Source organism: Tamandua tetradactyla, chromosome 8 (genome assembly GCF_023851605.1).
Source record: "Tamandua tetradactyla isolate mTamTet1 chromosome 8, mTamTet1.pri, whole genome shotgun sequence".
Classification (NCBI taxonomy): Eukaryota; Metazoa; Chordata; class Mammalia; order Pilosa; family Myrmecophagidae; genus Tamandua; species Tamandua tetradactyla.
Window position 1 is genome coordinate 7,936,465 of NC_135334.1, and position 288,358 is coordinate 8,224,822.

The following is a 288,358-nucleotide window of genomic DNA, read 5'->3' on the forward strand; positions in this document are numbered from 1 at the left end:
GAAGACCTCTGAATATAAGGTGCTAGCAAAAGGAGCGTGGATCCCTAGTTTCTTAGACCTCTCTCCTTGTATTTTTAGAACCATAATAAACCAGGGCTGGTGATAACTGAGGGCAAAGAAGTGAAACAGTTTGCATACAATTTGTAATTTGATTAGGAACAAGGCTGGGATCACACCACCTCATTCCTAGCCCAGAGTTTTGTCCGCTACTTGATCCCTTTATGACGTTTGTTGGAAGCTGGGAACAGTCCCTCCAAGGTGTCTGGGCATTACCAGCTCATGCAGATCCAGACGTAGGCTCAAGAGTGGGATAGACAAGGCTACGGGCCATCTGAGTCCTAGAAGATTTGTTCAGGTGCAAACCAGTCTGGGGCTTTGGGACCTGGAAAAGCTTGAAGCAACCTGGACTCTCCATGGTGGGTAAGTTTGAGTCTCTCTTCTCCGATTCCATTTCCTGCCTCTAACTGCCACAGCTTGATCGTTTAGACCCAGCCACCCGTAACTGTGGAGGGAAATGGAGGGAAAACTGAGCTGCTGTGTTCATCTCCTCCCTTGTCACAGGGCCACGGCCAGAGACAACTGAACCCCAACCAGAACCTGTCACTCACTTTCATCCTCTGTTTTAAAACCATTTCATTAGGAGAACCTTGCAGGAAAGACGTCTGAACTTTTTTTATTTTTTTCTTTGATCTCAAGGAGGCAGAGCTTGGGTCGTGATGGAGAAAGGGCAGCTTCACGCACAATAAGGGGATACAATTAAATCTAGGGTAGGAACCCCCATGAGGCATTGAGAAAGGAGGGTCAGGAATGATGGACTTTGGAATCTTTGCCTTAAATAGAAGGGTTGTTATCAAGGAGTCACAGTGTCTAGACCTCCATCTCTGCTTTTCAATCACTGCTTACATTCTTGCAAGTCACTTTCTTGCAAGATGGAGATACCCTCTACTGTTGAAAATGAGGTGAGGATGGCCATGGGTATCAATGTTTCCGAAAATCACATCCCAGTTTCATGCACAGAGACCTAGGCCTTACAACTTGTTCCTAAAAATTTACCGATAGCTAAAAATACCCTGTTGACACAGGCCTGTCTGCACCCTCTGATTTTACATTTTACGTGCAAAAATTTATGTTTTTCCATTTTCGTTGGCTAGGGTTCTGTTATTTGAAGGTAAGGTGTGGGAAGTCCTTCAGAGGTTCAATGGGAGACAGGGAATCGGATATAGTTTTTCTCTGTGGAAGAAACTTTCATCGAGATTTAAAAAAAAATGTTTAGGCTCCTCTTGCTACTGTAACCTCTAGTCTTCTGCCAAATGGCAGCACAACAAAGAAAGCCTCCTTTTCAAGTTTCTGGTTAATAAAACAACACAAGGCAAGACAAATAAACAGAAACAGAAGGCTTGAGCTAGCATAACCTAGGGAGCACATGTGTGGAGAGAGACAGGGTTCATGTGCTGGAATGGCAGACAACCATACCCAGTATATCATAGTATCTAAGGTAGACAGCCATACCCAGTGACCACCATACCCAGTAGTTCACCATACCTGAGGTAGACAACCATACCCAGTAGACCACTACATCCAAGGCAGACAAACATGCCCAATGGACCACCACACCCGGGGTAGAAAGGCATGTCCAGTGGACCACTACACCCAAGGTAGACAACCATACCCAGTATATTATCATACCCAAGGTAGACAACTATACCCAGTGGACCACTACACCCAAGGTAGACAACCATACCCAGTGGACCACTGTACCCAAAGAAGACAACCATACCCAGTATATTATCATACCCAAGGTAGACAACTATACCCAGTGGACCACTACACCCAAGGTAGACAGTCATACCCAGTATATCATCATACCCAAAGCAGACAACATCCAGCAAACCACTATATCCAAGACATATTGTGACACCCAGTATACCACCTTACCCAAGGCAGATTGTGACACCCAGTATAATATCATACCTAAGACACAAACCACAGTTCAGGAAATTATAGAACCACTGCTTTAGCCAACCCAAACACATAAAATAGTAGAATTGGGAAAATCTCATCAATGCCAGCCTCTTTTGTTCTCTCTACCTCTAGAGATTTGAGTTGACTGCTGAGTTTCTAAAAGCTATGGCTTCAGATACACTGTTTGACGTGCTCTTAACTTTGTGATCAGATGAAGGGGAATGGGTGTGAACTGTGGGTGGTGGTGGTTAGTCCTGGGGAAGAGTTCAGACAGGACTTACTGATTTGAACTAGATCAGCCTTCTCAGTCTTTAATTTTTTCTCTAAGTGAGAATAGTTCTTTGGTCTCACGTGCTTGAGGGTGTGAGTGAAGGGGATGTAGAATGCTGCAGAAGAGTTTGGAGTGGCAGGTCTAGGGTCTGTGTATTCTGTGGAACCTGGAAGGCTCATCTATTCTTGCCCCCTGCCCACTGCTTCCTTTCTCCTCCCTTTGTTGTAGGTTCCAAGTGAGGAGTTGGGCATGATCTGGAAGTTGTTCAATAGCAAAATCCTACTCATTCATTCCATTGTTCCTCCTTTTTTTTTCTTTTTCTCTGACTTTCCAGAATGTTATCTTACTTCTGGATTCCCCTGGATTCTCTCTCTTCTCCTTCCACCAACCAGAACACACAGAGAAGTGCCTTTCACCACAAAATTGAATATAAACTCCAAAGCCACAGGGAAAGTATTTCCGAGTAGTCATTTTCCTGGATCATTTTCCTAGAGATGTAGGGAAGGATTTTCTCAGCTCTTCATCTGTGTTCTCAGGGGACATTTCCAAGCCATTATGAGGTGGTATCTGTGGATCAGCTGCTGTGAAAAGCTGGAAACACAAAGTAAATCCAACACTTGAGGAACTGCTAACGATTTATGATGTTTCAGAGGAGAAACTGTTCATAAAAAGCTGACAGATCAACTTCTCTGCAATGTGTTAAATAACGAATGGAGGGTGTAGAGATGCTTTTTGTTATTTGGAGCAAGTTAAATGACAGGAAAGACTGTAAAGCAATTAGTGCTGTGTCTGAGTCTTTGGAATTCAATTATGTGAAAGTTTCATCTCTCTGAGGATTTCTTCCTTTGGACCTGTTGCTTCTCCTGTTTTTGATAAATTTCTCTAGGACATATTCTGGGGTTTATTATTCCTTCAGTTCTCTCAACTCTTCCTTCAAATCTTACTTCCTTGTTCAGGGCTTTATCAATTTCAGCGAAGATTCCCCTTTATAGAAGTTCACCCCAAAACAAGTCAAACTTGGATAATGCCCCAAATAAGAAGCTTTTAAGTCTTAAACACCATTAAGGATTTGACGGCTGCCTATCTGACATGAATTCCCACTTTGCTCCTTCACGGGTGAATCTTGACCTGGTGCATACCTCTTCCCCACACAATCCAAGGTTCTCAGGGATAGCTGAGCCATTCTCAGCTTCAGGGAGGCACTGCCATTTGACTACGGAAATTGGGGGCAATTCCAATCTTTTTGAAAACATTTGTTTCAGGAGAGGTCATGAGACTTTATTCTGTTTAAGGCACAGATTGCAGAGGCTTCTGGGAATGTTCTTCTTCACTTTTAAGAGGGAACAGTAAACAGTTCTTTCTCTGCCTCAGTTTCTGTTGGCAGCCATTTTCCCACTGGGGGAAAGCTACTTGGAGGTCAACGTTCAGGGGAGGGCAGATGGAGAGAAATTCTGTAAAAGGAAGCCAGAGTCCTGAGTGCATGTTCTTGGAAGGTGCCCAACCTCTGGACTTCTAGTTATATAGGCAAATAAAATTTCTTACTGTTTGAGCCAGTTGAATTAGCTGAAAGTATCCTGGATGATTTAGGGACTTAGACTCCCAGCATGGTGTGGAGTAGGCCTGGAGAAAAAGGACTCAAGCAGGAATCTGAGGCTCTAGCCTAGAGTCTTAAAATGCCTTGTACTAGCTATGTGTCCAGGAGCAAGCAGGTCTAATTTCGCACTTGACTTCCACCGTATAAATGTCCAAGGATTGCTTAACCTTGTTATAGGCTGAGCAAGAATCAGATCACTGAAAGCTTCAAAACATATTGTGTAAGATACAAATACAGCCATCATTTGGAGGGCCCATGCATTAATACATTATATAAAATAATAATGGTGGCTAACATTATTGAGAGATAATTATGTCTCAGGCACTGCGCTAAGTGCTTCAACACTTTAGCTCATTTAATCTACCTTGCAATCCTATAATGTGTAGGTTACTATATCCCCATTTTGCAGATGAAGAGAACATACTAAGAAAAATAATACACATTTTTAATGTTGTATAGCTGGTAAGTGGAAGAGTTTACTAGTAAATGTTTGATGATGATGATGATGATGATAGCTTCCCAATGTGTCCAAGAAATTGTCAATTCCACAAAAACTCTGAATTAGATTTACTTCCATTTCTCAGTGTTTTACCACTCATACCAGCATTATATCCTAAATTCTTAAGCTAAGATAATGATCAATTTCATTAATAATATTAATTTGCAATTCCTTTGCAAATATCTACTGTATTTATTTATGCACTATGGTAAGATGTGGTTTACACTGGTATTAATATACACCATACCTCAAAAATCTGTGTGTGTGTGTGTGTGTGTGTGTGTATGTATGGGAGGAAGTATTGAAGGAAGTATTAGGTACTTCAAATATTTTTATTAATATTTTATTGATAAAACCTAACATACAAACACTACAAACATTGCATACATGGTGTACAATCAGTGGCTTACAGTATCATCACATAGTTGTGCATTCATCACCATGATCATTTTTTTAACATTTGCATCACTCCAGAAAAAGAAATAAAAAGAAAAAAGAAAAAACTTATATATACCATACCCCTTATCCCTCCTTCTCATTGACCACTAGTATTTCCACCTACCCAATTTATTTTAACCTTTGTTTCCCCTATTATTTATTTATTTATTAGCCATAATTTTTGCTCATCTGTCCATACTCTGGATAAAAAGAGCATTAGACACAAGGTTTCCACAATCACACAGTCACATTGCAAAAGCTGTATCATTATATGATCATCTTCAAGAAAAAAGGAGACTGGAACACAGCTCTACAGTTTCAGATACTTCCCTCTGGCCACTCCAATATACCATAAACTAAAAAGGGAATATAAATATAAAACATAAGAATAGCCTCCAGGATAACCTCTTGACTTTGTTTAAAATCTTTCAGCCACCGACACTTTATTTTTTCTCACTTCTCTCTTCCCCCTTTTGGTCAAGAAGATTTTCTTAGTCCCTTGATGCTGGGTCCTGTCTCATCCTTGGATTTCTGTTCCATGTTGCCAGGGAGATTTATACCCTAGGGAGTCATGTCCCATGTAGGAGGGAGGGCAGTGAGTTTACTGGCTGTGTTGGCTTAGAGAGAGAGGTCACATATGAGCAACAATAGAGTTCTCTACCGGTGACTCTTTGGCCTAATTTTAAGTAGACTTAGCTTATCCTTTGCAGGAATAAGTTTCATAGGGTTGAAGCCCAAGATCGAGGGCTCGGCCTATTGATTTGGTAGTCTGTAAGGTGCTTTAAATATCCTGAGACTATTAAAATAAATGTACTTATTGGGATAGAGTCTGAAATGGTATCTTGCTGGTCAAATACTGTAGCTGTAAGTGATTTGATGTCTTGTTCTGGATTGATGTCTTTGGAATGTAGGTATATATTCAATGTACGGAGGGAAGTTTTCTTAAATGTCTAGACCAGTGTTTTCTCAAATGAGGAAGGTTTTTCTCTCCAGGGGATCACTGGCAATGTCTGGAGACACTTTTGGTTGTCACAGCTTAGAGTGAGTGGGTGGGTGGAGACCAGGGATGCTGCTAAACATCTTCCAATGCACAGAGACCCCTTTGCTCCCAACATAGAATTACCTGGAATCAATATAATAGTGCTGAGGGTAAGAGACCCTGGTCTAGACACACCCAAAGATCAGGGTTGAGTTTTTCTTTCCATACCATCACTGCTTGTTTAGGAATCAGGCAATCCCCATCTTCCCTGTTTTGGAGGGTCCGTATGAGTTTCCTGCAGTGCTCACAAGTTGGTGCTCACACTGGGTTTTAGCATGGTCTTTGAACTTGGCCAGGTATCCTTCCACCAGAGGAGCTCTAAGCCACCTGCAAGAAGCTGTGGTTGGAAGGCTTTTACCCAAAACAGCTGAGGTCCCTTAAATAGTGTGGAGGGTCTACAGGCATTAAGTTTCCTTTGGGGTCCTTAGCAAAGTTAGCTGCTTCTGGTATTAGGCTGTTCCTGCGCTGACTCCTCTCACTCAGATTTACTCCTATTGTCTCTGGTTCCTGCTGTATTCCCAAGTCCTGAACTCAGCACACTTGCCCCTTCATAGCAACTCAGGTTAGCAACATCACCTCTTATTAGATAGGGGATACACTCACTTTCTTCTTTTTCTAATCTTTGCTCTAGCAGAGACATTTGGTCCTATTGCATCTAGGGTCTTCCCTTTTGATTCTCAGGAGCTTAGGTTCTCACTTTAAAAAGAATAGAATATTAGCATCTTTTATGACTCTTGCTTTAGAAGTCAAATTGTCCTTAAGGCCATGCGGTTCCTCTGACTGGGGAAAGTCAAGACATACAACAAAGAAAGAAAAGAATCATAAAGATAAATATGTCAAGATCTTATTTCACTGCATCAGAGATTTCATGTTCTCTCACCCCCAGCCCCCTACACTTTGGAGTTAAGAAGAGATAGTGGTGGTAGAGGATTGTTTTATGGGTTTAGCCAGATGTTAGGGGCATCTGGTGACTGGATGTTTGTTTTTTAAGCATTTATGAATGTTATGCTCATGGAATGGAAATCAGGTGTTGAAGGTAGGCTGTTTTGGCTGCTCTCAGGGGCAGCGTTTGTTTAGAGACTGTGGATTATGGAAAGGAGTAAGGAAAGGTTGTTATGGCAATGTTTTTCCTCTCTGTGTCTCCATTTTTTTACTTGAAGATGAGATTATATTTCATCTGATACAATAAAAATTATCACAGCTATAATGTACTGAGTGCTTATTGTGTACTAGACACTGTACCAGGCTCTTTGTTTCCTTCTTTGCATTCAGTTCTTATATATCAGGATCTGTGGTGCTTTGTAGAGATGGCTCCTAGCTTTTCTAGGGATAATATATTTTTTTCTTTTTTATCTACGTGGATGTCATTCTTTACATTTAATACTATTATTATATTCAGGAATTTTACTATTACTGATGCCAGTATAATGTCTTTTTTTTCCCCATATGATCTTGATGGATTGTCTTAAGTTATTCACCAACAATTTGGTCCAAATTCCTTGGATAATTTCCTGGGTTAATGGTGTCATCTGTAACTGGAAAAGTTTTTCTGTAGAATGAACTTTACCCCCAAACTCAAACTATGGGATCTTAGTTTCATAAGCTCCATGCTGCAACCAGATAAATCAATTAATATCTTTGAAGAGAGAATTAGATTTTCTGGAGGGTTAGATTTTCTCTTGAACTTGAGTTCTTGTTCCATCACAGGCAGCCTGGTGGAATAGAGGATTGCATTCAGGGATCAAAATGCACACTTCAAAAAAGGAAGTGGTCACCAAAGGAATATTCTGAGTGTGTGGATTTGAAGACTAATGGAATAAGATTGTGAACATCGTTCTGCCTCTTCCAGAGCACTGTGGCCAGATCCAACTATTATGAATAGGTTTCCTGGTAACTTTTGATTATTTCCCTAGAGCACTATAGGTAGCTCCTAAGGGAAGATTTTCTCGAGTTAGGCAGAATTTGTCAGCAGCAGCAGGGAGAAGATTCTGAGGTAAGTAGGAAAGAAGCAAAAAATGGAAGACGTGCTGAAGGGAAAAAAAATAAAAGAGATTCAGAGAGTTTTTCAAAGAAAAGAGCAGCGGGTTGAATATGAATAGAAGGGGGGAAAAACATGGGTTCCGGGAAGTGGGGAGAGGTCATGGCTTGGGGATCAGAGACTATTGGCTCAGCCAGGGTCTGGAATAATCTGAGAAATGCATGTCCAGCATAAAACCGTCATGAATAGTCCAGATCAGGCTGGCCTACCAGATTCCATCCCAGTTGCTACAGTGGAGAACCCTGGAAGAGCTGATGGGATGTGTGGTCAAGAGCTGGGGAACGGTAATACAAATGAGCAAGCCGTGCCCTGGAGGATGGTCCTGGCCTATCTCTCCAAGAGGATCTGTCTGGCTGTTTGAGGACCAGCTCCTTGTTTCAGCTTAGAGTACTGACTAGGGATTTGACCACTGCATTGGAGGCTGACTGCGCTCAGAAGGGCATGAGCAGGCTGGAGCATCTCGTCTCCTTCGAGTGTAGGATGGATTTGATTTGCCACAAGTGTCCCCCGCTTTAGAACATGGGATGGGGTATAGAGTAGGGGGGGCAGCAATAGGATGCAGAATGGAAGAAAGGATGTATTTCAGAGGCTCCTTTGCACACTTGCATGTATACACTTCCCCTGCTTTAAGGAAAGGAACCTGATTAAAAGAAAAAAAAACAGTTTTACAGTAAGGAGTTTTGAAAAGTGTTCATAAAACAACTCTGTAGACCAGAGAGACCCCACATAACTCACATTTTCTTTCTGCTATTTTCAATGGTTCCTGATTTTAGGGTGAAACAGCCAGAGATACCAATAATTGACTGAAAACCAGGGTCTCTTCCATTTCATCACATTCTATACAGGGGAAACTTCCCCAAATCTGGAAATTTAAACAATAAGGAGTATCTTGTGAGTAGATGCTTAATAAAAGACAAAGAAAGCAGAATGATTATCTTCTATGATATCAACTCTCATTTACAATTTAAACCTTTTACCTCTGAGGATGGACCAACTACTTTCAACTCATAAAGTTCCCATTTTTTCATTTAGCCAGAAAAATATGCCGGCTGACATTTTACCATGCCTGAAAAAAACTAGCCATTTCCCTATCTATCGAGTTCAAAGAGGTGATAGAGCTTATATATCAATACTACACAAAAGTTTAGTCCTTGAAATGGGTGATATTTTCAATATTTATTACTTTTTTCTTTGTCCATTTGTTGACTTATTTTGGGTACTGAGCTCTACCCAATTTCTCCACCTTCTATTGCATGGCAGACTTAATTCATATGCTTAGGCTAGATGATTGCAGTATCTTTCTGTGCATGAAGATCATTTAAGATGAAAGGCATTAAAATAAGGTGGGATTTTCGGTAATCAAGCATCTGTTTAGGTCAGCTCCTCTATATAATATTTATTTCTGGTCCTGGGCATCAAAGAAAAAAAAAAAGAAAAGTCGGCTCTGTTCTCTTAAACATACGTCAAGGGCCCCCAACCCTTTAACAACACAGGAAATGTCAAATATTATATGGATATAAATAACTCAGTAAAACAGGGTTACAAGAACATCTGGCTTTGCACAGTTCCACGCACTCGGCTGGCGCAAAGATATTTCAGTAATACTATCCAGTCGTTGGGTTGTGTGAGACTGTGGGGCACAGAAGGGAATTTGAGTGTCGAGTGAAAAATGTGCTTGTAAAAGGGTCTGAGTTGTTATCTGTCTAATCCGCCCTAATCTGTTCAGTCATTTGCTCTGGGGGCTCTTAAGAGGAAGACTGACCCCCTCTGGAAGTCAGTCTTTTAGAGAGATGCCTCCAGGGCCCAAGGGTTAGGGATGGAGGGCAGAAGGTTAACGACCCTGGAGGGGCAAGCTGCCCCAGTGATAACTGAAGAGACCCTTTTAAAAAGGAACATCTCGATTTCCCGAGGAACTTGAAGCTTTAAGTTCTAACACAATGGGCAGAAGTGAAAAATGGCCACACATGTCTGTTTGTCCTTGCCACTGTTCCTCTCTCCCTGTTTATTGCATTCTTCAGTTTCCCTCTTTTCTCTATTGTATTATGTTCTCCAGTGGAAGGCTTCTCTTTTACATTGAAGTTCCTTGGGCATTGGGCAAGCTACGATTTGGGGAAGGCAGTTTGTGCAATTTAGACTGTTAGCTATTCATTTCACTTATACACATATAAAAAAGAAAGTAAAACGTCAAAAACAAATATATGCAAAAAAATTCACACACCTATACACAAAGTACTTTAAGTCTATGGATTTCCTCCATATTTAAATTACAGTTTAGCATCACTAAGAGTAATAAAAAACATCATCCACATTAAAGGAAGGCAAAGCTAATTACAAATAATACATTTCCATCTTACATCTTTTGGGGCTCATTCCCAAATAAACTGATTTCTTTCTTTCACTTATTTATTCTGCAAATATCGAGTGGCTGCTTTGTCCCAAGAACTATGGTAGGTGAAAATTCAAGTTTCTTCGAGGTCTTCCAGGAGCTCCCATTCCAGTGCAGGCGGCAGCAGTTGCATACTAAGCAGTTACAATGCAACACAATGTGGTACACTGTAATACAAAACAATGAGTTCTAAAATAAGGTGAAACTTTGAAAGGAGATACCAGGCAAGGTTAACTTGTTCACTATCTCTACACAAAATTTTGAACATCTAATTATATTTGAATCTTTTTATCCCTTCATGAGTCTCTCTGGAAATTACTTGGTCTTCTGCTAAAATCAACTGTAAGTAGAGGAACCCAGGGAGCCCAGGGGAACAGGAAGTGGAGGGGAAGGTGGTTTTTTTCTGAAGCAGTTGGAGAAATTGGGGAGGGCTGAAAGAAAACCCCTAATGTGGACTGTGGTTGTTAGAGGTGTAAGATAATCTGGTTTGTGCAGGGGTACCTGGAACCCCTGAGGTGCTACCACTAAGACATATCTTTTTGTGTTCCTTCCCAAGTGGCTTTATTCTATTCATTAATTGGTTTAATCCATTAGCATGTATATAACCAGCACAGAGTCGAGGTAGATGACAATTCCAGTTCCTTGTTCAAGGAACTCAAAGTAAAGCAGTGGGGGAGCCGCACAGCTAATTACAATACAACATGAAAGTGTTAGATAAGGATCTGTGCTAGAGAATAGAGGAAGAGAGAGAAAAATCTGGTCAGAATACAAAACTAGATAGGTGGGTTGGAAACCATTTGGATGGAGCAGAGTATTTCTTGCCTTGAATACTCAGAAGTTAAATTGGATTTTTCATTCAAAATTATCCTGATGGGCTACCTACCTTGTTTACATTAATTGGGTCATTCCCAAATCCCCTCTCTGTATGCTTTGTAGACTTGACTTAAAAGGAACAGTCAACACATCACCCTGAATTAAGGATGTCCTGCCTCTACTGCGTGATTGGTTCTCCAGAAACTTGAGAGGGGGGCTTCTTAGGTCGACTTATTGGTAGCGCTCCCCCCCTCCCGCCCTATGTCTAGTCATCTCCAGATGAACACCCTTGTGCCTGGCAAGCTTTGCCATCAACCTGCTTTAGTGCTGGTTCCTTACACCCACTCTCACCTCCCTCTTCCCCTTCAATTCCAAGGGTTGGATGGAACAAACTGCCTGAGGACAACATTGAGATTTTGACACAGGCCAGTGCATTTCAAGAACTTCAAACTGAAGGAAACTCCTGCCTTCTGCTGTTGCAAAAATGGTTTGGTGTAGCAAGATGCCTGTGCAGAAACAGGGGCTGCAACTGGAGGTTCCCAACCCTGTCTGCAGAGGCGGGAGTGCCTAGAGGGCTGAAAGTTTTTGGCAGCGTTGAGATAAACACTCAGCTTGAGGCATTTTTCATCTCTAACCAGATCTCATTATATTGTCAAACAAGGCTGCAGTGCTCACAAAAATTTAGCTATGGTACTCTAATTGAGAGGTGGGACAAGAACTTAAGAATTTGTTTTTATTTTTCCACTGAGGTAAATTTCCCTGGGATGCTGGGATGTCAGGCAAAGTTTCCAAAGCAGAAGTGGGCAGCTGGGGAAGGTAAGCTCTTGGTGCCTAAAGAAAATCTGGAGAGCTTTCCATGTAGTGCTGACTGCTCTTGGGGAGAAAAAAGACCTGTGTCATAATGCTTCCACATTCTGCGCTGATATCGCAGGCCTTTTCTAGGGTACCTGAGAACTTTATCTCCAGTAGCATATTTCCTTGCTAACTTACCCATTCACACTCCTTTTTTGCTGACTCCAGGAAAATGTCACTGTGTCATTTTTTACAAAGTAACTTTTTTTCTTTTTCCCAGGTTGTGTTCAGTTGTACATCAATAGCTTATACCTGACTATGTTCAAAAGTTGGGTAAAGTACTCTGTCACCCATTCTTTAGTTGGAATTGTCTAGGAATGATGTTGGTTCTTCTGAGCATATAAATTGGAGCATACGCCTTTCAGAAAATACGAAGCAAATGTGAGGTAAGTGAATCTTTTTTTAACCATTGACTTCTTTCATAATCCTATTTTACATTTCTTGCTTGCAATTTTTTCTTGTTCTTCATTTTTTCCTTTGTTAGGGAAGTCATGGGTTTACAGAACAATCATACATAATACGGGATTCCCAAGCATCATTCCACCAGCAGAACCTGGCATTGGTGTGGAACATTTGTTACAGTTAGAGATAACACATTTTATAATTGTCCTATTAATAAAAGTCCATGGCTTAACTTAGGGTTCACTGTGTGTGCAGTGTAGTTCTATGGATTTCTTTTTAAAATTTTATTCTGTTAATGTGTACACATATACCATATACCATCCATACAGTACCCCCTTTTAATCATATTCAGATATATATTTTAGTGCTGTTAATTGCATTTGCAACATTGTATCATCACCCATTGCCAATGGATGGAAAAAGCAATCATTCATCCAATGATGGAAAAAACATTTCCATCATTCCAAAAAGAAATTCAGTACATTTGAAGCCTGACCTTTTCATTCCCTATACCTATTCCATCCCCTGGTAACCAATATTCTAGATTCCGACTCTATGAGTTTGCTTATTCTAATTGTTTCAAATCAGTGAGATTATATAATATCTGTCCTTTTGTGTCTGACTTATTACACTCCACATGATGTCTTCCAGGTTCATACATATATCAGGACTTCATTCCTTTCCATGGCTGTATAGTATTCCATTGTATATACACACCACATTTTATTTATCTGTTCATTGGTGGATGGACACTTGGGTTGCCTCCATTGTTTGACAGTTGTGAACAATGCCATTACCAACATTGACTTTGGAATATCTGTTTGAATTCTGTGGGGTTTCAATTCTGTGGGGTATATACCCAGTAGCAGGATTGTCCTTTCACACAGTAATTCTATATTTAGCTTTCTGAGGAGCTGTCAAACTGTCTTCCACAACAGCGGCACCATTTTACATTGCCACCAGCAATGGATGAGTGTTCCTATTTCTCCACAGCCTCTCCAACACTTGTTTAGTTTCTTTTTCTTTTATATAACAGCCATTCTAAAGGGTATGAAATGGTATCCCATTGTGGTTTTTGTTCTCATTTCCCTGATGGCTGAGAACCTTTTCATGTGCTTTCTGGACATTTGTATGTCTTCTCTGAACAAATGTCAAGCCCTTTGTCCATTTTTAAATTAAGATGTTTGTCTTTTTTTTCTGCTGTTAAGTTGAAAGATTTCTTTCTATTCTGGATATTAAACCTTAATTGGATATGTGGTTTCCAAATATTTTCTCCCATTGTGTAGGTTATTGTTTGATGATGAAGTCCTTTAAAGAGCAAAAGTTTTAAATTTTGATGCAACCCCAGTCCCATTTATCTGGTTTTCTTTTGTTGCTTGTGCTGCGGGTGTGAAGTTTAAGAAACCATGGTGTGTTGGTTTGAATCTATTATGTTCCCCAGAAAAGCCATGTTTTAATCCTGATCCAGTCTTGTGGGGGCAGCCGTTTCTTTTAATCCTGATTCAATACTGTAGTGTGGAAGTATTTGTTTGGATTATACCCACAGACGTGTTGATGCGCCCAGATGGGTCTTGGTTTGTTTACTAGAGTCATTTAAAAGGAAACATTTTGGAGAGCGCTGACACAGATGACGACACTTGGAGAACAGAGACATGTGTGTCTGGAGATGCTTGGAGCCTAGCAGATGAGACGTTACGTGAGCCAGAACCTGGAAAGAGCCAAGGGAAACCAAGAGATGAAGGCCAGCCCCAGAGAAGCAAAACAGGAACCCCCACAGAAAGAGAGGCTGAAATCAATGGAGGCCAGGAGCGAGGGACCATCAGATGCCAGCCACATGCCTTCTCAGCTGACAGAGCTGTTTCAAACCCATTGGCCTTGAATTAAGGTATCTTTACCTGGACGCCTTAGTTTGGATCTTTTTATAGGTTTAGAACTGTAAATGTGTAACTTATTAAATTCCTTTTTTAAAATCCATTCCATTTCTGGTATATTGCATTCTGGCAGCTTAACAAAGTAATACACATAGCCTAACGCAAGGTCTTGAAGCTGCTTCCTTATATTTTCTTCTAGGAGTTTGATATTTTTACTCTTATATTTAGGTAATTGATCAATTTTGAGTTGTATATTATATGAGGTAGGGGTACTCATTTTTGTTTTTGATTTTAATAAATAGAGATCCTGTTCTCCCAGCACAATTTGTTGAACAGACTATTCTTTCCCAATAGAGTGTTCTTTGCCATCTTGTCAAAAATCAATTGGCTATAAATGTGCGGATTGATTTTTGAGCTTTCAGTTCCATTTGTTGGTTTATATGTCTGTTCTTGTGCCAGTACTGTGCTGTTTTGATTACTGTGGCTTTGTAATAAGTTTTAAGATTTGGAAGTGTGAGTCCTCCAACTTTGTTCTTCTTTTTCAAGATGGCTTTAGCTATTTGGGGCCCATAACCCTTCCAAGTAAACTTAATGATTGACTTTTCCATTTCTGCAAAGAAGGTTTTTGGAATTTTAATTGAGATTGCATGAATCTATAAATTGCTTAGGGTGGTATTGACATCTTAAGGATATTTAGTCTTCCAATCCATGAACATGGAATGTCTTTTCATTTATTTAGGATTTCTTTGATTTCTTTTAGCAATGTTTTGTAGTTTTCTGTGTACAAGTCATTTACATCCTTAGTTATATTTATTCCTAGATATTTTATTCTTTTAGCTGCTATTGCAAATGGCTAAATAGCAGAATGGCAGAAGAAAGTCCTGTATTATCAGTAGTGACTTTAAATATAAATAGATTAAACTCTCCAGGCAAAGATTGGCAGAATGGATAAAAAATCATTACCCAACTATATGCTATCTGCAAAAGACTCATCTTAAAATTCAAAGATACAAGTATTTTGAGGTGAAAGAGTGGAAAAAAATATGCCATGGAAGTAGTAACCAAAGGGGAGCTGGTGTGGCTATATTAACACAATAAAATAGACTTTAAGTCAAATACTGTTATGAGGGATGAAAAAGGTAATTATAAACTGGCAAAGGGGAAAATTCAACAGGAAGATGCAGCAGTTACAAATATATGTGCACCTAAGAGCAGAGCCCCAAAATATTTGAAGGGAGAAATCGGTGGTTTTGTATCAATAGTAGGAGATTTTAATATACCACTTTCAATAATGTATAGAACATCTATCAAGTCAGCAGATCAATAAAGAATTATAAGAACTGAATGATAGTCTAAACCAACAAGACCTAACAAACATATATAGAACACTTCACCCAAGAAAAACAGAAAACATTCTTTTTAAGTGTACATTGATCATTCTTCAGGGTAGATCATATGTTCATACACAAAATATAAATTTAAAGATATTTAAATCATTCTGTTCTCACCACAACAGAACAAAGCTAAAAATCAATAATAGGGAGAAATGGAAAATTCACAAATATGTGGAGATTAAACAACATGCTCTTAAATAAGCAATGGGTTAAAGAGGAAATCAGAAGCAAAATTAGAAAATATCTTGAGGTGAAGAAAAATGTAAATACAGCATACCAAAACTTTTTGGATGCAGCAAAGGCAGTGCTGAAAGGGAAATTTACAGCCCTAAACACTCCATTGGAAAAGAAAATAGACTTCAAAACCTAACCTCAAAACTGGAAGAACTAGAAGAAGTGCAAATAAAACCCAAAGAAAGCAAAAGGAAGGAAATAACAAAGATTTAAGTGGAGATAAACGAAATAGAAAACAATAAAACAGTAGAGAGAATCAATAAAACCAAAAGTTGGTTCTCTGAAAAGAAAGTAAGAGAGAAAATACAAATAATGAAAATCAGAAAGGAAAGTGAGACATTACTGTTGACCCCGCTGAATTAAAAAGGAGTATAAGAGAATACTATGAGCAAATGTACATACATAAATTAGATAACCTAGATGAAATGGACAAATTCTCAGAAAACACAAACTACTTACATTGACTCAATAAGAAGTAGATTTCAGAAAAAATAGAAGATGGCTAGTAAAGGCATTGAATCAGCCTTCAAAAATCTCCCAACAAAGAAAAGCACAGGACCAGATGGCTTCACAAGGGAATTCTAACAAACACTCCAAGACTTAACTGCAATTCAGCTCAAACTCTTCCAAAATTGAAGAGGATAGAATGCTTCCTAATTCATTCTATGAGGCCAAAATCACCCTCATACCAAAGCCAGATAAAGATGCTACAACAAGAGAAAACCACAGACCAATATCTCTTATGAATATAGATGCAAAAATACTCGATACAATGGTAGCAAACAGAATCCAACAGCATATTAAAAGAAGTATACACCATGATCAAGTGGGATTTATCCCTGGTATGCAAGGTTGGTTCAACATAAGAACATCAATAAATCATACACCACATTAAAAGAATGAAGGAAAAAACCCACACGATCATCTCAATTGAAGCAGGGAAGGCATTTGGCAAAAATTCAGCATTCCTTCATCGTAAAAACAGAACACTACTCATAGAAGAAAACTTCCTCAACACGATAAAGGGTATAAATGGAAAGCCCATAACTAATATCCTTACTCAATGGTGAAAGGCTGAAAGTTTTTCTGCTAATATCAGGAACAAGACAAGGATGCCCTCTGTCACTATGGTTATTTAACATTGTACTGGAAATTCTTGCCAGAGCAATTAAGCAAGAAAAAGAAATAAAAGGCATTCAAGTTGTAAAGGAAGAAATAAAACTATCAGTATTTGCAGATTATATGAACCTATATACAGAAAAATCCCGAAAAACCCACAGCACAACTTCTTGAGTTAATAAATGAATTCAGCAAAGTTGCAGGGTACAAGGTCAACACCACAAAATCAGTAGCATTTCTACCCACCAGTAATGAACAATTGGAAGAAGAAATCAAGAAAAAAAAAATTCATTTTTGTCTTAATAGAAAAATCCATGATGCTGCTCTTAAAAGTTATTCCTTCAATTGTTTATTCAGGAAATATCTAAATATCTATTGAGTTACTACTATGTGAGAGTGATCTTACTAAGCTCCTCTTCTACCTTTGCAATAGCAATTTAAAAACTTTTCTGCTCTCCTTGACCCTCCATCACCCCCACCTTACCTCCTCCCTACAGGGGGCCTTGTGTTCTACTTCACCGAGAAAACAGAAGCCATTACGAGGAAATCCCCTCTAACTCCTTGCCACCAAATCTACAAATCCATCTTATATCTTCCTCCACAGCATGCTTCTTCCTGCCTGTCACAGTGGAGAAGGGTATCTTTAGGTACAAATTGTGTACAAACACCCAAAATGTCTTTGAAAAGATCTTATACCTAGGGAAAAGCAGAGTGACAATTTGAACTCAGGTCTTCTGATTTCTGGTCCCAATGCCCTTTTCATGCACCATAGTGCCTTACTTTAATTTAAAATAAGTATCTTATTTTGCAATTTTTATAGTTGGCATACTGATCAAGCATTCATTCTCCCCCACCCATTTCCAATAGCTCTCAATTTCTGTCTAGTGATTCATGTGGTTCTAGGCATGCCAAGTGCACTGCCATCTCCAGCTACAGAGGAAACGTTAAACATTTCCCAGACATGGTGATTGATGCAGAAGTGTGTCTTAAGCTGGTCAGATCAGAATGGGGAATTTTAGCACACAGATACCTCTTCTCCTTCTGTATGGTATGATGTAAAGATGGGAAGACTGGAACCACTGTAGCTATTTTGCCATTTTGGGGGAAGTCGACCTGAGGATGAAACTAAACACAAAAATGAGCATAAAATAAACATTTGCAGGAAGTGGAGCTAAGGTGGTGATGAAATCATAACTGAACCTTTTCAGCTATGTCAGCCATAAATTTCTTTTATTGTTTTAGTTACTGTGAGTTTGGTTTTCTGTAACTTGTAATAGAAATATTACTGACTGGTATAACTTTTTTCTGATTATAAGATTAGTGTATTTTTTCTAGGCCATTAACCTAGAAATTTCTGAAAAACGTAATGAAGAAAATAAAAATCAACGATCATTCCACTACTGAGAATAACTGCTATTTTAATACTTTTGAGGTCCATATACAATTTTTCTTGGAGGAGAGGTGAAAATTACGATTTTATTGAACAGAGTTTTACATCCTGATTTTATTTTACCAAACATAATATGGTACGAAGTTTTACATGTCCTCAAATAATCATTGTAAGAGAATTTTTTAAATGGCAGCATGGTGGCTGAGGAGCATTCTGCAACACTGAATAATTCATATTACTCTTATATTTGTGCACTTGATGGTTTAGACATACCATGTGTGAAGTATGATGATTATTTTCTACATTTGAAACTAGAATGACATTGGATTTTGAATTCCAAATGGTTTTGCTTTTAGATAGTTTGCAAATGATCTAAAAATGCATTTTCAAAAAAAATAAAAATTTCCATTTTTATAATCAATTTTAATTTAAATTTGATATTCATTTTAATGTATTTTGCCTATTAATTTTAATAGATAATTTTGAGTATTTTAGAAGAGAATAATAATTTTAACACATGAAAAATAATTTTTTCACCTTTTAAACATTTGCTTTAATTTAGATTTTGATAAAATATATTTGAGATATTTATACTTTGAGTGTAAATTCCACTTTTTCTTTGTTAGTGCTATCAATAGAACACAAATTATGGAAAAATCCTGATTATAACAATGTGATTAATAATTTGACCAAAATGAAGGCATGAGAAATAAAGCTTATGGAACAAAAATATATCAATTTATTATTTATATTTGATTCTCACTCAAACACCGTTGATTCATCAAGAGAACAATCTGATCTACACAGTAATTAAATTTATATTTCATCAACGTTTGGCTGACTTTCAGTACTATAAAAAGCATAGCAACAGCTTTTGAATCTTGTCACTCTAAAGGATTATTTATCAAGATAGGAGGCTATACCATATTTATTTACCAGTTTGTTAGCTTGAGTTAAACTTTTAAATATTTAGACATGTTTAGGCTATACTGGTCTCTATTTGTATTCTTGACTTAAGTCCTGCAAATGTTAGGGGCAGGCCTGCTACGTGGAGCAGGAAAATTTCAGCCCAAAGCTGGAAATAGAAGCAACTTTTAAAAAAAGAAAAAAAAAGTCTGAATTCAAAGGGGTCTCCGTAGTGTTTTATGTCCACAAACGTCTTCTCAGTAGTGTGCTGTCAAGCATACTCTTTTCAATATGTCATGCAGGCTGGTAGAACATTTTGTTTCGAGTATTTAGGGTAATGCTGACCCTGCTTCACACAAAGAGTCCCTGTGAATTACTTAAGGCCATCAGAGCCTGCTCATCTTTGTAGGTGCAGATCCAGAATAAATGATATTGAATAATGTTGTTGGATCAGAGAAGCTTCTCAAAGTTATCAGAGGCCAAACTGTGTAGTGGTTGAGAACAAGGACTCTGGAGCCAGAGTGTCTGACCCCTGCTTGTGCTTGGGCAAGATCTCAATCTCTTTTCCTCTCACTTTCCTTGTTGATGGAAAGGAACATGAGTCCGTGTCTCGTAGAGTTGTTGGTTAAATGAGTTAGTACGTTAAAAGTGCACACCTCAGTGCCTGGCATTTGGGAGCACCAAGTAAGCATTTATTGTTATTATTATTTAATATGCCAATATATGATTTAATTCAGTAGATATTAATCAAATTTATCAACCAGATAGATAGGGGCAAGTGAAGGTCTATCATATGACAGGCATTGGGCTCAGCTGTGGAAATCAAAAACAGTTCCCTGTCTCTGCCCTTTCTGGGTATAAAAGGGATTCAGATAATTAATCAGATGATTAGAAAATGGTACATCTTATAACATATGTTAATTATGATATAATGATATGGGAGCTGGAAGCTCTGGGGGCACATAGGAGGGTTCCTATACCAGGCTTGGGTGGTCAGGGATTATTTCCTAATGAAGTGAAGTTGAAACTGAGCGAAACTATCTGTGCTTGCAAAGGGAAGTGAGGAATTGAGATTCCTTTAGGTTTAATGACATTAGGTATCTCTTGCCTGAAATTTTAGGTCGTTGAGGAAAAAGCAATTAGAAGAGTAGAGCTCATACATCTCTGATCCTCTGTGTGGCTAAAGCAGCATCAGAAACGAAGACCTTCACCTATGAGTTCTGCATTCATGCAGCTTTGGTACACTCTTTGGGCTCTGAGCATCAGTTGACATTCCTCTTTGTCTTAGCTTATGCCCCACCAAACATCATCTCTGGGTTTATTGCATGCTGATTTATCTTCTGAAACATTTCTTCCTCTTCTAGAGGCTTCCTTACAAGTTTCCTGTTTCCATCAGAACCAAAATATCCTGTAGACTTTTAGCTCATGGATTAACAATGTGCAGGAGAAGAGTCAAATTGCAATGAAAACTCCCCCAAAGGATTCCCTTTTCCCTCCCTTTCTTTTCTTGCTTCCTTCCTTTTTTCTTCTTATCTCTCTGCTCCATTCCCCAATTGCCCCAAACTCCTAGACTTCCCCTGCAGATTCCAAATGGGGATTGCAGAGACCTTGAGTTCAATGGGTTTTACCGGGAGCAGGGAACACTGATGGGTCTACTTCACCTTTCAACCTCTTAGTTTTGAATAAAGCAGTTATTTTGGTACAAGGATAAAAGCCAGGACAAAACCTGTGCATTATTAAGAAGCTACAAAACTTCTCTTTTGGCCCCCAATATATCCCCTGACAGAAGAATTTACCTTTTCAGAACTCTCAGTCATTGGGTTAAGGCGGTAGAGACTTTGCTAAATTTCAAATGTTAAATAACAAGAAATAAATATTAGTCATTGATATCACATTGTGATTTAGTTTCTCTGTCCACTTACCCCTCCCCTTCTGGAAGGCATGAGATCCAAGATGTAATTTTTGTAGTAGTTAAGAATCTGGAAAATGGAGGTGGGGTTGCATTACCTGAGGGACAGAGGTTGATGAAATACAGCAGAGGCTCCTTACTGGGCTTTGAGCTTCTGGAAATGGAGGTAGGAGATCTTAAAGAGGGGGTGGATATCGAAAGATGACCTCTGTAATCTTACATAGAGAGAGATTTGTGCAAGAACCCTGATGTCCTCTCTTATCTATCTATCTGTTTATCTATATCTATCTATCTATCTATCTATCTATTTATATATCTATCTACCTACCTACCTAACCATCCGTCCATCTGTCCGTCCATCCATCCATTCATCCATGCATCCATCCATCCATCCATCCAGAAGAATTGTGAGTGCCTATCACAGTTAGGCAATGCTGTTTCTACAATTTTGGGATTCAAGATGAAAATGCATGGTTCTTGCCTATGAGGAGCTCAGTCTAGCGGGAAGGACAGAGCCAGCAAAGAATCATAATGAAGCGTGAAAAGTCCTATGAGAGATGGGGATATACCAAACCCTCTCTGGTGGGCTCAGAGACATTTTCTCTGGACATTTGAACAGGACCTTGGAGGGAGAAAAAATGCCCTCAGCAGACTTGGTGGGAAGTCCTTCTGGGTAGAGTTGTAAGAGACACTGGTGTGGCCCTATGGGAAAAATAGCTGCGGGTATACAGTGCAATGTGCCAGCAAACATGAGAGATGAGGCACGAGAAAGGCTCTGCGTGCCAGTGAGGGAGCTGTACTGTCCCAGGGGTTGTGGAGCCAGCAAAGAGTTTAGAGCAGAGGATGAAACTTAGAAAAAGCTCCATGTGTGGAGAGATTAATAATGCTCACATTTTCCCTATAAAATACATGTTTTAAATTTTATGGGTGAAGGAATGAAAAGGATGATGTTAATCCAAGAATGCTTAGGAGTTAAGAAATAAGTATTAAGAGCCTTCTGGATTTTTTTTTTCAGCTGAGTGCTTTGAGCACCTCACATTCCAATTCTACGCCACCGTGGCTGTGTCAGCACAGTGACTGCATAAAGTGGAAATACAAGAAACTAAGGGACACCTCGTCAACATGCCAAATCCAATCATCCAAGTTTTACTTTCCTTGGATTTCCCTTTTTGGCTTTAGACAATGATTGAGTTAAGTACAGATTGCCAATGCCTCCTCTCACTTTGTCCGCCTAGACCAATCTGACTCTTTGAGATTCATCCTTTTGTAGGAGAGAGAGGGAAAATAAATAGCCTGAAGATTTTCCCCGGCTGGTGGCCAGCTGTAGGGTAGGACAGTTTAGAGATCCAGTCTGTGTGTGGCCTGTCCTTATCATACCATTTCCCTTAAGAAATCATAGACTTTGTACGAGGGGACCCCGAGGGTCTTCCATGGGCCTCACGAAGCATCTGTGGATACCGCTTACTCTACCATTTCCCAACGTTTGCAAGCAGGACTGGGCTTACTGGGAGCCCTCTTGGAGTTCTTGTTAAGGCTGGAGGTGATGGAAAAACAATCCAGAGAGAAGAGAAGGGGAAAAAACATACGTACTTCTGGTCAGCAGCTCCTGTTGCTTTTGGCACCTAAAGAGTGAGATTCCAAGGCTGCCTGTGGCTGCCCCTGCCGGCCACCAGCTCCAAGTGCAAGGGGAAGCTCAGTTGCTCTTGTCAGGCCTTTCGTTCATTCCTACTGAGCTTTGCTATTTATTTACTTTTACATTTCAGTGGCTTCTAATTTGTGGAAACAGGTGGGGAGAAAGGGTAAGGCAGTGGCTTAGATGAAGCCTGAATATCTCTCTGAAAAACAAAATTTCTGGAGTGGGTAAGTGGTGAGAAATTGGATATTGCAGATAGAGTGCATGGACACCAGGGGGCGGGCTTGGCAGGTTCTGAGGAGAGCAGTTGCTTTTCTGTAGCCTGGATCCTACAAAGGACGGCTAGTGGGCTGCCTCAGGGTTTATTTCCAAACTGAAAACTTCCAGAAACTAAGGACCCTGGATTTATTACAGTGTCTGCATGCGGTGGGCGGTCAAGAGTTGCTTCTAGGGCCCAAGCTGAGGGTGGTTCAGGGTCTCACAGAACTGACCATTTGTGGATGATGAAAACATGCCACCAATGTCTGGAATTCCGAACTCATCTTCTGGCAAAAGCAGGAAATGTTGGGCCATGCTAATGCTAGTTATTCTTTTAGAGTTTGCTCAGGTGTCTATTATGCCTTTTTCTAAAGTCTTGTCAGTGTTAGCCTGCCCGCTCCGAGACTGGGTGCCATGCTTGTTTATTCTTTCTGCCACATGAGCATGATAAGTTGAGGAAAGTGGCTTTTGAGGGCAGTAGGTAGGTGATGATCCTGAACTTACATGGCCCTGAGAGTTAAGCATCCTTAGGTTTTGTGCCCTGTGTACCTCACTTGATTCACCTTAGTTCTGGTTCCAGCCTTGGCCCCTTGCCGCAGCTCCCAACAAGGAGAGAGCTCCTCTGGATTCAATTTGAAGAGACAGAGGCTTTGGGGCCAACCAAACCCTCTTCCTACTTCCCTGCCAATTTCTTATTCACTCTTGTCCCCTCAACCCCTTATCCCCCTCTGCTTCACCCCTGGCTCCTCTTGCTCATATTTCTACTTCCCAACTCTTGCCATTTGTCATCTCAGGAATTCCCAGTCAAACTTTCTATTATCCTCTACCCTGTTGAAGACCACTGTCCACTCCATTGCCCTAAAGGTGATGCTCTGTCCCTGCAGCCCTGTTTGCCAGAGGATACTAATTTTCTAACAAATGCATACCTGCCTTACCTTCCAGATGTGTAACTTAAAAAAAAAACAGTCCCACTGTGGCTCGTACCAATCTAATAAATGACCCTTCCTTGTCTTTCTTCTATTAAAGTTTAGGTCACGTTTCTTCATTTGGTTCTGTCTCAAAGTCTTCTCTGTCTTGCTTACAGCCATAATCTCAGGAGAGCTTTAAATTGTTCAAGTGGCCTGCCCTAACAGCTTCTCTCTTCCTTCCTTGACCTGCTCTTCCACCTCCATTGCATTGGGACAACCTAGACCATAGGTTCGCGGAGAACTGCCTGTCTTCTACGGCCTCCCTGGGTCTTTCAGTTTTCTCATGAGAGTTTGCCCATCTCACTCATCTTTGATCTCATAAACACCTCTGATCTCTTGACCGCTACACTTCTTCCTTGGATCTCAGCCTTCTTCCTTGCCCAAGACTATACCCTATGGTTGGTCATCTCAGCAACTCTCAGTAGCAACAACACACCTGATTCCCTTGTGCCACTGACTTTCTTTACAAGGCTAAAAGCTTGATGAGAGCCTAATTTGTATTGCGCTCATTAGGATAGTGCATGATGAAAAAGCAATACACGTTTAATGAATGAATTTCCCACATACCCAACAATCCCCCAAGCCTGGTTCAATGCTACAAGTTCTTGATCTTACACCTTAGGAACCAGAGTAGGAACACGAATCACAAAGCTATGCTGCCTTTTCTGTTCTCCAAACTCAGCCAGAATTCAAAGCCTCTTGCCCAAGCTTGCAGCTCCTTGTTCCACTGCTTCATACAAGCCTCCTCCTGCTCATTTCAATTTCTTGTTCATACTTTGTTCTCTGATCCTTGCAGCTGCTCTTATCCCCATTTCATGGAAGAACAGTGAGACTATTACCAAATATCTTTTCCACATGTCCCCTTGGCTACGTGTACACTTCTTAACGCCTTTCTGCGCCTGTAATTGCCTGCTTCCCACTCACCGCAGAGAAGGGGTCTGCAGTTTAAGTCGAATTCATTCAACTGTATGCAGACCCTGCGTTCATCTGCCTCTTCCTGTGTCTCTAAGAGTCAAGCTTCTGTTTCCTCTGCCTTAACCTCTCTCTCTTTGTTGGTCCCTCCCCTTAGGTTATAAGTATGCAAAATTCCTTCCCATCCTTAAGCCCCCTCCTTCAGTGACACCCACCTTCCCACACACCATGAAATCTCTCTTCCTCTTTTCATGCACACTTTTAAGGAGTAGTTTTCATTTGCTTTCTCAATTCCCTCACCTAATATTCACACCTCAATCCCACCCAAACTGTGCCTTGCCCCAACTGACAATAGTCCCTATGAAACCAAGAGGGGAACTATTATCCAGATGGAAACGGAAGCAAAGAAAAGTCATCAATGAGTAAATGGTGAATCTGAAATTAAGACCTGGATTTTCTTTGTTCTGACGTTGATGCTTTCCTCATGACTTAATGCTGCTTGTGGGCAGGGGAGCTAACTGGGTGTCTTAGATGCCAGACTCCATGTTATCTGGAAAGGTAAGTTTTTTCATGGGGGGTAACTAGTGGTTGTGACAAAGTCTTGTTGGAGGCAAGAAGACAAGTTGGAGTGGTTTACTGGTTATTGTAATTCTTATTCACCCTTCTCCAACTCTCGTCCCTGTGCCACAATAAAACACATACACACGCCTACAAAGACCCAGGCATGTTGTCTTGTTTAGGATTCATCTCACTTGCTTAGCAGAGTACATTGTAAGCACCCAACCATTATTTGTTAAATGAATGAACAAATGCCCAGGCAGGAGAAGAGCAGAATGTCAACAATATTTGATTCTGGATTCATGAGTGGGGAAGAATCTTCTCCTTTCACGGTCATCCTCCTTGACTAGGAAGAAAAGCATTCTTGAGGCAGTATTCTAGGAAATGCTGAGACACCTGGTGAGTTGGGCAATGAGGAGCCTGCCTTTGGGACGCCGGAAAAGGTCCAGGGTGCAGTCCAGCTCTGCTAATCACTGCCTCTTTAAACTCATTACTCTCATCTGAAAAATGGGAATAACAATGCTATCTGCCCATGGGTCATTGGGAGACTTCAAGGAGAAGATGTAGCACAGCGTTTTGCACAAAGAACCAGCTGGGAAGTTGCAGTTGCTTTGAATTCGATGAAGCTGATAGTGACGGTTATGAAGAAGCTGTCATTCTGCTATCAAACTGGCTGGAAGTAAAATGTGACACGTTAGCTGTTAACCCTGGGTACTGAATAAGCAATTATTGAGCACCTATTATGTGCCAGGCACTGGAAGTGCCCTTGAGAGGGGAGCAGATTAATCTTCTTCAACCCTTCAACCTGGAGACAACAGAGTCAGGGAAGCCCCTGGATTCCTAACAAGTGAAACACTCTACCTGTTCTCAGCCTGGAAAGAGCCTTTGAAAAGGAAACCCTCCAGGATCTCAGTGAGCCCCGGAAAGAATCTGTCTTTCCTTGGCAGCCAGGGTTATGAGAAAGCCTGGGATGGGAATGGAAGGGGATCACATCACCCAATTGGCACCACTGCATACTATAGATCCTTGGAGGCCGACTGCTTTTCCACTGGGCACTCCGGAAGCCAGACCTCAGTGAAGTTTGAGGTCATTCTTGGGCACTGGATCAATTCAGCAGCTCCTGAGGCTTCCAGGATATGGTGCTGCTTTAAGGGTGAGCCCAGGCATGCTTTCCACTAGGCCTCTTCCACCCGACGGACTTGTCACGCTTCCCGGCCTCTCTGTGCATGGGCCACCCACACGGCAGAGGCTGAGCCGCAGCCCATGCTGGTGAGGGCATCCCCCAGGTATTCTCTGGGTGGACTTGACAAAGACTCGTGTGGCCTCTCCTTGCTGGAGCTGGCCTCGGGCTCAAGGTTCTAATTCTCCATCACTTACTCTCTGGGTCTTATATGGAGCATGGCTTTGCTTGGCATTTTGAAAATGACAGAAACACTAAAGGTGTGAGCATTTGTGGATAATAGCTTATCCTGTGTCACCTGTTCCATCAGAAGAGTCAGCTGGCACAGACAGCCGATGTGCTTGAGCTGCTTGTAAAATTTCATGTGCACTAAAGAATTTAGTGAAACTTTTCTTCCCATTATTTGTTTGCATTTTCATCTTTCTTTACCCTGATTTGTTGTAAACTGCCTCAGGTTGGGTTCTTTTCGCTGTTGAAGTCCCCTGGAGGAGTGGTGGAGGCATATTCTTTAGGCTGATTCTGCTCTTCAAATTAGAAATTAATGTAGAGCCAGACACTTGGGCCATAAATGCATCATTTTGTCTTTAGCAGAGTGGTGATGAATGATATTGGGGCAGAAAACCTGAGGTCCAGGAGAATGTTTCAGTCGGGGTCGCCTGGAGAGTGTCTGGCTCCGTGGGAGGCCACTGTCCTGTCACGTTGTCTCTGTATCTTCCCAACCCCAGGCCGTGCAGGCATCCTGGAGGTGTCCCCAGGTCTCCCTTGTGAAATCCCATCCTCTGCTTAAAACCAAGGAGCTGTGCGCTGCCTCTAGGACAAGTGGCAAAGCCCTCATCACGTCACATGCTCCCTTTAACAGCCCATGCCACCCTGCCTGTCTATCCTCACCTCCCACCACTCCCGAATGCCCTACTTGGAAGATGCCCTAGGGCCACCATGCCAGGCTTGCCTCCCCACAACCGCTACATGCACTCTTCTTTCTGCCTGACCAAGACTAGCTCAGACCTCTTCCCTTCTGAGGAAGCTCTGTGTGCTCCCTGCATAGGACTTTGCTGTTTCCTGTGCAGGTAGAAGAGACCTTCCACCCTTGTGACAGCTGGTCTCATGGAAAGGGCCAACACCGTGCCCACCTCACCACCAGCAGCTTCCAGCCGGTGCCTGATACCCAGTGGAAGCCCAGGGAAGAACTTGCTGGGTGATGCATAGGAGAGAGCAGAACGGGGCTTGGACTTGTGGCTGCGGACACCTCGGGTGGGTTTTAGGCTCTGCCCCTTTCCCACGTCTTTTGTGAGATTTCTTTGGCTGGCTGCATTGCACCACCATCGTTTGGACAGAAGGGGTCTCTCTCGGCGCAGAACACTAGTCCCCAACGCCGCAGCCGAGGGAGGCGGTGAAAAGGCCATCTTCCAGTAAAGACAAGAGACAGCCTTCCTTGAAAATCCAACCTGTGCTTGTTAACTGCCTTACCGAGAGGAGCTCAGTACTTCTCGCTTCTGACAATAAACACCCCTAAATTTGGTCTCTTTTGAGGAGGCATATTTCAAGATCCCCATCCTACAGAAGACAGCTTCCCGCCTCTCTCCGTCCAAACTCACTTGTCCTTTTCTTTAGAATTACATTAAATTTTTTTCTTTATGACCACATCTTTTGTGTAACAGATACACTTGGGAAGCTCTTCCTCTGGTCTTAACGGAATTATTGTCAAAGGTTCATAGAAACAATAGGAGGCTAAGAACTTAGAGTAAGAGTTAATCAATTTTTTAAAAATGCAGTAGGCTTAGTCATCTATTTTTATGGATTCCCCATCTCTAGGTCACTTGTATGCCTGGTCAGTTGGATTTTCTCCCACCTAATGGTGAGAATCAGAGCTCAGTCCAGCTTAGCTGTTGCTCTCTGCATGAGTTACTCATCCTCAGGCTAACTCTGTGTGCGTAAGAGACTGTAAGCGCTGTATTGTAGGGTCGGCATGAGAGCCCAGAGCTGGGTTAGAACTCCTGAGAGCCGCCAGACCACCTTCTGCATCCACACCTGTTTCCAATCCCACAGTAAACAGATCCGTAGTGAGTCGTTCTGTTAGGAAGGGCTCCAAGAGCCCGTAGCAAGGGGTAGGGGAGGGGGGAGCCCCAGGAGCTTGGCGTCTTGCCTGCACTCGGTAGTGCTCTGCATCTCTCCCAAGGAACAGCTGAAATTGATATAAATGTCAGGAAACCATCAGTGTCCTGAAGATTCTTGAGGATTACCAGCCCCTTCCTTCTACTGTTGAGGAAAGTGATTGATTTGCCCAGTGGATTCTTAGGTTAGCATAAATATATATATATGTATATTGCTATATATACGTATATACCAAGACTTGTCTTACAGGGGACCTCTCCCAATCCTTTCCGTAGAGTAGAAAACAGAAGCACAGAGAAGTTAAGATGTTTTGCCCATGGTGCTATGAAAGTGGTGGGCCAAGAACGAACGGGAACCTAAATTATAGCTATTATGTCTTGAGTTTGTGAGGCTCCAGCCCCAGGGCTAGGCAGTTCACGTTTTCCTTTGCAGCGGCCCAGCAAGGCAGCCTGGCCCATGGCGTGATACACCTGGGTTTGATACCTGGGTTCAAACCTTATTTTACCAGTTGCCAGTGGTGGAGGGCTCTAACTCACCCTGGGGGGCTCTAACCCACCCTGGGGGGGCTCTAACCCACCCTGGGGGGGCTCTAACCCATCCTGGGGGGGCTCTAACCCACCCTGGGGGGCTCTAACTCACCCTGGGTTTCAGTTTCCTCATTTTCAAGCAGTGGACAGTAATAACATGTAACTCATAGGGCTTGGTGGGGGGGGGGGCGGATAGGGTGGGAAATTAAATGGGTTAATACATGTTAAACACTTAGTCCAGACCTGCCACAGACTCAAGAAGCACTTGCTAGGATCCTATAATTATTCCTGTCCTACAGAAAGGGACAAAAAATTGGAGAGATTGACTGACTATGTTGGAAAGCGGTCGAAGCCCTGTTTTATACCAAAGCCAATCTTTTTCCCACTACGCGGACACATGAACAGCGCATTGGTGTCAGAGCTGGGTTAGAAATGCTGCTCCTGGGTTTTGGGATCCCCCCCCACTCTGACTTTGAGCCTAGATGGGCTTGCCTGGCTGATTAGAGAGGGCTTGAGGTTCACCTGTCACCTTGTACTGCACCTCTCCCTGCCACCTCGAGGGGGCGCCAGTGCGCTGTATGCACCCAGTTCTGGGCCAAAAGACCTCAGTACAATTTGAAATCACACAGGTTGAAAGGAAAGAGGAAAAAAAACTGCTAAGACTTTTGTCTTTATGACAAAATAGCTCTTAAGAAAACAAAACTGCTCCGCTGAAGGAACAAGAGGACTGCTCAGAGGTCAAGCTTATTGCAATGTGCGTCATTTTTTTTACCCCCTTTGCTCAATGTGTTTTAAAAAGAAAATTATAAACCTATCAAAAAAATAAAAATAATAAGAAAGGAAGAAAGAAGAAAGACAAACTCTGGAGACAATGTCTGTATCAGAATCCCAGCCTTATCTTTGTCAGGAACGATGTTTTAAAGCCCTGGCTCTCCCCCGCCTACAGAAAAAAAAATGTTTAGCTCTGGCTAATGCTAACAGGAATGTCACACGTCAGGGAGAATGGAAGTCCTGGAAAATAATTGGGGCTAATTTTTTTCTTTGCTTATTTGCCAAATCTGAGATTCCAAACCGGGTGGCTTCCCTGGAAGCTTTCTAAAGGAAAGTCAAACTGTTCAGGGGCTTGGACACCAGTCCCCGGTGAGCTGGGGTGTGACACGCTCCCAGCCTAACCCTCGAATGCCAACCAATGCTGAAGGCACAGTCAGGGTTTGAAACCACTGATGCTCTTGGATTAGTTCCTTTTCACGCCGTGAACAGGGCAAAATGTCGCTATTTGACTTTCTCTCTCCTCTCTCCGGCAGAGGGCACAGACTAAGCACGATGGAGTGCTCCCCACGATCTACAGAAAACACTTCCAATGCCTTACTCCTGGACATTGATCACCCTGGCTGCAGCATGGCAGAAAACAGAACACACAGTTCTGGACAGTCTTTGGTAGCAGTTTTCAGCTCATGCCCCTTGCACCCCCTCTAACAATCTCTTGGGCTCGTCCTTGTGTTACCGGCCTGAAGATGACTTAAATGCCGATGTGACTGGAGAGGCCAAGTCAAGTTTCTAACTTTTGCTTCAAGTCTAGGGATCTTTAAATGACTGGACACCCTGAGTTTTGCTGAGCAGCAGTGAAGATGAAATCACTTGCTGCACTGGGTCTCCCTTCACCTTTTGCAACACACCCCAGACGCTCGCTGCTGAGATAAGCTGAGGGAACTTAGCATCTGCGTTTTGACCTCTCCCAGTCTCAGTCCAGTCAGCCCTCCAAGGCTCACCCTTGTCAAAAAGTTCTTCTCAGCTGGAAAAGTGATCAGGGTCAAGCTGATGGAATAGGAGGGACCCTCAGAAGACCTCACGAAATCTCTCCCCAGAACCCCCAGCTATTCTAGTCTCTGCCTCCCCAGCTTCATATTCACAGTTCATCTCCTCTGGCCCTGCCCTGAGCCTTTGGGCTCTTGTGGAGTCCAAACACCTCTGTGGGGGCTGGTTTTGTCCCTAATGTCTTAATGGGACTCCGTTTGCAGTTGCTGTCTTCACTGGAAAAAAAATTAGGAGTCGGAAGCCAAAGGAGGAGGGTCGGGGACCAAGAAGAAGATGGGGTGAGGAGCTCCCATGCAGTGTGGCTTAGGGCAGGGGCTGGTCCTGAGCCCACCCTTGATGAAGTGCAGTGGGTTCAGACGCACCGGGTTCTGGTGCCTGTTTCCAACCGACCAGCCCCACCCCCTTCAGCCAACCCGAGCAAGGTGGAGAAACGAGCTGAAGATTAATTCTACAGCCTCCAGGCGGGCTGACGGTGTGTTCTGTTTTCTGCCATGCTGCAGCCAGGGTGATCATTTAACACTCCTTGGTAATGATGACAGAATCAGACCCTACAACAGAGTAAACTTAATTCTGTTCTCACAGGGGTCAGTCGTGGGAATGGAGCTTCTCTTGAAAAGAACTTTAAAGAAAAAAAAAATTTAACTTAGAAAAAAAAAGTGAAAAAAAAAAAGCCAAGCCCATCTGCTTTTCTGAAATAAACAGAGATAGAGTTAATAGTTTGCAGACTTTTGCTGGGTTTTTTTTTTTTTTCTTTCCCTTTTGTTTATAAAATGTTTTTGCTGCTAACCTTTGAGAAGAAATTTCACACCCCTCTCTGAATTGGTTATTACTTTGAGTTCAGCTTGAAGCAACACTTTCAGAATCTCTCAACAAATGCAATCTCCAGGACTTAAAATATTAGAGAATCTGAATGTGGCAAAAGCCTCGCCACTCCATTAGTGACCCTCATTCACAAAGCACATCCCTCTGAAAGCCTTGGAGGTGTGATCATGTGAAAGACATCTGAGCAGTGTCTGGGGTCACTGGACAACCCCAAACACATACAGTCCCGACCAGAAGTGGCCTGGTGTATTTTTATTTCCCCTAGGCAGGAGGCAGCTGGCTTCTAACTTATTACAAACAGGTCCTTTTCTGTGCCTCAGAGCACTGACGGGGCATTACAATGTCAAGGTGCACTCTCTCCTCATCACTGTCCCTATTTGTTCCCTCGGTGTTTCAACCAGGGTGGTCCTGATAAGACCCCCGTGGACTGCAGGGAGTTCCCTGCTCACAGCTTGCATGCACAGTGGCTCCTGAGCCCGTTGCGGGGAACCGGAGCTGGGGAATCTGTAAGGAGGTCGTCTGGCCCCGGGATGTAGGAAGCAGCCTCCCCATTATTCTATCTCCTCCCGCATGTTCCTCCCCATTGTTCCCACCCAGGGGCTTGCCTGAACCATTACCTTCCTCTATAGTTGACAAAATGTGACTCTGCTCTCCCCTGCTCTTCGCAACTTTTTCTGTAAGGACGAAGGAGGAATGGGCTGCTCCTCTTGGTGTCTGTTTTTTGCAGGACACGAGTGTAGACTGGTACCCAAATGAGCAAGAGGAAAGGAGGTTTCATTTGACCTCTGGGGATGAGCCTGGCTCCTACTGTGGCTTGTCAATGACCTAGCTGGGTTCACACCTCCAAGTGGTTTGAGCCATTAGCAGACTTCACTGCGGTGCCAACAGCACCCATCACGGGGTGGGGTGAGGGGAGCAGAAGGTGGAGTGGAGGTGGGAGGGGGCCTCGGCAGCCCCAAGTGCCCTGTTGCAGAGTTTCTGTCATCGTATCTGCTGGCTTGGAGCCTGGGCAACCCACCCCACCCACTTCACAACAATGCATGGTTTTGCTCTTTCCTTTTCGTTTTATTTAGTAACTGGGTTCAGCCCAGGAAACTCTGGCTTCCAATCCTTGAGTGTTTTGACTCAGGGACCGTAAACCGTCTGATTTCTTGGACAAACACAATCTTGAGGAATTTTGCTCCTTACACAATGGCCGGGCTATGTGAATGTCATGGTGCCCCATTCGGACCTTGGTGATTTTTTTTCCTTCCTACGGACGTCAATCTACTTAAAATAAATATTCCCTTAGGTTTTGGGGGCCCCTTCCTTTGAATTACTCACCTTTATCCCTGGGATTAGAAAGCAGCTGGAGACAGAGATAGAGTTTTCTGTGACTCCCGCATGGAGCAGACTGGGCAAGAAACTCAGCTCCCATTTTAGATTTTAGTGACTTCGGCGTTCACTTTTGGTTTTGAAGATTTTCCTCATTTACCATATGAGCCATCTACCTGTAGGGGTTTTCTCACTGGATTATCTACTGACTGTCTTCCTTCTTGAGGCCACTGAATCATCTTTCTGAAGCAAATCTAGTCATGTCCTTTCCTCTGATAAAGTCCCCACTGCTGCACCTGGCAAACTGAGCCCTCATACCGGGCCCTGACTCTTTCTCAGGTTCATTCCTAAAAAAGGAATGAACTTCCCCTCTGCTCTCAGGGCTGCAGGCTACCCTGGACATGCTGGTTCTCAACTTGGGGACTTTGAATATGTGGTTCCTTCTGCCTAAATGCCCTTCCCCTTCCTTGCTGATTCTTACTCATCCTTAAAGACCCATGTCAAAATTTACTCAGGGCAAGACCTTACTGAAAAGAGAGTCTCCCCCACCTTCATGCATGCCTGTGATACTGCACTTTTCACATTCTCTTGCAGTTATCAGGTTTCCCACACACCCAAATAGCACCCAAATCATCTGCTAGCTTATTATTACATTACTATTTCAATCCAAATAGATGACCAGCCATTAGCACTTCTTTTTCTTCCCTTCCCCCTTTTCTTTCCTTCTTCTACGTTGGCGTCTTCTTCATCTCCCTGTCTTCTTCCTTCTTGATAGCTAGCATTATCTTTGAAACTTTTACTGGGTTATGTATGGCGCCCGGCATTCTAGGACAAAAGGTCTACATGCTATTATTTGGGCGATTAAATATCTACAATGTTTCCTGCCTCATTTACATAGCACAACGCCCAGTAAGTACGGTTTCATTTTCCCATTTTTTACCTGCTGGTGAAACAGAGGCTTGTATAACATATGTATATAATGTTCTCAAGGCCACATGGTTAGCAGGTGGCATAATTCATACTTGAGTCTCTCTGGCTCCAAATTCTGGACTTTTCTAACTCCAGTTGGGCAACTGCACCATGACTCAGTGTGTGGAATCAGGACCGAGAACCTGGGGTCCAGGCAGAGTTGTCCTGGCCATTCACTGCAAGGGGGTGTGTGCCCACCTTTCTGTGCCCTCACTATCCATCTGGGAGAGCATCCACAGATGCTCGCACCTCGGGGTGGTCATGAAGTGCAGTAGATGCATCACAAATCAGCTGCAAACATCACCCATCCCTGAAAAGTGAGATGATAGGGACTTTTACTCTGTCCCACCCTTATTCTCTACTCCTCACCCCCAAATTTATTCACTTTCCTGATCATGTAAAGCAGCCCTGGGAAAGCTGGCTGCGATTTAGTTGTTAGATAAAAACTAAGGCAGGCAAGAGGGAGTGGGTCTGGCAGGTCTTACTGGTGTAAGAATGCTTAGTAACGGTGTTACAGCACCAACAGTAGGGTGGGAAGGAAATCCAGGCAAACAGTGCGTGCATGGAAAATGGAAGTTAGTGGGGAGGGGAACATGGTGACAGTGCTGACCTCCATGGGCTGGAGTAGGCACAGGGTGTGCTGAGTGAAGAACTAATGTTTTGGGGTCTTGATGATATGTGTACTCTCAGCAATATTTTGTGTCACCTGTTGTAGGGCCTCCTGCCTCTCATGTCCTGTCCTTTTCTCTTTTCATGTTTATTAAGAGTCTGACATGTGTAAGGTACTAGGGAAGGGGCAGAGTTGTCAGGCACAGACTCTATACTTAAGAAGCTTAGGTTGGATCCCTACCTCACACCTAACCCAAAGATTAACTCAAAGTGCACAATGACCTAAATATAAGAAACCAAACTATAAAAATCCTAGGATAAAACATAATTAAGCACTTTTCTGCATTAAAGGACATTATCAAGAAAGTGAAAGACAAGCTACAGAACAGGAGAAAATATTTGAAAATCATATATCTTGTAAGGGCTTAAAGCCAGAATATGTGAAGAACTCCCACAATTCAACATAAAAAGACAAAGAGTCCAATTAAAAATGGGCACAGGACTTGAGTAGATACTTCTCCAAATAAGACATAGTAAGTAGCCAATAAGTACCTGTAAAGATATTAAACGTCATTGGCCATTAGGGAAATGCATCTCAAAACCACAACGAGATACCATTTTACACCCATTGTAATGGTTGTCATTAAAAAAAAGACAGAACAGAGAAAGTATTGGCAAGGATGTGGAGAAATAAGAACACTTGTGCATTGCTGGCAGGAATGTAAAATGGTGTAGCCACTATGGAAGACAGTTTGGCAGTTCCTCAGAAAGTTAAGTATAGAATTACCATATAACCTCAATTTGACTTCTAGGCATATATCCAAAAAAATTGAAAGCAGGGACTCAAACTGGTATTTGTACACCAATGTTCACAGCAGCATTATTCACAGTAGGCAAAAGGTGGAAGCAGCCAAAGTGTCTATCAAGAGGTGAGTGGATAAACAAAATGTGGTATATCCATGCAATGGGATATTATTCAGCCATCAAAAGGAATGGAGTTCTGACTCATACTACGGCCTGGATGAGCCTTGGAGACATTTGTGCTGACTGAAATAAGCCAGACACAAAAGGACAAATATTGTGTGATTTCACCGATATAAAATACCTACAATAAGCAAATGCATACAGAGAGAGAGAGTGGATTACAGGTTATCAGGGGCTGGGGTGAAGTGGGGAAAATGAGGGGTTTTTACTTTTTGGGAACATAGTTTCTGTTTGAGTGATGGAGAAGTTTTGATCCATGGACGGTGGAGTTGGTAGCATAATATTGTGAATGCAATTAATGTCAGCAAATTGTGCACATGACAGTGGTTAAAAATGGGGAATTCTGTATTGCATATATGCTACCACAGTACTTTTTTAAAAAGAAGAAGCTTAAGTTAGACAAGCATAAATACATATTCCCACACTCACCCACTCTTTGAGCCACTATTAGATTGAATGTTCTTATGTTTCAGAGGAAAGAAAGGGAAAGATAAGGGACCACACATTTACGTTGGGTGGTGATAACTATTTTTGGAAGAATAAAATAGTTCCAAACTATCTGATGGCATGTGTGTGCTATTTTATGACATAGGTTCAAGGAAGGACTCCTTGCAAGGGAACATATCTGCCCCAAAGCTAGATCCCAACAAATGTGTCCACTTTTGTCCATGTTTATGGGTTATGAGTGGTCTCACTTCCATTATTGAAAACAGGACACCTGTTCTAACAGCTGGCGCTCTACTTATGAAGACATTAGGACCAGCAGTTGAAACTGAGTCTTTCCCAGAAAATCGGATTTGAGTTGTTGCCCCCACTAAACTGATAGTACACCTGAGTCTTATGGTACCTGCTAATCAGCCTCCACACCTTCAAAGTTCTTCTCTTGGGATCAGATGGGAAAAATAACAAGAAAGTCTACTCCCAGTTGAAGCCAAAAGCATAGGTCTCTCTGGTTTCCTGTCATCATCTTTTAGCACTGGTTTCCTCATCTAATGCAGCAGAAAGATGACTAAAGCTGTTATCCAGTGAGTCCATAAAGTCTTGTTGCTTACCTCTCCAGGACCACAGTCCTTTGCCCCTGGCTTTGGTGACTCTTCTCCTTTTCCAAAGTAACTGTCCCATTAATTTAATAAATTTCTTGTTTAAGGAGTTGTTTCTATCTCACCAGATCTGCTCCAGTTATGCTGAAGTCATGCTTTGTTTTTTCAAAGCTGAGTGATGCCCAGAAATGTCTCTGAGCGTCTACTCACCTCTTGTCTTAAAAAAACAGGAAGTCAACTCCTGCCATCATAAATCAGCCCCAACGCCCAGGGGAAAGGTAGTTTGAAACTTGGCAAGTTGGGTGTCTGTTGAACCTATTTTCTTTTTTACTTCTTCAAGGCTTCTAGATTTCTCTTTCTGACCTGACCTTTGATTCAGATTCAAGCTGCTTAGGTGAGATCTTGAATAAATGGCGATGGTGGGTTCAGAGAACTTCCCCAGGATCTGAAGAGCACATTTTGCAGGTGGGCAGATGATCCTGGTGGTTGAAATAGAGGAAAAGGCTGTGGGTTGCGGCATCCATTGTTGGATTGTGTGTTACTTGATCGATCCTGCTGTATCTGGTCTAAAGTGATACGTTTGTATGTTGCATCCTCCAGAGTGAAAATGCTGTAAAAATACCACTTTTGATTTTTAGGAGGAATACTTTTTAGCTTCATCCTAAACTGTTAATGCTATTTGGGGTAGATCATGACACAAACACCAGAGCACAGTTGTGTGTTGACCAGGGCGGGAAGAAAGGAGTGTTCCCAGAGTGTCATTCCTGGTTGCAGGTCTGACAGTGCTCATGTCAAGACAAGGGCTAGGTCTGTGTTGGGCTGGGGGACACCGCGCACCCCAAATATCTCACTGCCATAGCTCGTACCCTGCTTGGCTGCTGTGCTGAGCCACATTCCCTACCTCTTTCTCTCTCCTTCCACTCTGATGTTTCTCCCTCTTCTAAATCCCAGTTTCTTTATATGGAAATAAGAAACCCATAGTACCGAGAAATGGAATGAATAATGAAAAGAATGACATATTGTTCTCTCGTTGATGCTGATGAGATATCCTTATCCACCTCCCCTTTGGTTATATCAGCTGCAAAAAAAATGTTATAACATTGCAAGGAATTGAAAGATGAAATCAATTACTGAGAAAGAAAGAAGGGAGTTTAAGCCAAGACTCAACAAATCCAAGAAAGGGATGTATGGGAGGGAAGTATCCTGGGTAATCTTTGATGCCTGCCATTTTTGAAAGTCTATACTTCTTTTCCATATATTTTTTTTCTCAGATGTGCCCTGGTGAACTGATGATCTTCTTCCAGCTTTTTGCTGCCATCTTATCCATCCCAAGACCTTCTTTGGGAATCCCAGGCTAGTCGTTCTTGGAAATGCGCATGTGGCAACCCCTCAAGGTAAGGGCTTGTGACCCTCCAGTCTCTGCGATGCTTCGTGGCTAGGAATTGGGAAGCCTGGGTCACAGAGCTCCCTAACTGAGAGATGTTAACAAGTCTACAGCCCCGTCTTGGGACATCTGCTGAAATCATGTTTTAAAGGACAAATCGCATCTGATGCAACATGAGCCATCCACTGAGCAGTGCAATGCATAGGTTCTCAGGCTCTGAGACCCTATGGGAAATTGACTATAGGGCCCCACAGCCTGGGAAACTGTCCTAGAGGTTTTATAGAGTGACTAATATCCTACAGGGATCAGTCAGGTCCCCGGACTCGCATCAGGGTCAGCCGACCAGCCCCTCTCTAAGCTGCACTCTTGGGATTGCTCATTCCATCTGGAAGGAACTTGCCTCTGAGTGTGATTCAGGAATTATTTTTCCTTCTCACCTCTCACCCTGGCCATGCAATTTACACATCATTTTATTTTCTGTTGGGGGACCCCAAGACATCTAAAAAGCAAGCAGGGAGAGGTATATATGTGTTGGTGTGTTGAGATTTGCTGCTGAGAGGAGAGAGAGAGAGAATGTAGATGGAATATAGATGAGAAATGGTGGCTGGGAAGCTGGGTCCTCAAGGGTCAATATTTTAGCATAATTAATAATCTAATTGCTCTTGGCAATTCCATGACAGTATACTATTTAATTTTTTTTTTAATAATTTTGACTACAGGCTTTGGTGAAGCAGTGCCATAGAAACAAAATGTCTGTCTCTCCCATTTAGGAATGCTGGGTTGCAGGGGATGTGATTTACAGGTCTTGCCTTAACTAGGACTTTTAACCCATTGCCTAGCCAGACATGGGAACCTGCTTAGTTATTTGTCACCTGTCGGCTCTCCAAGTCCCTAGTCACTCTGAGCCCTTAAAGCACTTGCTTTCACATGTCAGACGGTGTTCCTGATAAGTGGATACATATCCAATACAAAGTTGGTTGTCATTCTTCTGCGTTAAGGTTGGGTAAAAGCTGGAGCCGGGAGAGGCTCAAGGAGGCAGGCTGGTGCTGTAGAGGTGACTGGGATGTGGCTGACACTGGAACGATTTTAAATCCTGACTTACTGGCCCTATGGCTCCATTTAACCCCTTTGAGATTCGGTTTCTGCCTATGGGAAATGACAGGATGTCTCTGGGAGTCTAGTGCTGTACTACATGTGATGATTGTCCAAAAAATGCAGCCCTTCTCAGAATCTAATTTGGTCATCTCATTTTACCCACACAAAATTGGAACCTAGAAACCTTGAGTAGGGAAGGGATTCACCAAGTACTTGTTGAGTAGAACTAAATGATTTGTTCAAGGTGACAATTTACTGGGTCTCCGGACCCAGATGCAGAACTCTTGAGAATTGATTTCACCTTCTTCCTTCTCCCGACGTGTTTTCTCTTTGCTTTTCTTTGCAGACTCACTAGAGGCTCCCGCCAGGTCCCGCCTCTGGGGCGTATGTGATGTGGATACAAGTGAGCCACGCTCATGTTGCTTCCCTGCGACCAGCCGGAGCAGCTGGTTTTCTGACTACAGCTCCCTGCGTTGCAGCAGCTGGAGGCTGAGCTGGGGGTGGGGAAGAAGGAAAAAAGCACCTATAGCAGAACTCTCAGATAAAGCTCTCTCCCCTCAGCGCCTGGCCAGAGGTTGATAAGCGATCTTCAGGGCTGTAAAGAGAACTCTGGGGCCTGCTTCCTTGTAAAGCTATGACTCAGGAATAGTGTTCACATCCTCAGGATGGCATAGGGGCTAAAAATAAATCTTGAAAAAAAAAAAAAACGCAGTCCCTAAAGAACTGCCTGGCGAGGAGGCAGAGATGTGGAGAGCATGAGAGAGATGAGACTGGAGATGCAGGGGTGCAATGCAGTTAGGGAAAGGAGGGCAGACGGAGAGGAAAGGAGAAAGAGTGGGACAAGAGATGCACAAAAGGCGAGGATAAGATGGAGGTAGAGCCTGACAGAGGAAAGATGGGAGTGAGAGAGTCCTGGAGAAAGACAGGAAATCTTTCACTTGGTGAAAGAGACAGGCTGAACGCTTCCCCCAGGGTTGCAGGCTGCTCCCCTCCTTGTCTCCACCAGTGTCTCCGCCAGTATTGTCTGTGGCTCTCCCTCTCAATCCTTCCTCCCCACCTATAAACATCTTTAGCCACCAGTTCTGGACTGCCCACCCCAAATATCCATCTCTAACTCTCGTCTCTTACCCAAGTCAGGTCCAGTATCTTCCACTGCCTGTAGCAACAACTGTTTTCAAACACTGTTCTGGAGAGCCCTTAGGTCTGAGGGGTGGGGGTAGGGAGCCGAAGATCAAGACACCCCTTACATTTACACCACATTGTCTCTCTTTCAATTTATTTTGTGTGCTTCTAAGATTTTGCTCAGGGCAAAAGAGTTCTGCCACGTAAAAAAAAAAGTTCAGCGGCCAATGGCTTTTAAGATGAAACTGCCTTTGCTAACATTTAAAATGTCCCGGATTAATCTTGCCCCCCCCCCCCCCCCCCCCGCCTCCTTCTCCTTCTGTTCCTTTCTCCGCTTGTGTCCCTTCTTTGATATTCTTCCGGTCACTCAGACTACAAACCTAGGAGGACTCTGAACTCTACATTCTGTTCCGCAGCCTTGGAAGTGCCTCTGATTTGGCTTTTTCTCCCCTTCTCTCCGGCAGACCCCGGGACCCCATCCACTCTGCACCCAGGCAGCTGTGGCCTGCGGCTCACCTCTCCCTCTGCTCCCCTCTGGGAGGCACGTGACTCTCCCACTGGCCTTTTCATCTACTCTGCCACGGTGCTCCCTTTTCACAGCCTTTAGCCATCCCGTCCCGTGGTCTCTCCTGGAAATCTGAGCTGACTTGAAGACAGCCTCTAGAATCCTGCCCTGCCCTCCCTCCAGCCATTGAACCATCATCCCCACCAGCTGCCACCTCTCCAGTCGAGGACCTGCTCTCACCGTCTGGGATTGCAGGGGTCCCGTCCTGCTGTTCTCCTCTCGGGTGCCTCTTGCTCTTTTTCCTGGTCTCCGAATCCTATCCATCCTGTGGTTTTCCTCCAGCCCAGCCATCTCCACTTCCTTCTTCATGGCTTCCCTAACTGTTTCAGCCTCTCCTTTTCTGGACTACTGGCCGTCTTCCCCTTTATCATCCATAGCTCAGCAGTTTTGTACACAGGTTAACCCAAAGCCTGGCCTAGAACCTGCACCCACCCCCCCACTCCCCATTCTCCCCCACTCTCCACCCCCACCCCCAGCCTTGTCAGCCAGTACAAGGCTGCTCCCTGGCTCCTTGCCTGGCGGTCCCCAGGCTCAATTCCTTAATTGCCCCATCTCTCCTACAGCCCACCCCTTAGGCCAGTTTCCCTCACAGGTCTTAACTTTACGTATACACACACCTATTGCTTTGGATTTCTGAAGGTAACTTGTCTTTCTGTTTTCCCATCCTCAGTGGAGTGTGTATTTTTATTCACTACATTTTAGCCACACTGGTTTTCCTTGTCCTTGGGACTTGCCGGGCTCCTTGGACCCAGGGCCTTTGCACATGACACCCTTCTGCTCCGTCTTTGATGGGCGACTCTTCCCATCCTTCAGCCTCAGCCTCAAAGCCGCTTCCTAGGGGATGCATTCCCTGATACCCAGACTGAGTCGGATTCCTCTGTGAACTGCCCTCGAAGCATCCTCTGCTTTCCTTTTTTGTCAGTCACCACAACTGCAGCCGTGGCTAGTTTCCCTGTTCAGCACACTTTCCCCAACAGGGCATATGCACCATTAGGACAGGTCCTCACCTATAACATTTTCTGCTCTGTCCTCAACACCAAATGTACACAGCATTGGGCTCAGAGCAGAATATTGCAGAACAAGTACTTTGGATTTGACTTGGGAGTCAGCGGCCAGTAGGTTCTAGGCCCAAGGACCCTGCCTCCCAATTCCATGGCTAATGCTGTTTGCCTTTCTTCTCTGCGTTGGGCCAAGGGTCAGTTTGGAAAAGACATCCCTGTCCCACTCTCAAGAACAATGGGGTTCCTATTCTTTGCAATAAAAAGAGCAGTCTTTGGCCTAAATGCTCCACTCCCCTGGTAGCTACAGCAGAGTTCATGCTTTATTCCCACTCCCCCCTTACCTTCTCACCTGTCTTCCCACCCTCCCCGCACCTTGATCCAGGCTGCAGACAGGCAGACACTGAGGGACGCGAGGCTCATCTCACTGCCAGCTTCCTCGCTGTCTTCTGGCTCCGCGGGAGGCTTCCTAACAGTGAGGATGGAGAGGGAGGGTCTGGGTGTGGAGCTGGGGGTCAGGGAGGCGTGGGAGACAGTCAGCCCAGCAGGGGAAGGCAGGACGGAGTCTCTGTGAGATCTGTGCGGGATCAGTCACTCGGTCAAAGCTTAGTAGAGCAGAACAGGGCCACAGCTGCTCCATTCATTCATCCATTCATTCACCTAGCAGAAGTCTATGGGGTACCTACAGGGGAAGTTCCATCTGCACAGAGCTCCTGCTCAGTGGGGATCAGGCACCAAAGGGGTCAAGGATGAATCTACAGATTCATCTACAGATGAATCTAGCCCTACAATAACACCCCGGGATTGAGAATAGTGTGAGCTTGCTTCAGACGGGCAGGATAGAAGGGGGAAAAGGTGGTGTGTCCCCACTGCCATCTGCTGATGGCTTCACTTTTTTATCACTTTCCTTTCCCGTCTTGTCTCTGGACCCTCTACTCTGTTTATGTCCCCAGTGCCTGCTTTCTCTTGTTGCTTCTGCCCTCCCAGTTCTTTTCCTGCTGTTCCTCGCCCATCCGGTTCTGTCTATCATGAGGTTTGAAAACCCAGAAGCTTCCCTTCTCCGGTTCATTGGCTTCTTCTAATGAAAGCGGAGCCCAGGTTCTGCTCATCCCTTGAAATCAGTCGATCTCAGCAACAACGAGGGTTGGAAGAGAGCATAAAAGTAAGGGCGCCTGATCTGGTGTTCTCTCTCTCTCACTCTCTCGCTGCCTCATCCGCTGTCACTCCTTTCCTTTCTCTCCCTCAATTTTCCCCTCACCTCTTGGCTTTTCCATCCAGCCTGCCCTGCAGGATGACAAGTGGTCACAAGATAGGAAGGGGAGCCTCTCTCCCAAGGCGACTCATCTTTTCTGCAGGCACGTGGGAAGACCTTGTTTCAATTATCGCCTTTTTTATATGGGTCAAGTGGATTCGCCACAGTTACATGCCTGTCACTTCATCTTTTCCCGCTTTGTTCTGTGCTTCTTTGTTCTGTCAGACTCACGGCAGAGGGAACTAGGTAATTTATTTTTCCTTTTCTGGAGAAAGGATACTGCTGGGAATGTTTGAGCGGTGCTTTTTGATTTGGGAGCATGTGACTTTGATAAATTTTCCCTCCCTTTCTTTTTTGATGCAAGCTACTTTAGGAGTAGGAAACTTACTTTTAATGTTTGAGGGTTCTCTTCCCCCAGATCCCAGGGCAAGTGAGGTGTGGTAGCCAGTGACATTAGCAGATTCAGGGAGACTAGAAAGAGCATGGACTGGATGTGCATCTAGGAAAATATCCAAAGGACCCGCTCAATGCCCGCTGCCCCATTTCGATCATTCAGCATGTATTGAACTCCTCGCATTCAATACTGCAAATTATACAAGCCTATCCCACGTGTTTGGGAGAGGCAGAGAAGTAGGGGCAAAGTGTGGAGATCAGGTTACAGACGGGGTCCCCTCCCCTGCTAGAGTTGAGGAGTGGGGAAGGGGGAGCCAGACCCCTGTCCTGGGGAGCGGTGGCCCTCATCAAAGCCGCTGGCCCTCCAGGAACTGGGCTTCCCGCGCCAGCATCTGCATACTCTCCGGTCTCCGTCTGGATTCCTTCTGCCTGTCTTGCAGAATCACTTATCAGCAGCAAGCAGAGCAGGCTTTGGCTTTGGTGCCTGCTGCCTTCCTCTCCATAAACACTGCCCAGCAGGAGGACAGGAAAGTTTCTCCAGGTTTCTGCAGGCAAGGCTTCCCTCCACGCTCACTCCCTCCTCCCCTCCACTAGGCAGAGACTGCTGTCCGGAGGCAAAAGCGGGCCGTGTGCTGTGTCCCACACCTTTGGATGAGAGGTGCTTGGGGATGGAGGGAAGGTCAGAAATCGTTTAGAGAGTCTGAAAGTTGAGAGCTGTCTTTAATATCTCTGCATTTACCACCCCATTCCAGCCTAAATGCTCTTGCTGTAGGACCCCATTTCCCCAGGGTTCCTTTCTACTTCTGAGGTTAGACCAGTCCTTACATTCCTTGCATTATGACAGGCGTGAATTTATGGGCAAATGCGAGTTGTGGTTCTGGAAATAGACTCATTTCATCAGTGGTATCCCTGGAGATGGTTCCTCAGCCTTCCTTGCTGTAGACCAAGGGGGAACGCTCAGAAAGGATTTCAGCTGAGGGGGACGTGGTGGGGGAGAGAGAGGAATGACAATGAAAAGGAAACTGTTTCTGGAGGTTTGGGGGCACCTCTTTGGATCACTCTGAAATAAGCATGCTTAGTTCCTAGCCCCCATTTTGTTTGTCCACTTAGCCACATTAGATGCGGTCCTTACTTGGCTCCACCTTCAGGATGCCACCCTCTTGCAGCTTTCCTCCTACATCACTTGTCTCTCCTCAGTCCCTTTGGCTGACCCCTTGTCTTCTCATCCTCTTGACTTTGGAGCATCCTGAGCACTCTCCTCTTTATTGTATCCACCTCAGCCAGTCTCAGGTCTTTATAAATTCTCCATGAGCTGGTAACTCCACATTTATAACTCTCAACCAACCTCCCTTTAGACTCCACACACACGTGTTTAAACTGTCAGGATAGGCACCCTGGAATCCACGGGTCCCAAACCGAACGCCCAGTCCTCTCCGCAAACCTGCCTCAGCACAGGTTTCCCAGCTCAGCGGAGGTGCCTCTGGGCTTCCCGTGCTTGATGCCAGGACGCTTAGGGTCTGGCATGACTCCCCTCTGTCTCCCACAGCCCACACCCAATGTCTCAATCCATCTTGTTTGGTTTACTTCTAAAATACACCCAGGGCCCAACTCCTTTTTGTCCCCTGCACCACCACCCTCCTTGTCTCTGCCAGCACCATGCCTTGCTGGGAATTCTGCAATGGCCTCCTCGCTGGCCACCCCCACGTGGCTGGTCTCCCCACTGTCGTTCCTGCTGTCCTTTAGACGGTCTGCCCCTTGGAAGAAGCCAGACTGGACAGTTCACCCTCTGCTCTCTCGCGGAGCACTCCTCGCCTTCTTCTTTCTAGTCCTGGCTTGAGCGCCCCCCTCCTCGCTAAGGCTGGCTCTGACCGCCCAGCATTGCACAGAAGTGCCCTCCTTCTGTCTTCCATCCCAGCCTGCCCCGCCTCTTTACCCAACACCAGACTCGATTCCTTACACGATTCCTTATTCTCCTTGTTCGTTGCCACTCTTCCTTCCCCTGGGAACTTTGTCATTGTGTCTGGAGGACCCTACCCTGTTGAAGGCTGGACGAGGCTTGAAAGCCACTTCCTAGGGGGACCAGCCCAGGAGAAGGTGGTGCCTCCGCTCTCCTCCTCGTTGTCATCTCAGGTCCCTCCGTCCCTCCAGAGCTCACGTCACCACTTGTGCATTTCCATCCTCTGTATCCACTTGTGTGCGGTCTGCCTGCACACTGGACTCGCTGCGTGTCTGCTCCGTCCTCTGTGGGAGCCACCACCTGGCATCAGCTTGTAGAGAATGGCTGCGAAATGTTTCTTGAAGAAAAGAGGAGCATGTTTAACACACCACCTGATTTGCTGCTCACAGCAGTTCTGTGAAGTATTATTATTGTGCACATCTTTTTTGAAGAAAGAATCTGAGACTCAGAGAGGTTGAGAAACTTGCCCATAGATATCAAGCTGGGATGGATATCAACCTTGAACTTGGTCTGCCTGGCTGAGTGTGAGTGTGAAAGAGGAGAGAAACTTTGTGTTTTGTGCATGAATGTGCATGTAAACGTGAGAATTTGAAGATGTAAGAGGAAGATTGTGTATGAATATGCACAAGTGTGTATGTACATGTGAGTGTGAGTATAAGCATGTGATTGTGCATGTGTGTGCATGTGTGAATGGGTCTGAGTGTGTGCATGTGCATTGTGTTTGAATGTGCATATGTGTGAGTGTCAGTATGTGAGTGTGAGTCTGTGAGTGTGTATAAGTGTGTCAGCCCAGGCGTAGCTGAGAAGATCCCATGACCCTTTTCTTTCTCCAAACCCAGTAGCAGGTGCTAGGGTCAGAACTTATAAGGAATGGATGTCCCTACAGCAAGGGAGAAGGTGCAGAGGATGCAAAAAAAGAGCTTTCTTTAAAAAGGGCTGGGTGAATCTTGGAGCTATGCTCCCTCCCCAGCTGGAAGGTTCCCTGAAGCCACCAGAAAGAAATGGCAAACAGACATGAGCCCCACACGCAGTGCTCATGCTGAGAGCCAGGTGTGCCGGCAGCAGCAGCAGGAGTGGCTGCAGATGCTTTTCCAGCCAGGCATGGACCTGTCCCTGGGGAGTCAGGGACGTCGCTCATGAGCCTCAAGAGGTCGGTGGCCACTGTGTGTACCTACTGGGGAATAGCAGCACAGGCCAGGGCTCAGGCTCCCGGATTTAAAGTCAGGGTAAGCCCAGGAAACTTTTGGCCTCTCTCTAGCCTGGGTGGTGCGCGTGGCCTGACATACTGAGACTGGGGGCTTGGCTTTAGTCTCCTGGCCAGGCAGGCTGAGAGTAAAATGGCAAATCAGACTCTATTTTTATCTGTGAAGCTTTTTGCCCCGTTACAATACTGGACACAACCCTGATGGCTAGCCTGATGTTGAGCTACTTTACTTTTCCTAGTGCAGCATGCTTTTGTTTCTCTAATAGTAGATTAGTGATCTAATCTAGATATGCTTCTCATCAGCAACACTGCACAGGGCCAAGCCCAGGTCTGGGTGCCAGTGGGTGTGGGAGGCTGGGGGTCAGTGAGGTGCAAGCCTTGGTGGGATAGGGGTGCCTCGGGGCCCTGAGCACGGCCCGAGCTGTGTGTTATTTCACCCTGAGTTGGCTCTCTCTTTCTTATACTCCCCTACATATGCACACACACTACATACACATGTACATATGCACACATATATATTCATTTATACATATACACACATTACACAGACATACACACATGCACATGTATACACACACCCCATATACACTCACACCCCACACATCATTCAAATATACATATCACACACATACATATACACATACAACATTTGCACACATATCATATGCATGCGTATACTCGCCCATATACACTGACCCATGCACACATATACACTCACACACCACATGCCATACAAACACACACACACCACACAAACGTATGCACGCATATATATACACACACAAGCATATACACACACACATAGATATACACATATCCCTCATACACACTCACATACACACATATACACCCACACACTTTCTCTCACACACACAACTAATTTGCAGCAGGCTATTCCTAAAGCAGCCTATTCAGTGCTGCTGCTATTCTATATAATAAATATGGGTCTATAAATAGACATTGAATTTGCTTCAGAAAGTGACAAGTGTGCAGAAATGATTTCACACACAAGCTGAAATGTTTGCCAGCTTGGCATCAGGCCGTAGGATGCCGCACACATCCCTTGCGCTGTGGTCTTGGGTGCAGGCCAGCGTGGCTGCTTGTGGCAGCAGCTGCATTAGGCAACAGGGGGCTTTGTTTCTTCACCTTAACAAGTTTGGGGCTCCATCATTTGGGGTGAGATAGCTTACCTATATCTTTTTTATTAAACTCTTCTCGAAGTGTTACCAAAAGAAAGTGACATCTGCTAAGAAAGCAAAAGAAGGAAGGAAGGGAGGGAGGGAGGAAGAGAGGGGAGGGAGAGCCATCCTTCTCCCTTGGTGTGACCATCACCTGGCTGTGTTCAGCCACACAGATGCCCCCACCCCCACTCCTCACTCAGCTCCCACAATTGCGGGCCTGGTAACCACTTCGCTGCACCCACAGATCATGCGTGCCAGCCTCCAATGTCTTCTGATCCAATCGCGAATTACGATGGAGAGGAGACGTCAAAACCCACTTCTACCAGAAACACACGGGCCCTTTCTCTATGAGATGAATGATAGCTCGAAGAATCATGAAAACCCAAGCCTGGGAGGAGGCGACAGCCCTCTGTCTGCCTTGCCAATCACCTCCCTCCATCCCCCTGTGCTCCTAGCTGTGCCTGCAGGGAGGTCCTGGGGTCTGTCTCCCTCTAGGCTGGCCATGACCATGGCCAGGAATTTGACTCCGTCACCATCCCAAGGCTTAGTGTTAAGTCTTGAGGTCAAGGGCATGTGCCACGTGAGACTGGTAGTCATGGGCATGATTGAACTTTTCTGCTCTTTGATCTCAGAATCACACTGTCCCTTCATCTGCTGCCCTCACCTGCTCCTCAGCACCCAAAAGATGCCTTGATTTGTTTTGCCCAGTCCTCAAATACCCAGCACAGACCGAAGTCACAGCCTAGAAATACAAGGCATTCTGGGCCTCCTTTTCCTGCTGCAGGGCCGGACCCAGTTCCACACAGCGCCCAGCCTGGACTGAGTGTGAAAGGCAGGGGTGGACGACTCAGCATCCAGCTGCTGCGGTCAGGGTGATGCTCAGGGCTGCCCCAGACTGGACCCCACAGTCCTGATCACCGCACAGCTGGGGGCTCCCCCAGGCTGCAACCACTGGGATTTCCTCCCTGCCCTATTACCTGCCTTGCTTACAAGGCCCCATTGTTTTTTGAACATGCTTTTTTTTTCTTTTACTGTAAAATATAACATAGATACAAAGCAAGGAAAGAAAAAACAATAGTTTCCAAAGCACTCTTCAACAAGTAGGCACAGAACAGATTCCAGAGTTTGTCATAGGCTACCATACCCCCATCTTAGATTTGTTCTTCTAGCTGCTACAAAACACAAGAGGCCAGAAGGATTATTAATATAGTAATTCAGCAGCGATACTCGTTAGTTAAATCCCATTTTCTCTGTCATACCTTCTCTTTCTCCTCCTTCAATCCTTCTCCCGGTCTATAAGGATCTTTGGGTAATGTCCATTTTGACTCTTTCATATGGAAAATAGTATCCACAGTAAAGAATAAGGGGATGAAATTAATTGATAATCTTGGAGAAGCTGGTCCCTCTGAGTTCCAGGATTTATCTGACCTAAGAACCCTTCAGGAATTATAGGTTCCAGAAAGGCAGTCTCAGTTTGAGCTCGAGGTGTTCTTAAGAGTCAGCAGGAGTGATGGTTGGGGGTTAGCAAACCACGGGAATTAGCACGATCTGACTGAAGCTTACATAAGAGCAGCCTTCAGAACAACTTCTTGACTCTATTTGATCTCTCTTAGCCACTGATGCCTTATTTTATTACATTTCTTTTCCCTTTTTTGGTCCAGAAGTTATTATTGCTCCTACAATGCCAGGGCCAGACTTATGCCGGGGAGTCATGCCCCAGTTTGTCAGGGAGACTTTCATCCCCGATCCCATCATTTTTGTTTCTGTTTTTCTTTTTTGCACCAATGCCTCTTCCCATTAGAATGGCCTGCAATTCCCACATGGGAGGCAAAGGGTCAGAGAGGTGAGCTGTCTTGCCATGGCCACCTAGCTAGTTGGAAGCAAGGCCCAAACAGGACCTACTGAGTCTTAAGATCTGGTGTCTGTAGGTTTTCCCACTGGCCCAGGTGCTGCAAACTCCCACGTCCTGTGCCCCGTGAGCAGGGAGGAACTGGAGAAGGGCACAGACGCAACAGAACGGGGCACCACAGCACAGCCGATACCACCCGCCCCCACGCCTGGCCCCGCATGTGTGGCTGTCCCCGCCAGCCCTGCACGAGGCAGCGCCAGGCTCTACCACACGGCTCTCAAACCGTACCACCCCACCACTGCAGGTGGTGATTTGCATGGCGTAGCGGGGCCTCTCCCCGGAGGTTTTGCCTATCAAAGTTTCTTTTCTGCCCTTGGGCGATGAACAGCCTCTTTAAAAAGAGACAAAAACAAGACAGGAGTAACCCTCCACTTGGACTCTGGCCTTTAGGTGCTTCAAAGCCTCCGTGGCTATTTCTGGACCCATTGTCGTCTGGGTCTGAGAGGAAGGCCCAATGGCAATTCCTTGCTTTCAAGGCAGAAACAGAACATTGTTTCTCCATGCTTTGATTTAATGGCCAAAAACGGTTATAGGAAACTGTTCAGCAGATGTTTTATGAAACTCAGAAGAGATTGGGTCTTTTAGAATGGCTATTTTTAGACAAATGCTTCCTACCATTGAGGGTTTGGTGCTCAAAAAAGGGACAGAAAATGGGAGAGAGAGAGAGAGAGTTGGAGAGAGCTTTGAGCATGTTGATTATCCCATTATATTTTTCCTTCCATTTTCAGGATGATGATTTACATGGGTCTGGAAGTCTTTGGAGCACAGGTTTCAGAGGTGGTTCGAGAGGGGAAGGATTCCTTTTAGAGTTACCTTTCTAAGATGAGGGCTTATTGGCTGCAAAGAAAAACTCTATTTTTCATGATTCCCCACTTAATGTCCCAGCAACATGGACATGTTTCTTTCCTCATAAACCTTAATTTCTTATTGCCTTTTGCTTGAATTAACTAATATTGAATTAACTACTCTAATCTCCCATCCTTATTTTCCTTTTCCTTCTGTCTCCCCTTATTTCAGTCTAAGTTAACATTTAGCACTCATTTATGACATTATTTCCCCCAAAGAAGGCTCCCTGACCTTGTTAGGGTGGACAAGTGTTCCTCCTTTATAATACCTTATGCAAAATGAAAATTTGTTTGTATGTCTGGCTCCTTCCTTACTCTGTAAGTTCTATGAGGTTTGGGACCTGTCCTTTTGCACTCACCACCGAGCACCACACAGCACCACGACTGGCATGGAGCACGTGTTTATTGAGGGAGTGGATAGATGGAGTAAGTCAGTGAATTTTATCCACTTGAAAAGGTTTTACTTCACCTATAGGAGCAGAAATTAATTTTGTTTGTCTCCACTGTTCTATATTAGGGTAATCTGTTACTACTATAACAAAATAGTTACTATACTCTAAGATGGTTGTTACTATTTTCAGGAAACTGAAGAATTGGCATGTGAAAGTATCTACTTTGTAATTCCAAATCCATTGCTCTCTCCACTATCCCAAGAAGAATAACATTCTTGGAAATAGAGCTTCCCGAAAGCATTGGGTGCTTGAGCCCCAGTTGGATCCAAAAGAGGGAAATGGCTTTTAATGCTATTCCTGGCACCACATCCAGTCGGAACAAGAGGAAGCTTGAGGCCATCCCAGGAGAAGACTGACAGCTGGTCTTCCAGGCTCTCACCTGACCTGAGACCTCTCTGGTCAGGTTCTCAATGTCAGGTGAACACAACGACAGCCGGTCACCTCCAACTTTCTGGAAAATCCTGGAACTCACCCCAGGAAAGATGAGATTCTCACTTTATTTGACCTCTCATGGCTTTGGACACTTGTTCTCAATGGAACCTTTCCCTTCCATCTATTTAGGCTCCTTGGTTTCTGAAGACATTACTGAACACTTTTCAGAAAACATTGAACTGGCTGGAGTTTAGGGAAGTTATGATATCTGGAAAAGGATTCATCGTCTCCTATGCGGGGACCAGTGGTGCTTTTAGTTTTTTGGAAGCTGATCCTAGGCATAGCTCCCTTTGTGTTCACAGGACTGTAGTGAATATCTCCGTATCTTTTTATTTTCTTTGTGCTACCATTTTTTTTTAACATTTGCTATGTTGCAGTTACTGTGCACTAGAAATGATCTCACTCATCTTTACTTAAGACTCGTTTTAAAGCTCGTAATATAAGAAAACTTCCTTTTTATGGGGAACATTATCTTCTTATATCCTCAATGACCATAAGAGCTGGGTTCTATTCTTACCCTCATTTTACAGATGAGAAAACTGGGTTGCTTAGAGAGGTTAAGTAACTAGTTCAGAGTCACCCAGAAAGTGAGTGAAATGGCTGGAATTTCAACTCATGTTTGACTGATGCCAGAGACCAAACTCCTAAAGGCTTTCCATCTATTTCATCCTCCCCAATGGATTTGACTGTAGCCCTCGTGATATGTTCTCTCCATTGAACCTTTATTTTCTTTTCACACTCTTTCACTGGGACTCTTCTTGAAGTTCTCTGCATTTTTCTAGGACTATTCATTAAATTTCTTATTACTTTTCAATTCTGTAGGCAAAGATGGAGACATTCTCTGTAAAGCCAAGTGGCTTTCTAGTGGCTAGAATGCTGACAGATGTAAGATGAAACCATCAATAACTTTGGGTGGTGCAGCAGATTAGAAAGAGCTAGCAAAGTATTTTCCAGTGGAGATAGCCTTTTCTTAGGTGACTGCTTATTTACTTTATTTACCTCCTATTTAATAGCCATGATGGAGTCATCAGTACAGAGATCAGCAAACCTTTGTTGAATACTTCTGTGCCAGTCAGGCTGGGTTGGACTCTGCTGTGGCAGCAAGCTCCAAATCTCAGTGGTTTGAAGCGATGCTTCTCATAGCGGGTTGGCGGGGAGCTGTGTCTTATGGTATCAGGGTCACCCTGCTGTCCAGGCTTACATGTAGTTTTCACCTGACACATGCCAGAGAGAAAAGCTGAATGGCTGAAATTATGGGCTGATTCTCCAAGCTTCTACCAGAGCTGACTCTAGTCCTATAGCCACACCCAGTTCCAAGGGGCAAGGAAGAGGAATCCTACCATGTGTTCAGACTGAGGAAGAACTGAAATAGCTGGCAAACAACCTATCTGATGTGCTTAATATTGGGATATGTATTGTAAAACAGACAAAACAATATGAGTCCTGGTCTTATTCTTAAGGAGCTTTTTATGTAGTTGGGGAACCACAAGTGATTAAAGAAGATCTTGCATTGGTAAAAGATAACATATCCTGCCAAACACATAGGAATGAATAGAGATCGCTTTGCCAGCACTGAGATGGCAGATAAGGAAAATCTGACATGGAAAAAAAATGCCCTGGATAATGCTATGTTCAAATACAAAGAACAATGATATAACTTTTGCAGGTGAAAAGATCCTCAGAGATGATCAAGTTTAGGTTCCTTAACCCTTTTCTCATCTAACTCTTTTAGTCAACCTCTACTAAAAAAATTGAGATCACCTCAATTTTCTATAAGTTCTTTGATAAATAACAAGTTCTTTCAGAGCATAATCTTTATCTTTTACTTTCAGTTCGTGTCAAATATCTGGATCACAGAAGGGCTTATTGTAGTTTGTTTGGATGAAGCAATCCTGATGAGTCCATTTTGTGACAGGTCTCCGAGAAGAGAAAACACAATCATCATCAGCTGGACTCTCAGGGACTCTTTCCTCTGAGAAGGTTCTCAGAATTTCTCTTCTTTCTGCAGAAGAGACCATTCTTACTCAGCCCCACAGCATACCTTCTGCTCTTTCGACATCTCCCACCACACCTTTTTGGCTGCCCATCCCAGGAAGGAAACCCTCTGGTCTTCTACAATAGTGATTGTTTAGAACAAATATGCTTCCCCTCTTCAGGGTCAGCATGGCCACAATTCTAAAAACACTGAGTTCGTAATGCCTGGAGGGCCCTGGACGGATCACCGAGCCTACCAGTCTTGCTGCCTTTTCAGAAATTGAGGCTCTCAGAGCTCAGGACACCCTCCCAAGCCTTCATAGAAGCCACTGGCAGATCTGGGCGAGAATCCAGGTCTTTTGACTCATATTCCACTGCTCTTTGTATTTTGGATGCATAGATGCATGTTTATGCTTGGACTTGATAAATTTTACCATGACACCTAGAATTTATATTTCCCTTTTTTTCAGCAAAGTTTCAAACAAGACAGAAGCAACCAAAGTAAACTAAATAAATGTGGTATTCATGTAAGGAGAATAGCAATCCTATACCCAACATGAACATGAGATCTCTGTAAGCCAAGAAATCGTTGCTCATAAAGAAATTGCTGCTCACCAAGAAAGCTTCACTTACATAAATGACATTGGTGCTCCAGGGACTGGAATTTGGAATCCTGGATGAGGCAACCCATCTCTTTAGTATGGCATGAATAGACAGGTTCTGATTTTCATGAGAGATTACTGCGGTTTTTTTTGGAAATCTGGTCTCAGATCTTAACCATATCAGATTTCTGAGCTTCAGTTTTTTTTTTTTTGCATGGGCAGGCACCAGGAATCGAATCTGGGTCTCTAGCATGGCAGGCAAGAACTCTGTCTGCTGAGTCACCATGGCCCACCCTGAGCTTCAGTTTTATTATCTGTAAAATAGGTTACTAATTCTGCATGGCCTAAATTGTATGGTTGTCTTACAGATCAAATGAGACAATGTGAGTGTAAGTCTTGGATGAATTATGCCCAAATATTAGTTGTTGTTAGACCTTGATTCATGGAAGGTAAGCACTTAAGAAATGATTTCCAAAAGGGAGGTTATCCAAGGTCATCGACCATGGCCATATTTTCTAGTTTATCCATCCTTCAGGGTTTTGCGATTAATGGAAAGTGACGGGGAAGAAGGGAAAGTGGGAAAGAGGAGACAGGGAAGACACAGTAAGGGTCAATTGAAGACTAAGGATAGGGGAAGGGAAAACAACTACCTCTTAGGAATGGAAGTAGAGTTAAAATTATTCAATGAATGATAGCGATGCTGTTGCCTCTTGCTTCTTTTCTTTGAAAGCACTGTTTCTCCAAAAATAAATCAAGAGTGATACGGTAGCCCATGACAAATTCTGGGATCTGTCTTGTAACTACTTGTTGAAGAGTGCTTTGAAAACTATTGCTTTTTTCTTTCTTTGCTTTGTATATATGTTATATTATACAATAAAAAAAGTTAAAAATAAATAAATAAATAGCAGTAAGCAGTATAGCATTGTGGGCAAGAACACAGGCTCAAGAGTCAGACTAACTTGGATGTGAATTGATTTAGTTGGACTGGTATATATGTGACCTTGGGCAAGTTATTTTACCTCTTGTAGCCTCATTGTTCTTTTTCTTTTAGCAAAATGGGAGTTATAATACCACTAAATGTTTAGCTCAGTGCCTGATGTGTATTAAGTATCTGATAAATGGTAGCTCTTCTTATAGTTTAAATATAGTTATTACTAGGAGAAAAGCTTCTTAATTTGAGTTGGAATGTTATTCACTGAGACTTCCCCATATAAGGAGATCTAGGAATCCTTGTGTGTTTTGTTTCTCTCCTTCTCTGATAAACTTGGGCTCCTTTTCAATCAGTCTTAATTAATTGAACATTTTATCAAGTGCTTCTTAACTGCTGACCATAATCTGAGGTTAAATGAATCAATGAATTTGCTGATAAGGAGCTCATTCAGTTAGACCAATTTAAGAACTTCACAAACTCATATGATATTCTTTTTTTTCTATATACACCCACAGAATAGGGAAGCAGTAATATGCAATATTCCCTACCAGGACAGCCCTATTAGGGTTTTCATGGCTGCACACCTCTGCTCCGTGACACAAGATGAGGTTCCAACTCAGTCTTGTATGGAAATGTAAGCATTGCTTCTACACAGCTTCCATTACATTGTAATAACTTCTATCATAATTAGCTAAGATGTGGTTCTATTTCCTGTTTTGTAAAGCCATGTTTGTTGTAACCTATGATAAATAAACCCTGAAGCAGCCGTCAGACCAGGAAGCATTTTTTAGGGCCTGTATCCTGTCCTGGCAGGAGATGGGATCATATGAGCTAATGGATCTTTCCATCGCTAATGGCTACGACAGCTGCCATGTTCATAGTGTCAGTCCCATCAAAACATTAAGCGGTCCAGGGAAGGGAAGTTTGAAAAGCTTAATTGGCTAATTTTAATTATAATTTCCATCAGTAGGGAAAAATGAGCTATCAAGGCAGCCATGTTTGTTGTTTTCTTCTTCTATTCATGTGGAAATTAAAATTGGAATAGGGAAAATTTAAATTTACCTGGTCCAGGATGTGCAGCAGACTCATGACCAGAGAGGATAAGTAACAAAAACAAAATATAATACTAATAATGATTTTAAAATAAGCCTTCGAATTATATTTAGATCTGTAAGGAAACATGCCATCCCATGCCCCCGTTTTGTTCGGTGGGGGTCCTTCAATGAGATACAGATGGCAGAACTTTAGTGATGTGCCACTGAGTCTCTGCAAAAGAGGAAATAAGATGGGCACGGGGTGGGAGGGTATTATGGGATCTGGGCCCCCACATCTGTGTAGGGCAGGATCATAAGGGGCTGGGAGCACAGGTCCATTGTAGCAAAGTTCCCTCAAACCTTAACTTCCAGAAAAATGGATAGAATTTCTGTTGTTGGGCATCTATCTCCTGGTCAAAGAATTGTTTTCCATGCCATCTACTGGTAAATGTGGTCTAAGGAAAAGTCTATAAAGCAAGAAGTCCAAGGACTAGAGTCTTATCATTTCTCTACAAATAATTGGCAAGAACCCAGATCAATGTATTGTGAGGACAAATGAGTCCAAAGTTGTGCAAGCGTTTTGAACTTAGAAAGGAACCTACACATGCTTGAAATGATTCATTTCCTCCCTTTAATCCCACGGTCTTGTCTCCAGTCAAATTATTTTGCTTGCCTGGATTGTAGAGTTTCTGGCTTTTTTCTCAAGCTATATTTTGGCTGCAGAATGACTTGGGAAGGACAGGTTTGGCATTCACAGGGAGTATCTAGCCATGGATGTGGGTGGCATGTAACAGAGCCAGGAGAATTAGGACTTTCTTTGGCTTCTTTTCTCTGTTCCGACATCCTACCTTGGGACCATTTTCCCAACTCCTTTCCAATTCTGGGGGGAGGACATAGGCATGGATAGAGTTTGCCCCTTTCATAAGCCTGACCACAAGGTATCTTGCTGTGTGGTCACTCTTTCTTACTTTTTCTGTCCTGGTGGGAGAAGAATGGGCCTTGGCAGTTTTGAAAGCCGTTTCTATAAAATTGATGCTTCAAGTCAATGAGAAGCCTGAACTTCAGCTTTCCAGGCAGAGTTTGCCAAAGAACAAAGATCTGATTCATCCTAACTCATTGACTGCCTTATTTGTAATTTCCACCCTCAATATTATAAATGCAGGCAACCAGGAATGTAGGCTTGCCAGATGAGGACTTGCACAAATCATTTTTGTTTTCCGTTTTCTGCATATTTCCTGTCCACTCCCACACCAACCCAATGTGCCCAGTGGAAACACCATCACTTTGGGGAGAGGAACTGGAGAGGCCTTTGTTTAGAAGATGAGAACCATGCTTATTAGGGAGAGAGAGGAGTTTTGCAGGGTACTTTCATTGTCCTCCCATAGCCCTGATGCAATTGAATAAGCTGATACCTGGAGTTTGGTGACAAATGTCTAAAGTGCAGGTCTTTGAGATGGGGGTGAAGGGATGGAGATGGTCTTGCAAGTCTCTGTGAAGAAAGATCTCCACCCAGCTCCAACTGAATGCGTATGAGGTGTGCTGTGAGTTGTGTGGGAGGCTGGCTGCAGAGCGTTGTGTAAAGTCAGTGGCTTCCTCGGAAAAATCTTCATACAGAAATGTGATTCTGTTACAGGGACCATTGGAACTGTTGACTTAGAAATCACACAGAGTAATTTAACAACATTTGCCATGTTTGCTTACATGCCAAAGTGCATCAAAACTGCCCTGCTCTTCTCTGCACTCTTGGCTCATGCAGGCTGAAAAATCCACTGGCAGGGCTTCCTACAATTTTACAATTTGAGTTTTTCATCTCCCTGGGACTCTGAGTAAGGGAATAAAATACTATGGACAAGGGTCCAGTTGAATAGTGAGAACAGTGAGGCATAGCAATTTATTAAATGATTGGCCACAGTGAGGCATAGCAATTTATTAAATGATTGGCCTAGGAGTGCTATTTCTCTTGATTCCTAAGATCCTCATAGATTCCTTGTAGGCTATATTAGAAAAGTAGAGTTGAATTTTGATGTGAGAATTTTCTTGCTCCAATTTATCTCATTCCAGTCATAGCTAATTCGTAGGGGTAATGGTTATAGGTCAGCACCTCCCAATCCAACCAGGATCTTCTTTTTAAAAGCAGAGGTATTTTTTTATTTTTGCATTTTTGAAAAGCAATTTTTTATTGTATGATATTACATATATATAAAGCAAAGAAAGAAAAAAAACAATAATTTTCAAAGCACTCTTTAACAAGTAGTTACAGAACAGATCCCAGAGTTTGTCATGGGCTACCGTACCATCATCTCAGATTTTTCCTTCTAGCTGCTCCAGAGGCTAGGAGGAGTATATGTATTTTTTACCATCAAAATCAACTTTTTGGGGGGGGGGCGAAATAACATATATACAAAAAAACAATAAATATCAAAGTACATTGCAGCAATTAGTTGGAGAACAGATTTCGGAGTTTGGTATAGGTTTCAGTTTCACAATTTTAGGCTTTTACTTCTAGCTGCTCTAAGATACAGGAAACTAAAAGAAATATCAATACAGTGATTCAGCAATCATACTCCTTTGTTAAACCCTACCTTCTCTGTATAACTCCACCAATACCTTTCATCTTTCAAGCAGAGGTATTTTTAAAAGTAATAAAATAATATATTCATGTGATAATGAAAAGTCAAACAGAAGAAAACATAAAATGAAATGTGAAAGTCATCCACCCCCATTCCACAGCCAGTTATACTCCTAAGAGGCAACCACATAAACCGTTTCTAATTTTAGTTTTTTTTTTTTTTGGAGGTTAATGCTACATCTTAAATAATATACTTGTACCTCTATTTCTTGATTTATCATTTTAAACACTACTAATTGAACATCAATATGAAACATAAAATCTTAGCTTATTTTCACTACCCCAAATCCTATCGTTTTCCCAGTCTTTAAGTGATTTTTAAAAATTTTTTCTATCATTGTCATTTTAACTTGGAATAATAGACTTCAATTTTGATTTCTTGTCTTGTTTTTTTTTAGACATCTCTAATTCCACAACATGTGAAATGAAGAAATTAGCACTTTTATATTTCTCGTCTCCTTTTACATATTTATCACCTCCTGTGATGCTATCAAGGTTATAATATTTTCATTCTGTTTGGTAATGATATTTAAGTCATTCACGCTTTCTCCATAGATTGATTGCAAAGACTGAAATCCCACTAACAGTGTTCCTATTACGATGATTATGTAATCATATTAAGATGATTCATTGCAGAACCAAGACCCATAACTGGGCATTACAGAACAAAGTATAATTCTATGTTATAAACTGTGCACAAATGAAAACTATCCCAAGTATTAAGGTCAATGGATTATGTTCCTTATGTTGCATGAATTGGTTAAAATCAGACCACATTCAAGTTTTCATCATATACCTTTCTCATATAGCTTTTTGTTTTTCCTGGTGTTTCTAATGGTTTCTCTTTTCCTTAATTAATTAAAGCAGCTTATATTTTCACTCTCATTCAACTTTTAAATAATTATCAAAGTAAGAGCATACCTTATTCTGAAGACATTTTCCTGTTCTAATTCGGACCATTGCTTTCTATACCTATTGTACAGCTGTCTTTTGGATGAGGTCCAGTGTTTCCTGGATCATACTTTCACCTTTTTCTTTGTTTCTATTTTCATTGTGCTAAAATACACCTTCTGGTTACTTATTCAGAAAGGTTTCATGGGAGGTAAACTTTCACATTCTTTGTGTGTCTGAAACTGTTTTGATTTTATTGTACTTCATTGATAGCTTAGGCGGACAATTTTAGGTTCAAATTATTCTTCAGAATTTTCAAGATTGGCTCTATTGTCCTTTAGCATCCAGGACCATTAATGTAAAGCCTGATGCTAATCTTATTCCCATTCTCTTGTAGATAACTTTCTCCCTTCTTCCTGAAAGCTCTTAGTATTTTCTCTGGTCCTTAGATGAAACTTCTATTTTAAGACTTGTGGCTTTCTTCAGCTCTTTCAAATTTTCTTCTAATATTATCTCCCCTTTATTTTATCTCTCCTTTTTCTGGAGAACCCCATGAGATGAATGTTGGAAGGTCAGGTTGCTCTTCTATGTGTCTTATCTCATATTAGTTTCATATTTTGATGTATCTATCTCTTTTTCTCTCCAAGAAATTCATTTGGCAATCACTTTTATCTACAACTCATTCATTAATCATTTACTTAATCAGCAAATGTTTATTGAGCCCATACTATTTGCCAGGTTTTCTTTTAGATCTAGGGATACAGAATGAGCAAACCATATAAAGGCCCTTTTCTCTTGATGAAGGAAAGGAAGACAAACAAATAAACAAGTAGATACATAGCATGTTAATGGTGATAAGTGCTATGGAGAGAAATAAAGCACAGTAAGGTGGATAAAGAAAACCAAGGGTGGGGTTGAATGGTTATATTTTATACAAGGTAGTCAGGCAGGACTTCAGTGATAGCTAACATCTTCATGGGACAGACAGGAAGTGAGGGAGGGAACTATGTAGAACCAAAGCAGAACCAATAGCAAGTGCAAAGGCCCTGAGGAGGGAGTTTCCTTGCTCCTTGATCCTTTTCCATAGCAGCCCAAAAGAGCATTTTGGAAGAGTCTTAACTCTATTGAAAGTTTTAAGATACTCATATTTTGTTGCATTTGAGGCTGTGCCAGGATCTATTTGCAACTGACCTTCTAAATGTTTGAATATTCTTCCTTGGTTGAATGAAAGCTCACTTTTCTGTGATTGGACCCATTATGATGCTTTGAAATAAAAACTTCTTCTTCTACATTATAGCCCCTTACGTATGTACAGAGATCATTCTAATAGTGGATCCACAGGTCTGGTCCAAGGTAGGAAACTTCTCTATAGCATCCCTGTAAGTTAGTCATACGACACTATTTCAGCTTATCCAGTGCTCTACTGGGCATTCATTTCCTTGTTGAATAACTCAATGTTCAGAAACTCTTTGCCATTTTTATATAAAATATGCTTCTCTGTAATGTTTATCCATGGATTCACGACACTTGCATATTGTGAGCCAATTTCAGTTTCAACAATGAACTATCCTTAGCAGGTAGGTCCCCTCTACTGCTACAATGGGACAAGATGAGATTAATCTGAGCCATTAGAAATGGAATCTCCAATCCTTATTATATGCAGAGCAGTTTACTTTCAAAGCATTTTTTTTCTCTCTTATCTCATTTCATTCTTCAACATCTCAAACAAAAGAGACCTTCTCACTAAAAGCATGAGCAAGGGTAGGAAATGGTGTCTAGTTCAATGACTATTATTGTTGTGGTTGGGAACAGTGCCAAGGATGGGAAAGAAATTATGAAGAAGGAAATATCTCAGAAGATGCTCCTGGACCTGGTGGCATCATTCCGTGGAAGCCATGTTGGTGATATGTGGGACTATCAATACCTACAAAGAGAAAGAAATGTGCCTCGGCTGTCACCACCTCTTCTCCTATTTCACACCAGAATAATAAGTCTCTAGGGTCAATGGAACTCATGACAAAAGCAAAATATCAGAAGCTCCTTCATATCTTCTTGGTGGACATGCTACAGAAGACTCTGGTGAGTGATGTTGGATCTTTTTGAGGTACCTGACTCCAGAGATGCGCAAAGACAAAATTCAAATCCCTACCTAATCTCCAGATGTTTGTTAGTCTCTGGCCATTTACATGAATATCTTCATTTGACTTTGGGAAAATATCAGCTATTTCTTTCAGACAATGGACAGGAAAACTTACCCCTCAAGAACACATTAGTGCAGGACTGTATATGGAAATTTCCACAAATTCTGCAAATCTTATGAGCAAGTAACAATTAACATCGTCACTAACAAGCTCGGGAATTCCTTTACCTTCCAGATCACAGTCAGGTCGATTCCCCCATTCATTTCAGAAGCTACTATGGAAACACTGTTTCTTTCTAGTCTCTCTTTGATATATAACACAAAATCCCTACTGGTCCCTTTGAAAGAAGAAGAGATTAACTTCTCTGTTTCTGGTCTGAAGGAAATGAATGTACCTTTTACATTTCTTCATAGATTCTTTCTGGCTGGAGCCTGCAAGAAGACAGAGATTTACTTGAAGCTCCAGAAGACAATTTTCTACACTAGTTGCATGGAGTTCAGGTGCATGTGGCGGAAGTAGCCCATGTAAAGGCATCTGCTTTGTCCTAGGGCCAAATCAGACCTCATTTTTCTCTGCAGAAGACTGGTGCTGAGTGTGCAGAAGTAGTGGAAGAAGCAGCCAAGGACCTGCTCAGATGAGGAGATAAAAGGCATCACATTTCATTGTTTCAAGGGAAAGGAAATGGAAAAATAGAAAGAAAACAAATCAAAGGGTGAAGGGAAAGGGAAATTCTTCTCATATAGCCCATACCTGGGTGGCAAATGGAACAGTTAAGAAACTGTTGATTCAAAAAAGAAAAGAGAAAGAGAGAAAGAGAGAGAGAGTGAGCGAGAGAAGGAGGAGTATAACAGAGAAGATAGGATTTAATAAAGGAGTTAGACTGCTGGATCATTATATTGATATTTCTTTTGGTCTCCAGTGTCTTGGAGTAACTGGAAGAAAAAATGAAAAATCATGGCACTGTAACCCATACCAAACTTTAAATCTGTTCTATAACTGCTTGATAAAATGTACTTGGACGGTGCACGGGGAGTTCAGTTGTAGAATGCTCGCCTTTCATGCGGGAGACCTGGGTTCGATTCCTGGATCATGTACCCCCCCCAAAAAAAAATATACTTGGAAATTTATTGCTTCTTTTGTATATATATCTTACAACTTTAAAAAACTGTGAATTATATAAATTATGTATAGGAAGTCTTTGCCCAGACTTTCTAGAAATCAACTATGTAATCCTTTACTTTATATATGAGAAAACCAATGCCCAGAGACCTTGCTCCAATACACAGAACTAGTTATTAGGAATGGGAATTGATTCTAAGTTTCATGAATCTTTTCATGACTAGAAAAATCAAAACAAAATGAAGGCTTGTTCCTATGTTAAATTACTAGGTTTTTTAGGAATGCATGTGAGACTACCAGGCAGTTGTTAGAAAATTTAAAGATTAATGGCACTACAAGTTAGTTAAGAAAAAAAGGTTAAAACACCATGTGCAATACAATTTTACTTCATTTTTTATAAAATTAAAATGCCTGTACATAACAAGACTGGAAATAAACCATTCATTGAAATGTTGTTATTGGCTATCTCTGGGTGGGAAATTAGATGAATTTAATTTTCTTATTTGGCTGTTTCCCCAATTTTAAACCATAAGCGTGTATGACTTTTGGAATGAAAAGAATAATCATCAACTGAAAAAAGAGAAGGCAGAATTGTTCTTGGATTCAAGATTAAAGACTTTGAATTTCAGCCTCACAAAGTGATTTTAGAGGAAGAGCATCACTTCAATATAAATTCTTTACCCTAAGCTTCCTTGAATTTTGATCACCTTCAGACCTGATATTTTCCACCATCTGAGCAAATATTGGCTCTTCTGTACCTCCTATCCATTAGAGAATTTTGTTTTGCTTTAAGCAAGGACCAACAATGCTGTTGTTGTTTCTCATTTTCAGTGTTTTTCTTTCCTTTGGCTCTATTTAAAAGTTTCTATTATTATCCAAACTCTCAGAATAAAAAAAAAATCATATTCTAAATGCCACTAAAACAAGATAAAAAATGTTGAACTGTATCATGTTGTGCTTTGGCCAGGGGTGAACTGTAATGCAAGTTGCAAGAGACAGACTTAATTAGGGGTTCAATTTCATTAGATAATGAGCCAGATTCTCTCAGGTCACAAACCTCTCTCTGGGAGCAAGTTCAACATCTTTGTCAATTCTAGATGCATTCTGGTTGTCATAAAGGTTGTGTTCAATCCTATGTGATTTCCTTGGCTGGCTTTTTCAAACACCAGTACGGCAAGTAACTTATTCGTATGGTCATTGCAGAGCTAAAACCATCAGATTGTGCAACTAAAATGTTTCTTTCCATGCTCAGTGCTTGTCCCATTTTATATTAGGATTGGGATCCCCTAATATCAACCTTTGTATCCCATGAAGAATATTTTGTGACCAACAGCCATTGATAGGGATAAGTGAATTATTTCAGGTTTTCTCTGACCTGACACACTTGAAAATCAAACTAGAGGGGGAATAAAACTCAGAAGTCTAGATTCTGTCCTTAAATCACAAATTAATTGCTTCTGTTTTACTCACTCTAAAAGGAAAAATAAGATGGAGATGTAACTATACATTAATAAAGGAAAAACATGCCCGATGGAAGCTAACAAGCAAAAAGAAATAAGGTATGAAGTAGTGACTCAGTCTGTCTGTTTATTCAACCTGAATTTTCTGGTTAGTTGTCAGTTCTTAGCTTTACTTCATGGTACATAAATGATATATTATTTTCCTGGCAAATTTATTTTTTAGTTGATTGGAGAAAGATCATGCAAAAACATTTTTGTGATGAGTACTCTAGGGATAGGGTCAGGTGCCTGCCATTCATCTCTCCATCATTCATCCATCCATGCAATATTTATCTCAATAAATATCAAGTCTTTGCTGTAGGTTCTAGGTACAGTGCTAAGAATGGTGAAGAACAATGGTAAACAAAATTGGTCCATTCCTTCCCTTCGTGATTTTACAATAGACCAAGAAGGTGGACATTACACAAATAATTACAATATAATTCACGCTACAAAGGGAAGGTGCTCCGCTGTTGAAAGGTTTAGTGAAAGGAGAAGATACACTCTTGTTGTGGAGGAAAGAGATGGAGATGGTCAGAGAAAACCTCCACGAAGAAGTAGAATTCAGGTAAAAATGAGATGTATGAGCATCTGCGATATCTGATATTCCCACATATCACCAACATGGCTTCCACGGAATGATGCCACCAGGTCCATGAGCATCTGGGTCTTCTTGGTCTCTTTGAGTCTTGAGTTTAAAGATGGTCTTTACTTTGTTGAAAAATGAAGAGAAGAATCCAGGATAAAGATATCAGCAGCAGCAAGACTGTCATTTGGTTGAAATGGTGCTCCAAAAGAGCTAAAAAACAAACCAATTCACTTCCAATCATTCATCAGTCCTAAGCCAAAATAGCGAGTACATTTAAGAACTGATGAATGTGGCTTTCTATAAATTTCTCATCGCATTCATGGCTGCAGTCGACTTTGGTTACTGGACTTCTGGTCTGAAGCATGTTTTGAAACAACGAAAACCCATGAGGATCTTTTGTGGTACTTTGGATTGCTTTTTTCTCTCCCAGATCTACTGGGGTCTGAGCTCCAGGCATTTGGTTTGAAAATGAGGACAATTATTCCTTCAACAGATCTATTAATCTGAATTTGCCTCTTTTGTACTAGGTCCCCTAACCCCAAATAATAGACCTACAGGTTCTCTCACAGTGTTCAGTGCACACCTGGCCGTGGTTCCTACAGACAGGCTGACCACTTAGCTTTGAGTAATGTGGCTCGGAGAAAAGTTATTTACCAGCTTTCCCTTAACCAAGAGGTTAATCTCTCTAATTCTGTTTACTCATCTGAAAGGTGGTAAGGTTTCAGAGTCCCTAAAGATTTTTCCAAGTTCACAAATTCATGGCTTCCAGAATTCTTGGTCATGATGATTCTGCATTGGGAAGCATATCTCACCTGAGCAGAAGGTACTGACTTAACCCAGGCACAGAGACGTCCAAAGCACAGAGAAAGTGTGCAACTGGAGTTGAGACAGTGGCTTTTTGACCTCTTTGGATAAAGCCAAGCCTGAAAGCCTACCAGAAGGTCTTCCACCCTCCTGTGGAGAAAGAGGAGTTCAGGACCTTTTTATCGAGTATAGATCAGGAAATGCATATTCACAGTTCCAGTGTCCCTCTGATGAGAGGGGGTTGCCTTCTAAATCTGTACTATAACGTATGTTTAGGGAAATGCAGAGAGAGTTGACACTGATAAAATTGCCTTGGGGAGGAGGGACTAGACCCCAAGACTGGGCTCAATCTGTAATCAGAGACCTGTTTCAAAGGAAATATGACTGTAGTCAACATTACTTGGTATGGGCCACCAAGACATGGCTGTAGTTGTCCTTTTACCAATACAGCAGGGCATCTTATCTCAGCAAGCATGTCCTAATTGCGTTACTGGGTGCTGCATTGGTCTTTCCTCTCCTGTTCAACAAATCAGCATTCTAATGAGGAGGGGAAGTCACCAACCCTACCTCACACATGGTCAGTTCTTTTCCACTGAGGATTCATGGAATATCATGAGGACAACACTGGACTGGAAATAGAAGCCTTGAACTTCTATTCCCAGTCCTGCCTGATAATAATAGCTAATAGTTACTGAGTGCAATCTCTTCTCCAAGCATTGCATTAAATACTTAGTACCCAATACCTTCTAAAACCTTATAACAATCTGTTCTAGTTTGCTAACTGCTGGAATGCAATATACCAGAAACAGAATGCCTTTTAAAAAGGGGAATTTAATGAGTTGCTAGTTTACAGTTCTAAGTCCGAGAAAATGTCCCAATTAAAACAAGTCTATAGAAATGTCCAATCAAAGGCATCCAGGGAAAGACACCCTGGTTCAAGAAGGCCGATGAAGTTCAGGGTTTCTCTCTCAAGTGAGATGGCACATGGCAAACACAGTCAGGGCTTCTCTCTCAGCTGGAAGGGCACATGGCATACACAGCATCATCTGCTAGCTTTATCTCCTGGCTTCCTATTTCATGAAGCTCCCCGGGAGGCATCTTCCTTCTTCATCTCTAAAGGTCACTGGCTGGTGGACTCTCTGCTTTGTGGTGCGGCAGCATTCTCTGCCCTCTCTGAGTCTCTCATTCTCCAAAATGTTTCCTCTTTTATAGGACTTCAGAAACTAATCAAGACCCACTCAAATGGGTGGAGACATGTCATCCCCTAATCCAGTTTAACAACCATTCTTAACTAAATCTCATCAATCAGGGAGATGATCTCATTACAGTTTCAAACACACAGTATTGAATAGAGATTATTCTACCTTTATGAAATGGGATTTATATTAAAACATGGCTTTTCTTAGGGGGCATGCTTCCTTTCAAACCAGCACACAATCCTTGAGGTAGAAAGTATCATTATCCCCACTTTGCGTATGAGGAAATGGAAGTTCAGACATTTTCAATAAAATGCCTAATAAAAAACAACATAGAAAGAAACAGGGCTGGGATGCAAACCAGAGCAGCACACCTACAGAATCTGCACTATGACACTGTGTTACAGGACAATCTTAATCAGACTTCTAAAATCACAGATTTAACAATAAAATGTTGCTTTATTTTTATTATAAATGGAATATAATATTGTATGCAAACAAAAAACACAAATATATAACAAGAACCAAACGAAAGAGTTCCCATAATCTTACCACCAAAATGAACACTCTTAATAGTTGCTTTCAGACTGTATTTTTTTTTTTTTTAACATGGACAGGCACCAGGAATCGAACCCAGGTCTCGGGCATGGCAGGCAAGAGCTCTGCCACTGAGTCACCGTGATCAGCCCAAATCAGTGATTTTTTTTTTTTCCTGCTTGGGCAGGCACTGGGAGTCAAACTTGGGTCTCCAGCACGGCAGGCAAGAATTCTGCCTGCTGAGCTACCATAGCCTGCTCTCAGACTGTATTTGAAAGATTTTGATCAGTCATGCCATTAATTTTTAAATTCTGTCGGTCCATGTTAGTGTGCATTATGTTCAAGAGAGTATGTTGTCTGGGTAGGCACTCTATGTGATATTGGTGATAGAAAAGTGTCGAACTCAGACCCATCCCTCCTGGAATCCCTTTCTATGAGGGAGATAAGGAGAGAAAGACATGGGAAGGAGATATGAAAGCTTAAATAACATATGGGGATAACATATGAGCAAGAAGGTGCATAAAATGAAAAATGCAAGGAAAAAATGCAAGGAAAGACTGGAGTTTTTAGAGAATCACAGAGGAAACAGGACTTGAGCTGGGACTTAAAAGTCATGACAGAGAATTCTTCGTTGATTATTAAAATGAAGGCACTGAGTTGGGGAAATGGCACTGGCAAATATACTGCTGAATGCAAAACAGTAGGTTGCCATATAGTAGGTAAGCACAATCCCATGAAAGAAGTATAGTGTTTATATAAAAACAGGAATAACTGTTGGAAGGCAGTGTATCAAACCATAAACTTTGGGGAGTGCAATGGGGGTGAGCAGGGTTTAAAAATTCATGATCTTCTGTATTGCACAAATATGCTACAACATCGTGTTGATTTTGTTATTAAAAACGGAGATAGAAAAATTACTTCATAGGAGTTAGATTGACAGAAAGAAAAAGTGAAGACATTTTGAGAAAGGAAGGCCTAAGGGGATAGTGATAAAAAAATGCAGAGAAAGGATTAGGGGATCAAAAAAAGGGTGGTAACGGGAGATTTCAGTGGACTCATTCCATTGAAACTCTGAATTTTTTGCATCAAGAATGATCAGCAGGCCCAAAAGAACTAGGTTGGAGAAGCATCTTTCCTCAATCTTATCTCAGCTTCCTCCCAGGATATCCATGCATGGTCCTACTTCCAGCCCATTTTACATTGCAAAGGGGGAGGAAAAGACAGAAATTTCATGCAAGAAAAAACAGAGCAACATATTCTGGGGTCCTGGGAGGACTATGGCAAGAAATCTGGCTTCTACATGGGCTCCCTGGCACACACAGAGGGACAAGCACCTGGGTGCCAGATGTGCTCGCATGTGTGAGTCCTGCTGATCCATCTGTGGCTCAAGACCAAAGCTTAGCTTTTGATCACGGAGAAGAGATACATTCATTGCAAAGTACAGGATAAGAAGTTCCAGAGCTGGAGCGTCAATAGACAAAGGTTCTCTACCCTTCGCTTTCCTTTCATCTTATCTTTTGGGGCCTCTTGGAAATTTGGTGCTGACTATGCTTGTATCTGAATTTTACCACTCCCCCTCCCTGCCAGTTTTGATAATTTGTTTAGCTCCTGCTTCCCTGCATATATAGAGTCTTCTGAAACACTGGAAGTTGTTCTAAGTGAAATGGAAGGGAAGAGAGGAGATGCAAAATGCAATAAATGGCTGATATTTTTCTTTGTTTCTCATCAAATCGAATGCATTTTCATTTCAAATGTAACTGTTTCATGTGTTGAGAGTGGTTTAAAGAACCACTATACGTTTCCTAGAAGGGGATTTCTGCATTTTCATGGGAATTAAGGTGGGAGTGAGGAAGGCTGTTGGTAGGGTCGAAGGTCCTTGCAAAGCTAAGATTCTGGGAATTCAGCTTTTCCATTTTTCCTCTTCGTAGATACTAACTTGCAATGTAGCTTGTTAGACAGAAGAAAAGAACAAGGTGTCTTCAACATTAGAACAGCAAATAAGTTTTATTCAGGCCCTATTACAATTTCATCTACAAGATATTGAAATCGCCCTCTTGGGTTGGGTTCTGGAGATGCACCTTCACAAGCGACTCTTTTTGTATAACTCTTTTACATGGTGGCCAAAAGGTATACATGTCCCCCAAATCGCTCTCTTGAACATCTTAAAGTCTACAGTCATCTTAAATGAGGTCCTTTAGTAGAGCAGAACAAGGAAATGAATGATCAGTGTTGCCTTCCCACTTTAGCACAATCATCCAATTAATTATTCAGTTAACTCAATAACATTGTCAAGTTGGACTGGTATTATTACCCTTTTTGGGACTGATGTCCAAACTTAGGTTTTAGAACATAGGGAGCGGAGGAGGGAGGCAAAGCCAGGTTTTCTAGTCTCAGATCCTGTGTTCCTTTTTATGAATTCATGCCCTTTTCTTCAAGAGGATCATTTTACTTTTGCCCTATGTAATCCATGTGGATCAGAAAGCATAACCTCTGTGGGTGGTCTACTTCCCTCTAATGCTACATTTTTGAAGATACTTTTTAAAGCAAAACTTCCTGTTTTCTCTGGACATCTCTAGGTGATTTAAGCATGGTGACTTATATGAACCATTCAGGTTCCTACTTGTCATGCACTGACTGATAAGTAGATTGGTAAACAATGGTATATACATTTGATCAAATATTGTGCTGCTACAAAAAGGAACGAAGTTGTGAGGCATGCAACATTATGAATGAATCTGTGGGGCATTTGATGAAGCAAAATAAGCCAGAAACAAAAGAGCAATTACTGTACGTCTCATTTAGAAAATGCTTATAAGAAAACTGGTGCCTACATTGTAAGCTCTTATAGCAGTCTTATTTAGTCTAGAACGGTAATTATTATTTCTGGATTTTTAGAAGCTCTTTTATATACATATAACCTGCTATGCAGAGATAAGAACAAAGGTGATCAGGTCGAGATTAAGGTAATTCAGAACATAGGGGTAAGGAAGACATTGTCTAGATTTTAGAACTTCATCTACTCTTTAAGGCCAAATAAAGAAAAGTTATTTTGTCCAGAACTTAAATTTTCTGTAGCACACAATCTAACTCAACCTGTCTAGATAGCTTGTTTAAACAGTTAAAACACAGGGAGTTCAGAATAAGAATGAGCCTTTAATTCTGTATACCTTAATGTAATGCCTGGATACATCCCAGAATACATGAAGGAGAGAATAAAAAAATATTGGCAAGGTTCTTTGAGGGATGGGAGCAAAAATATGGAACTATTAAACTTTACCACTGGGGAAAAGCCTGATCCTAGACGAAGCAGCCAAACATTAAGGACACCCAAATCAGTAGGCCAAGCCCTTGAGCTTGAGGTTTGTTCTTGTGAAGCTTATGTATGTAGCAGAAAAGCTTAGCGTACCTATAGGTGTACCTAAGCGTCACCTCTGGAGGACCTCTTTTGTTGCTCAGATGTGGCCTCATTCTCTTTAAGCCCAACTGTGCAAGTGAAATCATTGCCCTCCCCACTATGTGGGACTTGATGTCCAAGGGTGAAAGTCTCCCTGGTGGCATGGGAGATGACTCCCAGGGATGAGTCTGGCCCTGGCACCATGGGATCAATTATGTCATCCTGATCAAAAAGGAGAAGAGGAGTGTAGAAAATCAGTTACTAGTGGCTGAGAGAGTTCAAATAGCAATTGAGAGGCTACTCTGGAGGTCACTCTTACACAAACTTCAGTTAGACGTTGCTACCTATCATAACTTGCCAAACTCCAATGGAAAGCACTCCAACCAGTCCTAAAGAACACCTAGGGTAATATATAAGATTCTACAAAGGTTCCATGCACTAGGGTAACTTTCCAGAAATCTACAGCCTCCAGATGGGTTCCTGGATCAGATAAGTCCTGAAACCTAGAGGGCCCAGCCTCTCCAGAACATCAGCTAGTTCCATCTCCTTAGCCCATATTATTGACAACCCCTTCCAACACAAAAAAGTTAGAATGGGCATGGCCCAATTATCCCTAAAGAATGGAAGAAAGTGGAGTTATACAGAGAAGGTAAAGTTTAACAGATGTATATGATTGCTGAATCATTATATTGATATTTCTATTAGTCTCCAGTATCTTAGAGCAGCTAGAAGTAAAAACCTAAAATTGTGGAATTGTAACCCATAGCAAACTCTGTAATCTGTTCTACAATTAATTGTTGTGCTGTGTGTGGAAATTTATTGCTTTTTTGTATATATGTTGTTTTCATAAAAAAAGAAAAAAGTGATTATATATATATATATATATTCCTTCTAACCTCCAATGTTCTGGAGCAGCTAGAAGGAAAAATCTGAGAGGATGGTATGGTAGCCCATGACAAACTCTGGGATCTGTCCTGCAACTACTTGTTGAAGAGTGCTCTGAAAATTAGTGCTTTTCTCTTTCTTTGCTTTGTATATATGCTATATTATACAATAAAAAAGTGAGAAAAAAAAAGATTCCTCCTGTCTTTTACACAAGATAGGTAGTGGCGGAGGATGGAACTGGCATATTTCAAAGGGTTACTCCCTATATAAACTCTAGGCAACCCCAGACTCCATAGTCCCTCAATTATCACTCTGTACCTGCTTTAGGCCAACAGTCCAACTCTTTCTGCATTGCTTTTTGCTTTCCTCTTCTGAAAAGACAGAGAATACAATTGTAACAGTTGTGATTGCTTTAATTGACCATAGGCTCTTTGAATGGGGGCTACAGGTTGGAACCTACCAGGCTAGGGGAGGTTGGCTGAAGTTTCAGTACCTCTCTTCATAGACTTCTCCCACAGCATACATCGCGTTTTAAGGAGATGGCTCATTTATTTGTCTGTCTTCCCACTACAAAATGAATTTTGTTATACTTCTAGTTCCCAGCACAGTGCCTGACCCAGACATTTATTAAATTGAACAAGCAGCACCATCTCTTCCTTTCTTCCAAGCCACGGCAACATGCAAAGCCAAAAGATGAGCAGTAAAACCTTGTTTGAATCCCATCAACATCTGAACTGTGTTACCAGCTTTATGTAACAAAAAGTACTGCTGGATGATGGTTTAGTAGATTTTCACTAGCTTTCAAAGTTGTGCTTTTGTGTCTCCATTGAAAAGGAAAAAAAGGTGGCCACCATGACAAATGTTTGCTCCCATCTATTACTCACAGAAAATAAAATCTTTTAGGATAAAATTCCTAGACGAAGCAGCCAACTGTTGACTTTCCAAAGAAATCTGTCATGAAATAACCGTATCAATAGAAATGAGATTACACTCTTGAATAGTAAATGAAAGACGGTGTATATCCTCACCTAGAACAGATGCAAGATTTTTGTATTGTTTATATTTTCTCTAGACTAGAACTATATGACTATCTCTGCCTTTTTATTCCTGCACGATGGACCACGAATCAGTCAGTAAGAGTAATCTACTCTAGAGAGCACCCCAAGCCAGATTTACAGGAAAAGCGTATTTGAGCTTTACTCTTCAGAAATTCCCACTCGGTGCTTAGTCAGCTCTCTTCCATACAATTGCTTTTTCCTTAGGAAATATCGAATTTCACATCAGGTTGAGAGAAACAAGCAAGAGGCTGGAGAGGTGACTGAGTGTAGGCATCCTGCGTGCCCGCCACTTAACAGAGAAAAGGAACAGGTCTTTCTGACCTGGTTTTATAGCCCTCCTATCCCCCGGCTAGATTCAGCAGGGACTCCATTGAGAAAATCAAGAAATTTGAAAAGCTTGAATACGGACACATTCAGTAGAGAGTAAATCGAATGCATTAGCCAATGATAACAGCCTTTTCCTCCTGAGCTGGTTGCCTTCTCGGCATCTCCCTCTTTTTCTTCCCACCCCCGGGTGAGGTATATTTAATTGCAGCAGAATTTGAGGGCTAGGAAATAAGGTGTATTTGATGTTAACCACAGCCAGAAATGCCGCTTGATTCTTCCCTCTAGACCACAGCGCCTGTCCCTGTGCGCGCGGTGCCAGGAACTAACGAAGACTGCATTTTTCCAGCTTTCCCTGGTTTGACCACACCCCCCAATTTAAGGAGGCAGCTCTATTAGAAACATTATGGTCTTCGCCTCCTCTTTAGCTCCGGAGTAGAGGGTTCCCGCAGGTAGTTGGAAAGAGACCACGGACCGTGAGGGAAGCTCACTCAGGATCTACTCTTCACTCTGTCTCTCCAGCAAAGTAGTAAGTGAGGTGTGAGTTTCTGCCTAAAACTTTTGAGCCCATTCTCCTTTTTCATTTTCCCCCCCACTCTGTGGAATTAAAGGGTACGTTGACGAGGACTTTCAGGATAAAACCTGGTTTTCTTTTCGCATTGTGCTTTATTTACCATTCAATTGTTTATTTCATGACTATTTTCAGAAAATAGTTCCTAACCTTGTCCGAATAACCTGAAATCAAGACCATGTTTCACTGTCTTCCTGTCTTTATAAAAGCCAAATCCTTCACGGTTTAGTTACTTGCAGCTTACTTGTCAGAAACTCAGGATTCTTTCTTAGTGCATCAGAGCAGTTCCAAAGAAATGAAGCCACAGTTAAAAGATTGAAATTTCTTTCTCTTTTTCTCTTTCATTCCTAGCAAGCCTATTGTTTCTCTCTCTCTCTCTCTCTCTCTCTCTCTCTCTCTCTTTTTGCATAGTGAAGCTTAATGAATTGCTTTCATGGAGAGGACAATTAATAAATGTTGGAATCTTGCAAGTCAAACTCACCTTTTTGGTGTTTTCCCCATTCTGATTCTGACAGTTCTCCAAGGGTTTGATAATCCTTTGGACTGTAGTTGGAGGGAGGGTGTGTCTCAGACTCAGGGGGGCATTTCTGTCTGCGACTGGAAAGCCGGACTTCAGTAGCTGCTTAGGAGAAACAGGATCTGCGGATGGCGACTCTTCGCCACTCAGTTTTTCATCCACTCTGCAAGTCGCTTCTCAACTACTGTAAAAATTCCTCTGCGACCTCCTCTTAAAGTAGCATTTAGGTGGGTAAACTGCTCAAAAAAGATGCTGGGTCACTGAGCTCAAAGCATTTGATTGTAAATTTTCCTTATTACTTTGTGGACAAAGTTTTTCTTTCTTTTTTTTTAATTCTCAAGGTCATTTTTTCTTTTTCATTCTGCCTCTGTGCAACTGGAAAAAAAGATGTTTGTTAAACAACAGGAAATACAGATTCTACAGTGATAATCTGGCAGCTCCATTTGATTTGTAAAATTACTGATGCTTCAGCTCTTTCATCAGCTGTGGTTCCGGACTGCATCGCCTCTTCTTTATCTAAACAGAAAACCCTTTCGTTCCTGCAGGCATGTGTGATGCACTGGGAGCTGCTGGGTCGCTACTGGTACTGTTCTTACAGAGGAGGGAAGGGACAGCTAATGCATTAATGACTGCAAAGAACTTTGAAGATGAAAAGGTCTTCTCATGCGTTCAGTGGGTAGTGGTTAATATTAATATTTGAAGAAACTGGCTGCTTCTACATGTAAATCAGCAACTTCCATCTTCACCAACTCTGTAGGGAAATAACACAGCGAGGGCAGCTGGGCAGCCTCATCCCTGCTGGTTCCACTGTTGAGGAAGTGGGAGGCTGAGTTGGAACCTACTGAGAGGTTACTTTGACATTTACACGCTCCTTGCGCTAAGGTGCAAGATGGTGGAGAGGCAGAGAGTTCAAAGAGTAAAGCCTGGGAGAGGGGGGTTAGGGGCTGGAGTCCTTCAATGTCTGGCCATCTGTGGCCTTGGACAGTCGCACCGGACCCACTACCAGCAGGAGACCACGATGGGGTTCAAAGGCGAGTGTGGCCAGAGCCGGAACCAGTGCTGGGTTTGGAGTCTGGAGTGGTAGATGGGCATTTGGGGCTCTGTTACAGATTAGCTTTTTTTTTTTTTTGGCATGGACCAGCACTGGGAATCGAACCCGGGTCTCCACCGTGGCAGGCAAGAACTCTGCCACTGAGCCACCATGGCCTGCCCCAGATTAGCTGTTTAACTGAGAATGAGCTATTGAACCTGGCTGTGCCTCATTTTCTTCATCTCTAAAATGTGAACAACCACATGTGCCCCGCCTGTTTCACAAAGATGAGAGAATAGAAAGAAATAGCATAGAGCTTTACAAAACAAAAGCGTCAGTAAGGAAGTGGGGCGGAAGAAGTAATATTATAACAAACAGGGTGCATGGGTGCAGGCCCTAGGGGAGGGCAGGAGATACTATGGAAACAAATCATTGGCCCTTAGGTTTCTCTTTATTGCACTTAGAGGTTCAATGCCTTGGCGAATTCCTTACTGATAATTCAGGTTCTATTGTACCTCATAATATTCTTTATTGTTGAACAGATCTGTTTCCCACAGCAACTATCCTTTTCTAATTACCCATTTGAATCCCCAATTATTCATATCAAACCACAGAAGGGATGGTTATTTCCTAGAGCTGGGGTGTCTGTGGCCTCCCTCCCTCCCTCCCTCCTTGCTTCCCTCTTTCCCTACTACCCTCCCTCCCTCCCTTCCCCCTTTCTCGCTCTCTCCTTCTCTCTTATCCTCTCTTCCTCTCTGCCTCTGTCTCTTTCTTTCATGGAAATTCAAAACTATTTAGTATTTGAGAAAAACAAATATGGCCTGCAGCAATTTAGTGGTATGTCTCTGAGGGCATTTGACGCAAATCTTGTAGGTTTCTTCCATCCTGGGGAAACCGAGATATTCAACACTAGCTCTTTTTTCTTTTTTTCTTTTTTTGCCTCCTTACTCCTTATAGCCTTGTTGCTGCTCAGCTTTCTAATCTAGCTGATTCTCTGCATATGGCTTTCTCACTTCACTGCGGAAGGATATAATCCTTGATGTTTACTGAGCACCAGGTGCCTTCCAGGTTCTTTGCTAGGTGCTTTGCAGGGACGACTTCCTTAATCCTCGCTGACATCTTTGAGGAGTGCGCTGTTGGCGTCCCTGTTGAGAAGGGTAGTGTTAGGGCCGATTGAATAAGTGGTGGGACCGTGGTTACGCCCAAGGAGTGTGAGCCCAGTGCTTGTGGTCTGAGTTGTCTTTCATAGAAACCTCAGTATCTTGGAGGCACTTAAACACTTGAGGCTGGATTTGTTGGTGAGATCAAAGGTTTGCTCGTCTGGCTGAACAGGGAGGATGGGGTCTATTTCTCAAAAAGAAATCTATGGTCCAGGATTCGTTCGTTGCTAAGAAGAGGCAGGCCTTGGTGAAAGGCTGCGAGGTGTGGTTGGCTGGACCAGCAAATCCCTCCCTTGCTCCCTCACGGTGACAAATAGCTCTAGAGTCTCTGGTTCGCGGTGGGTGGTGAAAGGGCTACCGAGGAAGCAATATGTAAGTTCCAGGTGTTAATCTAACACATATTAGTTTGCACGTCAAAATTTTACCTGAAAAATGTTTAAAAGTAAAAGACAACATAGCCACGTATTAGAATGGTGCTGCAGAGTGCCTGAGTGGTCTGGGAGCTCAGGTGAGGTTTAAAAAAAAAAAGGATCTCGAGTACTAAGAGAAGTAGTTTCTGATAACTTTCTTCTCCGAAAGGGAAGAGAGTGGATTTGGTGTTCCAGCCAACCGAGTGCTGGTGCTGGCAAACTTTTAGGACAAATGTTAGGAAAATATCCTTCGTAGAGGAAAATATAGTAAATCATTCTTCTCAAGAAATGCAGAAAAGCAAAGAATCCTGAAAGCTGAGACTTTCTTGAAAATTTCCCCCTTTTAACTTGTCATTTTGAAATAACTTCAGGTGCATAAAAAATATACAAAAAGGACATCAGCTGACAAATGGATAAGCAAAATGTGGTGTTTTGATACAATGGAATATTATTCAGCCATAAAAAGGGTTCTGATACGCGCAATAACACAGATGACAATATCACGTTAAGTGAAACAAGCCAGACAGGAAAAGACAAATATACTGTGATGTCGCTTATATGAAATACCTAGAATAAGAAAAGCCATAGAAGTAGAAAGTAGAAGTTACCAGGAGCTGGGAGAGGAGATGGTGAATTACTGCTTAATGGGTTTAGAGTTTCTGCTTGGAGTGATGAAAATATTTTGATAATGGATGTTGGGGATGGTAGTATAATATGACGATTTAATTAATAATTATGAATTGCATACTAGAAAGTGGTTAAAATGGGAAATTTGAGTTGTGCATTTGTTCCCACAATTAAAAGTTTAAAAAAAAAGCAAGACCATTGCCATTCTAATTTAATATTAAACTACTATTTTTAAAAGTTGCAAAAAATAGTACAAAGAATTTCCAAAAGATTTGAATCCTTTAAAATTGTGAAGAATGTAATGCAAATCACTCTCTGTTTTCTGGTGCTTGGTATGATTCTTAGACCAAAATGAATTCAGTTTATAGGCGGAAACAGCAATGCTAGTTTTTTAATATAACAGGCTATATAACTAAAACCACAACTTCTTAGGAAAAGCAGGAAGACTCGTCAGATGGGACCATCACCTGGCTGGTGGCTTCAGAGGTACAGCTTTCCATTCTCCCTGGGCGGGCTTGTGATGCAAGTACGATAAAAATTGATCTTCTGTTCAGCCTGAGGTCCAGATGTCTTTTTTGATTTTGCTACTGCTTATTCTTTGGTAGGCTTTGCTTCTCAAACTGTCTCGTTACAATTATCCGTGTTGTCCTCTGACCAGCAGTATGTGGGAACGCATTAGAAATACAGAATCGCAGGCCTTGCTCAGACCAATTGAATCAGGCTCTTTTCTATAACATGGTCCCTAGTTGAGTCTTACATACATTTATATTTTGGGAAGCACTGCTCTAAAGGCAAGACAGAAACAAACTAAAATAAACACAAATAAAAAAAACTACCTTGAAATGATTTTCATGGCAGCCTACTGCTTCCTTGTGTTCATATCTGGTGCCTAAATTGTTATTCCACAAAAGACTGACATTTATATCAAAAAGACTTTGGTTTAACTGAAGACGCTGCCACATTTCCCCATTTGGGCTATGCAATCTTTCAATGAGTTTCTTCTCTACTAAGAAAAATGCTCACTTACATCTTAGCTTTTTTGCATAACAATGATGAAAACAGATAGAAATTGTGGCTTTTTTCTACTGTGAAATTCTCCACTCCTGCTGCTCATTATGGGAAGGGAACTCTTTTTGATGACTTAAATGCATGTCCTTGTAAAAAAGAGATGAAGAACTCAAGCCATCTGGGTTCTAGCTCTGCTACTTAAATATATAACTTCTGCCACCTTAGGCAAAAAAGAAAAAAAAAGGTCATTATTAAGAAACCACTATTACTTCTACTTGTTGAATGCTTACTAATTGCCAGGTACTGTGGTAAATAAAAATAATAGGTATTTATTGACCAGATGTGTAAGGTACTTTGCTAAGCACTTTTATCTTAGATAATCCTCCTCGCTAATCCTGAAAGGGTTGGTTTTAGATCCATCTTTTATAGCTGAGGTAACTAAGACTTTGAAAGTTTAAGGAATTTGCCCCCAGCTGTCCAAGCCTGGAGCTAAAGGAGGTTAACCCATGGTGTCCAGCTCCAGAGTTCTTTATCACTTTGCCAAATGTTTAACTTCTCTGGGTTCAGTTTATTCAAATGAAAAAATGAACAGATCTGATTAATTTCCTTCCAGCTCCAAAATTCAGTCAATTTGCAAAGTCCCTAAACAGCAAGTTGTTTAGTGTCATATTGAGGAATTTGAACCCTACAATTTGGACAGTGAAACCAATGAAAGTCCACTGTGAATATCAGAATCGGACATAGTCCAAGAAGTTACTTGTGGGATTTGAGAGGCCTAAGGCGGCTGGTAGTGTCCTTTAATTTTCTTTTAAACGGGCGTTATTAAAGCTATGCTGTCCCCTTCAATTGTTCTTTCAATAGCTCTGTATTTGTGGCATCTTTCTATTTTGTAGAGAGCTCTTTAAGAACCAGAACCATATGTAAATTCCAGATTACATGTGACATGCTCCACAGACTGAGTTGCAAGTTAATAATTTAAAATTCTAGGCTCTGGAGGGATTTCTTTTGTAACAAACATTATGGGTTAGAGTTGACATATTTAGTCTCGGAGCCCTTCCTTGGGTTCAACTGGGCCAAGAATGTCATATACCATAACCTTTGCTACATACCTTACTGTAAAGTGAAGAGTACTTAAACAATCCTAATTTATTTTTTCAATTATTTTTGGAGCCATAAATTCATGGCATTGGGGTAGATCTGAAGACCAAATACAGCCATTTGTTGAATTTCATGATTAGATATAGGATTTGAGGAATGATATCCGAACACAAAACTGTAGCCAGTTTTATTGTAAAGTGTGTTATTGAATGTTAACCTTTACACAACAGCTGATTAATTAGAAAAAGTAGATTGTTAGTTTCTGAAAATTTTGATTTTTAAGACTGGCCTTTGTCTTCTCTCCTGACTACCTTCCTGGACATAAGAGTATGTACATGTTGGTGTATTCCTGTGGGGCAAAAACTTTCTGCTCATTTTGACCGTGCTATTCCAGTGGTGGGACAACAAAGAATTTGCTTCTGGTAAGGAGGAAACACATAAAATATCTATGAAGCACTTCTCATTTCCTCGCTGCTACTGTGAAGCAGACAATGGTAAATTGCCAAGGCAGACCATCTGATTTTCTCTCTCTTTTATAGGAGATACCAGTTACTACTCGAGGACAGGCAAAACCATATACTCTTCTAATATAATGACATGAGTCATTTTTGTATTCCAAAATAGGTTAGTTGAGGGATGTCAAGTCATATAGAACTGAAAGTACTCTGTTTAATTAGGAGATGGGATTTCTTTAGAGAACGAGAAAATGCATATGAATGATTTTCAGCCCACTTGTTCAAGTAGATGTTAGAGTAATGATTACCAGTGAAGTTGGCGTAAAAGAAAACCAAGATGTTAACTATGCTATGAGTTACTGCTTTGTGAATTTGGTGAAAGAGTTGGTGAATTCAGATTAAGGCGCGGGAGCCAATCGCCACATGACTTAGAATTATCACCTGATTTAAGTGCCAGCTACTTAAAATAAGAAGAAATATTTACTACTGTAATGTTGGAAATCTTAGTCAAAGAAGTGAGATTTCTGCAAATCTAGGAATGAGACAAAGAAACCATTTTTTATGCAAATGGACAAATAGAAGAAAAAAATTGAAGAGAACAGACAAATTCATCAATATGATATGCATATTGATTTAGGGTAAGAGATATGGTCCCATTTGTAGGAAATATTAAAGAAGCATAAACTCAGAGTTGCATCTATACACACATCATCACAGGTGAGGGTTCTTCTTGCCCAAGTAATCTATTTTTGTCCCCTTGAATATACTCAGGCACCATACATAAGTATCGTCCTTACCAACCTGATTTCATGCACATGTTTTTTTTTCTTTCATTTAGTCAACGAAAGTGTTAAATGTCTATAAGATGTTTATGGGCCATCTTAAAAGGCACAATCTCTATTCTCAAGCAACTCTTGAGTCAGGGGCAAAAACAGATTTATACACAGAAATCATCAGGACATTTACCACGTGCACTGTTAGAGTAAATCACGTGGAGGCTCTCCATCTCATTTTGCCAGGAGGTTCAGGGAAAGTTTCCAGAAAGAGGTGATGCTCAACTTGAGACTTAGAAAAAGAAATTCAAACTCTTTCCATTGCTGATTAAAGATGTTTCCTTGACGACTCCGATATGTTGTCTTTAAGCTTTCACCAAGGTGCTGTCGTTTGGAGCAAGTTTCCTTTAAATGGCTTGTCCTTCGGGCAGCCAAATTCTTTCTCTCTTGCATTCAAGGCCAAGAGGATATCCTTTTAATATAAATTGATGGGAATTCTAAGCTGTTGACATGATGAGAAATGCTCATTGTAAATCTATGCAAATTTTGCAAACTTGGTTCCAAAGGAAAAAGAATAAGAAAGCAAAATCTACGTTTTTCTGCCAGAGTTTTATTGTGCTTTTGTGTTCCCTATGTACAATCTTCATACTCTGGATTTTTAGCCATAGTTCCTGATCTGTGATGCTAACGTAAGGGATAGAGAGTAAAGTCAAATTTAAAACACACTTCCTTCGTTGTGGGAGTATAATTTTGCCCTCTGTGTTATGGATGGCGGTTGGTCAAAATGTATTCAAATACAGAAGAGTCACATTATTTTTGCCAAACAATCCTACTTTTAGACATTTATTAAGAATTAAAAAAAATCTCTCTGAGCATGCTTAACATATTTTCCAGACTAATACATAGACTTAATTTCTTTTGTAATAAATGTTTAGGAATTTCTATAATGACAAAAAATTGGGGACAAATTAAGTGTGCAATAATGAGATTCATTAAGAAAAGCATGGAACAGACATGCAGTTAAATATTAAGCATCTGTAAAATTCATGATATAGAACTCTATTTGACGTAGAAATGTATCCATAGCATCATGCCAATTGTCAACAAAATAAACAAATGACAAAGCAGCATTTAGAGACTATTATGAATGTAAACTTATTGTCACATGTCTATATTAGATCTGTACTTGTATAGATACATTAATACTACTCAGAAGACTGTTAAACAAAATATTAGTATCAACTGTCTCTGGGTGATAGGACTTCAGGTGATTTTTTTACATTCATTTGAGACTTTTTTGTATTTTTAAATTTTAAGTTTGGTAATGGAAATGTATTATTTGAGCAAAAGTAAAAATTTTAACAGTGTAATTTTCTGGGTTATGTACCTAAACACTTAGTCTTTCCTTTAAGAGCATGTGACCCAAGATGAAGATGGTGTCAAGGTTATCACCTAGACATGCAGCCAAGCAGGGTCGGAGATGAGGTGAACTGGACCCAGCCTTGCTTAAGACCCCTTCTCTTTGGGCTTTCCTTCTCTTCCACCTTGGACTGAAATGTCATTCTCACTCCCCAACCTATCCTAGATTTTGTGCATCGTTCCACCTCAGCTGACCCTGGTGAGGCCTGGATGGAACTAAGCCCTGGTACCATGCTTAAAAAGTGCAGACATGCTCTATGAAGAGCAGAACTCTCTCTGAGTCAAACAGAAAACTAATTCTAAAGTGATGTATCAGACCCCAAACATCCACAAACCAAGTAGTTACCTTCTCTCCCCTCTGCACGGACAGGGCCATTCTTATCACGAGTATCCTGGAGGATGAGACTGGAAAAGGCTCGGAGAAGGTGGTGAAGGCCTGGAGTCAGGTCTCAGCCTGGAGGCAGGGTGGGCCGAGACTTTCCTCTCTTCTGAAAGAACTCAAATGGCTTAATGGTTTTGTGCAAGTTTTCTAACTTGTGATGGTACATTCAGCCATTATTTGTGTCAGCTTGCTGCCAGCACTGGTATAGGATCTAGGAACACAGCATTGAAGAAATTAGACCCAATCCCTGCCCTGGTGGAGCTTAAATTCTAATGGGATGAAGGTGGGGTAGGTAATACACAAAGCATGTGGTGTTGAGGTGGGGGTTGAGGGCTGCTATTCATATAGGGTAGGGAGCTTCTTTGATAAGATGACAGTAATAGCTATGTAAATAAAAGGACACAGTTTTCATTTAGAAACAGGTCATGAAACAAACCTATTATTTCAAGTGGGTCCTGACCTAGCTCTCCAGTCTATTTAGATTCTTTCTGATATGTGAATAAAATGTATTTACATAAGATTCACCTGTTACATTTTTTTGGTCTTGTGAGACCCATTCATTCATTCATTAGAAAAAATCACATTTTTATTATGCCCAGTGGCCTGTCTTAAGAGCAGGAGATACAAAGATGAAAGAAGTGAAGTGCCTTCCTTCAAGTAGCTCAGAATTTAGTGGTAGAGACATACAGATACAGGTGTTAAAAAACCTTGGTGATATGCACAGTGACAGGAAAATACGGAATGTTGTGGGGGCACCAAGGGTGCAGCCAGCCCCCGGTGGCCCTGGAAGGACTCCTGAGAGGAAAACTCTAAAAATGAGTCTGAAAACTTTAAGGAGAAGGGTGGGGTAGGGTGGGGTATTCCTAGCAGGGGTGAGAACATGAGAAGGGCAGGGAAGCGAGAAAGTACCATGTGCCCAAGAGAACAGCAAAGAGTTCCATATTGCCAGAGTGGAGAGTCCAGTGGTAGAGAGTGAGAGCTGAGCCTGGAGAAGGGGTCCCAGGTCAGGGAGGGTGCAGCTGGCAACAGTGGGGACTTGCCATCCTCCACACTGCAGTCAGCCTTGCACCTGACACACAGCATCAGCTGCTCCAGTATTGCTGGCCTCAGTCAAGAAAAATCAGCCCAGTTCTTCACAACCCTCAGTTATCAAGCAGTCAAATCGTTCCTGCACCCAGACAGGTCTCTTGGATGCTTCCAGGCTGGGTAGTAAATCTACATTACACAGATGTTTCATATTTAAGTAATAAACGTGTGCAATGCCAGGACAAAAAAACAAAAAAGAGGCCCAAATGATGTTCAAGCAGTTGTCGTGTGGGAGGGAATTCTCTTTGGCGAACAGGCCAAAAATATTTAAAAAATAAAAAACACTGAAAGCAACTCAAATGTTCTTTTTGCTTCTTCTGAAGGGGTTTACGTCTCCAGCAGCTGTTCTGTGTCACAATCTTAGAGTGGAAAGAGGGTAGGTTCTTTTTTTCTTTCTCCAAAAAATAATAAAGCAGCAGTCTGTTTCTGTCCTGGAGCTATTTCCTGAGATGAGAGCCCTCAGGAGCGCATGCAACTCCCTCTGTTCAGTTTCCTCCCTGGCTTTTCCCCAAGGGGCGTTTCATTCATATAGCATTCAGCTCCAGGGATACAGCCCGGGACGGAGCACACTGTTTACTGGGTTTTCCTCCCTCGCCCTGTCAATTGGAAAGAGAAAACGTATTTCCACTGACAACGTTTCCAAGTGTGTTGCGGTGAATAGGAGTGTGGTCAGGCCTGCAGACTGAGATCCTTGTCTTTGAGCTGGGACCATTCCAGAAGGTTTTCTTTCTCCTGCAAATAGAAACGTAAAATAGGAATTCAAAGGGTTTTGATTATTGCCTGTGGGAGTCTAGGCATGGTTCTAGAGCCAGGCAGTCACATCTCACTCCGTGTACCCAATAGAACCCACCGCTTCTTATTTTTTTCCCATGTTGCCGCTGGTGAACCATTGTTCACATTCTATTATGGGATATGTGAGTCTGTCTTCCCACTGCCTGCTAATGGAGACTCTGCCTGTTTTCACCTTTCTGTTCTAAGTCTCATGGAAAGAATGGTCCTTGAGGCCAGGAAACATTGCTCACCAACGCATCTCAAAAGCCCAGAACAGGCCTGGGCAGTTCCTAATAGAAGGAAGCTAATATGTGCCTGTGGAATGAATGATTGAGGTCTGGGTTGACTCCAGTTATCACTGGGGCTTTTGGAGATGGTTGGGTGGTTTGCATGGAAGCAGCACCCACCATACCTGGAAATTTCCGGAAGGTATTATGTTGCCCTGCAGGACTGTGGATGGATGGCCAACTTTTTCTCTAGGGAACCTGGTCATGGTTAAGCCATTCTCAGTATGATACACAATCAGTGCTAACAACTTTTACACCATCTGATCCGTGACTAGATCAAATGCTTTGAAGTGGAAATGTATGGGATTGATGAAGATTTGTTAAAACTTCAAACTTTGATTTTAAGGTTAAAGTAAGGACTGCCTCAGTGGGATGAGGCCACTGAATTCGTTGGAACTATCCTTATAATGTATGTTCAGGACCTGTCCACACAAACCCATGTTATATATTTCTTTTCTTGTTTCACGTTCAGTGCCCAGTGAAACATTTGACGGATGGTAGCTGTTTTAGTTTCCTAATGCTGTTGGAATGCAGTATACAAGAATGGGCTAGCTTTTATAAAGGGGATTTATTAAGTTACTGTTTACAGTTCTAATGCCCAAACTATGGCATCCAGAGAAAAAAACCTTCACCAAAGAAAGGTGGATGGCATCTGGAACAGTTCTGTCAGCTGGGAAGGCAGACGGCTGGTGCCTGGCCCTTTGGCTTCTGGTTTCAAGCAGCTTTCCTGGGGGTGTTTTCTTTTTGCATCTCCAAATGTTGGCTCTGAGCTTTTTCCAGAATGGCTCCTTCTTAAAGGACTCTAGTAATTGGATTAAGACCCACCTTGAATGGGTGGAGACACATATCCATGGGAACTGCCTAATCAAAAGTCCCACCCACAGTTGGGTGTGTCACATCTCCATAGATACAACTTAATCAGAAAGATCCTACCCAACAATAGGTTTGTCCCTACAAGATTAGATTAGAATAAAGAACATGGCTTTTCTAGGGTGCATAACAGTCTCAAACCAGCACAGTAGCCAATCAATATTTTTAGATGCATGTTGATCAATAATTTTAGAAGCAAACCCTGAACAGGTGACCATGAGTGAGATGCTCAGCAATGTCTTTGGACTAGATTACCTTGACCTTTCTCTACTCTTCATCTTTATCACTACATCGTCCCTTCTGAGGGTCATTTTGCTGCAGTGGAGATTGATTCCTCATAAAACGAGAGAACAAATTCTCAACTAACAAATCTAGCTTACTCAGAGCTCTTAGTTAATAGATTTTTTAAAACAATTAATGTGATTTTGGCTGCATTCTGTCTTTCAGAGGAAAGACATCATGTAAAAGGAACACTTTAGTTAACAACAATAAATACATTTCTGGGATAAGTTAGGTCTTCAAAAGAGTTTAACTTACTTGTCTCAACCGGATTATGTTGTTGGCTCTAAGGATTGTAACCCTCAGTGAGTATAATTTTATATTGCCGAGCCCACTTAATTATATCATTTAATTACATTTCATATGAAAGATGCCCATTAATTGTTGTTATGTATCAGGATGGTGAGCTGAAACTGCAGATTGAGCCTAAGATGTGTCTTAGTGCTCTTTATTTTTATTAAAGTATGTCAATTGCTTTAAATGTTAACAGGAATAAAAGAAAAGGACAGATGAATCCAAACTAGAAAGCAGTTAAGTTGAAGCTCAAATGCTACTTCCTAACAATAGGAATTTGGCTTCTGAATGATATTTCCTGGAATTAATATCATCCAAGAAAGTCATTTCTATTTAGTGTACAGTATTAAATTCATGGTGCATGTGAACTTATGCATTTTAGAAAACATTCAGATCAGCAGAAATGTTTGATACATAAACAGTTTTCCTGATGATGAACAGCTAATTGGAAAATCCCCTTCAGCCAGAACATTCCTCAAGCAATCTGGCCATTTCAGAATTTTGATGGAGCTAATAGCTCTCAACAAGAGTTATTTAACAGCAGCCCTTCTTCTTTTCTCAAGATAAAGAGTGTCCCACCCCTTTTGTAGGGTTTCTCTGTGTTTATGTGGGTCTTGGGGTACTGGTTGACATGCTTCTTCAGTATGCTTTTTCCACATGTCTTTCTCCCAAACTTCTCATTATTTATTCCTTTATCAATTGGTTTATACCACAACAAGATATTAGGTGTCTGCTATGTTGTTAAGGAGGCAGAAGGGAAAGGTAATCTATGAGGATGCTACCAAAAAGCCACACAGGACCCTATCTCTGACCGGAAGACCTCTACAAGATTTCTACTTTCTGTAGACTGTTTTTCAGCTTATTGTCTGTAGCTTGTAGATACTCCTTATTAATCCATGTGCTTTGGTTCCCTGGCTGCCATGGCACATACCACACAATGGGTTGGCTTCAGCACTGGGAATTTATTGTCCCACAGTTTTGAGGTTAGAAGGAGCTCAAAACCAAAGAAGTTGGCAGGACCATGTTTTCTCTCCTAAGACTAGTGTTCTGGTGCTGGCCATCCGGCCACAATCCTTGGGGTTCCTCGGCTTGTAGCTCTGTCCCCCGTCACATGGTGGCAACTCCACTCCTTTTTGTCTTCTGTGACTTCCTGGCTCTTCGGGAATCCAGGTTAAGGCCCATCCTAGTTCAGCTGACAGCACCTTAACTAAAAATAGCATCTTCAAAAGGTTCTATTTACAATGGATTCACGCCCACAGGGACACAGATTAACATTAAGGACCTGTGTTTGCTGCAGCACCTAATTCATCTACCGTATCATGCAGCCTTGCACTTTTACAATATTCTTTTCCCAACTGAACTATAAGCCCCTTGGAGTCGGAGATGGGGTCTTACATACCTTTGCACATGCTCACAGTGCTCCACCCCAAGGGGAGCAGGGGGTGTGGAAAACCCCACAGAGCTTGGCACCGGGGTGCTAACTCTGTCTGGAGTCACTCCCCTCTCTTTGGGGAATGGGGCAGTTATTTCACCTTTTGGGGTTTCATCTCCCTTCTCTGTAGCACGAAGATGGAAACTAGATGATTCCCAAGGAGACTCCTGGTTCTCAGCTCTAAGAAACCATCTCTCTGGCGCTTGGTCCACCCAAAGCTGTGTGTTCTGGGCTCAGCGAGTGCTTTCTTCACACAGGTGCTGAAAGCAGGATGAGCTACTTCGTGGACTTGGCAGTGAGCAGCGCGGCTCCTTACCCTGTGGCTCGGCCTGGAGCGGCGGTGAGTGGAGGTCCTTCCCTGCCCTCGTCCATCCTGCCTTCTCCATTTGTTCCCTTGCTTCTTGCACCTTGACCCCTCCCAGACAGAAAAGGCAGGAACCTGGACCCCACAGGTGGAAACAGCTCTGAATCCATGGGGGGAGCTAGATTATGGGGTTATCTATTGTTTTATCAGCCCAGAAAGTGAAACACCCAAGACTGATAAATTTGTTGAGGAAGATTTGCATTTCAGAGAATATGGCTCAAACGTGATTAACCGCTAGCTCTAGCTGGTTTTCACTGCTTAGTTCATTGGGGAAGATATTTTAGATACTGTTGTACTTTAGACCTATTCATGGTATAATTTAACTTGCTTTTGGCTTCATAATTAAATGCTTAATACATAAGTTTTTTCAGAAACTTTCCTTAGAATTGGAAATTGGAAATGGAATGTGGTTATAAGTTTAAGGGGAAATTTCATGAAACCTAGAATAAGAGGGGTAAAAGGAACTTTAAGATAGAATCTATTTAAAGTCAAGTTTCTTGCCCTTTGGGAAGCAGACACCCACCCAAGTAGTGTGCTGATTAGTAGAAACGCTTAGATAAATGTCTTATAAATTTCCTGTGTGAAAGGTCCCATAATGCGGTCATTGGTCAATTCCAATGTTGAATGAAACTTTATTATTAGTAGATAGGTCATCAATTATTCATTCTAAATTTTGATTTTATACACAGATAACAATCATACATAATGATTATTTAGAAATGGACAGATATGTTTATTATTAATTCTTAGTACATTTAAAGAAGCAGTGTTAGATATACATATATATTAGTACATCAATATAACTAAATAAATGGAAATATGTATGTCATTTTCATATTTATGGGTCTGAATAGACACCATTTGACCAAATATTTTCTTTCTTTTTTAAAATATAACTTTTTAATTAGAGAAGTTGTAGGTTTACAGAAAACTCATGCAGAAAATATGGAGTTCTCATAAACCTCCTCTTATTATTAAGATCTTGCCTTAGTGTGGTACCTTTTTTACAACTGATGAAAAGAATATTATTATAATTAATGATAAACCATAGTCCATAGTTTCCATTAGGTTTCACTGTTTATGTTATACAGTCCTAAGTTGTTGTTTTTTTAATCTTATACTGGTAACATATACAAACTTAAATTTCCCTCTTAAACTACATTCAAATATATAATTTAGTGCTGTCACATTCACCATTTTGTGCGACCCGTCACCACCCTTCATTACCGAAATTTATCTATCACCCTAAGTAGAAACTCTAAACCAGTTAAGCCTTAACTTACCATTCCCTACCATTCCTAGGCCCTTGGGAACCTGCATTCTAGTTTTGGATTCTCTTAATGAATTTCCATATTCTAATTATTTCATGTCATTGAGGAAAAAAAAAAGCGTTTTCTTTCTAATTCCAGCCAGTCTTTGACTATGTCCTTCCTGAGCGTCTGTAAGGATTTTTGATGCATGGCCTGGGAATAGAACCCAGATCTCCGGCATGGAAGGTGCGCATTCTACCACCGAGCCACCCGCGCACCCTTGCAAGGTTTTTAACATTGTAGCCTCAAGTGAATCATGACCTCTCACTGTAATTGTATACTTCAGTCTGGATTGTTTGAAATTTCTTTTCTCTATTTGAAAAAAAAATGCTCAAAAGCTATTTTCTAGTCAAGTAAGAGGACATATTTGAAGGATGATCAATAAATCTCTCTTAAATGGCTATGCTATAACACATTTTTCTTCTTTTCAAAATAGCTTCGTTTCCGTACACGCACCATAACTACTTTAAAAATTAGAATCGGAAAAAAGGTTAGGCCATACATGATTTACATCTGAACTGAAAAGAAAAATCAAGCCCCGACAAAGGAGTCACCCAGGTTTGCTTGGTAAAAATTGCCAAGGGACTTGAACTTTAAAGGGTCACTTAGGGGGCTGGAGAAACTGCCGGGGAAGGGCTCCTCCTGCTTCTTGTACAGAGGTTATTGTCTAAGGTCAGCTCAAATTATATCGCATTTTCCTTAAAGATGATATTGTAGAGATTTGTTAAAATAAATAGAGATATTGCAATTTCAGGGCAAATGTGTCACTGACTTTAGAGAAAAGAGATTTAAAAGCCAGCCTAGGTGAATTCTCTTTACTGGTATTGTAATTAAATTAAACGAGATGAATAACTTGCTTATAATATTAATGTTGCACAAATTTGCATTCATTTTATTTCATTTTAGACACTGAAATAACCAAAATCTCTCTATTAGTTGGAAAGTTGCAGGTAACAATATTAAATTAACCTCAATGGGGCATCTGGAAATTATATGAGCTAAAAACACCAAAAAATAGTTCAGTCTAAGTGCATATTTTCAACTAAAGAGACCCGTCCTCCTCAATTGAACACACTGAATATTTTTAATGCGTTTCAAATAACTTTTACTGGCTTCAAAACAAAGAACCCTTCTACCCCATCTCCAATAGCCATATCTGAAAAACATTATCAACGTGTGAGATCCTTTTCACTGTACTTTTCAAACCTGCTTGGGTAAAAGCAAAGGTTGGGTAAGAGAACCACTAAATTAGGGCTCAGCACTTTCACTCATAACTTCTCTCTGAGCCTGGTTTCTCCATCACTGGAATTAGGTAACCCCTGAGACCTAAAGAGGAAGTAGGATGATTCTTTAATTTATTCACATACTGCCTTCTTGACAAAATTTAATAAGTAAATACATAGATAAGTAACATTTATTAGTACAAGCTCAAGTTCAATTAACGAGCTCCCACAGATAACCTCCAACTTCAAGCTGGGCTGTAATAAACAGCCAGAGAATCTGTAAATTATCCACAAAGTATAACCTCTGGGTCATTGGCATTAGATAGTTCCTCCAAAGAGATACCAGCAAACAAATCTCACACTCTCAATGTCAAACTAAGATTTCCTAGAGGAGTGACCAAAGTTTCATTCGTTTTCCCAGACAAAAAAGTCAAAGTCCCAGGCTCCGCACATCTTCTCACTTCTGCTGGAGCCTCTCTGTCTAGACCTCAACCAGTGGCGCTTGATCACATACCCTGAGTCCTGCTGTCTGCTGCTCCGGCCTTTGATTTGGTTAGACTGAGCTACTTAGAAAAAGGAACTCTGTCCCAGGTATGGAAAACACGAGAGTGAAAGGGACAATGCTAGAGCAGTGGTTCTCTCAACAGGGGTGATTTTGCTTCCCCACCCTCCTGAGAGGACAACTCACAACGCCTGGAGACATTTTTTTTGTCACTACTTGGCCAATGCTTTTTGGTATCAAGCAGACAGAGACCAGGGATTCTGCTCAACATCCCACAGTTGAAAGGACAAGTCTGCACAACAAAGAATTTTCCAGCCCAAAATAGCAATAGAAACCCTGGGCTAGAGTAGCCACAAGACAGTTTGAAAAGCAGGATGGTAGCTAAGTGTACAGACTGGTCTAAACAGATCCTTGTTACTTGTAAGTTATTTATTTAGAAAAGGAAGTTAAACTAAAATAAAACAACAAGCCATTGAGGACATATTCATGATATAAAGGGCTCCACTTAGCTTGCTGCTTTAGTTGACCAAGAAACAATGTTCTAAAACAGGTTGCTAAGTCTCCGATTCCTTATTTATAAGTTAGAGGTAAGCATCAGCACTGTTCGATCATTCATTGTTCTAGGAAAATGCTTACAATAGCCACACCCACAGTTGTAGAACTGATACCCCATAGTCAGGTAATAACCGTTTTATACAGAACTCACATTATCTGCCTTGGGGTCAGTTTGTCAAAAGCAGGACATGTTTTCTGCTTGTAAGATCAGCCCCTTGAAATATAATGAGTAAGGTGATGTCACAACCCGGGAGGTAGGGAAACAGCCCTTCTGGAAGTTGTCTGGCCATTGTGTGGGAGGGGGTGATGCTTCCAGGTACTTATATGGAGTCTGTCCGGGACGCTTTCATCCAGGGGAAGGAAGCACTCCTTCCTGTTATGCGGCCCCAGAGCCCTCTCTGAGCCCTGAAAGTCCCTCGCTGCATGGGTCCTGTGTCCGGCCATGCGTCATCCTTCTTTTCATGTCACTATACGGGACAGAGCTGGGGTCTATTATGCTGAGAAAGGGAGTGAAAGGCTGGACTACTCTTCATTTTGAGCAAACATATCCTAGTCCTTGGTTACCACACGAGCAAGGGGGATGTGTGGGGGAGGTCCACAGGGAATTCATGTGCACCTGGTCATCGGCCCTAAGGAAGCACCTTGAACTGGTCAGAGGAAAGAGACTGAACTGCCCACACACCTCTCACAGCTGCAGACTTCTGAGAGGGCTATGGTGACATGCCAGGGGCTCAGGGGGCCTGCCTGGAATGCTAGACCCATGGCAGGCACCAGTACACAAGAGGGTGGACAAGTTTTCCCAAATGCCAGAATTGCTTAGGAAAAGGCTTGAGGCTTAGAGGACATCCTTTGGAGGCCGAGGGTTGGGTAACAGCAGTGAAGACTTGTCACTGCTTCACAGTCTCTGGATAAAATACACTTCTCTAACAAATATGGTGACTCCATTTTCGGAATGAAATTGGTTGCAGAGATTGTCCAACAAAAGACATTGATTGATAGCAAATTTATTTGAAAGACTTCAAAGTTGCATAAGTGGGGTTGCATTTATTAGACATAGAATTGCTTTTGTTGTACAGAATAAAATGACATGAAACCAGGGCTGTTTCAGAGGCATGATCCCCAAAGATATAGGGAAATAGAAAAATGCTTGGGAAGGGGCAACTGGGTGGCAGTCTGTCCTCGGCTGCTTCCAGGCTTCGGCCTCCATCCTTCCTGAGCTACGTGCCTGTGGGACTGTGGGCTGCTGTGCCCTATGAATCTCTTGTGTGGTGCTAGCAAAGAGAAGTAGCATGGCCATGTGGCTTGGCTAAATGCACTGCAAGAATGACTCCAAATACTGTTCTCCCATGCTGTCCTCTGTCCCTGGAGCCTTTAGAGGTGGACAGCATGTCTTGCCATTCTCTTCATGCTCTGGACAGATCTTCTTTTGCACATTTTCTTCCTTCCTTCCTTCCTTGCTTCCTTCCTTCCTTCTTTCCTCTTTTCCTTCCTTCCTCCTTTCCTCCCTCCTTTCCATAATTATTTTTCGGGGGTGGGATGAGGTAGTAGCATGTAACTTTTTCCCATCTCTTGACACTGATGAGACACTAAAGGGGCAGTCCTTGGCCCTTTTTTCTTTTACACCAGACATTCATCCTTGCCTTTAGTCCTAAGCAGGCAGCTATGGAAGCCTCATAGTCTGCACTGTCATCAAAAGCATTTGGGCTTTGGAGTCTGCAAGACCTGAGATAAATTCTGGTCTGCTGCACCTCAACCTTGTCACTCAGGCCAATTACTTAAGCTCACTGAACCTCAGTTTCCTCATCTGTAAAACAGAGAATAATTTACCCTGTAAGGTCATTGTGACAGTTCAATGAGAAAATGCTTATGAAATGCCTGCCTCCAAGAAAGACTGTTTAGTTCCCTTTCCCTATGCTTTCTGCTTCCTCTCTTTTTTCTAGGGACTTTTTGATTTTATTAGATGGATACTTGGGGGGTGGAGACCAGATGATTTTTACTTAGTGTCCATACAAGGTATTGCCAGGACAAGGTGGGGCTGCTGAGTCGAGATGGAGACACTCTTATTGGGAAACCTCCTTGCTTCATCACCCGCTTGCCTAGAAACAACTCCCTTGCCACCAGATCAAAGGTCTCTTGTAATGGGCTGGTGGTTTATAGCACCGTTGTGTAAACAGACCTGGTTCCCTTATCTTGAGTAACTGCAGTTTAATTGGGTCTCCTTGGGAAGCAATACCATTCTTACATTGCTAGGGCTGTTCTACACCCTTCATCTCCATACTCCCCAACCCCCCAGCTGGCCTCAGTCTTCAAGTCTTTGGAAATGCTCACAGAGGGGTCCCTGTACTCTCCCTTCTGTTCTTGGGAAATGCTTGTGTTTCTTCCTACGAACCTTCTCTTTGGGAATCCTGAAGAACAATGAGTAAGCTCTTTAGGCTTAGGGAAGTGGGGATGCATGAAAATAAATTTTGAACCTAAATGGAAATTAGAAATTTTTTTCTCATTGCTTGAGCTGGTGATGGGCTTACCTTGGAGAGACTGCTGGCACACAGAACTTAAGGAAATTATAGCCAGAGATAGCTGGTAGTCAGAGAAGTTGAATTTAAAAGGAGTAGCAACATTATTTTTCCCTTTTCTCAGAAAGGGGATTTTTTTAAGATACTGAGTTAAATCAGCCCAAACTAGAGAATTTCAGGGCCAGGCAACAACTTAGAGGCCTCCTCATTTCACCAGGAAATTAAGAGCCTAAGAGGGTAAATGGATTGTCCCAGTTTATAGAGCTGGCGAGGGGTAGGGTATGGCCAAGATCTCCTGACTCCCAGCTTAGAGCACTCCTTACTACAGAACTTATCTTCATGCTTTTAAAAGATATCTGTGGATCTGTACGGACTGAAAACAGACTTGCATGCATGCATGCATATACTTTAGTTATGTGAATTGGTTTTCACTGATTTAGGAAAAGTCTCCGCTTTGTAGAGCTCTGAGCAAATTGGAATCACTGACTGGTCTTTCAGCGATGGCAAGTTCCCCCAACCGTGTTCTTAGCCCCCTGTCTGATGGGCTGCTTGGAATTGTCACTGTGTGTGTGTGTGTTTGTGTAGGGGGTGGGGGCTGAAGCCCTCCTGCCAAAGAAGAGCTAGAAGCTGACAAATAATATGCATCTCACCTAAGGTCTAGGAGAAGGAGAGGGTCAGGTCCAGGAACCTGGGATGTGTGGAATGCTCCAGGCTTTCCCCACTTTCCAGAGCCATGAGCCCCCAGCCAGTTTTCAGGTGAGAGTGTGCATTGCGCGGAGATGATTGTGCTTTCAGCAGGTGTACCACCCAGGCCAGTGAGGCGTCTTTGGATGGTCTCCACTTTGGTCCACATAAATGCCAAGGCAATTTCTCAGGAAGAATAGAATTGGATATTCCCTCCTCTGCAGCACTCCCTCCGTGCTTAGAATCTTTTTCTCTCTCAGAAACCTGCAGTGGGTCAGCCCTGCCTCTGCATGAAGTCCCAAGCTCATCAATCTTATCGTTTTAAAAATAAATGTCCTGACCTTGAGTCTAAAATTAGATAGCCTTTTGGGTATTTCCTATTTTGTCCGTTCCTGCCCCTCCTGGTGGCCCCACTGCCCCAGAACCCTTCCCCTTGACTGGAGTATCCAGGGTTGCTGAGGAGAGTTTTTGCATCACCTCCTTCCCTTCTGCCTCTCAAGGGAGCAGGGCAAATGTACCCTCCAGAAGCAGACATACCCAAGACCTCCTCCCTCCAAGGCCAGATAAGGCCTGACCCAAATTGCTCTCTGAACTTTGCCAAGGCAGCTTATCTGTGCAGTACTTGACAATGCATCCCCTGAGTAGGGCCAGCCCAGGCAGCTCAGAGTCAGAAGTCTGTGGAGGTCGTCAGGCCAGGACAGAAAGGTGACTTCACGTGAGGAGGTGAAAGATTTGAAGCCCAGACATGGTCCTTTTACTGTACATACTTTTATCAAGTACCTACTGTGGGAGAGGTCCCAAACAGTTCAGTAGCAAGAGACTTCCTGGGCTTCGCTTTTTTCTACTGAAAAATGGGAAATCAGGTAGTGTTTGAGCATGGTTTTAGGGAAGAACTAGGACACACGATTAACGCACAAGCCTTTGATAAGTTGTAAGGGAATTTTGTGCATTATTTCTTGAATCCAAATTACGATTGCGACGATGTTTGGCTCTTCGAGTTTCTGCAGCCTGATGAAGCTTATTTATGAGATGAAGGCCGTCAGTGACAAGGTCAGGAGGGAGAATTTGGATGGGTCAGCAAAAAAGGAGAATTGGAGTTGGAAAGGAATGTGGAGATCACCAAGGCCAACCTCCTCAGGAAGCAAAAGCTCAGAGAGGTTAAGTGACAGGCTGGAGGTTACACAGCTTGTTAGTAGCAGAGCAGGACTTGGATCCAGACTTCCTACTTCCATCCGCTGGCTTTCTGCTAGAGCAAATGAGCATCTATTACCTTCTTAGAAAATAATGCAAAGTTGTCCCTTTGGGTGGCAGACCACAGTGTCCATTCATCCAGTGTGGAATCAACTTTGTCTCTGGGTTAAAAGGTTTCAAAAAGAAGCAGCTTCTAGAATCATTTATTTTGTCTCATATGGTTATGGCTCTGAACTAAGGCTGCATCCTAGATGGAGTCAATCAAAGAAAAGACGATTTAGTTTCATGGGGTTCATGCACCAAATACACATACAGAACGTTGGTAATGGTGAGTCTGTAAGCCAATACCTGAATACTTAAGGCTCCTTTGGCTAGACAGAAATGAACTTGAAGGATAGATCAGACACAGGCTCATACAGACAGACAAATTCCATGTGAGTGTGGTTTAGTGTTGTTCAAGTACTCCCTCTTTTCCCAGTTTGAGGGGCTTTGTGGAGCAGAAAGAAGGAAGACAATGAGTGAAAGCAGTGGCTTTGAGGGTTGGTGGGGGGTTCTACCAAGCTGTCCTGCCCTCACTCCATATAACCAAAACGGAAATAGTTTTGCAACCTCCTTATTCATGTCATTTAAACTCACCATGCTCACTTATAAAGTAAAGAAAACTAAGGATCATCTTGGATTGTTTCCCCCTTCCCTTCATCTTTACCTGTATGCTGCCATGTATGTCTTCAATCGCCTGTTTCCTCTTCACCTCTATACTCATGATGGGAATCCAACTCTTTCTTCATAGGTCAAGATAGGGTGAGGCAAGTGAGGTACTCACATCATTCATTCAGAGCTGGGAACAGGGCATGGTGAGTGAGGCACTCACTATGAGAGCAAAACGTAGGGGCACCAAAAAACTTAGTAATCAAGCTACATAGTATTTTAATGCAATATTCTAAAAGACTGAAATTAATGCAAAGCGTCATTATGAAAAATATTATAACTTTAAATGAGGTCGGCTACTGTATTGTTGATTTTTCCTTTTGCCTCAAGCTCCAATATGGCTCTAGGGCAAGGCACTGCACCCTCTCTGCCTCAGCCTAGTCCCTCTTACTTAGCACTCCAAAGCAAGTGAGTCTTTTTAGAATGTATTGATTCATTATGTCATTTCCTTTTTGTCCAGCCTCCAATTACTTTTTCCTGAAGTCACATTCCTCCCTCTGAGACTCATGGCACTCTTCACTGGGATTTTACACTGTCCCTCCAGCATTAGTTCCTGCAACTTACTCTTCCTCATATGCTTTCTCATTACCCAAGAGCAAGCCCTTTCTCTCAGGTTCGTCACCACCAAATAACACACTTTATCTATCATACCTCTCAAAATCTTTCTTATTCCATCTTGTAGGTGTTCCTTTTCACCTTTGGGTGTGCCACTTCTTCTCTCACTGACCTCTAGACTCTTGCTTGTGTTGTTCTTCACCAAGTTTTCTAGACTAACTCTTACTCAACTTGTCAGTTATTACCTTAGAGTGCTTCCTTCAGGGAGCCTTCCCTGATGGTGACTCTCCTTCTATACCTCGATACTTAACCGTACCATGTTGTGTGGCTGTCACTCCCCATTTACTTGACTGTATGTTGGAAGGGAAGATCCATTTCTTGCTCATATCATGTTCTTAACATCTGATATAAGAGTAGCCATAGAGTCAGTGCATGATACAAATTGTTTCCATGAGTGTACGTTGCCACAATTCACTAGGTTCCTAACTTGGAACAGTGGCTGCCATTCTTGAGCAATCTGTACTTGAGCCACACAAGCATGGCCCTGCACAGGAGAGAGAAAAGGCAGTCCAAGATCAAATAGACCAGGGCTAGGATTCTGTCTCCATTGCTTTATTAGCTGTGTGATGAAGAACTTGGAAATTTTCCTGCCCTCTTGCAGCCTCAGTTTGCTCTTCTGAAAACTGAAGATAAAAACATGAAACTTTCAAGACTGTGGTGGGGATTAGATGAGATGGTCTGTGTGTAATGCTTTGCACACCACCTGGCACAGAACAGGTGTTCAACCAACAGCCATTCCTTTCAGTAATCACATGTGGGATGAATGGGAGAGGAATGTGGTCAGAGTGTGTCCTTAAAACTTGTCACAAGGACTGGGAGTCTTGCTTGCCCCTCATTGGCTCACCTCCAGTGGCAGGCAGGAAAGGAAGGTGCTGATGAAGAGATAATATGGGCTGGGACTTGTTTTGGGTGGTACCCTTTTAGAGCAATGAGGTGGGGGCTATGTGGGTTAGATTTCTGGCCTGCTACTAACCTACCTCACTCTCCTCAACTGAGACAGTTTCATGATGAATTGGAACTAGCAATGCGGTTCTCTTGAGTAAAAATGCCATTTTCATACTCTATGAAATAGTTATTAAGTCAGTTCATGAAATGTCTAACTGGGCAGGTGTCTAGATGAAGAAGCCGTGAAAGGCTTCTTAGTAGCATCTGCTAGCAAAGATGCTTGTCATTTATGGTAGGTTTGGGTCATTATTGCCTCATCATTCTTAAAAATAAGGTCCTCAGGCTCCACTGAGGATAGTAAAGAGGAAATATGCCTTAAAATGCACAGTTTCATTTTCAGAATAAAATATAAAATATCCCTGCTGACAAAATACCTGGTTTCAGGGACAGGGGAGACTTCATGAAGAAAGCTAGCCCTGTAAAATCAGGCTGTTACACTGTGCATGGCCGTCACTCAAAGGCTCTGAGTTGACCTGCAATATAACCATGCTGTCTGGATCCTCATCACTCTAGACCCGATGGTTCTGCCTCCCTTCTCTTCCTTGTGCATGGTATCCAGAGAAATTTCCTTCAGTGCCTCTTTATAGAGTGCACCTTGCCTTGAAGTGGCCTTTGCTTGGTAGAGGAATCCTAAACTTCTGAATCTGAATTTAAATTCTCCTTGGGTCCCCACCACTTTGGCAGTGTCTGTAAAAATGACCTTTTTTTCTTCTAGTACCCTTTGATTAAAGGGTCCTCTGCTTTAAACAAACTAGGAATGGGCTCTTCCAGAAGAAGACAGGGGGTGGTGACTTAGAGTTCTCCTTTAAACCACCTAGGATCAAAATCTCCCGGCTCACAACCTTATTCCTACAGCTCTAATACTTAACATTGAATGTAGAGAAAGGCTCTGAAAAAATATCTATTACTGCAAGCACATGGCTAGATATATGAGTCTTGGAAATGTGTCTCAAATGGATTCAGTCAAAGTATGTTGAAGATTTACTTGGTGCTGGGGATCCAAAAGAAATATTTAATGTAGTTGCTTCAGGAGCTTATGGTATTAAAATAAAATGTCAGCAAAATAGTTTTAAGCCAGGATTAAGGAAATATTTTCTGATTGAAGTCCAGTACAGCCTTCTTGCTGATGATTCCTCTTGGCTCCAAATACAAAAAAGCTGGCCAATCTGCCATTGATCCATTTAGATTCTTTTAGCTCTAACCACAACCTGCTGGTAACAGAAAGCTGAGGGCATTAATCTTTGATACAAAACAACTCAAGGTAGTCCTGTTTATTTCCACAGATGTTATTAGATTCTCAGTACCCGGTTGGAGGATGAACAGACCTAAAGTAAACTTCATTCAGCCTCAGTCTGAATGATTCTACAAATATGATGGAAACCATCATCCAAATTAATGAGGTGTTACCGTGTACACAAAGCCTTTGTCTACTATGGTGACTTGAAGTTATGAACCCCAAGAAAACATTTTTTTTATTAATTTTAAAATTAAAAAAAATCTATAACAGTAAACAAACTCAAACATTCTTAACTTATGATTATTGCATTCTACTTATATAATAAGTAATTCACAATATCATCACATAGTTGTATATTCATTATCATGATCATTTCTTAGAACATTTGCATTAATCCAGAAAAAGAAAGAAGACAACAGGGAAAAATTCATACATACCATACCCACCACCCCTCCCTTCATTGATCACTAACATTTCAATCTAAATTTATTTTAACATTTGTTCCCCCCTATTATTTATTTTTGTTCCATATGTTTTACTCATCTGTTGACAAGGTAGATAAAAGGAGCATCAGACACAAGGTTTTCACAATAACACAGTCACATTGTGAAAGCTATATCATTATACAATCATCTTCAAGAAACATGGCTACTGGAACACAGCTGTACATCTTCAGGCAGTTCCCTCCAGCCTCTCCATTATATCTTGACTAACAAGGTAATATCTATTTAATGTGTAAGAATAACCTCCTGAATAACCTCTCCACTCTGTTTGGAATTGCTCAGCCATTGACACTTTATTTTGTCTCATTTTGCTCTCCCCCTTTTTGGTCTAGAAGTTTTTCTCAATCCCTTGATGCTGAGTCTCAGCACATTCTAGGATTTCTGTCCCACGTTGGGTCAGAAATGACCCCCGGGAGTCATGTTCCACATAGATGGGGGGTGGGCAGTGAGTTTGCTTGTTGTGTTGCCTGGAGAGAGAGGCCACATCTGAGCAACAAAAGAGGTTTTCTTGAGAGTGACTCAAGCCTAATTTCAAATAGTCTTGACCTATCCTTTGTGGGGTTAAGTATCATATGAACAAACCCCAAGATTGCTGCTCAGCCTATTGTTTTGGTTGTCCCCACTGCTTGTAAGAATATCAAGAATTCACCTTGGGGAAGTTGAATTTTCCCCCTTTCTCAGCATTCCCCAAAGGGGACTTTGCAAATACTTTTTTATTCACTGTTCAAATCACTCTGGGATTTATCAGGGCATCATTCTGGACAAACCAACAAAATCTCATGCCCTACTCAAGGTTCCATGTCCTTATAGTGTTCAATTAAGCTGTCTACATAAGTTATGTTAGGAAATGCGCTAGTCAAAATACAAATTTTGTAAACCAAATAAACATTTTTTGCTTTAGTCTCACACACAAGTTAAAATTTTAAAATATTAATTACCATCTATTTTCAACACCCTGCAGTAATGACATTCCTGTGTTCTTCCTCATGCAAAAACATTTTAAAAATGTGTACATTTAGTCACTGTCCTTATACACTCTAGGCATTCCTAGATTATACCATCTCAGTCTTTATTGTCTATCTTTCTGATTTCATATGTACCCCCAGGCCTCCTCCCTCTATCGTTCTCACATTCAGCTTCACTCAGTGGAAAACATATTTTTACTCTTAATGCATTGCTGTGGGTGTGAACTCATTGCAAACAGGACCTTTTGATGAGGTTTCTTCAGTTAAGGTGTGGCCCAACTGAATCAAGATGGGTCTTTACCCTATTACTGGAGGCCTTGCAGAGAAGGCTACAGAGAGAGAAGACACACGGAGCTGCCAGAAGCTGGAAAGTCAAGAGAACCTGGAAGAGAAAAGAGAACGAGAGAAGAAAAGAAAAAGGCAATGTGCAATGTCATGTGACGGAACAGCCAAGGAACCCTGAGATTGTTAGCTGGAAGATACTGACACTGGGGGGAAGCAATCCAACAAATTCTCATAGTTTCAGCCAACCCATTTTTTGGTATTTGTATTAGCAGATGGGAAACTAAAACATCTGCATTTTGGCTTCGATTGCCTTTATTGTACCAACATACTCTTTTTTGTTATCTTTACTGAGCTTAGGTAAACAGACAATTGCAAAAGGGGGAGGGGAGTAGATAGAGAGTAATTGATTCTAATAATAAAACGCCTAATACTTTAGTTCAGTTCAAGACTAGAGAGGACCTTAAAGGCCCTCAAGTTAGGGCATCTGTTTGGGGTCTAAGTAGCTACTTCTTAGGGTGAGAATAATGCCTTAACAACTACCTTTTATTACCACTCTAAGATCAATAGACTTAATCACATCAAATTCTAACAGGGCTCTGTTTTCTTAATTGGGTTTTTCATGGAGGTGGAGGGGCCACGAGAGAAGAGAGGGGAATAAAAAAGGAAAAAAAAAGGAAGTTGAGGATGGGCCAGTGTAGATTAGACTCCAACTCTCAGGAAATTCTGCTCCTTCTTTTCTGTCTTAATTTTTAATCCAGACATGTTTTTAATCCAAGAATGTTACTTTTTAATCCAGGAATGATAATGTTCTCCTGTATTAAAATAATATCTGCCTTATATTGAGGACTTTACATATATTCTTTATTATATATATTTCATTACCATAAATATTTGTATCACATTTCATATTTTATTTTGCTTTATATAAAATTTTCTTACACATGTTATTCTCATCTTAAAATTGAGTAAACTGAGGCTTATGTTAAGGAGCATTCCCTGGCCCCCAGGTTGTGTAGATGGTGGAGCCAGGATTTCAATCCATGCATACCTGGCTCCGGGGCACAGGTCCCTCATGACACTGCAAAACCTGACCCCACAGAGAGCACATTCATCCTCCTTGTGGAGTCCTGGGTAGAGAGCACATTGCATGGATTTCACAATACTGGTGAAGGAGTGCAACAATGATGAATGTTAAGAGAAACTGAGAATTCCCATTTCCTGTTAGAGAAAAAAACACACAAAATACCAGAGATAATAAAACCCAAGCACGTTGATTAACTGAAAAATGAGGTGATATTTATTGTGTTTATTGTAGGTCCAATTTTTGCTTTCCCCTTTGTATTCCTCACCTATCAGTTGATTGATATTGGAATAAGCCTTGCAAGAATGTCCTTTCCTGGTATTTTTACAGAGTAGAAAACTTTTTTTAAAAAAAAGCCAAGATTATATGAATTCAAGTTGACCATCATTCTGCTCTGCTAGTAACCATGAGTCCTTATCTGAAGGATAGAAGAGGTAGTCCTCAAGTGCTTGAAGAAACAGAGAAGTTAACCACCTCCTTAGTCTAAATCAGAAATTCTTCTCCTTTCCCCTTTCTTCTGGGGAGGAGTAGGATCAATAGTCGCTTCTCTTCTGTAGGCATCTATGCACGATTACTACTTATATGCAGTTGGATGGTATGAAGTCATTGTCCCAATAAGGCTAAACTATAGAAATTTTCCTTCTCATATATTTCTTTCTTTTGTTGTTTGTTTTTGTGGTCACAGAGACAGGGGCTTGTCAACACCTATGAGGATCCTCGAATGGCCTGTGGTCTCCAGTCCAACTATCACCAGCAGAAGGCTTGCTACTCATTCTGGGATGAGATGGCCACCCAGGAAGTCCCTACTGGTCTTGAACACTGTGGCACAGGTAGGGTCCTAAACAAGGCTGGGGACGAGGACACAGTTAAAGGACAACGGGAATCTGATCACTGCCGCGTCCTCTGAAATACCCAAGCTGCGCGGCTTCCAGGGCGTAGGGACACTATTGTTCTCCAATAGAAAGTCCTAGGCCTTCTTAATAAATTGGGATTGTTTTATTCTCCAAAACCTGTAAGACTGCACTCCAGGAATGGACCAAGGAGAGGTGGCTTTAGTAGATCTTCATTTTGTCAATTGTTCTGCCTACTGGACGTCTCCTGACACTTCCACTTTCAGCTTGGTTGTCCTAGAAGTTTTGCATTCATAAAGCACAAACTGGGTAAACACTAGAGAGAGTGCAAATTATTTAGAACATGCTTTCTTTGATTTGCCTTCTTTTTCCATTATTCTTTCCCTCTCTGCTTGTGCCTAGCTCTATCTGGCTTCTTTGTTCCTTGAATCTCTCTTTTCAATTCCTCTGCTATAGAACCTCCTTCTGTTCCCTCGTTCTCTCAGATATTTATTCTTTTCCCATCCACCCCTTTTCATTTATTTGTTGTTTATGATGCTGCCCTCTGGTGAACAGGAGCTGAACTTCCAGAGAACTACATGAGTGCATCTACTCTCCCAAGGAGCTGAGAAGTTAAAAGTTTTACCCCCCTTCTCTTTGCAGGGTCACTGTGTTTCTGACAGATTCCACTACTTATTGTTTACCCACTATTAAAAAAATGCAAAACTTGAACTAGGAGATTCTGAAATGATAAATTCTTCGAATTCATCAATTCTTCAAAACTTCAGTTTTTCATAAGACTATGTCATGATAATGTATCCAAAAGACAATCAAAATCTTCTTTTCTCTGCAGGATGAATTCTTAGCATAGGAAGTTTCATTAACCTTATATGCTGGAAATATGTAATTCTGAGGAATTAATGGGGGAGGGAGGGGAAAAAGAATCACTGGAAATTTAGCTTTGTTGTTCAGTGTCCCCACTGCAATTCTATGGCACACCACTTTATAATAGTGGAGACATATAATTGACGTCTGCTTTGTTGTCCATGCTTTACCTTTCACCAGAACTAAATGAAGAGGTGCTAAGTAAGAGGTTGCAGCACTGGTGTTTAGTTCCTATTCAGGGCACAATGAAGTCAATTCCTGTATTCCATATTCTCTTGTCTAATAGTCACTGACCACTGAAGTATTTTGGGGGGCAGCACCGTGAATAACAGACATTGTAACATTTATGCTGTGACTTTTTGGTAAGCTACTTTCTGCCTGGTATCTCTCGTCCTTCAAGCATAAATAGAAATGTCTCAGCTATCTACCTGTTTCCTAAGGAGACTGTGAGGATTTTCCACGTGTTCACATATGAGACTTAAGGACTTAAAATTTAAAGACATTGAGTGTTCCTTTAAAATTTTTAACAAAACAGATTTTATTTGCATAAGGAAAGGTCAAAATGGTTACATCTATATTTGTATTATTCTCCTATCCTATTAATGCCACAGGAGTTAAGTTTCATAGCTCCCAATGCAGCAGAGATCAAAGCTACCATAACACTTACAAACTCTGAGTGGCACTTCTTTTTGCTACCAGTTATGTCCTAATAGTAGCTGAGGGCATCTCTATACTCATCTGTAGCCTCAAGATCAAAATGTCTATTCTTCATTACAAACAGACATTGCACTTCTGTTTCTTAGGTGAGAAGTACATGAACTTCCAAGTAGTGCTGATTTTGTATTCGTCTCCTTGTCAAGGTTCTCCAAGTTAAAAAAAACTTTTGACCTCAAGGCCAGTGAGACAGTATGCATGAAGCATGTGAGGAATCTTCAGGATGAAACTGCTTTAAAATGCAAGGATTTACTGTAGAATAATATAATGGTCTTCTTACAGTCTATTTTATCGTTACAAGATGGAGGAAGTTGGCCCTCCAGACATGTGGCTTTTGGGTAGGAAGGGAAGATCGGGGTGTATAAAAACCATTCCTAGAATGACCTAGATTGGGGTCAACTGCAGTCCAGAAATGCTAGAATGCCTCCATGGGGCACGGTCCCCTACCCGCGTCCCAGATGTTGGCTTCATGAACATGGTGGCTGTAGGCTTCATGTCCGAGGCTCCCTCTGATGGAAATTTCTGACAAGAACCCTGAGCCTTTCCAGCCCCACCTTTGCTATTGGAGCTGTCCAGATAAAGGAGTTGCAGGGATTTTTCTGGGCCGGGCTCCAGCTTTCTTTAGTGATGGGAGTCGCTTGGAAGGGGACTGTGAGGTTACAGTGAAGGGGGATGAAGACACGGACCAACCGATGATGTCTCCAGCTGTGGCACATTTCCTTGGAGACGTGTCAAGTAAAAAAGAAAGAGAGAAAAATACTCCGCCTTTTTTTCATCTCCTTTTATCCTATTTATAAATTCGGTTTCCTTCCCATCCTCCATCTCATGGCCGCTCCCCACCCCTGCTCCCGCCTCACGTTAATGCTTGCAGAAGGGATGAATGAACTTCTTTTCAAAGGACTACACATCTGTCAGTGAGTGGAATACCCAGCAGGAGGGGCCATTGAGAATGATTAGGCCCACTCAGGGCAGCCTCCTTCTTCTGTGTGTGGTTCCTCTCACAAAAGGGACAGAATATTAAGAGGATCAGGGAGGTGGAGGGAATGGGGAAGGGAGAGAGCATGAAACCAAGAGAAAATATGGAGGTGGGAAAGCTTTAGCAGGGAGTGAGAGAGACTTCTCAGGAACCAAGACATGTCCAGAATCGGTTGGACAGACTAGATGGTGAAAGGGGCATGGAGGACAGAAGAAGAAAAAATAAAGGTGGGTAATATCAGAGGGGTACAGCATAATGGAAAGACAAGAGGAAAGATGAATGGGAAGGGAAAAGAGGTGGAGAGCCCAGAATAAAGATAAGGCAACTTGAAGGGGAGGGGAAGATGACATGAAAGAGAAAAATAGATGAATCTGAAGACGTTAACTATACAGCTAAAAAGGGAAGCCACATTTGCATGCAATTGCCTGTGCAGCTGTACATTTCTTCATGACAATCTCGTAGTCATCATTTTCTTTCATTTCTATGTCCTCCTCGCATCCGCCTCTTCCCCTCCTCCCCATCAGCCTGGGGCTTTAGTGAGAGCCAATGGGGACGGGAACTGGTGTTCTGCATGAATGAATGGGCCCTTTCTGTCTCAGCTTCTCGTCATCCCTCTGTCGGGGAGCCTGATGAATCAATGGAGCCCCTTTCACAAGACAGGGCTGAAATGTCTCCTCCTGTTTATAGTCTGACTGGAGTGGAGCACAGTGACCTTCCTCTTCTCTGCTCCCTTCCTCTATGTGGCCCTCAACCTCAGCCCTTTCTCTCAGTCTTCATAGCAAGAATTGGTGTTTATGTCAGTCTCCTGCTCCTTGTTTCTGAGAACTCACCAGCCTTGCACTGCCAGTGACTCTTCTGACGAGTTCCTATCGGCAGCCTGTTGAGAAGGGTCGGGGTGGATGTAAATCATTGGCAGATGGAGGCCAGACCCAGAAGAGTCACGTAGTGCCATTTTATAACCAGAAGCTAGAAAACTGACATCAGGACATTTCTGAGCATGCAGCCCCAAGAATGCAGCCTGTCCAGTCACTGACCTCCGTCCATATTTAATTTAACTTCATAGTTACAACAATCATGAATGATGGTGTGTGTCAGAACATAGTGCTTACTCGGTGCCCTTTCAGTGGGATATGTTATCAAGTTATTTTTCATTTCGGGGATGGATTTGTCTTGATAGCCAAACGTATGGGTATGAGGTTGTGACCGAGCACGAGTTTGCAGTGTAGTTGCTTAGAACCAGGAAGCAGGTCTGCAGCTGCAGAGCTGGGCAAACCCAACATCCCCTCTTGGGAATGAGCCTACGGTCTCCTTACAATGGGCCTTGATCTGAGAAGCAAGCCAAGACTTTCTTCTTCTTGAGCAATGCAGTTGGGTCTGGTTTTGGTCATTGACCATAGTAAAAGCTCCTTCTACTCACATCGGCAGCCTCTCCTCCACTTTCCATTCTTCATGAGAGAGGAATTACAGTCATGACGAATCCAGATCTGGGAATCAGATTGCTTGGGTTTGCACTTTATCTCTGCCTATTCCTAACCGTGTGACTTTCAATGTCTTACGACATCTTTGTGCTTCAGTTTCCTCTTCTGTACCAGTGGTTCTCAAAGTGTGGTCCGCAGAGCCAACAGCATCAATATCACCTGGGAACTTGTTAGAAATGCAAATTCTCTATCCCTACCCTGAATCAGAAACTCTGGGGCCCCAGATTCAGTGGTGTGCATCAGAATCACCTGGGGGGGGGCCTGTTAAAGCACAGATGGTTTAGAAACCCTGAGAGTTTCTGATTCAGTGTGTCTAGGATAGGCTCGAGAATTTGCATTTCTAACACGTTCTTAGGTGATGCTGATTCTACTGGTCTGGGAACCACATTTTGAGAATCATTAAGTTAGTACAGATAAACCCTCAAGCGGTAATGTCACTTAGCAAACACGATATGTGTGTTTGCTATTATAACTCATTGTCTCAGAGTGCCCAAGACTCCCAAAATCTATGGGTATCATTAAGACGGAAAGTGACCCGCCGATTAGTTGACAACTTCTGATGGTCAGTGCCACCTACCAGATACTAAGAGATTACATGGGGAAAGGAAAAGACTTAGCTCAGCCTGTGTCTCTGAGCAACTTTTATTCAGTGTGTGTGTGTGTGTGTGTGTGTGTGTGTGTGTAGGTACATGTACACGATTGAGCAGATGTTCCTATATGAATATTGCGCTTATTTGTGAGATAAAGACTGTCAGTGTGTGAGTGTGTGACATTGAATCTCGCTGTTCACAATTTCGAAAATAAATCAACTAGTAAAATGGCAGAACTGAAGAATGTCTTGCCTAAATAAACTTTGGGAGTTCAAGTGGGAGATATGTTGAGAGTCTGAGTTCACGGTCGGTCTTGGGGTTTTCTCAGTCAGCCAGGGCGGCTGGGGGAAATCAAACCTGGGCCAGTGTTTGGCAAGGGCTATCGACAACCAGGTGGGAAGTTTCAGCGGAAAAAAACAGATGCCTGAAGTTTGGCTTTTAAGAGTTGAGAAAGTCAAGAGAACGCCAGGGAGACTTGTTAAATGGAGATTCACCTTGCTCTGAAATGTTTATTCTCAGAGCCAGGTTTCTCCTTTCAACCCACCATCTCACATGGCTTTGTGGTTTTTAAACAACTGGGTTTTAAACTCTTTCTCTCCATATATCTGTTCTTTCCTCATTCAGCGTGTTATTTCCAATTCTTTCTTCTTTGACACAGTTCTGTTCCTGTGTGTGTGTTTCGGGGATGTTGTTAAAAGGACTATTCCATTCTAGGGAGACCAGCAGGTATTCGGAGTGAAGTAAATTTGGAACCATGCTGGGATACCACAATCTCCAGATTTTATCTTATTTCTCACTTTTCCAATTCAGTGTGAAACAGCTTTAAAATTTCAAAACTGTTAAAAATTCTCAAAAGATACCAATGCACAAATATTGTATAGCACAAGATTCAGAGGAAAAATATAAAACCTTTTAATAAGTAAAGTCTGGGCATTAGGGGAGGTTGGGCCCATTCAACCTTCTCCATTCTGATTTGACAGTTGAGCTGCTTGGGAAGGAGAAGCTGTGAGCCTGCCTCAGACTCTGGACTTCCCCAGAAAGCTATGGTTGGGGCCTTGCTGCCTGGAGCAGCTTCTCCCCCGGGACAGCTCGGAGAAAAGCTTGATGTGTGAACACTCCTTCTTCCCATCCCATCTCAGAGAGAGCCAGAGGTAGCCAGGCCTTTGACTCTGGAGGAAAGAGAGGGAAGGTCTGCTTTGCCCAATTAGTACATTAGGAAGGCAATCCATATCTAAAAAGAAAGAAAAAGAAGAATGATCTCTATCATTTTGTTCTTCTGATAATGAGATTTCTCCCAATGACAGGCACTATTCTCCTTAAGTGAAAGGTGTGATTCTCACTGACGGTGAACTGAATTTGCTCATATTTACCAACCTTACATTTCCTCCCCCTCTCTGCTCCCACCTCCTGCCCCTTGATCTCTTTCAAGCCCATGCTATTTCATATTGAGAGGACAAGAACTTTCTGTATATGTTTTTGAGGATGAGCTGAAGGATGTCCAACGAAAGTCTCAAGCATGGTTGGTGCCAAGAACAAGAACACATCTGGGTCCCAGCAGCACTGCCAGGTACTAGCCCCTTGGCTCTGGTTAAGGTTCTGAGCTTTGGTTTCTCCAACTTTATCAGATGGGACATTCACTTATTTCATAGAGTGCTTGGGTCCATTAGAGGGGGTAATACACTTAAAAGTCACGGCCTTCAGCAGGTTCCCAATAATGCTACATCTCCTTCTTTTTCCTATCATCATGGTTTGGGCAAGAACTTAATGGTGTCACAGATACTAGATGCCCCACCCTTATGTTATCAGTCTTGCCCTATCTCACCTTACCCAAGACTAATTTTTTTTACACCTGCTGATTTGGCCCTTTACTGCATCTCATTTTACCAGTTGGTTTCCAGTCTGCTCTAACAAACACCACATGCTTGTTGGCTTAAATAATAGGGTTTCATTGTCTCATGGTTTTGTAGGCTAGAAATCCCAAGTCAAGGATTTGGCACCCTTTGCTTTCTCCCAAAGTTGGTAGAGTTCTGGCAATCGTCTCTCCTCACGTCTACTCCTCTGGTTTCTGCTAGCTTTTGGCTTCTGTCTTCTACTGACTCTGGATTCCACTGACGGCATCCAAATGTCCTTTGGTTGTAAGGATTCCAGTCACACGGATTAAGACCCACCCGGATTCAATTTGGCCTCATCTAAATAAGATCTTCGAAAATCCTACTCACAAGCAGGTCCACACCTTAACTAATAATAACTTCTTCCAAGGTACTGTCTACAAAGGGGATCACACCCCACCCCACCCCCCACCCCCAGGAAGGCGGATTAAGACTGGAACATGTCTTTTATGGAAATTGGGATTCCATCTCCAGCACAGGTTGAAGGAAAGAGGAGCTCTGTGAGGACCAGAGAGAGAAGCAGGGCCGGTTAGGGACTGCAGACCTTCTAGAGTCCACCGGCGGAAGTAAGGGTTGCAAAGGTCTTCACATACCCACAGCACCTTGACACTCGCTTGGGAGAGGCGCAAACCTAGAGGAAGAAACTGGGGCCTTAGAGGCTCCGTCAGTTACAATTAGAATGGAAGTGGTCTGTTGGCCTCTTCTTCAACTGATTGCTTCTCAAAAAGCCTAGGAAGAAACAGCCTTGCCCTGGAACTCCCAGGGGGCTGCAGAGGGGAGGGGGGTGGGGGTGTAGGGAAGAAGTTCTCTTAATTTTTTCAAACCACAAATATTTAGTCCGAGTTGGGAAAAGGTCCCCAGGGCACCGAGTTCTTATTTGATTCAGGCAGTTTGACCCCTCTGGGTAACTCTGGTGGATGCCGTTGCTGGCGTCAGCCCCCGCCTTGGCTCCAGTGAAGCAGTCAGCAAGCTGGACGCCACCGTGCTCTGTGAATGGAAATCTTCGGGTGGGTGGAGGATGTGAACGGCGAGTTCAGCAGAGAGGAGACGGGTGTGTGAGAGAGAGGAGGGGGCAGGGGACGGCTGCGCAGAGACAGCCTGTTTTTCTCAGTGTCTGGTCGCCCAGAAACTCTTCCTCTCTCACTCTCCAGATGTTCACTGTGTTTATAGCTGCTGAAGCAGGAGACCCACGTCCCTCATTAATAAGTTTCTTTCTTGCACTGCAGCCAGGCAGGGGTCTCAGCCCTGTGCCTGCAGCTGGGAAAGGCTTGGTGGAGGCGGGGACGGTTGGGGGGTGGGGTGGGGTGGGGTGGGGTGGGGAGGGGGGAGGCGGCGCTGTCCCCTCCCCCTAACCTTCTGGGCTCTAACCCCTACCCCGCCTTCCTCCTCTGCAATCCTCCCAAAATACACGAGCACACAAAAAGAAAAACACCAGCAGATTTTTTATTTCAGAGAGTAAACACTTGGGCCACGGGGGTCTGGAGGTTATGGGAAAAGAGGAAACCATCAGGCTAATCAGGCAGGCACACACTTCCCCTGCTGAAATAAAACAGAAATCATTGCTCCACGGGGCGGGCGGGTTAACCCCGGCGCTGCCAGCAGCCCTGGCGCAGGCAGAGCGCCAGGAAGGAGGGTATCCAAGGACTGCAGAGGTTTCAAATCCAGATTCAGGCAGAGAGGGAAAGGGAGAGAGAGAGAGAGAGAGAGTCTGAACTGTGGCCTGAATGTCCCCTGTTGGGTAGAACATCTGCTCCCTAGCTTGTCTTTACAAATAGGCAGTTAGAACATGATAGATTCTGCACATAGATTTCGTTTTGCAAGAGTTGAAGGGGGTGTTCTAGATAGGTCTGGGAGATGGAGCGATAGGTAAGGGAGTGTAACACTTTATCCGTAGCACCGACCTGTGTTGTTACTGCCAAGAAATGAACAACAGAGTTCAGTGGAAGGGGGACTGATTTGGGCCTAAGTTTTAGCTTGGCCACCTACTACTAGCTCTGCAACCACGGATGGATGGACAAGTCACTGAGTCCTCCTGGGCTTCAGTTTCCTCATGGGTAGACTCACAGAGGAAAAAAATGGTATTGAATGTGAAAATGGCAAGTCCCAAGCATTGCATAGAGAGGGCTCTCAGTCCATGGTTTCACTGGCAAGGGAGGGTGGGAGGGGTGCTTTTTAAGTGTTGTATAGATGCCTGTAAATTGATCAGCTTCCCTTCTCTCCCTTCCTCCTTCCCTCTCTCTCTCCCTCCCTCCCTCCCTCCCTCCCTCCCTCCCTCCCTCCCTCCCTTCCTTCCTTCCTTCCTTCCTTCCTTCCTTCCTTCCTTCCTTCCTTCCTTCCTTCCTTCCTTCTTTCCTCCCTGCTAAATGATTTCAGCTTCTATCTTCCCTCATTTTCCCCTTGCTGTCTGTCTGGAGAACATAAATATCTCATGAGCCAGAAGTCATAGGTCAAACAGAGACCTAATTGCACTTTAAGAGAAATTACCTCTCAGCTGATGTTTGGGGCAGCCTTTGACTCCCTCAGACCCTTCCAGTGTGAGTGGCCCCTGCCAGCTTTCAGCTCCCACCCTGCCCCTCCAGCCTGCTCTAGTCAGCTGATCACGCCCTCCCGGACCATCACTATATATTTGTTTCTACAGGGATATGTTTCCTCCATTCCGTACCTGAACATTCCCCTTAGATTCACTCATGCTCTTCAAAGAATTGTTTGCCTCTTTGGAACTTTCTTGTTATTTAAAAACAAGTTCAGATGGGATTTGAAAAACAACGAAAAAGGAAACTACCAATTCCTGAAGTTATTTTATCAATCATTTCCATACCTCTCAGATTTGCTAAGTGGGTGCTTGAGAAACAGAAATGCCAGTGATTTAAATATCTACAGATCCAGGGATTTAGAGGACTTTTCAGTTTTCACATGATATCTCCTGTGCTTCATGCAATTTTGACTTACCCTGACCAATTACTTCCAACTCTTAGACCTGCAGCTATTCTTAGGGCAGGGGTTCTTAACTGGACTGAATTTGAGATATGGGAGATCCCATGAGATTGTAGGTGAAAGTGAATGTTTTCAAGAATTTTTCCAAGAAGGGTCTGGAGCTTTCCTCTGATTCCCAAAGTTTTCTGAGACTCCAAAGAGGTTAAGAACTACCAGCCCAAGGGAGAAGTTCCCTTTATTCTTCCTGCAACGCTTAGTATAATGTATTTAGAAAATCTGCCATGCATATTGTGCTGAACTGGATTGAATTCCCGGGTCTAAGCATTTAAATCTGGAGTCTGTTTTTAGCCCATTGTCTTGGAGACAGAAACACAAAAGCCTTGCCTGAAGTCCAGCCACATCTCTCTTTCTTTCTCAACATCTCCTTTGATTTTATGCCTGTTTTAGTTTGTTTATGCTATGGGAAATACAATACACCAGAAATCAGTTGGCTTTTATAAAGGGAATTTATTAAGTTACAAATTTGCAATTCTAAGGCCATAAAAATGTCCAAACTAAGGCATCCAGATAAAGATACCTTGACTCGGGAAAGGGCGGATGATGTTCGGAGTTTCTCTGTCAGCTGGGAAGGCACATGGATAAGTGTGCTAGCTTTTTCTCCCAGCTTTTCCTTTCAAAAGGCCCCCCCGGGGGCATTTTCTTTCTGCATCTCCAAAGGTCTATCTGTGTCAGCGCTGAAGCTTTTGCCAAGCTGGTTTCCTCTTAAAGGACTTCAGTAAGTGACTCACCTTGAATGGGTGGAGACACATCTCCATGGAAACCACCTAATCAAAAGGTTCCACCGACAACTGAGTGGGTCACAGCTCCATGGAAACAACTTATTCAAGAAGATGCCACCCAACAATATTGAAACAGGATTTAAAAAATGGCTTTTCTAGGGTACACAACAGTTTCAACCTGGCACAGCGTCCTTCAGGTTGATCCCCCAAGCACCCCATTCAGCAGTTATGGGCTCTTACGTCTCCAGAAAGTAAGATTGAGGTGGGCTAGGCAGGCACTCTCTCCACTTCAGAGCACCATAAAATCATACCATGATCTGTTTTTTCATGGACTTTCCAGTGAATAATAACTTTTACCTCAGCATCCCTGTCTCATGCAAGGGGAAAAGAATGTGTGGTAGAGATTGTGCCTCTGAAGCATGACATAAATCCAGAGCTAATGTCCCACCTCCCCTGCCCCAACAACGAGAAACAACTATGGGGGGTAAACCACAGGACATTGCAGGCTCTCCCAGTCTACCGCCTCCAACCTTGGGTTGTCTTTTAGAGTCTTAATTCTCATTTCTGAACTGTCTTTTTCATTGGAACTATCTACTATTCAACTTAGACAAGTGGAGGCCATTTTCAGACATCTCCATTCTGGAGAGGGTGGTTGCCTCGTCCTTCCTGAGTCAACTACTTTGAATAGCCCAATGATGCCTTAGTTCTTCCCTCTTCAGTCAATAGGTTTGGTAGGCATTCTTGGTTGAGCAGGGTTTAGGGCTTTCAGACTGGTCAATGCTCATAGGTTGAACATTGGGTTTTATAATGAAAATGGCTGATTCCTTTTGGAAGCAAAATTGCCCGTGGTCTGTTCCTGGAGAAATGAGTAAAGGCTGGAAATAATAAAAAGGTTGTCATGTGCATTCAACCTCACCTGAAATAGGCATTGTGCTTTTTGAAAATTTTCAGTTTAAAGTTCTGGAACAATAACAAAAACCAATCTAATGCAAAATTTGCTTGACTTTTGGTTAATTCCGCTATTTTAGTATGTTTCCGATCCCTCTGAATTCTGTTAGCTATCTGTGCATCTCTCAATTTTATGGCACTTTTGTACTGACCAGTAAAAAAGCAATTAAGATGAGAAATACTCATATTCCAATTTACTCTAATTTTAAAATAATTTTATTCTAGGAAAGTTCCGAAGAAGTCCTATCTTTCTAGAGGAGCTTGAGAGATTGAATAGTTATTATTCTTTAAGTACTCAATATATGCTAAGGATTACACATACAATATCCATATAAAAGTGATATTATTCCTATTTACATATGAGATCGATGAGGCTCAAAGATATAAAGTTGCCTCCCCAAAGGCTCCTAGCTGTATTTCTGGGAGGATAGGGGCGGTAGTTGGCAATTAAACTCTAATCTCACTCCGAGGTCATGGTCCTAACCATTACACAAACTTTGCTCGCCCAAACATTATTTTTAAATCTTCATTGCTACCTCCACCTTACTGGCTAACGTCCATCCTCTAGAATAAGAGAATATAAGCATTCCTAGCTTTTCCACAACACACCCATGACTATCTCACAGAGAGCAAATAGAGAAAATGCACCACTGTGGCCTGATTTATTTTGGCTCTTCTTTCTGGTTCAATATTGGTTATTTAAGGGCATAAAGGAGCATGGGCGCTTGCGAGCCTGCTCTAGGAAATGGTTTTTCTTTTACTGTGCATTCATTGAGGGTCTGGAGAGTTTGCTTACCCCTTCACCTAAGTATTGCACTCCCTCTGCCTCCTTACACCTCCTCCTCCAACTAGCTCTGTGAGCCGACAGAATCAGTGAGCAAGAAACCCTAAGAATTTTCTGAAAGGTTACACCCTTGAAGCTCTCTGCAGTGTTCCCAGCGCGTGCTGAAGTTTACATAGACTCCTCAGACCTCTGAATAGAGAGACTAATTGTGGAGAAGCTGCTTTTCAGCACACAGGATGGGCTGTTCCCTGTGGGTTTTACTATCAAAAGGCTTTTAAAAGTGCAGTGTAGCCATTGTTGAATATTTCACAATGAATTAAATACCATTTCTCTCCTCACAGCTGCTCCGTGTGAGCGAGTGTAGAGTACATTTTTTTTTTCCTGGCAGAAGACGTCTGCTGTATAAACCTAAGCACTGGGGTAATGAGATTATTTGTGTGTGAATTCTTTAGGAAACGCTTTTCTTTATTTTAAACTCAATGTGATGCAGGGCTGCTGCTCTGGAAACAGGAAAAGAATGGAATTGAAATGTCTGCGAGCCGTACTGAGAGAAGGCAGGGTGAGGGGTGAGGGGACAAGCTTGCAGTCTCAGTATATTTATCTGCATTTCCCCAGGGCTGACTGCATCACTCCGCTTTACTGACTGGGCTATGGAGGAGGGAAATTCCATTTTTTTTTCAGTAAACAATTAATCACTTTTCCATCTGCCCTTTCCAAATTCCTTCCCGATCTCACAAGTTTTTAATGGAATCAAAGGAACACTTGTATTGCTTTCCACCTGCTTTTTTATCAGAAAGTCTTTAAAAATATTTAATCACAAAACTTCAAAGAAAACAGCTTTCATATTGCATTTAGGGAAATTACACTATTTGGGTATACATGACCTTCACTGTGCTATGTTGTTAAGTGCTATTTCAATTAGCCACCATCTTCCTTTACTTGGCTTACTTTTCTTCTTCAAATTTTTCATTGCCTTTCACAGAAACTGAGCTTCAGGTGAGCAGTGAGTTGGAACTAAGTATAAAATCAATTAAAATAAAATCCTGGTGTAGAAATAACACTTCTAAGGGCATCATTAAGGAGTTACCAGCTGTTCTTTAGATCCATTGGAGACTAAGAAAAAGATGGGATTAAATGGGAAAAGAGAGACTCTGAAATGCATCACTTAAGGGGGTCGTGAATGACCTCTCCCCTCGAATATCTTTCAGGATATTTCAGAAGTTTAATTTGTTATAATCCTTCTGGCTCTGTCACATGAGTCAAAAGTTTCAAGATGTTTTTAAGGGAGCTCGAAGGGCATGCTTTAGGAAACTCTGGAGAGGGAGAGAGTAGGTCAGATATGCAAGAAAAGCCACTGATTAGGAAATAGTCTTTTAATTCTGCTTCAGTGCGAGAGAGGCAAAAAAGGGACTCTGGCTGGGCATGCTGATATGTGAACTCAGCCACTAAGATTTGGGGGTTAAGGATAGAAAATTTGCAATGCAATTATGCTCCTCTCCCATTGTTATTGACCACTTTTTATATTTCTCAAATTTCCCAATTCTATGGAAGAGCGGGCAGGTGGAAATTCATCATTCTTCCCTAACAGAAGTAACAGGTCTGCAGAAACGGCGAGGGGGAATCTCTTCTGTTTTGGTTACCTTAAAATACATAATCCATACCCTTTTTCTGGCTGTGAACTAGTATTTTTGCTATGTGCATAACAACTATGTTTAAAAAAAAATTTGTACTAATCATTATAAAAATAATACATCTCTTGAAAGAAATTTTTTTTAATTTTTAAAATTTTTTACATAGGTAGGCACCGGGAATCGAACCCGGGTCCTCTGGCATGGCAGGCAAGCATTCTTGCCTGCTGAACCACTGTGGCCCACCCTTGAAAGAAAATTTTTAAATTCAAGAACAGAAGGGGGAAATAGGTAGTTTCATCACCTAAGGATTAATACTTCGAGGTTTCTCTACGAATATTCATTCAGTAATTCACCTGGATGTCACACAGATATCACAAATTCATGATCAGAGTCTACACTTCCCCCCTACCTCTGTACATAGCCTTTGCTCTCTATCCTGGCTGTGGGAATAACACCGTCATCTACCAATCACCAGGATGGAAAACTGGTAGTTATTATTGACTTCTCTTTTCTTCCTTAACCCTTGTGTAGACTAAGGCTTTTTTTTTTTTTCCAAGTGGTAGACATCTAACTCAAATTAACTTAAGATTAAAAGGAAATTTATTGACTTACAGAAGTGAGAAGTCCATTAGAAGGGCCAACCTGTGGGACTCTAGGGAATCAGATTATCCTGTCAAATCTCTTTTCTTCACCATCACCTCCTTCTCCTCCTCCTCCTTCTCCTCCTGTTCCTTTTTCTCCTCCTCCCTGTTCCATTCCTGTTCCTCTGTTCTGTTCTAGCTCATGTCCTTGCTTTGCTAGAATTAGGGAAGTCCACCATTCTTCCCTAACAGAAGTAACAGGTCTGCAGAAAAGGCGAGGGGGAATCTCTTCTGTTTTGGTTACCTTAAAACACATAATCCATACCCAAATAATCCCACCTCTTAAGGCTCCTAGAGAAGATTCCTGGGTTGATGTCCATCCCTGCAGTGAATATGAGGTTGTAGGGATAGAGGTGTCTAATTGGCCATGTTGGGTTATTTGCTCACTTTGGGAAATTGAAGATGTGGGAGGTACTGTGACCAGCATCACTACCAGAATCACATGGTGTGAAGAAGAGATGGCTTCCTAAAGGACAGAGTGTGGAGGGAAGGCACTCCAGAGAGAGCAGATATCCACTCTATCTGCCTAGTTTATTGATCAGCAAACCCTGTCGATTTTGTCTTCTAAATGTCTCTTGAATTTAGCTCATCTTTTCTGTTATTGTCATCGGTACCCTAGTTCAGGCCCTTTAACATTTCTTACCTGGATCGTCATAGCCCTTCTGAACTGTCTATCTGCTTCTAGTCTTTGTCTTCCAGATGAGTTGTTCTAGTTCACTAGCTGCCAAAATGCGGTACACCAGAAACGGAATGGCTTTTAAATAGGGGAATTGCACGTTTGTAGTTCTAAGCCTGTAAAAATGTCCAAATTAAGGCAAGACTATGAAAATGCCCAAATTAAGGCATCCAGGAAAAGATAACTTTGGTTCTAGAAGGCCAACGATGTTCAGGGTTTCTCTCTCAGCTGGAAAGACATGTGGCAATGTCTGCTAGCTTTCTCTCCAGGCATCTCCAGGCTTCTGACTGTTCTGTTGGCTCTGTCGGTTCTGGTGGTTCTAAAGCTTTTTCCAAAATGCTTCTCTCTTAAAGGGCTCCAGTAAGCAACCCCACCTTGAATGGGTGGAGAGACATCTCCATGGAAACCACCTAATCAAAAGTGACCTCCCACAACTGGGTGAGTCACATCTCCATGGAAATAATCAAAAGGCTCCTCCTCAGCAATACTGAATGAAGATTAAAGAATTTGGCTTTTTTGGGGTACACAACATATTCAAACTGGCACATGAGTCTATGGACTTATTTTCCACCTTGGCCTTAACAACCTCTCTCTCCTGCCGTGAGAGCTGCTTGTCATTCCCTGAACATGTGATGTTCCTCAGAAACATGGTATTCTCTTCGCCTAGAGCACCCTTCCTCTCCTTATCCTTCACACTAATTCTCTCAAGGGTCAGCTCAAATGTTTCCTCCATCTAGGACATGGCTGCCCACCATACCCTGATTAGATCAATGCTCTTCTTATGTTACTCTTTTATACCAGGGATTCCTGTCCTGTAGAGATAGTCACACTGTTTGCAATCATAGAATTTTGCCTTTCTCATTAGAGTGTATGCATCTTAATCATTTTTTTTTTCCCATGGGCAGGCACCGGGAATCGAACCCGGGTCCTCTGGCATGGCAGGTGAGCGTTCTTGCCTGCCGAGCCACCGTGGCCCGCCCGAGTGTATGCATCTTGAGGGCAGAACCTTAATTGTTGTCCTGTTCCTAGAGCTGAGCAGAGTACCAGAATTGCCATGGACAATCAAGCAAGACCTATTGAATAAACAAGCCAAGGCTAGCTCAAAGTCATTTGTTGGAATGATTTTGACCACTACCCAGCATTTAAAAATCAGTTAGGAGGTTACTAAATAAAAACAAAAATCAAATATAAAAACCTAACCTTTCAGGCAAGCAATGGTGGCACAGTGGCAGAGTTCTCACCTGCCCTGCTGGAGACCAGGATTCCCAGTGCCTGCCCATGCGAAAAAAAAAACCTAGCCTTTCATAGTAGATACGGCCTTTGGAATGAAATCCAGAGATTGGTCCAGGAGGCTCTTGTACTGTATCCTCTCTACTTCTTCAGGCTCATCGTTCATCACTTCCCTTGCGTGTCTTGTCTTTTCACCATATCATACTGTCATCATGCATTTCCTTAAACTCTTTGGTTTCCATCACTTACATGTCTTTGCACATTCTGGTTACTTTCCCTCTCAGGCTAAAGTGCTGTGTGATTTATTTCTATATCCCCAGTACCTGGCAAAATACTTGCCACAGAGGAGGGGTTTGCTAAAAATTTATAGCTTGGATGTCCAAACTTATCCTAACTAGTGGAGAAGCAGGTGGTGTCTTTAACTGGATCAGAGGTCACTGGTTTAGGGGCCCTGTTAGGTTAGAATACCTCTATTTTGGCCCTTATCCATCAACTCATATTTACTGAGCCCTTATTCAATGTGATTTGGAGGCCGAAAGGTAGGATGGCTCACTGGTTCTCAAGAAGTATCAACATAACCATGACAAATAGATGGAAACGGTTCTGCACAGGGTAGGCTCTGCTCAGGAGAGAGGGAATGATAAAAGGAATATTTCTTCTGAGGACTAGAGTAAGGAGACACCAATGCACCGCGATTCCTCCTGCAGCCTCTTTCCAAATTACATGACAGTCAAGGTTGAGAGGGTTTTCTCCCAGGAGCTTTAATTTGTCCAAACTTGGTCAGCAGAGCGAGGACAGGGAGTTTGATTTGCAAAGGGGTTGTTTTACTGATGTTTAGAATAGTGGTCCGTCTGGCTCTGCTTTATGTATCTTAGCTCATTGTTATTCTTTCCTCCTCTACTCTGTGTTGATCTCCACCCGGATGGCACCAAGCTGGCCCCTCCCAGCCTCCCCTGCCAGTCTTCAGAAACTAGTTTAGACTCCACTCGTGCTTCCCAACCTGAATGAGATGTTCCATTCGCCAAGTCTGCTGCTCCTCACTTCATTAGCGAGCCTGATGTTTATAAAGCCAGGAGATAATATTTTTAGGTTCCATTTGGAGTTTCCCGGGCAGCCTCTCTCTAAGCCACTTAGGAAGTTTAGAAAAGGAGGTCAGGGAAATGTTAGATGTTTTTCCACTGAACTTTGGTTAAGCAAATGGTCTCGAGATGGTTTTCATAGACTCCACTGGGCAGATTTTCCTGGATGATGGGAGATTCTTTTTCCCTTTTATTTGTCTGGCCTTCACCTCAGGGAACACAGAGTTTTCTTTCTTTCTTTCTTTCTTTTTTTTCCTTCTTTTTAAAAGAACTTCGTTGAGAGATAATCCACACACTATACAATTCACCCACCTAAAGTGTACAATTTAATGTTTTTTAGTACGTTCACAGCATTGCACAGCCATCACCACAAGTTAATTTTAGAACATTTTTGTTCCCTCTAAAGGAACTTGTACCCATTCACAGTTAGTCTTCATTTCCACCCCCACCAACCTCCTGCCCTCAGCAACCACTCTTCTAATTTTTGCCTCTCTAAATGTGCCTCTTCTGGGCCTCACGTAAAAATGGAGTTACACAATATGCAGCCTTAGTGACCGGCTTCTTTCATTTAGCAAATGTTTTCAAGGTGTTTCCGAGTTGTCATATGTGTCAGTGCCCTTTCTAGAGATGAATGATATACAGTTGTATGGCTACACCATATTTTATGTCCACTTATTAGTTGATGGGCATTTGAGTTGTTTTCAGCTTGGGGCTATCACGAATAATGATGCTGTGAACATTCATGCCCACTTTTTCTATGACTGTGTTTTCACCTCCTCTGGGTGCATGTATATATACGAGTGGAATTGCTGGTTTATATGGTAAGTCCGTGTTTAATAGTTTGAGGAACTACCAGACTGTTTCCACCGTGGCTACACGGTTTTACCTTCCTGCCAGCAATGTGCAAGTGTACCGGCATCTCCACATCCTCACCAACACCTGTTTTCCCTTTCTTTTTTATTTATTTAATTTTTTTTTTTTTTTTTTTTGCATGGGCAGGCACCGGGAATCGAACCCGGGTCTCCCGCATGGCAGGCGGGAACTGTGCCACTGTACCACCATCGTCTGCCCTCTCTTTCTTTTTGCTTGTAACCTTGATAGTGAGTGTGGAGTAGTATCTCATTGTGGTTTTGACTTGCATTTTCCTAATGATTAATGATGTTGAGCACTTTTTCATGTGCTTATTGGACATTGGTATATTTTCTTCGGAGAAATGTTTATTTGAATGTATGGCCCATTTTTAATTGGGTTATTTGTCTTTTTATTATTGAGTTGAAAGAGTTCTTTATGTGTTCTGGATATGAGTCCCTTATCAGGTGTATGATTTGCAAATATTTTCCCCCATTCTGTGTATTATATTTTCACTCTCTTGATGGTATCGCCTGTAGTACAAAAGTTTTATTCTGATGTAGCTCAATTTCTCTTGCTTTTATTTTATTGCTTGTGTTTTTGTTGTCATATCTAAGAATCCATCATGTGGACCAAGATCATAGAATTACTCTTGTATTTTCATATAAGTGTTTTAAAGCCTTAGCTCTTTCATTTAGGTCTGTGATCCAATTTTATTCTTTTACATGTGGATATCTGATTGTCCGCGCATGATTTGATGAAAAGACTAGTATTTCTCCATTGTCTTGGCGCCTTTGTGGACAGGGATTTTTGAGTATCTAAATAGCCCGTCTATATTTATGAACTGCCTTCTTAGCTTATGGTGTAAATAATCATCTGTACTAAGTGGTTCCTCAACATGGCTCATTGTGATAAATGAGCATTTTTTAATGTATAGTGAAATTGTGATTAGAATACCTGATTTAAAGACAGGTTTGGCATGTGCTTTTTTGGGAATCTGAAAAGAAAATAACCCTACCATTTATTGTTTATCTTGAGCCAGATGCTGCCAAACATTTTACATTCTCTTATTTAAATAATATCAAATCCTGTGAGTCATTGCCAAAATTGCACCATTAGTAAGCAACACAGCCCAAATTTGAGCTTGCCAAAATTGCACCATTAGTAAGCGACAGATCCCAGATTTGAACTCAGGTCAGCCTGACACCACAGCCTGGCAGTAAACACTATCCTAGGCTTGAGTAAATTGTATGACATAACAGCAAATTAGAAAATAAAAACATAAAGCAGCCGCTGTGTGTGCAATTTAGGAAGAATGCAAAATCTGCAGATTTAGTTAAGCTAAATGATGATCAATTTCCTCATCTCTAAATAGGAGCATGAGTATCTGCCCCTTCCGCTTGGATTACAATGAAACCAAAACAAACAGTATTTAATTTTTAAGTTATATCAGCAGATCTGAAGAAGAGGAAAGAAGTCAGCTGACTTCTGGGATAATTTCATGACAATTTTATGAATCAATGGTAAATTCTCACTTTGTGCAAATTCGTCTGTCTAGGACATCAATATTGATGTTTGTTTTTCACTTTTCTAGTCTTATCTTTGAGGATTTGTTTCAAAGGAAGTCACTAACAGTTGTTTGGCATACATCCTGAAACTATGGAGTTTACCATATGAGACATTGAATAAAATTAATATATTCAATTTGAATATCTTGAGGGAATAAAAACCGTGAATCTAAGGACTGTGGGAATCTCTATTATATCTAAAGTCATCTTTCCAAATCCTATTTGCCATCCATCTCTTTGCTGTTTTCTCTGTTTTTTGTTCCTCCTTCTTGCAGGTGCTGACTTGGACTTTGGTGAAGAATTTGGGGTATGTGACTTTAGAATAATGTAATGTTTCTCAGAAAGTATTGTTTGCACATTTGTAATGCCATGCCCTACTTGTCTTGCATTCGCTATTGGGGCATGTTATTACCCAAACTCAATATAGATGTATAAATAAAAAAACGATTAAGAATATGTGTTTTGTGGCCAGCTGCTCTGTATTTTTAATGCTTCCCAATGTTTTCTTGCTGCAGCTGCAAGGGAGCTGTAGAGCAGACATTGAAGTGTCTGAGTGCAGGAGTTCCCTTCATGTCAGTTTCCCTCGCTCCTTAGTTCCCATGGGAAGGAAGCTGAGTCCTTCCCCTCATTTCTCCTGATGCCCAGCCCTGAATTCATCCCTCCTCTGGCTCATCCTCGAGCCCAGGCAGATGCAAGACTTGGTACTGGATTCCACCAACCCTCCCAAGGACGGCTCTGCTTATTCCTCTTCTAAGTGGAGATGGGGACAAATTAGGGCATTAATTATCTCCTCATTCACTGCACCATGCCTTTTCCTCCCTGTCCCTGAGCACACACTATCTTGGTGACAAAATAATTCAGATAGTTTATGGTACCTAAATAATAAAAATATCTAATAAGAAATCAACAAAGGATGACAAAAGACTTAGCAGGAGAAAACCACACTTAAAGATCCTCGATTGGTAGGTGAGAGTGATTTTGGGCGCAGGGATAATTTGAAGGAGTTGAGCTAATGTATCCTCAGGATTTTGCACAGCTGACTTGGATCAGAGTTGCAGAGAGAGTCTCTCAACTCTAAATGGACATGTACATATGGAGAGGCTGGGATGCCCCTCCCTTTTCTCATCTGCTGAGAGATGATGATGGAAGCACCTGGTGACCTTTCATGGAAGGTATCACTGTTATTTCAATCAGAGGAAAGAAGGAATGCATACTCACATTTATTTCTGAGGTTTGGCACCTAAGGGATTTGAAATAACCCCTGACTTCTATGAAGATAGGGGAAATGGGTGTCTCCTAACTTGCTCTTCCAAAGGATTTCATTTGCAGAATTATGTAGCCAGCTTACCCTGAAGTCATGGCTTAAATACCTGCTAACTGGAATGTATTGACGTGAACTGTCAGCAAGGCTGCTCCCTGCAGTCAATTCCCAGCCCTTCTTCCTCCTAATGAGAGATTTCTTGTGCATCTTGATTTGTCTATATTATGCCTTTTAGATTGCTCAAAAACTCAGCTGGATTTAGAAAGTAGCTATTTCTATCCCACACAACACAGGCTGCCCTATAAGACCTTAATAATAATTATTGTGATGCCCCCCAAAATCCCAGAGTGGTCAGGGCAGTGAACAAAGAAGTATTTGCAAGGCCTCCCTGGGGGAATGGGGAGAAAGGAGGAAATATTAGAAAAAAGAAAGCCACCAAAAAGTTCAAACACAATTGGCATAAAATATATGCAACATATATGTAATACAGGATATATCATGAACTAAATACTATTTTACATGCAGAGGAAGAAATTGACAGTGCATACAAATAGGTATCTCACATCACACTAACCTGGACAAACCAACAGGATCTCACGCACTATTCTAGTTGTGGTATTTGACTAGACTGACCACACAGGTAGAATTGGGAAGTGCACTGTCCAAACTGCAAGTTTTGCACCAAATAAACACCTCTTGCTTTGGTCTCGCATAGAAGTTGGAGTTTTAAAATGTGGGTGATATCATCCTTTACCCAGTCCTCTGATATACCTTAGTCCTATCCAGATCAGCTTCATTTGTATCTCTATTTGATGTCTGATCACTTTTTCAACTTTTTAAACAGCTCCTGTATGGGGTACTGCTGACTTTCATAGCTTCAGAGCTCTAACTTTGAGTCTCAGGTGTCACATGTATACCCGAAGTTTCCGGGAAAGACCATGTTTATATATGGACAGCCCAGTATCTCAGAATTTATAATTAAGTTACACCTCCTGAATATATGTGACTGCTGTAAGAGCTTACAGTAAGCCCCAACCTGATAACCAATGCTCTCTACTTTAATTCACTTTTTATATTATACTTAGCCTATATGATTGAGGCATGATAATATTTGTCTTTTTGTTCCTGACATTTTATTCAACATACAGCTCTTAATGTTCATTCAGCTAGTTGCCTGCCTCATAACTTTATTCCTTCTGTGGCCACTCAGTGTGCACCATAGTTCCCTCCTTCCGTTCCTCAGTCATTGTACCCTTAGGTCGCTGGTGCCTTTCTCTTACCAGAAGTTTTAAATCTTTACATAGGGTAACTTACTCTCTTCTTTTATGGCTTCTAGGATTTCATGTCCTAGAACTATATTATATCGCATTACATATTTCCCTGAAAGGTATAAACTGTGCATCTTGCTTTTTTTGAGGGGCGTGGAAAGAAGTGGATACTTAATTGTTGCAACATCATTTCCCCAATATGAAAATACCAGTTTTATTATATATCAAAATCTCCAGTGCAAAGAAACCCATTTTAAAATTTCCTTACTATTCTGGTTTAATGACTCTTTCTCAGGTTCTTTCTAATAACTGTCTAGGTAGACATTGGGATTCTGTTTGAAATTACAATTTACGAACGTTTAAATAGTACTGAGTGTTTCATCTAGGAAAATGTCACATTTCTCCTGTTATCGATATTTTCTATTTTAGAATATAGTTTACTAATGTCTTTTATTGCACCTATATTCATAAATAAATTGTTTTATAGTTTAAAAAATAATAATTATTATTGTATTTACCTAATGTGCTTAATTCTTATCCCCAGCTTCTCCATGACAGTACTCATGTTTACCATACCTTTTTTTTTTATCTTATGTTCTTACTCCTTGATTAAAGCTCACTGATTATGTACAAATGACATTTTCATTTGGTGGATACTGACATTCATACTTATATTCGTTTCCAACAATTCTTCTCTTCTTATCACATTCTCTGTTTATCTTTGTTTTAACAGTTTATTTTTGCCATGTGTTTTATCTGATCTGTACATTATAAATTAACAGGTGTGACTTTTTACCACTCAGTGGTTGCTTTGCCTTCATGCCAAGCTGTATCTTGGGGAGACAAATCTATATAAAATTGCAGATCTGCTTGTCTTCATTTGTTGTTTGGTTTTCTATGTATCGTAGAGATCTTGAATTCGTCTTCAGGCAAGATCTGACAGTGGAGGTGGGCTGTGGTGAAGGAGAGTAATAAAGAGATTATTGCCAACCCAAATCTAATTGAACAGCTTTCAACCCATTATGATCCTTATAAAGTGGGCATTCCACTTCAGTATCTAGGAGGTTTGCCAAAGTCAAGCAACTGCCAATGGAATAACAGTGTTTTCTTCCTTAGTTCAAATTACTGATCTGATAACTTATTGCTGCATGATTTTGCAATCTTTCTCTGTCTTTAACAGAGAGTTAAAGTTATTTATTTAATTATTCTTTTAGTTAGAGAAGTTGTGAGTTTACAGAAAAATCATGCATAAAAGACAGAGTTCCCAAACACTACCCTATTATTAACAACTGGCATTAGTGTCTTACCTTTGCTACAATTTATGAAAGAACATTTTTATAATTGTACAGGTAACTCAATCCATTGTTTACAGCAAGGTTCATTGGTTGTGTTGCACAGTCCTATGTTTTTCTTAAATTTTTATTCTAGCAACAGACATACAACCTAAAATTTCCCCTTTTAACCATATTCACATGTATAATTCAGTGCTGTTAATTACACTCACGATATTGTGCTACCATCACCACCATCCTTTACCAAAACTTTATGATCAGTCCAAATGGATCCTCTGAACAATTTAAGCATTAACACCCCATTCTTTCCCTCTGCCTCTTTATGCTTTGATTCCTATCTCTACATAAGGTGCCTTCATGTATTAGATACACACATCTTAAAAAATGAGGTTGTGATGGTCAAATAACAACAAAAGAACTGACCCCAATTGTCACCATGCACAACAGTGAAGTTATACAACAATCATCAGGCAGTTACTTTTGCTACAAGACTGTATATTTGAGGGACTGGGATCATTCAGTGACTTTGGCTATTTTTTTAAATATTTGGGGCTGCTAAATATTCGAGTTCAATGTCTATTTTGCCAAATGTTTTAATTTTTCTTCTTCCTTTACTGCTAATTTTGAAGCCCAAGAGCATTTCGTGAGACATTTAAATCACATATGGGATTACTTTAGATAGAATTCAGTCACTCTAAATGAACGAAGTGTCCAAGTGAGTATTTTGAAAAACATTTTGAAGAAAAGGTGTATGTTCTAAAGATGAAATGAACAAGACCATCAAACACTGAAGCTGGTTTGCAAAGTTAAGCTCTAGAATTATTAAACGGATTTTTAAAATGCCAGATAAGTCTTCTCACATTTTTATTATTATTACTTTTTAAATTGTATCTGAGAAGCGTGCATGTGTGTGTATGTGTTTGCGTGTGTGTGGTCCCATCTAATTTCCATTGGAGAGAACCGTGTCATAAAATAAATATGCTGTTTTTTAAAGCACACAAAACCATCTGTGTTGAAGCTGGAAATTGACCTGGATTTACCATCTTGGATCATATTTAATATGAAATGTTTGGTTTTTTTCACTCATTCTCTTATTCATTTTTCATTCATTTATTCATAGATTCAATTGCTTATCCTTTCAACATTTATTCAGCACTTACCAGGTCTAAATTATTGTGCCTTAACCTGGAAGTTCAAATTCTAATAGAATGTGGTTCCTGATTTTGAGTGACTCAAATCATTTTCATTCATGTAGTAAGTGCTAGACTAGAAGACTGTGGGGGCTGATTTGAAGGCAGTTTGTTGAGAGAGCTCAGAGGGGGAAGTGTCTGATTTTATCTGGGTAGGTCAAAGAAACCTTTATAGGGGAGGTGATGCTTGCTGTTGAGTCTTGAGGGATGAGTGGGACAGGTAGACCAGGGCTCTCCAGGTAAGGAAAGGCCTGTCAAAGTGTACGTACAAGGTCTCTCAAAGTGCATGTTAAAAGTGACACACCAGGATGTGCTCAAGGGGCTCCTGCCAGCTGAGGATCATTGCAGAGCAATGTGCCTCCCCGGGAAAGGCAAAACGTGCTTTGGAAGGTGGTCAGGGATTGATCACAAAAGGCCTTTTAGGCTACTCTAAAGAGTTGGGATTTCATCTAATTAGCAATAAGGAGAATTTGAAAGAATTTAACCTGAGAGATGGCTTGTTATTTCTGCAGCATTTGAAAACCCGGTTGAAAGACTTTATGTTGTCACTGCCTTCCTGTCTAGTGTCTTTCCAAGAAGCGTGTACTTCATCTTTCACACAAGCCTGAATGCTTCCACAAAGACTGGAGAACTGCCTCGGCTGTCTCAGCTGGGCTTCTCCAGGATCTGCATCTTTGGTAAAAGTTCTTCCCAAATGCGATCACTGCAGACCTTCAGAGGCTGATGCCCACCAGAGCTTTGACGTTATGACAGAAATGTTTGCTGTCCCAAATGATTTATTTTTTTTAATCCTGTAAATTTCCCTTGTGCATTTAAGCTGGAGGTGGTGTCTGAGTCACTGGTGAATGTGGACCATGATGCTTGAAGGGAATCAGCAATGTTGACAAGGATGGCTTTTCAAAGGCTAGTGATTGGCTTAGAGGAAGTGGAACATTGGCCTGTCTATCTCTAAGCTCTTTGCAGAGGTTTTGGACACAGGAAAGCTAATCAGGAGACCTGCATGGGGAGAGAGGCGTGTTATTTAATTAGCTTTACAATGGGCTGACTTGAAGGCATGTGGTGGTTTTAATAGAGGGAGATAGATGTCCTTTTTGCAGGGCTAATTGTTGGGAAAAAGCAGGGTCTTTGTTCGGGCTCAGCATGAGGGCTCTGATCTCTTGGAGCCTAGGGCTGCCCCTGCTTATAATTTTAGACAGAGCTATTCAAGGCTGCTCTGGAGAGAAAAGAACAAGAACAGTATTGTATATGCAGGACCAGTGCCCATACCTCCCCAAAGTCACTGGGGGAGGGGGTGGGGGAATAGGAGAGGGAGAGGACCCAACTATGTGCTCTTGGAGCATTTCCCCTTCATTTATTTGCTATGATTGTTGGAAAAGGCAAAGCAACACTTTAGTCAACCTGGAGCTGGAGTGGGGGTGACCACTCCAACACCCCCAGAAAAACAGTTAAGTCTGATTTCCTAAGGATACGGCATTAATTTTGGCAAAGTGGAGCCTGCGTCTAGTAAAGAGGCTATGTATGTTTCACGCTGCCAGCCTTAATGGCCAGGCGCCAGACACTGTTAGTGCCAGAATGCAAATCATGTAGCTGATGCCCCCTAAATAGCAAATGTGTGTTGCTAGAGGACACTATGAAGAGGGATGATGGTGCTGACTGGCTGAGGGACAGGCAATATGAGATGCCTATCCCTCGGGTTCTTTTGGCCAACTGGTTAACACAGGGAGTCGACATCAGCAAGGAAAATGCTTCATCGGAACTCCAGGTGTCAGGGAAAGGCTACCTGCATTCTGGAGGCAAGTCTAAGCTTGGAGGGCACCGGGCTTTGGGCCAGAATTCTGTAACTGAATTGTATGTGGAGAGCACAATTAAAGATGGTCAGGGATTCACAAGGCTGATAGCGCAAGTTAGAAAAGTTTTGGCTGTCAGAAAAAGAGATAGCCAAGGAAAGTGTGAGATGGGATACTATGAGAAAAGAGTGCTATGAAGTGAATGCAGTGGTGTACAGTGAAATGGTGGCTGTTTTGGGGAATGCATTGAGTGGTCTGGTACAGGGCATGTGCTGAACAGTGTGTGAATTCTGCTAAGTTACTGCACACTCAAAAGCCAAATGTGAGGACCAGCTGCTTAAGAGGGTCTTATGTTACATTGGTTATCTATAAACTCATTGAATTAGTATCAAACCTGAGACACAGAGGAGGAGAAGTGCAACACTGGAAAGAGTTCTAGAGGGGGCATATTCCTCACTTGGCTACTAATTTGTAATGTAACTGTTAGCACATAATTGGAAGATCCACAATCTTATTTCACATCTTCATAATGGGAATTATAACCTCCTTTCATCCAAGGGGGATGGTGTTACGATTTGCGTGATATGCATACTCAGATTTAACATTATCTTTATTATTACGGCATGATTTTAATGGCACACACCAAGACAGGACACTATCTAATCTCTTCATGAGAACACAGCATCCCGCAGCTTTGACAAACATCCATGAAAATTTTAATGCTCACTAAATCTGAAGTCACGATTCTGTCCTTTAAAAATTGATAATAGTAGCTAAGGGGTACTCATTCTGTATCGAAGTGCTTTGCACACGTTACTTTATTTCATATTTAGTTCAGTTCTGTGAACTGGGTGCTTTTATTAACTCCATTCTAAGATGAAAAATCAAAGCTTTCTGAGGTGGAATGACTGACAGCTGGAGAGTGGTGAAAAACTCAGCTTCTCACCAGTGTGCTCTTAGCTACTTAATTACATTGTCCTGCCTTCCCAGTTGCTTTAGAGTTTAAGTGCATTCTGTAGAGCTAGGTAACCAAAGTCTGACAGTCAATTTGGCAAGAAACGGTAGAACTTTCAGTGGATTATTTGAAGCAGGAACATTTATTTGGAGTTGTCTCTACCCTACACCCCAATCCATTCCAAATCCAATCCAATTCAATCCAATCCAACTCAAAAAGTACTCTTGTTCTAGTTTGCTAGCTGCTGGAATGCAATATACCAGAAACAGAATGGCTTTTAACAAGGGGAATTTAATGAGTTGCTAGTTTACAGTTCTAAGGCCAAGAAAATGTCCCAATTAAAACAAGTCTATACAAATGTCCAATCAAAGGCATCCAGGGAAGATACCTTGCTTCAAGAAGGCTGATGAAGTTCAGGGTTTCTCTCTCAGCTGGAAGGGCACAAGGTGAACACAGCATCATCTGCTAGCTTTCTCTCCTGGCTTCCAGTTTCATGAAGCTCCCCGGGAGGCGTTTTCCTTCTTCATCTCCAAAGGTCACTGGCTCGTGGACTCTCTGCTTCCTGGTGCTGCAGCATTCTCTGCTCTCTCTGAATCTCTCCTTCTCCAAAATATTTCCTCTTTTATAGGACTTCAGAAACTAATCAAGACCCACTTAAATGGGTGGAGACATGTCATCCCCTAATCCAGTTTAACAACTGGATTGTTAAACACAATCTTGACTAAATCACATCAACCAGGGAGATGATCCAATCACCGTTTCAAACATACGGTGTTGAATAGAGATTATTCTACCTTATGAAATGGGACTTATATTAAAACATGGCTTTTCTTAGGGGGCACACTTCCTTTCAAACCAGCACAACTCTCCACCAGAGAAAGGGTTAGCTAACTAAAATTGGGGAGTTAATGTGGATGCTGGCCTTTTTTTTTTTTTTTTTAATCTGGAATAATTATTGTCAGCCATCTGGTCTCTGTCTCAATGATGTGGAATTCCCTGAAAGAAAAGACCATAATCTTTTTGATTTTTAAAAAAAAATTCTCAACATTATTTAGAAATTTTAATTCCTGGAAAAAGATCTCTCCTGGGGACCTGCCACCAGAGAACTGACTGCCGTTTGTTCTTTCCTCCCACAGTCTGTTGCCAGCTCCCCACCCAGCTGCACCTCCCACCCTCCCCTTCCCCAATGGGCCCCTGTGGCTTTTCCCACCCAAGGCCTTTTTTGTGTTGAAGTCTTTCAAAATGGTTTCCCAATCTGGAGAAAACAAAGTTTTTTTGATCAACCTGATGAAATACCTTTCCATTAAGAAAGAACTTCTATAGTCTGTACTTTCTTGATCCCCCCACGTTACCTAATCGTTAACTATCAGTTGGAGACCTGAAGGCTTGACCATGTCTTGCTGGCCTGCCTGATTAAATGGCGCCTTCTTGCACGTCACTCCTCTTCACCAACTCAAAGGAAGAAAGTTTTATTTTGTGTAGAAGCCAATCCAGATAGATGAGATGTGAGCTGGAGTCTGTTCCACCTCATACGTCATCGCCAGGCCCATTCTGACTCCTTCAGGAGTGATGAGGCAAGATGTGGAGAGAGCACAGCTGGCTTTTTGTAAATTAAAAAAAGGCTTCCTCTCATTTTGGCTGTTAAAAAAAAAGAGAATGTAATGTGAGCAGGAATCCCAGAGAAGTTGACATATTCCTTCTTGAAGTCATTTTTCATCAGAGGCATGTTTGCTGCTCAGTAAATCTGAAATATTAATAATTACACTTGACACCTTAAAGTTATTTTTATGGATTTATGTCCCTGCATATCTATGAAACTTAGATTCTCTGTAGGTTTTCAGGAGAGTATATACTCCAAAGAAAGAGGTTTGAAATAGCACAGGAATTTTTTTTTTTTTTAAAGAACAATAACATTTTGCTGCTAGATTTAGCACTGGCAAAAGTAGTGTGGGTATTAATTCATTATGACATCCTGATGTTGTAGAGTAAAGAATGCCTAAGTTAAGAAAGGAATCAAGTCTTGTTGAAGATGTTGTGCTTGACTGCTGTGACATACTCAAAGAATGTTATATTTACTGGATAGCGGTAGATGGAAAATGTTCTCAGAGTGACACATTCAGTTTTTTCTTCTAATTATTATATGGACCCACCCCCTGCAGGGAGCTATGTAAAATAATGGGGGGTTGTGATCTTTGTCATAGCTCAGCAACAGTGATGCACCGTAACCAAACCCATTCCTTCCTTGGGTTCTATAGTTTAAAGGCAGCCACTTTTTCAATTGGCACATCTTAGATGTCCATTCGCAGTACTAATAATTCTTTGTATACTATTTGCACTTAATTATGTGCAGAAACTAGTAGTCTGGCATGATCTAACCAGCAAGAGAGTTTAGGTCTTTGCTATGTAACCTGCCAAGTTATAGTGGCTCAGTCGACTCTCTGCACTCCCCATTGCCATCCCCAACCCCATTCCTACCCCCAACCCTCCTCATCCTCATTGGAGGGGATGCTTGCATGTCAAAAGGGTGCATTTCAAAATATATTGTTTCTGGGGATCTGATCGGTTACAGTAAATTTGAGAAGATAGAGGGAATTTGTAATAGGAATTGGACTTCCTGTAAAGCATAGAACACAGTTCATTCTTCCTCACAGAGATGGAGAAAACTGGGACCATTTAGATATTTCCCTTTTCTTCTCACAAATAGTATATACAGTGATTATGTGTCTTACCTTTATGGTGATCAGTGAAATAAAGGATTCGACTTAAAGTTCAGAAATTCCTGAAGGCTACTTCTGAGATAGCAATCTGAGAAATATGAACTATATTCGGCACAAAATGCTCAAATTATAAAATAATTCTGTTTTTTGATAAGCCAAAGCAAAAAGAAAAAACACCATTTTTTCCCACAGATAACTGTACCCATGTATATATAGATGAAAAATAAACCAAATGTGATGATCTTGGGCAACATTTTCTTTGAAGGGGATGGAAGGTTGGAGATGGGAGAAATAGGATAAAACTTCACAGAGACTTTTTCACTTGGAAAAGCATCGCTTGGTTACCTCCTTATTTTTAAACTTTGGCCAACTCACATTAGACAAAAACAATTATTGACATCTTAGTTTTCTTTTCTTATAAGATCCACATTTGGGATGTTGGGAAGTTGTTATATGTTCCTTAATTAAATAAGTCAACACAGTTTAATGAGCTCTTATTATCTCAGTTTAAACACCATGGGTTATAGAATGACTAAAATTGAGCTGCTGTCCTTAGACAGATGCACATATTCCAAAAAATACTTGGGGCATGCTCAGACTACCAGGGATAAAAGGGGTACATCATGGGGATAGGGTTAAAACTTTCAAGGAGAAAATTCTCTTCAGACAAACAATGTCCAGTGGAGAAGAGACTGAGAGATATCCTTTATGTTCTGTATAGATTTCCAGCTTGACCCTTCTTTGCAACATCTGTGACCTCAACGGCCCCTTCACTTTTGTTCATGCTAAATCCTTTGCAACTCTTCCAACATGAGGACCTCCCATTGATTTGTTTTATTGTAGTTCCAGGACTGTTGGTTTTGCTGGACAATTAAATTGACTCCATCAAGATATAAGGGATAAGTTACCAGGCCTTAATTCCATCTTGGGGGTTTAATTCCTCAGAATGACAGAGACATAAAATCACTGTGACACCTCCCCCCATCCCTCTCAGATACCCTCTCATTGTTTTCAGATGAAGTTTCTTCTGCTGCTTCCTCCTGTACCATCTTCCCTTTTCCTGTTAGAGTTATTTCTTCTCTTCTGATGTTATCTGCTTCCTCTCCTTGACTTCCAGCATCAAGAACAGGATGGAGAAATTCTCCACCCCATGTCTGTTCCTTTATCTCTAATGTTAGTTCTTGGGGGCAAGTAATTTGGTATTTCAAAATGAAGGGGGGGGCAGGGGAGGAGATTCCACAATGAAATGATCTTAATTCAAGATCCCCACACAACTGCGCATCTGTTTTGAAATTTGGAGTTGTCTTTGTAACCCGAGGGAAAAGCAGGGTAAGTAAGATAAGAGGAAGGTCCTAGCCTTCTACCAGGATGAGACCACCTACAGCTTGGGGAGAGGGTGGGGTGTGTCTCTGGGCCCTGCTCCCCTGGGCTCTCTGCTTCTGCCATCTTATTAAGGAACATGGATCTTCCTGCCATCTGCGCTAATGCCTTCACCTCTCCATCTTCTCAAGAGGCCAATTTAGGACAACTTAAATTGGAATCCACATCACAGGATCCCCAGAGGCTCCCAGGGTAGCCTGCATTCTGCATTATCCAGAGCCAGGAGGGAGGAACAATCCCGGGAAATATGCAAACTGGCTCTGGGTGTGGAGGAAGCCTGCAGAACTCTACAACCTTGATTGGCAGCTGCTCGCCTCTTTCTGTTTGTCCCGAGTCTGATTTGCTTCAAGAGGAATACGTGATGTCTAAACTGGTGGGTTTTAAAATGTCCCTTGGTCTGTGGATTAGGCCAATCCATCCCACATTGTTGGGGCTGCAGATGCAGTTGAATGGTTTGTAATTATAGTCTAAAGAAACTGCAGACAGCAATAGAGCCAACCCAGACCCCTTTTCTCCTTACAGCCCATGCCAGGCTGTCTCCCACACGGAATGCAATGTACTTGCCCAAAGACAACACATAACAGTGCGGTGGATATTGTTAGATTTCTAGAAATTTATTCTGATCATCTATCTTTTCATATCCTGCTTTGTGTCTCAAGGGTGTTTGGTAACAGACCAAGCTGAATGTCAGCTGACTTCTGCTTACATGATATGTATAAATGCAAGGAGACGCCACGGTGAGTCCTCTCTCAGGGGCCTGGGTTCTAGTACTTACTCAGCCTTTCTCCAGCTGCTTGGCCGTAGGCAGAATGACTTAATCCTCTTGAACTCAGTTTTTCTTTCCTCTGTAAATAGAGAGGGCCGCACTTAACCATCTTTAATCGCGTTCTATCTGCTCTAACGCACGACCAATCTGAAACCTACGGTTTTGCCTCCAAAGAGGCACCACAAACGTCATCTTTCTTCAGAATCTGAACTGTAGCTCTTCCGTGAGTCTCACACTAAGAACAAATTGGCGTTTATCTCTTCCTATCATGGAGCAGTGTAGAGTTGAAATTCCTCAAGTGAAGCAGATTCCTCAATTGGGACCTGAGGAAGGGGCTGGGAGAGACTTTGAAAATTAAACATGACAGTTTACCTTCTCTCTTCCCAGAGACAGTGCAGATAAATAGAGGGTGCAAGAGGATGCCAAAGACAGCAGCACTCTAAACTGATTTCTTGCACATTCTACTGGCATTTTGGTTCTTAACAGTAACAATGATTGAACATTATTGAGAACTTCCTCTGACCTGACTGTCCTAAATGCACTATCTTACTTAATCCTCCAAACAACTTTCAAACGTGGGTGTTATATCATCCCCCCCTTATGCATGTGGGAACTGAGGTTCAGGAGGGCCTAAGTGATGCAACTAAGGTAATTCAGCTGGCAGTTGGTAGAGCTAGCATTTGAACCCAGACTCCCTCTTATTTCCCAGTCCACCCTCTTCCCTATCATCATTGCTTTAGTATAGAGAGGTTTCCAGCTGCGAACAGGCTCCTGAAGTCCTCTCCTCTGCCCCCCGCCCCCACTGTCTCTTTTCTCTCCCCAACAGCACTCCTTATTGTTCACTGTTGATTGTACCTTCTAAACAATAGCTAATGAGTCTGTATTACATGGCAGGGAGAGCCAGGGGTGATTTTATTCCCTGAAACAGAGATCAGGCTGTGACACAAAAAGGTTAAGTGGCTTTGGTGAGGTCACAGAGGCAGCTCAAAGTCAGCAACAGCACAGCTCTGAGCCCCTGACTGGGGTCCTTGAACTGACTGCAGTCCTGTGCCTTTTGGCAGCCGAGTGTAATTAGGAGAGTTATTTGTGTTTTCCCTCCTATCTCTGATTTTCCACTTTATTGCTGCTTGATAATGGCAGATATCTAAGCCCCCAGGCATTTTCTTCCCCAGTGTGCTTTATAATGACTAAACTTATCACATAGAAACCACTGGCTTGAGAGTTAAGCTTTCGAAGCCTGTTTCTTTGTGCGACAGAGGCTGTTGCCTTTTCTCAGAGAAAGACAACCACAAACACAGCTCAGCCAGGTTGTTAATTGGAACCTTCTTTTTTTTTTAATCTTACATTTATACCGGTAAATCGACATCTGTGAGTCATAAGCGCATTCTGGATCAGCCGTTAGTGGTCTGAAATGTTTTTGCATCTACCTCTGAACAGTGTACTTTAGCCCCAAACTCACAGATTCTCTGGTTTGCAAAGTCAAGATTCAAGAGTAGACAAATAACTTATTCTAGCCCACTTCTGGAGAGGGAGAGGCTGTCTCCAATGGTTGTTTGATATTAAGTGTATTCTTACATTTCTTTTTATTGAGGTTGGTGTGGAGTTGAGGGAAGAGTATAAATAAAGGAGAAAGTTCATGTTGTTTACATACTCCATATGCTTGAGGACATTCTTGTATAAAGACGAGTGTGTGCTTGATGTCATTAATGTCTAACTGCCCCACTCCCCCAATCCTGCAGCCTTTCCTTAATCCTCCCCTCCTCTCACCATGTATCTGATGTTCCCAGTCTAAAGCATTCTAGCACTTGGCTGGATGTCAAAGGAATGCTAGAGTCTAAGGAATGTTTAAAAATACAATTCTGTTTTCTCCCAAATGCATGAGGAACAGACTACTGTAACAACAAGCAAAAGCGAAGAAGTACTTCCTTGATTGATTTTTCTTGAGGGCCTTAAAAGTCAGAAATAGTCTTGAAACATCTTGTCTGAGTGGGTGAAAGTCAAGGCTTACCAGCTGTTATTGTGCTGGTGGAGAAACTGAGGCAGGAGTGAAGCGGAGCAGACACAAGTGCTGGGGAACAGAGGTTCTGCTCTGCCACGAGGGACAAAGGGCCCATCTCGTGGCAGAGTCACTGACATTTTGGTGTTTCATCTTTACAAGGCCACAACCTTTGACTCTGAAAGAATTTGTGGCAAAGTAGAAGACCAACCAGAAAGCTGTAGCTCCTCCATTCAAAATGTATTTATTGAATATCTTTAATGTGTCAGGCACTGGGCTATTTTAGGATATGGCTTTACAGAACTGTCATTTAAAGTGACCAAAAACATTTTAATAAAGCCACCTGTGTCCTAAAGAGAATGAAATCTTCACTTGCCAAAACTGATTCAATTAATCCAGTATGGCATTCATAGCCCTGGTTGGATTGTTAGTATCTCGCATATATAAAAATACTTTGACTTAATTCCCAAATCAAAGTTGATACATTATAAACCTCAATTCTTTAAGATATTCAACGACTGTACAGGAAGTTACCCCAGGAAGTGAGACAAGTGGCTTTATTTTGATGTCTTACAAGTTTCACATAATTTTTTTTCGCTCTGCTGATGTTATAGACTCATCCATGGTCATGGTGATATCACATTTGACACCATTACCACATCACTCTGGTACTCCTTGTCTTAAGGAAAGTTTAAATCAAATCCAAGGTTAGATGCATGACCTCTGATAATATTCATAATTAGCATCATCTAGAAATAACTTCCTAAAGATCTGTAATGGCCCATGACTAGTTCCTCAACCCTCCTGTTGTATCCAATCCCATTCCTTGATTTGGACCTTCAAACTTTGGAGGTTCTGTGCTTCAGGACTGGATTAGAAAAAGGATACTTGACGTTTTGAGTTGGCATTGGTGAAGTATTAGAAGGAATAAATGCCCTCATTTCTAGAGTGGAAGGTGCTTATGGTTTAATCATGGTGGGCTCTTGTAGTGTCTAATTTTGGGGTGTTAGCATCACTGTTTAGGCTAGCCTGGGGAAGAAAATTGAATAGCAGACTGGGAGAGAGAGTAAGGAGCTGCTCAAAGGAAGAGCACTTGAATATGGATTAAAAAATGCCAGAATTTCCTTAAAACAACATCAACAAAACAAAATCCCCCAGAGCTACTCTTAGTTTTCTCAGTTCTTCTACTGATATATTTCATAGTAAGTAAGGCAGGACTGTCCAAAAGCCTTTTCCTTGTCTTCATTTGGAAGTAAAAACGTGCAATTCATTCATCAGCTGTTTCCCTAAGATTTTCCCAGGATCAGAAGCGCCTGTTCTTGTCCTCTGGGGGCCAGCATTGTTTTCTTATACCTTTGGGAAACACAGCTGGATTACAACAGCCTTTGTTCCTTTAAATATCAGGATTATCACAGGCAGATATTTTCCTCTGGTCACTGATTGAGGGCTTGTAATCTGGAGGTTGAACCAGGAGCCAGATATTTATTTTCTATTCCTGGTTCTTTCCTCAATTTACTGTGGGAATCCTACAACTTACTAATGCTTCAAGGAGACAAAACTGGGTTTAGGGAGACGGTAAGCCAGGTGTATTGGAAAGTTTACTGAGGCAGAGATGACAGTTACAGTCAAGTGAGGGGAGTTCAACACGTGCCTAGAAATCCAGAAACACTATTAAATCAGGAATATTTATGTTTAATCTTTCAGTTTTAATAAAAGTTGGTTCTCACTGCCTGGCCTCGCTATATACATGTGCGTCTATACATGCACCTCTGTGTCTACTGGGTGTTTATTTAATTAGGACAAACTCTCTCCATTTACAATAACCAGCATATCAGTGAAAAATAATGAATTGTTCAGGGTCATGTTGTATTATCTCAAGTGTTAGGAATTCCCAATGGAACTAGCCTATGCATTGTGATTCTGTCATGGAAGCGAATGGTGCATTCCCATAAATTGAAATCACAGAGCCTTTGCGGAACTTTTTTGATGGCGCTGGCAGGAGGACTGTTAGTTTTATCTGGTAGAGGAGTGTATGTGAAGGGAAAGATGAAACTTTGGCCAATGGTGATGTAATTAGAGCAACAGGATAATTCGAGAAAAAGAAAATAGACCCTTCCCCTTCCCCCCAATCCCTGCTGTAGGGTAAAGTGGAAGTTTACGGAAGCACATGCCTGGGTTCTAGTTTGGGGGCACCTGCTCCTGACTCCCTTAATAATAGAGGAGAAGGTAGGTCTTTGTTTTGGGGTCTCCAGTAGGCTGTCTCGGCTTAGTCCTGATCAAGGGCAACAAAGTAAGGTTTCTGCCACTGACCTGGCTCTCATGATTTCTTAAGGTTTACATGGGTGGGTTCTGAGAACCTAAGGCTCCTCTAGAAACACAGTCTGGATTCTTGACTCACTAACCGGCAGGAGTCCAACACTCATCAGGCCCTCTGGGGACACTGGCTCGCGAGTCCCCTGCCCCTTCCCGCACGCACTCCCCTTCATCCACATGCCTCACGTCCTGTGTGTCAGTCTTTGTGAATGAATGATGTACACGCACTTGGAAAACTATGCTGCCACGGGGAGGGGACAGGAGTGGGTGACGCAGACCTCAAGAATGCGTGGGGAATCAGGCGGACTTTCCCCGAAAGGATCGAGGCAGGCTCCCGCACTCAGCGTTCTTCCACGTCCCGGGGCCTCTCGCCTCCCCGCAGCGGTCTCTGCCCCGCGCGGGCTGGGCGTGCTGTGCCTCTCGGCGGCCCCAGCGCGGCGGGCGCGGGGCGGGGCGGGGCGGGCGCGGAGCTCCGCCCGGCCCTTCCTCCTTTCGCTTTGGGCCGCCTACGGCGATTGGCCGCGGGTCCCCAGCCAGGCCTCCGCCCCCGCCGCCGCCGCGCTCCGCCCCCTCGCTGGCCGCCGGGCGGAGAGCTCCTGGCTCCGGGGCGCGCAGACCCAGCGGCTGAGACTGTCCGCCGCGAGGAACGCCCTGAAGAGGAGGGGAGAGCGCGGGAGAGAGAGGGAGGGAAGGAGAGTGAGGCCCGGGGAGAGCGAGGGCGACCTGAAGCAGCCTGCCCCGCGGTGGAGGCGAACAGGAGGGAGCGGGCGAGGGAGCAAGAAGGGCACGGAGCGAGGCGGGGTTGGAGGGGCACCGGGAGCGCGCCCACTTCTCCGCCAAGTGACAACTTTCCCTGGAGAGAGTGCAGGGCGCACACCTCCGGGCGCCGAAAAAGTCAGAGAGGATTTGAGATTTTAGGAGAGAAGGTCTGATCGCCTCCCCCCTGTCCTCTTCCCTCCTACTAATCCCCATTAAAAAGACAAACAGCAACAATAACGAGCAACTTGCTATAATCCCGTCTGTCCCCCACTCCTGGCACCATGAAGGCGGCCGTCGATCTCAAACCGACGCTCACCATCATCAAGACGGAAAAAGTCGATCTGGAGCTTTTCCCCTCCCCGGGTGAGTGGTGAATACCGAAGCCCCCACCCCAGCTCTCGGCCAGAGGCCGGGAACCCACGCCCTCCGCGTCGTCCCCTCCTCTGTCCCCTTCTCGCCCGTGCGTTTCTGCAGAGCAGGGATGCCTTTGGCAGCTGGAGAGAGGGAGAGAAGAGGAGGTCCGTTGGTGGCCCTAGACCCTTGGTTTCGGGGTATTTATTGCCACAGTTGTGAATTTGTGGGCAGTAGCGAAAAGCTTGTAGCGTTTCCAGCACCCTCATCCCTGCTTTCAAAAAAAAAAAAAAAAATCCTGAATGAGCGAGAATCCTTACGCCTTATTCCTTAATATTAGGGAGGGTGGGCTCTGCCATAGGGGGCGTCGTCCCCGACGCCAGGTCCCCCAGAATTGGAGCTGCACGGAAGGCCCTGGGCAGTGAGAGCAGAAACCGTGTCCAACTGGCTTCATAGCAAATTTTCAAATAGTGTCTTGCCTCTCCCAGCGCCCCTGTCACATGTCCATCAACATGCCATTTAGCCTCTCGCTTCTGGGTGGAAGGCGAGGAGATGGGTGGAGAACCTTATCCTCTTAACTTCGGAAAGCCTCCCGATCCTTTTTTGAGCAGGTTACTCACTTTACCCATGTTTCTCATCTGTCCTAAATTTGTCCTCTGGCACCAAAAATCCGTTAGAAGAGGGGGAAGAAAAAACAAAAAACCTAACATCAGAACGTGCCTATGGGTCTTTGGGTCTCGATGTTGTTCAGCTCTTTGATTTGTAAAGATTTGAAGAGGAGAGAAATTTTGTCTTAGTCGCCAGTTTGGGTGCTAAGCAGCTTAATGGAGTACGGCCCTACAGAATTCCTGAAACAAATGTTTGAGTAGGAAAGATGCTTACTTTTAGGATAGGAACTGTCAGCTGTGGTCTGAGATCAGTGATTTTGGAGCTGAAGATATCTACAGGGAAAGTGATACTTTTTGGAAACTAATTGCATTAACAAGCTGCTGTGCTGTAGCTGATTATCCAGAAGTTTAGCTGCTGCTCTGTGTGGTTAACACGTCTTTGCCTGGGCCATAATTAGTTTCTGGTTTTAACCCTTTCTTAATCTGCTTAAACTTTCAACACAAGCCAAGTTGATTTTTTGTCATTCAGAGATCCTTCAGAAATGGTAATCTTTTAAAGAAATACTGAGCTCAGCCTCCCCTCTTGGACCCCACAACATTCAACCCTGGTATTGTGTCCAAAGAAGACTGAGGTGGTTTCTTGTCACAGCGCTGAGGGGCAGAGCGATGCTGAGAGTTACTGAACCATGGAGACATTTCAGGCACTTAGAGCTACAATTCAGAAAAGGATGTTTTCATGATGGTTGTGTTTGGGGAGTTCAAGGAAGCCAGAATAAGTTCTGTTTGTCACAATAGATTCAAACCTTATATAGAAGTCATCAGAGGGTGGACTCTGGCTAAGATACAAACTCAACTAATAGGTCCTTTCCTAACGAATGGCTTGTTTATATGTGTGTTTATGGAGAAGAGACAGATTTGGTCATCTGGGAAATATCGTGTAGATATGTCAGTTCATACACCTAGAATGGGTTATGCATGCTGGGAATGAAAAAGAGCCCCTGGCAACACATGTTTTAGATCATAGTAAACAGCTGGAGCTATTTTTTTGGTAATTTAATATTAATATTAATGAAATTAATATTAAACATTAGGGATTTTAAGTGTATGGTGCTATTATTTCAGTTATTGATAGAAATAAGCCAAGTAACTTTCCTAAGCTTTCCCGTCTGTGAAATGAAGACAGCAAGGACCTGATGCTACAGATAACTTTTGTTATCGTAAGTGCCTTTATGATAGCTGTCCTTTTCAAAAGATGGTTTCCTAGCCACAGGTTTTGTAAGTGACCTTCAATAAGCAAATTTTCAACTGGTCATAGAAACTGGGTAGTCTGGTGCTATTCGTTGTAATGAGATTTGATTTCTGGTACCGTCTTTGGAAAAATAAAGACAGAAATGTGAAAAAATATTTAGCATATAATAAGTACCTTGAAGCTAACATTTTTTTCTAGAAGCTTAGCAGCTGAAATGTGAACATTATACCCATACCTCAAAGAGGGAAATGGAGATACAGAGAAGATAATTTACCTAAGATTGTTCAATAAGACAGTGACTGAAAGAAATTAATCCCTGTTTCTAGCTTCTCAGTGTGTGTTTTCTTGAGTAATATTGAAAGTTACCTTTGCAAAGCTCAGCAAAGAAACTTCCATTGAGACTTAAGCCTGCAGGTGCAAAGATGGAAGAAACATCCGCTAGCACTGCCTGTTTTTTTTGTTGGTGGAAGGACAAGATGTTGGCTAAATAGGGATTTGCTTTGCCCACCGGACCATACAGGACACGTGTTTAAAGTTTAACTTCTCACAGTGCGGCTTTGTATCCACAGCCGTGACTTAACTGTTTGTCAGAATGATTTCTTTGGGTGGTTTTGTTCTCATGTGTGGAGACAGCTAGCTTGGGATCTTATCTAGCTTAAATGATTAAACCAGGCTTTTCCCCTTCAGTATATGAGAGCCACAGAGAGGTGGGAAGAAGGCAGGGTGCTGAAGGAGGAGGAAAGACCTGGGTTATTTGCCTGTCTTCGTGATCAGGACTGGGTCAAGATCTTTTATTCACCTTTACTCACTTCCCATCTCTGTGGAGACCTCGCAGGATTTTTGACAGCTTTGAGTACCAAATTTGCAGATGCTTTGAAACAACATCGGAATTGGATTTTCCTTGTCAGCTTGAAATTGGGTATACCATTTTGAGTGCAACAGTGCAGTTGTGCGGCTCTGAGACCTTAGATCTGCGAAAAACAAATAGAGCTATTGGGTGTCCATCAGGTTCCCTCCTGACGTGGAGCCTGCTGAGTAGGGGCGGAGGCCGTATGCCAAAGCAAATACATTCCCAAGCTGCTTAATTTTTCCTCTCCTTCCCTGTGCCACCTTCTTGGTGAGGTGAGCATAACATCCACAGAAAAGCTGGGGTTTGAATTTTGGCTACATGCACCTTTTGCAAGGATCGAAGGATCAGCAGCACCCCCCTCCCACCCTCGCTCCCTCCCCTCCAACAGAGAGTTGATGGGGGGCAGGGGACCTGCATTGCCCTTAGAGATGGGAAGACGCTTTCTCCCTTTCCCAGCTTGGTCAGTCCTTGTGCCTTCATCACTGCCGACAAGAAAGAAGGGCAGAGACAGCCCAGGATTTGATCCAGTACAATTTCTCACTGTGTTTCCAGACCCCTCCACGCTCCCTTAGTGGGACAAGAGCTGGGTGGGAGCAGGGACTCAGGGGCCAGCCTGTCTGGTTTGAATCCCAGCTGTGCTACTTAGTCACTGTGTGACTTTGGACAAATTACCTAATTTCTCTGTGCCCCAGTTCTGGCATCTGTGAGATGAGTATAGTAGTAGTTCTACCTCAAAGGGGTCGTATGAGGGATTAGATTGATGAATATGTGAGAGGGTCTGTTAACAGTTAACTAGAAAACAAACCAACAAAAAAACTGACCTTGACCAGTATAGGATCTTTAGGGGTGCTTGAGATGTTTAGTGGGGGACATGGCTGTATTGCACGTCTCCTCTGATCTCTTATTTGAGAGGGAAAGACAGATAAAGTTAAAGAGAACTTTCTCACCTGCTTAACAGGTATCTTGCCCGCAAAGCTTCGTTCTGTGCCCCTGAGAGCAAACACAGTGAGTCAGGTAACTTTCAGAGAGCCAGAGAATCTTGACGTTCTAATCAAAAGTAGCAGTTATTTTTGCTGATGGAGGTTGTCAGTGTCACCTCAAAGCAGGAAGACCCACCAGGACTAGGGCTGGAGGTGGAGATGCATTTACAGAGTTGATGGAAAAGTAGATTTTTTTCAGTTATGTAGGGTGGAGAAACACTCATGTCCAGTTGTTACTCACATTTTATTTATTTATTTCGTTGGCAGAGCTTGCATTCCTGGCATTTTTGGTTGGTTTGTATTGCTGCTTTTTGTCTGTGTAACTTCTTTTTTTCTCTTAAAGAGACCAGACCACCCTGTAGGAGCATCACATTCTTCTAGGAGACAAACCAGCCCGTGGTCCGCCTCTCAGAACCCGGCTTGCTCTGGGCTCCATCAAAACCTCTGCAAAACGGAGAGCTGGTTAGTGTAGAGTAGGTGTGCTCAGGAGAGAGAGAGTCTCCCTTGTTTCAAAAAGCATGGATAGTTCTATATGGCTAGCGTGAGAGTAGAATCACAGATGCCTTTCTGGTCTGGGGTCTGCATAACCCATGGGGAGCTCCGTGATTCTGGTGAGATGCCACCAACTGGAATTGAATGTGAATGTAGGGGAAGCACACCTTGAACCTGTGCTAGGTGCCAGCCACTTCCACGTATGGCAGCACTTTTGAGCTTCATACCGATTCTGAGAGGGAGATATTATTTGATACAGTTCGCAGGTGAGGAAAATGATATTCAGAGAGGTGCATAATTTGCTTAAGGCCACAGGGTTAGAAATATATTTACAGACTGATGAGCCGCCGCAGGCATTTTATAGCTAAATTAAAAGCACCGTGTTTTTCTCGGCATCTCCAGAGGCTAGCGCAGGGGCGCGTGAGAGGGCGGTAGGGCCTCTGGGAGTTCAGGAGATGCAGGAATCCCTGCTGGGATGAGATGGCCTCATCATGAGCCAGGTGTTTGAGATGGCTTGGGGGAAAGGACCTGCCTGTGGGCTGGCCCAGGCCTGGCAATCCACGTGTGCTGCTTTAGAAAGGTGCTTAGAGGTTCGAGCAACGCTTAAGAAGGCCAGGACTAGGGTTCTTGTTATTCTGATGCTTTCCAGATGTATTTTGCTCTCCCACAGGTGGGAAGGCTATTATGTTCCCTTCCAAGGTCACATCCTTCGCTGTGCCTCCCGATTCTTTCCATTTTCCCCCTTTCGTCACTGACACTCCTAAGCTTATCATCTCACTCGCAATCTGGATGGTGATGGAAACATCAGCGACTCGTTCATTTTCTTAATACAGTTGTAGTTTGATTTTCCTCTTAGCAAATTATTGTATGATTTTTAAAGATATCATCGGCAGCTGCATTTGCTGTCTAGGCAGCAAATCAGTTTCATTATTTTTTCCCCCTAAAATTTAATTTTAGTTTTTTTGTTTTTTAAAGTCCATTTCATGTTGTCTGGCGTTACCATGACACAAGTTAAGGAAGGAAGCTCTGGAATTCTACCTGCAGATCTGGCAGCCATCCATGACCCATGGTGAATAGAGAAAGAAACAGACTCTCTGATCACTTATCCTTGTTTGAGATGGTTTTCTCTGTCACTGCCTTATAAGAACCTTTTTCCCGCACAATTAATATCCTTGGGCCCACACAGTTGCCACAGAGAGGAATTTGTGTATCACCAACCTAGTCTGCATGTTTTTATCTAGCTGCTCCATAATGAAATGTTGGTCTCATTTCTCTGTGCAGACCAAATCTCTGGTAGGATTTGTCTCTGTGTTCACAAACCTCTAGGTCTACACTTTGCTTACAGCTGTTAATATTTCATAACTCAAGGTTAAGAATGCCAAGTTTACTCCACATATATCATTTACTTGAAATGTGTCATGGCTAATTTTGCTTTTATGGGTGAGTTGAAGATGTTTTTCAAATTGTATTAAAGAGACTGTTCCTACTTTGGCTACTTTTCTTAAGCCCTGTGCCTTGCTGCTTTACTTTTTTAAAAAAATTGTGTAGTTTATAATCGCTGTGCAGATGCAGAAAAAGATTGGCTGGTATTATAGGTTGAGGGGGGTGGATCCAGTTTCATTGGCAGAGAGCCATGTTCCAGCCACATTCAAAATATTGTTGTTTAAGCAATAAATATTTATTGATTATTTAGCCTACCCATTCGTATTTCCCAGGTGCTTTCCAGTTCTTGCTGCTTGAGTTCAAGCCTGCCACAGTTTTGTTTCTGAGAATTGTAAAGTAGTGACCCAAATAGTGCTTTGAAATATTTAGGCTATTGGGGAGTTCAGGTTTTGGTGGTTTATAGAAAGGGAGAGCTTATAATTTGCCATCCAAACTGCGAACACTTTTAAGAATGCAGAGTGGTGCTATTAAAATTATATTGGTTCAGTATCCATAAGTTGGGGCTATGGCAGTGAAAGAGGGTCACCTTCCTTAGACATTAAATTAGGAAGAGAACACTTTTTATCTACTCTCAATTGCTAATCTTTAGGGTTTAGACTGTCCAAAGTAAGCTAACAGGACCAGACTGAGAGTTTGAAGCCGTTCAAGTGCAGTGTGGTTTCCCCCTACCTATATTTTTAAATTTGCTTTTGACGCATAATATATTTCTCAGTGCCTGAGAAACAACTCAAAATCAACCTCAAACAAGTTTGCTTCAAGCATTTGAAACCTCTTGGTAGCTTTGGGTAACTCTGATAAGCCGTTGAATTTTCTTTGCAAGGCTTTGTGGGGGAACTGTAAACTTTCCGCATGTAATGTGCGTGTGTGTGGGTGTGTGTGCGTGCATGCGCACATATGTGTATTAGAAAATGAACTTTTGAATGGGGTAAATGCCATATTTCACAAGTGAAGACAATTCAGTTTGTTTTGTCTTGGACAATTCAATTTGTTTTGTTTAATGTTTATCCAAGATGAGAAGGTTTATTCTCAGGATCAAAAGTTTTTTGTGCCATTGAAGTGGGTGACAACCAAAATGAAAATAAAAATAAAAAAACCCCCCAAATTCTCCATTCTTTAGGATAAAAAAGGGGATGCAGGGAATGGTGGGTTAAATTGCAGTATCCCTTTTGGCTAAAAAAAAAAAGAGAAAGGAAGAAGAATGGTGACAGAAAAAAGTAAAAAGTAATGAAAAACAAATGAAAGAGAGAACAAACGTGAAGAATGATACAAAGAATGAAAGATTTAGTGATAGTTCATAGACTTAGAAAAGTGCTCATATAGACCAAGGCTTGTACTTGGCTAGGAATTCCAGATGAAGAGGACAGGTTGGTGTCCGTGGACCTGCCATTTCCAGCGTTTGTCTTTATGATCATGGGACCAATGTTGAATATCTGAACATCCTTGTGAGTGTGTGACTGGTCCAGACAACTCGGATGAAACATTCTTGTGTTCTAGGCACTTCCCGTGGCTAAAGGTGCAGGAAGGCTATTGCTTTATGACTTTATGAAAAAAAAGGTGTGGGTCAGTGGTTAGTTATATTTTATATGCTTGTTGAGCCCCATTTTCCTAACAATTCTGGTCTAGAATGGGTTTCATAGCTCAGCTTCATCAGGCACATGGGCATTTTAGAAGCATTTGAAAGTGGCGTAAGCATAGGGAAAGGATTATTTTATTCACAGAGAACAGCATGGGAAGAATGCTGCAAGTTTGAAGTGAAAGGAGGGCTCAAAAAACGCGAAGAAGAAAATCTCCGTTGCAGAAGAGGAGATAGAAGGAAGTGTGAGGCCAGAACCTTTGTGAAAGCATTTTGAATCGCAAGATGAATTTTTCCTTTAAAACTAGGGCTATTTTGAGAGAAGAACAGTGCCCTTGAAAAGGTTTATGGTAGAGGAATTTTTTTTTAAACATTACTTTTCCTCCCACTCATATTGTCAGTTGTTAAACCTCTGTATCAGTTGATCAGAATAAGCGTTAAACCTCAAAGAAGATGACAGAATCGATCAGGTACATATTTTCAAGGTCCAAGTGGAAAATAAAGATCCTAGGTCAGCTGAGAGAATCTCCTAACTGTAATGTTTGTAGACTCATGCTTTTTTCTGAAGCATTTGGGAACTCCTACTGTGTGCCCAGAACTGTACCATGCTCTCAATTAATTACATTTTTTGTGCGATGATTGTTTTGTGCCAGGACCATTCGTTATTTATCATTCTTGTTCAAAATAGATAGTGTACTGTTGGGTTTGATTTTGAAATACCCTCAGACAGTTCTGGAAATTCTCTGTGGAAGAGTTTCCATGTGATTGATTTTTATACATCTGGTGTTTATGCATTTTCCTATTTGATTTTGCTTCCTTACAGTTTAAGGAATTCCATACATTAGGCATAGGTTGTCTCTTCATTTCATTTTGCTGGCCTTCATCTGTCAAATAAATCCATTGGAGAAGAGGATTGGTAAGGTTTCCACTAACACTGATATTCTATGATTCTAGGTGGCATTTAAAATAAGGAGGGGGCTTGGAGAGAATGTAAGAAAATCATTCAAGAAGTAGGCCAAATGGGGATGTCCTAATCCTCACCCCAAATTCTGCTAATATTAATTCAGTCATAGAGGAATTTTGCATACCTTTGTAAACGTTAACTTTCAGAGGGAGACGTTAGGAGCTGTTCCCAGCCTTTCTTACAGTTGGGGAAACTGAGGCATATTGTCTCAGAGCTGACCCTGGACATACCTTCCTCTTGGTCTCCCTCCACGAAGCAGCTTCCCTTTTCCACGGGCCTTCATGCAGTCGCAGCGGAAAAGCAGCCCCACTGCGGGCTCTGAACTGGAGGAAGGAGATGGAAGCTGGGGTCCGGTAGGCAAAGCCCCAGCCCAGCTGCATCCTCAGGGCTGAGCGTGTGGTCTGAGTACTGAGCTCGTTTCATCCACGCTGCCCCTCCTCGGCGCACTCCTCGGTTTGTAAACATTCCCCTCCTGCAGCAGGAATGCGTTCTGCTGAAGGCCATCTGGGTGCCTCTTCCTGGCAAACCCCGTTTGCTGGGGCTCTGCCTTTCCTTTGTACAGAGGGACGGGCTCAGCCCACGGTGCTGGGCTGCACACAGAAGGGTGAATGGGCAGCAGTCAGCTGACCCTCCCGCAGGATAGGCCGCCTGGTGGAGACGGGGGCCGACAAGGTGCCCTGCTTTGGTTTGCCAACCATCCAGGAGGCTGCAGCCCAACGGTTGTGGTGAAAGCATGGGCCACCTAGCTAATTTTTTTTTTTCATGGGCAGGCTCCGGGAATCAAACCCGGGTCTCTGGCATGAACAGCAAGAAATCTACCACTGAGCCACCATAGCCCGCCCCACCTGGCTAATTTTTAAAGGCTGAGCTTGTAGTAGTGACAAAATGTACCCGGCTGGCACACAGTTGTTATCTGAAATCTCATTTTGTTGAGGGTATATCTCCATTTTAAAGAAGGTCCATTGCATTTATTCTTTTCTTTCCAAAGGAGGGACTAGTGTTCAGGATGATAATTTGGGGGGAAAACTGCCACTGATGATACTAGAGCAGAGTGTATCTCTCAGTGAATGCATTTTTGCAGAGACAGCGCCTCTCCTCACGTCTTTACTGTTTTGTTTTGTTTTTTTAATTATTGGGTACTAACTTTTTGCCAAAAACCTCACTATCTTACCCTGATTCTTAATACCTAAGCATTATTCCCCTTTCCTAGAGAATAAACTGAGAGTTTCAACAGCTTGCCAGGTCTCACAGTTGGTGCATGGGGCTGGGGTTGGATTCGAGCCTAGCTGTGTCTAACTTTAAAACTCTGTGTCTGCTGCCTTCCAGATTCTCAGAAATACCTGAGAATTTGTTGAATTTGGGGAAATATTCAGGCCTGTTTTTGAATAGGGTACCAGTTCACCTCAGTACTTGGTAACAACTCAGCAGCACTTTACAGTTTGATGTGCGTTTTCACCTCCTTCGCTCATCCGAGCCTCACATTGGTCATCTGAAGGTAGCGACATTTTACAAATGAGGACACGGTGGGGCAGTGATGCTAAACTTCTTTTCTGAGGTTCCATGGCAAATAAGAGTTGGAATGGGAAGTCAGTTGCTACAAATCCTCTGACATTTCCAGCCAGCCACACTCATTTTAAATATTTCTTTTATATGATGAGTACCTGGCGCATGCATTTACATGAAAGGAAACCACCACCCCCACCCCTAAAACAAAAAGCGTTAGCTTGAAACCAGAAGTATCAGCGAGGCACCCTCTCCCCATCTAACGGGTCCAGCGCAGCTGGCTAAGGTTGAGCTCTGAGAAGGTTGCACAGATCACTCTGGCAGAGAGGTGTCTTGCAGGGAAACTCAGATACCCACAATGACAACCCTGTGTGCAGACATTTAGTAGGCAGCGAGTTTGTTCTGTCTCAAGAAGTGAAGAAAGTGTGCATTATGCTGGAGAGTAGGTTGATGATGGACTTTGAAACATACATTTTCTCTTTGAAATCTAAGTAAGTAGGATTTGAAAACAATTCCTGTTTTTTTCTGCTGGGTTATAATGCAAATGATTTTGCTCTTCTGTGCCTCAGTTACTCTGTTAGCAAACAAGATCAATTTTACTGAGTAGCAGAGATGTTAGGGCGCTAGCTACAAGTGCACTTCAAGAAAATAAAACAACCACAAAACACAAAAAGTAAAAACTTTTGTAGCTCCTACTGTGTGTTGCAGGGGATAATATCGCCTAAGATACAAGAATTAACATCTTAGATGAGTGATTTTTTTTTCCCCATTAGTTCCCTTTTGAGGCAGAGGTATGTATGATACACTTGAGTTTAGCAAAGGCTTATTAGACTATAACCTAATACAATGTGATGAGCTTTCTTCAGAAACAAAAGTAAAGCACCCTCCTGCCTCATCTCCTCTCTACACCTTTTTTTTTTTGGTCGTTCTGGGAGCTAAAAGATTCCCAGGTCAAATGGCTGGTTCTTACACTGAGAAGTCCCTTCTAGGCATGTTGCTGTTTCCTTGCGCGTGGGTATAAATTCTAAGTAGCCAGTGGTATCCCTGCGGGCCTCTGGATTATTGGAGTAGATGAGGTGGGAATGGACTGTAGAAGGTGGCACACATCTAATTGTAGCAAAAATGGAGATAAGTTTAAGGCATGGCATTTTTTGCCTCTGGAGACTGCAGTGTTTGCCAGGAAAATTTCCTGTAGTGAAGTAAATCGTTGTATGACTGCAAGCTGGGTTTACCTCCTCTAATTGGGTTCCAAGCCTCTGGTTTGGTGCTTTCTACCTATAAATAATTTGGGTCAAGCCTCAGGGGGGCTTGGCTTTACCTTCAGCTATTTTGAACATTTTCTGTGCTGTAGACTGAGCAAGTTCACCTATAGGTGGTCATCCTAAGACATTTTTTTTTCTCTGAGCGAGAATCAGGACACAGGGGTCTGTTTTTACTCTCTGCCAGTTCATCATAGTCGCATCTCTGTATCATCTTTGTTCTAGTCTTGATTAGGGAAGCACTTTTCATTGGAAGAGAGTAGGAGGGCTAATGAGTTAATGTTTAGAAAATACTCTGGGGTCACTTGTGATGCAAGAAGTGTTGTTAAATTGGCAAGAGGCACCATACCGAGTGGCATATGGACGCACCCCTCAGACTGAGTCATGTGTATACAGGAAATACATCCTTTATTTCACTGTACAATCAAGAGTTTAGACCTTCCTTGCCTCCTGATGGAAATTGAACATTCTTCAAAACTGCTGTACCCTTGCTTTTGGTCTCTATGTATAACTATGTTTCAGTTTGTAGGAGGGAGAGAAGTGAAACTGATATTTTTAGAGTGCCTACTATGTGGCGGGTACCTTGCAAGGTGCTTTACAAAAATAAGCACCAAGAGAGGTTGGTATTTTAATCTGCATTGTACACATAAGAAACAGTCTCAGAAAGGTTCAAATAATTTGCCCAGTGCCATAGAGTTTTCAAGCCATAGATTTGAACCTTGATCTTTCTAATTACAAAGTCCTACCTGCTTAGACAGAGTCTGTTTGAGGAGAAACTTTGATAATATTCTCATAAGAGACTTTGATTCCTGACATGTTTTCTGTACAATATGCTCTCTTTAAGGAACCTCATTGTTATCAGTTACTCTACCATTGGCGTGTGGAGTAGAGGGAAATAAGACAAAATAGATGTCTTTCACATAATTTCCACTGTGCATTTTCAAATCCAGAACTAACAAATGAACAGTGGCTAACGAAATGAACTAGACCTGTGTACAGATTGCTGCTTTGGCCCCCCATTTTCCAGATTGGGAAATCAAGGAGTGAAGTAAGAGTTCCACCCATGCCGAGAATTCTCCAGGGAGGGAAATTCAGAGGCACAAGTCTAAGCCTTGAGGCCACTTGATGCAACAAGAATGTTTGTAGAGAAATAAACACACACATGGAATGAATCAACAGCTACGTGGTGGACCTGGAGCTAACCTCTGAGTCAGTAGAATTTTTTTTTTTTTAATAAAATCTCTATTTCTGTATTTCTGAAGGCCTCTCTTGGGGAACTTCTTAGGTTTTCTCAGCCTTTACCCATACTCTTCCAGGGAACATTGACATTGCAGGTTGGCCGCGCATCTCCAGAGGATCTCGGGTGCCAGGTGAGGGTAACGGCAACTTGGTTTTTTTAGATGAGCTTGGGTGCTGGCAACCTGCCCTTGATCCACAAGGCTTTGGTCAGATGTGCTGCTTAGTGGCACATTGCAGACCTTGAGCCATTTGCAAATATGAGTCAAATCTCCAGTTGCCCCCAACTGCCTTTCTTTGGAAGAAAAGAATGTTTTCATTGTTTTTCTGGGCAAACCAAGCCCAAGGAATTAATATTTGTGTTTCCAGAAGCTGGTGCAAGAGATACCCTGGGCTTGTCCTAAACAAGCTAGTCACAAATCTATTTGGAAAGCCTCTCAACATTTCTGTTCTTATGAAGCTTAAAAGCAATTCACCTTGCTCAGTCATTGTCAATTGGTTCTTATATTTATCAAGATCTGCTTATGCATTTACTTAGGTTACAGTTGTCGTACCATAATCTTCTGATAGAGATCAGTCTTCTCTTTCCATTTGGCATGAGACCAGTCCATCAAAAGGAAGGGATTTACATTTAGGTTGATGCAGAATAAGAAAGTTTTGTTCCCAAGTCTCACAGCCACTCATTCGTTATGTTGGTCACAGCACTGTTTCTCATTGGACATGGTGTGGTGTAATGGGAAGTGTTTTGGAACAGGTCAGACATGGGTTTGAATTCAGACTTACTGCTGACTAACCTGTCTTAGGCAACTTCTTTAACTTCCCTAAGCTTTGGTTTTCTGACCCTTACAATGGAGAAAATAATAATAAAGAGCTTTTTAGAGCTGTTTTGAGGATCAGAGATAATCTTGTAAAATACTTTTTGCACAGCGGCTGGGTCTCTCAAGAAGCGGTATTTTATCCCTTTCTTGTAGGACACCAAATTCTGTACCAGTGTTCATTGCTGATGACACTGTTATTACTTCAATGGTTGCTAAAACTGTGGTTACTGCTAACCTGGTTACAGAAAATTTTCCACTGACACCCCCAAACCAAGTGGGTCGCTGTGGCCGGCACGTTATTATCTTTCTCTCACTTAGCAAACTCGATTTAGGGTCAGGGTCAGGCTTCCAAGTCTAAAGTGGGATTTTCAGGCATTATCCTTGCCGCACGGACAAGGCTCTTGCTTGGAATGGCCACTGTTGGGATATAGCATTATTTTAATTGCTGAAGTACTTTCCTTTTTGCCCTGGAATCTTTCCTTTTCTGGGAGGTCACTGAGGCATGGAAGGTTTGCTTTCTGGACAGTGCAGCAAGCCAGTGGCGAAATTGGGATTACAGCTTCCCTTCTCCTGGCTGTCACTTCTTGAAACAGGCTGCCTTCTCCTTCAACGTGCTGTGATGTTCCAAGTCAAAGACTTCATTTGGCAATCTCCTCAAGATAGTAAGCCTCAGGATCCAAGGACCCCACTGTTCTTTCTTTCTTCTCAGCAGCCCCACCTCTCCACTTCCTCCTGTACGCCAGCAAGTGCCTGTGAGACCTTGCTGGTTCTAGGAAATGCTCCCTGAAATGCTTTGCAACTCGAGAGGTCTGGAGGAACCCTGCACCCTTGGAGCTTGTCAGTTGCCAATCTCAGTGGTTGATTTATGGCCAGAATTTGGCACCCCCAAAAAGGGGATCCTGTGTCTTTAAGCAGCTGTGAGCCAGTGTGTGTAAATGTGCTTGCTAATTCAGTGACTAATTCAGTATATTCAAAAGCAGCAGTGAATGTGTTGCCAAGCCAAGGGCTGGATCCCAACTGGAGTTGTGGGTGAGGCTCAGAGAACCCTCAATCCTTGCTTGAATTCTGTCACCCTGCCTTGTCTGGCCAGGACCGTGCCATCTTGTCTGTTCCTTCATTAGGGTCAGCACTTGCCTTCATGTTTGCAATTCTGCTTCCCGCCCACCTCCTGTCTTTCTTTCCCTCTCCCTCCCTCCATTCCTTGCCCAATTCATTTACTCATCTGAGGGTGGAGTCTTGCTCAACTTGAGTCAGGCTCGGGGACCAATCAGAGAGACACTGGGGCATTCCTAAGGACAAAACTCATGACCTATCTTGAAAAATAGTTTTTCCAAAAAGATCTTTCACGTCACAGCGTTGTGATTTCACCCTTCTCAGTTCATGTTGGGCGAACCTGCTCTGGTGTTTGTATACCTGGAATCCTTGTTCTGTCTTCTTTTGTTCCTCTCCCCCCTCCCTCCCCCACTCCCCCCACCAGGAGTTGGGCAAAAATGTTCCAGAACTGGGAAAAGGGTTAGGTCTTTTGGAGACTTCATTCCCCTGAAGGCCTTATCCATATAAATATGAAATTGCCAGTGTCACTTTAAGTGAGTGCTTGGGCAGTCTTTTGTGGAAATAGCTTTGGGTTTAGGGGAATTTGCCTGAGGGATTTTGCTTGTTTGGAGTCTGTAGCCCTCCCTTTTTGGTCTTAATTCAGTGGTCCCTGCAGCAGCACACAACAGGTATCTGCCTCTGGAAATAGAGCTTACCCAGCTTTCTACCATGTCCTGGTGAGCATAGTGTATCTGTGCATTGCACAAGGATTTCTGTGTGTCAACATGAGTATGTATTTATTTGTGAACTGAGCAGGTTTATTTCTTCCACCAGAAGAAACTCTCAGAGAGGGCCTGTGTCTTTAAGTCACCAAGGTGTTCCCATGGCTTGGTCCCTAGCAGTGCATCAGTAGCTCTTCTTCTTCTTTTCTTTTCTTTTTTGGTATGTTGTATGGTAGGGGTCACATTTCATTCCTTTTCCATATGACTATCCCGTTACTGCAGTACCATGTGTTGAATTTTTTTTTTTTTTTTTAAGTACATGGTCTGGGAATCAAACCTGGGTCTCTGGCATGGCAGGCGAGAATTCTGCCACTGAGCCACTGTCGCACCGCACCCCTGCTCTTCCTTTTTTAAAATTATTTTTTACTGAGATATAACTCACAGTATAAAATCCACCATTACGAAGTGCACGATTCAGCACTTCTTAGTACATGCGCAGAGGTGTGCAGCCATCACTCCCGTCTATTTCCAGAACATTTTCTTTACCGCCCCATCCCCAAAGAAACCCCATGCCCAATAGCAGTCTGTAACTCTTTTTGAATAAAGGTACGTGAGTCCAGCTGTCCAGCAGGATGTGGGGAAGTCGACCCGTGCCCCTCGATGAGCGCTCCCGCCACCGAGCCGCCAGCTTTCTTCTCTAAGGCTCAGAGCTGCTAGACCTGGGAGTTCCGCATCTCCACAGTCTCTGAGGACCTTTTTCCATCCCTGCTCCATCACCACTCAGGCCCCAGCTTTTCTTCCGAGGACTCACTCAGGAGGCTGCCCTGTGGTAGTGTGAGGTGTGTGCATCTGGGCAGAGATAATGGGCCCTCTCACCAGCTGCGTGCAGACAGGTCGGTCCGGGGAGCTTGGGGCTGTGGTGGCTGCAATTTCCTAATGGCTTCCTGATGAGGCAGAGCCATTTATTAGCAGCGGATGAGAGCTGCACATCCTGCAGTCTCTCTCTTTCCCACCTGACACAGGCAGACGCAGAGTGGCTTCTGCATCCTCCCCTTTTTGCATTGATCACTTTCACTCTGCTCTCCAGCCATTGGCTTGTCATGCCCATTGATCTGGAGGTTGGGGCTGCCTGGCGACTTTTTAGCCTCCTGGGCTTGCTGCTGGGAGAAGCATCCGATGCCATCGGCTCTGGGCCAGCTTGGGCGAGACTTGGGGGCAGCTGTGGGATTGTCGGAATGCTGACAGGTCTGGGTGTGCAGGCCATTAAGAGAGGTCCATTCTGAAGGGCATGGAGAGGAAATCTGCTGGGACTGGAAAACGTCACAATCATGTGTACCTGTCCTGGATTTCTTCGCTCCCTGCACTCTCGGTGTATTTCCTTTTAGCACGGGAGCTGCTGGAATTGCTTCAGGCCTTTTTGAGTTAGACATATAACCTCATTAATTAGAAGCATCAACTTCAACTTACAGGCCGGTGTTCCCAATTTTATGTTCTGGCTTTGTGGGTGAGATTTGTTACAGCCCCTCAACATGTCCCTGGGCCTCAGATACCCAATTTGGAATGGATAATACTATTAGAACCTTTGAATTACTTGTAAGTGATTTGTTGTCTTTTCAGTGTTTTTAGATAAAGGTCAGTAGGTCCTTGAAATTGACTGTTGCTTCACTGTTTCTGGACCAAAAGGAATAGCATCCTCACATTTCAGAGCGCTTGTGCATTCAGTCTTGTAACTGAAGTTGGGTATTGACAATTGCTTTTTGATCCCTGGTGTTCAACTGGATTTTCAGTAGAGCCTAACCATTGTCATTGAAAATGACATAAACTTGAATTACCAGGATATCAGAGATGGCATGTACGAGGTCACGGAGCAAACATCTCTGAGTTAGCAGAAACCGTACGTCCTTCCTTGGAGTGGGAACAGGTAGCATCATGAGTCCATAAAATCCCCAGTTCTGTTTATTAGTACTTTGGATGAAGACTTTCCTCTTAAGTACTTGGGGGAGGAAGAGAGTCTGTAGAAATAATGCCCCAACACCCATAGTGGTGGAAGGTCTGGGGAAGAGTCTTTCCTTCTACCCTGCTATATGAGTAAGCAACCATAGCATAGGGAGAAAATTACTGGGCGGGGAGTCAAGAGATCTAGATTTAAGGACCATATGACCTAAGGCAAGATGATGTCACCTCCCAGAGATCAGTTTTTCCCCAGAGGATCTGAATTGATAATGCCCAAGTTTCCTTCAGATTCTGGGTTCCAGGACTCATGTACAACCCTGACCTGTGACAGATTTTGGCTCCTCCTCCCTAACCAGCAGCTTTCTTTTCATTCATTTTGTAACTATGCTGAGTTGCCAAGAAAGAGAACATGCCTCCAAGGAGTTGTTGCAGTTTTATAGGAAATTCTGAAATTCCTCTGGTCTGCTGTTTGGCCTCGGGTGAGGTTTTATGCACCATGCAGCCATGGCGAGGGCAGGAAAGAGCAGCGGAGGCAGGGAAAAGTGTAAATACATGTCAAGTGCACGGGGTGATGCTAACTGCTCTAGGCTATAAAAAAGGCCGAAGCTGAAAAGGTATAGGATCCAAAATTATATATCAGACAGGTTGAAGCAAGCCTCAGAACAGCCTCTGATGAAAGATTTAGCCGTGAAACTAATGGTTTAGGGAGAAGACCCAAAGTTCCTTTGAAGCTTATCTCTATGGGTCCTTAGCAGTTCAGGAAACTTGAGCTGCGATTTTGAAATTACTACCTAAATCCCACAAAGTAATGGGAGCATTTCTGACTCCTCATTAAGAATGTGCATTTGAATTTACTGAGCCGAGTGGGCCCTTATTCCATGAGCTGCCGAACCTACAGACCTTTATAGTGCAAACTCCAGATGTCCCAAGGTGGGGCCCTGCCATGGGTTTTGGTGCCAGCAGCTTAAAAGACTCATGGGCCAAGCAAAGGGCTGTCTCCTGCGCTTGCCACACTTGCTATGGGTGGGAACTTTTGCATCTTCTCTGATGTCAGCCTTGCTTCAGGGTGGGAATGTGTGTCTCTCCGCTTTCTTCCAACTCCTGCCATGTGATTCCCACATGGCTTTCTTGAATTATACTGGGATGATTCAGCAGAGCCCTCACAGATGAAGGGAGTATTTAGCCTGTTAGGAGCAGGGAGATGGGGAGGAGAAGTCAACTAAGCAGGGTTTGAATTAGGCAATGGACTGGGTCAGGTGGCCCCTGCACCATTGGGTGCTTTTAAGGTGGCCCAGTGATTCATCAGGGTTTCAGCTTCCACCATCTGGTTAGAATGAAGGGCAGGACATACAGTGTCTGCTAACTCAAGGATGTTTGCTCAGTGGCCGCTGAAATGCTATCTCCCATATCCTAGTAATTCAAGTTTATTAGACCAAGGGACAGGTGATCTGAGCTCTGGGCATCTTGACTCAGGCACTTCTAAAGTCCGTGAAAAGAGAATGTGTGTGGGCAGCCTCAGTGCATCCCTTTTAACCGCTCGTTGGTTGTATCGTCCCCAACAGTGTCCTACCTTCCCTGCTCTGTTCTTGCCTCTCGTTCTGCCCGGTGTGGTCACGTTACCTGGGATATTCTCAATGAACCGCCATAGCTATTTAACTGAAAAGGAGGGCAATGATCTTATTTAGGTTCCTTCCCACTAACTTATGGGTTGTTTTGCGGGGGAGCAAGAAGGCCACTCATGCAGGGGAAGTTGAATGAAGTTATTCCCCCAGGAAGTCCCTGGATGAAGCCCTGGGTTTCTTCGGGATACTGCAGCTTTGCACTTAGGATTCTTAAAGCTCCTGGGTTGCATTGGCTCCGCCAGGTACAGTTGCTGACCCTGTGACCTGGTTGCCTGTGGGTGCCGAGGGGCCACCATGGAGGGCCGTGAGGATGGCGGGTGGCACAAGGGCACAAGGGCACAGACTGACTGCCTCTTTCCCCGGGCTCGGGCCCTGCTCATTTTCAGTTTAGTATCTGTCACAGGTTTATTTGACTACTGCTGACCCTTTTTTAGGAAGCCTCCAAGAGGATTAAGGAACACAGTTAGAAGGACTAAAATTATCAACCCAAAGTCATGTTGGAACAGAACATATTTCCAGAAAACAGGGAAGCTGTCAAAGGGGCTGACATATGGAGCAAGTGTAGACTGTCATTGAGACATGAAGCACACGTGTCTGTGATACTCAGCCCTTGATCTCTTTGTTTTAGCTCCAGACAAGTTAAAGATGGAAATTTCCCATGGAAAAGCTCTTTTAGAGTAGCCCTGACCATGTGTCATTAACAGCCGTCCCAGGGCTGTGTCTTCAGACACCAGAGAGTGGCTCTCCCTCTTGGGCTTAACTTTGACCATGGCATTCCCTCCTTCCTGGGATCTCTGCCGGGCGAGGCATTAATTGCTGGGGGCTAGGCCGAGCAGCGGTTACATTTCTGATCGTCTCACCTCGCTGTGTTTCAGTGGTAGGCAGGCGAACGTCTTCACTTGGCTAAAGAGATTCTTTAGGCTAAGAAGGAACTATGTGAGCCAAAAAGCAGCCTGTTCCTAAGCAGGCAGCGTTCTTGGTGACCTCATCTTCCTTCCAACTTGAGTCCAGTTGGAGCTCTGCGTACAGGGCAGACTTCCAGTTCCTCCTGTCTGGGACTAACAGTGGCAGATAAAAATAGACCAAGACTTTGTCTGTGGCCATTGTTCTCTAACTGCCCATTGTTTCTGGAAGCAAAGGACTGCAGCGGCTGTAGCTCGCCCCCTCCCTCTCTCTGTCTCTCTCTTTCTCCCCCTTTTTCCACCCCCCCACCCCTCATTGTGCAGAGGTCTGTATCCCAGCCCAGACATTTCCATCAGCTGGACTTACTCTTGTCTAAGGCTTTTAGGGAAAAGCTTGAAGGGAGAACTCGCCCCACAACAGGTAGATCAACTGAGTACAGTAGCCTCACCTTTCAATTCAGGTGAAGATTTCGTCTGACTCTTACCATGGTGTATTTGTGGTCAGGATGAAGATATGTGGATCCAGTCATCCAGAGGTAGAGGAGCCCATAGGATTTGTAACTGGTTGAACAACTGTCCCCAGAGGTTCTTGGTTATTAACCTTTAACTCAGTGTTGGAATAACACAGGATCTCTAGTGTCGGGTTGCTGGGTTTAGGACTTGAGTTGCCTTTTTAACATTTTTATCAGGATCTTGGATTAGAGAAGAATGGAGAAAACCTACTGGTTGAGAGTGGACTCATGATGTAAGAAAGATCTCTACCCGTAGTAGGAGGGGTCAAAGCAAGGTGAAGAGAAATATGAAGTCGTACACTGGAGTAAATGCAAGTCCCCCAGTAGGTGCAGAAATGGGGAGAACAGCCTTCACGTCAGACACCAGGAAGCAAGGCTGGCAGTGTGCTTTGGGGGCTTTTGTAGGAGGCGCTTAGAGAAATCAGCACAAGTGTGTGGAGTAAGGTGATACAATCTTAGTGCTTGTCCTTCACTCTGAGAAGTGCGGTGATCGCCCCTGAGGCTCTTGAGGGACCCCGGTGCGGGGAGGGACTGTCCAGAAATCAGGCCATCACCAATGGTTGAAAGAACCGAGGATTTTTAAAGCTGAGATGGAAATGACGACAAAGGGGAGGGTTGAAGCAGTTGCAGAGCTGAAGTAGGAAGAAAGATCAGCTTTATACAGTGTGTCTGCAATGAGCAATCCAGGGCCAATGGAGAGAATGCGTAAGAAGGCGGATTTTCATTCGATGTGAAAGATCGTTTTCTAAAAATGATTGCAGTTTGTAAATGAAAGTGAATGACTCAAAAAACGGGGAGCAACCAAATATGTCGAGCGAGGGGTTGTGCTGAAAGGTTTTTGGGGTCTTTCTGGAGAAGTGTGGGGGGCCGTGTCCCAGGCCCTGCCCTAACTGAGTAGTACTCATTAGCAAATATTCCTTTGTCAATTTGGACAGCGGGACAGGTTCTGTATATAGCGGATAGCTGTGGTGCAGTGCCTCTGCTTGTCTGTTTGTCTCTTGTGCTGAGAAAATGGACATATAGTTTCTTATTTTTCATCGTGCTTTCCCTGGGTTGCCACAGACAGTTGCCCTGTGTGAATGTGTACACGAAATGCTTTTTCCTTCTCTGTCCAGATTTATTTATTAAAAGAAAAACACATCTGCATAAAAAAGCTTTAGAAGGCAGGAAGAATGTCCACTTTGTTTTTCTTTCTGCTGCACCAAGACATGTGGGGTTTCAGCTTCCTCCAAAGGGTTTTTGAAGACTGGCTTTCATCTCAAACAAGGGCTTTTTCCCATTGGAAAAACAGTCCTTTTTTTTTTTTTGGTTTAAAAAGTATTTATATAACGTATAAATAAATAAGAAAGGGGAGAGAAAAATTTCCTTTCAGAATTTATGGAAAAATATTGCTTTTTGAACATCATTAATTGGGAATAAGCCCCTGGATCTTCCCAGCCCATTTCCACTCTGCCTTCTGTCCTGTTTTAGATTTTCCAGTATTTGCTTCCTCTGCTTTCTCCTCTCTCCCTCTTTCTTCTCTCTCCCTCTTTTGCCTCTTCTGCCGCCCTTCCTTCTCCCATCTTTACTGCATCAGCTCTTCCTGCTTTCTTCTCTCGCAGCTCTTGCTTTCCTCCCTGTCTCTTTCCTGGGTGGGCACTGCTCCCCTGCCCAGAACCCTTTTCTCCTCTGTCTCCAGCACCTCTCCCTTCTGCCCCTGCCAGGCTAAGACTGAGCCACTGGGGCGCTGGCTGGAAGAGGCCTGTCTCTGTGTTTGTTTCCTGCGTGGGAGGGAGAGGCAGGCCTTGAGAAAACAGTTCAAAAGTGCAGAAAAACGTTACCTCTTCCAGGCTAAATAAACCGGCTTCACTCCATTTGTTTGCCCAGATTTTTCCTTTGCCCATGGAGAAAACTCCTCATCTTCTGCCTTCCGTAATGTGGTCTTCCTGGTGATTTTCAGGAGCCCCGCCCCCCCATACCTGTCTTGTCCCCAGGCCATGTGCCACGCATGACGGGGCCACTTCTGGGTAGATGGGCTGTGGGGCCACTAGATCTGCGTGTCTGCAGTGTGACTCAGGGATTGAGGCTCTTCCCTTCTCCAGAAAGAACTTGATCCATAAGGAAAATGTGGGGGGAAAAGAAAAGAAATATTCTCTGCTAACAGGTACAGGTGCAAGCCACTGGAGTTTAGTGTCTGAAGGTTTGGGTTGAGTCCTGTTTATATCATATTACTGTCTCTATCATCTTGATCCAGTCATTTAACTGATCAAACATTTAACTTAGTGAGCCTCCGTTTCCTTACCCATAAGATAGAGATAAGACCGAACTTGGTTGTATTGAAGATAATACTAGAATAAGTGAGAAAACACTTTCTAAAATGTAAAATTCTTTTCAGAGATCGGTCATGACAATTATAGTGGCAATCTAATGAAATTAAAATAAATTAGCCCAATTAACCAGTCTCCTGGATCTGGGAAGATGAGAAGATGAAGCATGGAAGACTGATTTGTAAACCAGAAGTCATGGGTGCTAGGAAAATAGCACGATGGAAGATGTCAAATATTTCTCTCTTTCTTCTGTAGTGGGTTATCTGATTTCCCATTGGTACCAAGAGCCTTATGACCCTGTCGTAAGTATTTTTGTTGGAGGCAGGGCAGGAGTTTGCTCTCACTTGGAAGTGTAAGAAGTGGGACGAATCAGTAGGATGCAGTGTGATGGCCTTCCAGAACTTGGGGTTTGAAAGGACCAATTCATGTTTTCCTTCTCAGTAACATGGAGAACACGGCTCTGGGTTTTCCATGACAAAGAAATCACACTGTTCCAGGACAGTTAAGGGCTTGCAAAATATGTCATGTGGTGGGAACCTGGCATAATAATCTGTGCAAGAAAATGATTTTAAACATGCGACATCATCTGCAAATGGCTTAAAATGGTCCTTTGAGAACTTTGAAGTATTCTTTAAAGTATACCATCGAGGTGGTCCCTCTTTGCAGAAATCCTAATCTCAAAGCATTCTTTTAAATTGTGAGAGAGTCGTTAATTTAAAAGCACACTAATCATTAGGGTAAGATGCAGTTTGGGTTCTGGCAGATGCCAAACACAGAAAATAGCTCTGAGCACAGAATTACGTTTTTGTTTTGTGCCAAGTAGATCCTAAAAGAGCACTCTTAGGAAGTTTTTAAAGCCAGAAACCATCTCAGGTCCATTGGATTCATGTAGCTTTGAGGTGTTGACATGGCAGAACATATTTTAGATGATTATTACTACAAAGGAAAAAAAAAGATTCCCCCCCTAGCAGACTGTAGGATGTGAGATAGGTAAGTAATGAGCTAGTCTGTTCAGTGAAAGCAAAGAACCAGTTTCAAGGGATGTCAGTATCCATTTGTATCTTGGATCTGATTTTTACATTCATTTCTCCCATTTCCCCAGTTGCTTAGTTGCCCCTGGGGAAATTGCCACATTCCTTCTCTTTGCTGTCTCTCTAATATCTGGAAATAAAAAGAAAATTCTGTTTATTCTTTATATTTTTACAAGGCGCTTCATCTGTTCAATTTGTGTCATCCACAATTGACTGAGCACCTACTACATACCAGGTTGTGGCATTTTCACACCTATCTGAGTTTATCTTTACTGTGAGAGTGTAAGTCTGTTCCATCTCAGGGGTCCACTTGCTAGAGAAGATGCACATTTAGAAGTCATTCCAGCAGGGCACACGCTCATTCAGGCGCTTCCTCTCTTAGGCCATTTACCCAATGCTTACTTACAGTGGGAGATTTGAATTCTTCTAAGGAAAGAGCAAGAACATTTAGCTCCGGGACCCAGGGGGGGAGTTCTACTTTCTGGCTCGGCTCCTAGAACGGAAGAGCTTCTTCTGGGCTTCCCTGAACACCTGGAAATGATTTGGGTTTTACTCTGGCTTTGAGACATTTGCTGAAGTGGGGGAGTGGGGCGGGGGAGGGGGGCTAGGAAAGAAAGAAATCCAGCGATTAAAAATAGCTTTTGCATGTCAGGTGCCTGAACGAATTTGGGAGCATGCCTGCAATCCCTTTTGTCTGGCAGGTCTGAACTCGGTGCTGCCGAATTACAACTGCTTTCATTTGTTTTTCCTGCTTCCCTGCCATGTAATGGTCAGGGTCTCATTGGAACCATGTGTGCCTCTGGTGAGTCACCAGGTCCTCAGGACTTCAGTGGTAATAATGTGTTAAAACTCCTTCTGGGGGATGGGGCAGGGGTGGATGAAGGGAAGACGGGAGAAGACTGAGGTCACTTCCTACAGATGTTAAACACTCACAGCCCTCTCTGTAGGCTTCCTTCTCAGGCCCGGTGGCGGGACCCGAGGCTGGCTTTTCTGTGCAGCATGGAACCAGCTTTGCTTTGCAGAGGGCTGTCTCTTGTCCTAGGGCAGCTTCCCTCTGAGGCGCGGTGCCACTGCTTGGCACTGTTGGACCCAAGCAGTGTACATTCCCATAGTGGCGGTGTGCCTTGGCGGCCGGGCCGTGGAGCTTGTAACTTGAGACAGGCTTGCATTTTTGGTCAGCCAGGTCACTGGAGGGTGAATTGAGGATTTTCTGAGCAGCTTCTTTCTCCCTTCCTTGGAGAGGATTTTATTGGCCAGTGACGTCAAGGGAGGTGGGTATGAAGAGCAGGACAGAAACCCAGTCATCTGTTTCCCTAACCAATAGACTCTTGGGTCTCGTGGTGTCTCACTGTTGGGGACACTGATGGCTTGGTGGGGTGGCTGGCCCAGAAGGGGCCCTGAAGCCACTTCTTGCTTAGCTCCTCCTGAAGCCAAGACCCCTGTTCCCCTCCCATTGCTCATTGTTCGGTTTTGAGAACTGATCCGAGGGGCTGAGGAAGGATGCTTCTTTCTCTACTTTGCATTAATGTAGGCAAGAGGCTCTCTAGGTTATACTGAGCCCCCTCTGCTGCAGGTCTCCCTGCCAGGTTGTGGTGTCTATTACAGGGTTCAGAACCAAGGCTGTAGGAAGACGAAACCCCTGATAGAGCCTTTTGACTGCTAGTTTTATTCCACCCTTGCATGAATGAGAGAAGGCAATAGACTGTCCTTAAGATTCCCTTTCTGCATCCTTTGAGATTGTGAGCAGCTTCATGAGTAAGTTCTCTTAGAGGTCTATAAAGAGCTTCCCAGGGATAATCAATTCTAAAATCTGTCCATCACGTGGGCAATATAGTTTCTCTCTATTTGTGTTGGTCTGAAAGAGGCAAAGCACCTTTTCTCCTCCGCCAGAACTTGTTCTAGGTGGTTTGGCAATGGAGCTTTCAAACTGCCCTTTTTTTACTTGTCAGGAAAATCCGCAGGCTTTTTGTGCACTTGTTTTTGTTTTTTTAATAGTTATTTTTATGGCATTCACCACTAGGAAGACTGAAAGCGGTAGCTTTCTGCCTTTAGGAAGTGGAAGTCAAAGGGACTAGTTTCCCGCCCTAATTTGAAATGATCTTCTCCAATCCAACATCATCACTTCCCAGATCACGATAAAGTCTTTCGTGCCACTGGATTTTTTTTCTTAAATAGTCAATGAAGTCACCAATTTTTGCTTCTCCCAATCTGCTATACATGATAGCCCGCTTCTGTCACTCTCCCCATCTTGCTGCTTATGTAATTAAGGCAAAGAGGGTTCCCTGTTAGTAAGGGGTAGAAACATTTGAACCCAGATGTTCTATGGTTCAAGTGGGCCAGTAAATGAGATGTAGACCTGGGAGTCAACACCATGGAAATTGATTTTAAATCCATTTTTCTTCTCCTTGAGTTTATAATATTTATAAGCTTTCATCCTTCTTTATCTCCAAAAATAGCTTTCTGATAATAAAATATTTGTGTGTGAAATGATATGTTGTCTGGGACTAGCTTTATGCATTTGTAGTGGAAAAGGGGGAGATGGAAAAAACTGCTAATGTAGATAAAACATAAATGGGAGTTCATTATATTACTCTCTCTACTTTTGTGTATTTTTTGAAATTGCCATCATGAAAAGTTAAAAACTATATGAAGAATAGAGACATTGCATATTTATGATCCCTTTTAGAAAGGTACCCAGTGTGATTACATTAACAACAAATCTGAGATCAGAACCTTGTCTTTTGACCCAGGATAGCTCAGTGCATTTCCTACTAATACACCCCCCCCCCCCCTTTTTTTCAGAATTCTGTCTTTCCATTTAGGACAGGACGCTGTGCTCCCCCCTACCCCCTGCCCATGAATTCGAAGGTTACTTCTTGGTTTCTCTTAGCTTTAAGAAATATGATTTCAGTAAACCTTTATGTAATGAATTAGCTTTATATTATGCACAGTTGTCCATCAGTGTGACTGGGGGGTGAACAGACAGACAGGGAAGCCAGGTTGTCATTTAACCTAGGAGGAAGGAAGGAAGGAAAAAATAAAAGAAGGAAGCTCACTACCCTTACCTCCAAGGAAGGAAAAACTTCCTATAGATTCTCTAAAAAGCCTTTTAATTATGTCTTCAGGGGCTAGTCATATGAAACTCTGGGTTTCTTGAATCTAAGAAGGGTTTTGTTTAAGTTTTTAGGAAGTTCCTCACATTTACCTACTTCTCAAGTCAACTGAAAAATAAAAGTTCTATTTTCTGTCCCTGAAAAGTTTAGTTTTCTTGAATCTCCTGTTTGGATCTTCCTGTTTGTGGCCCAGTAGAGCAGGTAGAAAGACCCTGAGTTAAAAGTTAGAAGACTGGGTTCCAGCCTGCCTGGGTCTCCCAAGTTCTGTAACCTTTGGTCAATCCCTTGATGTCTCTGGGTCTTGATTTCCTCATCTGTAAAATGGGCATCTTATCATACTTCTACAGGTCCCTCAGAAGTTTCATATTGTGAGGATATGGTGGAATAGCATATGTGAAATGTCTTGGAAAACTCTAAAGTGGTTTTCAGATGTATGGCATGCACGTTCTTGGTATTTATCTCATGCTGATATTGATTCAAAGCCCAACATGCATCGCTAGTAATATCATGATTCATCAAGATAAGAAAAGTGAAACATGTACCCTGGATTCTTTGTCCTTGGCTCCATCCTTCACCACTTCTCCCTAGTCGCCCAGATGCTCCAGTATTTTCTCACTTGAGAGTGATGAGAGAAGAAACTCAGGAGCTCAGTTGGGCCGTATGTCTTATAACTTTCTGATGAACAAAAGCCACCTCACGTCATTGATGTGAGCTGTTTGGCTTCAAAGAAAGAATGGTGTGAAGTCACGTGAAATGCCCATGAAGAGTTCTTGGAAACTAAACAGGCTTAAACTGTGAGTAAATGAATTGTAACCCTTGTTTTATGTTTCACTTGAAACATCCATGAGATGGTAGGAGATTTTGTTCAGGGTTAGGCCACAATGAAAAATGAGCAGATGTTTCCCTGCATTCAAAATGCACTGGCTTACTAAGCCTCTGCTGATTCAAGGAAAGCTACCTGCTCATTTCCACCTGCATTCTATACTGTGTAGGCTTGGGTAAGATGTAGTTTGGATGGTTATTGATTCACTGGCTTTCCTCTCAGAAACCAAGCAGGCAGTTCTTAAAGATATATTGACTCAGATTTAGGATTCTGAAGGAATAATCAGTGGGTAAGAAGTGTAATATAGTTGTAATATATTTATGTTTTCAATTTCTGATGCATTTTGCTCAGAAACTACACCGCATCTGCGTGCGATTTCTCCAGATCAGGTTCTCGGCATTTTCAGACAAATATTTTCTTTGAACTGAAAATGCTGTAATGATTGTCACAAAGGCAATTTCAGTGTTTTTCCACAAAAGATTTACTATTAGTTAATTTCTATGGTGGTATCGATTAATTTTTAGATGCCGTTCCTAAGATTAGAACTATTTGGTACCTAATGCCAAAGTATTATAATACGTAATGAGGCACAGTATGGTAAGAATAACTGAGAGATGTTAATTTCAGCTAAAACATGGTAGGTTTCCTACCTGGACAAGGATCTCATGATTGTTACTGAAAAGTGTCATTAACAGAACTGCTCTAGCCATAAGCTAAAACGCGGAGCAAATTTTTGTGTTAACGTTGTACATGATGAAAGTTTAGTGTTTTACATTGATACCCATCTTGAAAGTGATTATTCATTCTCCTTTAAGGGCGATGCCCAAGCCTCCTAAAGAGACAGTGCTGGCCAATTGTATGGTCACTCAGAGAAATTTTGCTTTTGATTTTTAACTCAGAATTTCACACTTGACAATCGTGGGTAAAGCTCTAACTTTCCCGTCTGAATCCTTTGGGTTCTAGGGCCATGAGAAGGCCTCCTCCTGAGCTCAGTAAGTCCAAAGGTGGGTGTCCTGTCTGTGCCTGGATCACCTTTGTCAGCTGGATTGTGAGCTCTATTTCAAGAGACCCAGCACTTGCAGAGTCCAGCAGCCAGAGGTACATGGTACGGCACGGCCCCCAGGGCCTCTGTGCAGCTGCAGCTGACAGCATGCGGACTGGGCTTTGGAGACACCATTGAGGTGGACAGGCAAAAGGAATTCCAGCTGTTTCCCTTGGAGAGAACCAGTGAGAGCCGGGAAATGCTAGCCTCCTAACAGGAAGCAGACAACTGTGTGGAGAACTGTCAGCCCAGCGGCACTGTCCACACCATCAGATGATGTGAAGTTGTCAGAAGCAGGCTCAGAGAAGCCTCTTTCAGCCGCCGTCCTTGACCCTCCCATTCCCTTGCCATCAGGCTGCTCAGACTGTGTGTTTAGCAGATGTCTGGGGCCTCCTAAACTGTCTTATCCCTTCATTTCCAGTTTATAGCAGAACCATTGCTTGCCCGTTTGGCCTGACTCTATTTTCCACGTGTTGCCCTGGCCAATTTCCGCCATCAATAAATTCTTTTCATCAAGCCATAAATCTAATGGAGGAAACAAACACAAACGAAGCCCCACACAGTTCAAGTTCACAGATTTGCTTTGGATGAGAGTGAGGGGAGGAAAGTTGATTCAAAGTTGCAAAAATGAAATTCAGTACACGTGTTTATGGACTCACGTTTTGCCATGTGCCAGGGGATGGGAATGCTGCGGTGGTCTCTTCTCTCAGAAGCACTACTCTCTTTGGTAAAACTGCTCCAAGGGGAGACATTTCTGAACCTGCCACTTGGCTGTTCTTAGGTGTAGAGTGGTAGAGCAGGGAGGAAGGGGGAGCATTGATGCATTTCTTTGTGACTCATGGGATGATTCCTTCATTGTTGGAAGAGCTGGGTGTTATGCAATCAACATTTTTTTCCCCTCCCCCATTTTTTTTTCCCTTAACAATCTGGGATTTTCCATCGTTTTGTCAGCCTTCCTGGGGACATGTTGATTTTTCCACTGGGTGTTTTTGGCATGTCCCTGGAACTTCAGATTGCCCATCTGACGGCAGGGCCTCGAGGGACAGCCACAGTGAACCCTTCTGTTTTCCCGGGACAGAGCCTCCACTTGCATCGGTGCACTGACAGCTCTGCTGAAAGCAAGCAGGCGGGAAAGGAACTCTTCTTTCTTGAAATCTCACTTCCATTCATTTCGATATTCAGAGGCACTATATTTGCTTTTTTTTTTTTTTTTTTTTTAGCAGTCACCAGTTGGTCACCTTTTCCCTTACGTATTTCCATGTTGGTCAGCCAAAAACTCATTATGTATGTCTTGGGAATTTTTTAACTAGCCAGGTTTTAGAGATGGCTAGCTGAGGAACTTCTGCAATAGCTGCTCCTGAAACTCAGCCACTTTATAACTCAGTTTTATATGATACGCTTGAACACTGAGCCTGACGAAGGTGACTGCTGGCTTGAAAGTACTACATTAGAGCATGTCACTGCCGAAAGATCACAGAAGGGCTAGTAGAAGTTACCAGGGCATTTCTTTGGTTACTAGGTTGTTGTGGGAAATTGTGCTGAGGTTAAATTCAAATGTTTCAATTCAGCCATATTTATTCTGTTTGGAAGTGGTGTGGAATTTCAGGAGGGACTGACACAGCAGGGATAAAGATGTACATGGTATAGCAAAATGCTGAAATGTTTGCAAATCTGCAGATTCTTCTTTACCAATTATGTATCCAACCAATCAAGCTTTGTAGATTTTACTTCCTATACACCCCACACTTCTGTCCACTTATATAATCTGTACTGCACCTTCCTCTTCAAAAGCTGCCATCATCTCTCACCAGGAGTAATGCAATGACTTTCTAGTGAGTCTTCCCACATCCATTCATACTCACTTCCTAAACCGCTTTACAGAACAGCTAATGTGACCTTCTTAAAACAAAAGTGCTCATGTCATTCCTGAGCAGAAAGCTCCCAGTCACTTTCTATGTTCACTTAGAATAAGATGATAAATTCCTTAACATGCTCCCTGCTTACTTCTTCAGCCTCATCTCAAGTACCTGTCCTCCTTGATCACTCTGCTTCAGTGCATTAGTCTTTTGTTATTGAACCATATTAGGTCTCCTCCCAACCCATGACCTTCATTTATTCCCTTTGTCTAGGATAGTGGTTCTTTAACTTTAGGATGCATCAAAATCATCCGGATTCTGTGTTAAAACACATTGCTGGCCCCACCCCTAGAGTTATTGACTCAGGAGTTCTAGAATGGGGTCTGAACATTGGTATTTCTAACAGTTTTCAAGTGATGCTGGTGCAACAGGATCTGCAGACCACTTTTCCAGAAGTCTGATCTAGAGTTTTCTTTCCTTCCTAAAGTTCTGTGTTCCTTCAGCCCTGGGGGCAAACATCTCTCTCTTCCTAAGGGAGGCCATTCCTGACTCCTTTAGACTTGCAGAAATTCCTACAAGTTATATATTCACATTGCATCTTTTACTTTCCTTTGAAGCCCTTGTTATTATTGTATTTGAATAGTTAATTGTGTAAATAGTTATTTAATTTGACTAAATCCTCTCCCAGAGTCAGATATATAGTTCCATGAGGGGAGGATCCTTTCTGTCTTGTTCAACATTATTTCTCCAATTCCTTGCACATAGCAAGTGCTAAATGTTGGTACTTCATTTGCATAGGCAATTGGAAGTTTCTCGTAATGTTAACACTCTCACTGGGTACTCAAAAGTGGGCTATGGGTAAGCTAGCAGAGATGTGAAGAAAGGATGGACATATTTTGTTTAATAAGGATACAGGGCCCTCTAGAAAAGACTCAGGGTATTTTAAGGGGCCTAGTCCATTGTGGAAAGCCCCCTAAATTTTCCCAGTCCTGGTGAGAATGTTAGCACAGTTGTTTCTCAGCTTACCATCTTCTTCAGCCTGTTGTATTTTATGGGTGATTAATCACCTATTTAATTTTTGTTAATATTTGTTACTTTTTTCCTCACAGACATGGAATGTGCAGATGTCCCACTCTTAACTCCAAGCAGCAAAGAAATGATGTCTCAAGCATTGAAAGCTACTTTCAGTGGTTTCACTAAAGAGCAGCAACGACTGGGAATTCCAAAAGGTATGCTTCTGCCCTGGGAAACAGAGAGGCTGGGCCTGGGCCCTTGCTGGTGGTCCGTTTTTCATCCATGGTGTTAGGTAGATGTTCTTACTGGCCATGCTTCAAGACGCACCTGCAGATGGTTGCAGATGTCACTTAGGAAGCATTCGTGCTTCCCCATCTTCTAGGCTTGTCAGTGCTGTGTTGGGGCCATAGACACCAAGTTGGTCTGCATATTAGAAGCACCTCAGGATCTTTAAAAATATCCCACAGCTCAAGCCCTATCTCAGACCAATTAAGTCACGGCCTTTAGGATATTAGTCATTTTTTGAAACTCTTCAACTGGTTCCAAAGTGCACACAAGTGTGGGAAACACCATCTTGACATCACTCTGGGCCACCATTGGATGAACTTGGAATTAATTCAGTGACCTGCATTTTTTTTTTTGAATTTACTAATGTTCATTTCTGTTCCACAGGCTTGGGTGAAATGTGTTTGTACTCAGGTGTTCTAGCTTGAAAGGGTTTAATCAGAAGCCCAAGGGAACTAGAATTGTTAGAAAGGAAGGATTATTGGAGAACACTTAAGCCATCCCCAAAGAACACTTCATGAACGATCAGAGAACAGAAAAAGCACTTTTCTATTGAGTAAGAATCATACTCCCTTTTAGATCAGGCACTTTCCTTTGATGAGAGACTTTCAGCTCTGTCAGCCCCACGCCTTGGAGTGAGTTTGTGATGTACGCATACATATTTTCCCATGTGTACTACCTTACCACAAACCTTAGTTGACAGGAATACCAGACATCCTTGTGGGACCACAAAGAAGAATAATGTGAATTTTGAACACGGAATTCCCCCAACAACTCATAAAAGAGTCTTTTTGACTCTTTTGATAAAAGGGGTTAACATGGAGGGAGGGCAGGTATGACATGGACACCACAACCTGCTCTTTAAGGTGCCGTGGGTTGCTGCAGCCACCTTAAATCTGAGGTCGTGTATGGAGATGATATGTTGTCAGCTCTACAGCACTACTCAAAGCAGGGTCTGTGTTTGCATATACTTTGCAGGGTGTCTGGTATAATATAGGCACCTAATAATATTATTATTGTTAAGTACCATTGCAATGACTTACAGTTACTAATTGCTTTAATTATTCCTGAACATAATTGGCTAAGATTATGATAAATGAGAATAATGATCTCAAATAATAATGAACCACAAGGTAAGACAAAGTGCAATCTCCAAAACATGCTTTGTTTGTTATCATTGCATTAAAGAAACCATTTGGTCCCTGTCCAGGGCTTTAAAAGAATATGTAAGTCTAATGGAAAGAAGGCAATGGAAGTGGAGGTTCATGGGCATCTTGGCCTGAATAGAGAGTAGAGGAGGCTCATGTGTTTCTTTTTGGTTGACTGAAGTGACTGCTTAGCCATCAAGTTAGGGAAGGTCAGGTATTGAATGAAGGGAGGAGGGTTGTGGAAGATACCCAACAACATGCATTTGCAGACTGGTCCTTCCCTGTTCTGACATAGGTTAGCATCCTTGGCTAAGCTGAGGTCCCTTTAGTGTCTTCCCGGAGGTTCAGGTGAGAGTTAAGAGCTTGACCTGCTGGATCTTCATTCGGTTTCTTCCCTTAGACCCCCGGCAGTGGACAGAAACCCATGTTCGGGACTGGGTGATGTGGGCTGTGAACGAGTTCAGCTTGAAGGGTGTGGACTTCCAGAAGTTCTGTATGAATGGCGCAGCCCTCTGTGCCCTGGGGAAAGACCGCTTTCTTGAGCTGGCTCCGGACTTCGTTGGGGACATCTTATGGGAACATCTAGAGATCCTGCAGAAAGGTAAATGTGTGGAAACAGGGTGGGGTGGGGGCTGCATGGATTACACATGTGAATGGGTAGGTAATACAACCCTCTGGTGGTGGGACAGTGATGCGGTTTTCTATGAGTGTCCTATCATAAGAGAAGTGCCAAGTACAGTGCATTGCATACAGCAAGGGCTCGATAAATGTTAGCTTCCTTTTCTTCTTTACATTGGGGGTTCAGGCTCACAACAGGATTTTCAGTCTTTGATACGATTGTGCACCTGAAGCTTGTTGATATGCAAATTTCTGATCCCAATCTATGTATCAGAGCCATATACTGTTTGAACAAGAAGTGTCCACCGCCTACACTGAGATAGCTTGCTTTGCTCTTTTTTTTTTTTAAAGAACAGGTCTTAATGTGCACCCCCTTGATCTCTGGCATATGATACCTGGGCACATCCACAAGAAGGCTTAGCTTCTAGGTGCTTGTTAATCAGACAGGCTTCTTGGCTCACCGATTGGTTTGGAACTGCAGTAGGCCCATGTACCTCTTACATCTGGAGCAGCAACTGTGAGGTTATGTCAGGACGCTGTGTTGCAACCTTGTAATGACATAGCCGCCCCCTACCACCCTCCTCCAGCCTTTTTGGACCAAGTGACTCATGGACCACAGTCCTGGCTGAGTATAGAAACAGCAGCAGGCGGCAAACTTGGGTGTTTTTGCGCTTATTTTTCTGAATTTCTTCTTAAAATAAATTGCAGTTACCAGCAGTCAGCAGTGCCCTCCAACTGACTGTAAGCCTAGAAGCCGGCTGCCCTCTGTAACCCAGGCCCACCCTTTCCCTGTGGTCGCCAGCTCCAACCCTTGGCACAGATGCTGGGGGAAGGGAGCAAAGCTCGGGATTAGCAATTTTATTCCATATAATGCCTTCCTTTGTTTAAGAATATTTTCCACACTGCAGTGCCAGAGCGATCGGAATTAGATTTCACTGGGCCCAGAAGGATTGTCTTTATTTCTCCTCTCTTCTGCTTCCGTTGGAAAATAAATAAATAAGCGGAGTAAAGAACTTGGGCGAGTCTTTGGGGGACCACTCGGGCTTCCCTGCAGCGACAACGTGGTCTCCATGTCGCTGCATACACACCCACTCAAGCGTGTTGACGTGAGTGAGCTGTTGATGGAGGGAAAAGGCAGGGCAGGCTCATGACATATCTGATTGAGCTGTTGACTTAGCAACACAACAGCAGATTCCTCCAGATTGGGTATCCCAAATACATGCTTTTAATATAATGTTTCCTCCGATTTACCAAAATGGAGCCCCCAGGTGTTCTGGAGTGTTTTTAGCCTGCCTCTGATCATGGTTCTAATTAATATCTAGGGAATGTTTTCTGGTCTCTACAATGCTTCGAAATACATTTTTTCTTTTGTTTCTCCAAATAAGATAGGGGGCAGATATTATTGTCCTCATCTGTAGGTGATTACCTCATTGTCACTCATTTCCTGAAACAAGGGTTTCTTTTTTTATTTAGTTTCCTCTCCTGTGTTCTTCATATAATGATATGGCCTTGTGAGGCTCTGGGCTTCTAAGATTTGGCCCACTTTTCTGCAAGAGTCTTGGATTTGGTTTGTGTGGGAGCCAAAGTTGTTATCATCCCATTCAATTTTCTGTCGAGTGATGCAGCAAGAATCACCCCCTTCTCGATCCTTGAAGAAGCTGAGCAAGAAGTCTATTCTGAGGCTCCAGCTTGCATTCTCTAATTAAACTAATGCAGCTCAGTACCCAAAGAACATAGCTGCTTGGGGTGGGGTGGAAGGCCAAAGGTACGGGGGATGTTTCAATCTGATAAGCTGCTAAAGCAACGTTTAATCATGTTATCTCAACCGGGAACTGTTTCTCTGTGCAGGCATAAACATGTTCCCCTGCAGTCTCTGCTCTCAACAAGCTATCAAATGTCTGAGGAAAAACCCAAACTGGTGCTGTCTTCATAGTGAAATATGATCAGAGTACAGCATACAGGAGTCAGGAGCCTCACTGTCCGATTCCTAGCTCCCTTTTGAATCCCCAGCTCACCTTAGCTCCGTGGACTGCTTGTCCTTAGATACCTTCCATCCACATTCTTTTCTCATTCCTATGGAAGCTGGTGTCTGGGCAGCACTTTGGTTACATTTCTCTTCTCTCCCTGTGCATGGGCCCTCTCATGTATCATCAGATGGGGTCCCCTGAGCAGTCTGCTTCTCATCTGGGCCTGAGCTGGAAATCTAAGGGCAATTGAAGAAAATCACAAAACAAAACCCAGACATCTGTTAGAAGAAATGGAGGAAATACAGTCTACCTGCCTAAAGACTCCAGTCGGTTTCAGAAGTGTATTACAATTGCTCGGTTTGAGATTGGGGGCTGGATCTTGGCCAGCTCTGGAGATGTCTCCAAGCCTTTGGTTCTTGTATGGCCTCACATTCTGCAGAAATGCATCTGGAGTCAGAGCCTGAAAGCCTTCCCAGCTCTGAGAGATTACTCACAGATTCTCTTTCTAGGACATCAAATCCCATTTTGTACCTACTAAAGCCATAAACTTTGCCATACTTTTGTGATCTCACCCCAGACCGGGACCCAGGCAGGGTAGACTCAGACTCCAACCTCAGTTAAAGGACATGCAGAGTTCTTAGAAGGTTGCTGAAGACATTGGGGCCCTTGCATCCAGGGTCCTCTCACGCCAAGAATTAGTGGTGAGTTGACCTCTTTGTTTCATTCTCTATCCTGTCTGTTGCAGAGGATGTGAAACCATATCAAGTTAATGGAGTCAACCCTACCTACCCAGAATCCCGTTATACCTCGGATTACTTCATTAGTAAGTTCATCTTCTACTCCCCTTCCCTGGCCTTGCTCATTGTAATGGGAACCTAGGAAGGGGTCTCATTCCAGTTGACTTCAGGCTCCTTTGGGGGTAACTCTTCTTCCTTGTTAGTTTTGTTGGTTTCCTACAAAGGCACAAGGTTTCAACCTATTTATACATTTTATTAACCTGCAGGATTATCCATATCAGCTTTCTTCCTCATGAAAGACACGTGGCACATCAGCTACGGGGACAATCCGACTTAGCCCCTAAACATTTTATCTTGTTGTATCCCATGCACCATGGTGGCCAGCAGAGGCTGGGTTAGGGATTTGATCTTAGCCTTTGCTCTTTCCTTTTTACTTGTGGAGATGACAGATGTTCGTCTGAAATCCTTCCCCAAGAGTTTGGCATACAGCTTCCAACTCCATTACAGAAAACAGCCTCCTTTCTACTATGAGATATCTAAGCGTCCCCTTTTTGTAGGAGATATCGCAGGGGTGTCCAGATGAGGCCAGTCAGTGTAGGACTGGTCTCACTTCCTTCCAAAGGGAGTCTTAAAAAAAAAAAGGGTTTTGTCATTGTTAGTTTTCTTTTTTATGACATTTAATCCACCCCCACCAACAATATTAACTACTATGTATCAAGAGCTTACTATATGCCAGAAATGGCGCTAGGCATTTTACATATACACTTTCATTTCACCTTTGTCACGACACCATGAAAAAAATTTGCAAACATCCCTGTATCATAGATGAGAAAATTAAGGCAGAAAAGGGAAATAACATCAGCTCCTCAGCTATTATGTAGTGGGGGCACAGTTAACCATTCAGACCCTTCTGACTTAAAATGATTTTCTTTTATTCTCTAAGGTAGCCGGCTTGTTCCCCAAGCTGCTTGTTTAGGGCACAAGTCTCTCCACCCTCCAATGGCGAACCTTCTCTGTTTCCAGGCTATGGTATCGAGCATGCCCAGTGTGTCCCTCCATCGGAATTCTCGGAGCCCAGTTTCATCACAGAGTCATACCAGACCCTCCATCCCATCAGCTCCGAGGAACTCCTCTCCCTCAAGTATGAGAACGATTACCCCTCAGTCATACTCCGGGACCCTCTCCAGACAGACACTTTGCAGACAGACTACTTTGCAATCAAACAAGAAGTTGTAACCCCAGACAACATGTGCATGGGACGGACGAGTCGTGGTAGGTCAGATTTCATCTCTAAAATCTCTTGAGCTTCCAAGAGTTACTTAACTTTGGGAGCTTTCCAGATCCCATTTTTTTCCTCGCTTACTCGCCCTGTACGTTCCTCGGTTTCAGCCTTCTCATCTCAGAATGAGTAGATCTTAAGAACTTTCCATCATGGAACTTTAGCAAAGTCCGTTTGAATGACAAAGACCAAGGCAAAATTGAAATCTGCCAGGACAGACAATCAGGTATCTTATTTGGGTAAAATACTTTACCTAATTAACAACTCTGGCTGCGTGAGGTTGTTCTCATAAGGTATATTTTATTTGCTTTGAGAGGATTTTGCTTGAGGAGGGCACAATCAAATAAAAATGGTCCAGGTAGCCCTCTTGGAAAACGGTTAAGCTTTGCCTGTCTTGTGGTGTTCCTTCTAGCACATTCCGAGGTCAAATGGCGAATCCTGGTTTGGTACCTGGAATGACCTCTCCTGCCCAGCTCAGGATCTTTAGCCTTCTTGTGACTTCTTTGGTTTGGGAAGATACAGGATGGTTAACCAACGGTTTATTTGGAACTAGTCATCAGCAGTGTGGTCAAAGTGTGTATTTAGCCAGGGGACCAGGGAGAGAGGTGGCCAGAGGCTTCCAAAAGAAGGCTCTCTTGTTGACATGGGCTACTATGATAATGATAAAATATTCGCTGACAGTGAAGTAAAGGTTTCAAAATAGAGCTGGCTGACGTAAAGCAAAAAATATAAACAAAATAAACCTGAATTTTATGATCCAAGCATAAACACTCAGATGTGCAGCCCACCTGGTAAAGTTTCCAGATTGTTTTGTTCATGAGCACACCGAAGTCCATCCTAGGGAGAGATCTGTTCAACCAGGAAGAACTGGCTGATATCTAAACAACTGGACAAAACAAACTTTTCTGATGGGTAAATGGGAAAGAAGTAAAAGCAGGACAGGGACAGAAGAAAGCTAGTGCAGGTGGTACCGAGAAGCCTTTAGATACAGAACACAGGCCAGGCTTGGGTCTGCCCATTGATGGTTTCTGCTTAGTGGCTCACCATGGTGGTCCCTATTCTGAAGCTCTCAGAGAAGTGTCCAAAGGTTTCTTTGCTTTGAATGACTGTGGACCATACGCATTGTCATTTTCTTGGATTGTTCAGGCTCCCGTCTCTTCCCTAGGGGCATGGGTGCCGGTAGACCTCACTTAGGGAAAGTCCCCAGTAAAATCAGAACTTGTCATCTTCCCTCTTCGGCCCAAGGGTGTTTGTGTTCAGCCTGTGAGAATGGGTGGGACCAGTTTTGCCTTCCCCTTTCGGACTCTCTTTTTATTTTTGGATGTACATCTATTTTAATACACACACATGGTATGTGTATGTGTGTTTATTCTCAGGCAGGTCAAGGTGTTAGAAAGACTTTCTTTCTCTGGGGTGTATCTGTTACATGTATGCCATAGGCTGAGCTCTGGGTTTGGGGCTTAGCCATGTTGTAACTTTGGGGAGATCCAATCTCGCAGTGTTTTAAAATTGCGCCTGGCTTTGCATTTGTCGTAATTATCCCTCCTCCACTCTCTTTCTTTTGGCTTTTAATTTTGGACTCCTCGGCCCCTCCACCCCCAGCGAAGGACCATAGACCAAACAGTGATCCTTACAAAGGAACAGTGAGGTGTTTCTCCCTGGGTCCACTCCCTTTTCCTCCCTCCAAGCTTCAGGTCACACAACCTGAAGTCGAGGCCAGTTTATGTAAGACTTTCTGCCTGTTGAAAGAGCTGGCCATAGGATATGATCCAAGGGCCGATTGACTCTGTTTGAGATGGTGTGATTGGTCTAGACTGAAAGCTTTACTCTTGGCTGGTTACTAATAATAATAGCCATAGTCTTCACGCAGTGCTTTACAGCATACAAAGTGCTTCTGTGTCGCACGCATTTGCATTCTAAGAATGGTCTTTGTGCTAGTCTGCTCAGTGGGCGACTGCGGGGCGTCCCAGCTACTGGTTTGGAGTGGCCGAGGTCTGATCAGTGGAGTCAGAGTGCTTTGGGAACCTCTTGTGGAGGCATTTCTCAGAAAAACTTTCTGTCTTAGAGGACCTATGCTTCTCTGCATGAGCACAGCCGTATAACTGAGCATCTACTCCAGTTGGCTTCAACCCATTTTTGCAGGAAATACTCATACATGAAGGTTCCCAGCTTCAGGATTATGAAACAGAGCTAACATGAAAGCAGTCTACTGCTATAAACCACAACTGTCAACAAAGTTGCCTTTGGCTTATGTTTGAGAAATTGCCAGAGAGTAGTTGTGGCTTTATTTAGTGCTCTTGTTTGTTGGAGACTCCTTGGAGACTCAACCATCTTGCTGTGGAAATTCAAGTATCCATGCCCTCCACTTATAAAAATGGCTTATATATAGAGAGAGAGTCCTCTCAGAAAGATTCAAGTGTAAATACTGCCTAAATATCGGTGACCTGGTGTGGGGCGCTCTTCATAAAAATATAAATTCTCTTTTTTAGGCTTTAGGCATGTTTGGCTCACGGAGAAATTGGACGACCATTAAAATCAGTGGCTGGCGTGAGCAAACAGCTTTTTATGAGATGCCACAGAATGTCCTCTTTTGTTAAAAAAGAAATATGGTGTTCTGGTTGTGGGCTGTTTTCCTGAGTTATTGAATGTGAATTTCCAGAAGGGACAGTTCCTTCATTTTTAATAGTAATAAAGAGTTGCCAGTGTGATAGTGGGCTAGAAAGGAAAGGCTGATAGTTTGGTGAAGTTCCTCAGTTTGCCTTCTGGAAAGGACCTTCCTTCAAATGGGTTGGGGGAAAGAGAGAGCTGAAGGATATAAACTAGCTTCTTTCTGTTAGAAGCAATAATGGAAGAGACAAGAGGTTTGGAAAATCTAAGAGTGGATAATACAAAAATTATGTACTTAACTCTGCATTTTGGGGCAACATATTTTCCTTTCTAATAACTATAAGTTTATTTTGGCTTCCGCACCTATTCAAGTTTTGACTTTCACTGTTTTAATCAATTCTTACCTACATGTAGGGTAGAATATGCTGAAAGTACCCTAGTGTACAGGTAACCTAAGCTGGGGCTTGAAATTTATAGATTAGTCACCCATGAACAATTGAGAACTGACTTATGGATATTTCTCCATAAACATCTGTCACTTTCTTTTGCCTTTGCCTTTTGCTGAATTGAGCTGGCCACCTAGTCTTTGTGATTTAATTTAGGTTGCCTTACAAGTGTCTGAAAGAAGAACATGGGGAACATTCCCAAGAAACTTTAAAGCTCACAGATGCGTATGCTTTCCTCCAAATTTTTTTTTTGTTGTTACTCTCCTTTTTAATGGACGTTTTGCCAATGGAGATTTCTCTAGGAGCTGTTGTGCAATCACTGCAGCTGTTTATAACCTGGTTTGGAAAATTAATGAACTTGCATGATCTTGTGGTCAGTTAAGAATGCCTGAAGCAACTCACAGAGGAGAAGGTTTCTGACATTGCCATGGACCTTAGCTCTTAATCAGCTCCTTTGTATTTTATTGCACAGTGTTCTTCAAAGTATGTTTTCAAGTACCCAATTGTAGTTGGAGAAGATAAAAACTACGGATTTCTGTTTAGAAGAGAAATGGAGTTTCTTTGTGCCCTGGAAAAAAGTATCTCATAACTTCTTTAGCTATTTGATAAGACATACAGGCAGTGCATGCATCTCATTTTAAAATAGTATTTGGGAAAAATGCTAAAAAATAACACTTTTATTCCAATGTCAAGGAAGGTCAATCTGCTCTTAGTCTAATGGAATTTTTTTTCTTATGACCAAAATATTTTGCCAAATTGGGTCTTTGGAAATCAACTCATTGGCTTGAGTTAGAATAGGGAATTCAACATGTCACTGCTGTAATTTCTTCATCTATTATTGGGTGTAATGCATCAGCCAGAAATCCCATAATAACGTGTGTGCTTCTTGACTTTTTGTTTCTGGCTCCAGAATTCTTGCTGTCTCTCTCTCTCTCCAACAGATCTGAGTAGCATTTGACTCTACTCTTCTGTATTAAGAACTACAAGGCAGATCAGCAGCATGGGCAAGGGCTTGTAGATGTTGGTCCAGGAGAGTGGCTTTGCTTCAGTGCAAACCCATCCCCTTTTAAGCTTCCCTTCCCTCTGGCCTCTTCCCCTTCCCTCCTTCCTGTGGCTCTGATTAGCAATCTGTCCTCGGATAAGAGGGTTTTTACAGTTGTTTTTTCCCAATCCCTCCTCCCCTGTCCTCTTTCCGCCTCCTCCTTCACCTCCAGGTAAACTCGGGGGCCAGGACTCTTTTGAGAGCATAGAGAGCTACGATAGTTGTGATCGCCTCACCCAGTCCTGGAGCAGCCAGTCATCTTTCAACAGTCTGCAGCGTGTTCCCTCCTATGACAGCTTCGACTCCGAGGACTATCCGGCTGCCCTGCCCAACCACAAGCCCAAGGGCACCTTCAAGGACTATGTGCGTGACCGTGCTGACCTCAACAAGGACAAGCCTGTCATTCCCGCTGCTGCCCTGGCTGGCTACACAGGTAGGCGCCCTGCCACCCCCGAGGCAGCCTCTGTGTGTGCTGCTGGGCCTGGGGTCATGGAAGGCACCATGCACATATGCCCGGAGACTGAGCAACTCTTTCTTTTTAGGGGGGGAAGCGGGGGTAAGATTCTGAGAGTCCTGGCCAGTCTCTCACGCTTATTGCACTTGTGAATAGCCACTGATTTTTGGAAGCAAACAGTATCAGTCCACCCCAAGGGGTTATTTCCAAGAGTGGTAGGAAAAAACTTATATCTTTGACCCTTTTCCATATCTGGGGGAAGGGAATTATGATGATTTGGTGTTCCTGGAAACTCTGCCTGGTGGCTTAGCATCAAGGGAATTTTCCTGGCCTGCTCTTGGGAGGTCTTTCTAAACACAAAACCAGCAACAGTGTCTCTGAAAGGCATAATTGAATGGCCTAGACTCTAGGCTCTTCTGTAGTACAGCATTCATTAGGTTAGCTGTTCACATATGGGGAAAGTGTCCCTCATTCCCCTAAAATCTGTTCAGAATCCTCACAGCCTATATAGGAAACCTTTTTTTTTCTTTCTCCTTCTCCTCTCTCACTTAGCTTTATTGTCCTATTTAGATTTTCTTTCAGGACTGGAAAGTTATGGCATGGTGAGTGAAAAAAAAAATCCCAGAGAGAAATGTAGGCCCAGAGTTAGGGCTTAGATTGGAATTCTGGAAATCGAGCAAAAGAAATCATTGTTAAATGGGTGGTATCACAATCACACACAGCCCAACCTTAGAGATGTTTGAGAAGTCTGTCTGAGAAATATCCAAGGAGCATTCATGGGTTAATTATTAGACACTTCCTTGTAAGGTGGTGGTGACTTCTGAAAATTAACTAGTATGTCATTAGTGGCACTTATTTTAAGCTCTCATTACTCAGCTTGGATCTAAACCTCTGTTCTCCTATAATTTCCTCTACCCTGGACTGGTTGCTATGCGGGAACTCTGAATGTGGATTAGGAGGTTCCCTAGCTGAAGAGAGACAGCAAAATCTGTGTTTTTCTTGAGGTAACTGGTATTAATTATGTGCTGCAGCTTAATTACTGTGTTTAGGGCGGCCCCAGGTCTTTCGAAAGGAAAATCAGCTGATGTTTGAGAACGATTAAGAATAGTGAGACAAATTAGTCTCCCTTCACAGATCAGGAATGTGTTCTTTACATTGAATTCCACAGTTCAATATAATGATGTGGTCTGTAGGTGTACAGAAATCTTATTTGCATAGACTCATAGACCTTAAAGGTCTCCTACCTTATTCTTGGGACAATATCTGCATGATCGTTGCTTGAACATCTCAAGTAGGTAGGAATATGCTACTTTTCAAGGAAGTCCTTTCTCATCTCCCATTTAGAAAATCTAATACCTAGCACATGTAACACTTTCTGGGAAGGTGCTAGAAATACAGCAGATTATTAAACAGTTTACTGGTTTCCATTAAAGACATATGGGATGAGGGAAAGCATCTTAATTCTCTCTCAGGTTGTACAGAGCACTGGCTCCTGTTTAGTTATAACTTCTAGGTATTTTGTGAAGTCCATGCTAGTTAAAATATCCTGATGGAGGAGGGGGCAAGCACCGTTTCATTAGGAACAGAAAGGAAGGGCCAAGGTAGCTCTACAGTGACCTTATGGCCCTTGGATGTGACAAGATGTCTCTAAATAGTAACACTTATAAGATCAACTACTATGGTGGGTGGTGACTCTATACCACCAGCACTCTCACTTCCAGTACTAGATCCTCAGCCTGGCTTCTCCTGGTTAAATATATCCCTCTCTACTCCTGACATAACTGCCAGCATCACCACCATCACAGTGGTGGCTTTTCTCCAGGGCAGCTCCCATCATTCTCTCTCTTAGCATCTAGGTATTTGATGTTGAAAGTGTATTGCTAGTTTTTAAGACCATAAGCTTTGACATTTGAGTTATGTTCAAAGAAAGCCCTGAGGCTTATGTGCTAAGGTCAGCCTTCTTGGATGAAATTCATGGGACAAGTGAGGATCCGTGGTCTCAGTGAATAAGGTCTAGAAGCCCCCAGAAATAACAAAGGCTGGTCCGCAGCTCCAATAGCACGCCCTCAGAAAGGGTTGCATGTGCTAGGTATTAGATTTTCTAATTGGGAGAAATGATAATAGGGAAAGAAGAGATGATTGTACCCTAACAATCCGCAAGCAGGACTTAAAGGGCTTTGGCTAGAGCGACCAAAGGGCCTTGACATGAATTATCCAGGGCTCCTGGGGTTCTTCCTGAGAAAATGAAAGAGATGAATAGGAAATTCTGAAAAACTAAGAAAGCGTGTGATATACAAATCGCGGTTGTGAAACTGTTATCAAGGTAACCAACACTTAATGCTGCCTGAGAGGCTGCTCTCCCAATGATACAAACACCAAGCCAAATAGATCAGGGCATCAAAAGCTCATTTTAGCACAGAGAGAGGTATGTCCTGAAGGTATGCGTTATGTTTGATGTTCTTTCGGATAGATTGTTTAATAGGTGCTTTTCTGACCTCCCTCCCCTTCTTCCTTCCCTTCTTCCCTCCTCCTTTCTTTCCTTCCTTTCCTCCTTCCTTCCTTTCTTCCTCCCTCCCTCCCTCCCTCCTCCCTTCTCTTCCTTCCTCCTTTCCTTCCTTCCAAACATGGGACAAGAAATAAAACCTTCAGTGAGTGGAAGAAAATGGAGAGTGGCTATCAGTTTCTGATCTCAAAGACTAAAGTGCTCATTTGAATAAAAAAAGATCTTGCCATTGTGTTGTTTCTCCTTTACAATGGGAGATTTAAATTTTCATGCTATCTCAGATGGTGGTTGAGACCAATAGCCCAGAAAACAGAAGTCCCCTGTGCCCCCTCCCAACTCTAACACACTGAGTGATTTTAGGCAAATTCACCCTCTGCTTTTATCTACTTTTAGTGAAGTAGAAGTGCTCACCCCTTTCTCTTGGTGATAGGAGATCTGTGAAAATGTAATTGAGCTAAATCAATTAATTAAATAAGTGCTAGACCTTGTGGCTGTGCTTCAGGGCGTGGGGGAGCCTTCAGCTATAGTAAAGCAGTTAATTCAGCAAATGTTTCTGGGTGCATACTTAGCGCAGAGAAGTTCTCCTAGCCCTTCAGTTCACTATCTACCGTACCTTGAATTCAAGCTACTGTAAGCATTCTTTAGACTTGAACTGGATTCTCTTATTGTGCCTAAACTGAGTGAAGGTTAGGATTTGTGAGGCACATGGGGAGCAGCCCAGAACTTTGAAGGTTTTTTTTTTTTTTTCCTGTGTTCAATGTCTGGTGGACATCTCCCAGCATTGCAAACTGATCCTCCATGGAGGTTCCCTGGCTCTTGGATCCTTTCTCATTTCATATGCAGCCCTAGGGAATGAGGAAGGGAGTGGACCATATCCCTTTGACCTCCTACCCCCCACCCTCCACCCAAGGAGCAGACAGTGATCGAAGTATCTATAAATGGATCTCTCTGCTGTATGTGGACGTTTTAAGACATGCTCAGGTTTGGAAAAATACTTGGAAAGTGGAAATCATTGCACAGATGTTGGCAGTACTTTTTTATTGCTCATGAAAGTCACACGTATTCTCTCTCAAGTTCTGCCTTCCTTTTCTCTCCTCTTAATGTTAGGTTATTCCCAACCCTGGGTGCCGTGCGGTAGGAACCCCTGTATTTTTCTATCACTGGCACTTGGCATAAACTAAAGGGTGAATGAGAACCATCTGTCTGCCACTGCACTAGAAGCCCAGGTTTTTGTCCCTAGCACCTCAAAGGAATGCATTTTTCTTCTTCATATGCTGTCTTAGTTCTACACTGTAAGTGTGGAAATCAGTTAGAAACTGGATTTTCACATTCTCTTGCACAGTTACATTCTTCCTCTCAAGATAAGAAAATTGCATCAACCTTCACTGGGCTCCCATGGCAACTTGTTAAATTAGGTCAAGATGCGGGGGCAGATAACGTGGCTGGAGAGCCTGCCTTTTAGCTGAGTTAAGACTACATCAAATGCAATGCTGACTTCCGCCAAAATGTACCTTCTTTACCTTACTGTGAACTGCTTATGGTTACCAAACTGATACAATCAGAAAGCTCTGTTTTCTCTTATTGGAAGATATATTATGAACCCCTGTAATGTATTACAAACAGACTGAGAGAAGTGGCCCAGTGATTTCTACATATTTTGTAGACTTAAGGAAAAATGCTTCTCAGATCCTTGAAAAATAAAGACAACTCTGATTTGTTTTATTTTATTTATTTATAAATTTAAAATTTTTATTTTTATTTCAGTAGTTATAGACTAGTATACTGGATGGCAAATAGTATTTTTCCTTCTTCTTTTCCCTCCACCCGTATTTTATATATGAGGAAGCTAAGGCACAAAAAAGTGACTTATTAAAGGCCAAATAATTCCCGTCTGTTCAGAAGGAAGCTCTGAAGTTAAATCCAGATGTCTCAGCTGAAAATGAAATCTTCTCTTCAAGTGAAGGGATGAGAATACTCAATGGTTATCTCACATGTCTCCTTAGCGTAATTAGGAATGTTGACTCCCACTTGTCACTAATTAACATTTATGTATATCAATTAGGGGTATAAGAAAAGGAGCAGAGCTAGCCTTGGACTCCAGTTAGGGTTAAGGTTCAGTAACTCACCTTTACTGAACTTCAGATGGCCAGTCTCAGCCTCAGGGGAGCAAACAGTCCCTCCCTGTTCTGAGTTGTCACAGAGCTGGGCTGGTGGCCACACCCTTGCTTTTAACAAGGAGGTGCACCTGCCCTTCCAGGTGCAATTGTGAATGGAGTGGTCAAGGACTCTTGTTTTGTCAGTGGAGTCTGAGAAAGTCTAAGCCCCAAAGCCATTCATTATCTGTAACAGGGCTGTGTTTTATAGTGGAGCACAGATTTGTAAACAGACAAGCCCTCAGTTTCCTCAAGGCTAAATTTGGGCCTCTCTGGAATTCAACTTCTAAGTTTATGGTATGAGACATCACAAAAAATACATCAGTTTGGGAAAGGGAAACGCTTCCCCTCTAGGTCCTCTCAAATTGCTTCCGGTTTATAGCCATGTTGTAGAGGGAATAAAAAACCCCATTTAGGGTCACGCAGTAAGAATGTCCCAGCCAAGGATGGAGCCTTGGGGTGCTGGCTCCGAATTGAGCGTTAGGGTTCTGGAACCCAAAACTACGGCTAAAACAGGTTTTTGAAAACAAACATCTTCTCTGTAAAAGGGAGTTCTTCGAAGCGCTTCAATTCAGAATGAAACTTGAGATTTGGCAGCCTTACCCGAAATCTCAGTTTTCTGAAGGAAAGCCGGATTGCAAGCTAATGTCAGTGTTGTCTTGTACTAACCACTACTGAGAGAACATTTAGTTTGAGCCAAAGTTTGTGATAAGGAGAGGGGAGGGAGGTCACTGAAGCAAGTTGGCAGTGCAGTGTGAATTTGTGTAGAAGATTAAAAAAATCCTAAGCCCGGAGGTTCAGGTGAGACATATGGGTATGTTATTAGAAGTAGTTGAGGGCTTTTTTGCTGAGCAAAACTCTAGAATATAATCTCTGGACCTCCATGCAAATGCTGTTGGCATCGGATGGTGCGAATTGACTAAACCCAAGAAGGACCAACTTGTTGACATGAGCTGCCGTCTCATCCTCTGGTGCCCATTTTGCCCAGTAGCTGTTTTCCACAGGCCGACCTAGAGGAAGATATGTGATTTCCCAGAGGTTTTGGGCTGAGCAAAGCTAGGATATCCTCCAGGTGGAGGATGAGAGGAGCTTGGAAATGAGGAAGACAGCAGAGAACACTATCCTTCTTGCTCAGAGGCCCCTCTCATGCGAGATTGTGGGAAGCCGCAGGATCCCTCATCCAGAGTGGAGCTTCCTGCCAGCCTGCATCTTGGAAGCTGGGAGGGTTTCTCTGTGTGCAGTATTTGGGGTGGTTTGGGGTGAGTGGAATGTACTTTGGGATCTCCATGGAGTTAAAGGGTTCACATGCACCCCAATTAGAATATTGATTGGAAAATATCCTAACCAGGGGCACTGGGGAGGAAAATTCCTTGAAAGGTTTGAAACTGGATAGAAGGAGAAGCTTTCCCTGCATTTGTCTCCTAACTGATTAGCTTTGGGATAGTCTTCTCTTAATCGTCTTCTGCCAGTAGAAAAAGACCACATGGTTGAAGGATTCAGCCTCATTATTAATTATTATCTAAAATATCTTTTAAAAGGTGGGAAACAGAGGATCCCTGTTTCTATTTGGCTGCCTCTGAAGGCAGAGGTTGGATGAACCACCTCATGGCTGGCTTTAGGCCCCAATAGTAACCTGCAAGCTGTCTTGGGGACAGAATAGGTCCATTTGTACTTTACAATAAACCTCCAACCCTGATGCTGTTTACTGCTCTTTGAGGCCTAGTGGGACTTCGATCTTAAGGAATGATAAACTGTCCCAAGTTGACCTGTCTTTTCTGGGTACAGCCCCCATGGCCAGTTTTGAAGGTGTCTCCGAGTCTCCCATGTGTTGTTCACTGTTTTCTTTAACAAAGTCTAACTACCAGTGATGGAATTGAGCAGAAACTGCTCTCGATTTCCACTCTGTCTCCAGCCTGAAGCTCCCCTTTTTTTGCCTTGGAAGTGAAATGTTTCCACTGAGCAAAATTCAGCTGGAGTGTTGGGGAGGCGTCTACACGAGGCCATGTTGCCTTTGATCAACAGGTCTTAGAAACTCCCCATGGCCTCCACTGGGAGAGGCCCTGCCAGAATGTCTTGCGTTTGCCCCTTTGGCAGGCCTCCCCCTTTTCCCTACATGGCCTGCCCTGCAATGGAGAATGAGCACCTGCTCCTTGCTGTAGAGGTTCCTTTCAAGAGTGTCAAGCTGTGCCCCTTCCTGTGTCCCTAACTGGATTTATGTGACACCTGTGGATCGGATGGCACATCAGCACTTGCTCTTTCCCTTGGGTAGGCACTTCAATCTCGAATCCAGGTTAAACAGATCAGTGGGTGTGCACCCCTGCTGGGTCACCATTGGGTTTAATCAGTGATTGCATTTCAGGCACTGTGGCACATAGACACTGGAATGTGTCCTGGTTCTGCCACTTGCCTCTTGGGTGATCTTGGAAAATTATTAACATCTCTGTGCCTTGGTTTTCTCATCTGTGAAATTGTAATAGTAGTTCCTGTCTACTTATGATTAGGATGTTTAAATGAATTAGTTCATGGAAAGCACTCACAACAGTGTTAGGTAAGTGCTAAGTGCTAGATGGTATTAGTATTTCATATTCTCTGAACTTTTTTTTCCAGTATAATTTGAAGTTCCTTGAGGGCAGGGGGCGAACCATTTTATTTAGAGAATTACAGTAATTACTGACAGTGTTGTGGGCACAGCAGATATTTAATATCAGATTAGCTCACTTCAGCTATTCCACCCAACCCACATGTATTAAGCTCCTACTGTGTACCAGATTCTTGCATTTACATTATTTCTTTTAACCATCATCAGCAACCACAGGAGGAAAGTTCTCTTATCACTGTTCTACAAAGGAAGGAATTGAGGTTCAGAGTGGGAAGGGGGTCTAGCTCAGAGTCACACAGAAGGTGCCTTTCAAAGCTTTCGCAATGTCAGGCAATCAATAGGAACATGTCTGATACTTGTGGCGTGTTCATTTGTGTCCACCAAGAAGCAGACCCAAAGATGGAATTAGATTTGAAGAAATATATTGTGGAAACATCTGTGAAAGTCAGAGGGAGGAGGGACAAAGAGAAAGTAGGGCCAGCTGAGTAGGCTCAACATCTGCTAAAGGAGAAAGGGAAGGAAGGAGATTGGGCAGAAAGAGACTCCAACTGCAGCTCAGTTCCAAGAAAGGTTCGGCCAACCCTTGAGCCACAGTTGCCATTGGAGGAGTCCACATCTCTCGGGAGTGGCCCACATGTCTCCCCCTTGCGCGGTCAGTACAGCGCACAGCCCCGGGAGGCCTGGTATCCCTGGTGTAGGTTCTAGTCCTTGAAGCTCCTGTAACAGGAGAATGTCTGAGAAGCACATTCTCATGGCCACCACAGGTAGGAGGGCTGCCACGACAGAGCTGACCCATGGACGTGACTTGTCAAATAGGCCAGTGCAGCTTGTCCATTGGGCTGGTTGTGCCCCAGGACCCAGGACCAAGGACCCTGTCCTCTTGGTGGCCCACGACAGGCTGCAGCATGTGTTGTTGACTCTAACTAACCCAACTGCCTTGTCTTCTGTCTGACTCACCTCTCCCTGAGAGTTGATGAAAGTGAAAGTTCTCCTAAGGTGACTGAATGTGAAAGTTTAAACTGCGAAACTGGGATGGGACTCAGTTTGCCCGAGAGAAGCTCATAGGGTGCCACTGTGCGGAGGAGTCTGCCATTCAAAGGCGAGGTGGGTGCCGTTTCTTGTGAAGGTCTCCCAAAGCTAGGCTCTCTACCCTTTCTTCTCTAAAGGCGTAGGTAGGACACTTTCATCTCACCACGTTACGGCAAAATAAAAAGTATTTAGCAAGCCACCAACAATTCTGTTCTGAATATTCCATTTTGTCATTCAGTGCTATCTGGCTACAGTGCCTTATATTGGAGGGGGCTTGGAAATTGTTTGCTGGAAAAATGCTCGAAAAAATGCAGCTCCCCAAAGATCACCTAAGGTCCGGTTCCCCTCCCTACGAAGTCTAATGTGTTCACATAGAAATTCTAGATATGCCTGAGAAACTTAACTCCGGGGCTAAAAAAAATTGCAGAGATTGGGTTGCCAATCCTATTGAGAAAAGATGAGACTTCAGACTCCTAAGGCCTCATTCTCCAGACCTAATCAGTAGACACAGCTTTCTTTCTGTTTGTTACCTAGATACTTAGGGAAGCATTTTCTGTAGACACTTACACTGGTGAGAAAAAAACGTTGCTTTGGTTTATATCAAAATTCTCTCACTCCCCCTCCCACCCCAAATCCAAACCTGACCCATCTCTGGCAACTTCTTGAAAGAATCGGTTACCTAGAAAACATCAGGAGGAAAAAGCTATAAAAGAAACCCACTTCCTGACTTGGGCTCCACTTCTTCGCTGTCCAGGTCTGTGTCTGAGTGTTGGGTTTAACATGGGTAAGGAGAATTCTTTGTGGGTTTAGAGGAAAGTGGTGGCTATGTTTGAATATAGCCTGCGCCTTTAAGAGAGGAGCAGTCTCCCTTCTCAGGCTGCCTCCCACACTTGTGTACTTGAATACATGCAGATTTGAGGAGCTGGAACAGAAACGAGTGTCTTTACCCTGTCCTTTAAAATTGTCTAACTGTCTTGTTCTCAGGCCCAAGACAAGCTCAGCACATGAGCCTCACAACAGGTGGTTCCAGATGGGGCAGCGCAGTGGCCAGTAGCCAGCCAGCTGGGCTTGCTTTGGGGGCTGTCTCATTGATGGGTGCCTGGACCAGACTTCCTGCTTTGGCTTCAGAGGATGCCAATGGGATCTGTCTCCTTAGGCCCAAGCAACCCACATTGGTGGGGAATGCTGCCAAACCCTCTCGAGGTCAACCCTGCGTTAATTACTAGGGGGAGGTTGATGGGTGAGGTGCATGGATGATTAGGGGCAAAGAACACATTTAGGGGAAAGAGGATCTAAGTCCATCTGTGGCCGAGATTTCCCCAAACCATAAATGTCTGTGATACTTTCACTTGCAAAGCAGTTCACGTCTGTTCCATTTTCTGATGTGCACCTATTTTTAATTAGAGCAGGAATTTCAAGGAGATATCTCTCACTTGAAAATTTTTTGAATGGTTACTCTCTTAAACAATTTTTTTTTTTTTGGATTTCACATTTTTGTATTTTAACCTTTTCTTTGTTTTTAATTCTTGGACTTTGCACTTAAAAAAAATTGCCATATAAAAGGCCCATTTAATTGTTGGAGGCATAATTGGATTTTATGTAGGGCTTTTTATCTTTTTATTCCATCTTTTTTCTTCCTTGACATTCTTTGAGAATCCTATTTTTAAAAAGATGTTTTCTGTTATTTCATTCTTGTGTTAAATTCCATCGTTGTATTTTATATAGTTCCCAAACTGCTCTGGCTGTGGTCCCTCTAGGGTCTCTATTTTCTATGTAGAATAGGGACCTAATTTACTGTTCCATTTTAGGAATGGGAAAGCTAAAACCCAGAGAAGTTAAAAGAATTGCATAAGATTGCACAGTGAATCAGGAACAAAGTGAACTCAAAGTCTTGAGTCGCCATTTTGGATTTTACAATGGACACAAATATTTTAAATTTATAGGGTGGCATCATCTCTCTGGCCTCTTCTGCCTGACTTGTATCTTTGTTTCTGCAGTACTTCCTGGTTTCCTTTGGTTTAAAATGTCTGAAAAAACTTGACAATTAAATGCCAGTTTTAATTGATTTGAGAGCTGTTTTCTAGCTGGTTTCCATTCTTAGATACTGGCTGTCTCTGCAGTATATAAATACAAGTTCATAAAGTTGTTGTCCATGATCATATTCACAAAATGTATTTTTTAGTTGTTCCTTGTTGTTATGAGTTGAATTATTAGAATTTACATTCCCAATTGCCACATTGAGTTACTAGCCATTGACATAGGAATACATTTGTAGAACATATTTACTACACAATAATTTCTTAACCCAAGGCATGTTGTCTAGGTATAGGTCATATTAGAAATGAGATTGGGTCAAGGTAGGTGGCAAAGAAAAGACATAATTCCTAAGAACTCGAAGAGAAGAACTTATAGGCATTAAACCAAACCAAAATACAAAGCAGTTCCTATCCTTCCTTTTCTTTTGAAATTCTTCCTGGTGCCTTGATATTCAAGCAGTCTGGCAATATGATATGTTGGATTATTCATCCATCAGGCAGAAGACTTTGTGCAGCTTCAAGTTGAGTCTGCTCCAGGTGGAAGAGGGCAAATACTGTCAGAAAATTTTCTGTTTAATCTGTTATTAAACTTCATTTTATCAGGACTTCATGGATATCGGTTTTGTGAATGATGATTTAGAAGAGGGTTGATAGAGCAAGGGTGGTGTTTAGACCCTGGGGTCACCCTTCCACCCTCAGAGGTGGGTAACCCTACAGTAGTATGAAAGGGAGATATATTTGTGAACCGATGTGTCATTTCTGGGTTTGAGTGTTCTGGGTTCTGTTTTTGCCTTCGTCGTTTGGCTGTGGGTAGTGACACCTGGCTGGAAGGGAGGGGCCATTCAGGCTCGTTCTTCTGTTTTAGGGCCACCTGCCAGATGTGTGCCATTGACACTAAGGCAGTCCTGTTGCAAGGGTGGCCAACCATGAGAGTTTCATAGGTTAAAATAAACGTGGTGCCCTGCCCACATCGAGCTGTCTGATGTGACATCTAGAGGAGGTCTAAAGAGTTTAGCCTCTCAAAGTAGCAGAGTAAACCCCCAAAGGACAGCAAGGTGTGGTTGTTTTGATTTTCGGGGGCATGTTGATGAAACAAAACGTGGCCTGGGAGTCACCCATGTTGTTTGGTCCCAAATATAGTTTAATAGAGAGAAGCAGCTTTGGGTAGTTTTTAACTCCTTACACCGTTCTCCAGTGGAGGATTGTTTCAGTAACTCAGTTCCGTAACTGTTTATTGAGCACCTGCAAAAGCCGGGCCTCAAATCTGGCACTGAGAATATAAGAATCATGAAGATGCAATTCTTGATCTCAGGGAGTCAGTCAACAACAAACGGATAGTTGATGCAAAGCACTCTTCTCCTAAGTTTTGGGTTACAGCAATGAAGAAACTAATTCCCTGTCCTGGGAGCACATATTCACGGAATAGGAGAGATGGACATAAGTAAACCAACAACGCTGCTCTTGGAGTAAGCAAGCCACCAAGGGGACTTCCCTGGAAAGTAGATCTTATTCTGTATAGAAATCAAATTTATATTAGCCTCTCGCGGGAAGCACAGGTGACAGAGTGAAAGCTTGCGGTTGAAATGAAATGAGGAAGGGGTTGAAGGCAAAAGCTACAGTCCAACCCAAGCCGCCTGTTCACTAGCAGCAAGGAGACCATTGCCCCTAGTAGGCAACCTCCAAACCTGGACCGTGAGAAGAAAGACAATGGCCAATCTGTAAATGGAAAGGGATTCTCATCAAGGCCATCCTCACTAACATGTTGTCTTAACACACTGCTATATTATGTTTCTTTTTTTTTTTTTTGACATGGGCAGGCACCGGGAATCAAACCCGGGTCCTCTGGCATCGCAGGTAAGCATTCCTGCCTGCTGAGCCACCATGGCCCGCCCTAGATTATGTTTCTTGCTTCTAAGACTCAGAGTAAGGGACCCAGAGAGCAAGGGGGTTTTAATAACCAACCCTCAACATACGTTGTGAATCTTCCAGTGCCTGGGCCAGAAGAAGGGTCTTAACATGACCAGAGTGAGTAGACATTTAACGAAAGCCTTGTCCGATTTTATGAAATAAGATCATAATATCAGACTTCAGGGGTCGCAAGGGTCTGAAGGAAAGCATCCTCATTGTGATTTAGTCTACTGGTCTGGTTTCTCTCCAGGTACCACCTCGGAACCCTTTGAGGCTGTAGTGTCGTGCTCTTCCAGTCAGAACTGTTAATGGCATACGAAGACTTTTCCTCTCACCCAGAAACTGAGAATTGGAGTAAATTCTCTTCTGCTGGCAGGAAGGGAGGGTTTGAAGGGAGCAGACGGCAAGGGGTGCAGAGACTGAGCGAGATGGGCATGTATGATTGTGTGGCACTCCCCGCCCCTCCACTCTTGGGAAACGAGACTTCCTTCTAACAGGGACCCCTCTGTTGTGGCTCAGAGCTTCGACTTGAGAAGCATAGTTTCCCAGTGATGACACTGGATTCCTGAGGGGTGACATTCCAGGGCAGCATGGTGAAGGAGGCCGTTGACTGCCTTGGGGCCCCAGACAGGGACGCCATTGTGAGTCGCTTTTAGCTTGTGAGGGCCGCTTCCCATGACTGTCACTATTCTTAGCACCATTCTCTGCTCCCTAGGACAAAGGTCGCAGGGACCACAGTCCATTGGGTGGGTGGATGAGGCCTGGCCTCAGGGCCAGGGGGAGGTTCAGAGAGAACGGAGAAATAGACTTGCAATAGTAGGCTATGTTGGAGTGAGGGTAAGAGACGTTGGTGGGCAGACCTAAACTGGGCAATGCAGAAACATCCCCTGGTAGAGTTTATGACTGGGGGCACCAGACTCATTCATTGTTTCCATAAGTCTGAGGAGAAAGAACTTTTGATGGACCTAGACTGGAATGCTGCTGGCAGACGTGTGCAGCCAGCATGCATTCTGACCTCAGAGTTGCTTCCAGCCATGGTTTGCCAAGGGGCCCAGATTCTCCCTCTGAGACCTGAAGTGAGAGAAATACTTTGGGGGAAACCAGGCCCCCATGGGAGCGGCCCACCAGTCTACCAGTCCACCAGAGGAACGGGCCCACCCTGAAGCTGGGATGCTTGCCCTGATCCAGCATTGCTGGCTGGGAGAATAGTTCCATGTCCTCCTTCTATGACTGTCCACCACCAAAAAGACTGTTGAGGAAGTGCTGATAAGGTCCTGGAGAGGAGTCTCTAGGATTAGAGATTTGGATTTTGGAATTTACCAAATTTTCTCATTTGGTAAAATGATGAGTGCTTTCTGGAGAGTAAGCAGTGACTTTGGGAAGGCCCAGGCTAGGGGCCGTATGTATGCCTCTTAGCCCTGGGGTGAGCAGAGAAGGACAGCTATACACGGAGGAAGGGTGGGAGTGGGGCATAGACAGCCTGAGAGTCTTTGACATTTCCAATCAGGAAATGACACTGGCAGGGAAAACAGCAAGAGTTGTTGTGACAGAGGTGTCTTCCTCTGTGAGCTGGTGCCAATGACATGAATTGAAGTCCCCTTCCCTGCTCTAGTCTTCTGGGCAGGAAACCATGGGGAGCTCTTTGAGCCTTCCTCTCCAGGACCTGGAGATGGATTCGCTGCTCCTTGCCCATGGTGGGGACCTACCTGGGTAGACCCTGATCTTTCCATGCCATTCCTCAGCATTATATAATCTGCTGCTTTCTCCCCAAGGGGATTTTAGGGTAAATAGTGTGAGAGAGAAATAATGAAGCACCAGAACCTAATATCTACCATGAGGGGATCCAAGGGTGGTCTCTAGTGTCAGAAGATCCAGAAAACCAATGGCAGTCCAGTACTTGGGACTGCAGGGAGAGGTGGGAGAGATGATATTCTTTATTGTAAGCCAGTTCCCTTTATCCCTTGAATCACTGCAACCAGGCAGTACATTTTTTTTTTTTTTTACTTTTTAAAAAAATTTTGAAATATAACATAGATACAGAAAAAAAGCAATAAATTTCAAAGTACATTGTAAGAAGTTATAGAACAGATTTCAGAGTTTGGTATCGGTTACAGTTCCACGATTTTAGGTTTTTCCTTCTAGCTGCTCTAAGATACTGGAAATTCAAAGAAATATCAATATAATGATTCAGCAGTCATCTCATTTGTTAAATCCTATCTTTCTGTTATAACTCCTCCTTCCCCCAATCTTTAGGGGTATATAGGCTATGTCCATTCTAACTTTTTCATGTTGGAAAGGGGTGTTGATAATATGGAATGGGGAATGGAACTAGCTGATGTTCTTGGAGAGGCTGGCCCTTCTGGATTTCAAGTGTTTTCTAATGTGGGAGCCCATCTGGAAGTTATAGATTTCTGGAAAGTAATCTTAGTGTGTGAAACTTTTCAGATAAAGGCCTAGATGTTCTTTAGGGTTGACAGGAATGGTTTTGGTTGGGGTTTGGCAAACTGTGGTAATTAGCAATATCTAGCTGAAGCTAGCATAAGAGTAGCCTCAAGAATTCCCTCTCGACTCTATTTGAACTTTCTTAGCCACTGATACTTTATTTTGTTTCATGTCTTTTCCACCTTTTGGTCAAGAAGGTATTGTCGGTCCCATTTTGCCAGGGCCAGGCTCATCACTGGGAGTCATGTCTCAATGTTTCCAGGGAAACTTTCACCCCTGGATGTCATGTCCCTTGTAGGGGGCAGGGTGATGATTTTCCTTGAGTTGGGCTTAGAGAGAGGCCCCATCTGAGCAGCAAAAAAGGTTTTCTGGAAGTAACTCTCAGCCGTAACTATAAGTAGATTTAGCTTTTCTGCTACAGAAATAGGCTTCACAAGAACAAACCTCAAGATCAAGGGCTTGGCCTATTGGCTGGGAGTCCCTAATGTCAGTATCAGTCCCTAATGACAGTATCAGGGGTTTTCCTGGTGATAAAGCTTAAAATCCTTCAAGGAACTTTCAGACAGCACACTTTGATGTCAAAGTCTGTCTTGCTCTTATGTTGAGATGTGAATAGGTACCAGTCATGGCCATTTTAATTTTGATCTAAATGGCCTCAGACAAGTTCCATAACCAGATATTGCATCAGCTTTCTTTGCTCTAAGGTGGTAAAAACAAATAGGGTAACAATAGCATCCACCCCATAGAGTTGTTGGAAGGAATAAATGAGATGGTCACTGGTACCTACTAGGAGCACAATAAACTATAGCTCTAGCTATTTTTTTTTTCTGTGAGGAGTCGTAAAGCAACCACTCTCTCTCATGTTGACAGTCTACTGTCTAGATACAGGAAACTGATAGCTGCAGGACTCCAGCATTCATTTACATAGTTTTGGGGTAGTTGGTTTTTCTTCATGTGTCTCTTTAGGGTCCTGTTGATTGTTGCCGTGAGCGTCTTCAGAAAGCCTGTTCTGCCACAAGGAATCTTGTAACCACTTTTCTTTAATTCTTTGGTCATCCTGGATGCCACAATATTTCCTAATAGAGACTTGCTTTCTTTCCTCCTTCTGCCTATTGGGTTGGCTTCTCGATGGATTCTTCATCTCATGTCATGCCCAGTATTGTGAACCCAAGCAGAGAGTTGTAGTCTGGTGACTTTACTCAATTCCCAAGAAACCTGCAAATGTATCTGAGTTGTACATGGAATGGTTTGTAAACAAGGATGAAACGGAGGAGGGTAAGACTTCATCAGAGTAACCTGGGTTGTCCCTCTAAATGTTCATTTATTTTGCAGGCTTTCACTGAATCGTTTTCTTCTAGAATGGGTGTGAAGTGTTCCTTACCAGATGGTTTAAAGGGCTAAAGTTGCATTCTTAGAAAGATGAGGTAGAGATTGCATTTTCCATTTTTAGCTTGGGGTGTGTTGAGGGAGGAGCACTGGAAACCACCTTTGGGAAGTTGTTTCTGAAGGAAGCTTCCATTGGCTGTGGGATGACAATGCTGTTTCCTCATGTGCCAGCAGGGAGGTTGCTATGGTGCCTGGATTCCAAAGGTCTAGCCATTAACTACGACCATCATCACCATTTGCCAGCTGTGCCTTGGTGCAGAATCACAGAATTTTTCTGAACAGGCTTTCCTGTATCTCTAGGATAGAACCAGTAGGTCACTTGTGCCTGCTCACAGCAGAGTGGCCGGGAGTGGATTTTAGGGAAAAGTCCAATGAGATGTATGAATATGAAGTGTGTAAGATATAGCAAAAGATTGCTTTTGTAGACCTATTAAGGGCATTTCATATTTTAAGATTGAGAGTGAACTAAAATCTGTTTCCTTTTGAATCTCAGTTCCCTTTGGATCAGACAGATTTGAAAGTCAGGGTAAGGATTAGAGCTTAGAGAATCAAAGTTTTCTGTAAGAGCTTGAGCATCCCACACTTCATTTTTCTCCATAGACCTGGTCTTTGCCAGCTTCCGGGTCTGCAGACCACCTCTACCCAGACTGTTTCTGAGCTGGTGCTGTAAGGAAGGACAGACATTTAAAGAGAAACAAGGGCAATTGGGCACATATGTGTCTCTTCAGCTACACCCATAAATTAGATAAGAATCACTGGGAGAAACATAATTTCTGAATGGAAAGTTATCCTAAAAGGAAATCTATGTGACATAAATGTAATTTATCACAAATTAGATAAATTGACCACCAGAGTGTACTAGGCCTTCCAAGGCTAAGATCTTGGCAGTGTTGATGGCCGAGAAAGATCATTGTGTGTGTGTGAGTGTTTAAATTAGAATATACGGAATCCATGAGGAATTCCTGAGACAGTTCTCATCGGAGCTCTGAGGAGTTCCTAGGTGGCAACTTAATTCCTCTGATAGTGATGAGACTTTCCTTTCTTAGTTCTAGTGCTTGCCGTTAAGCGTCTTGGGGTGGGGATGGGGAAGAAGAGTGCAGTAGCAGAAAGGACAGCCAACTTTTTTTCCCTTTGAGGTGACCCCATCTCACTTGCAAATCAGGCTCCCTACCATGAAGGAGTGCTTATTAACTTCGACTTCTGCTTTGGAATGAGCAAAGACATTCCTTTGTTAACACTTTTTCTTACTGCTGAAGGCAAATATGGTAACATTGTTTTTGGAAGCACAAAAAATTATGTTGCCCTGGAGTATCTTAGAGGATAGACCTGGTGTTTTCTTTCTAGATTTTGCTTTGCATCAAAAATTGACTGACCCATAACTAAATCAAACCAATTGATACGTTGTCTTAAATTATTTTTTGTTTAGGACCGTCTTCTTCTTTTCCATCCGTTCAGTCTTGTGTGGCACACCTTGGACATTTGTCCTGTCTGTTGCTTTCATTTTCTCCTGGCCAAATGGACTGAGAGAGAAGGGGTAGGAGGGAGTGCTGGGCAATGAGATTAGTGGCTGACCTTGACAGGCATTTGGAGTAATGATGCACAATTGCTTGCATTTCCAGGCAGTGGACCCATCCAGCTGTGGCAGTTTCTTCTGGAATTACTCACTGATAAATCCTGTCAGTCTTTTATCAGCTGGACAGGAGATGGCTGGGAATTCAAGCTCTCTGACCCGGATGAGGTAAGAGGGGAGCGCCTTGAGCTGTACCGTGGTCAGGAAATATGAAAGAGGCCCTTGGGAAGGGGTTTTGTGGGCTCAGATGGCATTTTTTAGAATTAGGATCCCAGTTCTGTCACTTGCTACTTGTATGACCTTGAGCAAGGTATATAACCTGCCTGAGTCTTAGTCTCCTCATTTGGAAAATAAGGGTAATAGCTGCATTATTATTTGTTTTCCAGGAGTAACTGACAATGATGCATGTAAGTGTCTCAGCCTTCCTAAATACCAGGTTCCTTGCCTGTGTTGCTGTCTCTTCCTTGGCCTTATGGCACTGGGAACATGAAAGGGGACAGAGTTCTCAAGAGGTCTTGGAAGATTGGTGCAATTTGTCCATTAATTCCCTCTGTCTTCAAGAATTGCTTAGTGAGAGGTCGTTCTGTACCATGCATGATGCCAAGGATAAAACACAATGAATAAAGTAGACAACATCTCTATTCTGACAGACATGAGAAAATATTTTGCCCTTAGTACAGTCAGAACGTTTCCTGTTGATGAAAGGCAGGTACAGTTGCAATTCAGTTCTGCTCCACTCCCTCCCATGAGGTTTCACACTTCAAAGCAAGAACATTTTACTAATAATAGGGGGGAAAAGGAGAGTCTCTCGTGTTGCATTTCGTTTTTTCAAAATCAAATATTTTGTCCCTGTTACACTGAAGTTCAAGATCACTGCATTTTTATCATCTTAAAGAACCAACTAGGCCACCCATCCTTCCCCCAATCCTTGAAAAATGCAATTCAGAAGCGATAGGTCAAAATATATATATATATATCTTTTATGTACATGAACCTCTAAGCATCTCGCTTAAACATCACCGGTGACCACAGATAAACATATGCCTATGAGTACATATATATGAAATATGCTGTATATTCTTCTTATCGCCTGCTTTTTTTTTCTTTTGCTTTTTCATTTCAGGTTGCCAGGAGATGGGGAAAGAGGAAAAACAAACCGAAGATGAATTATGAGAAACTGAGCCGTGGCCTACGCTACTATTACGACAAAAACATCATCCACAAAACAGCAGGGAAACGTTACGTGTATCGCTTCGTGTGTGACCTGCAGAGTCTACTGGGCTACACTCCTGAGGAACTCCACGCTATGCTGGACGTCAAGCCCGATGCCGATGAGTGATGGGCATGGAAGGAGCCAGGGAAACTTTTGCTGAGACATTTCAATGAACAAACCGCATCAGTCGGACTCTTAATTTTTAATTGTTATTCTATTTTTTATTTTCCAGAACTCATTTTTTTACATTCAGGGGTGGGAGCTAAGTGAGCTGCAGCTATACTCGATTGTGCGTGGTTGAAAAAGGAAAGCCAAGACTTTTGGGGTGGGTGGGACCAGATATTCTTGAGTAAAGTTTCAAGAGAGAGAGAGAGAGGGTCTTCGTAGAAGCCTAAAAATCTGGCTTGAGGGAGGTAGAGATTAACATGCCCAATCATCTTTTTTTTTTTTTTTTTAAACATCTATGAAATAAATGGGTCTTGAGTTATGGACCTGTTTTCAAAAGAAATTGACCCAGCAGGTGTCATGAGACTCATAAGAGGCAATTAATTTGATTTTGCTTTAAGGTCTGGGAGGACAAAAAAATGAGGGTGGGATGAAACACTTTATTTGGGGGATGCACTAAGACTCAAAAACTATTTACCTTTCATTCTACTTTTGAAACAAAGGTGGACTTCAGTGGGGCGGGGCCAAAACTGTTTTTATGTTAAAGTTTATTTTATTAAATTTTGTGCCAGTATTTTTTTTTTTTTCTTAAAAATCGTCTTAAGCTCTAAAGTGGTCTCAGTATTGCGGTATCATGTAAGTCTGTTTTTAGTTGCTGGCTGAGGATTCTGTCACAGTGAAAGGAAACTGTTTATATAGACCCCACTGGAAAAGCAAAGTGCTGCCACTGAAATCGGGGATCCCCGTTCCATGTGAGACTTCAATATGAAGGAGAAATTAATGCGTACAAGGGACCTGTGTACAGTTTTTAAAAATTGTTGTCATACTCATTGACTTGTCTTTAGTGGATTCTCGGGGTTTGGGCTTGATGTTGAAACTGAGAGACATTAAGTCTTTGAACTGAATGTATTTTGCAGCCCCGATTTTGGACCATGATTAGTAGAGGAGCACTGGGGAAGCAGTGGGAAGGAAATCGAAGGAGGAAGATTGACTTTGTGCTTCATGGGTTCTAGACCTCTAAGAACCAACATTACTTGGTTAAAGAGAGCTGAGTGCTTGAGCAATTAGCCCCCCGGTCTTTAAGAAATAAGTCCAGGATACTTGTTCCAAACTAACACCCTCCACAGTTTCCTTTAGATCTTATTTTTCCCAGTATCCCACATTTGTTGCTTCCCAGCCCCCTCTTTTATTCAGTACAGAGAAATGTGCAGCCTTCTGATTGGTGAGTGAGAGAGTAACTGCAGATCAGACATGAGTCGAAGAGTGTCTAATAAAGCCATGTAGACCTGCTGGTGGAGGTAAGAGAGCAGACAAGTAAAACGTGACTTGACTGTCTTCGGGAGGAGAAGTGCAAGGTTTTCCTTTGCAGAACATAAGCCAGTTGAGATTTGCGATGTTTGACATGACTATGGTATGCGAAGTGAGCAGGGCAGACAGAAAATATCAGGACCTTGCACTAGGATCTGTTGCCTTGGCCCAGGGGAAGTGAATATTCATAACTGTGGACAAGAGGAATGAATGACTGGAAGGCAAAGGAAACATAAGGAAAGGAGCTTAAGTGAAGAAAAGAAGCTGGTCCATGGACTCTGAATGCGCCATGATTCTTGACCGCAATCAATTCAGCAGGTTGCGATAGATTATCTGAAATTGGGGCTTGGTGGGCGTAGCCAGCAGCAAATTAGGGACTCCATCCCACCACATAAATGCTCCCCTCCTAGGGTGGTGAAAGCAGGAAGACCATAGGCATTTCACTGAGAGAGGAGAAGAAACATTGAAGGTGGACTTCTCGGGGCTAGCCTTTCTTGGTCTTAAGCTGAGAAACTGGAAGCATGAACTACCTTCTAGCACAGCTTCACGAAAGCCGCTTGCTTGTTCTCTCCCAGGTCCCCTTGCAGGCCCTGAACGTTCAGGTACATTGCTGTGTGGTTCCTGAGTGTCCAAATACAGATAAATTGAGATTCCATAAGGAAAGCAAAAGTGGAATTATCCTAGCTATCTATTTTGATCTTCCTTCGGATGCAGGTGCCTTAATGAAGCTCTCAGAATATTTTAGGAGCTGCTCAGGGAGTGTTAGGTGGAACTGTTTGGACTACGTTGTTTTTCCCTTAGACTCTGCGTTCTTTGTCGGGCCCTGGCAAGGGTGTGTGTATGTGTGTGTGTGCGCGCGGGTGTGCCTTTGCAGATATGAAAAACTGCAGCTGAGATAATACCTGAGTTTCACATTTCAGTAATGGGTGAGAGTAGAGCTATGGCCAGGCATGGGTCGTTGCTTGCTGTTTGCGATCAGGCATAAAATTACTTTCTCAACTCCTCAAACTTTCCTATTACATTTATGCCGAAAACTCCCCTTTTGTTAGTATGTCTAACTCCTGCAATTCCATAGCAGATAAAATTTAAGAAAGTGCCTCCTAGTGCTCCTCATCCAGCTTGTCTGCTAAGATTCTCTTGCTCTCTAGGTCCACTGTTCTCAGAACTTGTAGATAGTGCAGTTAAGTGAAGACAGCTTTGTCGATCTGGCCACATGCTTTTTCTCCCTCTAAAAGGCCAGACACCATCCCAGGAAGAGTGATGGGTGGTTTATACACTGGAAATGTAGCAGAATTGTTGCATTTATGCTTTAAAAAAAAAACACGTTAACTTCAGAGGAAGGATGGGCAGATCTGGTGTAGCTGGGTGAAACCCTTATTTTCCTGGAGATGCCTTAACCTATTTCGGTTTTGGCTCTGGGGTTCAGAGTCACTTTGTTCCCTTCTCCATTCAGGGGAGGGATCTCCCTGCACATGGCCCTGGCTCTGTGGCTTTGGGGACTGGAGGTAGCATTCCAAAATCAGATGTGCTTATCCTCACTTTGGAGATGAACTCTCTGGGTTTTAAGCATTAACCTGCCTAACTTCATGGTGAAAAACACACTTTCTCTCTCCCAGTCATGCTGTGCGTGCTGCTTTCTCTGTTGGGGTCTATATAAATTTGTTGAACTCTTATCTACATTCCAAAGAAGTTTCAAGGAACAATAAATATATGTATACATATACATATATAAAATATATATATTAAAATGGAAATTATCTCTATCAGGAATACTGCCTCAGTTATTGAACTTTTTTTTAAGGATAATTTTTTTAAGCCGAGAAGTATAAGGGTGAAAAAAGCTGTTATATTGTGTTTGACTATTTTCCAACTTGTATTTTCATATAATTTATATTTTTTAAAAGCTGAAAATTTAAAAGCAAGATGAAAAAAGGAAAAGCAGGTGCTTTTTAAAAATCAGAACTGAGGTAGCTTAGAGATGTAGCGATGTTAAGTGTCTATGTGTTTTGTTTTGTTTTTTTAAATGCAAAAAAAAATTTCTTATGGGGAGTTTTTTTTGTTTACTTTAGTAGCTGATGCTGGCACATCATTTTGCTGGAGAGTTTTTTATATACTGTAGCCTGATTTCATATTGTATTTTAAACTGTGTGAGATTAAAAATGAAGAAATTCATTCATAATGATGCAGGTTTGGTTTGATTCTTTCCTGTCTGGTTCATGTTTTAAAGGAGGACAAGTAAACCAAGCAGAGGTGAGCACGTGAAGGAATGCAAGTCTCTCTCTCTGCTCTCGCTAGCTCAAGACTGTTTTAGACAAAGATTCCCCAATAAAATCAGAATTATAATAGGAAGCTACGGAAGTCATCTAAAATTCTGGTTTTAGGATCTATGCAAAATGTCTTCGGCCTTGTCAAACTCAATTTTTTTCCTGTTGGAAGGACTAAGACCTCCATGGAAAACATTTTCAATGACTCAACAGATAAACAGTTGATTTTAAGTAGGCACAGTTCCTGATATTAACACAGAAAGTAAACCATCCATCCGTGGATGGGCTGGACTAGAAATAGAATTCTCGTCTGTCCTTCTGACACTAGTTTTTCTCTGCCCACGTTAGGTCCATCACATCTCTCCTATAGATCTCAATGCTTTCATCTGAAAATTGGGAATGATGATATCTGTCAGATGCCACAGCAACCCATGTCATTAAAATTATATTTATAAGTGCGTAGGAGAGGACTGCTTAGGAACACATCCCTCTTGTTGAAATTGTAGAAGATGGATGTTTTTAATTAACACCGACATTTGCAAGATGAATCCCAGCTCACAACTAGAAAGAGAATTTTTGCTGAATTGCTCACAAAGCAAGCTCTGTGTTTGGAAAATCTGTTTCTTCAGGCCTGGAACCTGAGGCTCCCTGAATATATGTTAAACATGGACTGTGTGGTCTAGTGGTTTGGGAGCCGATTGCCAGCAAAGAAAGTTCTTGGCCCTAAATCCCAATCAAGCCACACCACTCAGTCACTGGGAGACTTGGGGAAAATTGTTTGCAACCCTTACATATTTTAGTTTCCAGCTGCAAACCTGGGCAAATCCACAATTCCTGAGCCAACCTGAGGCCAGATCTGACATCTCCGCCTGAATAAATAGTACACAGAGAATAGGTTTCTGCCTCAGTCAAGGATTTGGTCAGAGAGCTTCTCTCTGGTGCCAAGTTGTTATTCTTCAAAGTGTCTGATTTAATGCTGACCAAGTGAAAAGATACAAGATATGCTTGAGTGAAACCAGAGGAGGCTTCTGTTTCTCAGCCTGGATGATTTAGATGGGAAACTTTTAGGCACTGGGACTTTCTCTCCACCATGCCGTGGAGAGCACCATCTTGAAGCTGTGGGGTAGAGGTTGGGGATGAGACAGCATTCTCTCAAGCAATTGAAAGATTAGGGAGGAGGGGTAGTTCTATAGAGTAGGCCATAGCACCAAGGAAAAAAGAGAAGGAAAATTAAGCAATAAAATGCTCTGGTAAAATGAAATGCAACTGGGTATAATGAAGCAGAACATGTAGACTAGAGGTAACACATGGGCAAGCTGTGGACTGATTCATGCCACAGAGATGTTTAGTTTGGCCTCTGCAGTGTTGGGACCTCCCCATGCAGCTAGAATGAATACGTATCTGCATAAAATGGGATGGTCTTTGAATCCTGATACTGTTTTTAAGCATTTGCATATGGACATGGAGTGGAAGCTACCCTCCTTAAAAGAACACGAATCTCCTATTTTGTCTACTATGTCAGCTCCACGTACTTACATTCCTGCCCTAGACCCTGTAGAATTTGAGTTCATGACCCCTGTGTAGATACCTATCACATTCCATGTTCGCTTGCAATGAAGCTAATTTTATTCTAGAACCTACGATAGAAGAGGGTAGAAGAGGCCATCGGGTTCATCAGAACCATCTGACTTCTAGGCCCTTGTTCTTTCCATTACTCCATGTTGCCACTGAAAAGTTCAGGAAGGCCTCCTTTGATGCTGCCAGCTGCTGAGTCACCATCCATGGGGCCACAGCCATGCTTGCTAAGAGGTGAATGTCATGCATCGGATATGGGGCAAGAGCAGAATCTTCTTTCAGAAAGGAAAGTCTTTTACCTCTACAAATTTTCTTGACCTCTGTTTTCTCCACTGGTTGCTCCAGAAGATGGTTTGTGATGTGGTTCCAGTTGTACAGAGATCCTTCTCTAGCTCAGATATCTTTGACTTTCCTAGTAGCTGGACCAAAGATCCAGCTCTTGCCAGTTTATGAGTGTTTTGGCTCCACACACTGCTGCTGGGTGTTCATGCTCTTTGGGGTCCCTCTGGACCGTGGAATCTTCATATAAGAACAACAGACCACAGAAGAGAAAACACTTCCTTGTCCCCTCTTGGAATTAAGGAATCTGATAAAGGCAGAGGTTGAACGATTGGCAACAACAATAAAAAAATGAGTTGTGGAAAAAGATTGTTATAGACTATTTAGAACCCCAGGCTAGGGTGTAAGGTAGGTCTGTCCTCTTTGTCCCTTGATCAATGCCATTTCTTGGTTTTCTGCAGCGCCCTAGTCTCCAGCCCCTTTCCCTTTCACCATTTCCCTGACAAATATTTCTGTCCCAGGAAAGCCAGTTTCGTTAGATTACCTGGTGGATTTCAATGTGCTAATGACTAAAGTAATGATAGTGGCAACCATCTCTCCCTGGCAACATCAGGAAATCACCAGTGAGCAAGTTTGTGACATTCTGCACAATTCCCTTTTGTAGTTGACAGTGCTAGCTCTAATCTCTCATCCCTGTCATTCAGGCTCTAGAGGCTTCTCAGCCACAGCATTTTTTCAGGGCCTTGATGTCACATCAGCTCTGGTCGGCCCATGTGATACGATGGAGAGGAGCAAGGAGGTTTTCAGCAGCCACTTGTGGGAATTACTGAGGGTCAAGAGATAGCCACCACCTTCTCCCGGTCTACTCCATACTGTCAGTCTCAGCCATTGTCCCTGGGCCATAGCAGGCTATTTTTAACCTTTTCACTGTCAGGCCTTCTGAACTTTGATCTGTGACTTTTTTCACACCTATACAAGGGCAGCTCTGCAGATGTGCCTGGAAAATAGCAAGTGTCCAAAGATACCTGATGAGGTGGCACTGGCTTTCGTGAGCCTGAAAAGTTGATGATGACAATTGGCTTTGATCTGGGTATTCCAAACTTTAGAAGGAAAAATGGAATTGTGCTGTGTGTGTAAGAATGGTCATCGGTACCACGGGGAGGCAAGTTTAAAACATGAAGAGGGACCAAAGTGGAGAGTCTGTTTGCCTGCCAATTGGCTTCCCAGGTGGGCCAGTTTTGTTTCATTTGTTTGGGTTTCAACGGGAACAAGAAAGTTTACAAAGCATAGTGCATTACGTACATGTGTCTTCTGGGATAGGTATGCATATCAGAGGAAAGGCAAGGGTGAGGACAGTCACCATGAGCAGTGCTTGGGGTAGGGGCAAAAATATTTCATTCAGGTATCTGATTTGTCCTCAGAAAGTTTTCATAATGACAGTGCAGAGCCCAAGGAGATTTAATAGTATTTTCTTCACCAATTGACCGTCAAATGCTGGGAGTCCTGACTCAGCAGGGTATGTCCGGGGGCTGCATTAATTCTGAGTGCAGACTTTTGGTTTTGGAACAGGTAAAGGAGCCAGTTGTGTCTCCTTTATGATGGTGGGGTGTATTTGTTATTCTCAGCCTCCAACTGTGCAGCCTCCTTGGAATCCCAGTTCAGAGCCCTGAGCACAGTTCCTAAATCGCCTTGTTTTCAGTGACCACAAGCAGTAGCCAAAAACCAAAGCCAAGCCATCAAAGATTGAATTAAAACAAGAGTGACAAACTTTTCAATTTGCCTGGGATAGTCCCAGTGTCCATCTACTGTCCTGTACAACTATTCATAGCAGTCCCTTTTATGCTCATGATTTTTTAATTGAACTCTATGATGGTCTAAATGATGTTAAGAGAAAGAATCAACATCAGAATTCTAGAATTCTAAATTTTAGGGTCAAAAGGGACCTTAAGGGTGGGCCACCATGGCTCAGCAGGCAGAAGCAGAGTTCTAGCCTGCCATGCCAGAGTCCCAGGTTCAATTCCCGGTTCCTGCCCATGCAAAAAGAAAAAAAACAAACCTTAGAGGTGATTTAGTCCAACCTCTTCAATTAGGCAATCATGAACCATGATTAATGCCAACTTGTCTGAAGTCATCCCCATTAGTGCCAGAACAAGTACTAGAATATAGATCTAACTCTTCTCGTGTCATTCCAACTTGTTCCTATTCAATGTTGAACCTTGTCCAATTTCTAAGCAACATATCCTCCTTCAAAACTGACCCTAGTTGATTCAATATCAACCATGATAATTATTTCTATTTGTCTTGATTGACTTTAAGAATCTCCTAATTGTTGATGCTTGGGTTGGCAATGGGAGTGGCAGCCAGGAGAGTGATACAGCCTGGGGAGAGGTCTTCTATCTCTCAGTTTGTAGAAATTGAAAATGCAGAACCTCTGAGATCTCAGTTCAGGGGACTATAGTATATTACAGCTAGACCGGATGATACAATGACCTCACCAAACAAATGTATTCAGATTGCATTATTGACTATGTGCTTTGTGGCTGGCATGGAGTGCTTAGGGAACCCACAATGGAGAGTAAGTACAACCTTTTCCTATACTCTGCTTTTAGCAAATTATAGGTTATAGACAGATAGAGGGAGAATGACCACCCAGTTTGATGACTGAAGGTGAGTGCCAGTTAGTTAGGCAAAGGAAGGGGAAGAAGCCCACCACAGAGGACAATGGAGGCGTGGTGAGGTGAGGAGAGAGAGGATGGAGGAGCTCATTCAGGTCCTCTAAGACCTCCGTAAGAAGAATTCTGGCTTTAGGGCAGAGAATGGGCCAGAGGGGATAAGGATGGAGGCAAGTAGACCAGTTGGAAAATTGTTTCATTTGTTTAGAAGACCTGGCTCCAAGAGATGCAGTAGTGGGGTTGAAAATAAGTGGAGAGGAAGAGAATATTTAGGAGATGGACTCAAGAGAACTGGGTGGTTGGCTGCTGTAGAGGGGAAGTGGGGCTCTGTTAGGATGAGGGACTTTGAGTGGAATGCGAAGAAGACTGAGTCCCTGTCTTTGATCACAGTCATTTGAGTAGAGGGTATAGAACCACAAAGAACATTAAAGTTCCATCCCCTCAGTGGATAGATTAAAAGGGTTTAAGGGTAAGAGGATATAGAAACATTTTTCTCAGATCATATTGCTAACTAGTGACTAAGCACAACTAGGACTCATGTCTCCTAAACCCAAAGCTACTGTGGGGCTTCTCTTTCCAAACACAGGCATGAAATAGTCGCTTCCCCTCCCCACCCCTTTCTACTTCCCTCCATCCCTTCCCTCTCTTCCTTCCTTTCTCTCTCTGCCCTCTGGGAACAAGAGCTATTTTACTTACAAAAGTCTGTCGAGCCTCCCAGCCTGAGCTGACAGGCTGTCTTTTCTCATCAGGGTGCTAATCTCTCCCTGGAGCCCTGGGCACCTGCTTCCACCCCAGGGCATAATTGGAGTAGAAAGAACAGGTGCTAATTTCTCTGCCCTTACTCTTCAGCCTCACCTGAGAGTTGTCAGAGCCTGGTTTGCTAAGCTATCTGAGGGCCTGATTCTTAGAACCCTAACTTTGAGTGTCGGAAAGAGCAGGTGTGTACTGGTGTGTCATTTATGCCCAATTTGGCATTTCTCTCCCTCTCTGTGTCTTGAGTCTCAGACCCCGTCTCCTGGAGTGGTGCGCTTCTGCTTTTCTATACAAATCTTTGAATTACTCTAGTCTTTTGTGATTCTTCCTCTTCCTTTTCACCACCCACCCCATTTTATTCTCCATCTTGTATTTCCTCGTCTTTCACACCAGTATTCCTAAGAGAAGAAATTTAATAAGCCAAAGAGAAAAGGCAGGCATATTTAAGAATATTGACTCTTTAAAAAAAGATTTTAAAAAGTTGAAATTTTTTAATTTACGAGTGTAGACTCTTTTTTTTTTTAAAGCTCTTTTAAAAAAGCTAGTTTTAAATTTTGGCCCCACCGCGGAGACCAGTGCCTGACACATAGTGTTATGTAAGTGGGAGCTCTTAGTAACTGCATCTATGGAAGGAAGCCTTTCTCTCCCTTCTTTAGGGGCCTTTTGCTCCTGGTTTCCTTGGACAAGGAAAAGACCTCATCATCTGGGTAAAGGCTCTGGAGGACGCTCTGGGGTAGAGAAGCATCTGTCCCTCACCCTCCCTGCCCCCTGGCCAAGGCTTTGGGTGCCAAGGCCTCCCTGCCTGCTGTGGCCCCATTGCTTTTGCAGCTGTAGGTGGGCAGAGCCTGGTTGGCTCTGAGCATGGAAAGGCAGATGCTGTTCCGGCCAGCTCTAGGACTCAGCGTTTTCCACTCCTCCTTGCTCTGTTTTCCTTTTCAGGCTCCCCCTGCTGAGTGGGGACTTCTGAATGATGTCCAACAGCAACCTTGGGCCTGCCCAAAGCCCTCTCCCACTCGTGAGCTCCAAGCCCTCCTCTTGTCTCCTCCTGTTGGCAGGCAGGAGGAAGTGGGTCTGGCAGGGCCGCCAGAACGCACGCACTCAGACAGCGTGCCATTGTATGGGCCGGTCAGGGGGAGACAAATGAAAGGGATTTCAAAATCAGTGGCAAGTTATTTTTATCCATGGAAGGGCTGAAATGCCTATATTTTCCAGCTTGGGAGGGGAAAAATAAACCCTAAGGGATCATTGTGCTGCAGTGTGTTTTCATTTACTCTGGAATTCCTGCATTCAGGAGGGAGGCTGCTGACAGACGTGGACACAGACAGGAGGAAATTTAGAAAACCAGGTTGCCTCTGTCCACATGTCCCTTGAGGAGCTGGGACAAGGGTCTGTGGCATGTCTCAGATCGGGTGCTAGCACACCCTCCTCTCAGCTCAGATCCCTTAGAGCACATCTTATTCTTCCAGGTCTTAATTGGCGCCTCCCCACCGGCTGGCTCCCAGCTCTTCATGCGCCTTCTCTTCTCATCCAAACCCTCAGACCTCGGCCATCTGAATGCGACAGAACCGAGATGCTGCAAAGCCCAAGCAGGAATGTCCTGCCAACCTTCGTCTAACGCCGGGTCCCAGAGGAGGGAACGCACACCCGAGGGGTCGCACAGAATAAAGCTGGGATGCGGGAGGAAACCATTACAGCGTCTATGCACTTTTGTTTTTAATCTAAAAGCATGAAGTACATTTTGTTGCCTAACATTGAACATACAGGTGAACCCCCACTCCACCCCCACTGCCCTCTGCCAGGCTTCCCTGGGTCATTTGCATCTATGCAAAGCACTGGGTGAGAAAAGTGGGCCTCAAGCAGTGGAGGGGAGGAGGGGTCTCCCCGTTTTTCATCTCACTTTCAGCATCCTATGATTTAAGGCTTATATTCGCAATGATTACAGACCAGATCATCCGGTTTTAGCCAAATGACACTCACAAAATGGACAAGAAGCTTATAATATTTCCTGAAATGAAACTGGATTGACAATGATAAGCATAATTCAGACCCAAGAAGACAGCAAGAGAAAAGTCAGATTATGTCTTGTATCCCTGGAACAAATTATTTGTAAGCCATTGACTGAGGTTAAAACAGTAATGATTTCATTCTATGTGACAAGATTTGGCTAAAAATAACTCTAAATTCTCTGGACTATATTAAATACATATTTGCATCACAGTTATTAATGATTATTAGTTCCCCTGGGGCAATATATTATCAATCAATGCTAATAGATATGAGCCAACGCATCTAATTTATGAATGCATAAATATAGGCATGTGGAGGTGAGGCTCAAAGCTATTTACTGTTGGGGTTATATGGCCAGAAAACTTGTGAGACTACTGTTCTTGAGTAATGTTTGCTGAGAGCCAGCAAGCTTTCTGCTTGTGGTGGAGAAAGTCTCACACTTGCAAACAGCCAGAACTGAATTTAAATTCTGGCTCCACCATTTAATAAACCATGGAACTTTGGGATTACGTGTAATTTCGCTGAGCCTCAGTTTCTTCAAAATTGGAATTATGACCTTACAGGTCTATTTTGAGGATCAATAAAATACTTAATGTTAAGCTCCTAGGGCAGCACTTGCCATATAATAAGTGCTCAATCAATGTTTTGGTTTTCCGATTCTCACCTTGCTTCTGCTGGGAAAGTTGAGGGGTCAAGAGGCAAAAATGGGGCTCGTTCTACAAAGTCCTATTCTGACTCCCAGGAGCCTCCTCTCATAGCTGAGAAGGTAAGCCTTTGTTTCCCAACACATCACTGATTGGCTATTCTTGACTCTCAGAGGATGAAAGTTTTGAATACGTGTGTGCACGTGGTTGTGTAAAAACTACTCAGGGTAGGCTTTTCTGAGGTTTCCAAGCAAGTATGCAGTAAGTGGTTGTATGTTGTTGTTAGTCCAGTTCTCAGCAGTTAATTTTTCCCATTAGAAGATGTAACACAACAGAGCCACAGTTGGCGATAATTAGCCCTTCTTACTCCCCATGTTGGGCAATACAGCCAGAGGACTCAGATCTGAATGAGCCATGGAAACTGAGGTGCCCTCTCTCCAGCTGGCAGTCCTCTGAGCTTGGGGCCTAGCCTTTTGGCAGAGCATCTGGCACAACCAAGCTATTATGTTATAAAAAAAAAAAAGGTGGGGTGGTATTGGAGGAAACTTGGTTCTTCTGATTCTTTTCCCTGACTCCTATTTTGTGCACAAGATTCAAGAAAAGGGACAGTGTAGTCTTTAAAGTATGAGAACTATAATTCTACTTTCTACCAACTCTCATTCTTGACTGTTGCTCAAACTAGGATTTGGGTTATCTGATAAAAGTCATATGCCATCTTGAAGGCAACATAGACAAACTTGCATATATGGAGGCTCTTTACCTATCAGATCCCTCATTCTGAGAAAGCTTCAGGTCAAAGTTCTAATTCTAGATCCTCATCTCCTTTCAGGATTTTGGGGGTCAGACTCTCCACTTGGAGCTTGAAGAAAATAACCAGTGAATGTTTCATTCACAATTCTGAGCTGGGAGGTGCAAGAGGAAACAAATGAGGCCTTTAAAGCGCAGCACTCAAAGCATGTTGTAGATATCGAAACAGACAAGGAAAGAGCCTCAACAAAGGGTAAGACCAGCCTGACGTGGCTGCAGGTTTAGATCAGAACACCATTGACGGGGAAACTCTACTGGCCCGTTGCACCCCAGGTGACCTCACTCTTGTGCTCTCTTGCAGGCAATTCCAGACAGGTGACCAACCTGTGAGTCAGGCTTGCTTTGGCAGGAGGCAGCTGATGCAGAGAATACACCCATTCCTGTAACCTGACAGTCTTGACCCTTGGCCTCTGAGAGGTTACTCCATTTGGTGACAAAGCAGCCATTGTCCCTACTATCTGCGGACAGGTTATAAGGAATGACCACATTCCTTCCTTCTCCCACCAGCTGTGATGCAGGACTTCAGATATTTGGAGCCACCCACTTCTCCCCTTATCTCAGTTCAAACTTCCTTAAATTTCAGAATAAATGTACTTAATTCATGATGCTACCATCTAATAATTCACTTTGCCTTCATAAGAGTGAACTCCCTGAAACCACTGTGTCCATTTCTAAGCTTGTTGACAAGCTTATATTTTGGGGACTCTTCCATCTTTCTAAGCACTACTTATCCTCTGAATTTCAAAAATCCATGTTGTGACTTAATTCCCTTTTAAGGATAAAATCTTGGACTTCAGAAGCAGGCAGACCTGAAATCAAGTTGGGGGAACTTGGACACCTAAAAAACTCACCTGAATGACCATTTTTCTTTTTAAAAATGACATAGTGTCTATTTCACAGAGATGTTATGCAGATCAAATGGGATGATATAATGAAGTGCCTTTTAAAGGATCTGATACATAGCACAGCCCAATAAAAATAAATTTCCTTTCCTTCTTTCACTTTATAAGGTAGAAAGGCCACTCTCAAATAGTTTTTCTTTCTTAGTTTATTTTTATATAGTTTACAAGGTTATATATGTATTGCAAATTTGGATAACACTGAGAAATATTTAGAAGAGAGTAAAAGTCCTCTACTAATTTTCAGCATTGAAATCTTGGTGTAATTCTTTTGGAATGTATACATATACACACCTTTTTGATAATAATAACAGAAATTTATATATAGTTTCATGTACAAATCTTAATTATGCAATTTAATATATTTCACCCCAGAAAGTTTCCATATCCATCCCACATAGTCAAATACTATTCTGATTTCTATTACCATAGGTTAGTTTTGCCTGTTCTTGAACATCATAATTTATGGGGCATTGGGTAAAAGACTGAGAAAGGTTTTCATCTGCAATGGAGGCAAAATTAGTCCTGACTAAATGCAGCTCTGATTCTATCTACTAAAGTTTAAAAGCAAGACCCAAAAGGATCAAACTACTCCCAAGTAATTCAGATCAAGAATATTTTTAATGATATGAAGACAAACAGCAAATCCACAATGTCTGGCATCCAGTAAAAAATTACCTGGTGTACCAGGCAGCAGGAAAATATGACTCATAATGAGGAGAAAATCAATCAATTGTAAATTTCCCAGAAATGACACAGAAGGAAATGACACCAAAAGGGGTAACTCTTCCATATGTCCAAGATGCTAGAGGAAAAATGGATGGGCTCTAAGTAGAGATATGGAACATGTAAAAAAGACCCAAATCAAATTTTATGGATGAAAATTAGAAGATATGAGACAGAAAACACACTGGATGGAATGAATAGCAGATTTGAGACTGCAGAGGGTAATAATTAGTGAACTTGAAGTGATCATAATAGAAACCATCCAAAATGAAGCACAGAGAGAAGGAAGACTGAAAAGAAAACTGAGAAGAGCATCAGTGAGCTGTAAGACAACTTCAAGTGACCTAATAAACATGTAATTAGAGTCCTCAAAGGGACAAAAGGTAACAGGGAGAAAAAGGAGAATTAATTACTGAAGCTGTTAGGAATTTTATTAAAAACTTTAAACTCACAGATCCAGGAAGGAGACCTTCAACAAATCCTAAGCACAAGAAAGGTGACGAAAATGATACTGAGGCATATCAAAATCAAATTGCTTAAAGCTAGTGATATAGAAGAAATCTATAAAAGAGAGAAAGAGAGAGAGAGAGAAAATTAGTGAAGAAAAAGTATTCCATACAAAGGATTAAAAGTAAGGATGACAGCAGAGCTCTTGTAAGAATCAATTTCAGCCAGAAAATAGTGCAGAATATTTCTAAAGAACTGAAAAAAGTGTCAACTTAGAGTTCTATACCTAGCAGAAATACCTTTCAAAAGCAAAAATAAGGCATAAATTTTTGCTTCAAACAAAAGTGAAAGAAATTATCACCAGCAGAACTGCACCATAAGAAATCTTTAAGGATAGCCCTCAGGCAGAAGGAAAATTATACCAGATGGAAATCTGGATAAACACAAAAGAATTAACAGGTTTGGAAATGGTAATTATGTGGGTAAACAAAAAATACATTTCTTATTATTACTTAAATCTCTTTAAAAGAAAGTTAATCATTTAAGTAAAACAATATAGCAAAAGTATTGTGGGGGTTATTGCATATGTAGAAATACAATGTATGACAGTAGTAACACAGAGTTTAAGAAGTTGGAAATGAAAGTATATTGTTTGCTATAAGATTTTTATAACATGTATAAAATGGTATAATATTACCAAAAATTAATACTGACTCTGATAAGCTAAACGTGTATTCTAGGAACCCAAGACTAATCACTAAAGTACTGTAACAATGGAGATAAAGTAAAAATTAGTAAAAATTATACAATTAATCCTAAAGAAAACATAAAAAGAGGAAAAGGGAACAAAAAACTGTAGACGAAACAAATAGAAAAAAAATAACCAGTTGATAAATTTAAAACCAACCACATGGTTACTTGCATTAAATAGAAATCAATTAAACATCCTAAATTTAAACACATAGATGTCAGAGTGCATAAAAAGGAAAACCCAACTATTTGTTACCTACAAGACATGCATTTTAATAAGAAGACATAAATAGGTTAAAAATAAAATGATGGGAAAAAATATACAATGATATACAATGTTAATATTGGTCAAAAGAAAGCTTCAGTGGTCCTAAATAATACCGTAAAAAGTAGACTTCAGAGCAAAAAATATTACCAGGGTTAAAGAGGGTCATTTAATAATGACTTAAATGTTTACTCACCTAATAATCAAGCTTCAAAATATATGAAGCAAAACTAATATACTTAAGGAAGAAGCAGACAAGTCCACAGTTATAGTGAAAGATTTAAATAATCAAAAGAACAGACCGACAGAAAATCAGTATCTAGAAGATTTGAACAATATCATTAACAAATTGACCTAATTGGTAATTATAAAACAATCTACCAACAGTAAAATAAACTTTCTTTTCAAGTGTACAAAAAGCATTTACCAAAATAGACCGTATGCTGGGTCATAAAACAAGTAGTAATAAACGTAAAAAGAGTCAAGACAGAGAAAGTCTGTTCTGTGACCACAATGAAATTAAATTAGAAATCAGTTATAGAGAGATATATGGAAAATCCCAAAATATTGGGGGGCTAATGTTGAAAAAATAGCTCATAGGTCAGGGAAGAAATAAAAATTGAAATTAGAAAACATTTTGAACTGACTGTAAACAAAATAGAACAGGACATGCAGGATGTAACCAAAACAGAACTTGTATACGGAGCATTTATGGCAAAAACAACCTATATGAGGAAAGAAATAAAAGATCTCAAATCAATGGACTTAGCTTCCACCTTATAAGAAGAACAGCAAATGAAACCCAAAGTAAGAAGAATGAAATACATCATAACAATCAGAGCCAAAATCCATGAAATAGAAATCAGAAAAACAATTTTAAAAAATCAATGAAACCAAGAACAGCTTTTTTTGAGAACATTATTATAATCAATAGCCCTCTATCTAGACTGATAAAGGAGAAGACACAAATTATTAATATCAGGAATAAGAAAGGCAAAATAATTAGTTCCTAAATACATTAAAATATAAAAAGGGATAAGACATACTGTATAATTCCATTTTCATAAAATTCTCAAAAATGCAAATTATTCAGTACTGGGAGAAAACAGATCAGGGGTTGCTAGGGATGGAGGTGGAGGAAGGCATGGATTACAAAGAGCACAAAGAAACTTTTGGAGTGATTGAAAATTTTGTTATCTTGATTTTGGTGATGGTTTCATGAGTGTATACATATTTCATGGATGATGAATTGTGCACTTTAAACATGTGCAGTTTAATATGCTTTGCATCTCAATAAAGCCTTTTTTTTTGAAGTATTATCAGTGGCTGATTAGCTCAGTTGGTTGATGTCCAATGTTAAATGAGGTCAAGACCCTGCGCTTGAGTCATTCAGAAGCTAGTTCTTGTGGCAACAAAATGCACCTTTATTTTTCCTAAAACGTAAGTTCATTGCATAAGAATGTGAATGGCTCAGGGAAATTCATAACCACTAAAAACCATGTCTCAAAGTAAATGGTTTACTGGCAATGGATTTTAGCAGATGTTTTGTTTACCATAAAGAGCACCTTTATTCTCAGCTGTGCGGAGTAAAACTTTTCTTTGTTGCTTCTTTTATTCTAAAAGTGGCTTCTAATTCTGAATTAGTTAACTAATTAACTCAGAATAAATTAACTCAGCATTAATTAATTCTGGATTTCACATTATCTCCTAACTCTAAAGACCTAATTAATCGATACGTTAAGATGAATAATTAATACGTTAATTCTCATTTGCCTAAATAAACTTACACAAAATGTCATGCCCTTTCTATGCATTTGAGTATCTGTTCTTCCTTTTCTTTCTTTTAAGCAATTTAAAACACTTTCATTGGGGTATATTTATCATAATAAAGATCAATTTCATCTTGACCTTAAAAAACTGTATAAATTAAAATGTACCAAATGATGAGAGACAAATTAAATACCTAGGAAACCATCACCACATTAAAGCTAATGAACATATCTAATATTCCCAAAGTTTCTTATGCTGTGTCATCTCTCCATGTCACACAACCCTCATCCCATCAAATATCCTTTAGCAACGACATAGCTTTGCATCATATGGATTAGTTTGTATTTCCTAGAACTGTATACAAATGGATTCATATATGATATGTTCTTTTTTGTCTGGCTTCTTTCCCTCAGCATAAAGATTTCCAGTTCATCCATGTTGCCAATGACCAATAATTATCAATAATTTGTTATTTGTTATTGCTGAGTGGTAGACCATTCTATAGATGTGCCACAAGTTATTTGTGCATTCACCTGTGATGCACATTTGGGTTGTTTCCAGTTTGGGGCTATTTTGAACAAAGCTTCTATGAACATTTCTTTGTGTGGACATATGTCTTTTTCTCTTGTGTAAATATATAGGAGTCATATGGCTGGATAACGTGGTAAACATATGTTTAATTTCATTTTTTAAATGAACTTTTTACTTTAGAATGTATTTGGGTTTACAGAAAAGTTGAAAAGTTATACCTATATCCAGTACAGAAAAGTTGAAAAGTTATACCCATATCCAGTTTTCCCTATTATTAATACCCTACCTTCATAAGTCACAATCAGTGAACCAATACTGAAACATAATTATTTTTTAAAGTATTTTATTTGTATATCCTTAGTTTTTACCCAATATCCTTTTTCTCTTCCAGGATCCCATCCATGATTCCACATCACATGTCTCTTTAATTCCTCTTGAGTGTGAAAGTTTCTCCAATTTCAAAAAATAATTTTATCGAGATATTTTCACAAACCAGTCTTTCCAAAGTATACAATATCAATCCATAGTTGTGTATTCATCACCATAATCATTTTTAGAACATTTGCATCATTCCAGAAAAAGAAATAAAAAGAGAAATGAAAAAACCTGTACATCCTCTACTCATTATCCCTCCTTCTTTTTGACCAGTAGTATTGCAATCTACCCAATTTTAGTACCCCTTATCCCACCCCCATTATTTAATTCTTTGTTTTGTCCTTTTTTTTTTTAACTTATCTGTCCATACCTTGGATAAAGGTAATAGCAGCTACTAGTTTTCACAACAGCATGGTCATATTGTAAAAGCTATATTGTTATACAATCATCTTCAAGAATCAAGGCTACTGGAGCACAATTCAACAATTTCAGGTCCCTCCCTCCAGCCACTCCAATACACCACAAACTAAAAAGGGATATCTATATAATGCATAATAGCCTCCAGGATAACCTCTGGACTCTGTTTGAAATCTCTCAGCCACTGATACTTTATTTTGTCTCATTTTTCTTTTCCCCCTTTTGGTCAAGAAGGCTCTCTCAATCCCATGATGCCAGGTCCTGGTTCATCCCCAGGAATCCTATTCCATGTTGCAAGGAGTTTTACACCCCTGGGAGTCATGTCCCACATAGTGGGAAGGGCAGTGAGTTCTCCTGCTGAGTCGGCTTAGAGAGAAAGCCCACATCTGGACAACAAAAGAGCTTTTCTGGGAGTGACTCAGGCATGATCATAAATAGGCTTAGCTTCTCCTCTTCAAATATAGTGTTATGTGTCTCTAGTATATTTTTTATTTGGTCAACAGAGTCTTTAATCTCTGTGATTTCTGCTATTTTTCTATTTATTCTTTCAAATTCCTCTTTGTGCTCTTCTACTGTCTTCTTGATCTACTGTATGTCATTTGCTATCATGCTTATTTTATTAAGTAGAGTTGTATGAACAGTTTTGATTAGTTGTTCCAATGTCTGTGTCTTCTCTTGTGTTTCAATTTGGTCATTAGGCAAGGCTATATCTGTCTGCATTGTGATATGCTTAGTGATCTTCTGCTGTCTTTGGGGGCATGTAAATATCTCGATTGATTGAGTTTGTGAGTTGATTTCTTTCAGTAGTTTAAGGCCTTGTGTTTGAGGGATCAGTGTACAGCAGGGAGCAGGGAATGGGGTGGAGCACTCGGTACAGTGATTTGTTTCAGGGCAGGTATGAGTGCAGGTTGGGGATGTTATGCTGATGCTTGTGAACATGGGTGCCCAGTGTTCAGGGAGGATGTAGCTGTGTGGGTGCACTAGTCTAGGGGGTGTAACCCTGGTGTGTGGTGGTCTAAGGTACAGGGCCCTTTGTGCATATGCATAGAGCTGTGGCAGCAGGCCAGCATTACTCCTCAGTGGATTGGGAGCAGATATGACCCAGCTGCACAGGTCTGCACTTTCTCAGAGCTGGGAAGTGAGGCTGAGGGCTGTGCACATGTGTAGTTCTAGGACTGGGTTCCCAGAGCTGAATGATGTTACTGGGGGCTTGTGTATATGTGTGGGTCTGGGAGTGCTGTAAAGGGATGCGCTGAGCTCAGGGAGGGTGGGGTGAGGCTATTTGACACTATAGGCGGGGAGCAGAGGCAGCCCAGCTTGCAGGGAACAGGGAGGGGGAGGCAGTGCTGGGGAGGTGTGCAAGAGAGGTGGGTTGGGCTGCACTTGGAGTGGGAATGTGGGGCAGGCAGGTGCACTGGGGGCTGGTGGGGTGGGGGCACCTGGAGCATGGGGAATGAGAGAGGATGATGGGTTCAGGTGCATGGGGTGTGGGGTGAATCACTGGTCATGAGGCTGCACTGGTGAGGGCATTTCACCCAAGGAACATGGCCTGGCTTACTTCCTAGTCTTGTGCTCCAGTCCGTGCACTTCTGTGGGCTCTGCGGCCTGCACCTCCACATCAGGCTCCAGCCCTCTGCCTCTCAGTTCCTTGGTGTCTGCAACCAGGGCTGCTACATGTGGTGCAGAAGGCTTTCCCACATCAACTACACTCCCAAACTGCTGCCTCAGTCACCCTCCTGTTCCCTCTCCAGTGGAGCAGGGCTAATCTCGAGCCACTCTAGTCTGCCATCTTCCCAGAAGTTCCCCCCGACCCCCCATGTTTTGAAGGACCCAGTTTACTGGGTATAAAATTCTTGGTTGACATTTTTTTTTTCAGAGTCTTAAATATATCATACCACTGCCTTCTCACCTCCATGGTTTCTGCTGAGAAATCTGCTCATAGTCCTATTGAGTTTTGCTTGTATGTGATGGATTGCTTTTCTCTTGCTGCTTTCAGAATTCTCTCTTTGTTGGCTATTTGAGAACCTGAATAGTAAGTGTCTTGTAGCATGTCTTTTGGATGTTTTCTGTTTGGGGTACGCTGTGCTTCTTGGATCTGTAATTTTATGTCTTTCATAATAGATGGGACATTTTCAGTGATTATTTCCTCCATTAATCTTTCTGCTTCGTTTCCCTTTCTTTCTCCTTCTGGGACATGCATAACATGTATATCCATGCACTTCATGTTGTCATTGAATTCCCTGAGATTCTCCTCATATTTTTCCATTCTTTCCTTTATCTGATCTTTTGTGTGTAGTATTTCAGATGTCCTGTTCTCTAGTTTACTCATCCTTCTTTCTGCCTCTTCAAACCTGCTGTAGGTCTCCATTTTTTTAATATATATCTTCTATTGTAACTTTCATTCCCATAAGTTCTGCCAGTGTATCTTTTTTCTTCAAATTTTTGAGTTCTTCTTTATGTTTGCCCAATGTCTTCTTTATATCCTTTATCTCTTTTGCCATACTGTCCTTCAATTCATTGATTTGATTTTTGAGGTGATTTTTCATGTCTGTTCAAACATCCTCAATTAGTTGTTTCAACTCCTGTATCTCATTTGAAATGTTGGTTTGTTCCTTTGACTGGACCATATCTTTGATTTTTCCCAATATGACTGATTATTTTTTGCTAGTGTCTAGACATTTGATTTCCTTATGTAGTTTATCCTGAAGGTTTGTTTTCACTCTTTTATCTAGAATTTTTTTTTTTTTTTGGTTGTCTTTGTTCTCTGTTCTTTGGCATTCAGGTCAACTTATTCTAAGTGTCTAGCATACCTTCTGTTTAACTTACCAGAATTTTTCAGCTCTTGGTTTTCTGTTTCTTGCCCTACCTGTTTGGAACATTTTTTTGAGAAGGGTCCTTTCAGATACCATTGACCCAGTCAGATTTTCCCAAATCAGACAGAGTTACATCTCAAGAGGAGGATTTAATCAGTATGAAGCTTCTTTGAGGGTGAGACCCAGCAAGTTGTCAGACCTTCGTATGAAGTCTCTAGATTCTGTGCTTTCCTTATCCTGTTCAGGAGGTGGTGCTTGTCAGCCCACAGTTTCCCACCAGCACAAAGTGGTGCAGTGCCTTTAATTATTAATAGTCTCTTCCTTCTGGGGGCATGGTTGAAACAAAGGCTGAAGTAGAAGCAACTTAGGTTTCTTCTGTTTTCCAGACCCTGGGGTCTGAATTCCCTGAAGAAGAGCTGGGCCTCATCCCCTTTTTCTTGGGGAATATATGCTCTTTAAGGAATTATCTTCCCCATTTGATTCATTAGTTTGTCTCTCAGACTTAACTTAGCCCCTGCCTGGATCCCACTGGTATTTGAGAATACCTAGGACTTTCTCTAATGAACTACTTTGAATAGTTTAAAATAAAATAATACAAGCAATCCTGCTTCAGAGTCAGTCTCTGACACCCAAGTTTAGAGTGTTCTGAGCACTGCCGACTCCAAAATCCTCCATCTTTATTCTATTTTATTCTCTTTCACTTTATCATTATTTTTTTCTGTCTATCCCACCTCTTCTCTGCTGGGATTAAAACCACAAGTCGAGATTAACTGCTCTACTTTCCTTGCTGCCAGTAAAAGCTACTTAAAGATGCACCCTTTAGGGAATTATCCCCTTCACCTGACTAGTTAATTTTTCTCTCAGACATGTTTTAATTATGCCCTTGCCTGGAGCAGTGCTGAAGTCTAAGAATGCCTGTGGTTTTATCTAATGGACTGTAAAAAAGTAGAGAGGGAGAGAGAGAACCTTTTCAGAGCTGAACTTCAGCTCCCTGGGTTTGCCAAAAGCTGGAGTTGGTGCATGCCTCTATGTGCCCTCGGGCTCTATGTGCCTCCTTTCCTAGAGGCTTAACCTTTTCCCAGTACGTTGAGTTGTCCAACCCCAAAAGCCTCTGTTAATGTTTTCTTTTCCTTCAGCCCCACACCCTCTTTGCCAGGGTGAAAACTTCTGATTCCTTTAGTGCTTCCTCCAGGTTTATCTGTGTTCAGGGTCTGTTTTCAGCAGTCTGAACTTCTTAATTAATTCCACAGTTGGAGCTTGGTGGAGCCATCTTCTTTGCTGCTAGTAGAGTCTGATTCTTTTTCCCTTGGGGGATGAACCTATGAAGCTCATGGGGAGGGGCTCTAGCCTCCGCAGTTTAGGAAATTACAGTTCTGTGTGGGTTCTCAGCCATTCCACCCATTCCCAACTGGTGTACGATGTGTGTCCAGTCACAAAGTCCCCCCAACAGTTGTTCTATATAGTTCCTGGCTATTTACTAGCAACCCTGTAGAAGAAATTAAATTCTACACTTCTCTGTGCTTCCATCTTGCCCTACCTTCGCTCTCCGATTTTTTACAGCTTTGAGAAGTACCTGCCATATATTTTGCAGAATATCCCATGATTGATAATTGTGTGATTTTTTTTTCTCACGATAAGGTTGAGGTTATGGGTTTACTTTTAAAGAAAGTTTGAAAGCATTTTCTAAAGTAGTTACACTATATTACATTCTCAACAGAAGTGTTTGAAAGTTCTAATTGAGCATCATCCTTGAAAACACTTAATATGGTCAGTCTTTTTACATTAGATGTTCTAATATGTGTGAGGAGATATCTTTTTAAAAAGTTTTTAAAAACTTTTTAAGTTGTATTATATATATATATACATATATATATATGTTGTGTGTGTGTGTGTGTATATATATATATATATACAAAAAAAATCAATAAATTTCCAAGTACATTTCAATAAGCAGTTATAGAAGAGATTCTAAAGTCTGGCATAGGTTTCAGTTTCATGATTTTTTGTTTTTACTTGTAGCTGCTCCAAGACACTGGAAACCAACAGAAATATCAATAAAATGATTCAGCAGTCATATTCATTTGTTAAATCTTATCTTCTCTATAATACTCCTCCTTCTCTTTAAATAACATATATACATAAAAGAAATAAATTTCAAAGTACATCACAACAATTAGTTGTAAAACAGATTTCAGAGTTAGGTATGGGTCAAAATTTCATAATTTTAGGTTTCATTTGTAGCTGTTCTAAGATACTAGAGGCTAAAAGAAATATCATTATAAAGATTCAGCACTCATACTCATTTGTTAAACCCAGCACCCTCTGTTCAACTCCACATAATCTTTTATGTTTCTCCCCCTCTTTCGGGGCACTTGGGCTATGCCCATTCTATTTATTTCATGTTGGAAAGGGCTGTTGATAATATAGGATAGGGGGATGGAACTAGTTGATGTTCTAGAAGGGCTGGCCCATCTGCATTTCAGGACATACTGATCCAGGGACCCATCTGGAGATTTTAGGTTTTGAAAAGTTATCCCAGTGCATGGAATCTTTGTAGAATCTTATATTATTCCCTAGGTATTTTTTAGGATTGACAGGAATGGTTTTGCTTGGAATTTGGCAAGTTATTGTAGGTAGCAATGTCTAACTGAAACTTGCATAAGAGCAACCTCCAGAGAAGCCTTTCATCTATTTGAAATCTCTTAGCCACTGATACCTTATTTGTTACACCTCTTTTCCCCGTTTTGATCAGGATGGCATTGCTGATCCCATGGTGCCAGGGCCAGGCTCATCCCTGAGAGTCATCTCCCATGCCACCAGAAGATTTTCATCCCTGGATGTTATGTCCCACATAGGGGATAGATCAATGGTTTTACTTGCATAGTTGGGTTTAGAGAGAGAGAGAGACCACATCTGAGCAACAGAAGAGGTTCTGTAGAGATGATTTGTAGGCATACCTATATGTAGGCTAATCTTCTCTGCCTAAACATAAGCTTCACAAGAGCAAGCCTCAAGATCAAGGGCTTGGCCTATCGATTTGGGTGTCACTAATGTTTGGCACAGCATCTGGGGTTTCTCTGGTGGTTAAATTTAATAGTTCCATAATTTTTCTCCCATCCTTCAAGTGACTTTGTTAATACTTTCATTTGTTTGTTTATTTGTTTATTGCCAATACTTTTTGATTATCTGCTTAATATACTCTGGGATGTATCCAGGCATTAAATTAAGCTATATAGGAATAAAGGCTCTCATTCCTATTCAGGGTTCCCTGTTCTTGGATTGTTTAAGTGATCTGTCCAGATAGGTTGAGTTAGATTGTGTGCTACATAAAATTTAGGTTCTAGACCAAATAAACCTTTCTTCCTTTGGACTCAAAGAGTAGGTGATGTTCTAAAATATAGGCGACGTCTTCCTTACCCCTGTATTCTGAATTATGTGACCAGATCAGCTTCACTCTTATCTCTAAATACCAGGTTATACATATATAAAACAGCCCCCCAAAATCCAGAAATAACAATTACCACTCTGGACTAAATGTGACTGCTATAAGAGTTTATATCTAGTCCCCAGTTTTCTTTTAAGTATTTTTTTTAAGTGAGAGCATACAATATTTACTGTTTTGTTTCTGGCTTATTTTGCCTCACCAGATATTCCACAGGTTTATTCACATCATTGCATACCTCACAACTTCTTTCCTTTTTGTAGCAGCACCATGTTCAATCATATGTTTACACTATCATTCACCAATCTACTTCTCAATGAGTGCATCTTTCAGCCACTTCCATCTACTGGCCTCATGTATAATGTCCAAAGTCAATAGTCCATCAGCACTCTCAATTTTAGATAATTTCATTGTTCCCAAGAGGAAGATAACCAATAAACACACCATCAACACATAAAAAATCCCAACTTCCCCCTAATTCTTGTCCCCCTCCCATTGTTTACCCCTGGTATTGTTGTAGTACTATTGATGTTTTCCTGTTAAACACAGCACATAGCATGCAATAGCATTCCCTCCCCATATCCCCAAATCATGCACTCTTTTACAAGGTTCATATCTTTGCAGTAATTCATACAAGAACTTATTTATATTTGTAGTTTTATTTGGTGGGACACATGAGTCTATACAACTCCTTTCAATCATATTCATCTTCAATATTTTAATTTTACTTATAGACCCACTAGTGAACTGCCTTCACTTCTATCTATTGCCTTACAATTAAGTTCAACCTCATTAGCAAACTCTTCACCCTTCTCAAGCTTCTGTGTATCTCTAGGTCCCATATATTCTGTATTATAAGCCTCTGATTTTACATTTACCATGGTCATAAAAGTGTAATCCTATAGTATCTATCCTTTTGTGTCTAGCCTACTTCACTCAGCATTATGTTCTCAAGACTCATTCATCTTATCATGTGGTTCAGGATGTCATTTCATCTTATTGCTGTATAATATTCCTTCATATGTAAACACCAAATTTTGTTAATCCACTAGTCTATTGATGGCCACTTGGTTATTTCCACCTTTTGGTGATTGTGAATTGTGTTGCTATGAACATTTGTGTGCAAATCTTTGTTTGTGTTACTGTTTTAGCTCTTCTGGTATTCTCAGTATATACTGAGTAGTGGTATTGCTAGTCAATATTTAGTTTTCTGAGGAAACACCAGACTGTCTTCCATAGCAGCTGTACCACTATACATTCCCACCAGCAGTGCATAAGTGTCCCAATTTCTCCACATCCTCTCCAACATTTGTAATTTCCTGTTTGTTTAATAACAGACATTCTTATAAATGTGAGGTGGTATCTCACTGCTGTCTTCTTCTGCATTTCCCTTATTGCTAATGAGAATGAGCATCTCTTCATGTGCTTTTTAGCCATCCATATTTGCTCTACAGAAAAATGTCTGTTCATATCTTTAGCCCACTTTACAGTTGAGTTGCGTGTTGTTTTGTTGTTGAGTGGTATGATTTCTTTATGTATACAGGGTATTAAACCTTTATCCGATGTGTTATTTCCAAATATTTTCTCCTATTGAGTTGGCTGCCTCTTCACCTTTTTGACAAAGTCTTTTGAGGCACAAAACATTTGATTTTGAGGAATTCCCATTTATCTATTTTTTTGTTGTTGTTGCTTGCACTTTGGGTGTAAGTTTTAGAAAGCTACTTCCCATTACTAGATCTTGAAGATGCTTCCCTACATTCTCTTCTAGGAGCTTTATCGTACTGATTCTTCTATTTATTTGTTTGATCCAATTTGAGTTATTTTTTGTTTAGGGTGTGAGGTAAGGGGCCTCTTTCATTCTTCTGGCTATTGACATCCAGTTCTCCCATGCCCATTAATTTAAAAGACTATTTCGTCTCAGTTCAGTGGATTTGAGGGCTTTGCTGAAGATCAGTTGACCATGGGTTTGGTGATCTATTTCTGCACTCTTATTCAATTCCTTTGGTCAATATATCTATCTTTGTTCCAGTACCATGCTGTTTTGATTTCTGTGGCTTTATAATAAGTTTTAAAATTGGGGAGTGTTAATCTTTCCACTTTCTTCTTCTTCTTCTTTTTTTTTTTTTTGGATGCTTTAAGCTATTGGGGGTCTCTTTCCCTTCCAGATGAATTTGGTAACTAGCTTTTCCAAGTATTCAAAGTAGGTTGTTGAAATTTTGATTGCTACTGTATTGAATTTATAGATCAATTAGGGTAGAATTGATATCTTGACTACATTTAACCTTTCTGCCCATGAGCAGGGAATGTCTTTCCACCTATTTAGAGCTTTGATTTCTTTTAACAATATTATGTAGTTCTCTGTGTACAAGTCCTTTTCATTTGTAGCTAAGTTCATTCCTAGAAATTTGATTCTTTTAGTTGCTACTTTTAATGGATTTTTTTCCTTAATTGACTCCTCATTTAAGTTATTGCTTGTGTGTAGAAACATTACTAATTTTGCAAAGTCATTTTATAGCCTGCCACCTTTCTGAATTTGTGTATTAGTTCAAGTAACTTTGTCGTAGATTTCTCAGTATTTTCCAAGTATAGTATCATCATCTGCAAATAGTGAAAGTTTTACTTCTCCCTTTCTTATTTGGATGCCTTTCATTTCTTTTTCTTACCTGACTGCTCTCATTAGAACTTCTAGTGCAATGTTGAATAATAGTTGTGACAGAGGTCATCCTTGTCTCATTCCCAATCTTAGGGGGAAAGCTTTCAGCCTCTCACCATTGAGTACAATGCTGACTTTTTTTTTGTCTATGGTGTTTTCTTATATGTCTTTTATATAAGGCATATATATGTTGAGGAAGTTACCTTTGATTCCTAGCTTTTGAAGTGTCTTTATCTGAAAAGAAAGTTGAATTGTGCCAAATGCTTTTTCAGCACCAATTGAGATGGTCATATAATTTTTTCCTTTTGTTAATGTGCTTTATTACATTAACTTATTTTCTTTTGTTGAACCATCCTTACATTCCTGGTATAAACTCCACTTGACATGGTGCATAATTCTTTTAATGTGCTGTTGGATTTGATTTGCTAATATTTTGTTGAGAATGTTTGCATCTATATTCATTAGGGAGATTGGTCTGTAGTTTTCCTTTCTTGTAGCATCGTTACTCAGTTTTGATATTTAAGTGATGTTAGCTTCATAAAATGAGTTAGGTAACATTCCTTTTTTCTAAAATTTTTGGAAAAGATTGAGCAGGACTGATATTAGTTCTTTTTGGAATGCTTGATAAAATTCCCCTGTGAAGCCATCTGGCCCTGGAATTTTCTTTGTAGGGAGATTTTTGATGACTTATGATTGGCTTGTTATGATCTTCTATCTTTTTGAGTCCATGTAGCTTGTTTGTGTGTTTCCAGGAACTTGTCCATTTCATCTAAGTTGTCTAGTTTGTTGGCATATAGTTGTTGATAGTGTCCTCTTATGATTTTTTTTCATTTCTTCAGGCTCTGTGGTAATGACCCCTCTCTCACTTCTGATTTTTTTTATTTGCAACCTCTCTCTTTTTTTCTTTGTCAGCTTTGCTAGTGCCCCATCAATTTTATTGATTTTAATCAATATTTGTTTTTATTGATTCTTTCTGTTGTTCTTTTGTTCTCCCATTCATTTAACTGTTTTAATCTTTGTTACTTATTTTCTTTTATTTGCTTTTGTGTAAGTTTCCTATTCTTTCTCAAGTTCTTCCAGGTGAGCAGTTAAGTCCTCAGTTTTTGCTTCTTTTTTTAAAATATAGGCATTTAGGGCAAAAAATTTCCCTCTCAACATAGCTTTTGTTGCATCTGATAAGTTCTGATATTTGAATTGTTGTTTTCATTTGTCTCCAGATCATTACTGATTTCTCCAGCAACTTCTTCTTTGACCCACTTGTTGTTTAAGTGTGTATTATTTAATCTCCATATATTGTGAAAGTTCTTGTCTTCAGTGGCTATTGATTTCCAGTTTCACTCCACTGTGATCAGAGAAAGTGCTTTGAATAATTTCAATGTTTTTAAGTTTCTAAAGACCTGTTTTGTGTCTCAGCTTATGATCTGTCCTGGAGAATGTTCCATGAGCACTAGAGATGAGTCCTGGTGTTTTGTGGTGTAATGACCTAAATATGTCTGTTACGTCTAATTTATTTATCAAATTAAGTTCTCTATTTCCTTGTTGTTCTTCTGTCTTGTTGTTCTGTCTATAGAGAAGAGTGGTGTATTGAGGTCTCCTACTGTAACTTTTTTTTTTTCTTATTTGACATGGGCTAACTCCAGGACTTGAACCCTGGTCTCTGGTGGCAGGTGAGAATTTCCTGCTATTACTTTTGAAATGTCTATTTCTATCTTCAGTTTGCCAGTGTCTGTCTCTTGTACTTTGGAGCTCTTTGATTGGGAAGAGAAACATTTATGATTGTTATTTCTTCTTGGTGAATTGTCCTTTTAATTAATATATAGTGTTCTTCTTTGTGTTTTATGATGTTCTTACATTTGAAGTCTATTTTGTCTGATATTAGTATAGCTACTCCTGCTTTCTTTTGATTACAGCTTGTGTAAGCCATTGTTTTCCACCCTTTCACTTTCAATCTATTTGTATCCTTGTTTCTAAGATGAGCCTCTTGTAAACAGCGTATATTTTTAAATCCACTCTGCCAATCTGTATTTTTTGATTGGTAAGTTTAGTCCATTAACATTCAAAGTTACTACTAAAAAGGCTTTTCTTGAATCCACCATCTTATCCTTTGGATCTCATTTGTCAGATCTATATGTTCTTGTCCCTCTTTCTCCTTTTATCCTTTAGGTGACCCTTACTGGTACTCTTCAATTCTGTGGCCTCGTCCAGATCTCCATCTCCTGTCCTTTTCTTTTTTTTTCACCCTGCAGAACTCCCTTTAGTTTTTCTTATAGAGCTGGTCTCTTGTTGACATATTCTCTCAGCCTTTGTTTGCCTGTGTAAATTTAATCTCTCCCTCAGTTTTGAAAGATAATTTGGCTGGGCACAGACTTCTTGACTGGAAGCCTTCTCTTTCAGGATCTTAAATATATCATATCACTGTCTTCTTGCTTCTGTAGTGCCAGTTGAGTGGTCCAAACTCAATGATGTGATTTCCCTTGTATGTATTAGATTGTTTTTCTCTTGTCACTTTCAGGATTTTCTGCTTTCTTCAACATTTGACAGGCTGATTAGTGTGTGTCTTGCCATAGACCTATTTGGATTCATTCTACTTGGAGTTCATTGGGCTTCTTTGATTTGCATATTTGTCTTTTATAAAGGTTAGGAAGTTTCACCCCATTATATCCTCCAGTAATCTTCCTAGACCTTTACTCTTCTCTTCTCCTTCTGGGACACAATGATTCTTATATTTGTGTGCTTTGTTTTGTCCAGCATTTCCCTGAGATCCAGTTCAAATTTTCTATCTTTTTTGTCATTTGCTCTTTTGTGTGTTCAAAAATCATTTGTCCTGTTTTCTAGTTCACTTATTCTTTCTTCTGCTTCTTCAAATCTGATATTGTGCATCTCTGATATATATTTCATTTTGTCTACAGCATCTCTTTTTTTTATTTTTCTTTCTTTTTTTTTTACATGGGCAGGCACCGGGAATCGAACCAGGTCCTCGGGCATGGCAGACAAGCATTCTTACCTGCTGAGCCACCGTGGCCTGCCCTCTACAGCATCTTTAATCTCTGTGATAGCTGCTGTTTTTCTACTTATTCTTTCAAATTCTTCCTTATACTCTTCCAGCGTCTTCTTGATCTCCTTTATGTCATTAGCCATCCCACTGATTTTATTTAGTAAAATTATATCAACATCTTTGATTAGTTCCAAAGTCTGTGTCTCCTCCTGTTTTTCAATTTGATCATTAGACTGGGCTATATCTGTCTGCATCTTCATATGATTGAGCTCCTTTGTTATTTCATGGCATGTAAATATCTCTGTAGGATTACTGTGGATATTGATTGTCCAAAGCTTTGTATTTGTTTGATGGATATGCAGGAGGATGGGGGTGTGGGGAGGGGCACAATAGGGTGGTAACAGGTTGCAGTGACAGTATATACATGTGTTGGGGATTCTATGTTGGTGCCTGTAGTGTTGGGTGTTGGTCACGGGATTGTGGCCGTGTGGTGTGGGGTCTGTGGGGGCTACGTGCAGCTCAAACAGGCCTTGGAGTGTAGCAGCAGGGTGCAGCATGGGGAACACCACGGTAAGATTCAGCAGGAGGCAGGTAGGGGTACTGAGCAGATGTGCTGGACAGTATGTGGGCAGGATGCGGGTGGGCACATGAAGCTTGTGGGTTTGGGGTGTCAGGGTGTGGGATACAGGGCAGAGAAGTTCGGTCACAGCGAGGTTGTGGTGCAAGTGTGTTCTTTCACAGGAGGAAGGGTTCCAGGGGGGCCAGGATGTGGATGCATGAGTGTGTAGGAGCAGGGCACAGGTCAGGGGTGAGTGATGATGGGTGGACCTGTAGGTGCAGGGGTGGGGTCAGGTAAGGGTGCCTGCTTGTGCAGGTCAGAGGCTATGTGGCACAGATGTGCCTGAGAGCACCTTCTAGGTATGGGAGAATAGCACTTGTCTGTGGGGTGGGGCAAGGGTGTGGATATGTGTAGGGTAGAGGGGGTGGAGTGCAGGGTTCAAAAGGCCCAGGCACGGATACATGGATCTCCAGCAAGGAGGATATGGCTGTGCTAGTTTGTGAATCTGAGGGGCAGGGCCCTGGTGTGCACATGCACAGAGCTCAGGGGCAGTGGGATGGGATTTTGTCTGTGTGGGCTGGGTTGGGTGTGGTCTGGATGTGCAGGTCAGCACTTACCCAGGGCTGAGGGAGACTGGTGTGAGTGGGTGACTGTGCATGCACGTGTTTGTGAGGTTAGATTCTAATGTACATGTGCGCAGAGCTCAGGGAGGCTGGGAGGGGTGTGGCCTAGGTATTGAATGAGTGTATGGGTTGGCCGCAGGTGTGGCCTGGGTATGAAAGTGAGTGCCTGTAGCCCAGACAGGTGATCATCTGTAGGGAGCAGGGAGGGGGAGGTGAGGGTCGAAGGGCTGGTTATGGGTACACGGGTCTTGGGAGGGGTGGGACAAGACTGTGTGTTTGTCCGGAGACGTGGGTTGGAACAAGTTTGCACGCATGCGCAGGGCCGGGGTGTGGGGTGGGGATGCGCAAGGAGGGTGTCCGGTGGGGGTACTCAGAATATGGTGTGTGGGTGGGTGACGGGGTTCAGGTGCTTGAAATGTGGGGGGAATTGTGGGTTGTGGGCTGGGGGCAGTGCGTGTGAGGGTAGTGCATTCAAGGAACATGGCTTGGCTTACTTTCTTGTCCCAGTTTCCCTGTCTGTGCACTCCTGATGGCTCCCGGCTTCGGTAGAGAAATGGATACTAGGCTGTTTGCCCGAGCTGACCGGTCTTTGGTTCTCTTCTTTTTCACTTCTACTTTTTTAACTGGGGCTTTCTATGTGGTGTAGAAGACCCTCCCAGGTCACTTACATTCTGGGATCACTCTCCCCTTCTTTTTTCTGTCCTTTCTCTAACTGTTCTTTGGCGCAGGGGTGAACTTGACCTGTCCTATTCCGCCATCTTCCTGGAAGCCTCATTGTGATTTTAAGTTACATTTCCCTAATGACTAATGCTGTTGAGCTTTTTTCATGTTATTGTGGATTCATGCATTTTCTATTGTAAAGTGTCTGTTCAATTCTTTTGACATTTTCTCGCTGTGCTGCTAGTCTTTTTATTGAGGTCTTGTTATATTTTGGTACACTTTCCTTGTCAAATATATGTGCTAAAAGTATTTTCTCCTAGTCTATGGCTTGCCTGCTATTTTCATAATAGTACATTTTTGAAGAGCAGCAGTTTTTAGTTTGATGAAACTCAATTTATTTTCTTTTTTATGGTTCAGGCTTTTGGCCAATGTAGCATACATTGCTTAAAACAAAGATTTTCTTCTGTTTACTTTAAGTTTTATAATGTCAGGTTTTCCATTTATTTCTAATGGTCTGTGATTTATTTTGAGTAAATTTTTCTGTATGGTCAAGTATACAAAATGCATTAAAAATATGCAGTTGTTGTAGAATCATTTTGAAAAGATTTATCAATAGAATTATTTTAGCATCTTTTCAAAAGAGAACTGAACATATATATATGGATCTATTTCTGAATGTTATACTCTATTCCACTTATATTTCTATTTTTTCACCAATACCAAACTTTCCTATTGTTTTATAGTAGGTCATGAAATTAGATATGTAAGTCCTCTAACTTTGTGTTTCTTTTATAAAAATTGTCTTTTCCCTTTGCATTTACTTGTAGGATTTGAATTCAGCTTGTTAATTTTTACTAAAGATCTTGCTGAAATTTTGGTTGGGATTGTGTCAAATCTGTAGATTAGTTTGGGAAGAATTGTAATCTTAACAATATTTAGTCTTCCCATCCATGAGCATGATATACTTTACAGTTTACATAGGTATTCTTTAATTTCTCTTAGAAAAGTTGAATTTTTTTTGTATTCATTTTATGGTTGTTGGTCATCATTTATTGTTAGGTGTTTTATATATTTTGTGGCACCATTGTAAATGGAGATTTTTAAAAAATAGTTTCCATTGAGGCTAAAATATAGCAAGAGTTGATATTTTTATATTTACCGTGTATTTTGCAAGCCTGCTAAATTCATTCATTAGATCTAGTAATTATTTTGTAGATCTCCTTGTGTTTTATTTATATAAACAATCGTATCAACTGAACAGGGACTGTTTTGCTTCTTCCCTTTAAAACTTGCTGTATCAATGATCACTGATGATTTTTGGATGTAGTTTGCATAAACAGTGGTGGGCTCCCACATACTTTTGAAATCCATCTTTTTCCTGAGTGTTATTCAGTATGCCATTACAAGTAGCCTAAAACTTTGATAAAAATTGGTCCCTCATCCCTAGAAATGTAAGTATATGAATAGATTGAATGTGATGATGGACAAGTTTATTTCTGTTCTGTTAAGAATGGAATTGGAGTATGTCCTTGTGGCATGTTAATATATATCATTTACATGGTATTTCATGAATTTGTAGGTACTTTTAGTAATTTTCATATAAATGGGCAAAACATAGAAAACTGAAAGATCCCTGGAAGTGACAAGTTTGCTGTTCTAAAATCCAACTTCTGGTAGAATTGTGGGTTTTTCATAACATGTAATGGTAAATAACCATTGAATGATAATACTTGTGTAGCGAGGAAGACTCTAAGGTCTAACTGTCTGGAAAATGCATCCCCAAATAAGTAATGTATGTAACTTCCTGCTTTAATTTGCAATGCTAATAAATTTAAAGAACAGTTGCAGTAGGCATACATATAAATCTTAGAGAAAAGTTATAGCACCAGCATTGTTGTTCAGATTTGTGCAGAAGCTTGTAAGAATAGAGGAATCAGTTTTACTTTTGGGCACTTATTAACACCATTTCCAGCTAGTAAGACAGATACAAGGAAGTGACTGTCTTGGCATTCATGGCTACATGGGACATAGAAGCAACTTAGAGTTAGGGGATACTGAAATTGCCCTTAGCCAAGTGTCTTAGTCTGGCTGAGTTGCTATCACAATTGACACACAATGAGTTTGGCTTAAACAACAAGCATTTATTGGTTCACAGTTTCAGATGTCAGAAGTCCAAACTGAGACATTGGCAAAATCATGCTTTCTCTCAGGGCTGTTGGCACTCCAGTGCTGGCTCACAGGCAACCTTTGGGGTTTCTTGGTGTTATCTCTGCTTTCTGTCGCATGATAATTTCCTATCCTTTCTTCTCTTCTTGTTCCTACTGACAGCCTCCTTCTCCCGGTGGCCTTATCCTTTTAAGAAGATTATAATCCAGAATCTAGATTAAGACCCATCCTGGTTCAGTTCACCACAATTTAACTAAAAATAACTCCCTTATAAGATCCTATTCACAATGGGTTTACACTCACAGAAACTTGGATTAAATTAAGAACATGTCTAAATTAGGGTATATACTTCAACCTACCACACCAAGGAAGAATAATATGGTAACAATTGCTAAAACAATTTGTATCTATAGCTGTTGTTGTTTGTATAAAGTTGCGTGTGTCTCTTTGCTTAGTTGATCACTTACATATAGATCATTCCATTACTTTACAGTAGTATTTATTTATTTTTTTTTGCATGGGCAGGCACCAGGAATCGAACCCAGGTTTCCAGCCTGCTGAACCACTGTGGCCTACCCTATAGTAGTATTTTTTTAAACTAATTATTTTGGTTCATTTTTAAATATCCTGAATAAAAGTGCTAGCCCCTACTACTTGGTCTATGAATTCCAATCTGACACTTGCTGTAAAGATCAATAGTTTGGAAGGAGTGTCTGTTAAGTGTTCTACCTGTCTCACTTTCCCATCCATTAATCTGTTTCCTCATACTACATTGGTTTGAGTAATGCGTTCAGCATTTTCAGCCATAAGATTTAGTCCTAATTTCCTCATGTGGAAAAAGGGGATAAATTATAATTATTTTGGAAATCTTGCTATGTTCAAAGGAATGTGCTAAAAATTTTACATGCTTATCTTAAAATAATAGTACTTATCTTCTAGGGCTGCTCATTAAGATTACAACAGATGTTTTAGCTCAGGATGGTGGGGTGAGAAGCTTCAGGGCTCCATTTCCCCTACAGAAGATTTCAATAAAGAGCAAGGACTGGAAGAAACATCTGTGTCAAAGTTCCAGAAAACAGTGAAGTGACTTCGTAACAGGTTAAGGGCTAAATCAAAATAAAGACTATCAGAAAGCAGTAGGATCTCCTGGTGCCCTGACTGGCCTTTGCCTGATCCTTTCCTGACTCAACACAGAGCTGGTTCATGCTCCAAGCATGGATCTCTGTTCTTTGTTCCATGAGGTGCGGAGTAACCCTTGTGCCTGTATGTCTGCCCTAATCTGTCTAGTGGTGGCGTGAAGTACTTGCTGCCTCAGAACATGCCCTATGTGTAAAACGTGGCTCATAGAGCTCTCCTACAGAATGCTATGGGAGAACAGTCAAGTGTCTGCCTGAGGCAAGGGATTCCAGCTGTAGTACATTCAGCATGTACCTGGGACTATGAGGAAACTGTTTCCTAGGGAAGGGAAAATATTCATAGCTATGTAAATGGGGGAATTCATAGAGCCAAATGCTCCTGCCCAAGATAAGATACATGCAGAGCCAGGACCAAGGAGACCTCTGCTTTGACTTGGAGTTATTCTGTGAACTCACTGTAATGATAAATTCTGAGGAATAGCACTTGTGCAGGCCAATCCGTGAAGATTTAAAGAGGTATTTTCTTTTTCTCCTCCCCCATCTTCCCCCCTCCTCCTCCCCCTCCTCCTCCTTCTCCACCCTCCTTTTCCTCCCCCTCATCCTCCTCACTCCTCTTCTACCTCCTGGCATTTAAGGAAGACCCTATCATTACACAAGCTTAAGGAACAGACACTTAGATTCTAAATCACAGTGATAACACCTTAAGATAACAAACGCCCTGGTCTTAACAAAATATTAGAAAGCATATAAAGAAGCAGTAAGTGATGTCCCAGGCAAAGGAGAAGCTGAATGTGCTAGAACCATCAATGAGGAGAATCAGACCTGGGGCTTTCCAGAGAAAGACTTTACACAGGGCCCTAAATATGCTCAAAGAGCTAAAGGAAAATATGGATTAAAGCTAAAAGAAATCAGAAAAATGAAAGATGGAACCAAAAAGAATATCAATAGAGATATGGAATTAAGAAAGGAACCCAAAAGAGCTTAAGAGCACAATAACAGAAATTTAAACTTTCCTAGGGGGGTTCAGGATCAGATTGGAAATGGCAGAAGAAAGAATCCGTGAGCTTGAAGATAAGACTACGGAAATCATCCTGTCTGAGGAGCAGGGAGTAGAAAGAATGAAGAAAAGAAAAGAGCTAAAGGAACCTTTAGGACACAATCAAGGATACTATATACACATTTTGGGAGTCTCACAAGGAGATGAAAGGGAAAGGGGCAGGGGCAATGAGGAATTAATGCAAAACAAGTATAGAGTTTCTGTTTGGGTAAAGGGAAAGTTCTTATAATGGACAGTAGGGCCTTTACTACTGCAATGCTTTGAATGTGACTGATCCCTTTAATTGGGGTAAGGAGTGTTGGGATGGAAAATTTTATGTCATATATGTTTCCATAATTATAAAAAACAAGAAAGAAAGATAAACTAAAATAATGACAATTACATGCAGCAGATGATACTGGATGGGATCTAAGAATGGAGGATAAAAGCTCAAAAGCCATTATTGGGACATAAGAAAAAATTGGAATATAGAATGTAAGCGCTTTATCAATGTTAAATTTCTAGAATTTGATAAATGCACTTTAGGGGATTACATAAGTGAATATTCTTGTTTATGGGAAATGTACATGGAAGTATTATGTGTTCAAGAAGTATGATGTGTACTTGTGTTCAGAAAATAGATAAAAAGATTAGATAGGTTGGGAGAAATAAAGGAAGGAAAAAAAGAAAAAAAAAGGAAGGAAAGAAAGAAAGTAAAGAAGGAAAGAAAGAAAAAGCAAAAGTGGCAAATGTTGAAACTGGCGAATCTGGGTATCTGGGAGGTGGTGATAAGTTGGAGTTGATATTATTTTTACAACTCTATTGTAAATTGGAAATTATAAAAAAAATAAGCAGTTTAAAAGATTACATGTTGTCTATAAAGCACAATAACCAGATCCTGAGAGAAAATGAGCATTAAATAAGTGATTAAGTACTAATTAATAATAACAATGCCTTATAACTACTACCATGGTTTATTTTACCAAAGTTACATAGATAGATTTTTGAATTGCTGACCATATTTTCACAATTACATGCAATGCTGTGATATTTATCTTTACATGTATAACAGTGCAGGTGTCTGCAATCTTTCTTAAAGGCCAAATTCTTAGAAGTGGAATGACTGTTGAGGTGTATTTGGTTGCAAGTGATAGGAAGTCCATATTTTATGAAATCAAGATGAGTATTGGCCCTTCATAACTGACAGGAAGGTAGCTGGGACAGTAAAGCTACCAGAAACAAGGATTGAAAAATCATCCATCCTTGTTTCTCCTTCTCCCTCTGCTCCCTACGCAGCATTCTTTCTTCTCTCTGCAGCCAAGCTCCCAGTGTTTTTCCTGCTTTGCATGATGCCTTGAGATAGCTTCAGACTTTATGTGTTATGGGTCCAACCATCCGGCAACAAACCGAATCCCTCTCTTTCTCTGTCACAATTTTAAAATGCCGAGGAAAGGGCTCTGATTAGCCCAGCATGGCTCAAACACCTACCTCTGACCAGGTAGTTTGGGAAGGGAAAGACAGCCTTTTGTTGGGGACTGGTCTTGTGAATGGGGACAGCAGTGTCCATGGAAGAGTCCAGGCAGAAGTTCAGGAAGTTTCTACTCTACTGGGTCAGAGTTTACACACATAACAGTTTTAGGGTATATTGCCAGGTTTTTCCTCCAAAATGATCTATATTCTCAGCAGTGGTCTATGAGAGCAGCTGTTCCTAATTCAAAAATAACTCTTTAGTCTCCTCCCCTGCATCTAAGTCTTTCAATGGTAATATTCAATTTAGGTAAATAAAATATTGGGAAGGGAAAATCTAACATTGTGTAATTTCCTTAAAATGGAACACCTCTCCTTAAACTCATACTACAGTCTCTTTTTCCTCTGCTCCTACACCTGATTTTGGGTAGCCTCCAAGGAACAAGGCTGAGCCCTTGGGGAACTTACTGACTCTCATGATTTCATTTAACACTTTTGTAATAATAATCCCTGACATCTAAGTCCCCTTCCTAATTGCTCTTCTTCCCTGTCATGAGTATCATATTTCTTGTCATCTCTATGGCCCCAAACTGAAACATCAACTTGGACTATTTCTTTTTCCACCTTTGCTATATTCAATCTCTTGCCAAGTTTTTCTTTTCTTTTTTTTTCCTTTGTTGCATTTCTCCTCCTCCTCCTTTTTGTTTTCCACTTTGCCTTGCTTTCTGTGTTCCCTTTTCTATCACACTAGCCAGGTTGTCATTAAATCATAGCATTCTTCTGTTGGGTTTTCTTGTTTCCAATACCCACTACATATTGGTCAACTCATCTTCCTCAACCCCATATCAGAGCCTCCCATCTACTTCCGTTGTCAACGGTCAATCCAATATTTCTGTGCAGTTTTTGAGACCTACATTTTCTGATCCATTTCTCTATCTTTATGTCTCCTCTGTGCTTGTCCTGCATTTCAGGCATAATGGTACAGGAAAAGATACCATTATTGAGCTTGGATCAACTTGTGATTGAATTGATCACCGTGGACAGATTTTTTAATTTCCTTATTTACGGAGGACTGAATTATTATAAATTATGCATTATACAAAGTTATTATGAGGTTTAAATGGCATGGAGCCATGATTCCAAATGCTGGTGTCTACCACAGTGTCTGATATACAATTTCTTGTTTGGATCCCTTCTCTCCAGAATTTTCATTCTAATATCCTTGCATGCTGTGTTGATTTCTGCCTCTTTACATTTGCTGCTATTGTCTTGTGAAACCCTAGGGCAAGTTGTGTGCCCCAGTCCATGACAAAATATTTGACTGGAAAGTAGAGAAACAATGAAGGCAGCTCTCCCAGACTCTGCTGATGCTCTTTGTTACATGGTGGTATCATTTTTTCCTGCGTGCACATTACCTTCTCGGCTTTTCAGTCCATTTGAAGGCAACAAATGGAAAAGTCTCAAGCCAAGTTTGGATTTTACAACTTAAGTCATGTACAAGGAACTCTTTTAGCCATAATTCCAGATTCTCTGAATGAGTCAGTTTTCCACTTCTGGGCAATTACATATGGTCAGAGGTCACATAGAAGACATATGAATGCTATTATCAACTCCTAGAAGTAGGGTTCTAGGAAAGAGAGGGTGGAGGGAGGAAAACTGAGTAGGTGGTTATTATACCTTGAATTATGTTCCCTGAAAAATATGTTCAAGTCCTAAACACTGGTCTTGTGGACATGACCTTATTAAGAAATAGGTTCTTTGAAGGCATTATTAGTTAAGATGATGTAGTGCCAGATGCCAAGGCAGAGGCAAGGGACAGATTCTTCCCCAGAGGCTTCAGAGGAAGCATGGAGCAGCCGACATCTTGATTTCATACTTCCAGTTTCCAGAATTCAAGAAAATAAATTCCTGTTGTTTAACCCTTGATCTTGAGGCTTAGTCTTGTGAAACTTATATAGGTAGCAGAGAAACTTAGCCTACCTATAGGTATCCCTAAGAGTTACTTCTAGAGGACCGCTTTTGTTGCTCAGATGTGGCCTCACTCTGTCTAAGCCCACCTCTGTAGGTGAAATCAATGTCCTCCCCTTTATGCGGAACATGACATCATGGGGTGAAAGTCTCCATGTAAGCATGGGAGACGACTCCCAGGGATGAGTATGGCCCTGGCACCATGGGATCAGGACTTCATCCTGACCAAAAAGGGGAAAAGAAGTGTAACTAATAAAGTATAAGTGGTTGAGGGACTCCAAATAGAGTTGAGTGGCTACTCTGGAAGTTACTCTTATGCAAGCTTCAGTTAGACGTTGCTACCTAACATAACTTGCCAACCCCCAACCAGATCCATTCCAACCAGTCCTAAAGAACACCTAAGGCAATATATAAGATTCTACAAAGGTTCCATGCACTAGAGTAACTTTCCAGAAACCTACAATCTCCAGGTGAGTCCCTGGACCAGATAAGTCCTGAAACCTAGAGGGCCCAGCCTCTCAAGAGCATGAGCTAGTTCCATCTCCTTACCCCGTATTAGTGACAGCCTCTTCCAACGTGAAAAAGTTAGAATGGCAATAGCCCAAACACTCTTTAAGAGTGGAAGAAAGATGAGAGATGATGGTGGAGTTGTGCAGAGAAGGTAGGGTTTAACAAACTAGTATCACTGCTGAATCACTGAATTGATATTTTTTTTAGTTTCCAGTATCTTAGAGTAGCTAGAAGTAAAACCTAAAACTGTGGAATTGTAACCCATGCCAAACTCTGAAATGTGTTCTACAACTAACTGATGTGCTTTGAAATTTATTGCTTTTTGTATACATGTTATTTTTAACAAAAAGGAAAGAAAAAAAAGTCCATTGTGGTAATAAAAACATATTACGCCCTCTAGCCTCCTATGTTCTGGAGCAGCTAGGAGAAAAAAATCTGAGGGAATCGTATGGTAGTCCATGACAAACTCTAGGATCTGTTCTGTAACTACTTGTTGAAGAGTATTTTGAAAACCATTGCTTTTTTCTTTCTTTGCTTTGTGTATATGTTATACAATTAAAAAGTTAGAGCAGTGCAACAGTGGCTCAGTGGCAGAATTCTCGCCTGCCATGCCAGAGACCCCAGTGCCTATCCATGCAAAAAATAAAAAAGTTAAAAAGAAAAAAAATCTTGTGGTTGTAAGCCACCCAGTTAGTGGTCCCTTATTACGCAGCCCTAGGAAACTAAGACAGTGGCCATTACATGGACCAATGAAACATGCTAGAAAGAAGTTCAAGGTGCATCTGAAATCAGAATTTGGTGTACTTCAGGATCAAATACAGATCCCCTGGATATCTAAAGCTTAAACTTATTCTGAGAAATTTCAGATAGTTATTAAACGAAAAAAAGCAGTGACAATGAGAATAATACTGATGAAAAAGGTAATAGCCCACCTTCCTGGTTTTCATCTAGATAGAAAACTCATGACCAGCAACCTTTTCAGACATTCTCATTTTTCATCAGACACTCAGTGTGTTAGTCCCCTGATGCCAAGGTTTGTGACCTCCCACTCCTTGTTGCTCCATGCTGCTGGGGTGGTATCAGCATTCTGGGTTTTTTCAGATGTGGACCTGGAGGTGCTAGTTGATTTGGATCAGGAAGAGAAGGAGGATTAGTAAAAAACTAGAAGAAGCTTAAAACAGTGTCCTCACTGCAAAAAACAATAAAAATTAAACTCGGAGAGCTTAATTTACCTTTGGCTGTTAGAACTTTGATATATCTGTATATTTAGTATATACCTTAAGTCCTTCCTGCCTCATTGCTTACGTTCTATCTTCATTCTATGTTGAATTTTTTTCCTTCAGGGACTTTCTAAATAATCTCAGGCCCCTGGGATTATGGTACTGCTGTTCTCTTTGGCTTCTCTATACATTGAGTTTACTCATTTACCAAAGTGTAGTTCAGATGACTCCTCTTCATGAAGTTTGCCTCCAAATCCTTCCTTCTGCTCTAATGCTACTGAGTTTTCCTTCCTAAGGGAACCCACTACATTTTGGTTCTTCAGGCTTCAACAACGTATAGGGTATGTGTATATGTATACATATATACACTTGTTTGTGTGCTTTGTTGTTTGAAACAACATACATAAAACATAAAAATTTCCATGTATGAGTCTGTTGCATTAATTACATTCATGATGTTGTGCTACTATCACCACCATCTATTACCAAAACTTTGTCATTCCCCCCAAACTGAAACTCTGTACCCATTAAGCAATAAATCCCCATTCCCCCCTGCTCCCCAGTCCCTGGTAAGCTGAAATCTACCTTCCGTCTTTATACATTTGCATATTTCAGTTATTTCATAGAAGTGAGATCATACAATATTTGTCCTCTTGTGTCTGATTTCACTCAACTTGATGTCCTCAAAGTTCATCCCTGTTGAAACATGTATCAGAACCTCATTCTTTTTTATGGCTGAATAATATTCCAGTGTACACATTTATTGCATTTTATTTATCCACTCTTCTGTTGATGGGCACTTGGGTTGTTTCTTCTTTTTGGCAATTGTGAGTAATGCTTCAGTGAAATTTGTTGTACAAGTATCTGAGTCCTTATTTTCAGTTCCTTTGGGTACATACGTATGCATGTAATTGTCAGGTCATGTGGTAATTCTATGCTTATCTTCATGTTTGTTTTGGTTAAATTTTTTTATTAAAGAAATTGTGGGTGTGCCAAAAATAATCATGTACAAATGAAGGATTCCTACACACCACCCCACTGCCAAAACATTGTGTTGGTATGAAACATTTGTTACAATTGATGACAGCATTTATTTTCTAATTGTATTATTTTTTTAACAGTAGTTCCCTTTGTTACAACTGATGAAAGATTATTAAAATAGTGCTATTAACTGTTGTTCACAGTTTATATTAGGTATATATTTTTCCCATGTTGTATTAGTGCCATACATTTGCTATAATTCATGAAGGAACATTCTTATATTTGTACTCTTAACTGTAGTACATAATATAGGATTCACTGTGTTATACAGACCTATACTTTATCTTTAAATTTTTATTCTACCTAAATGTATGACATAAAGTTTCCCCTTTTGACCACATTCACCTTTATAATTCCGTGCTGTTAATTATACTCACAATCATGTACTATCATCACCCCTATCCATCTCCAAACATTTATAATGAAATTAAGTAGAAATTATGTACAAATTCAGCATCAATTCCCAATTGTCTAACTCCGTCTATCCCCTGGCAACCTATATTCTGGATTCTAACCCTATGAGTTTGCTTATTATAATAAGTTCATGTCAGTGAGATCATATAATATTTGTCTTTTTTGTGTCTGGCTTATTTCACTGAGCCAATTATCCATGTTGCATGCATCAGGACTTCTTTCCAATATTCTTTTTTCAGCCAAATGATATTTTGGTGTGGATATATAACATATTTTGTTTATCCATTCATCAATTGAGAGACACTTGGGTTGTTTTCATCTTTTGGCAAGTGTAAAAATTGCCACTATGAACATCAGTATGCAAATATCTGTTCAAATTCCTGCTTTCAATTCTTCTGGGTATATAACTAGTGGCAGGATTGCTGTGTCATATGGTAATTCTATACTATCTTCTTGAGGAACAGTTGATCTGTCTTCCACTGTGGCTGCACCATTTTACTTCCCCACCGGGTGTGAATGAGTGCTCCTACTTCTCCACATCCTCCTCAATGTATTTTTATGTATTTTTATGTTTTTTTTTTTTTAATAATAGTCATTCTAGTGTTCATGAAATGATAACTCATTGTGGCTTTTTAGTCACATGTGCTTTTTAGTCATCTGTATACGCTCTTCAGAAAAATGTCTATTCAAGTCTTTAGTCCATTTTTAAATTAGGTTGCTTGTTTCTATTGTTGAGCTGTAGGATTTCTTTACACATTCTGAGTATTAAAACTTTTTTGGGTATGTGTTTTCCACCATTGAGTAGGTTATCTTTTCGATTTTGTGATAAAATCTTTTGATGCACAAAAGTTTTCAACTTTGATGAAGTTCCATTTTTCAGTTTTTTTTCTTTCTTTGCTTGTACTTTGGGTGTAAAGTCTAAGCAACTATGACCTAACACAAGCTCCTGAAGATGCTTCCCTATTAGATCTTTGATCCATTTTGAGTTAATTTTTGTATATGGTTTGAGATAGGAGTCCTTTTTCATTCTTTTGGAGATGGATAAACAATTTTCCCAGAACCATTTGTTAAAGACACTATAGTGAAAGTTTTACTTCTTTCTTTTCAATTTGCATACCTTTATTTCTTTTTCTTGCCTAACTGTTCTAGCTAGGACTTACAGTACAATGTATGGTTACCCCTGCTCTTTTTTTGTTTGTTTGTTTCTATTTGCGTAGAATATCTTTTCCCAGCTTTTCAGTTTCAGCCTGTTTGTGCCTTTGGATCAAAGTTGAGTCTCTTGTAAACATTATATGGTTGGATAAGGCTTTTTCATCCATTCTGTCAATCTGTGTTTTTTGATTGATGCGTTTACTCCATTACTTTTTAGTTTTATTACTGTAAAAACAGTACTTACCTTAGCCATTTGGTTCTTTGATTTTAATATGTCATATCTTTTTTGTCTCTCTTTTCCTTTATTGCAACCCCTTTTTCAAAAAGTTGATCTTTTGTGACATATTGGGCCGATCTCTTTTTCCATTTTTTTTTATTATTTTTTTTTTTATTTTTTTTATTTTTTTTTTATTAATTAAAAAAAGAATTAACAAAACAATTAGAAATCATTCCAATCTACATGTACAATCAGTAATTCTTAATAACATCACATAGTTGCATATTCATCATTTCTTAGTACATTTGCATCAATTTAGAAAAAGAAATAAAAAGACAACAGAATAAGAATTAAAACAATAATAGAAAGAAAAAAAAACAAAAAAAACAAAAACAAAAAACCTATACCTCACATGCAGCTTCATTCAGTGTTTTAATATAATTGCATTATAATTGGGTAGTATTGTGCTGTCCATTTCTGAGTTTTTATATCCAGTCCCGTTGTACAGTCTGTATCCCTTCATCTCCAATTATCCCTTCTCTTTTTTTTTTTTTTTTTAATTAACGGAAAAAAAGAAATTAACCCAACATTTAGAGATCATACCATTCTACACATGCAATCATTAATTCTTAACATCATCACATAGATGCATGATCATCATTTCTTAGTACATTTGCATTGGTTTAGAAGAACTAGCAACATAACCGAAAAAGATATAGAATGTTAATATGGAGAAAAAAATAAAAGTAATAATAGTAAAATCAAAACAAAACAAAACAAAAACCTATAGCTCAGATGCAGCTTCATTCAGTGTTTTAACATGATTACTTTACAATTAGGTATTATTGTGCTGTCCATTTTTGAGTTTTTGTATCTAGTCCTGTTGCACAGTCTGTATCCCTTCAGCTTCAATTACCCATTGTCTTACCCTGTTTCTAACTCCTGCTGAACTCTGCTACCAATGACATATTTCAAGTTTATTCTCGAATGTCCGTTCACATCAGTGGGACCATACAGTATTTGTCCTTTAGTTTTTGGCTGGATTCACTCAGCATAATATTCTCTAGGTCCATCCATGTTATTACATGGTTCATAAGTTTATCTTGTCTTAAAGCTGAATCCATTCTGCCATTCTATGTCTTTTGATTGGGAAATTCAGTCCATTAACTTTTAGTGTTATTACTGTTTGGATAATATTTTCCTCTACCATTTTGGCTTTTGTATTATATATATCATATCTGACTTTCCTTCTTTCTACACTTTACTCCATACCTCTCTCTTCTGTCTTTTCGTATCTGACTCTAGTGCTCCCTTTAGTATTTCTTGCAGAGCTGGTCTCTTGGTCACAAATTCTCTCAGTGACTTTTTGTCTATAAATGTTTTAATTTCTCCTTCATTTTTGAAGGACAATTTTGCTGGATATAGGAGTCTTGGTTGGCAGTTTTTCTCTTTTAGTGATTTAAATATATCATCCCACTGTCTTCTAGCTTCCATGGTTTCTGCTGAGAAATCTACACATAGTCTTATTGGGTTTCCCTTGTATGTGACAGATTGTTTTTCTCTTGCTGCTTTCAAGATCCTCTCTTTCTCTTTGACCTCTGACATTCTAACTAGTAAATGTCTTGGAGAACGCCTATTTGGGTCTATTCTCTTTGGGGTGCGCTGCACTTCTTGGATCTGTATATTTAGGTCTTTCATAAGAGTTGGGAAATTTTCAGTGATAATTTCTTCCATTAGTTTTTCTCCTCCTTTTCCCTTCTCTTCTCCTTCTGGGACACCCACAACACGTATATTTGTGCGCTTCATATTGTCATTCAGTTCCCTGATTCCCTGCTCAAGTTTTTCCATTCTTTTCCCTATAGTTTCTGTTTCTTTTTGGAATTCAGTTGTTCCATCCTCCAGTTCACTAATTGTAGCTTCTGTCTCTTTAGATCTACCATTGTAGGTATCCACTGTTTTTTCCATTTTTTCTTCTTTGTCCTTCACTCCCACAAGTTCTGTGATTTGTTTTTTCAGATTTTCTATTTCTTCTTTTTGTTCAGCCCATATCTTCTTCATGTCCTCCCTCAATTTATTGATTTGGTTTTTGAAGAGTTTTTCCATTTCTGTTCGTATATTCAGCATTAGTTGTCTCAGCTCCTGTATCTCATTTGAACTATTGGTTTGTTCCTTTGATTGGGCCATATCTTCAATTTTCCGAGCGTCATCCATTATTTTCTGCTGGTGTCTGGGCATTTGATCAGATCTCCCTGGGTGTGGGACCCAGCTGGTTGAAAGGTTTTTCTGTGGAATCTCTGGGCTCTGTTTTTCTTTTCCTGCCCAGTAGGTGGCGCTCGTGGCGGTCGTTTGTCTGCGGGGCAGTCGGCCCGGGAAACCGCGCGTGGAGGCGGGGGTCGCTGGCCGTGGCTTGGGAGAGTGCCGGTCCAAATTGCCCAGCTGGCCCGAGACGCCAAGCGTGACGGGAGGGCCCCGCTATCCAATGTTCCCAGTCAGACCGGGGAGCCACGTGCGTGGAGGGGGACCCCAGACGCCAGCCACCCCAGCCGGGAAAACGTGCACCCCTCGGGTATCTCACAGCAGTGGATTCTCCCTACCCGTTCAGCCGTTCCAGAATGGGGTACGCTGTCTTTTTTGGTCTCTGTCGTGACTCCGGGAGCTGTTTTGTATTGTTTCTGTTTCTTTAGTTGCTTTTCTGGAGGAGGAACTAAGACCCGCGCGTCTTACTAAGCCGCCATCTTCTCCGGAAGTCTCTTTTTCCATTTTTTGAAAATGCTTTCTTTGTGGCTACCCTGGGGTTTGTATTACAGATCCTACAACTATAACCTACTAATTTGAAAATACACCGACTTAACTTCAATAGCATACACGTTCTCTGCTCCCATATTCCTCTGTTTTCCCTCTTTGCGTTATTTTTCTATCACTTTACCATTTTATATTTTGCATATTCATTATCAGGAAATATGCCTTTTTCTTGTTCAATTGTATTCTGACTCTTATAGGAATTAGAGAGTGGAGTTTTATTTTAAGGATACATTACTATTGGATTTTGCATTTACTCTTTTTGTTACCCTTACTGATAATCTCCATTTCTTTACACTACTCCAAATCACTCTCTCTCTTTTCCTTTCGACCTTTCCTCTTTCTCTTTAGTAATTCTTGTAGGGCAGGTCTTTTGTTGATGATCTTACTCAGTTTCTGTTTATTCTGATCTGTTGTTATGTTTGTTTTTGTGCAGAACCTTCTCTCCAGCTCTTATGATTGGTTTAAATTTTCTTCCCTACCTAGTGCCCTGCTTTCCTTTAACTTTTTTAGTTCTGGGATTGTCCCCCCCCCCCCCTTTTTTTTTTGATTCTGTAAGGGTTTTCTGCCTCCAATTTCTTCCTCATTTGGATACTTTGCCTTGAGCCAGCTGCGGTCAAAGCAGAAAGGTGGGTCGCTCTAGATATGTCTGTTTTGTATTTAGGTGGCTCAGCCAATGAAACTGGATTGAGTAAGCCCATTGCTTGCGAGGTAGTTTTACTATGGTTTCTCTCTCTCCCCTGACCAAGGGACCCTTTTGTTTGCAACAATCCTCAGCGGCTTGTGTTCTGCTCTGAGCCTCTGTGGATTTGTGTCTCTGTGTATGGATATGCATGAGGTTTTAGCTCCCTGCCCTGTCCCTGGTGGGAGATGGGAGGGATCTGGGTTGCAGCCTCTGAGCAACTACCAAGCTATGTGGAACCAAGTAAAGGGAAGAGAAGTGGACCAGCAGCTCTGGAATGGAAGTTTCCTGCCTCATATTTTTCTTTTTCTATGATTCAGTATTTGTGGCATCCTTCTGTCTTTATCATCCTCCAGAGTTCTAAGCAAGTGGGATTTGTCCTTTTATTCACTGACTCTCTGAGGAATTTTTTTCAGGAGATGTTTTATGTTACCATGTTGTTGATATCCATCTCTGCAGCGTATGTATATTATTTATTTATTTATTTATTTATTTATTTATTTATTTTTGCATGGGCAGGCACTGAGAATCGAGCCCAGGTCTCAGCATGGTGAGAACTCTGCCACTGAGTCACCGTTGCTTGCCCTGCAGCAGATACTTTGGACAACTATTTTAGAAGAAATGCAAGCATTTGACTTGTACTTCTATAGGGTGAATGTATTCAGTGAAGAGGCGCTCTTCTTACCCATAAATAGCTTATAATCTCACGAAGAGATATGTAAAGGGAAACATATTCTAACATGCGTTAAGAGTTGTACTATGTGCATGTGTGTAGGGGTGGGGTTAACCGTTCCTCTTCTCTGCTCCTGGTGGCTCCCTCCATGTGGTGGGTGCTTCTTTACCGTCACAGTCCCAGCCTTTCTCTACCCTATGTTCTCTCTACTACAAGGATTGAGTTATCAATTGGTGACTTTTGAAAGAAGAAATAAACCATAGGAGATTCATATTCCTTTTTGTCAGTCCATGCCATAAACCTTACAGTAGCAAGCTGTCCAGTGTGGAATTAGGATCCCATTCATTTGAACCTGTGCTTGGGAGGGTGAGTTAGCTAAATTCTGCAGCTCATTCTTCACAAGCACATTTGTCCAATTGTCCGTCGATATAAGATCATCACTATTATGCCACGGTTATTAGTTTTGACGGTAATTTTTTGGTGTCCTGTTACATATGCTTTATTTATTTATCTTTTCTCATTTATTTCAGAGCTCAGGTAAGGAAAAGGCATGCTATGTCCTGGCCCCCTCAAAACCTCCCCATCACCATGAAGATAGGTTCAGGTTGCAAAGAGACTTTGAGAAAAGTGACTGAGGAGACAGAGAAGGTGATGTATGCACCATCTCTTCGTGAAGAAGCAGAGACAAGTTCAATGGAGAAAGGTGGAGAACTTCTTCCTAACACAGAGGACACATGTTCACATAAAGAATATGGTATCTTCTTGGGGAAAGTGTTTTCTTGGTTGAGAGGGTGAAGGTGTTCACAGATGGGGGTTGATAGACATATGGGAATCAGATTACAGAGGGCTTTGCCAAGTTGAGGTGTTATGTTAATTTACTGTTGCCAATGGGGGGAACCACTGAAGACTTTTGAATTGAGGAATGCTGTGAGCAAATATGGGTACCAAAAGTATGATTTGAGCACCAGTAAGAAAGTAACTTGGTGGAAGTGGGGGAGACAACTAGAGCTGTGGCTATAATAGGTTATGCGCTAGTCCATGGAGAAGCGATGAAGAATTGGACTAGGCGATGATGATGTCAGAGGAACAAAGGGATCTTGAAGTAGTAGACTTTGTTGGTTATGGTGATTGAATGTGGAGATAAGGGAGGTGGTAGGGTACATAATGATGCCTAGATTTCGAGGCTAGAAAAGATGAGATGCATAGGATTAATAACTCCATCTTACCACCTAAACCATGATGTCATAATTCATTGATAATTCAACCACATTTGATCATGCTTCCTGAAATGGAGGGAATATGACATTCATTTTAGTATTCAGAGGGCCTGATAAATGGTAGGCTCAAAAAATTTCTTGAATTCTTGATTTTTTTTTAAAAAAAACATTTAGTGCTCACTGGGTGCCAAGAATTGAGTGCTTTATAAATATTATTTCACATACTCCTTGGGACAACATTATGGGTAAGCAGTATTATTCTCACTTTATACATTAGGAAACTGAGGCACAGAGAGATTAAGCAACTTGGCCAATGTGATAATGAGTTGTCAGTGATAATGTGATAATGAGTTATCAAGCTCAGGTGATCAGGCTTAAGGGACAATTACTCTTTACCATGGTGTTACACTGAAAACAAATATGATTCACTTAAAGCTTGCTAAGTTAATGTCTCAAAAGCTATTATGGCACACTATAGTCAGCAAAGTTCTGGAAATGTGTCACAGATCTCTGGGCCTTTGCACATGCTAGTTGTTTTGTTTTCCAGGATTGACTCCACTTTCTATCGTTTAGCATCTTTCCAACTCATCTCAGATGTTCTGTGACATTCCCGGGCTTTCCTTCCAAGGGACTGGGTTCATGACCACTCTTGCCACTCTATCTAGCTTTCTTCTTCACAAATGCTCCTTGATGGCAAGGGACTGTGTCTAATACAAGTCTGGTGACAGAGAAACTAACATTTATTTGTTTTGGCAGACGTAAGAAACAAATGGCGCCACTAGGTAGATAACCTTCATGGTAGGTTGCCAGGAAGACCCTTGAAAGATGGAGTGGGAGTTGGTGTGGGGAAAAGTGAAATACAGGTAGAGCAAGAGACTGTTGTTCAGGGATGAGTCCCTCTAATCTCATGAAGAGAGGGGGTTGATGTGGAGAATTCCCTTCCACTGGAAGCTCCAAACATCTGTTTCTCATCTTACTCTGCATTTATGATTTTCTCCTCTCTTCCTCCCTTTGACTCTTGGGGTTGGCTGCTGCCGGAAAGCCCATGTGGAAGTAAAGTTCTCGGTAAATCACCAAGAAAGCTCCAGGGCTTTAGGGCTCATTTTTCACTGGAAAGAGCCAAATCCAGCAGAGGCTGATGTGGTAACAGAGACCCTGGCCTGAGTCCTGCTTCTCCTGTGCAAGGAGTGGGGGGTGAGAGGATGGGGTGGTTTGTACACGCGTTTGTGTGGGTGTGTGTATGTGTGTGTGTGCATGTATATGTGTGTGCATGTGAAAGAGTCCAGGTGATGACCCTTATTGCTCTCAATAAGGGTCAGGCAGAGCCTATGGGGCCGAGACCTCAGCCCACTAGTGTTCTCCCTTACTCTGCCTATCCCACCCTGCTAAGGAAAAGGCTGTGTCCTTCTATGAGGACATCTTTGCAGCAGTGGCAATGTGTGCTTCAAGGCTCTTGCTCCATGCTAGCTATCCACAGACTTAATAGGAGTGTTAAAAGGTGCAGAGATAGCACACCCAAATGACTCAGGGGCAGTGGTCCAATTGGAATACTGAGCAGAGGAGGCTGTGAGATCAGAAGCATTAAGAGCTAGAAAATACTATCCTGTGGACTCTCTCTACAGTCTGGTTTGTAAGAGTTTATTTTTCTATAGCAATGTTGCCTTTTTCATTTAAGCACTTTCTACATCGTTTCGGGCATTTGCTGAGGGCTAAGTTAAGACACACGGTTCAATGAGGCTAAGAAGACCACAGAGGCACCTGTTAAGACAAACATGATCCAGTCTGAGCTTGTCAATATGCTGCATCTTTAGCATATAGGTTGTATTTCATCAGCCTTTATCATTCAAGTGATGCTTTATTATGAGAAGTAGATTTTGCTTTGATTTATGCTATATATTGGAGCTACATATAATATTTTACTAGGTAAATAATAAAAGCACAGCTGCTAAAATTAAAAATCTCGGATTCTAGTTTGACACTTTCATTTCACAGATAAGCCATATAAGCATGAGAGGACCAGTTCAGGCTTAGTGGCCAGTTCTCCAGATTCTCAGTCTAGGGCTCTTTCCATTAATGAATTACCTTATTTTAGCAGGCTGAAATTTAGGCTAAATTTATACCACCATTAAAATGATATATTAAAAAAAAGGATTTTTGTGCCACTTCCGAGTATGAGAAATAGTCTGGTACATAGTTTCCAGAAAATGTTAAAGGTTTATGAGTATAACAGATGAAGTTATTTGAAATTGAGACCCTTCCTGACAATCCAGAACTCAAGTCTACTATCATACAAAAAAGCCTTCCGCATCTATTTTTTATGATTCCAAAGAAAAAACTCCTGTGTTAGACAAATCTTCTTTTTGATATTTCATTCAATCTCAAGAGTAAAATTTTCAAAGCTACTGGTTCAAGGAGAGGTAGTATCCTGGTGGAATTCATACTAAGAGGTAAATGACTAATATCAGTGTTTGAGAACCAGTTTAACCGGGACAATGGGGAGAGTGCCTGAGTGTCTGAACCGAACCCCCATAGACAAAGATGCAGGGTCCCATTAGAGGGGTCTTGGTTCTATTTTAGGAGCATTTGAGGCTCTCCCCACTTTGTTTGGCCAAAAATTTGCTATGGGGCAATTCACTACATGCAGCTAGAACTTTCCTTAGAATGAGCTGTCTCTCAGGGCTAATAAATGTAGGCTTGACATGGATGTGGAGGTAGGGGCTTAAACAGGAATTTGACTGAAATGCGCAAACATGTTTGGACTCAGCACTGGACACAGCCTAGACTGAATTATAGCAGTGACAACCCCAACACCAGCAACATCTAACATTTGTGCAGTGCTTGCTATGTACCAAATGCTGTGCCAGCATCTCTCTGCACCAATTATCACAACAACTAAGAGGTAGCATATTTTGTATAGGAGAAAATTATTACTCCCATTTTGCAGATGAGAAAACTGAGGCAATGGGAGGGGTTTAGCAGCTTGCCCAACCACTGAGAGGCTGTGCTTATCCGTATCCAGGCTAGAGGGCTGCAGGGTCTGTACTCCCCAATGTGTTCACAGCTTCCCTGGAAGCTGAACTCACTTAGAGTTAAGCCAACAGTTATTCCAGGATCTCTCTAGGGGGTCACTTAACACATCCCCACTGCCCTCCTAAACACTACAGGTTTGGGGAGTGCCAAGTATGCAGGCCACAAGGGGCTGTGTGTTTCATACCTTCTCCTACTTTCTGATACTGGTATGAATTCCATTTCAGTGGCCAGAATGGGGATGGGGATGGCAATGGATGAACTTGGTTACTGTTAGCTGCTGAAAGTGTCTCATGTCAGGAGATGACTCTTGCTGAGCAAATCCAAAGGAGGGGCGAGGAAAGGGCAGAGTGATTCCATCACTCCAACTTTTCTCTCCTGCTGAGAAGTGATGGAAAAAAATGGGAAGGCTGAAACTGACGGAAACCGGTGATAAAGTAGGTGATCCTTGACAACACTGTTCTGCCTACAGCCCAGGTCTTGGCCAAACAAGGAATATGTCCTAAGATTACCCAGCTCAGTGGGAGGGGAACTGGCTCCTCCAGTCTGCTGGGCACCTTCCTAGGTGATATTATCCTTATTATTGCAGCTACTCGTGTAATGAGCTCCATGAGTTGGAGAAAGGAAAGTCCCTCCTCGGTCCAGACAAAGGCTGTAGACATGGGGCCTCCTCTCTTCCTTTGCCCCAAAGCTCCCCACTCAGATGGGGAAACCATGCTCACCTTCTGGGGGGAAGAGGATGGCATGAGTGGGTGAGTGGGTTCCAAACCCTCTCTCCACGGTTGTGACCTTTTAGCGAGCTCTGCCTTCCCGGGGCCCTCGGCCATCCTATGCCCTGGTCCATAGTGGGCTTTCCCCACGTGTGACATGTCCTTTCCTCCCACTTTTAAACAGAAGGTGGAGGAAGCAGATGAGGTGGAAGAACCTATGCTTCCCAGCCTGGGAAGATATCAGCTCCTAGGACACTGCCTTTCTCAGAGGCTTGGAAGCTAGAAATCCCACCTTAACCCAACTCTCCAGGGGGCGCTGAGAGAGGATGGTCATGTTTTCTTCCCCCTGCTTTGAGGCCTGATGATCTCAAGCTGGGATGGCCTTTTACTATTTTAATTGGGAAACTGAAGCTCCGGGAGACTAAGTGACTTTAGCCAGTCTGCACTGCCAGCTCCAGAGCCTATGTTCATGGACCGTTTGTATACTGCTTCTCCCATTCAAAGCCTTTGTAAGAAGTGGCAAGAAATGTTGCTAATTAGGGCTGATGAATGAACAGGGAGTGCTGGGAGATGGGAGAAGCATCCAGTTTGGGCTGGGTGGGCTGGGTGGGGGGAGAGGACAGGGCAGCTGTTACCAGCATCATGGCTTGGATGGGTGGACTCTTTCAGGAGGAGGCTCTGCCAACTGGCCAGGCCATGGGTTTTCCTGTCCCCATCTCCATCTCTACCCCCATGTGTCCCCGGGGTTTGGTTGGCCTGTGTTTATTCCCAGAATGCTCTGCAGAGGCTGTGGTCACAAGACGGCTTCCATCCATGTACTGCTTCAGGTTGCAAGCCATAGGGTGAAGCTGGGCAATTCTATTCTGCCACAATAGTCGCCTCCATGGTAACAGCTTGTGACACTGCTGGAAAAGTGATTTACAGGATTGCAGAGCCAGGAGCAGAGCAACGCAGCTGGAAAGAGCTGGAGATGGGGACAGAGAAAGAGCAGGTTCTACCTGGGGTGCTTGAAGGCGTTATCCACACATGTCCGTCTCCTCCATAGTCCTTGTTTTATCATATCTTTTTTGTGAGGCTTAGCAAATCCAGATGTTCTTTGAATGACTAGGGCGTATTTGGCCCAGACATAAACTTCTCTTTGTTTCTTCAGCCAATCTGACAAATGTGGGTAGTGACCTCATTCCATAAGTCCTGGTCTAGGACAGGCTTGCTGGCAAGTCCCGGGACATCTTTGGGCTGGAGAGAGTTAATGAGAACAAACCTTCCCCGCAGGGCTTAACTTCCCTTTTCTCTTGGGCTGCCCCTGGACCATGCCTAGGTCAGCAGGATTTGCTGACCAAACTACCTCCTAAGACATCCAAGCAGCCTTTTCTTAGAAACAGGAAGCTGTGTTTAGCCCAGAGCAAATGCACTGACGCACCCAGAAACCTGAGGATCGTTCCAAGCCCAGGGGCCCAGAGGCAGACAGAGAGGGTTCAACTTCTGGCAGGGTATCCCCAACTCATTCTCTAAAGAAAGGGATTGATCTCAGCTGTGGCCTCAGCCATTATTCATTGCTCTTGGGCCATTTGTAAGTGCCGGTAATAAATTCATTGAAATATTTTCAGCAAAATCTTTTTTCAACTCTGAAAAGAAAATATGAATCAAGATATTACTTGTTTGTTATTCTTCATAATCTCATAACCTTTTCATTGGACACACACGCTGATGGCCAAAGCATGACTGGAAATATCACTGACATGTTGCTTAGCAGTTATTTGATTAGAAGCAAATGGAATAAAATGAAGATGACTTTTCTTCTAAATGCAGCAGAAGGAATAATAGGAGCATCACATGGAGACCGGGTATTTATCTTGTCTTATTTGCTGAGCTGCTTTATAAGTCCTTAAACTCTCTTTTCAAGGGATAAATTAGCATCTCTAATTTATTGAGGACCGGGACCACATCCTCTAGTTCATAGCGGCGGAAGTTGAAAACGATGTTGTTGCTCTTCTGAAGCTGAAGGAGACAGACAATACACAGTTTTACGAAAATGGTTACGACGTCAATGAATACTGTGAAGAGAATAATATAGCGCCTAGCACCTTGCTTCATGCCTGGCCTTCAGTAGCTGTTTGACAAATAGTTGTTGGGTGAATGAATGAAGGAATGAATAAATAAATGAAATTAGTTCTTGATTCTTCAAGCCACCAATAGAATGAGAGTGTTATTTGTCAGAGGTTGGAGGAGAGGGGGCCGAATGGTGCAGGTGAGTTGGCGGGCTGTTAGAGAGGAACATTCTCTTGGGCTGGTGGCGAGATGAAATCAGAAGAGCTGATGACAAATGCTGGCTCTGTGACGGACCAGCTGTGTGACTGCTGACAAGCCCTTCAATCTCTCTGAGCCTCACTTGCTTCATCCTTAAAGCAAGACCTCTGACACTAGCAGATATTATTATAGTGATTAAATGTGATAATGATGGCAGTGCCTAAAATACAGCACCCGGCGCTTTTGTTCTGATAGCATTTCCGCACATGGAGCTCTGTGTTCAATCTCTTTTACTAGGTAATTTACGCTCACACTGGTGGATTTCACCATGTAATTAGCTTCACAACCAACTGGCATCCTAGTCTCCTCTTTGCATCCTTTCCTACAGGCCACACAGCGAGAAAACCTCACCCAGTCCCAGATATGCCAATTCTCCTGGGCAGGCCACTTTGCCCAATGTGTCCAGACTTCTCTCTGTGGCTATTTATCAAAGTGAGCAAGTCATAAAAACATCAGAATGCATCTCATGTGTTTTTGGAGCTTGGAGCATCAACCTCTAATGGGACTTTTGTGTGTGTTTGCACTTTTATATCTAAAATTAGACTTGGGGACCAGTACACAGGATGATGCTGGCTCTGTCATACATTTCTGAGCAACACCTCAAGCTCAAAGGAGCTGGGTGCTGAGGCCCAACTCTCCTTTGGCACTGCACCTCTCTTCCCTTCCCAGACTCCACCTACACATGGGAGCGTCCGTGACAGCTCCTCCGGGGGCAGCGGCCCTCCCCACCCCTGGCATTTGGACTTTCCGACAGGCTGGCCAGCTGAGGGAGTGGTTTCTGTGGTACGGTCCTCTGCAGCTCATTTTCCATCAGGGTCACCAGGCAACCACCAGAAAGCGACAACTGACGCAAGTACGACTCCGTCCAGCGACAAGCCCTGTATCCTGTTCCCAAGCCTGGGTTGGCTCCAGGGTGGAGTGCCAAGGTGTTTTTCTGCAGAGTTCGGGCTGCCCCCTCAGCAGGGCCTGTGCCGCTGTTCGGTCTTGGCTAAGGCAGCTAGGCAGCATCGGGTGGGTCTGGTAGAGGCAACAAGTTTTAAATCAGCTTATTGATCCCAAAGGAAGCACTTTCCTTCATCCCAATCCAGTGGGACCACTGCTTTTTGCATAAGATGTCACCCAAGTGCTGCATTGATTTAAGAAATAATGCCATCTCATGTTTATATGATTCTTTTCAGTGTGTGAAGCAGATTTACTTACAGGATTGAATTTATTCTTCTACTAGCTGTGAGTGGTGCCTTAGCCTTTGTAAAGATGGGGAAACTGAGGTTTAAAGAGATATTTACCAGCCCAAGTTTTTATCAGTGAGTAATCACTGTATTTAACTAGGACTGCTCTTAGGTCTCTCTCTTACCTTGAGCTGTGGCATCAATCCATTCTTCTTTTCAAGGACTCTGCCCTCCTCTGAAATATGAGTGACTTCATCCATTCATTTACTTATTCATTCAACAAACACCCATGGGGGCCCTAGTTCCTGTTTGGCATTAGCAAAGCAGTGAGTAGAGATTCTGTCCTCATGGGACTTATATTCTGAATGGGTGACATTTCAGGTGGAGAAAAGCGGAGTGGAGCTAGAGGGCTGGGAAGCACTGGAGTGTGTGCACGTGCAAGTGCTGGGGCTGGAAGAGACTGTGTTATACAAAGTGAGCAGAGAAGCTTTTGTTATACAGAGTGAGCAGAGAAGCTTTTTGACTGAGCTGACATTTGATCTGAGCCTGGACGCAGTGCAGTGCCGAGGGAACCCTCATGGTTGTCTCTGGGCCTGAACTCCATGACCCATCATGGATTAGCTCATCAATCAGTCCACACACCTGCTGCGTCACACCGGCCTGGCACCCAGGGATCCGTGGGAGACCCTTAGAGAGCAGCTTGTCACATTCTAGAAGGTGGGAGAGGGTACAGACCCAGAACTGTCTTCTAAGCTCTGCTCTTACCCACCAACAATGCCGGGCAGAGCGGCTGGGGGGTTATTTGGGGCAGACTCCTTACCAGCATCCCTTAAGAAACGCTTTGTTTGCCACAGCACCTGGGTGATTTCTACAGGCATATCCTGGCAGCAGCGTGCTATTGTTGTTCGGTTTCCTTTTTCTTCCTCCATTTATGTTTCATATCAGGCCTGGGGGCTCAGTCGATACTGAGTGTGCTGTATCTAGAGAGATTGGAATAACAGTAAATATTATTGTGGTCATAATGAAAATAATATCTCTCCAAATGTCACTCTATGCTGGGCAGCCTGTATGTAGTATCTCATTTAATTCTCACAAAAGTTTCTATGATAAAGGTACTTCTTTTATTTTTGTCATTTTGCAGATGATGAGCCTGAGTTAAGTAACTTAACCAAGTAACTCTTCAGAAGAGTCTGATCTAAGATTCAACTTACCTCTTACACCATAAGCTGAGCTCTTACCCAGTTTTCCTAGGGAATAGTTGAAGAAAATCTTAAATGGCAAGAACTGCTGGAGAGAGAGTAGGGTGATAGATGGGGGGTTTTGCACTGCTTTGTTGGTAACCACTGTCAGGGGGTCACTCATATTTAACATCTAAGCATTATATAGTATATATTTAGCCCCAAGTATTAAGACCTAAAAGTAGAAATTGGGGTGTTTCTAAGTGAAATCTTTTTTTCTCCAGCAATGGACTACAGAATTATCAAAAACACTTCCTTAATTCACTCAGTACTTGGGGGAGCATCTTGATGTACTCAACATTTGGTTGTTTACAATGTTGCTTTCTCCTGATAATTAAAATATTATGTGCTTCTTGGTTAAAATGAGACCATGCAGGAAAGGGGGAAGAAAATAAAAACATCTCTAATCTCACCACCCAAGGACAATCAGCGCCACCATTCTGATGTATGATTGTTCTATCTCCTTTCTTCTTCTATTCGAAAGGTAGAATTTGGTCAAAACGACTCTCGACGATGCCCGACCACGTCTTCCTGGTGAATGGAGGTGCACCTCAGTCCACACACAGAAACAGTGCTGGCTCCTTTCCCCTTGGCTGATCCCCTCCAGGTTTCAGAGAAACCCATGGACCAGACCCCAGCTGGGCTCTGCTGTCTCCAGAGGACTTTAGCTGACCCTAGTCTCTGGCACAGCCAAAGGCCATCAGCCTCAGCTACTGAGCTATACATTTCCTTGACGGGAGCTCCTGCCAGTCCTCCCTAGGCGAGATTCACGGCTGTCTGGCTTCCCACTGTCCTCCCCCAGATGCCTTGAAGACAAGTGATGCAGCAGTACACAGACCGAGAAGGTGCAGGCTGAGGATGGAGGGCAGGCCAGGCAGGACACAGACAATCTGCTCCCAGCTGGGGCTTTAGCCTGACAGCAGCCACAGGGGCCAAATCAGGGCCCTGGAGCAGGGTTGTGATGAGAATAAAGTTTCTTATTGGGAGATAGAAAACTGGGGATGTGACTGCAGGAGACCCTGGACCACTCCAGACATCGTTGAATGAGTGCCTATCACTTACTGGGTACTGTGCTAAATGCTCCTTGAGGATCAGCTCATTTAGTTCTCAAAACACACCCCTAAGGAAGGTATCACCACCGTTACTGTTTGGACACAAAGACACAGAGGCTCAAAGAGATGAAGTAGGATGCTCAAGGCCATGCAGCTCATAAGTATGGAGCTGTGGTTTGAAACAAAGCAGTCTTATGGCACATCTTTGAGGTTTTATTTCATCCATTCACTCATTCATTCATTCACTCACTAAGTATATACCCTAATCCAAATTACTGTCTTCTCTCACCTGGACCATGAGAACAACCTCCTAACTCTTACCTTTTGCTAATATACAGAGTTTCAACCTTGACTTGGGGGGTTTCAATAATACGGGTACTTAATTCCCCTTCTCAGAGGTTTTAATGTAATTAATACATTGAATGTGGTCTAAGCTTTGGGATTATGAAACATTTTCTGATTTTATTCCTGTGTGAATCCAAGGTTGACAATCACTACCCTATTTACATTCTCCATGGTGCAGAGTGATATTTAAAAAAATCATATTTAGTCAAATACGGAGATATAGCTTTATATAAAATAAATGTATATATATAAATACACATGTGGATATAAATTCATTCACATATAGGTATGTATGTACATAGAATCTGATTCTGTCCCTCTCCTGCTTAAGGCATTTTTTTTGGATAAAATGGCTTTCAAGGCTTTGCAATACCCGGCCATCCCTCCTTCCCAGGCTCATTTTGTAGAACTTATGCCCTCACTCTGAGAGTGCTACTGCTCTGGTTTTCTTGACTTCCTCGGATGGCTGGTAGTTCTTTTCCACGCTAACTTCTTCTTTCTTTAACTCTTTGTCTTGTTGACTCCTACTCATTCTTGAGGTCTTAACTTGGTGCAGTTGATTACCAGCATGGCCACAACTCTTTACCCCTCCCTGTATCCATACTCTTTACACTGTGATTTTGCAAGCTCCTCCATTCAAGGTGGAGTCTCTTCCTAGGCTGGCCTGGTCAGTTATCTTGGCCAGAAGAATTTTGTGAAATTGATGTTGGGTGAGTTCTGACCCGAGCTCAGGAAGCCTTGCAGACTTCTTGCTCATTTTCCTGGGGGCTCACCATCACTCATGTGAACTTGCCTGGGCTAGCCTGCTGAATGATCCCAGCAGTGTCCATTCTATACCCACTAATCCCCAGCTCACATGGCAGCCAGTCCAAATTCATGAGCAAGCTTAGTTGAGACTGGATCCTGGGCCAGATCAGCAGCTCCTCTGAATTGACCCACAGACTTGTGAGCAATGATTATTGTTTAAGCCACCCAGATCTGGGTTGATGGGTTATGCTGCCATAAATCTCAGATACTTAGATATCTGTTGCTGCTTCTCTTCCAGCCTCGCCTGCTTCCCCACATTTACACACTCTCACAGCACCTTATACCAGTCAATTGTTAAACATTTATGACAATTTATCAAAACAGTAAATGGTGTAATGAATGATTATTTTACCTCCCCTATGAGAGTGCAAACTCCATGAGATCTGAGACCACGTGTGATTTGCTTCTTGCAATGTTTTCATCACCTAACATGGTGCTCTGCACATAGTAAATGTTAAATAAATATTTGTTAGAAAATGACTGCAAAAATGCAAGGATTCACTAAACATTCATGAAAGGCTTCTAAAGATATAGAATGAATAAGGCATTTGTCTTTGCTCTGAAGTTGCTCACAATTTAAAAGTTGGGGGAGCATATAGACAAAAATTGTAGGTGTAAACATGGGGTGCTGGTCACAGAAGAGTAGAATGGTTGAATACATCTGGAGAAAGGAGGCTTCTGGAAAAATCCTAAGGTGATGGGTCCACATTTGATGGGCATATTGTAACAGGTACTCAAATACCATAAGTGGCATCACCACTAGCAGTGAACAATGGTAAATGATGCTTGTTAAATTTCCATGCAAGACTAAAATACATTTCTCCCCTAAGTTTACATTTGTAGTTACATTTATGGACAATTCAAACCCCACAAAACCATGTATTAAAATCGTATAAGAAAACTAAGTACTAGATGTTTATATGTAAATGGAAGTGAGTATTAGGCTCAGATAATTATAAATGGATTTTTCACCTACATGAATGTCCAGAGGGGCATTTGAAACCACATGGAGGTTGGGATAATTTTTCATTGTATGGGAGGTTCCTATGCATTTCAGATTATCCAGCATCCCGGAGATCGCATACAGAATGCCAATAGCATCTCTTCCCAGCATTGTCACAACCCAAAATCCCCCTCAAATTTTTATAACTCTTTTACCCAACTAAAACTACTAGTTCTGAATTGAACTACTGATACCAAAAATTCTTTGACTAATTAATATTAATCTTTTGTGTAATAGCATAATTTGAAGTGGATTATGCTATCTATACAGGCGTTCTAACACTTCCAAATTACTTTGACATTGTTGCAGAAGATTATTCAAAGGACTTCTTGAAGGATAAAGAAAGAGACTAAATGACCCATTTCTATTTCTGGAAGCCCATTACATTAAAATCTGAGCTGCTCACTAGGAGGATGTGGTCAGGAAGCCCAGCAAGCCTGCATGTCTACGATGCTGGGGACAACTGATCCAAAAGGCCATTTCATGATTCTGGGTTAAAAGCAGCATAAAGATAAATGAAATTTCCTGGAGCTTTATTTTGAATAGAGCAAGTCCTCATTAATTTGCACAAATGGGGTAGTTTGAATCAGTGATTGTGACATATTTTAAAACATTTAACAAATCATGTTAAAGAGTTTATAATTAATGAGCAATCATCTAAGCTTCTACATTATGCAAAAATAGTGTACTAGTCATGAGAATCCAAAGAAACTTGGTAAATTTTTTACTCTTCCAAGAGCTGTAAATCCAAGTTTGGAGATAGAATGAAGTGGTTCAAATTTAACTGACAGCACGAACCTCAGTTGCTTAGTTATTGGTTCTGTCACGAAGGGCTTCAGGAGCTCAAGGACAAAGTGGTCACTGAAGGCCAGAGAGATGAAAGCAGGTCTTCACAGGAGTTGAGCTGTGCCCTATGAATCAAATAAGAAAATTAAGGAATGATATGTTAATATTTGTGTTTGTTTGTTAATTTTTTTTTAATTAATAAATAAAAATAAAATTAAGGAAAGCATTCCTGTTGGAAGGAATGGCATGAGTAAAGACAAAGAGGCTGGAGTATGGGTAGCATTCTCTAAAGACTACATGTGGACTCATCTAACCGGTCATGCCAAGTCATAGCTACTACGATTATAATGGTATTTTAGAGCTAGATGGTGAGGACTCTCTAACACTGGGCCAAGGCATCCAAAATGGTCCTCTAAGCAAAAAGGGGTCCTTAAACATTCTGATCAGGTGAGCCAAAAGAGCTAAGATTATTTAGGGATTGGAGGAAATCTTTCTTTTTTCCTTGTTTACTATTTCATTGCTAGATAAACTAGATACGCTTCTAGTATAGAAATGCTCCTGGCCTCTCAGTCCCCTAATTTGACCCTCATCAGGGAAGGGGGGGTGCTTTTCCTGAGTGTGAATTTGTAAGAGGAACCTGAACATGCATGATTCAGCCCCTTCCTTCCTCCGCCCTGCTGAGATCTTCCTATAGGGGTTTTCATCCTTGATTTTGCAGCAGTAGGTCTACGTGGAGAAGCTTATAGCTAGTTGTGTTAGTGAATGGGTAAGTCTGCTTAATTTGGAATGAAGTATCAACATTTGACTGAGACCTAAACTTCATTTTCCAAAGTAGATTTTATTTGTGATAAGTCTGATATTTTGATCCCCATCTGTTTGATTCCTATGTTTCTCTCTTAATTAATTCTAACCTGGTTGGAAGATGGCTTTACTTATTAGCTCCCACCACATCAGAGATAAACTCTCTTTTTGATAGAGGTGGAAAAAAAGCTTCATCAACCCAAAGGCTCATCCCCCACCCTTGGAAGAAAGAAAGAAAGAAAAAGAAAGGAAAGGAAAGGAAAAGAAAAGAAAGAAAGCTGTGTCCAACATACCTTGGAAATTAGGTTGGCACTGGAATAGTCATGGTTACAGAGCAGCAAGTAGAAACATTTCTGGAAGCTTTAGATCAGGGTTGACAAACTATGGTATACCATGTCAAGCCTGGCCCATTGCCTATTGATGTAAATAAAGTTTTATTGGAAGACTACCATGATCATTCATTCACATAAAATTATGGCTGCTTTCGAGCTACAATGCCAGGGATGGGTATTTGTGACTCAGAGATGAGTTTTTATGGCCTGCAAAGCCCCAAATACTTTCTAAATTCTGAGTGGTCTTTGAGAATCAAATACTATTAACAAATGTTTAATTTTAGATTGCAAAATGATAGCTTACTATGTTGCAAGTTAGAAATAGATTATGAGAAGAAATGAAAGATCTTTCTTTTATTGTCATCAGAAAATTGATATTTAAAAGATAAATAATACCATATAAATAATCACAACTAAGTATCCCTTATCAGCTTATTTTGTGCCATATAATTAATCCTGATCTGCTGGATGTTGGGCTAGCAGTCAGCGTTCATGAAGTCATAAGCTATTAGACTAAAAAGATTCCTGGAAATACTGACTCAGCTATATGGTACAGTCTGACAGTTGCCTAGGCATTGTCAGCTTCAAACTCTGAAGCCCATGCTTATGAGTTTCATTTCATTGAAATAGCAATAGTTAAAAGCACTCAACATAGTCCTTTGCACGAAACTCTAAGATTATCCTTCGTTGAAAAAAAAACAAACAAAAAAAACCTCTGAGATTGTCCTTTGTTGAAAAAAAACAACCAGAAAATATTGGTGGATGAAATTAAATTAAGCACAGCCGAGGTGGTTGATTTATTGCAGTCATCAATAATATCCAAATGGAGGAGAGTAAAATTCTCCACTGGGGTACAATACATAATTATTTCATAAGAGTTTGATCCATGTTTCTCCTGAGGATAAAAGTATATTGTAGAAAGTGAAGACATTAATAAATCTCCAGGGACTTCCTATCCATAAAGTGTACAGTCCCTGAAATATTTTTATTAATGAAGTTTACCTACATAAAAATAGCCTTTGATTTAACAACTCTTCCTGTACTGCTTGGAAAATACTGTTAAGCTAATTAAGAAGTACAGAGCATATCAAACATACCTAATCATTTCTAGTAGTTGTCTTTTTGTTAGATGAAAGAACAAATCTTCATGATTGTACATGGCTCTCTTGAAACCCCCAAAACAAATTTTAAGGGTAAAAGAAATTCCTTTTCTCTCTCTTTTTTTTTAAATTTGGTATAGGATCCTAAGAAAATAAATTTAAGAAGGTTCTCAGTGTAGATTTGGTCACTGGATCGAGATAGGATCATGGATGCCTGTGACACCTTGGCTGCTTATTAATCAAAATGACAGTAAAATATTTCAGTATAGAAGAAGGTAACATAATTAGGAGGAATTTTAGCCTTTTCATTAACAAGGACTTTTCTTCTTTATTTTTATTAATCAAAGAGATAAAGAAGAAAAAAATAAACAAACCAAAGCACAGAAAATTATTTTATTGAGATTAGGAGTTTCTGTAATCTGGGTAGATCATATAGATGATAAAGAATAGACATTTACTACCCCTTAAGAGAAAACGAATTATTTAAAGAGCAATTGTAATTTTCACAGAGAGAAAGCCAACTGCTAGTTTTTCTTTAGTATAGTGCTATAGTACTTGGTGATAAGGATTCACAAGATCATTTTTAAATTATATCTTATGAATAAACCCAAAATGACAAGCTTCTTCAAAATTTTCACCACTTTTATTGCTTCTATCACACTTGTGTTTCGCAATTATTATAAAACAAGACACATAATATGTATATGCCAAAAGCATTTTAAAATTTAATCTAAGCATGCAAAAAATTTTAATGCAATTAAGTGTTACTTAACTAATCGCCTTTACATTTTGGAAATATCACCTGCTTTAGTTTGGGAGACTACCACTCTCCTGTTTTTCCTTGATTAACAAAACACATTACATCTCTTTATAAGCACATTATATTATCCTGCCTCTACCATTATACGAACCACCCATATTAACTATAACTTGTAATTAAATTAACTAAATTTAACTTTCATAGGGTAATAACTGGGAAGTAGTGATTGATACACAAGCCTTTTGGCAGTCACTCAAGGGTATGATGTATATACAGATATTATAACCCTCTATGTCACACATATCTTTTATACTTTTCTAAAGTGGCAAAAATGAACATATTCATTAACATGACCCAAAAGTATGGTCACTGTACAACAAATAAGAAACAGAAAAATACATGTTATGATACATATATTTTGATCAATATTCTTTGTTATTTAGAAATTATTCTGGTGCCCAAAGATTAACCATCAATACATTGGATTTATTATCAGTCCAAGGTTTTAAAGTTAACAAGGGCTCTTGGAAGTTATTTTTAAGCTAACACATTATAGAATATAATAAAATGTTTGCTAAAATTATATTTCAATTTAGTAGAGTGCATAATTTTATAATTTTTTACAGTCCTAGTGAGGATGTAGGAGTAATATTGACATATTTGAATAGTAAACCAGTATAAGAAGTTTAAGAAGTTCAGAATAGCTGGTCTCTTGATTAGAAAACAACTCAAATTTTGTAAGAATAAAATATATGTTTATATTATCTTAACACTAACAAAATCAGGAGAGTTATACATATGCCTATTTTTAAACAAAATGACTAGACTGATTTATTCAAGGATTTATCTTATTTACATAAATTTGGAATTTTACATAAAAGTGGCTCTGACCTAGCAGTTTTTGTGTGAAAAGGGCTTTTTCTTTTCCTTAAAAGGCTCACATATTTGAAATATTGGAAGTTGTTTCTTTATGTTTCTGGGAAAATACTATGATTCTGGGAGAAGATTAGATTTATATAAGCACTTATTATTCTCCATCAACTAAATAGAACATGGGTTCTTTAACATAAAATACTTTATGATCTAATACTTTAGTACACTCCAGAGATAGGAAAATGTTTCCCATTCCCACACTGAAAGGTAAAGCCTTTCTAACATAGCCACAGAGAGCCCGTGGCTTCAATTTGTACAACTTCAGCCATAGATCAAAGTAGACAAAAAAACACAGAAACTCACCAGATTGGATCTCAAACATTTATTCTCCTTTTCAGTGAGCACACACTATTGATTTGAGTTCAAAAGTAGACAAAAAAGACCAACGATAACTAATAAAACAGATTCTCTATTGTTTCTTCCCCGAGAGAGAATAAATAGATGCCCATGACTCACGAGAGTTCATTGCATGGCCAGATAGTAAAACGAGATTCCCTATTATTACTGGCATCTGTGGGAACGTTACCAACCAGGCACAAATCAGAGCAACAACTAAACTTGGCCATTAACAGAAATAAAAACAAAAGCACAAAACCAGGAGAAAATGCTCAGAAAAGAAATCAAGGTAAAGTTAAGTTGTAGTACCACTTGAGAATCACTCTGGGAACCAAGTAAAGCCATTCCTGGCCTTAACACTCCATTAGGTTAACTTTTAGACAATTAAGTTTAATTGGGGCTGGCAGGTTGGTTATTTAGGATCTCAGTGGACCTCCAAAACTATTAAAGAATAATTTTCAAGAAGTTAAAAACATGACTCTCATTCAAATATAGAAGAACCACTTCTCAAATGTGTATAAGTTATTGAAAGACCTACTAAGATGGCAAAATTGCATCAAAGAGTATTTGAGGGACTGGGTGTTTTATAGGCATTAAAAGTTTTTTTAAAAAAGGTTAGAATGATTGCTAGTATAGATAGCTCATGGGTTAATGTTCTACAGGGCAGTAAAACATAACTATTGGGATTATCTTCTCTACCAGACAGAAGTAAGCAAGTAAACCGGAAACTTTACAATGCCTGGGGTCTAATTAAATTCTAAGGGGAAAGTCAAACACAAACAAACCCAAACAGATTCACCAAGAAAATTAAAAACCCTTGGGTGGGCCTGTTAAACAATGTTCCAGATGATACTGAAATACTAAATCCCCCACCATTGATTTTTCCCAAGTTCTGGACGATTTTTCATGTTATATCATTGTTTCTGTTGTTTGTATGACTCAAACATGTTTTATTTAGTTTTGCTTTATTTTTTTTCAAACTGTTCCAGCTCTCCTGGCTTTCCTGATCAGGTTTGATTCCTAGAGATGAAGCATTTTAGACATAAGTGTTTAAATTTCTCTTCTAGCATTTGGGTTTATGATAATGTCATTGAGCTTTTTTTTTTATTCTTTTCTATATATTTTCCCAAGATAATGGTTTAGTCTTTTTATAATAAAAGTCCTCATTCCATTTCTTTGTCTATTAAAACAACTTCTCCCTAATTGTCTATGGGAGAAGTTGTAGCTTAGAACTCTTAAGTCAAAATCCTTGTTCAAAACTTATGTAATTAGCTAATTTACACAACTTACTGTGTGTTGAGTCTTGGACCCAGAGATAAGCTTCATGAATTCAAGATTATTATTTCCACATTTCCATCTCTTGGATCTAAAAGTGGTTCAAAATAGCATAACAGATGAAAAAATTGTGTGTGGCTGATCCAAGACTGCCTGATCCTGGTTTAAGCATTGAAAGCTAGCATCTCACATAATAGTGCTCTGTAGTCCAGGTGGAATGTGGCTACGTTTGAGATTTATAGTCTAGACCTGCTTACTGGGCTAAGAAATACAGTGGAAGCAGCAAACAATTGCTCTGCAGTGTCCCCTCTCCCACACTGCCCTTGTACCTTCACCCCAGCTTTGCCATAATGCTTAAATGTGTGCACAGGAAAACTCTCTTTTCCTTATCATCAAATCCGTATCAGTATTGGCACAGTCTGCACATGTTTACTAAACCCCCCATTTGATTGACATTTTGCTAAGGCCTGTGAGTGTTAAAAAAAGCTACTTACCTGCTCACAAAGCCGCCGTAAACTACAGTGACTTACAAAGGTCAAAATCCCACATGGTTTACTTCTGAAACATAAGGCCTAAATCTGCCTTCACAAGCTGCACTAGTTAAAAGCCACATAACTATAAAAGTGAGCCCCATGGCGTAAGGTCAAAATCCCACAATACACGAACCCAAGGTTGCTAATGTTCTATGGCCTAAAGGCAGCCTCAGACCCCATTGGAAGCCTAAATCTATAGATGCTATTTAGTTTTCCAAATTCCAATCTTCTACTTCTGAAGGTTTATAGCACAATAAGCCAAATGTTAGGATTCATAGGGAAATAAACAGTACACCATTTTTCCTGACCTAGTGTGAAGCCAGCTGAGAGAGAGTCAATGGAGTCAAATAGGTTGAAGAATAAAATACTGCCTTTATTATCAATGATGCTGTTGGTGAATAAGTCTAGGGAGAAGACCATATGGGCTTGCTAAAGATTCTCTCCATTGCATAAACTATATCCTTGCCAAATGAAGTGCAGACTTCATAAGAGTTGTGCAATGATGGAAATAGCATCAATAAAGATCCCCCCACATTACACAGTTAAGATACACATAGCTGTTAGTCTTCTCTAGGAAAGTGAGGGGATGAAAAGAAGGTTGAAATGTACCTCTCGTGGAGTTCTCTTCATAATAGAACATGGAATCCAAAATTTGGGGCACAGGAAAACCAGACTTACTTTCTAGAAAGAACTTTAGAACAAAAAGCCTAACAGACATTGGGAATCTTCCATTCATATATTCATTTGTATGTTCATTCAAAAATATTGATTGAGGTCCTACTATGTGTCACCCATTGTTCTAGTTTGCTAGCTGCTGGAATGCAGTATGCCAGAAACAGAATGCGTTTTCAAAAGGGGAATTTAATAAGTTGCTAGTTTACAGTTCTAAGGCTGAGAAAGTGTCCCAATTAAAACAAGTCTATAGAAATGCCCAATCAAAGGTATCCAGGGAAAGACACCTTGGTTCAAGAAAGCCGATGAAGTTCAAGATTTCTCTCTTAAGTGAGAAGGCACATGGCGAACCCAGACAGAGCTTCTCTCTCAGCTGGAAGGTCACATGGTGAACATGGCATCATCTGCTAGCTTTCTCTCCTGGCTTTCAGTTTCATGAAGGTCCCCGGGAAGTGTTTTCCTTCTTCATCTCCAAAGGTTGCTGGCTCATGGACTCTTTGCTTCATGGTGCTGCAGCATTCTCTGCTCTCTCTGAATCTCTCATTCTCCAAAATGTTTCCTCTTTTATAGGACTCCAGTAAACCAGTCAAAACCCACCCAAATGGGTGGAGACACATCACCCCTAATTCAGTTTAACAACCACTCTCGATTAGGTTACATCTCCAGGGAGATGATCTAATTATATACAGTATTGAATAGGGGTTATTCTGCTGATACGAAATGGGATTTTGATTAAAACATGGCTTTTCTAGGGTACATACATCCTTTCAAATCAGCACACCCATTATACAAGGAGCTGAGGAAACAACAAAAAATAAAACTCATGTGGTCCCTATATTCATGGAATTTCCAATCTAGTGAGAAAGACAGAAATTGAACAAATGCTTATGTATGCCATGACTGCAAAATGCAAGTGAACAAATGGCTTGGAGAGTGTGTTTCAGGAAATGTATCTTTCTCTTGAAAATGACAGAAAACCTGAATCAACCTGGTTATAGACAAAAAGGAACTTTATACACTCACATAACTAAAAAGTCTAAATTTTCAGATATATCTGGCGATAGGCTCTTAAACATCTCACTCTTGTTTCTCTTCATTTCCCAGCCCTGCTTCTACTATGTGTACTCCTTTTGCAAAAGATACTCATATATGTACAGTCACTCTAAATCTTACATTTCAACTTTAAGCCTAGTGGGAAAGAGCAAGTCTATTTAGGCTACATTCTCAGAAAAAGTCCAACCAGGTAATGAACCCATCTCCATTCCAATCACTGTTTGACTTAGACCTGAATCATTTAAAACCCTCACATTCTCTGAGAATGGGACACGTGGTCTAAGAGGGAGGAAGAGGATAATTCCCCAGAAAGGACAGGACAGGCTTATTCATAGAAAGTTGAGTGGATGTTAAGGGGAAAGACCACTGAGTGAACTAGTTTGGGATGATAGGGAAGGAAATACCTATGATTTGAAGGATGTGTAGGAGTTGGTTAAACTTCAAGAAGGTGAAGAGCTTTCCAGGTGGAGGGAGCCGTATGTATCAAGATTCCAAGGAAGTGCAGTAGGGTAGAGCATTTCATGTTTTGGGGCTGTATACTCAAACAAAGATTAAGGAGGGCAGTGAGAAAGCAGAGGAGGTTGGGGATGTTTGCAGGTACCACAGAACATCTGGCCTGATAGGTAATAGTAAAGCCTTTATCCTTTTGTTTTAATCTAGCTCTCAGATCAAGGAATGGTAGAAAAAGGAGCCTGTGATGAAAAATGAATTAAGGCAATTCACCTGGGTGAGTATACTAGTCCATGGGAAACACTCCATCTCAATCTCAAGAGTCTTTAAAAAATGTTCTTGAATGCAGATCTAGCTCATGTTTCTTGAAGTAAGTGTTCTTTCTGCTTAGAAATCATTTTACTCACCAGAGATAGATGACACAATGGTATTTAGTGGGAATGGTATATAACTTGCACACTGAGAAACAGTATTATCATCATTCTATTTTGATTTATACTCACACGTCCTTCAAGTAATGTTTTTATCTTCCAGTGGTTGGAACTGGGCCGATTCTAAGCAATAGTTCAGCATTAATGTCAAGAAAGGAAAATGAGTGTGCAATGTCTCAGCATAGCCATTTTTTCACCAAACATGGGGTGCAGGGGCTGAGTCATGGAGCGGGTGGTGGGATCTATTCTCTAGGGGATCAAGATATCTCTGAAGATAGAAAAGTCTAAGAGTACAGAAAACAATAGAAACATCAGCCAGAGAGGGATGTTCAAATTGCTGCCAACCCTTTCACTTTAGCATTCATCAGATTATTAGAGGTCAAAAGCTACCGCAGAGATAAGGGGACAAATCAAGAACTTTTGCCACCAAATTGCAGCAAGAAAGCTAACAACTGAGACATGATCTGTGTCCCAACAGAACTGAGATGAAATAAAAGCCTCCTTTCTTAGGGAAACGAAAGAATCAGGAGAAAAAGTATTCGGAGTCAGGCTGGGCCGAGATGAAATCATAGCATGGATCTTTTTGCTAAAGGATTAGCACCAGTGATTTGACAATATTTTCCTAAATCTTTATTTTTGGAGGAATGGTAGAAAAACTTAGGGGGTGTTTCTGGAATTGGCAGAATCTACCATCTTTCAGAAAACCAGAAAGTAACAAATGAAAAGGATGTATGCAGCTACTGATTCAGAAATATAGAAGCCATGGACTAGGAATAACGGGGAAGAATGTATGTTAATGGATAGAAGTCATTGTTTGGATGAAAGAGGTATTGAATGGAGACCTGGCTTCCCGACAAGCAAACAGATAGAGACTATAAGTGGAAATTTTAGGAAAGAGATGTGACAGGGCACATTGTGGTTTAGGAGATGTCCTAGTGTAGGCTCATGTAAACAAAAAGGTAAAGTAGGACTGAATTCTTGGGTTTATACCTGCTAAGGTCTCCAATCCTGAAAAGGAAGCCCTGATAGTCAATGGATCAGAATTAGGGTTCTGTGCAGAAGGGCCTTGGTTTTGGTGGTAGGGGTATCCAAATGTATACAGTGAATCTCTTTTTCTCTTGGCATAAGACTACCCTGCCCCTAACTTGTGAAATAAACTAAAGAACTACTTCAGCGTCAGGCCAATTCAAAGTCGGCTAGAAGAAGAAGTAGAGAAACATCAGGTTGGCCCGAAAGGAAATCAGGCTGTGGCATTTTTGAATTTTAGTCAAATTCCAGAGCTTTAGTTCTGAATGCATTTGGGCGATTTTGATCAGCTATACCACTACTGGCCTGTGTCTAGTGTCAGAAAAGATTTGTAAGCAATCCATGGACTGAGTTGAAAAATTGCTTTGAGCTTATTTTTTAGTCAGTCTTTCAAGGAAGAACTGTTATTTTTTCATAGTTCTTTCTGAAATCCAAAATGCCATGCAAATGACCAGCAGTGGTCCCTTACTTGTTTGGGATAAAATGCAATCTGGCAGGACAGCAATGGGTTTGGTATGGTAAATTGATGACTGTACAACTTGAGGAATGTATAACATTCCCCCTCATAAAGAATGACTTTCTCAGCATATGGAAACCACAAAAAAGTTAGAAATGTTTCAGTATCAAAGCAGACCAGCTGGTCAAATTCCTAGGAATAATATAATGAATGGCTGGGGCTCTTTCCTTATCACAAGCAAGTTTGTATACCATGGACTCACAAATGCTAATTTACAGCGGTGCTATTCTTTCTTCTGCCTCTTCACAGCCTTCTTCCAAATCAGAAGTTTTGGTGTTTGGCTGCTGACTCCCTGTAGAAGTAGTTCCCCACCCCTCCTTTCCTCTTTTCCTTCTGAAGAGACTTAGGGAGGCAAGCAGAACGAAGTCTCTGCAGGCAGAGTGGCAGTGAGAATTGTTGACCTCTGTGTAAGTGTTTGGGGAGGACACCATTCATTCCCTTCTAGAATGTCTAGCACACCATTCTCAGCCCCTCTGAAATGGAATTGGGATTCCTGGAGGAAAGGCTATGGTTGAGCCCCAGAGAGGGGAAGGATGAGTGGTGGGGTTGGGCATGAGAAGTGAAAGAGGGCAAGGGGCCCTTTACAGCCTGTCTTGAGGTTAGCTGTGCAACACAAAGTAACCTTTCTAGTCCTGTCCAGGTGGAGGAGTCTTTCCTGTAGAAGATCTTTTGCCTTCACAAGCCGCCTCTTCCGGCCTTTTTCCCAGTCACGAATTTCTTAAGTACTTCTCCTCGATCCTTCACCTTTCCATCTTTCTTTTCTTCTCCTATTGCCCAAGGTAAAGAAGTGAAGTATTTAGAGCTGATGGACAAATCAGTAGAATCGGATTGTGTGGAGAATGAAAGGCATAGTGACAAAATGGAGAGCATTAGGAATTTTGGTGTGTGGAGGGGAGAACATACTTACTGTTCTTTTCTATTTTATTTTTGCCCCTCGACCTCCAATCTTGCCGATCACGCACTTAAATTGGGATCATTGCCTATTGGATAAATATATGCTTCTTCCCTTAACTTCAGAGGCGCATGGACTTCTCATTGCAAAGGAATAAGATTTATTCATGTCAAACAACTGCCTCTGGCATTCAAGGGGTACTTTATTGTGGCATATGTTTTAACGTATGGTAGATCTTCATACATGTTGAGACACCTGGAAGTGGGTAAATCTGGCCAGCTGCCATCATTTCTCCTATCCCTTTCCTCAAAAGCAGGTACCAAGCCATAGATTCCTGGGAAGAGACCTGCTAGGAAATCCAACAACTTGGGCAAAGACGTTTTCAAGAAATAATGAGAGAAGCAGGGCCTACCTCTTCTCACAGAATTCCCTGATTCATAGTACATAAGAACAGAAGAGTCTTACAGATAGAAAACCTCGTCATTCTACAGAAAGAGAAACCAACATCATAGAAAAGAGGTGACTCGTCCAAGACCCCTATTTAACATAAAGATGGGACTGGCATTTAGATTTCCTAACTCCTTGCCTATTTTTTTTTTCCAGTCAATAGTAAAATGTTCAAGGGTCTTTCTTTCCTCTCTCCAAGCACTGGAGAAGTTGTTGAGACAAAGATCTGGGTGACTTTTTACCCTCAGTTGTTTCCTTTAATTCTCAAACTCATCAGCTTCCACATTGAGAGAGCTTCTAGCAAGTTTTTCTCCCTGTTTCCTGAAATTCCTGGCTCAGCGTCCAATCAGACATCAGAGAATTCCTTCCCAGGGGCATCCAAGAGCTGTCAGCGCTTTTCATCTTCTATGGGACAGAAGTGGCATGGTCTCCAAATGCTGCTTCTTAAGACTCAGCTCTGTCTCTAACTGACTCAGCAGAAGTTTCTACAATATCCCCACCAGGCGCTGACCAACTCTCAGATCTGTGTTGACCAGAAGCATGGTGGGTTGCCTCTTTGCTTCTGTAATGAGAAGACAAAAAGCTGATGATGGCCTTTGAAAAAGAAAATGCACACACATAAACATAACAATCTCCACCCTATAAATAACACTGATTAAAAGGAAAACACCCGCATGCTCTCATCTTTTTTATTTTTTTTCTGTTGGACATCATGGGAGGTCCTTGCAGCAGAGCCTTCAGTGCCTGCCAACAATAACCCAGCTTTGAGAAGGAGATGTTTCTATGCTCCTTCTAGCTTTTCTTAACAGCTCATATCTGACGCTTTCCTGAGGCTTGCCCTTCTCTCTTTCCCCTTCTCTATCATTTAAGGTGACTAGTTAAAGCCCCCACACTAACTCCATATTCTCTCCTGAAGTTCCCAGCATTATCGAGCTGATTTATGAAAGCAGTTCAGCAGGGCTTAATTCATCACGCAATTAAAAGAGTGACATGAGGGTTTTCCTTGGAGGGAGGAGTTATGACTATTCTGGTCTCATTTTTAGGAGGGACCAGATAACATTAGACATAGCACAGAGGTCTCTTAGAAACCAGTGGGAGTGGTAGAAGTGGCTCAGCTGTTGGAAAGGGCTGAGGAGAGTGCTGGGGCTCAACGGGAGGGTTGGAGAGGCTGAGGCAGAGAGATTGGGTCTGTAGACAACGCGCGTGGAGACCCCGGCGCAGGCAAGCAGCAAGAGAAGCCTACTTCATGCACCCCACTGACCAGCGCCCTGTCCCTGACCATCTCCTGCTTCTCCTGAGAGAGGGCTTATTGATTTTACACCCTAGCCCACAAGCTGGAGAGCCTGCTCTAGAGCGCACCCACAAAACAGAGCTCTGGGCACAGGCTGGGAAAGGCAATGAGAAAAGAGGTCTGGGATCATAGAAGTCATGAAATCGCCCAGCTTACCGAATTAGAGCTGACCAGAATTTAAGTGGAAAGATTTTTGTATTTTCACTCCTAATTTTGTAGACCAAAGAAGCTGATACTTAGGGTTTTATTTTCTCGGGCTCATCAGGGGCAGAGTGACGGCCACTCGTAGGTAAAGAGATTCCAAGCGGTCTCTTCAAAATCAATGCATCTGTGTATCCGATGCCAACTTTAGGTCTCCAGCCGCTCCCACAGGATGAAGCCACACCTGTGAACATTGAGTGCCCCTTCATGCTTCCGCAGCATCCTAGAGTCCTCCCCTCTCCCCCGCCATCTTTCTAATGCCATCGAATACTGCCTGTCTGACACCACCTCTTCCCCTAGCTGTGAAGACCGGAACCACGCCTTATTCCTTTTTGTACTGCTGGTACCTACATTTGTTTAACTTAACTGTTTTTTTTTCTTTTTTCTTTTCATATCAAACATTGTTCTGAATGCTTAAGAAGCAAAAGAAGCTATAAAAACTTATTCCAGAGACTTAGAACCTAGTGGGAGATACAAGATAGATGTGTCAGATTCTTTTATTCCCCTATACAGAAATACCTTCAAAACTGCCATTTACTTCTTAAATAAAGTTCAAATGTGTACAATTCACGATGCAGAAGGAGAGCCTTTACTTGGTCATATCACCTCCTTACTCGCCTCCAGATATCCTGCCCATGTAGCCAATTTTAGGTGCCGCAACAGTCCGTGCATTTTCCCAACTCTGGTCATTTTCTGTAAGGAGGGCCCCCCCCAATACTTTATAATAAGAGCAAACCCATCCTTCAAGATGTACTTCAGATGCTACTTCTTCATGATCATTTCCAACCCAAAGTGGTTTTGAAACTCTTTCAACATGCTCTCTGTCTTCTTCTCAAGACACTTTTTGCAGAATCTGTTATATTTAGTAGCTGATCGTATCATTTGAATTATAGGTCTGTTACTCCCCCAGTTTTCATGTTCTTCTTAATCTTACTAATTTCTGACTTTAGTAACTGTTAAAGTGCCTAGATAAAAGAGTGCAAATAATACCCAACTCAACTCACATGCGCATAATGGATAAGGGATGATTTTCTTATATAAGAATTATTTCGAGTTGGAAATTCTATCTTGCCCTTGCCTCCTCTGTCACATCTAGTGCAAGGTCTTTTTTTCTAATAGTGTTGGCTTAACCCATGTTTACTAATTGAAAGACTAAATGATAACTACAAAGTGGCATGTTAACAAAGTATCAAATGTAGGGTGTTTCTTGGAGATAATTGTGGAGATTAGCAGAGTTAAGTAGTAGGGAGCGCAGCAGGGTATGCTTCCTCGAGAAGATGTTTCTGAGCCAGAAACTGGAGTTGGGGAGTGGTGGCGCAAAACCAGAGAAAATCAGAAAATGACCAGTAAGAATCAACCAGCCCTTCATATTCTAAACACAGGAGCTAGGTAGGTCAGTGCTGTGTCCCTTGCTCACATGCCAATTTTCTGGGGATGCACATGCAGCATGGAGAACTGCACGGAGCGATACTGCCCCAGGGTCAGAAGCCCTTCAGCAAGTTGTTTGTATTCACTTTGAATCTCCTTATTCTCAGCCACAGGCCTATTGTCTGGATTAAATGAAAACATGTACAGAAAGAAAATGGAGCTGTTATTGTTCTGTTATTCGAAGCAGCTTCTGACATTTGTCATCTGTGACGCTCCTCCATCAAATATATTTTTCTTGTTTGTGTCTACTCCCTGTACTCAAGCGTATTATTTTCCAGTAAAAGAAATATCTGCCGATCAACGTGCTACATACTGGTGATTCTTGATTCTTGTAGGAATTTATCTTAACTAAATAATCATGAATTTAGCTACAAAACTATTTTTTTAAGATTTGTTTATTCGTGTATTTCTCTTTTTTTTGTTTTTTTTTTTTGCTTCTCAACTCTTCTTGCATCTCAGACCTTCCACTTGAGATTATGTTATTTCTTTTTGTTTAATTAAAAAAGTTGTGGGTTTCTAGAACAGCATGCATAAAATACAGGATTCCTAAATGCCGCATTATTATTTTCACCTTGCATTGGTGTGATGCATTTGTTACAATTGATGAATACACATTTGTATAATTGTACTATTAACTATATAGTCCATGATTTAAATCAGGGTGTACTATTTGTGTTGTGTAGTTCCCTCGATTAAAAAAAATTATTCTATTAACGTATATACAACCTATAATATCCCCATTTAAAAGCATTCAAGCATGTAATTCTTTGCTGTTAATTTCTTTCACAATGCTGTAATACTATCATCCCCATTCATTTTTCCATCATCCTAATTAGAGACTTTGTACATTTTAAGCCTCATCTCCTTATTCCCTACCCCATTAGATTTAATGCCATACCTATCTCTTGCGTAAGTGAAAATTGAAGAAACAAAATGAGAACTGGATACCTTTGAAGCTGAGCTTACAAAGAAAATGGATCTGATGGAACTGTGAGTAGAGCCAAATAAGTGTTTTACTCCCCAGCAGAGTACACTGAGTAGAACTTCAAAGAATGTCTTAACATTTTTTAACAATTTCTGGGTTCTTAGTTGAGATAATGATGCCATTATTGATAGAATGATGTTCTCTGCTTGTGTATTGCCTTTTTTTAAAAATACAAATATATAGTACTCACTAAAAAGCATTTTTTTCTTGGTAGAAATACCTGGTATTATTTATCATTGCCGTTGGGAAATTAAAGACAAGCTTACTTATCCATTCTCTTACTGGTGAATACCTGGGCAGTTTCCAGTTTAGGGTTAGTATTAATAAAGCTATTATAAGTGGAAAAACAAAACAAAACAAAAAACAAAAACACAATATTGTTCTAAACATTGTTTATAATTCCTGGGAACCCGATGGAGTCTAAATATCTCTCTATACAGAAAAACTGAAATGTCAACCATCCGTCTAATACAGCACCATTTAATATAAATTTGAGTCTTTCTGTGAAGTAAGAAATTGCAATCCTGTTTCTGGTAATATTTAGATTTCTTGAATGACTTACCCTATTGCTGAACATCTTTTTTGGGGGGGAGAGGGGTCATTGCATTTTTTTTTTATTTAGTTTGTAAACACCTCCAAAAGCATGGGAGTTAAGTATAGGTGATCATGGACTTTATCATTCATGTTTTCAAGAGTGAAAGTTGGTTCAATTAATAATACACTATGAACACAAGCATGAGCTGGGATTGCCAGGGTGAGCCAATAGGATTGTACGTATTCCCTTAAGCACTAAGACTTCCATATTTCTTTCTCTGTGTTTTTCCTTTCTGGCAGGGGACTAATTATCTCTGTTTAAAATATATGTATTTTAAAATATATATACTTTTAATTTTGATAATATTTGCAATTTATGCAAAAGTCACAAAGATAATGACAGGGAGTTCCCACATAGTCCTCACCTAGGGCCCCTTAAGGCTAGCCGTCTTACATTTTTTACCATGACACATTTGTCAAAATAAGAAACCACCATTGGTGCTTTATAGTGAAGAAAGCTCCAGACTTTATTCAGATCTCACCAGATTTTGCATTTTTGCCTTGTCCGTTCCAGGAACCAATCCAGGATCCCACGTTACCTTTGGTCAACATGTCTCCTTAATTGCCTGTGGTCTGTTGAAAAAAACCCATGACATTATTTTTTTGCCTGATCAGACTCAGGGTGTGAGTTCTGGGAAAGGATTCCATAAGGATGAAGTCCCTTCCTCCTCACAGTGTATCAGGGGTGCGTGCTATCAGAACATCTTATCACCAATGAACTTCACCTTGATTGTGTGGTTAAGGCAGTGTTTGCAAGGTTTGTATAAAGTTATCTCTTCAGTGATAACACTATAACATTTCAACTTCAGTGGCAGGAAAGTAATTTCATTTAGGCTGGTGTCTTGTATGGATATGTTTCGTCCATTTGTAAAATGTCAGATTTGTAACACCAGACTGGTGGTAAGTTGTCCCTTAGAGCTCCAACGCTTCCCTGACCGTCATAAGCCATGGCTTCTGAAGGTGCAATTTATTTCCTAAGAACAGGTTCTGTTACAGATTCAGGAGGAAAATCCTGGCAAGAAGGGCTGGTGTAGGTCATAGGGATTGGTCTAGTTCAGAGGTTCTATGATGATAAAGTGCAAATATAATACAGACTTGACTTTCCTTTACAAACAAACAAACAGACAAAAACCCTTCTCTTACCCTTCTCAGTATTGTTTTAAGGTGGATTCAAGGGGAAGTGGGCTAGGAATTGGGGACATCGTTCCTGGGTGCAGGCCCTAGAAGGTGCATTTTCTATAGTGAATTTTAAAACAATAACAGCATTCATTATATGTCCATCTGCTGTTTTTTTCATCACCATGTGCTGGCAGGTGTAAACAATATCGGTGATAAAATACTCTCCCCTACCAAGATGGACGTCTTTCATCATCTCTTTCTTGGCATGGCACTAATCATTCCTGATTGAAGAAGATTTTGGATGGCGTGCTCCTACCAAAGGGCAGAATTAGGGTTATGGCTGAATGCCTGAGCCCCAGTTCAGCCTGTCATTTTCCAGCTTTGTGACTCTGACAAATTACTTAAGCTAAGTATGTTTTCTTATTGGAAAAGTGGAACTAATTTAATTTAAGATAATTATTGTGGGTTAACAAATGAGTTAATTTATATAAAGTGTTTAGTCCATAAGGTAAGAATTCAGTATTTAAAGGAGAAATTCTACTTTGACCACTTATTCCTGACAACTACACTAGGAAATCTTTGTCAGTTTAATTTCCTTCAGCGTCCAGAATTTCTTGGGCTTTCATAAGTGCATTACATACTCCTAGGAAGTAACTGAAGCTAAGGTGAATTTGGTCTGACGGTTTGGTTCTCTGGGTCATCTGATTCAGCCCCAACACATGGGTGGGGTGCTAAAAAGACTAAGTCCACTGAAGCTGTTTCAGAAACACTGAGATATAGGAAAAGGGACAGCACAGGGAGCCTTGGGAGTTGTGGGTTAAGGGATAACCATCTAAGGGCAAATCCTACTTAGGATATTGGTAAAACCAATTCTAAGTTCAGGGAGAACTCTTTACAAGCTCAAGAGGATGGGATTCATATACAAGTTATATTCAAAGGAAAAGTTTTCTTCTTTTCCTTCTTCTCCACCTCCTTGTCCTTCTCTTTCTTTATCATCATCATCATCATCTTCTTCTCTTTTTCCTTCCCCTCTTCCTCTTCCTTCCTTTCTCCCCTTCTACTCCTCCTCCTTCTTGTTCTGAGATCATCTTATGTAATGAGCCACCCAAAGTTTGGAGAACATAAATCCACCCTTGGAATGAATCAAATAATTTGTAAGATTGACAGTTAACAATGCTTCTAATGCTAACCAAGTTCAGAGGCCAGTAGCACACAGGCTGGGGAAGTTTGGGAAAATTTGTCCAATGGGAGAAATAACACAAACCTGTGTATCTCCCAATCCTCATCCCACAGTGAAGTTAGGCTCTGTGGATCAAGGCTCAAATGCCAGATAGTTTCAGACTGCAAATTCTCCATGGGTTACTTGACTTTACAACTCTCCACTGCTGTCACCATGACTCTATCTTTGTGGTACCTCTTACACTCTGCTGAAGCACCCCTAAGGGTGCCTAGGTCACCTGTAAAGCTGCTGAGACTAACTCATTTTTCCAGGAACTGGAATCTTTGAGACTCTGTGCTGGCTTCTTTAACCCATGTGGGGATCTTTACCTCACAGGAAAATACTAATCTAGAATTAATACTCTAAGAGATGGTTTAAAAATATTCAGAGAATTTTTACCATGTAAATTGGAGGAACTTTCAAGTGGGAAAAATGGTTTATCTTCCCTGAGTGAATTTCTGAGTCAGTGACAACAGATCTCAGTAGAAGTTGAATTTAACCCATTGCATTTTTTAATGACCTTGACAATGGCAGATTGAATCCTCAAGATTTGGGCACCTTGCTTAGTGCTTTGCATATAGAAAACAAAAGAAAAATTGTTGAATGAGTTAGTATATATGGTGCCAGTCCTTTTGTTTCTAAAACTGAACTGAGAGCCATGCCATTGTTGGTTACCTAATTTTGTGACTTTGCAAGTTAGGCGTGTAGACTAGAACTGTTTCATGAGAAAGGTCTTTGAATCCCAACTTATATTGTGTGAAAAGGAGAAAAGTATTGGAAGGTAAAACAATTACATCTGAATTCTCTATAGAAATGTTCTGAAATATATTATTATCAACTTTACAATTCACATAGATTACTACTCAATTATTTTAGCCACAGGACATCTTGGTAAATCAAATAAAAAAGTTCCAGCAAACAAATAATTCCATTTTTATTGTTTACATGGTCTGATTATTTCTGTTGGAGATAAATATTGAATAGGGGAAGAGGGGATAGGGTTAGCAGCAACAGGGAAAAATAAGGGAAAAAACCTAAATTCCATATATAGGTCACAAAAGAAGAGAATGAGTTCCCCTACATAAGTGAAAAGGAGAGAATGAGAAGGATTCTGTACATGACTGAATTGTCTACCCACCATACAAACATTTGAAATTCCCTTTTTCTTAATCCTTGCTTGATGGTGTATCTTGACCAGTTTATGATGGGTCTTTTCCTGAAGCCACTGGAGAGAGTATAGGGCAAGTTTTGCTATTGACTGGGACTGAGGCAGTCAGATTGTGTGGCTTGGCACCGAGCAGACTGAGATCTCAGGGTCCTTGAGTACATTGGATGCAAGTGGACAAGACATAACTGGAGAGTGAGTTAGAGAAATCATCTCCGAAACTGTTTTGTTAGCACAACTTAAATTAGAGGCCACTTGTCAGAGTCAGACCATTAGATAAAATGCACTAAAATCTCCATGATGCAACCTATGGAAAAAGAAACAAAAGAAAGGAAAGTTCTATCTATTGTCAAGCTCAAGCTCCCAGTTGGCTTCTGAAGTGGAAATAGTCATAGGGTCAGAATCTGGAGAAGTTTTCATGGAAGGGTCCCAGATAGTATACCTGCTTATCAGACCCTGAGGGAGAAGCCAGCCTGGTCTCTCCCCAGCTAACAGATCTGTTGGACCATATTTTTCTTAATTATTGATGATTGTTTTGAGACAATTTGAAAAGAATAATGTGTTTGGATATTTATATCTCCTTCCATCTCAAGCCACATTTCTGATGAGCTAGCAGTGGTGATAAGAAGGCAGGTGAGTATAGTGGTTAGGTGTATGGGTTATTCCCCTGTGTTTGAACCCTACTTCATCCTTAAAATCTGTGTGGGCTTGGGCAAGTTATTAATCTCAATAAGTCTTGGTTTTCTCATTCATAAACCAAGGTATTAGTAAAATTAAAACCCATCTCAACGGGTTGTTGTGAAGATTAAATGAAATAATGTCATGCTGTGCTTAGCATGTATCAACTTTCATTATTATAAATGTTACAGCAGCTTAGAGCTGCCTTTGCCTCATTGTGCCCAGATAGTTTAGCTGAGGTTTTCAACTTGACATTTGTAAGTAGGCTGTGCAACTCTTCACTCACTAGAGGGGAATTTGACACCAGCCTACAGCGGTGGCCCTCAGGCTGGCTAAAATTTAGTGTAGACTACTTTGAGAGATCAAAAATTGTGTTTCAGAATCAGCCCATTGGCGGTTTGGTTGATGCTGGTTGCTAGGGAAAACAGAACCTATTTTTACTTAAGGTAATCCCTTTGCATAATAACAAGCTTTAAAAAATTAGCTGTGAGTTTACTATGAGTCAGCAGTGAGATGTGATATCTAAACATCAACTAAGATTGTATTAACATCTGAAAACTACAGCAAAGGAGTTGATAATTCCTGCTGGTCAGAACTCATCTGAAATATCTTATTACAATTCTGAATATTGCACTTTAAAAGAAGATTGACAAACCAGAACAGGTTCAGAATTTGGGATCTAGTGGACAGTCTTGAAACCTAATGATACTAGGGCTAGTTGAAGGAGCTGGAAAGACAAAACCAGATGAGGACAGGATCATTGCCCCCGAATATTTAGAAGGAAGAAAAATTAAACAATTTTTTTTCACTTTTGCTAAAATAACAAGATTCAGAAGGCTATACATAGCCCAGCAAGGAGGAAATTGAAGTGTAACTGACTTTTGGTTTAATATACAGAAAACAAATTTCACGAAGCATGATTTTCTTTTCTTTTATTTGCTTGCTCATTTTCTCTAGTGTCTAAAACAGGACTTGAGCACTTAGTTAGCACTTAATAAATAATGGTTGAATAAACACATTTCCAAACGTTCAATGCTGCCCCAAGATGGACGGAGCTTTCTTAGTTAGGAATGAGTTCTTCATTAGTTTCCAGGCATGATTTTTAGTGAGATGGGATAGATGTTCACGCTTGTAACAGGGGGCCGGAATAGGTAAGCTTCAGGGTCTATACCAATCCTGAGATTGAATTATTCTGTGAATGATTAAAAAGACCAGTACCCAAAGAAGAAACATGGAGTTTTGGTGCTCGTCTAAAGCAGTCTCTCAACAATTCATTTATCTCCCAACACCCCTTCCCCCAGCTCTGAGGTTTTGTTATAATAACTGGACTGGCTAGCAGAGGAGTTCATTCATTAATTGAAGGATTATCATGACCTTTCTCTCATCTGACAAGGACACAGTTTTCAGCTCTGACTTCCATCATCTTCTCCTAAGAGTGTCCCTGAATGGAGTCTGGCAGTCATCAAGATCAGGGGGGATACACCAGGATTGGTGCATCTCTCTCCTACCACTCAGCCCGCCTTGCTCTGTCCTTACCCCTCACCCTTGCTGCCAGTGAATTGCCTGGAGCTCCCTGCTTAGCTGCTTGGCTTCCTCCCGTCCACACACCCCCGCACACTCTACTTTTTAATTTTATTTTATCAGAGATGGAACCAAATTCCCTGAGCCCCTAACTGGTGAGTAGACTCTGAGAGTCTAAACACAACCCCTGGCATTAATCACGGGTAATAGAAACCAGAGATGAACTGTCACGTAGCTGGCAATCCTGCTGCTGAGTCAATGCAAACTTTTAAAAACACACTAAGACATACACACAGGCTGGGAACAAGGCATGAAAGAAATTCCATGGAATATTTTCCTTTTTTGTTCTTTTTTTTATTGCTCAGAAATTCAGTAACTAGAAAAACATAAAGGTTTAAAAATAGAATCAGGACTTCTAAGGATCTTCAATGTGTGCAGTATGTGGAGGAACAGTTTCCTATTATTTATATGTCATTCTTATCACAAGAGATTTAACTCTTTTGGTGTGAAAAATTTACACGATCCAGCTGGTGGCTGCCACTTCACCTTGGTTGCTACTTTCAGTAACCATGAACCCGGGTACATGTAGTGGAAAGAGAAGTGGTATTGAAGTTAGAGGCACTGGGTTTAAATGTTACTTCTGTCCTTTATTCTTTTTGTGAATTTGGGTAGGTCATGTAATTTCTCTCTAAGTTTTAGTTAACTCAGTTGCAAAATGAGAGCCCATCACACAGTATTTTAATGAGGATTAAATGACATAGTCATCTGTCTCTAGGCATGTGACAGGTTGATTGATTCAAGATCTGATGTTAGCTGGGAAACATCTCAATACTGTGAAGTTGGAGATTCAGCTTTACAGCAGATCTTAGGCAAAGCATTATTCTTTGGTGAAAGTAAAGTCTACTATTGCCACGAAGCCTATGTGCAAATTGCCTGGTAAAATACCAAGTATACTTCAGAAGCGAGGTAATCAAAACTCGGTTTGATTCCTTATAAACTGGGTTTTTTTTTTTTCAGTCCATTTTACCACCAAACTCCCTATCTAAATATTAAGTAAGGCGTCAGGATGTTTCTAAAGATGTTCAACAGTACACCCCAAACCAGCCAAAATCTTACTAAAACAACAACATGTCTCTGATGGTGGAATTTTTTCCTGATGACACAGGTAGACCTTGTATGGAGGGTCCATTGAGGTTCCCAGGAGACTTTTCCCCCCTAAGGGTCTCCTCAAAACAATCCTGGGATATAGAAGCTTAAATTTAAGAGCAAGTCTGGCTTTTTTTTGCAGATTCCTGGCATCAGACCCCTTGGTGTTAGGCCCATTGATGGTTTATCTGAAGCCCGAAGTTATGTCCAACGGGAAAGACCGCCATATGACACCCTTGTGTTAGTTCACTAAAAAAACAAGACAGAAAGCAAACCGTTTCTGAAACTAGGATACTATCACACTGCAGTGGAAAGCACATTGCTCAGTGAGAGCTGCTTTGTTTGGGGTGATGCTAACACCCTTTTATTATTAGGGTACGCAGGTGCTCAGAAAAGCATGAAAGACAGAATCTATCCCAAATGATTCCGGATGGATATTTCAAAAGAGAAAGCCGTCAGATGATAGATACAATTAAAACGTTGTGTAACAAGGTAAAAATAAGAGGTGACATTCATTTTATATTTGTGTGGCTCTCCATCAAACACAATGTGTGAAGCTTTACTGCTGAGTAAATATTTTACTGTTACTTAAATATTTTACTAAGTTTCTATCAAATTCTCCAGCCGCACTGCTTCCTAGACCATTCATTACCTGGTGTGGCAAGACTGAGACAATTATTCCCATTTCTCAGTTCACATGAATAAACCAGAGGCTAAGTATTTTCTGAGGCCACCTACTACCTGCTAAGAAGTTAGGCTGAGCATTCAGACAGGTTTTATATTACTTAATATTGGAATGCCTTTGGAAGATTAGAGCTAGGTCTGCCTAATAACTTCTGTGACGCCCTGTACAGGGATCTGCATGAAATGGCTCATTTAATGTTGGGCGTTAAATGAGAAAACACACCCCGTGTGCACAGGGTAACTATTTTATAATTTACCATTAATAGTGGAACACTTTTGAGAGTGAAAGGGGCACTATAATGGATATTTGGGGGCAATAAATACTAACAGGAATGTCCTAAAAAACCCAAGACATATGGTCACTCTATCTAAAGCAGACTAACCTGGTGAACTCTTTGGGGTTCTTGGAATACTATGGCACTAGCTGACTTCCTTCAACGAGTGGTCTTCCATGTGACCCTGGTACTAGTAGCTCAGGCTTTTTAGGAAATTATTCATTTATAATCATGGACATGACATTCTGACTCAACTGATCATATGCTGTGTTGTGTTGCATTTAGTGGATATCATATACTGAAGAGAGAATTGCAATGTAATTACGGTTGATTACATAAATGTTTTTTGTGCAGTTTGGTCTACATCACTGCAGTTGGAGTTTCTTGATAGTAAAATAGAGAATTTTACAAATTATTTAGCAAATATCTAGAACGTGTCATTTCTTTCTTGGGCAAAAATGGCTGCTTCTTTCACTTTCCCCAACAGTTTTTGATGAAATTGGCTTTTAGCTTTTGGATCAAGTACAGATTTCTTAAACTATGTGCATCTTTAATTTCCTCTACTAGGACTTCTATGAAAGTTCATTTGGTTTTCTTGTAATACTTCAGTAAATTTAGCTCCTTACATGATCCAAAAGAGAATTGTTTAGCATGGTATCACAATGTAGTGGAAAGAACATAGGACTAGACAGAATAGTATTTTGCATTTTGACCCCAATCTACCATTAACATGCTCTTGACTTTAAGT

The 288,358-nt window shown here is 41.8% G+C and overlaps 1 protein-coding gene and 3 long non-coding RNA genes across 9 annotated transcripts; 2 read left to right on the forward strand and 2 right to left on the reverse strand.

The window, feature by feature from the left end:
* The first annotated feature begins 37,116 nt into the window (after positions 1-37,116).
* On the forward strand, positions 37,117-39,967 carry LOC143643163 (uncharacterized). Its single transcript, XR_013156164.1, has 3 exons — positions 37,117-37,212; positions 38,090-38,212; positions 39,644-39,967. It is a non-coding gene; the product is annotated as an uncharacterized LOC143643163 (long non-coding RNA).
* Positions 39,968-73,539: 33,572 nt separating this feature from the next.
* Positions 73,540-202,513, forward strand: ETS1 (ETS proto-oncogene 1, transcription factor). Of its 6 annotated transcripts, none has more exons than XM_077112463.1 (10): positions 73,541-73,743; positions 87,941-88,023; positions 103,050-103,194; positions 171,879-171,998; positions 173,617-173,817; positions 176,547-176,624; positions 177,562-177,810; positions 182,085-182,345; positions 200,042-200,160; positions 201,116-202,513. In XM_077112463.1, exons 2-10 carry the CDS (start codon positions 87,955-87,957, stop codon positions 201,329-201,331), a joined length of 1,458 nt encoding a protein of 485 aa, XP_076968578.1. In that variant the 5' UTR covers positions 73,541-73,743; positions 87,941-87,954; the 3' UTR covers positions 201,332-202,513. The 6 variants fall into 6 exon arrangements, with proteins under 6 accessions (XP_076968582.1, XP_076968578.1, XP_076968579.1 ...); XM_077112464.1 differs by having other exon boundaries at positions 73,669-73,752; XM_077112467.1 differs by lacking the exon at positions 182,085-182,345 and having other exon boundaries at positions 73,540-73,743.
* LOC143643164 (uncharacterized) lies at positions 76,067-84,620 on the reverse strand. The gene is made up of 3 exons (XR_013156165.1): positions 83,574-84,620; positions 82,629-82,875; positions 76,067-76,477 (listed from the first exon to the last, which is right to left on the reverse strand). It is a non-coding gene; the product is annotated as an uncharacterized LOC143643164 (long non-coding RNA).
* Positions 131,820-136,423, reverse strand: LOC143644035 (uncharacterized). Its single transcript, XR_013156464.1, has 3 exons — positions 136,317-136,423; positions 135,471-135,796; positions 131,820-132,236 (listed from the first exon to the last, which is right to left on the reverse strand). It is a non-coding gene; the product is annotated as an uncharacterized LOC143644035 (long non-coding RNA).
* Positions 202,514-288,358: the final 85,845 nt, after the last annotated feature.

Excerpts from the sequence above, each read along its gene's own strand:
- ETS1 (XM_077112463.1), top strand. The coding sequence starts at position 87,955 with ATGAGCTACTTCGTGGACTTGGCAGTGAGCAGCGCGGCTCCTTACCCT. Across the intron at positions 103,195-171,878 it reads TCTTGAACACTGTGGCACAG|ACATGGAATGTGCAGATGTC; the intron begins GTAGGGTCCTAA and ends TTTTCCTCACAG. Across the intron at positions 173,818-176,546 it reads TCTAGAGATCCTGCAGAAAG|AGGATGTGAAACCATATCAA; the intron begins GTAAATGTGTGG and ends TGTCTGTTGCAG.